The sequence below is a fragment of the Jaculus jaculus genome, chromosome 2 (genome assembly GCF_020740685.1).
Source record: "Jaculus jaculus isolate mJacJac1 chromosome 2, mJacJac1.mat.Y.cur, whole genome shotgun sequence".
Classification (NCBI taxonomy): domain Eukaryota; kingdom Metazoa; phylum Chordata; class Mammalia; order Rodentia; family Dipodidae; genus Jaculus; species Jaculus jaculus.
In genome coordinates this window covers 203,775,897-204,064,254 of record NC_059103.1, presented here as the reverse complement: position 1 = coordinate 204,064,254, position 288,358 = coordinate 203,775,897, and the positions used below count along the sequence as shown (strand labels likewise).

The 288,358-nt window shown below is 46.1% G+C and overlaps 1 protein-coding gene across 2 annotated transcripts; it reads right to left on the bottom strand.

Annotated features, from left to right (window-relative positions):
* Positions 1-68,473: 68,473 nt before the first annotated feature.
* Positions 68,474-282,587, bottom strand: Zfat (zinc finger and AT-hook domain containing). 2 transcript variants are annotated; one of them, XM_004656180.2, is made up of 16 exons: positions 282,394-282,587; positions 230,215-230,391; positions 219,385-219,636; positions 189,348-189,515; positions 186,901-187,051; positions 179,583-181,015; positions 178,545-178,777; positions 170,322-170,409; positions 168,231-168,380; positions 166,514-166,687; positions 141,203-141,291; positions 110,707-110,845; positions 102,233-102,351; positions 92,604-92,730; positions 90,056-90,186; positions 68,474-69,319 (listed from the first exon to the last, which is right to left on the bottom strand). In XM_004656180.2, the coding sequence occupies exons 1-16, from the start codon at positions 282,410-282,412 to the stop codon at positions 69,080-69,082; spliced, it is 3,690 nt and encodes a 1,229-aa protein (XP_004656237.2). In that variant the 5' UTR covers positions 282,413-282,587; the 3' UTR covers positions 68,474-69,079. The 2 variants fall into 2 exon arrangements, with proteins under 2 accessions (XP_004656237.2, XP_044999945.1); XM_045144010.1 differs by lacking the exon at positions 282,394-282,587 and adding an exon at positions 230,480-230,519.
* Positions 282,588-288,358: the final 5,771 nt, after the last annotated feature.

Here is a 288,358-nt window from a genome sequence, read left to right as displayed (position 1 = left end):
TTTTCTCCGCCATGATGAACCAAAGTGGAAGCCAAAACAGACCTTTTGACGGATTTTTGTCAAGTCTCTTGTCCCATCAATGAGAAGAGAACTGATGTGCCTACTGTTTCCCTCAGTCTCCTCATTCCTAAGGTAACTCCCACCATGCCTCTCTCAGTAAGCACAGGCCACAGTCATAAGAATCCAAACAGCAGAGAGTGGAAAGAAGGTGCTTGACACCTACAAAGCGCTGCGTGAATTCACGGATCCTTTCCCCTGTCCCAGCCTGCTCAAAATAGCAGCACTGAAGAAAACTGGTTTGGGTTTAAAATGAAAACAGCTCAATTTTTCTAACCATAAAAGAATTAAGGAGGGCTGAAGAAATGACTTAGCAGTTAAGGCACTTGCATGTAAAGCCTAAGGACCCAGGTTCAATTACCCAGTATCCATGTAAGCCAGATGCAAACATCTGGAGTTTGTTTGTGGTGGCTAGAGGCCCTGGTGCACCTATTCTCTCTCTAAATAAATGAATAAGTTAAATATTTAAAAATTAAGGACAGGCTGGAGAGATGGCTTAGCAGTTAAGTCCTTGCCTGTGAAGCCTAAGGACCCAGGTCTGAGGCTCAATGCCCCCGGAACCCATGTTAGCCAGATGCACAAGGGGGTGCATGTGTCTGGAGTTTCTTTGCAGTGGCTGGAAGCCCTGGCGAGCCCTCCCCTCCCCCCCCCCGCCTCTTTCTCTCTCTGTCACTCTAAAATAAGTAAATAAAAATAAACAAACAAAAAAGAATAAAGGAGATTGTGAGTAATTTAGTTTATCTCAGGGAACACAATAAGGAAATGAAACATCAACTTTGCACAGATCTAAACATGTATACACATATATAATACATCGCATGTTTGCCTTTCTATGACAGCAGGGCAACATGATACAGACTAAGAACAACCTGGGCCACAGAGTCCTTGGCAGCTTTATGGAGGATGTTTCCTAACGTCATGCTGTTGGCCTGCCTCGGCGCAGCTCCAGGCCTGGAGCTGGTACTCAGCATAAGTTTCTGTTCACCAGATACTGCAAATCTCCCTAGTTCTAGATCACCAGAACACCAGGAGACTGTTGGAATCAGTGTGCACTGCTTGGTAGGGAAGGAGCTGTAGATAACCAGTGTCTAAATAGATAAAAAGGAAAAGAAATGCTGACAGTTGATTTAACTCTCCACACAAGCAGAGGCACTCCAGGTTTAAGATATCTCTAAAAGACAGTTTCTTTCAACCAAACATTACTACCATATATGTACCATTTAAAATCCAAGACAGTGTATTAGTTACTCTGCTCATTGCTGTAACCACAGACCTGATGAAAAGCAACTGAAAGGAGAATGGGATTATTTTTCCCCACAGTTCAGAAGAATTCAGTCCATGGGGGGGGGGGGCGGCGGAGGCATAGCAGCGGGATGGGAGGTGGTTGGTCACAGTGCGTCTCGGTCGGGAAGCAGAGAGAAGACCACTAGAGCTCATCTGGACTCTTCTTTGTCCCATTTTTTTTCTTCAGTTTGGGGCCACAGATGGGTCTTCCCCCCTCAGTCAAACCTCCCTGGAAACATCCTGAGGTATACCCAGAGGAGTGTCTCCTAGGTGATTCTGAATTCAGTCAAGCTGACAATGATTTTTTTTTTTTTAAGGTAGGGTCTCACTCTATCCCAGGCTGACCTGGAATTCAGTATACTGTCTCAGCCTGGCCTCAAAGTCACAGTGATCCTCCTACTGCTGCCTCCTGAGTGTAAAAATGTTGTTTTTTTTTTTTTTTAATTTATCTGCAAGAAGAAAGAAAGAGGAGAGAGAGTGAATGGGCACGCCAGGGCCTCTAGCCACTGTAAACAACCTCCAGAGACAAGCAGCACTTTGTGCATCTGGCCTATGTGAGTACCAGGACACTGAACTTAGGTTGTTAGGCTTTGCAGGCAAGTGCATTAACTGCTGAACCATCTCTCCAGCCCACCCAAGCTGATAATGAATATTAAACCCCCACACCATGTTAACAAAATATCATGATAAATTCATCTTTCAATGAGACTCCATTTATATTTGCCTATTGTTCAAATCATGTAAGTGGAATGGTACAATATGTATGCTTTTATGACCTGCTTCATTCACTTAGGGTTTCATAGTATTTCATCCATGTTGTTACATGTGTCAGCACTTTGTTCCTTTTTATTTCTGAATAACATCTCACTGTGTGTCTTAATTACAGTGATTAAGACTCATCAGTCTTAATCAGTCATGAATAGTCTTAATAGACCTGTCTGAGTCCTCATTGTTTCAATTGAACCCCTAATGATGAAGATTTGAAGCATTGCAAAGGTTTAATTTTTACAGAATTAATGTAGTCTACATGTCTGTAACCAATTCTCCATACACGTATAGTAATAGCCCCTTCCTACCCAACAGTCTGAAAAAAACTGCATTTGTCTTCAGTACCATGTCTTCTGTTTCTGCATGACAGGAATGGAAACAGTACCTGGGACTCATTCCCTCCCATCGCTAGTGGTCAGATACTCAGAGGGATCTCACCTTCCCCATCTGCAAACTGCTGTCGTAAAGCTGGCTCAGGAAGAAGTGAAGCTTACCAATGTTATCAAAGAAGCCAGTGGAAATTCATTCCTCCTTTCAGGATGACAGGCCCAAGAAGCTGTCAGAAGAAGAGCCCTTATGATAGAGATGTGACAAGTGCCTTGAACATCGGCTTCGTGGTCACCACGGGTGGTGTGTTTGCTTCAGCTCTGCTGCTCCCCGACTGGCTTTGGGTTGGCTGGTGGTAAACTCACTCTACCACGATACAGCTCCATCTCGCTGATCCTGCAGGGTAGTAGAGAGCCTCACGTTGCTGGGATGAACATCCAAACAAGACACCATTTATGGGAGGAAGGGGTCCTTGGGGCTTACACACCCAAGGAGAAGTTCCATCGGTGCTGGAAGAGGCTGCTTCCATGCAAGGGGTGAGAAAACTCAGTAGCAGCCAACAAACACCAAAAGCAGCCAACACAAATATGGACCAGAATTTAGACTGCTCTCATACACCTTTGGGGTGGAATGCAGATCCTCCTCCAAAAACGCCTTTGGGCTGGATCCCAAGATCCACCCCTAGTGACACCTCCTCCAGCCAGGTAGCTGGAGACCCAAATTAGAAGCTTTAATAAAACACACGTGTCTGTAGTGGACATACATTCAAACTACCACAGTCTGGAGTTGGGGAGGCGGGGTGTAAAAATATAAGTGTGTCCTATGAACAAGGGGGTTAGAAAGAGGTGAGTCCAGAACAGAATGTAGACCTCAATGTTCTGGAGCCTCCCTGTTCCCCCTTGAACTTGGCCAAATGGAGTAAGAACCTCCATAAGACAGGTGATTTTCAACCCTTGCCATGAAGACACTAACACACACTTGTAGACATGCTCCATCAAATGATTCCTGGTCTTTCTGTTCTTAACCCCATGAGACTTGTTGTCAGTCTCAGGACTGAGTCTTCAGGAACCCTGGGAGGCTTTGCAGAAGGTCAGGACTTAGTCCCTCATGTGCAAGCCTTCCTCAGTCTGTGTCCCGTCACTGGTGGGTTACAGAAAGGAAGTGGATGATTCTCTTCGCAGTGGGGCTGCCAACGACTCTCTCCTTCCGATCCATTAAACATGGTGTGGAGCCTTGTAGCTCTGCATACACCATGCTGTTCTGCATAAATAGGAGCCATCCATCAGGAATGTCACAGGCAGGAAGCCAGTGATGTTTCTACAACCTATTTACAATGGGAATCTGCTGTGAATACACGCAGAAAATGCCTGAACAGTCTGAGAGGATGAAAATACACATTATGTATGGCCACGGCGCCCTGTTAAATCTGGGGATTAGAGTGCAGAGAAGGAAACTGGAAAATATGCAAAAGCAGGAGGAGAAATGAGGGAAAGCAGGTGGGGTCTCTATTCGCATTTTAAAGTGAAAAAATAAAAAACAGTTTGGCAAATAGAAATAGAGTAACAATGTCCGCTTTGCAACTGTGGCTTTTGTTATTTTCTTCTCTAAAGACAGCAAGCCAGGGACACTCTTGCAAGTACACAGTCTTCTTGGTGTGAATCTGTTGCTATTACATTTAAACATGTAAAGATTTTCTATTTAGATAAAAAATAAACTTAACCAAGGGGACAGAAAAGCAAGTTTTCTGAGGCTTTTAATTCACCTTGACTGTGTTCCTGAACTCTTACCCACAAGCATAAGAGATGGCTGGGGTCCTGTAGCATGGCTTTATTCTTCAAAGCTTCAAACACCTCCCCCCCACCCTTTGAGTACAAGGAAGAGATTTGCCTGTCATCCTTCTCACAGACAACATGCTGAGCACCCAGGCCAAAGCATGGCCTTGTGCAGGGCAGAGATTCAGGGCACTTCACCTAGGTGGATAAATGACTAGCAGCGTTTTCCTTCCCAACCACTTGGAAGTGGAGGAAAGAGATGTTCAAATGCTTCTGTCATCACCACCGTTACCAACAACATCATCCCTGTCGACATTTAATGAGCACTGGTTTAATAGAAAAACCTAGGCTTTCAGTGAATAACTATAATGAATCAAAAGCCCAGGATCTATCTTTCAGAGGCCAGCACACCAAGAAGGGTCCATACTGGATCTTCTACCAGGGACCAAGGGCTATCACAATCTACTCAGAGGGGTTAGTTGTCCATTTACTTCTTCAATATCTCTAAAACAAATTATCTGTCTTCCCTAGTCTGTTCCTGTTAACCAATCAATCAAATGAACCTCTACCAAGCACCTAACTCTGATCATAGCAGCCAGCCTCACTGAGCATGAACTGTGTACTGGGCATTATGGTAATCATGTTAGATGAATCCCCCTAAGTCAGGTCATTTGTCACAGCAACCCTGTGGTTAATTGATGGTAATTAAAACCAGATGGCTAGCAATGTTTTCCAAGTAAAGAAACAGAGACACAAAATTGCACTTGCCCAAGGTATACACATTTTAGTAGCAGTGCTCAAACCCAGGCCCTGCTGCATGCAGAGTAAGTGTCCTAGCATTGAGTTATACCCTAGCCCAGCAACAGATGCCTTTAAATTTTTATTTATTTATTTGTGAGAAAAGGTGTGAGTATGAGCAGGCAAAGACCTCCTGTCACTGCAAACAAACTCCAGACGCATGTGTCACTTTGTGTATCTGACTTTACCCAGGCACTGGAGCATCAAACCCAGGTCATCTGGCTTTGCAGGCAAGCACCTTTAACCACTGAGCTATGTTCTCAACCCCCAAGTGTAGAGATTTCTAAGAAAAATGACTCTCTTCCTGTTTTCTCCTGAACTCACCTCAGTCAGTACCGTTCTCCCCTCAGCCAAAATTGATATTGGCAAGTGTCCAAGGACATACCTAAAATGACTCAGGCTCATGAGCAGACACCGCTGCCTTCATCCATTTGATTTTCGGAGCAGACTCTGCACACTGGATTGATCTCCCCTTTTTAACCACATTCTTCAGAGGTTTCCCTGACTCTCAGTTCTTGTCTTGTTCATTGCCGGTCCTGCTCAGCCTGCTGTCCAGCTCCTCGCCTGACCTTGAACGTGCGGGACTACCCCTTCGCCTCTTCTCTGTCCTGTCCCAAGCTTGTTTCTGTCGATATGAAATGTAAATTTTTATTCAAGTGAATTGAATTAAATTTATGAATTGTATCTATTAGTGGTGTTCAGTGTGGTCTTCCCATACATGCATGAGGCTTGCAGTGGTCAATGTTTTTACCTTTTTCATTCCCCACAATAGACTGGCCAGTCTCTACTGCCCACTCTTCTACCTTCAGTTTGATTTTCGTTTTTTGAGCTTCCACCTATGAGAAAGAGCACGCGATATTTGGCTTCTTGTGGCTTAGTCATGTCCTTCATTTCTATCCATTTTGCTACAAATGACAGGACTTCATTTTGATTTATGCCCAAATAGTACTCCACAGTGCATATAGTTGTCACATTCTCATTGTCCAATAGGACCATCACCTTTGTGGGCAGGGCTATTCATTATTTTGTGGAGGTCCCCATGCGTTATGGGATATTGTGCATCTTTGATCATTAAACGCTCAATTAGTAGAAGTGACTGAACTTTCCTCGACCACTTCCAGTGGTTCACCAGGGCAACAGAACCACCCAAGTGGAGAACACAGAGCAACTTACTCAGTTTTGGCAAAGACGCACAGCTATGGATCTGCTTGTCCACAGCCTGCACCTCTCCATGAGCTCCAGAAAGAATAGTGGTATGACTGGATGACTTCACATACTAGCATGTACCACAAATGTGCAGCAAGTATCTGAAAACACGTTCCTCCCAGCCGGTACGGATAGTGTTGCAGTTGCCTTCTTGTTGCTGGGATAAATCACCTGACCAAAAGAAGCTAATGGTAGGAAAGTTATATTTTTTCTATTTTTTATTCTGGCTCACAGTCTTGAGGGGAAGCGGGGAAGCATGACATGAGCAAAGGCTGGACATCACCTCTGCCACAGCACTTGGAAAACAGCAGCGGGAGAGTGAGCCAAACTCCGGCCAGGGGAAAGTGGTTGTAATACTCAGAAAGCTTGTCCTGAACAACACACTTCCTCCGGAGAGGCTCCCCTCCCAAATTGTTAATAGCTGGGAACCAAGCATTCAGAACCCATGAGTTTATGGGGGGCAAGTGCTTCAAACCACCACAGCAGCTCTCCTAACCCCACCTTCGACAGAGATTAAATTCTGACCCATACTGATTCCATACCCATTTCAAACCAACTGACCATACATGGGACTTTTACTCAAGTTTAAATGGAGCTTTCTCAATAAATCCACAGCTGGATGTGTCTGTTACCTTCTCAATACTGGGACAAGACGTCAAACAAAAACCAGTTTAAGAGAAGAAAGGCCTATTTCAGCTTACAGTTCCAATCACAGTCCATTGTGGCAGGGAAAACATGGTGGCAAGGGCTCGAGGCAGCTGGTCACATTCAGAACAGCGAGGAAACAGAAGCGATGGATGCTGGAGCTCGGCCAGCTTTCTTCTTGTTACTTGGTGCAGGACCCAGGCCCATGGGATGGTGCCACCCACAGCTATGGTGAGTCTTCTCACATCTATTAACTTAATCAATATGATCTCTCACAGACATGCTCAGGGACTAATCTAATCTAGATAATTCTTCAGCATTGATTCTGGGTCCAGCCAAATTAACCTCAATATAAACCATCACACTGGGTGAATGGGTCATGCTCTCAACAAGTAAGTAATAACAGAACATAAACATAAACATAAAAATAGAGAAGCACAATGGAATATTTATGAATACAAATATTTATGCCACTGCTATGAGTAAAACTCTAGTCTAAATTATAATTCATTATTTTTAAACTATGAAGTATTAAGGATGACTTTAATTTTTTCCTTTTGGTTTTTCGAGGTAGGGTCTCACTCTATCCCAGGCTGACCTGGAATTCACTATGGAGTCTCAGGGTAGCCTCAAACTCACAGCAATCCTACTACCTCTGCCTCCCAAGTGCTGGGATTAAAGGCATGCACCACCATGCCCGGCAAGGATGACTTTCAAAAGAATTTTCCATAGCAATCTTAGACATCGGTTATGATTCTCCACCTCTGTGCAAGCAAATGGTCTGGTTCCCAACGCTCACACAAGCACTCTTAATGGATTTGTGAGCCTCCAAATACAGGAAATGCAAGTGGAGTGGCTGGTCAAAAGAGATGAAAAGTCAATTTCACATCACAGCAAGAAAATCATTTCCTAAGAAGTTATACAAGTCAACAACCAGCAAGATTCAAGCCTTTGGTATCAATCTTGTCCAAGAAAATAACTCCTGAATTTAAAGAGGGAAACAGTCCAAAGAAATTGGGATGAAGTCACCTGTCTAGAAACTGTCAAGACCAGTAACAAAATGTTGAAGCTAAGTTTCCAAGTTTTGCAAGGTTAACAGAAATGTCTCTAAGGATTGCAAATGGGTAGCCACTAAAAGCTATAACTTCTCCAAAATGCCTAAAATTCCTGTCAGTGATAAGAGGGTGATCTTGACTTCCATCATAAAAACTGTCAGATGAAAGTAAGAAACTTCTTTACAAGCCCAATATTAAATAGGACTTATAAAATCATCTATGTCCTGAGCTTGCCAATGGCAATGAGCTCACTGTAGTTTTCCACACGTGCTGATGAGGCTACAGGATAGAAACCTGAAAAACCCACTGCAGAGGGCTGCACTAGAACATGTTGGGTGACTTTTCCTCCCTTTCATGTCTCTTCTGGTGAGAGAATTCCATGCCTTCTGCCCTTCTCAGCTGTGTGACTTGCTCAGCCCTGACGTCCTGCCGGCTTTGTCATGGAATGTCATCCTAGGCCAACTCACCTGTAAATGCCATCCCCTAGCACCAGTGAATGGTTGGTTGGTTTTGATCACATGACAAGGCCACCTGGTGAAGTCCATCCTAGGGCCTTCACTGAAACTTATCCCTAGGGTATCTACCACATAGGCTGGAGCTCCCTGAAGACAGTGGAAGAGAAGCTTCATGTGAATAGTTAACAGAGGATGACAGACATGAGAGATGTGGCAAGAGGGCCTGAAGGCAGTTTCATTGCTCCCTGACTCTGCTCCAACTGTTAGCTCTATCACTGGTTCTTGGACACTGGGGAAATAAATTCTCCTTTTTGTTAACCTGGTTTGATTGGCATCCTGCCTAATGCCATTGCCATGTTCCCTTGTCCCCTGATGTCCCCTTGTCCCATGTCTTCCACTGATGTGAGTATTCAGGTTTATCTTTGATCTGGCCTTGAACGGGATACTTCTTCCTTAAGCTAGCAGGGAGTTAGACAGCAATAACACAAAATGGCTGATGACTTCAAGTTACATATTGCCAGTCCCATTCTAGACCCTTGTTTTAATAACTGGATGACTGTTCTTATAGCCTCTAGTCACACAGACTTGGGTCTGGTTGCTTGTGCCTAAGTGGTGGCATTCAAGAAACTTTCACACAAATACAACCCAGCCATCTGTGACTCTGCATTGCCCAGAGTTGTGTCTGAGATGTGACACACGTCCATCTACTAGCTTTCTACCTCACTGTTTGTCAGTTGGGGAACTTATCTCCTGCTAATGGCTCAGAACCCCTCTAAAAGATTGCACTTCCATGTGATTGGACTTCTGTGTGAGTAGGAAGAAAACTCAGTAGTAGAGGCCAATAAGCTAGAAAGGAAATATAAAGGGAATAGAAAGAGGGGGGACTTAATAGGATGGTATTGTATATATGCAAGTAGGAGAACAGATTCCTGTGGGTGAAAAGGCCCATGTGAGATCAGGGGAGGAGATTGAATAAAGGAGAGGTGGAGGGAGGGCCAATCAAAATCTAAGAGGATATAAATAAGTCATATGGAAGCCTACTTTTTTGGACAATGGTACACACAGGAGCCATGGATTTTTACTAGAAAATTTTCAGTGCCAGGGATGGGATACCTTCCAGTTAGTTGTTGGACAGGGAGGTCCCTGATGCCCTCACAACATTACAGACCACTGCTGAGGCACTTGGTTTCCCAGGAATAGATGGTAAGACCCTATTGCTGAAGACTCCACATAATTGGACTACAAGGTCACTGAGAAATCCTGCTGGAGCTGAGCTAAAAAAAAAAAAAAACCCTCCCCCATATAGACCAGCTGACAGAAAGCTGGAAAAAGCCACACTGCATGCAGTTCAATGGGAGAGAGAGAAACCACAATGAAGATACTCAACAGTGGACACTGCAAGCCTTATATTCAGACAGCCAGGCTAAAAGCCAATAGGTGCAATAGTGGCACATCTGTTATGAGGGAAACCAACTGCCCTCTAATTTGACTAGAGACCTGCTCCATGGGAGATAATACATCCCAGATACTGAAAACCTAAATAGGGGTAGTCATGAGCCCTAGGAGTATAACATCTGCTGCTGTCTGGCTAAATGTATATACTGTGCTCACGAAACTGCCCATTAAGCATTTCACTAATGTTCATACCCGTATGTTAATGCTACTCTCACTTTTAGTAGAGAACCTTCTCTTTTCAGTTGGCAGTGACCTTGGGATGACTCAGGAGACACCATGGTGCTGAGAAGAAGTGACAGAGGAGTGCTCAGCACTGAAATATCTCTATCACACCTTCCAAGGCTCAGGGTCCATTGCAGAAGAGGAGGCAGAAAGAATGTAAGAGCCAAAGGAAGGGTAGAGCTCCTTACAATGTGCTCCTCCAGACACAAAATGGCCTGGATATCCATGACCTTGCAGTGCCTGACACTACCTACACAAGACCCTCATAATAGGAGGAAAAGATCATGACATCAAAACAAAAGAGACTGATTGAGAGGGGGAGGGGATATGATGGAGAGTGAAGTTTCAAAGGGGAAAGTGAGGGGAAGGAGAGAGGGAATTACCATGGGATATTGTTTACAATCCTGAAAGTTGTCAATAAAAATAAATGGTAATAAAAATAAATAAAAGATTGCATTTGATTTACACATGAAAGCATACTCCCCTGTGGATAGTTCAGAGATGACGGCTGGCAGGAGGCATCTTCACTGTGGGGAAGACAATGGCACCTACAATGTATACTTGTGAGTTTGCAATGGAACCATTCTGAAGACAGTCTTGCTCTGAAGCCTACCTTTCTCTACTCTCTTCTTTTTTGGGCCACCCTGGTTTCCTGACTTCCTCCTGGGCAGCCCCTTAATAAATTAGTTGCATTTGAACTTATTGGACTCACTTCACTCCAAGAAACAGATAAAACAATATCCATTAATTCTACTTTCACACACAGTGCTCATATCACATGCCACACCTGAAAGAGTTGTCATTTCATAAAGCTGTTGACATTGTATGACATTTTCCAGGTGGAAGGGAGGAGGTGAGTCATTGCAAAGAGAGCTGGCTGGGGAAAGATGCTGGGGTGGATCAGTGGGCACGAAAGGCTAGAAAGCCTGGAGGACAATACTTGTCATTCACTGTTTTCATTGACACATGGCTCTCCAGAATGTCATAGCTGGTCACCAGTGAGACACACAACAGAGTCCAAGGTTTCTTTATAGGCTTCCCATGCATGAACCCCAGAAGTTCACACCAGAGAATCAGGGGCAGGCTAGATATATGAGCTATAAAGGAAGACAAAGATTTGACTCAATAGAAGAAGGAAAATAATCTTTACATTTGTATTACCTGGAATGTCCTTGGGAAGATGAAATTGCAGAGGTCCATTCCAAAACCACATTGAGGGTGAGACAAATGGGGATGCAGCAAGTAACCCATCGAGCAACAGGGAAGTGGCCCCAACATGTTCACGGTCATTGTTATGCGCAATCTGATTTACTGCTCAGGTGACCTCATGAGAACATTATCTAGATGCTGTGGGCCAAAGAGAAGCAGTATGCCCACGGTCAATACCTCAGTCACATTGTCTGAGTTTTTACTAGTCAAATCCCAAAGCTTATTTCTTCATTTTGAAATACTCATCCTGGGCACATCTCTCAATGCCTCACATTCCTGAACAAATAAATCTTCATCATGCATGTGAAGAAGACCAAATCCCTGGAGCTGTTGATGTCAAGAAATTCCAGGAAAGTGGGCTCTCTGGAGGATGAGACTATCTTCCCCATGCCTAAAGTGGAAGTAGAGTTTAAACAGCCACATGTGGAAAAGGACTTTCTATAGCACTTGCATATTTCTCTTAGGAGCTGCAACCACTACATGGGGGTGCTGGAAAGATGGCTCAGCAGTTAAAGGTGCTTCCTTGCAAAGCCTGAAGGCCTGGGTTCAATGGCACCAGACAGCTATTTGTTTGCAGTGACAAGAAATCCTGGAGTGCATATGCACACATGGGAAAAATAAGCAAATAAATAAATGAACCTTCACAAGGCCCAAATTTGCCTGATGAGATACTCTACAGTGGCCAAATACTGGGATAACAAGTTCACAGTACCACTGGTCAATACTTCATAAGCATGAGAACATAAAGGTAAAAGGGGTTGTACAAGCAGCACACACAACAGAAGTGCTTGCATGGCACTTGGCATTTTCTCGTTGTCTGCTGCAGGAAAGGAATGTTAATAGATGCTCTTCATGAAACCGAATTTGTCCTTCCCTTGCCATGTGACATTATGCAGTTCCAGGCTTCTCATCTGTAAAATGGCAGCAGTGATAGCCACTGTGCCTTATTTCATGGGATTATGTTAAAAAGTACAATTCCAGGGAAATAGCAACAAACACTGTGGTGAAATGAAACACATCATAATAGAAATACAGAAGCTACAGATAACACAATATGGTTAATAACAAAATTGTAATAAAAGCAAACTGCTAACATAACTGCCAAAGCTCAGGGATTGTTACAGAAGAGGGGATGCGAATGTTGTAACAGCCACGGGGTGGGTGGAAACATCCTGAGGCACAGCACCCCCAGAGATGGACAGAGCCCTAATCATACCACAGTGAACACCAAGGACCCTACTGAGATGGGACCTCAAGGAAATGGAGACCTGGAAGAGGGAATATAAGATGATAATGTGTGTGTGTGTGTGTGTGTATTTAAAAGATACAATCCACATGAACTGTTTTAGTTTGGGGTTTGCATTTGCTAAAATATTCTCAGGCATCATGCACAATATACAGCTCTGGAAGCAACATTCCCAAAAGTTGACATAGTGATTATTTTTTATTGTTTGAAAATGAAAGGAAGATAAAAATAGTGGCATATGCATACCACAAATGATACAAGAGATAGAGGGAAATGTTTGCCATGAGAAAGCACATTAACCTATGGCAATCTCTTTTTATTGTGTGCTTTGAGCTCTCTTTTCCAAGCTGGGGGCAGTGAGCTTTCTGAGGAAGCAGATGGATGCTGGTGGATATGTGACCTGCCCACAGACTTTACACACTTTATGGTGCTTTAAATCATTCCAAAGATAAAAGTCAAAAACAAAGTTCTGAAGCTTGTCAAAGCCAGTCTAATTAAAACGAAAGATGTTCTAAGAAGCTGATGTGTCTCTAAGTGAGATAACTCAGGAATCGAGGGCTGCAAGGCATGCTGGGATCTTGTTGACATGGGCTGGTGGAAAGGAGAATAAGGCTGATATTTTGGGATGACAAATGAATGGCTTAAAGGTGAAAGAGTCTTACACAGTGAAGTGTTCAGGGGAATGATGACTAAATCTTAGCTAGGCTTTGTTGTCATAGATAGTCCAAGCTTGGGAGGGGGATAAGGAAGTGAGGGGGGCAATTTGTAGTTAATGTGAAAAGGATTCTCACTAGTGCCTGGGTAGTATTGGTAAGCAAGAGCTCCTGAGCTGTCCAAGGTGCTAAAAATAGCCATGACTCAGATTCGGTTTCAGTAACCCAGAAACCAAAGGTTAAGACAAGGCATAAGAATACATTGCTACTTCCTAAAAGACAGACCAAATGTCTGAACCTTCACTAGACCCTTACAGGAAACACCTGAACCACAAGACACTGGAGAGGGTAGGATCAAGTCTAACCTAAATCTTCTACATCTTCCCTCCCTCCCTCTCCTCCTCTCCCCTCTATCTCTCCTCTCTAACTCTTGTATATTAGTTATGTTTTTCCTCAATTTCTTAGTGGACACTGACCTGTAACCCCCACTTCCAGCTTGGGCCTACCATCCACAATGAGCTTTTGATCAGAGAAACCTACAAGGTTTCCCAAAACAATGACAGCCTTCTGTCAGAGTACTTGATGACCCACCAAAGGCCAGTGGTAAGACCCTATTGCTGAAGACTCCATACGCAGCTGACATGTAAAATGGAATGATATGGATGGAAGCCAGGAGAGAGTCAGTTCCCAGACAGTCAGCGTGTCTAGTGCCAGAAGGTGCTACATGGGTGACTGGGGGAAATGACCAATATCTGTCCAAGCAACTCATTATCTAACCTAATTAGCAACAAATAACCTGATGTGATGTCCACACAAGTGCAATAGTGGCACACAGCCATGGTGAGGAACCAACTGCTCTTGATTTGGCTAACTGATCCACTCAGTGGTACTAGACCCTTAGATGGAGCTGGGAAACAAGTCAGAACCATACCCAAACACAAGCCCACTCTACAATATCAAGCTACCATCAATCACGGGGTATAAGAGGACCTACACCTATCATACTGTCTATCAAAAGAGTAAGTGTTATCTCAATTTTCCGGGTGCTAACTTACTCTCCGTTGGACAATCTGCTTCTCTTTTTCAGATAGATGCAGATCCTAAGGAGAGAGCTTTCCCAACATACCTCAAAAGGGGCCCGACTGAAACTAAGGACAATTGGCGAAACAAGCAAGGGTGATGTTTTCCTGTGAACCGGATACCAGCACAAAGGGGAAGGAGACCAACACAGAGAAAAATCAACTCCTACCAAATCAGAGAGCCAGAGCCTCAGAGGCCCCCAACACCTCAGCACTGAAGCAGACCAAAAATGAACCCAACATGGCTCAGGGAAATTTTGCGGAAGAGGGGGCGGAAAGAATGTCAGAGTCACATGTTGGGTCATGAGTTGCAAAGACATTTATCATACCAATAACTGGGGGCTAACTCCACAATGCATGACCCATTTACATCAACAACGAGGGTCCAGTGGGAGGGGGTAGATCATAGATGAGCCTAAACAATGGTACCAAACTGCCTGTGTTTGCTGAAAAGATAACTAATAAATTAAATTTTAAAAAAAAAGAAAAAAGGAATGTAGTGGGGAGTTACATGAGAGGGGATGGACAAAATGGAATAAAAAAGCTCCTTAATCCTAAATGGTTGGAAGAAATTGTTGGAAAATACAATAAAGCAAATATATTAACCAAAAGAAAAAAAAGAATACATTGCAATCCAACTAAAACAATAGATAGCTTACTCATCCCCTATTCAATGACAGTCACCATGTGTGGCACTTTCACACACCAGTAGACTTTAACATTACCATTTATATACCAGCCCCTACCTACATCTGTACATTCATTTAAGTTAACATCTGTGGAATGCTCATCACATACTAGATACATATTAAGAATTTTACATGAATTAGCTCCTGGGCACTGAGGGAACTTTCAGCATTTGTTTTACATATCATGAAGTCTTTGACTAAAATTGCTCTGATAATAGTAAAACCTTGGAATTCTGGTCTGAAGATAGTCTCACCTCATGCCATCTCTTGGGAAGAGAAGATATAAGTGAAGGAGTCATTGTGGACTTCAGAATGGAAAAGACAGTACCCCTGCCTTTGGTAAGAATTATTCAGTAAATGTAGCCAGGTGTGATGGTGCATGCCTTTAATCCCAGCACTTGGGAATTAGAGGTAGGTGGATCGCCATGAGTTTGAGGCCACCCTGAGACTGCATAGTGAATTGTAAGTCAGCCTGGACCAGAGTGAGACCCTACCTCGAAACACCAAAAGAAAGAAAGAAAGAAAGAAAGAAAGAAAGAAAGAAAGAAAGAAAGAAAGAAAGAAAGAAAGAAAGAAAGAAAGCAGGCAGGCAGGCAGGGAGGGAGGGAGGGAGGGAGGGAGGGAGGGAGGGAGGGAGGGAGGGAAGGGAGGGAGGGAGGGAGGAAGGAAGGAAGGAAGGAAGGAAGGAAGGAAGGAAGGAAGGAAGGAAGGAAGGAAGGAACGAAGGAACGAAGGAACGAAGGAACAAAGGAAAGAAAGAAAGAAAGGTAAAGTGAAGGACAGAAAACTTTACAATTCTTTTAGTCCTACAAACCCTGGTTTGGACTCTTACCAGGAGCCCACTTATATCATGATATTTATCAAATCCCTTCAGTCACTCTCATTGACTCTAGAAAAAAAAATACAAAATTTCTTCTTTACATGCCCTGTATAATCTGTCCAAATATACCTCCCTCACACCATCTTGGGCCATGGACCCTTACTTGCTCCATTAACAGACATTCACTTTCCTTCCATTCCAACTTTCAAAGCTGTCTCTTGGCCTCACAGTCACTGCACTATTTTGTTCTCAGATAGAACAAGCCCCACACTTTTCAGTGGCTGAATCACTTTTCAAAAAGCAACCGTCATAGAGTCCTTCCTCCTGTTCCCTCAGTATGAAGCATCTTGACTGCATTCCCAGGACTGCAAGCATAGCCCCCTTTACTCTACAGCTTCCACACTGGCTGACATGTTAATGATGGAGTCTTTTTTTCCCTCTTCGTCTTCCTCCTCCTCCTTCTTCCTCGAATTAAATATACTCATATACTCACAAGCCATGTCTGTTTTGCTCACTGCCACACCCAATAACCTAGGACAGCTTCTGACAAATAAGGTAAGCCCTCAGTAAATAAATATATGTGACACCGTTGAAAATGTAAATTTAAGTGTTGACTCTCCTATACTATTAGGGTGACCCAGAGGAAATCATTTTCTCTGTTTCAGCTTCCTTATCCATAAAAATTCATAACTCTGGAAAATAACCTTATATGACTTGATAATGGCATGGTTTCATGATGATGGGCCTTTGGTGGATATTAGAAGGAGGGGAGTGTACCCTGGGATAGCTTTTCCAATGGTAGATCCTTCATGCAAACACTAAACTTATATACACATCTAAGGTCAAGGCTGAACAGCATGAGCCCAGCTGAGTATTGTTAGTCTAAGTAAAAATGAAACCAGCCATTCACTGCATAACCAGCCCAGGGGTTTCCTACAATGTCCATCCTGACCACTTTATAGCCCCCAAATTGCATCATAAAATTTATATATCTGTATGATCTTCTCTTCAATTATCTCTGCCTGCTAGCTATAAGGAGAGGAGGCATCCAGGTTTATCAAAGATTAATGAGGGTCCCATGGCCTTGGCTCAGCAGCTCTCTGACACAGAAAATTTAAATTTGAGCCTCACTAGGGCATTGCTTATACTCTACTATCCTCCCCAGAAGCCAGTTGCACATTCAAAGGAAAGGCCACGACCATCCCCGCTCTCCCTGGCATGCAACAGAGACAAAGACCAGTGGATTTTGACAGCATTGTTCTGACCTCAACTGCGTCGCTTCATACAACTTGCTTACGCACCTTTAAATCTACGTTAGCTAATTTACATTATGAATTAGTTGTTTCTTGTAACATTTTTTTAAATTTCTTCAGTGTCTTCTTGCCCCCTGTTACTCTGGTGACAAGATGATTTGGGTGATACAATCTCTGAACTTGCTAAGAAGCCAGAGAGTCCAGAACACGCAATTTCAGGTCAGAGGAAGACACTGTAGATTCTTCCACGATCTGGCAAGAGATCTTGTGGAAGCTACTTAAATTCCCTGTAATTCAGCACAACATGTGTAAAGTGAGGATAAGAGTCCTACTTCTCAGGATGCTCTGAGAGCTAATAAACTCATCCATATGAAGTGCGTAAGGCAGAGATCAGCCCTGGATAAAGGCTGTTTGCGATTATCTTTGTATTTTCTCTCTTTCGTTCTGATAGACAAAAATTTTGCACCGACATGTACAAATACCTGTTTTTCCATTCCATCCTGCCTTGCATTCAATGAAGCCCTTCAATCAGGATTTTTTAAAAATATTCTTTGATTCCAGGAAGTTTCAAGTCATTATTCCTTTATCTATTCTCTCCTCCTATTTATTTATTATTGCCTTTTGTTTTGGAGTTGCATAAGATTACTGGAATTTCTCCAATTCTTTATTCTCTCCTCTCCTTGTACATTCTGGGAGAGCCCCCCAAGCTGGCCCTCCAGCTAATTTGCTCTGTAGGCATTCTTCCATGTCATATATATATGTCATATATATGTATAATTATATATATACATTATATATACATATATAATTATAATATATAATATAATACATATAATTTTCTCATATGCATATATATTTATATATTTATATTCATATATATATATAAATTTAACAACCTAATTTTCTCACTGTGCATTGCAATTTGACTGTGCTTTATTAACTTCTTGTTCATACTTACTAGCAGCCTCTCTTATTTCTGCAGGAAGATTTATTTTGCTTATTTTGAATTTATGACCTGTCTAGGCCATTAATTCTTATTTTCACACTCTGGCTGAATCTCAGATTCTTGTTTTTCCCTTTATAGTTGCTATGTCCTTCAGATTTGTGGTTAGTTTCTCTGTGACATTATTTTCCCTAGAGAGTATCAGACATTAGCTCATGTCACTCACAGTGAGGATGTTTTCAGTTAGGTAACCCTACCCACCACAGTGGGTAATCACACAATATCAGTGCATTTTGCATGAGAAAATTGTAATGCTCACCACCATCCTGTGTTCACTCACGTTACCTACTGACATCATCCCTCTCCTTAGACAGCATTGTTTCCTGGCCACCACAAGTCTGGGTTGACTGGATGAAAAGTAAAATCCGTACAAATGCATACGAATATGGAAGCACCCCTCCATTTTTGCAATCACACATTCTGGCTTTTGAAAATATAAGCACACGTAATTGTCTCTGATTCGATATACATACTTCAAAACACATGCATCATCCTAAGTACAAACATATCTTAAGTAATTTGTTTCACATTTCTATTAAGTCAGAGACTCCTGACTGACGAGAGATGAAGCAATACCTCGTCATTTCATCAACAGAAGGCCATTGCTGGACACCCTTGCTATGTGACATGCTACTTTCCCAGAAGCAAAATAGTGCAGAATGACATGGTGATAGGTAAGGCCAACTGTAAGTGTGAGGATGCAATGCTAGCCATCACTCTATGAGAAAAATAAAAAGAAATCAAAACTCAGAATATGTGTCAATTCAGGAGAGGATTGACCTGCATGACGTAAGAGGTCCATGTTGCTCTCTTCACTTGGAAAATGAGGCACTGGCCAGCAGTACTAGCCTGCTCTTTCTTGGTGACAGCAGGACAGTGGCTTAGCCAATAGTTCCAGGTAGTGGGGCAGTGCAGCAAGGCATCTAGGCATCTGCTCACGCAGTGTACCTACCTTCCTAACCTCTCCAAGCTCAGTCTCCTGCGGTCATGCTGCTATGGACTCTTCTACTTGGAGAAATAGTCAACACGTGTTGGAAAGCTCAGTTCCTTTGGCCACAGGTAAGCACCCATTCTCTATAAAGGCCCAGGATCAAACCTGTGCAAAGTTCCCAGGAGGAGAATTGTTCCTTGTAGAAGAACAACAGATTTACTGCTAAAGTCTTAGAAGTAGGAACTGTGACTCTTCTGCTGTTGCTGTCTGGGGCCTTCCTACCATCTCCTGTCTGTTCCCACAAACTCCATGAATCTCATTGTATCTGCTGGATCATGAGACCCCAGTGGTAGAGAAACTGTATTGTGCTGACCTTCTTTTGCTCTGGTCTCCTGGTAAAACTGACAGCTGTGAGATGACTTCATGGAAAGGTCATATGGCATGATCAAGTGTATTCAATGCTGGTTCCAAATTTCCGTTTTATTTTCTTTATTTATTTATTTGACAGAGAAAGAAGGAGAGAGAGAGAGAAAGAATGGGGGTTCCAGGGCCTTCAGCCACTGCAAACGAACTCCAGAGGCATGTGCCCCCTTGTATATCTGGCTTATGTGTGGCCTGGGGAATTGAACCTGGGTCCTTTGGCTTTGCAGGCAATTGCCTTAACTGCTAAGCCATCACTCCAGCCCCCCAGTGTGATTTCAATACACTGTATTTTCCCTTTCCTTTTTTGAGGTAGGCAATGTGAGGTACAACATGGGTTTCATCCTAGAGATAATATTTCAACATTCTTAAGATGACTAAGCACCCTGAAACTTCTCTAACATAGAAGGATCTCAATCTTTATAGAATTGATCTTCCATCCTGTAATTAATTCATATCTTTCTAGGGCAAGGCTTCACCTCCCAAAGGCTCTACTAGCTGGGGCCCAAATAAGAAGCTGAATCACAAACACCTGAGGCTGAGTGGGATATTTTACACTCAAACCACCACAAATACCTAGAGACATACAGGTCTCAGCAGAGGATCCCTGCAAGACTATGGGCACCAAGGCTGCTGGGACATCAGGCAGAATACTGACAGAACATTGATCCAGCTAGATTCCCATGTCACAGAAAGACTTTCTTTAACTGTCAGACTTGGCTTTTCATTAAGACTTATTAGGGTTCGGATCCCTGTTACCACCATAACATAACCACTCTGTTTCTTCACAAGTTGGGGATCTGCAGGGAACATCATTAATCCTCCACCTATCATAAACCAGTTACTTTTTGAGAGGGGCCAGTTGTGGCCCCTAAGAAGTTCACAGTGGCACAAACACACATGAGACTTGCAATCACAATAACGTGGTGCGGACGGACTATGGTCAGTAGACCTGGCTCCTTCACCAATGCGGGGGTCACGGGTGACTTCTTCAGTGCATTTCAGTTTCTTCTTACATTGATCTCTCAGCCTGAAATCAATTGCTAGCTCAAGCTTTCAATAATCGCAGCCCCATGCTATTATAGCAGCTGTTTCGGGAACATAAGATTCAACCCAGAACGTAGCTTGCATGCCATTCTTTTGTGCTTCTGACAAAGGGCTCTGGCCAGTAGTCAAAGAATTGAGTTACTTTTTCCTGTGCATCCCTCTGACCTTAGCTTCTGTCATAGACGCCACAGCCCAGTGGGCTACAGCCCAAAGTGTGGGGGCCTCCTGTAGCCTCATTTGCAGACTCAGAGGAGAACAGATGGGAAGAGATCAGGGTACCCTGTTCCTCTGAGGGGTAGTCACAGGGTGGAGTAGTGATTTTAGAAATCACTAACAATAAGAAGTTTCAAATAATAAGAAGTTGGCATGGCCTAGGACCATGCTATGGGAAGGGGACTGCAGGCCTCCCAAATGCCTGAGATGGGCATATTGATAGCCTCAGGAAACATGCTGTGCTTGGTAGGAGCAAAGAGGAATATGGACCTCTCTTTCTTCATGGAGCTGACAGCTTGGAGCTGAAGAGCAATGCTATCTTTGTAAAGGTTCTAACAATGACTTATCCATCTCCTCTCAACTAAGGGACACAAAGCATAGAGTAGTTACCTTTTCAGGGGGTGGGGTGAAGAAGTATGGTCTTGGGTGTAGGCCTTCCCATATGGTATCTTTCCTGCACAAATCTGTTTAGAGCAAAGTTACAATGTCAGTCTTAATGGGGATTTCACATCCCCCAAACATATAAGCATGAGACCTTAAATCCATAACACCTACTCATATTCTCTAAATCATTAAGGAAAAGTCTTGGAGGAGCACAGTGTTTAGGCATTTCCATATAATTGAGAGCTTGATAAGCATGAACTTCTATGGATCAATAATGGCTTCTATTAATCAAACCTGGATTAATGGTGAGGATACACTTGAAAGTAAAAACATAACTTTTATGTTTTTTATGAGAGAGAGAGAGTGAGTGTGTGTGAGAGAGAATTGGCACACCAGGGCCTCCAGCCACTGCAATCAAACTCCAGACATGTGTGCCACCTTGTGCACATGTGCGACCTTGTGCACTTGAGTCACCCTGTGTGTCTGGCTTGTGTGGGACCTGGAGAATAGAACATAGGTCCTTAGGCTTCGCAGGCAAGTGCCTTAACCAGTAAGCTATCTATCTAGGCCAAAACATATAGCCTTACCATGAGCTCTAAGATAGCTTATTTCTTCCATGATATGCCCACATGGTCCTGTGTTCAGATGTTTCCCATCCTAGTCTGGTATCCCAAAGTCTATTTGTCCTTTAATGCTCACCTCAGGTGCTATGTAACAGGGTGTTAGGGATGCAGGAAAGTCTTTGAACCCCAAACCATAGGTTCATTTTTAATTTTTTAATTTTAATCAATGAATTGAATAAAAAAGACTGAGAAGGATAATTATTAAACTATTATATTTGCTGAGGGAAGTTACAGAGCCAAGGAAAGGCACCCACGTGGCTAGAGATCCCACATGGACAGCCTGGAAAAACCATGGAAAGAGGAGAGAAGAGAAAGTTCAAGGAGCTCCTTCCATGTGGGGAGCTGGAGGGGATAAAGAACCCATGTGGAGAGTGAAGGCTAGGGGCCCCTCCTGGCTGGGCCTGGGCTGAGCCAGCACAGTGGAGGGAAAATCTCATCCACAGCTAGAAGTTCCCAAATGATCAGAAAGCCTGGACTCCCTTGCAAAGTATTTATAACTTTATAGTGATAGGCTGTCTTCCAAGGCAGGTGAACCAGAGGAGCAGCTGGTTGGTTAGGGTCAGAGATTGTCTCAGGAAGAGGTTAGACCTGACACCAAGTTCTGAGGGTTGAACTTGATTAACTACAATGTTTTAATCCTATGAAAGACCTCCCTCCCAGGAGGGGTCCTGGTTGTTTGTGGAGAAACAGTTCTAGGGAACTAGGCAAGAGATAAGAAGTCAGACCATCTTTGATTTCTAGCAAGTGCAGACTTTTCTGTCATTTTTACCTTCAGGGGTCCATTCACCCTAACTATACTCCCCTCCCAATTCTATGGGGACGCCTCAAGTTCCTCAAGTAGTTATACTTGTCCCACTGTTACTCAATACATCAGGAGCAAGCCTGCAGTTAGGAATGAGTACAAGGTGTAGAAACAGTGAGACAGTCTCCCACAGTGGAAACCAGGAGGCAGGGGCATGCTACCCATCTGAAGATAAGGTTCTCCAAGTACCCGGGGTGGGGGGGTAATGTGGGCATTATAAAGAGTTGGAAACAGGTTCTCGATGCATAGAGTCACTATATCGAAGGCTCTGCTGACATCTGCCCTCTCTAAGACAGCTGGCCTGGTCAGATACCTCTGATGCGCTCCCACAATGCTGGATGAGTCCCAAGATCGGCTCCTCTAGTGGCTTTCTCCATCCTCAGGAACGAGTGAGCTCCTCTAGGGTACCAGGCTTGCCCTCTGTATCGATTCCCTCTTTCCAGGCACCCAACTCTTGCCTGTCCATTTTTGGTGCTCAGTGATGCACAATGGATGTTGGCAGAGAGGCCAGTTACTAACAGCATATGTTGATACATTGTCTTTCTTCACACACAAGAACTACTAGTTCTCTCTATCTTCTTCCCTCACTCCCTCTCACCTTCCTTCTCTTCCTTTCTCCCTATTCCTCCTTCTTTCTAAAATTTAAAATGAGAAATATGGCATAGAGGTATGGCTTAAGGCATAAAGATTTGGTATTGAGGTGGACAAGGTCTAAATACCTATATATGTTTCAGTTATGATTGGGTTACCATCTCCTAAGCAATTATAGTCTCATTACTAAGTCTCTCAAGGCAGATATACCTAGACTGAGACCTAGACAATTTTAAAAATAACATGATCCAGAAATATAGCCAGGAAAGGACATGAATGCTTAAATCAGTTTTCCCTCCCCTACTGCTGCAAGTGCCAACCCCCAGTACACATTTGTTGAATAAATTAATGAACAAGCAAACAAAAATGGACTCCCCCAAGCCTTGAGGGAAATTTTCATAAAACAGATTTAAAGGTTCCCTTGACTATGTGTAGAGAGAAAAGTGCTACCAGGCTCAGAGGCCACATAAATTTGATCCTTCCCCAGAGAGACAGAAATGGGAGAAGCCAAAAGGCAATGTTTAACGAAGGAGCCAAATCTGCTCTGACAGATTTGTTGTAAACTTATGGCCGACTGAGGATTTCACTGCTTGCCCCACCTTGGCTCTTAGGCTCTGATGGCATTAGCTGTTCCTGGGGTTAATATTCTAATGAGGTATTACTGGGTAAGCTCTTGTCCTCTGTTCATAAGATTATTTCACTGCCTCCCACCAGGGGGACCTCACAGGGACAGTCATCCATCTGAAGACCATCTGTATTAGGAGATGGGATCATAATGTCACCCTGATTCACAAGACCCCTACATGGAATCCACACTTGAGGGCAGGCAGTTACTCTAAAGCACATCATACAAGTAGGAGCACATGGCATTGAGACTACTATGGGGTCATCAGAAAATGATGAATTTATTTAGCTAAACTCTCAGGTGTGCTACAAGTTAAACCAAAGAGCCCAGGAGGTGGGATCCCAACATGGCTAATGGCTAAGTGAGTGATTCTGGCCAATACCTGAACCTCCTTGAGGCTCACTTCCCTTATGTGAAAGTTAGAAATACAAAATACCCATTGTTTGGGGTTGCTGTGAAGTGGGACATTTAAACAGGATGATGCACGCAAAGGAGAACCTCCACGCCATGTGCCCCAGCCAATGTTCCACCAGCAGTCTGCAGATAAAAAAGAACCTGCTCATCCCAAATGACTACTCAAGCACAGCATGGCTTTTGGGGAAGTATGGTGCCACTTGGGTATCTGGAAAGTCCCAGTACATTTCACCTGTGGCAGAGGTTTAAGTACTTTCTGAGCAGGCTCTGACTATGGAAACTAATGGACTGACACCAGACATGACCAGAACAATGGTAAGGAAATGTCCTTGGGGACTCATGAGGTCCCCCAGGCCTTGCAGAAGAAGCAGAAGCGATCTCTTATATCAGGGAAGGGAGTCATACCCCAACTAAATATGGGGGGTCTCATCTACCCTTTGGTATAATTCAGCAAGGCAAAGCTGGCAGATGTTCACATTCCACATGCAAATGGCCATGCTGAGGCAGGGCACCCAGAGCCACTCTGGTGTTCAAGAGACAGTGACAACATCATCTGAGCTGCTTAGAGGGAGATGACAACTTAAGAAAACCCTGATGAAATCAAAGTGTGCTTCCTCCACATCTCATCTCTACTAAATGCTATACAGAGTACTTATTGATTTTTAAAAGGAATATAAAGCCAACAAATGTGACTGGGACATACCATGTAGTCCATAAGGGTTCTTCCAGTTAAATTATGGTAAAGTTCATCATTTTACTACATCAGGAGAATTATTGTAAAAGACTTTCAAAACACTTTTGTATAATTAGCAAACAATAATGAGATATCTATAGAAACATAACAATTCCACTGAAAATAGATAGTCACTTCTTGAATGCCCACTGCAAATATTATCATAATTTGATTTGATCCCTCATATTCACTTACTAAATTAGGAAAATGAGGAACTATTAAACAGATTATGTACACGAGGAAGCCCAGACACATACAGGATATGTGTTTCTGTCAGTGGGTATGAAGGAACAAAATCTACTGCAGCATGTCACCTGCAACTTCCTTGATAATGACATGGAGGAAATGGGACATTCTTTGGGCCAGGCACTGGACAGGGACATCTCACTCTTCATGTCCCCATCAGTACTCCAAAGGACAGACAGAATGATCCTCACTCCACAGAGGAGGAAATGGTTCAGAGAGTTAAATAAACTGCCAAGGGTGACACTCAGGCCAACAGTAATTTAGGAAAGTCTTCTAGAGTACCTTCCCTATCTATGGTTAGAGAGGGCATCACCATCTGCTGTAGCTACCTTGTTGTGGCTGAGACAGATCACCTGATCAATGTTAGCTGACGGAGAAAGGTGGGGTTTTTTGGTTGTTGTTTTATTTTTTGTTTTGGGGTTTCTTTGGGGGTGTTGGCATCAAGGTTCCCTCAAGGGGAAGCATCATTATGGCAGGGAAAAGCATGCCATGAGCAAAGGCTGGACATCACCTTTGTCTCGGCAGATGGACTACCACAGGAAGAGAGAGAGCTAATCTCCAGCAAATGGGTGTTGGCAATAACACCCTTAAGCCCAGCCCCAGAAACATATCTCCTCCATTAAGTCTCCACCTCTCAAATTGCTACTAGCTGGGGACCAAGCATTCAGAGCATATGAGTTTATGGGGGACATCTGATTCAAACCACCATACCACCCAATCTGAATCACTTTATGCCATGCAACTGAAGGGATTACCAATTGAATAATTGCTATGCTTCAGCACAGTGGAACTATCAAGTCACCATTACCATGTTCAATCATGACTCAAGGAACTGAGGGATATGAGCTCCCAGAGGCTGGCAGAGTTACAAATGAATGGAAAATCATTGCCTCCAGCATGAACACTGAGCTGGATCCATCACCTTCCAGCATGAGATTTAATTTAGTCCTTCCTTCATTTGCTTGATGCTCAGAAAATTATATCATTTTCCTAAAAAGTGCCTGGGGGAATAAATACAATTAATTTCTTGATTAAAATTATTAAGTCAAGTGCCATCTCCAGTAAAACATGATAGATAGGAAAGTGCATATTAAAAGTTGGATCAGTGGATGTCCTCATGTTACATCTGAGAAAAACACAGTGGAGACAGAAAGCTAATGAAAACCAGACAGGGCCTGGGCCAAACACCTAGGAAATGGGATTTAGGAAGCAGCTTCTGTTGGAGAAAGAAAGTAAGAGTTCAGGAGACTGAAGATCCAGGTTCAAGGTCTGATCCACCCATGAATAACTTTGACATCAGCAAGCCGTTTGTCTGTCATTCCTTCCTTCTTTCCTCCCTTCCTTCCTTCCTCTTGCTTTTCTTTTTTGACTATGATTTCAACAAATATCTACTAATTACTTTCACAAACTGGAATAGAGGAGTAAACAGCAGACTGTCCAAACTGGGAGGGGATAAGCCTACAGTAACAATCATGGAAGTACATAAAATCACACCTCTGACAAGTTCAGTCCTGATATAAGACACCATGACAGCGTGTCACTGTGGTTCAGCAGTAAGGTCAGGGACCGTCGCTGCAGAGAAGCACAGCTGAGCTGAGACTTGAGAAGCAGAAGGAGTCAACATGAGACAGGAAGAAAGACTCTTACAGGCAGAGGTAACAGCACATGTGCAAGGTGGGGCTGCATGGTGCTTCCTTGACACATTAGGAAAATATATTTTTTAAAAGGCTCAGCATGTCTAACACACAGGATGTGCATGGGAGAAGGGTACTTGACAGAACTAGAGAAGGACCAGGTAAGATGGTGGCATAGTATCCATACCAAAGCAGCCTAGGGAGAAAATAAGGTGGTGAAAAACAGCAAAATACACTCTTCTACAGAGAAGTGAAGATATATAAGAAATTATCAGTCTCAGCAGAGAAGTAGGAGAAAACAGAGACCAAAGAATCAGGCAGAAGAGGGTCCAGCAGTGGTGCTGGTCTGCGTGGCCATGGCTACCAGGCTCCACCTGAGCTGCAGGAGAAGCCAGGTAAAGGGATTTTCCACCCACACCAGCCTCCTCACAAAGTCAAGAAACCTGAAGGAGAAGGCAGCAGGGATCCGATGAGCAGCTTGTGAAGAAGAGGATCACAGGGACCAGCCACGCAGCTCCACTACAACTTCAGGCATCCTTCACAGCCTCCCCACCCCCAACCACCAGTGCCGGCAACCACTGGAGACCTGGGGAAGGGAGATCAGCCACAAAGCAACCAGCACAGGCAGCCAGAGCAGTAGACTAACTGACCCAGCTAGCATAGCTGAGTCCACAGCGCAGTAAAGAGGGACCCAAGCAGACATGCAGCATAGCTGAGACCAAAGCCATTCCAAAAGGTCTTAGGGCCTACTTACACCAGGTCAGCACCCACCAAAAATGCCTGGCATATAGGCCTGCATTTAGGAAGCGGCATATAGGCCTGCATAGGAACTGCTAATTGCACCTTCCATGTCAGGGCAGGTGATGTGTTAGATCTGATTGATGGTTGTCTTTGCCATTCTTAAATAAGCTATATTTGGGGGCTGTCCTTTGTTGCTTCCTGATTTATTCTGCCCTTGTCTTCTTCTTTGGTTGCTCATGGAGGCATGGTCTCACTCAGCCCTAGAGAACCGCCAGTTGATTAGGGGTGTGGGGCAACACACACATTTAGGAACTTTGTCTTTGTTAGGGTATCTGTTTTAATACCCACTCTTACATAAATACTTTGTACTAATTTTTATTGAATCTGCATATTGTTCGGTTGAATGATGTCATAGAACAAATGGACCTAACAGATACCTACAGAACATTCCATTCAATTGCTGTAGAATACATTCTCCTCAGCAGTACATGGAACTTTCTGTAAAACAGACCATATATTAGAACACAAAGCAAAACTTAACAAATACAGGAGAATTGAAATAATTCCTTTTACTCTATATGATCACAATGGGACTAAACTACAGATCAGCAACAACAAAAACTATAGATCATGTACAAAATTATGCTCACCAAACTACCCAGTAAGTACTTCTCTTAATGTTCTTATCCATATAATAATGCTACTATCACTTTTGTTTAGAGAACCTTCTCTTTTCAGATGGCAGTGACCTTGGGATAACTCAGAAGGCACGATGGTGCTGAGAAGTGACAGAGGAGTGCTCAGCACTGAAATATCTCTAGCACACCTTCCAAGGCTCAGGGTCCATTGCGGAAGAGGCGGCAGAAAGAATGTAAGAGACAAAGGAAGGGCAGGACTCCTTACAACGTGCTCCTCCAGACACAAAATGGCCTGGATATCCATGACCTCACAGTGCCTGATACTACCTGCACAAGACCCTCAAAAAAGATGATGACATCAAAATAAAAGAGAGGGGGAGGGGATGTGATGGAGCATGGAGCTGTGAAGGGGAAAGTGGGGGGGAGTACCAGGGTTTATTGTCTATCATTGTGAAAGTTGTCAATAAAATAATAAAATTTTTAAAAGTAACATACTGTACATGTGGTTCATTCAGGAAACTATTGTTAGGAGTTAGGGTTTGGAAATCTCCTGCTTCTGCCCAGTGAGCAGCTTTCCTCCCCTGCCAAAGTTCAGCATTCTTTGGTGAGGGAAGAGTAACACCTGTCTTCATAAGGTATCAGTTATGAAGCAAGTTGTCCCTATAAGCAACTTGTAACCAGGCAGCCACCCTAGAGAAAACCACCATGGCCAGAGGGAACCTGCTTTTGGCATGACATAGACAAAGGAAAGCAGGAGTCTGCGTGCCCAGGACCTTGTGGAACTGCTCCTTGGACTGACCGGAGGCCCCCTTGCCTGAGCTGTTCACTGAGGAGTGTCAGTGATCTCTGCATGTCAGGGCTTCTAGTACTGACCACCCGGGACATGTCACTGACATAGCTTTGGGCACGGAGAAAGACCTTGAAAACACAGTTCTTTATCTTTTAATAATTAAAAATTAAGAATCCTACCCTTGAATAAATAAAATACCTCAACAACAAACTCAGTCCTTCAAATGCATAGTCCTCTGGTGCTAGCATTCAAAAGAAAAAAAGGGGCCAGCGAGGGAGAACAGCGGACCGAGGATGAGCACTGTGAGATCTCCCTGTAAACGTTCAGAACGCGGCCGTGCTGTAGAAACAGCGGAAGAAACAGCAAACATGTACCAGTGGTCACAGAGATGAAGAGGCTTTGAAGGTCATGATGGGATGAGATAATGAAGTCATGTGCAGGGCTCATGAGCCAGGACTCAGGCAAATCCCCCAAACCAGCAACGTGCTGTGCGGCCCAGGACAAAGAACTTGCCCTTCTTTTCATGCTTCTCATCTGTAAAATATGAATGGAAAGACATCTTTGAAGTAGGCTTGGTGTGGGAATTAAATGAGATGCTGGATATAAAGGGATTAGCCCAGAGCATAGCATTCAGTAAGCACCCAATCGATGTGAGCATTTATTAACAAGAATCACATCATTTTGTTATTGTTATTGTTATCATCAGCAAAGGAGAGATATGTAATCACAGACCATGACAATGAAGGTGCAGAGATAAAGAACGTGCAAAGGGGGAATTCCAGAGTGAGGGACTAGTGCTCAGGGTTGGAGAGTGATGGAGAGGGAGAAGGGGAAAGAGAACATATTATGAAAACTACAAGGAATAAGAAGAATGAACCTGGCAGAGCCAAGGAGGGCAGAAATCCAGGCAGAAGGATAGATGTGTTTTAACAAGGCCCTCAGTTTAGGAGAAGGTGTCACTTTCTAGGAATAACAGCTCAGCATAGGGGGCAAAGGCATGATGGTCAATCATAGATATGGGAAGGGCTCAGCAACACAGGATCATTTGACAAGGGACCATGTCACAGCAAAGCAAAGTTTCATGTGTTCAACAACTGAGGTCCCCTGGAGGCTCCCAGGGTTTGCTTTGTTTGGAAAACAAAAGCTTCCCTGATCAAATGTGACCTAAGGTCCAGATCAAATCTACCATCCAGGACAGCAGAGTAGCCCAGTGCAACCAGGAAGGAAAGAGGTTCTTCAGGGAAGGGCTCAGCAACACAGGATCATTTGACAAGGGACCATGTCACAGCAAAGCAAAGTTTCATGTGTTCAACAACTGAGGTCCCCTGGAGGCTCCCAGGGTTTGCTTTGTTTGGAAAACAAAAGCTTCCCTGATCAAATGTGACCTAAGGTCCAGATCAAATCTACCATCCAGGACAGCAGAGTAGCCCAGTGCAACCAGGAAGGAAAGAGGTTCTTCAGAGGCCTGGTGAGTTCTACCCCACATTGGCCAGGCTAGGTGAGCTGGGTCTGGGGCACATCAAGAAGAAATACTGTGACATAGCTCTCGAGCCTGTAAGCCAAAATAAATCTCTTTTTCCCAGAAGCTGCTCTTGGTTGGGTGATTTCTACCAGCAATGTGAACCGGACTGCAACACATAGCAAGCTAACTTTCTATCCCGAGTCTCCAGGTCTCAGGGCAGCAGAAATTTAATTTAGGCCTTCTCTCTCCCTACGAGTTATCTCTAAGTTTTTGTCTCTGCAAAGGTCTCTTCCTTGTTCTGTCAGCCCCCTTAGATTCTTGCTTTTTGGGGTGGGTCTATGCTGCTCCCAAGCCCGTGGAGGCATGCAGACACGGGGCAGCTCTCGTGATCCATCTCACTGAAAACCCACCTCCATCATTTCTACTTTGCTCCAGGACATGCTGAAGTGCCATCACATTTGCCAAGCTCACCCTGGGAAAGGCTGGTGCTTTCTTTCCACTCTCAGCTTCTCTATGCTTGTGTTCTCCATCTATGCCAGGCTTGGAGATGTGGAGTGGGTGTTTTCAAATATATGTCAGCATCTGGGCTGGAGAGATGGCTTAGTGGTTAAGCGCTTGCCTGTGAAGCCGAAGGACCCCAGTTCGAGGCTCAATCCCCCAGGACACATGTTAGCTAGATGCACAAGGGGGTGCATGCGTCTGGAGTTCATTTGCAGCAGCTGGAAGCCCTGACGAACCCATTCTTTCTCCTTCTCTCTCTCTCTCTCTCTCTCTCTCTCTCTCTCTCTCTTTCTGTAGCTCTCAAATAAATAAAATAAACAAAAAAAATTTAGAAAAAAAAATATGTCAGCATCTTGTGTCTCCAATCCCTTGTGGGGGACAAAGCTAAGGTTTAAAAGCTCCCTGTGTACATTGCTCATGTCATCAGAGGGACTTTTGTCCACAGTCTACCTCACAGGTGAAGGGACCATCCCAGGGACCACCTGCTAAGCCTGTGACTTCCCCCTCAATGCAGAACAGTCCCTGGAGTCTGAAAACTGCCCCTGTAGTGTCGCGAGGGGTATGACTTTTGCATGTCAGGGCACCAGCCAGAGGACAAGTGTTAGAGGCCACATGCTGAGTTCTTAGAGGTTCTGTTCCCAGTTCTCCTGGGGAGTACCCATTTCCCTCGGGCCCGGCTGGCTCTTGTGCCTCTATTCTTTTTTCCTGTTTGCTTTTAATTGTTTTTGCTCATAATGAACTGTAGCTAGGAAGATGGCTCAGTTATTGCAGCACTCACCATGCAACCATGCGCAGCTGAGCTCTGAATTCCAGTACAAACTAAGCGTAGCATGGTGCCTGCTATCTCAGAGGGGCAGGCAGGGGGAACACAGGAGCTGATTAAATAGCTAGTCTTACCAAATTGGGGACCTCAGGTTCAGTGAGAAAGCCTGTCTCAACAAAATTAGGTAGAAAGCAACTGGGGAAGATACTGATGTCAACCTATGGCACACACACACACACGTACACATGCATATGCTCCTGCACACAGAAATGTGTACCCTACAGATTCACATACACCCATGTACACACACGTGCACACACCACTGTACACTACACACATACACCAAAAATGAAATTTCTTTTAAATAAAACGAGCCTGATGGGAAAGGTAACACACAGAATAGAGCTGGAGAGAGCTGGCAGGCTCCTACCTGGCGTTCTACCTCCTGTGGAGGTACAGATGACACCTGGACCAGTCAGAGAGCCAAAATGCCCAAGGAGCAAGGACTGCCTGAAGACACGGACAGGGAGGATAGACCACTGTGCCTCTTCAGGCTCTCAGGTGCCCAGGCTACCCACTGCCCATGTGTGGGCAGTGTGAGATGAGGCCCTTGTTCTCATCAGCCACCCCTGTGGGAGGCCGGCCCTCCAGCCCTGCTGCCCCCCATCGTGAACAAGCAATCACTTTCGGTCTTACATCCCACCGCTCACCGCCTTGGGTTCTCTGTGTCTGCAGCCAGTGGGAGGGGAGGAGAGTAGCCTGCACCACTCTGAGGCTCACTCCAGCCTGCTCAGGATCCAGAAGTGTGAAAAGCTACTCCATGAGCCCTTTCCCACTCAAGAAACCCTCAGGTTGTGAAAACAGTCTTGGTCAACTTAAGCATTCTGAATCCACACAGATAGCAAGGGACAGAATCAGAAGTTGAACTTAGGTCAGCTAGACTTCAACATTCAAGCTCTTTCCAAAACATTCTGCCGCTTGACATCTTCCTTCTGAGAATTTGCCGGGGGACTCCCCAATACTGTCCTAAGGCCCAACCCAAGAGTCACTAGGTGAGTCCTTGGACAGGCAGCGGGGGCCGTGCATGTCTGGAACAGAATCCCGAGTAAGGCCCAGGCCATCTGTCTTTAGCTCAGGATGCCCGCTAGGAGAGGCTGCCATGGCTCTTAGAATGCCTTCACTATCTAAGGCAGCCTGTGCCACTCACTAAACGGGATATAGGGCCAGACATTATGTTTCTTTCCACATCTGTGCAGAGGGGATTCTAATGACTCTAATACAAGTGCCCATCACATAGGATTCACCTGAGATGTAAACAGGGCCTGAAAGTGTCCAGTAATTATTAAGTTGTGTGTTCTTGGTGGAGCCTGTCACTTCCAAGGGGTAAAAATTGGTTCTTGAGAGGTGAAACTATTTGCTATTACAACAGTTTGTGGCCTGCCAAAGCTCAATTCTACTCAACAGAAGTTGTGTCTCTTTTTTTTATTCTGAGTTTTTAAATGTTTCTTTTTTAATTTATTTATTATTTTTATTAACAACTTTCATGATTGTAAACAATATCCCATGGTAATGCCCTCCCTCCCCCTACTTTCCCCTTTGAAACTCCATTCTCCATTATATCCCCTCTCCATCTCAATCAGTCTCTCTTCTGTTTTGATGTCATGATCTTTTCCTCCTATTATGAAGCTCTTATGTAGGGAGTGTCAGGCACTGTGAGGTCATGGATAACCAGGTCGTTTTGTGCCTGGAGGAGCACATTATAAGGAGTCCTACCCTTCCTTTGGCTCCTACATTCTTTCTGCCACCAGTTCTGCAATGGAGCCTGAACCTTGGAAGGTGTGATAGAGATATTGCAGTGCTGAGCATTCCTCTGTCACTTCTTACCATCATGCCTTCTGAGCCATCCCAAGGTCAGTGCCATCTGAAAAGAGAAGGTTCTCTACCAAAAGTGATAGTAGCATTAATAAAGGGGTATGGACATTAAGAGAAGTGCTTGCTGAGCAGTTTGACGAGCACAGTATATACATTTAGCCAGACAGCAGCAGATGTCACAGCCCTAGGGCTCATGACTACCCCTGTTGTAGGTTTGCAGTATCTCTTATTTTTAAAACTCTTTCATTAGGAAGACACTAAGTCTAACTATAATTTTTCTCCTTAAGAAAATAATAACAAAATAAAGATTGAAAACCTCCGTGAGAAGCACCGCCTCTCAGATTCCACACCAGCCCTCAATACCCTCTGTGGACCTCAGCTCTGCAGAATCAGCATGCCCTCCACACCGCAGAAGATGCCCACTCACTGTCGCTGGTACTTCCCTGGAAGGGCCCTCCCCACTGTGACCCTGTGGTCTCCTTGTTTATCTTTCCCATTTCGGCCGCACTCCCACTGCTCCTGTAACCCTGCCCTGTCTTCCCAGGGAGCATTGTGTAATCTCTCTTCCAAAGCCAGCTGCTTATGCCTCTGTTAAAGCAGAAATTACATCCTGATGGAGTGAGTTGTTTACATGGCTGGCAACGAATAGGGGGACATGAAGTTGTGAGCTCCTCCCCCATGACACAGGGAGGAACTTTGCCGGCCCTGTGGGTTTCTGGGTCTCTAATTGTGCAGGCTTTGGATAAGCGGGGAGGAGAAGGGGAAGAGGAATGAGTGGCTGCATTTCTTGGTAACATTAAAAGGAGCTGAGGACTGAGTGCTCCAGGCAGGGGAGATTACAGGCATGTTTGGAACCTGTGCACTGGAACCAGAATCTGTGTTTCTTTTTCAGAAAGCAGCAAGAACAGAGAGCAACCCAAATATATCAACAAGAAAAGACACCTAACTCACTGGCAGGAGATGAGCCACCCTTCACACATCAGCCAGGACCCAGGTAAAACCACAGAGGAATGGGTGAGATGGTTTGCAGTTGCAAAAATTCTTATCTCTTTCCTAAATCTGTTTTTCCACAAACAACCTGGACTCTTTCCTGAGAGGGAAGTCTTTCCTAGGATTTAAACATTGTGGTCGGTCACATTCAGGCCCCAGAAGTTGGTGTCAGGGATAGCCTCTTCCTGAGAGCCCCCAGCCCTAACCAACCAGCTGTCCCTCTGGTTTGCCTGAGCCTGAAGGCAGGGCCCATCACCATGAGGTTATAAATACATTTGTAAGGGGAAGGCTTGCTCTCTGAGATGCCTGACCACTTGGGAACTTTCTTCGATTGTTGAGTCTCCTCTCCATTTGGCCCAGGCCCAGCCCAGCCCAGCAGAGGGGAGAGCCCCTCCCTCCCTCAGCCCTTCCTCTCCACATGGGCTCTTTACTCCCTCCAGCTCCCCACATGTCAGGAGCTCTTTGAACTTTCTTTTCTCTCCATGGTTTTCCTAGGCCCTCCACGTGGAATCTCTAGCCATGTGGGTGCCTTTCCTTGGTTCTGTACTTCCCTCAACAAATATAATTTAATAACTATCATTTCTCAGCCTTATTTTATTCAATTCTTTGATTAAAATTAGGCACAAACCCCAAGCACCCCATTACAAGGATACTTAAAACACACCAAAGCAAAAATCCAGAAGCTACTGAGAACTCAACACTAAAGGAGCCTTAAAGCACACACACCACGGCGCAGGGGATTTTGTGGAAGAGGGCAGGAAGACTGTAAGAGCCACAGGGTGGGAGGGAATACCCAGAGGCCTTGACCCCACTCCACGACTGACTGACTGCCCTCGCGTCTCATAACGCACAACCCCATGGTGAACACCATCAACGCCACTGAGGCGTGCCCTCAACAGAGTGGAGGCAGGGAGGAGGAAATGATGGTACCAACACTGGATGTGTTCATGCAAAGTTCCTATTTAATAAAAAATAAATAAATAAAAGGAAAAATACAAATGAGCAAATATGCTAAGGTCTTTGGCTGTGAGAACAGAGCATTGTGAATGCTAATACTGTTATCAGTAAACCCTTTGTTACAAGGGAAGTTAATCTCCCAATGTCACTGATTTCTTAATCTGCAAAATGTAGATGAAAGATGTTCCTAACCCTTAAGAGTCATATCAGCACAGAGAAAGAAAGGAGCTGAGCCCCAAATAAGGGAAATTTATGGAGATCTGAGGGGGCAGATAGCGAATCCATAGTTGCCTGAGGATGGAGGGATGCTCAAAGGAGAGAAGGGATTCATACTGAAAAAGGTTGGAGTGTCTTTGGAGATGATGAGATTTGTCAAAGGAACTATGGCAGTGACTGTACTGATATTTATGCTAAGAGTAACTGATTTTATATTTCACATGGCCTGAAATGTACACTGTAACTCAATAAACCTGTTTTGAAAAACAGAGCCCCATGGGCAGAGGAGAGAGGCGAACAGAAGATGGTTTTGTGCTAGTGAGAGCATCAAGGAGGACCGAGGTGACAGTGTTTTGGGAACAGTGGTGTGCACTTGAGATTCAATGTGAGAGAGATGGAGAAACTCCTCACGTTTGCAATGCCTCGTGACTGTATTGTGTCTTGAGATTTATGGAAAGCAACACTATGCACATCTCAGCTTCTTTTCTAATAGTAAGGCTGAGAACACAGGTTGATAATGAAAAGAATCTTGAGAGAAAGAGCTGGCCAGCAATCCTCCACCCCTGAGGGGGACACAGAGGCTGAAAGTACCTGTGTGAACATTCATTTTTTTCCCATAGAAACTAGAAAAATTGTCCAAATTCTTTGCCTATTTCTGGCAAGAAATTTGTCTATTTCTGTAACTGAGTTTTCATCTCTGTGACTTCCCAAGTCCTCCCATCTGGCTTAGTGAAGGAGAAATAGGAGTGAAATAGCTTTTGACAGGCAGTTAAGTCAGGGACAGAAGCCCCAAGAGGGAAATAGATGTCACCCTGCCTTCCCAAGCAAAACTAGAACTCGGCTTCTGATCCAATCTTGCCCAAGAGGACTATGACCAATTCCTCAACAACACCCATTACTCCTTCCCAAGCCTAGCACACCTCAGTGGAACAGCTCCTCTGGGTCAGCTCCCTGAACCCACAAACCAATCAGGTCTCCCATTTTAGCAGCCTGACCTGTGGTTTGTCACTGGAATGCCAGTGTGTAGGTTTCCCCTCCTCTTCCAGCCAGGGCTTTTGTTACTAGCCGGTGTACTTCTTTTCTTGCCTCTCACGTGTATTTTGTTTCCAGATGCCTTTTCACTTTGTTGCACATAGGATTTTCCTCCAAACTCTGGGTCTGCCACCTGTGTAATAACTCTCTTGGCTACTCATTCTCTGAGTGTCTGAATCTCCTGCTCCCGGCCTTTGTGCATCCTTGCTCTGTTACATATATGATCTCTGAGTCCTTTACTATTTCTTTTTTCTATAAACATGGTTTCCTCGGGCTGGAGAGATGGCTTAGCGGTTAAGCGCTTGCCTGTGAAGCCTAAGGACCCCGGTTCAAGGCTCAGTTCCCCAGGTCCCACGTTAGCCAGATGCACAAGGGGGCACACGTGTCTGGAGCTCGTTTGCAGAGGCTAGAAGCCCTGGCGCGCCCACTCTCTCTCTCTCCCTCTATCTGTCTTTCTCTCTGTGTCTGTTGCTCTCAAATAAATAAATAAAAATAAAATAAAATAAAAAATATTTTTTAAAAAAACATGGTTTCCTCTTTATTTCTTATTTATTTGCAAGCAGCGATAAAGAGAGGGGACAGAAAAAGAAAGGGACTGGGCATGCCAGGGCCTCTAGCTGCTACAAAAGGACTCCAGATGCATGTGCCACTTTGTGCAACTGGATTTATGTGGGTAATGTGGAATCAAACTCAGGTCATTAGGCGCTGCAGGCAGGCACCTTAACCACTGAGACATCTCTCCATCCCACTTTACTATTTCTTTTTTCTTCTTTTTTTTTTTTTTTTGGTTTTTTGAGATAGGGTCTCACTCTGGCTCAGGCTGACCTGGAATTCTCTATGTAGTCTCAGGGTGGCCTCGAACTCACGGTGAACCTCCTACCTCTGCCTCCCGAGTGCTGGGATTAAAGGCATGCGCCACTATGCCTGGCTTCCACTTTACTATTTCTTAATCCTTTCTGGTCCTTTATGAGAAAGGATTCTTTGGTTCTGAAGATTTGCCTTCCACGTGTGGGAGCATGCTACCTCCCCCAGAGCATTTTGACCCCCACCCAGAGATTTCTCTGGAAAGGACATTTTCTCCCCCTCTCCTCCCTTTTCCAAGATGGGAAAGCCAGGCAAGAAGGGGAATTCCCTTCTGGCTTGAATCTTTTTAAACCTCATAATTCATAATTTCTCCCTAAATAAACTAAATAATTCATAATTTACCCTTCTCAGAGTCTATTTTCTCAATTCTTTGTTAAAATAGACAAGAACCTGATGTTGGGGTTCACAGTCCTAGGGGATCTCCTCAAACTCCAAAATCCTCCAACACTACTGACTTCTTTGGTCTGTGGAAGGCACTGGAAGCTTGGAGTGGCAGTTATGAACCTAGACTTCAATAAACCTCATTTTTACCCACTCTTCTTCTTTCTATCCTTATCCATCAGAACGTGCCTGGTTACTTTTATGAAAAATGAGCACCCCCCCCACCTCGCTTTTTCTCTCTCTTAGAGTAGAACTGTGGGCCAGTTCTGAAGCAGTTGCAAGCTCATCTGTTCTTTCCATTCAATAAATTATCCCCTTTCATGAAACTATCAATAGGTCTTTGCACAATACAGTGCTAGGAGACCTAAGAACCTGGACACTTCAGGGGGTGGCCCTTGGAGACTCAGACCTGGGCCTACTCACACCAGTGTCACCTGTTACACTGACCCAAGCTGAAGCCTCAGACATGCACAAGAGTCCAGTCAAGGTCAGTCATGCTACCTAGCCATATTTCACTTGACCACAGTCCAGATCACCTGCACTGGGCCTGTAAGACATGTGAACAAAACCTAATGTCGCTGTGTGTTCTCAAGACTGACTCATGGTTTATTACACATGAAACTCTTGTCAAAGGCAACTGGACTGTGGGTCACGTTTTCCTGCTTTCTTTATGCATCTAGAAATTTGGAATTATATCCTGCACATTTTGACTTCTATACTAAAGGCACTTTGGAATCTGTCAAGTTCCTTTCAAATTTATCATATTCAGTTTAGCACTAGTTAATGACATTTCTACTCTTTTATTAAGAAGTTCACTGGATGAACATATGGTTTATTAGTCTTACTACCACTGCGTTATACTCTTTTGTTCCTACCTTCATGCCTCCATTCTCCTTAGAGCCTTCCTCAGTGAGTTCTCAGTATTCACTCTGGGATCACAAAGGCAACCACCAGTGAGGAATGCCTCAGAATAGAACTTCCCGCCCTGTGGCTCTTACATTTCCTCTGTCCCCTCTTTTTCAATGTTCCCTGAGTCTTTGAGGTCATATTTTAAGTCTACCTTAGTGTTGAGCTTTCAGCAGCCTCTGATTTTCTGCTTTTATGAGTTTTGAGTCTCCTCAGCATCTGTCCTCAGACTATCAGTGAGAGAAACACTCATATAAACCACTGCAAATTCTCCTGAGCCTAGAAGATGTTAGGTAGATGACTCATCTCTTGCAGGCAGCTTGCTTTCTTTTCTTATCATAATGATGAGTCCTGGGTCTTCACTGTATTCACTGCTATGTGAAAAAGCAGATACTCAGGGCTGGGGAGATGGTTCAGCAGTTAAAGGTACTTGCTTATAAAGCCTGCTAGCCTGTGATTCAGTTCCCTAGTACCTACATAAAGACAGATGCACAAACTGGCACGTGTGTGGATTTTGTACACAGTGGCAGGAGGCCCTGGCAGACCCACTTCTCTCTCTTTCTCTTGAGCTCTCTATGTCTCTCAAAAACAAAAATATTTACAGAAAATCAGATACTCAAGCCAAGAGTGAAAGCAGGATGGATCAAAGGGGATAAACATACACATTTAGAGGATTTTTTTTTTATTTATTTATTTGAGAGAGAAAGACAGATAGAGGGAGAGAGAGAGAATGGGCGCGCCAGGGCTTCCAGCCTCTGCAAACGAACTCCAGACGCGTGCGCCCCCTTGTGCATCTGGCTAACGTGGGACCTGGGGAACCGAGCCTCGAACCGGGGTCCTTAGGCTTCACGGGCAAGCGCTTAACCGCTAAGCCATCCATTTAGAGGATATTTTGACTGGCATAGCCTCTCCTTTTAGCCAAAGAATACTGGAAGCTTTGCCCTGTGGTCTTTTACCTTCTAAACCACAGGCTTCTGACTTGTCTCTCAGTACCGGATACAAATTCCCTCCCACTGATCAGGCCTCATACCCAGAGACCAGTTGATGATCACGGATTTACCCACGTAGCCTATGTGCCACCGTTGCTTCAGTGTGTATATCTTCCCTGGCTGGTTGTAGCTCGCCAGATCCACTGCTTGTTCACACTGTTGTGACTTTCATCTTTTAGCAGCTTGCATAGCATTTTCCAGCACTATGAGAGCTAGCTAGCAAGGAGCTGGCTTCCCTCTCAGTTTCATCATGATTTCCCCATGTCCCATGACCACAACCTGTGGTGTCTCTGCAGTAGAGTCTTACCATTTATGTCTGGTTGGTAACCAAGTGCTTTGGTGATGACCTGCATTGTATTTGGTGGCCTCATGGGTCTCCTTGACCAACAGCTCACTGTGGGGAGTAACCCAATTCTGGCACTGAGATTGACCCACCAGTAGCCTACAGTTTTAGGGTAATGTTTGTCCTACCCCTGCAGAGCATTTCTGCCCAAACTACCCCCTTTCTCTTATAAAGAGAGTTGCAAATTTTAATTAGTTAACCAAATGGTACTAATTTCCTTTCTTTTCTTTTTAGCTGAGCTGCTAGTAATTTGCCCCAAGCTTATACTGCTTACACCAGAAATGTAGGAACAACTTATACACGGCACTTAGACTGGGGTCTTTGCATGTCTCTTCTTTGTTAGATGTCTTTTATCCATTTAGAGGCATGGTAGTTGCCCCAACTTAGTCCCTGAGATCAGGTGTCCATCTAAATATTCTGACTAGACCCTGGTCTCAAGGTCAAAGATGTAGAAGTGGGAAATAGGACTGATTTCTTCTTCTAGATTCTGAGAGGGGGAACAGTTAGGGTGACTAACCCTTTGGGGTGGACCCCTAAAGGTAAAAAGGACAGGAAAGTTTAGACTTTCTAGAAATCCAAGATGATCTGACTTATCTCTTGCTTAGTTCCCTAGACCTGTTTTTCTACAAACAACCAGGACCCCTCCTGGGAGGGAGGTCTTTCATAGGATTTAAACATTGTGGTTGGTCAAGTTCAGCTCCTGGAACTTGGTGCCAGGGCTAGCCTCTTCCTGAGACAGTCCCTAGCCCTAACCAATCAGCCATCCCTCTGGTTCACCTGAGCCGGAAGACACCATCAGGTCATAAATACCTCTGCAAGGGGAGGGCAGGCTCTCTGATCACTTGGGAACTTCCAGGTCTGGGTGAGTTCTTCCCTCTGCTGGTCCTGCTCAGCCCAGGCCCAAGCCCAAGCCCAACGGGAGGCCCCCTAGCCCTTCTCTCTATACTCACCATTTAGGCACAGCTGTAACATGGCTCTAGTCAATGGTTTATTGACTGTTGTCCAGCCTGGTGTCACAGGAAAGATCTGTGGAGGCTGGTTAGGGGAAGAGAGATGAAAGATCTGGAAGGGTTGTATACCTGCACTGCATTCCCAGGTCGGGAAACCGCCTTCCCGTACCCAGGAAGTCGCCACCTTCCTAATGCCATTATGAACCCTGGGAAAGTGCACAGACCATGCAACAAGGCTGGAGAAGCCATAAGGGAACATTGCATTTTACAAACATGTTCTCATAAGGAAAGCTTCTTGGCATACTGAACTATGAAGAGAAGAATAGATGTTGTAACATCTAAAGCAGGGAACAATAAAGTGGAATCTTAATAACCATCATCCCAGGGAAAGAGGATGGAAGTGATATTTCCAGGGCAAATTGGTAGATTTTAGACCTTGAGTGGTGTTCGTATGAACTTTCTTACCATTGTACTTACATGCAAGCCATCCTCAGTGCACTGCGATACTACCTGACCTTGCTTCCTTATATGCAATAAAATCATGGGGGACACAGTGGCTTCCTAGCCCTGTTTTGTAAAAAAAAAAAAAAAAAAAAAAGATTCATTAGATGGCCCTGGGTGGGCTGGAATGGGGGCAAGGAGCACTTTGGGAAGCAGGAGGTTAAAACTGAATTCGATGGTCTCAATTTAAAGCTGGCTTTTAAAGACAGTCATATCACCAAATGTTAGTGTCCAAGCTGAGAAAATAGTGTATGTGACAAGAATTATTTCACTCCGTGGCAATTCTAGAAACAATTCACTTGTTTACTCAACGAATATTATTGAGCTGAAGTACTAGGCTTGGAATGGAGATGCAGCGGCAGCATGACACCCCAGCTCGTAGGGGCCGAGACTTGATCTCAGACAGCAGGGCTTCAAGAGCCAAGGAGGTGGCAAGGCACTCCAGCCATTCCTCAACTAGAGGTTAAACAGACAAGCAGTAAACGGGAACTGAGGCAAGTCTGTGGTTAACAGCAGTAAGAAAGTATGCATATCAAAAAGAAGTCACAGTGAGTATTCTTACTAGTACAACACTCATGCATGGCATAAGAGCCCTGAGGAGAGCCAGACCCCACCTGCTGTTGCCTGACCTGTGGGTGAGCGTGTTCTAGGGTCAAGTCAAGCAAGGCAAAGGTGTAGCTGGGCATGTTGAGTCTGAGAGCTGACGTTCGTCAGGGCTGAGGAAGGTCAGTCACAGGCACATCTGTGGCTGAGGGTAACAGAAGACTGGCGGAGCAGGAGAGTAGGAGGAATAGGCCCGTGCCAGCCACGCCAGTCTTCCGTCCTCACGTGAGCCAGCCCCGCGTGGAGCAGACCCCCGACGTCCTGTCTGTACGCACTCTCACGTCCCTTGCTTACTTACATACAGTCATTAAAAGGTATGATCCACGTGTGAGAAGGAATATGTGATTTTTGTTTTTGTCTTTCTGGGCCTGGGTTACCTTAGTAAATTTTTTTTCCAATGCTGCCCATTTTTCTATAAATTTCATAACTTCATTTTTCCTTTTTAAAATATTTTATTTATTTCAGAGAGAGAGAGAGAGAGAAAAAAAAAATGAGACAGGGCCTGTAGCCACTGTAAATGAACTCCATAGGTATGTGCTTCTTTGTGCATCTGGCTTTAGATGGGTACTCGGGAATTGAACCTGGGCCCTTTGCTCTGCCTACAAGTGCCTTAACCACTAAGCCATCTTTCCAGCACCAACTTCCTTTTTCTTTACAGATGAGTCAGAGCCTTCAATATCTAGTCATCTTTGGAAATGGCAGGCCATCACAGACACACCCAAAGGTAAGCTTTACTAATCTCCTGGGTAGTTCTCAATCCAATTTTGTTGATAAGTAAGATTAGCTATCACATACACCTTTTAATAAGCTGGTCAGAATGACCATACACCTTCCAACTGAAGACCCAGTCATCAGCCTGAAGCTGTCGTTTCTCTCACTTCTTCATTTGGCCAACTCCTGGTCACCTCTAAATCTTAGGATAGTCCCTGGTTCCTTGAATAAGCTTACCCAACCTCTTGGTATGATCCAAATGTGTATACCTATGAGATACCTAAGAGATCTTTTGCTATTTAATATCTTTTTCATCTTCCTCACTGGGCTGTAAGTACCACCAGTTCTGGGGCTCTGTGAATGGAACTGAGTGCTGCTCAATGAATACATGTTACAAAGCAGAACTCCATGGTGCATTGGAAAGTCCTGCTCATGGGCTTTGAGAGGTGACCATGGTCTCTGAGTGGTGAATGGGGCTGAGGTGGGAGCCCAGCTGATATGAGCCCTCCTGCCAGGACCTGTAGCAGCTGCCCACTAAAGAGGCCCAGTGAAAAGTGAAGCCATCCATCAGCTGGTGTGAGTCACTGAGGCCCAGCTTGGATTTACAGGACACACATCGATTTTGGCTCTTGGAGGGTGTCAGCTCACCGTAACTTACAAGATTTATCTGCAGAGGCTGTAGAGGTAAGTGGCTTTGCACATAAATGCCTTTCCTTTCTTTCTCTTCTAAATTAAGAGAGCTAATGTGCTAAGACATTCCATGGGAGAGGATGTAGGGAATTCCTTGGGAATCATCCCTGAGTGGTATACAGAGATAGCTAAAGATGGCCCGCCCTCAAGGTAGCCAGCTCTGGAGCTTCCAGCACTTGGCACTTCCTATCTCCCACATCCATTGTCTACCCTAAACTAAGGTAGTGGGGTGCTGCCAGTCCTGTGCAACTTGCTTCATTTTAAAGGACTCATTCACTCATCAAATGTAAACTGTGGATGGAAGCAGACATGAACTCATGGAGAGAGACACTGCAAAACTCACAGCACAAATAAATGGAAGAAGCATCATGTGTGATCTATGCTAGGAAAACACCAATAAACTGATTGATGTGAAAGATACTGCCAGACTTGGGGCTACACAGATAGGATAATCAAACAAGGACATTTATAGGGTAATATCTGAGCTAGGGTACCCAAAGATAAGAATGAGATATGTTTGCAATGAAGGGAGGAGGGCATTCCAGATTTCAGGAATGTAGGAAAGAGCTTGGAACATTCTAGAAATGGCAAGGCCAGAGTGCCAGAAAGTTTGTGAACAAAAAGGAAAGGAATAAATAAGGCAGACAGATAAGGTAGGGACTAGATTCCCCCAAGTCGATAGAAAAGTTTAGGTTTGATCATAAGATCATGGGAAGCCATTGGGTGGTTTGAAATGGAAGTGACACTTGCATTCAAGGATAACTTGTGTACTGTTGGAAATGTATGGGGAGGGGTCAGTGGTAGAAAGGACAGCTAGAGGGCTGCTGTAGTCATGGGTAAGAAGCAAGAGAGGCTTGGTGTGAGAGGGTGGAGGTGGTAGACAGCAGAGGGGATTTGAGCCGTGTTTGGATTGCAATTGTTCAAAGATAGATCTTGTTATGGATTGAGTATAAAATGTCTCCGCAGGCTCACGTGTTTGAACACTGGGTCCCAGTGACACAGTGTTGTGAGTTGGAGGAACTGTCAGGAGGTGCTTAGCTAAAGGAAGGGGTTGCTGGGTGACAGGCATTGAGGGTTACAGATAAGCCCCACATCCAATCCAATCTCTCCTTTCTCCCTAATCTTCCAGATGTGAGCAGACAGCCTCACATTCCTGCATCTGCAGACCAAGGCACTTTAGCTACCAGGCCTTCTCTATCATGACAGGCTGGACCCTTTCAAGTCATGAACCAAAATAAGTTGAACTGCCCTAAAGCTTCCTCTAATCGTGTGTTTGGTGGTAAAGATGAGAAAAGTAATTAACACAGACCATCACGTAAGGTCTCCAACTTCAGACCTCCACCACCACCCTTTTATCCCCAGGTGACCATACAATCCTCTTGGACCAGTTTTCATTATATTGAGGACCATTGCAACACACCTCCTAAGATTTTGTCCCGTGTATCAGACACTATTATCTTCATGGTGTCTGACTCATCTGCATGTCTGAAGGGGTTGTTTGCTCTACGCTTGCAGAGTGACTGAGGATGAGCTCAAGTCTGCACCCGGCAGTGACTCGCTTAGGCAGCCAATGAAACGGGAGTAGCCAGCCCCCAAAAGGATCTGGTGGGTAAAAAGAGATGCCAGCAAGAAGCACGCCTCTTTCTGTCTATAGGATGCATGGATGCCTGGATCAGGGTGTCTTTTTAGGGCCATGACTAGCTAATTGATCAAAAGCAGAAACTGAAATGTCAAGAACAAAGAGCAGAAAAACCAAACTGATTGACCCTGAGCCGCTCCAGCTCCAGGGATCTTGTTTTATGTGAGAAAATGACGTCCCTTTTTGGTATAATAGATTTTGAGCTGGGTCTGTTGCAATCCTGAGCCTCCAAACAGATCTTGCTCAGAAGTGCTCCCACCAGCGCTCATTCCACCCAACAGATCAGGCCAAGCAAGGCTGTTTGTGCCAGGCAGAACCAGGGGAGTGGAATCGAAGTTGCTTCTAGTTCAAAGGAGCTACCTTGATGCATAAAACATAGTGATGTCTGGGCAAGAGGGGCAGGGGGTAGGACTGAAGACAGAAGAAGAAATAGAAAGGGGGGCACTATGGATAAGTTTTGGGACCCTGTGAAAGATATTCTAGATCCCACACATAGGCATGGGGGCGGACAAGCCTTCTCAACTCTATCAAGACTGAAGAAGAATACAGATGGTACGCCCCATGCATTTAGTGTAGAGATCATCAACACAGTGCAGGTCCTTTGCTTTCATCTTATTTGCTTTAAACTGAGGGCAACATTTGTAAAAGGTAAGCAGTAAGAACATTATGCCATTTATCAAGTCAGTAGGAAAGGATTTTTACTCTGTTGGAAGTTGGCATAACTTTATGTAAGAACTTGGTATTATGAGCCCTAAGTTGCATCACTGAAGAGTCTCCTGGGAAACTGTCAGGCAGTTCCACTTCTGAAGAGTCTCTGGCCCACGTCATTTGTTTACCTCATATAACTCTGGGGAGAGTAGGAGTCTCAACAAGGATCTAATGAAAGCTGCTGAGCCTTGTGAGGCTCCCCCATTTCCTCTATAGTGGGAAGATCTTGAAAGACCCAGAAACTAAATTAATGCCATGAAGAGATTCATTAAGGTGCTGCCCTGGCTGGGCCTAACTTTCAGGTTTTCCATTTAGGCAGAAGGCAACCACCCTGACATATGATTAGGGAAGGTGCCCACCTGTGGTGGTTTGATTCAGGTGTCCCCCATAAACTTAGGTGTTCTGAATGCTAGCTCCTCAGGTGATGGATATTTGGGAATTAATGCCTCCTGGAGGGAGTATATTGTTGGGGGCGGGCTTAAGGGCTTTATAGCCAGTTTCCCCATGCCAGTGTTTGGCACACCCTCCTGTTGCTGTGTTCCACCTTATGTTGGCCAGGGAGTGATGTCCACCCTCTGCTCATGCCATCGTTTTCCCCTGCCATCGTGGAGCTTCCCCTCGAGCCTGTAAGCCAAAATAAATCTCTTTTTCCCAGAAGCTGCTCTTGGTTGGGTGATTTCTAACAGCAATGCGAACCGGACTGCAACACCACCCAAAGGCCAGAGTCACCCCCTAGCCTAGACATGCCCAAGACATGCCTGAGGCCTGTCTACTCTGCTCTTTCTGCCCCAGCCAATCACAATGAAGACTACCTCATGTGCCTGGGGTTCCCCTAGCTCCTACCTCCTCCCTGCCCCCAACCTTGCCCGCCAAAATCCCAAGCCAATCAGAAAAATACTGTTTAAATCAATCAATCATGTACCCCTCCCCTTCTATGTTCAAATCCCAATAAAAACCCTACCCTCCCGCTACTCGGGGCCCTTGTATGGAACCACGGCATTGGTGAAGTCAAAGGACCGAGCTTAAGCCCGAATATTAAAAAATGCTCCTTGTCCTTGCATACGTGTTTGGTTCTCCTTGGTGGTCACTGGAGTGCCGAGAACTGGGCATAACAATCTCACTCAGAGGTAATCACAGCTGCTTTGATTTTAGATCATGTCCAACCCATAGGAAACAGGGACACAACACAAGTAGTGATGCCATCAAATATCAAATGCTCTGAAATGCCATGAGATGTCACACTATAGGAAGCACTTTGGAGGCCACAGATTCCTGGTTTCAGTCCAAGTTCTCCTTCACTCCAGGGAAGCTGAGCCTCTATTAGAAATCAGAGTCATCTGCAGAGTCTCAGGGGTCTTAACTAGTTATGACTATGTTGCCTGTCATTTCCTATGCTTCCTGTCTAGCATATCATCCATTCCAGTGACATCACTGTCATCTTTCAGACCAGATCTCTGTCCAATTTCAGATGAGGACATGCAATTTCAAACTAAACAACAGTGAGTCACTTTGAGATCTTATTCTGTGTCAGGCCCTTGGCAGACACACAGCATGTCACCTTCACAGGAGTTCTGGAAGACTAGCAGATCCTCTGCATCTTACAGGTGGGGCTGTGGGCACAGAGTATATGGTCAGTGAATAATGACTAGAACCATGAGCCTGGTAGGAAGGGGGTGCTAGGAATTCTCTGATAGAGATGAATGGAGGGCTACCATTTCAGCTCAGCATGGCTAGCTATAGAGTTCATGTTCCTACAGACCACACTTGTTGCAAATACCAAGTTATGACCCATTCCTCCAACACAAATTTGTAAAAGACCAAAATCACATGGTCAGAGTCATCTCCCACTCTCTGGCACCAATTTCTGACATAGCTCCATGCTGCTCAGAGGAACCTCCAAACCAGAAACAGTTTATGGGAGAAATGGGATTTATTTCAGGCTTAGAGAACTGAGGGAATTTACATAATGGTGGAAAAGCTGGGCCCCTTTCATAGATCCATGCTGAGAGAAAAAAAAAAAAAAAAAAAAAAAAACACCAGCAGCAACATAAGCAAGAGTTAAGAAAAAAAACAAAACCTGGCAACCAAGCAGCAGGGACCCCAGACAGAGCTCACTCCGCATACCTTAGGCTAGAATTCAGATCTGCCCCTAGTAACTTCTTAGGACTAGACATGAGGATCCACCTCCAGTGACACCACTTTCAGCCAGCCAGCTGGAGACAAGTTTTTTTAATAAAACTACCTGAGTCTTATTAGGGGACATTCATGTTATCACAACACTATAGTCAGGTGGTAAGCAATCATGCCTGTGTTTGCAGATCCTGAGGAGTGTCACTGCTTTCCCTAAATCCTAGAAAGAGAATCTGATCAAGGAGAATCTTTATTGGCGATAAAGAGGCAGAGCCTCTTCTGAGGATTCTGAGGTTAAAGGGTGGACGTGGAAGAATAAGCTTAGAAATAGGCAGGGATCAGCGAATAGAGTCCTGCTCTCTCCCTCCCCTCTATTTCCATGGCTCATGAAGGGGGACTGTGAGCATCCGGAGCGGTTCAGGTGGTACTAGGAACAATAACACTAGTGGCTGTCTCCCTGGAGAACCTAAGGGGTGCCATTAAATTCAGCACAAACCGCAGAACACTGGGACTGGACTGAGTGCCATCAGCATTGTATGCATGTCCTCCCCTGTCTTACCATTACAGGCCATGAAGATACCACATGCTGGAGACTGGCTTGGAGAAGGAGTAGACTAAAGGTGAGAAACTTGAAACTCAAAACAATTCCATGGAAAAGACAGAATAAATGCCCCCAAAGACTCCTTTAAGGGCTGGAAAGATGGCTTAGCAGTTAAGCGATTGCCTGTGAAGCCTAAGAACCCCGGTTTGAGGCTTGATTCCCCAGGACCCACGTTAGCCAGATGCACAAGGGGGCACACGCGTCTGGAGTTCGTTTGCAGGGGCTGGAGGCCCTAGTGCGCCCATTCTCTCCCTCCCTCTACCTCTTTCTCTGTCTGTCGTTCTCAAATAAATAAATAAATACGTAAAAATAAACAGAAAAAAAAACAAAGGTATTAGAAAGAAGAGCTAACTTTCAAAAAAAAAAAAAGAAGAAGAAGAAGAAGACTCCTTTAAGCCAAAGAAAATAAAGCAAAATATTCTGTTTGTTGGCAATTTGAGCAGCCCAGCACTCTGCCCCCATTGAGATGTGGACTGGGCAGGAGGTCTAGGAATGACTGAGGTCACATTTCTCTATAATCTAAATCTCATAGTCTGTGTGTCCGTGGTGGTATTTCAGTAGATAACTGCTCTCTAAACTTCCCTGTGATCATCTACAAAGTAGGAAATAGTGCTGAGCTCATGGAGGGAATGGGATATGTTTCCCCCTGAGTGCAGACCTAGTACAGGCTCTGCAGCATAAGGAAGGCATGCTCCTGTTGGAAAGACAGGGGAGGACCCATGGAAAGGGGAAGAGTTTGACCGACTGAGACCTTCTGAGAAAGGTAGGGGTTTGAGAGAAAGAGCTGGGGTCCCAAGAGGAGGAAACCCAAGGTCCAGAAAGACTGGGCAACCCATGTAACAGGAGTGTCTATAGCTTGAGGGAGTGAGCATATTGAAGACAAGGGGGAACGAGATGCTTAAGACACCTAGTCACAAGTGGGTAGCTTTCACCTTGCAATCATCCATTCACAGGGACAACCCCAAATGCTTGAGGACTTTCTGGAATGTTCACCCCCAGAAGCTTCTATTCATTTACAGTGGGAGAGGCTATCTGGGAAAAAAAAATCTCTTCTTTTTTCCCCCCCTTTTTGCTTTACTGACAATGCATTGGGAGAGATGAGAGTTATAAATTCAATCTCTGGCACACATTGTGAGTTCAAGGCTCTCTCCCAAGTTCTGGAAATGATCAATGCAGAGCAACTGGGGAACCAGAAGCAGGGGACAGGCACACAGTGAGGGGCAAAGCTTGCCCTTCAGGCACTGAGAATGGAAATAAGAGGAAGACCAGGAAAAGGACAGAGTGGCCAGGACAACTGCAACCCAACACAGATTGTGCCGTGTCATCTCAGGAGATGACTAGGAAGTGACAGTCATCTTACTGTCATTCCCATCCCCCATCAAATGGAGCTTTTATTATCAAAGTGCAGAAAGAACAGAGCTGAATGATACTCAAATGTGACTGGTTCTGTGTTTTGTTTTGTTTTTTTCCCAGCCAGTCATTAATATTCATGCTGTGGCTAAGTGACCAAGTCAGGGCCATGTGAAGTACCCTCCCCCGGCTTCCAGCACCTTCTCTCTGCCATGATCCCTGCCCGGCCCTCTCTCTGCCTGGGACCAGAAGCGCCTGACATGCTTGTGACAAATGTTGACACCCTGCATCAGGCCTTCCACCCACCCAAAACCAAATCATAAGGGCTACAATGTGCCAATATATCCTTCTTCCCATTGTCCTTCTCAGCCATGCCCTGACCTCAGGGAGGAGGGACAGCTGCAGCCATCCTTTGGGAGACAGAGGTCATCTCCCGTGCCCTTCCCCCACACCCATAGCAGCTCTAGCATCGCCTCTGGGACTAGGTTTCAGTGACATCCACGTGCTGTGCGAAGTGCAGGGTGCCGAGGGGACAATGAACATGCATTATTTCCTCCCTCACATCCCCATTCATCACTGAAACAATTTGTTCCAAGCAAATCTCTGGGAAGACATCCCACCCTTGGCTGGAAAGAATAGGACATCCCCTGTCCCTGGTCCATTCTTCTCAAATTGGAACTGGGACTCTGGCACTGTGGTGGTCATGTGGTCCCCATGGACAGAAAGCAGAAACCTGGACTCTGGCTCATCTCCCTGGTGGATGAAATGGTTCAGCCTCTCTTCTTCATACTCACTCCACAGAACCACCAGTGAATAAAGCCAAGGCTGCAGGGGTGAGATGGATGCGGTACAGAAGATGTCATGAGTGGTCGGGAAATGTGGTGGGCATCGTGCACTAGACCGGGCTCCACACAAATATTTGCAGTGCCTCTCGCAGTGAGCCTGTGGGCTCACAGGTCATGGAGAAGACAGCATTGGCAGAGGAGTAATTAAACCATGATCCAAAACCCAGAGCTGGGATGAAGAAAATTAAAATGCGTTTTAATCTTCAAAGCATGTGGATGTGAGGCTTCTGTGTTTGGAACATTTCAAAGCTTCCTGGAATCTATCTTCATTTGGTACACAAGCTCTGGAGAAAGATGATACACAGCCTTGCAGCAAGAGAGCCAATTAGCCAGCAGGTAGACGTGGGGGAACGGCAGCCTTCTCCCTCGCCCCTGCATGTGGCATATTTTCTGGGGCGTGTGTGTATGTGACGTGTGTGCAGCGTGGTGTGTGTGACAAGGGTGGACAACTGTACGCTTTTCGTGTGACATGAGGTCTACACGCATGGTGCAGACTGTGTTCTGTGTGAGTTGTATATGGGAAGTTTAGCTGCGTGGCATATGTGTCTGTATTTGGGCATGATGAGAACATAATCATCTTGAGATCAGAACATTGCCTTTAACACTTAACTTCTAGCTGCTGGGGCAAAACCCCTGACCAGAACCAGCTTATGGAAAGACTGGGTTTCTTTCTGCTCACTGTTTCACTATGGAGGGCTCAGCACAGCAAGAACAGACCGCTGGGTGTCACATTTTGCCGTTTCATCAGGGAGTAAGCAGCAAGAGTGAGCTCACTAGCACTGGCAAATGGGGTTCGTTGCAGTCAGGTTCACATGGCTGGCAGAAATCACCCAACAAAGAGCAGCTTGTGGGAAAAAAAGAGGTTTATTCTGGCTTATGGGATTGAGGGGGAAACTCAGTGATGGCTGGGGAAAATGATGGCATAAGCAAAGGATGGACATCACCCCCTGGCCAACATAAGGCAGATAATAGCAACAGAGGAATGTGCTAAACACTGGCTATAACACCCATAAGCCCACCCCCAACCATACATCCTCTCCAGGAGGTGTTAATTCCCAAATCTCCATCAGCCGGGAACCTAGCATTCGGAACACCTAAGTTTATGGGGGGACACCTGAATCAAACCACCACAGGGTTGGACTATAAAATCCCAAAGCTCACAGTGACGCATTTCTTCCAGCAAGTCTTCATCCTCCAAAAGCTCCACCAGCTGGGGATTAAATATGAGGTTGAATAACTCATACAGGAGGGACAGTTCACATTGAAACCATCACATTGGTCTACTGAGACCTTCACAAGATTAGACCCACAAACATTCCCTCATGGGGGAGGGACATCATGAGGTGTGCATGAGGCAATGTTTAAAGACACAAAAAGTCCCTTCCCTGTTCAAGGACATATGAGTTAATAACACTCAAGGGATGGGGACTATCTAGTGTTATAGCTACCCATACATTACCCACAGTTCTGAAAGTAACACACTTCATTCATGCTCCTATAACCAACACCAATAAACTCACTGGTTTACCAAGCTAGACATGGGTGAAATTGTTTCTTCGTTACCACTGTCATATGGGGGGGTGGGTGTGTACAGTGTGCTATATTATCAGTGTGATCTATACAGGGGTGTGGTATGAAAGATTATTATGTGGGATCTGTGTATAATGTGATTATGGTGTGTGTACGATGATATGTGTTTTGTGTGAGGTGTGTATAGGAATTGTATATGAGTGGTGTATGGCACACATACATGAAATGTGTGTATAATGTCTGTGGTATGGGGATGAGGTGTTGTGGAGATGTTCAGTGAATGGTGTGTTTTGTGGAATCACGGGTGGGGTGATACTTTGTTTTGTGGGGGGTGGGCAGGGTACAGTGTTTGTGTGGTGTGTGTGGTAGAATAGGAGATTTCCAGAGGCCATTTCCAGTTGCTGTGACATTCTTCCAGTCAACATAGGGCAACCATCTGCATCTGGTTTGGGGTTCATGTCACTGTTTCTCTGGGCAGAGAACAACTGAGTTCCATGCTGACAACCACCTGGACACTCTGCATGGGCACTTGGAAGTTGCCATCTGCGGGGAGGGGGGTGCTGCAGAGTAGACATGAAATAAGACCTTTCAGTGCCCATTGCCCACTTCTGTCCACAAGGAAGGCCCGGCAAGGGAAAGAGTCCCATTTTTATAGGGGGGAAATGATTGGAACAATCACCAATAGGGCAATGGGCAAATAGGCCCCTGGGTGGTCATACTGTGGATGACAACGCGATAATTTAAAAAGAACGAGGTAGACCCAAATGTGCATTGGAAGAAAGAAGTTCTCCAGTCGTACAGACATGTGGATGTGGGGAAGCTTGCTGCTGAGCAACCATATGACAGAAGGCAGACACAAGCGTTGCTCATGTGTGCACATTCATGATGGTGTATGTACAGAACCTACAAATTGCATGCAAATGAGTCAAGCTATCCTTTTAAAACCCATAAAAATACCTCATGCCCACTCCTCCCGTCTCAGAAAACCAAGCACAAGTTCTTCCCTGCTCTCATCAGCAACTCTCCATTAGAACCTCCACTACCCCCAGGAACAGGCTCTGTGAGCTATGGCTCAGAGCTGGCACCTGCTCTTATTTTCCTGGCTTACCTACCAAGGTTTCAGCTTTCCCTCTAGACAGTCAGCTGGCCCTGACAACTCTAGGAGAGGAAGAGAGAAAGAAGGAGGGGGGGAGGGAGGGAAGAAAAGAGGGAGGGAAGAAAAGAGGGAGAGAGGGAGGTAGAGGGTCTTCCCATGGTTTCTCTCCTACTTCCTGTGTTATTTTCCCAGAGTGCTCCTTGTCATCCAGCATTGCTTGCTTGCAGCTTCAGTTTGTGAGCTTTCCCAGTTTTATGAACTGTCATATCCCCAAGACATAGAATGATACCTGCACACAGCAGGTCCTCCATAAGTACTTATGAAATGAGTTAATGAAGGATGCCTAGCCAGCTGCACTCAGCAGGTGCTTCTAGGGAAGAGAGCATGATTGTTCTGGAAGATGGGCTGGGGGAATCCCAGCTTTAGCTATGTGGTCTGCACTGCCCACCATGAGAGGCAGCTTGTCAAGTCACACGTGGGCAAGCACTGAGAAAGAGGTCATCACAGTCCCCCGTGGTGGTTGTGCTGAGGAACTCCCTGGAGTCAAAGTGAGGTGATGAGCACCTGAAGCTGGGGACTGCAGAACGTCCTGGCAGAGAAAGCAAGGCAAGTGAAAACTGGGGTAAGGCGAGTCCACCTGCCAGACACTATGGGGATAGAAATTAGGGTGTGTGGAGACCTCCGACTTCTGCTACAGCCATGCTTCCCCGACTGCCAGTACGCGAAGACTCAAAGAGCAGGTGACAAAATCCACACTTGCAGAGCCATGCACCACATCCATACTTCATCAAGGCAGCCAGTATGTCATTTTGTATACACAGTGGCCCAGAGGCAAAGGCAACATTACAACCTAGAGCAAGCTCTTCATCTCACCGTTTTGCTCTCCAGGCCGAGTAAGCCCGCTCCGACTTCCCTCTGGGTCACACTGAGTTGGGCCTGAGAAGAAAAGGTGACTGTGGGGGAAGAATGTTTTGAGGTGACTGGAGCAAAGGGGCATTAGACAGGTTTTCTGTATTCAGAGCTACCTGGCTACTTGACCTCCTCCTACCCCAGGGAGAAACTAAGCCCCACAATCCGTTCTAGATTGTTTTTTTCTTTTGCTTATTTATTTGCAAGCAGAGAGAGATAGAAGAGAGCCAGACAGAATGCATGTTGTTAGACTTTGTAGGCAAATGCCTGAACTGCTAAAACCATCTCTCCAGCCGTTTATTTTTTTCTTGTTTTTTTTCTTTTAAAATTTTATTTATTTATTTATTTATTTTTGAGACAGAAAGGGAAAGAGAAAGAGAAAGAAAATGGGTGTGCCAGGGCCTGTAGCCATTGCAAACGAACTCCAGACACATGTGCCACCTTGTGCATCTGGCTTATGTGGGACCTGGAAAATTAAAAATGAGTCTTTGGCTTTGCAGTTAGGTGCCTTAACTATTAACCATCTCTCCAGCCCCTGTTTTATTTGGTTTTTGTTTATTTATGAGACAGAGAGAGAGAGAAGGGAATTGGCATGCCAAGGCCTCTAGCCACTGCAAACAAACTCCAGATGCATGCACCACCATGTGTATCTGGCTTAAGTGGGTCTAGGGAGTCAAGCCTAGGCCCTTAGGCATTGAAGGAAAACATCTTAAGTGCTAATCCATCTCTCCAGCCCTATTCTAGATTGTCATTGATATTCCTTCACTCCCTCCTTTACTTCATTCTCTAAGTGCCTTTCCTGCCTCACGTTCATTTCCTCAGGAGCAGAATGGTTCCTTTACTAGCCAGAGGGCCCTGAGCATCCCAAGGCCTAGACCCAGCTCAACCCTGGACAACTTCAAAGATATAGGTTTGGGTTGCCAAAAACCCAAGGAAACCTCACTTGGTTCCCTGCTCAGTACCCCAATAGTTCTTAAAGCCATCTAGACTTGGTTTCATCCTTTCCTATAACCCCATCTGCCCTGCAAACCTGGGAGACCAGGTGAGGGTTTGGATGGGATCATGAACCCTTCTGCACGCTCAGGTCTCACAACAGGAGGGCTTCCTGGTGACTTCTACTGGGAGCAGGGCTGCATTTGAGGCCAAGCAGACAACACAGTAAGGTGGATATACCACCTGGGTTAGTGGACAGTGTCTCACCCCAGTGACAGTCACTGCACAGCCTGGAAAGAACAAAGATGAGGTTCTTGATATTGGAGAGTGAACTCATTTTTTTTTCGGATACTACGATTCTGACCCAGTTCCAGCTACGGGTTCCATTCCACCAAGTGGATCTGTTAGCCAATTCAAGAGTAGCTGGTTACCCACTATGGCTGTGTGCCATGACTGCACTTGGGTGAGCATCACATCTGGTTGTTTGCTGCTGAGTATCTTTAACCACAAGTTGCTTGGGGTTCCTCTCCAATGTCAAGCTCTGGCCAGTCTTCAGTTACAAGAGGACCTACACCTACTAAATTCTCTCTAAACTAGCAATGGTCATCTCATTTATCCAGTGCTGAATTCACTCTCCATTGGAGAATCTGCTTCTCTTTGTCAGAATGACACAGATCCTAAGGAGGGAATCAGCCCATCACACCTCAGCAGAGCTCTAGCTGAAGCCATAGAGTAATTGGGGAAATTAGCAAGAGTGCTGCTTTCTTTGTGAACCTGGTACCAGCACAAGGATGAAAGAGATAGACAAAGAGAACACTCAACTCCTACCAGTGGCCCAGAAACACACAGGCTCCCAAGACCTCATCACTGAAGCAGACCTAAGATGAACCCAACATGGCTCAGGGAAATTCGTGGAAGATGGGGCAGAAAGATTGTTACAGCCACATATTCGGACATTATGCACAGAGACATCGCCTCTTCCCTGTTAACTGATGGCTACCCCCACAAAGCACAACCCACAATCCCCATGGGGATAACTAACAACCACAATGAGGAGGGTCCCTTCAGAGGGGTCAGGACAGGGAGAAGGCTAAGGATGGTGCCAACATGTGCTGTTTACACACTGAGTATGCCCGTAACTAATAATAAAAAAAAAGATGAGGTTCTCTGGGCTGAGTTTATGATCACATGACAGGAAAGAGAGAACCTTCAGGAGATCCTGGTCAGGAGAGGCTTCCAGCAGGAGTAGGGTAAGGCTCCTGACCATAGGAAACACACTTCTGGTTTTAATTGAATCTAAAAGCCTGAATCACAATTCACACTCCATCTGATGGGAGATGGAGAACACCTGGCACTACTGGTGTGTTCCTGAGCAGGACTAACTGAGCTCAAGGTTAGCAACAGAGAGTTTGGATTTGAGAAGGATATATCCTTACCCTCTGCAGGAGGGACAGGTGAACCAAACACAGCCCCACCCCTGGCTGGGATGGGAAGAATAAATTGCATTTCACAAGCTCAAAACAGATCATCCAACTTAATTAAGATTGGCCCATCAAGGGAACACTCATCAGCAGCTGATGTAGCTGAAAGGAAGGGAGACTTGGAGCAAGAGAGAGCAAGTAAACACAGCAGGAAGCCATCTGTGTATGGAGAAAGAATCCTCCATGGAAGGATAACCTGGGGGGCTCAGACCCTGGTACCCTTGGGTACAGATTACAGGGAGAAGGGCACTGAGCAGCAGCTTAATTAACCCACACAGATTGCCTCTGCCTCACCCTGTTTCAATCAATCAATCCTAATTTTCTAGCAATTTAATTAAGGGATCTTCCCCCTTACAATAGTGTCTTATTCATCAGAGAACCATTACAAGAATTAGAAGCAAATATGATTAAGTCTTTCTCCAAGACTCTTATGTAGAATATTAGAACAAAAAAGGAGCCATCAGGACTACAGTACACTCCGTCTTCTCACCCCCAAGAGACGTTGTTGGTTGAATGTAATGTGTCACCCATAGTTTAGTGTGTTTGGATATTTGTCCCCCAGCTCCCCAGCTGGTGGTGTATTTGGGAATGGAGCCTTTATGAGATGGAGCCTTGCTGGAAGAAGTCGGTATGGCAGTGGGTCTTGAGGCTTTGCAGTCCAAGCTCCCTTTCTGTCCATCCTCTGCTTCTTTCCAGGGATTCAATGTGACCAGCTGCCCTCTTGCTCCTTCTCCCACACCTTCACCACCACGGAGAACTGCACCCTCTATAAACTGTAAGCCAGAATAAACTCTTTCCTCATTTAAGCTGCTTCCTGTTAGGTATTTCTTTGCAGCAATGGGCAAGTAACTAATACAGAAAGGAATCTGCCCCACCCCCTACTCAGGGTCTCTGGGCAGACTCAGATCACAGCTCCTTCTCTCCCATCCATCACAGCAGGAAGATCTGCCATTTTTAACTAGTGGGATCCATGTGCTCCTCTTAAAAACGCCATGTGTGTACAAACTAGATTACGAGGGTAAAGTGTTTAGCTTCTGAAAATCAAAATCAAGTTCAAGCATATTTGCAGCTTCTATGACTCTGCCCCTGTCCACCCAAGCACCTAGGCCAGGAGCGAGTGAATGATGGTGTGGGCCCAATCTGGACCCCCATCTGCTTTTGTTAATGAAGTTCTACTGGAACACAACCACATTTACTCATGTACATGTTAAGTCGCAGCATACTTTCTGCTACAATGGCAAACTTGAGTAGCTATAACAGAAGCTGCATGGCTCAAAAATATGACTTTTCACAAAGATGCATTTGCCAACCTCTACAGGGCTGCAGAAGCCCATGTCTCCATTAGGAGTCTTCCCAGGGCTAGAAGACCCATCACAGGGCAGGCTGAGTGGACACAGGGGTCAAATATAGAACACATACCATGTAGGAGTGTAGCAACTGAGTAGGTAGCAAGGTTTTCTACAGTACTGTCACACTTAATCCATGCTTTAGTCCTACAGAGTGGTGAGGAGGCCTCCCACTTATGAGTGAGCTAATTGAAGCTCTCTGGGGCAAAGGCATACACCACAGGCCATGTTGCTGTGCACTGTGGGCTGTGGAGAAGACGACCCTCATTCAAGCCTGAGCAGATGCTTTTCTTTTCTAGGCACAATCCAAGGTGAATGCCATCCCAGGATGCATGACACCAAAGGTTCTGGATCCTTCTATAATGCTCTACCCATTCCCAGCAGACTGCCCTTCTGTCGCATTTCTTAAGTACTTGTTGCAGGTTCCATGAGGCCCTAGACATATAAGAGATCTTATCTCCCTCTGACAGCCATGAATGAATGAATGAGTGCCCCCATTTTACAGAGGGAGGTACTAAATAAAATTCAGCAGTCATGGGGTATCTGCCCTGGGAAAGCTGAGGTAGGAGTGTAGGCCTCCCTGGTCTCAAGAAGCTTTCCTCGCAGCTCCCAGGCAGTCGTGTGAAATGGAGCAGTCACAGAAGCAAAGGTGGGTCACCTCCCCTCACTCTACAGCATGGCCCAGAAGACCTCTCTATGCTTGCCCTCCGCATGTTCATACCTGGGGTCCCTCAGCTTGGTCCAACAAGGGTATTCCAGCTCCCTCTGCTGGTGCATCATCGCCTCAGCCAATGGCATTTCTCCATTTCCCTTCAACCTCCCTGGACCATATTCGGCCCCACTCTGCTCCTGCACCAGCAGGTGACAGACACCACACCGCAGGCTTTAATGCAGAAGCGATGCAGGAAGAGCACACAGTGTGAAGGGGGACCCTGGGGCTAGGAACTCAGAGACACACCCATGCCCAGTTCTTGTCTCCCACAATGCTTGTGTCTTTATGCACCTAAATAAGTGATGGGTTATTTTCTAGGACTGTGAGGTAATTCAGAGAGCCGAGCAGAGAGCTGATGTAGTCAGAGCTCACCAAACACTCATTGTCAGCCTTCATGACACAGGAAAGCCACCGAGGCAGTGACAGCTTTACAAATGTGCCCAAAGGGCTGGAGAGATGGCTTAACGGTTAAGCGCTTGCCTGTGAAGCCTAAGGACCCTGGTTCAAGGCTTGATTCCCCAGGACCCATGTTAGCCAGATGCACACGGGGTCGCACGCGTCTGGAGTTCGTTTGCAGTGGCTGGAAGCCCTGGCACGCCCTGTCTCTCTCTCTCTCTCTCTTCCTCTTTCTCTGTCTGTTGCTCTCAAATAAATAAATAAAAATAAAATAAAAATAAAAATGTGCCCAAAGATGCATAGCTCCTTAAAACGGTGCCAAAGATCCTTCCTTAACCTGGGACCCACGGACACCCTGCCTCCACACTATCACCTTTTGTGCTTGGGGAAGTAGGTATTCCGCTGTCATCGGAACCCCTATAGCACTTGATGGCCCTGCTCAGTTAAGTACCACTATCGGGGGGCTACTGACCATTAATGATTGCTGGGGGAGGGACAGACATGTTGTTCTGTTCATACAAGCAACACAAACTAAACTTAGTGTGTCATCACCCGTCCAGACAAAAAGCAGGCATCAAAGTAGTAGGGGAACTAGTTGGGGAAAAGTGGCTCAGTGGAAGTGAGGTAAGAGAAGGTAATGGGGGAGGGAAGGTGATCAAAATTTAGTATACATTATATACTTGTAGAGAATTGGAAGTAATCAAATGAATGAATGAATGAATGGAGGGGACTGCAAACCACTGGTTAGGTATAGGGCTCTTGGCAAAGGTGCCAGCCTGCTGGTTTTTATTTGTGGGCTCATTCTCTCTCCTGCCAGCCTGTAACATCTCCCAGGGATGGGCAGCAGGTCTGGGTCTGGCACAAGCTTCCTCTTCTGTTCATCCAGAATCCTGTCTTCTGGAGGGCAAGACAAGCATTGTCTCGTTGAACCGAATTAGGACATAAGTGCGTGCTGGGTCTTGCCCATCATTCTGCCCAGTCTCCTGGAGATGAGGTCTGTGCTGAGTAGGCCGGATGCAAGTGCCCTTTCCACTCAGAGGGCTTCTGGCACTTTTGTTCCCCAACAGTCTCTGCTTGATCCTACCCATGGGTTCACTTACCTGGAAGTAGGTCCAGCAAATGTGTTCAGTGCTAGAGTGTGGGAACCCTGCCACCGAGGGGCCCAGGTGAGCTGGGGCATCCCATCCTGAAGACAGCAGATCCTGCGGCCCTCGTGTGATTGGCTTGTGTGCCTGGTGTGCTTCTCAGTTCCGGGTCACCTCACATCAGTATGTACCTCCCCACTTTAGAGATGCACAAAGGCAGGGCTGGGATGGGGTAGGGGAATATGGTTTGCAGATATTCTAACAAAATGATTGCTTACTTCAAAGAAACAAAGCCCCTGAGATTAGTTGCAAGGTTGGGGGGGGGCTCACTGTGCTGTGTCCAGGGCTAAAGGTGCTTTCCTGCAGGCTGTGGAGGACCCCTGCATCTGAATCCCTCTGGAGGGAGGTGCATGCCCCTCTGGTGGAGCCCACAGTGGGAGGGGCGTGTCCTTGCAGTGGCATAGTGTTTGCAATGCCCCCTCCCAGATGTCTCACTTGTCCTGTTCTGAGGCAGCAAGGTCAGAAGGCTACAGAGGACGTAGTGGCAGGGAAAAGATTTCCCCAGGACTGCAGCAGAGCCTCAGCTTCCAGGGAAAACAGCTACCTGCAAGACCAAGTGAGAGAGTATGCGTGCACTTACCTGTTCTCATGGGGGTGGGGGTGAGTCACTGCTCTCAGAGTCCGTTTGTTTGCCCGCAACACAAGTGGCCCTGACACCCCACTTCTTGATATGCTGTCTCTCATCTCCCTTACACTGTCCCTTGTCCCTACAAATGGGAGTGTCCCTTCCAGGCACTCTCATCTCTGGGGCTTCTTTAGTAGTAACTCCCTGTTATGGTTGAATTCCCATGGTGAGATCCTGATTCCTAAAGAGATGCTGTTAGAAGGAAGTGCTGGGTGATGAGGTCTGTGCCTGCACAAGCGGGGCCAGAGTTCTACAGGAGAGGCTTGAAGCGGGCTTGTCCTCCCTCCACCAGGGAGGACACAGCTGAAAGGTGCCGGCTATAAAGAAAGGAGCCTTGCCATCAAAAACTGTGCAGGTCAGCTTTCCATCACCATAGTGAAACAGCTCAAAGAGAAGGGCTATGTTGGGTCACAGCTTTGGGAGTTCCAGTGCATGATGAGATGATCTCACTGCTTTGGGCATGGGACAAGTAGCGCGTCTCAGCAAGAGCACATGGGGGAGAAAGGTTCCCTCCACTGCCAAAGAGCTGGAGAGAGAGCATGGATGGGACTGGGTCTTCACAATTCCTCTTAAAGACATGCCCCCAATGACTTACAAACCTCCCACTAGGGACCAGCTCTTAAAGGTTCCATCACCTCCAGTAACACCAACCTGAATATCAAGCCTTTGACAACAGGACTGAGGCAGACAATTAAGATCCAAACCTTAGCCTTTTACCACACAGGACTGTGGGGGACATCTGAGATACAACCATAGCATCTTAGACTTCCTAACCTCCAGCACTGTGAAAAGTATGTGTCGCATGTTTGTAAGTCTCCCAGCGTGGTAGTTTGAATAGATGGCCCCCAGAATATTCAGTTGTTTATTTGTTTGTAGTTTGCATCTGCTGCCACCTGGATGGAGGCAGTGTCACTGGGTGATCTTAAGGTGTGGAGGTGGGTTTCAGATTTCAATCTAAAGATGTGCAAAGTGTGCCTGGAGGGAGTTCCTGAAGTGTGCTGTGGCTTTTGACCTTTAGGCTTGTACTTCTCTGTCTCGGCTTGGTCCTGTGAAGGCAGGCCAGTTTCTTCTGCCCTTTATGGAACTTCCCCTGGATTTGTAAGCTTCAATAAATATCCCTTCCTCCATAACTTTAGTGCCTGGTCTGGAAGTTCATCTCAGTGAACCTGAAGTTGCTACACCCGGCCTGTGATATTCTGTTACAGCAGCCCAAGCAGGGTGGCATCCACCCTCCACCTACTCGGCCATTCATTTGACATGACTGTTACATAATAAAGATCGTGACAGTTAACCTTCTGCTGCTTGTGCTATTCCAGGAAACACACTATCTTGTTGAAGTCTCTCCCCTGGATGAGGAAGGTAAATTCCATTCTGAAGGTGAGAACACGAGGGCTCAGAGAGAACACACGGTGAGCCCAGCTCCTACCCCCAGCTGGTTGGAGCTCAGGCACAGCACAGGCTCAGTGGCTGGCAATTCTTTGCAAGGTGCCAATTTGTGACCAAGCTCAGAAGCCAGTTGAGTACCTTCCATCCATGAGCCTGTCTCTTGAGCTTGGGTGCCCTCTAGGCACCTGGGTTGCCTGTGTACAACCTGGTAGTTCTGCCACTAGCAACCCCTATCAGACTCTTGGGGCCCCGCAGCAGGGCTGGGGCGCGAGCGTCTGAGACCTACGGCTCGCTCTGTTCGCACTCAGGAGCGATGTAGGTGAGAAGCATCAAGGCCCTTGTCTCCCTGACCTGATTCCCTCAAGGGACTCTGGCCTGACATAGCCTTCTGTCTGCCCAGGCCTTGTTTTGCCCTTTTGTCTGTTTGTGATAGTTAATACAGCAAGCTGTCACAGCCTTCTCAGCCTGCAGGAAGTGTAGCAACTGTTATCTACCAAAACCACCACTGAAGCTTTAAACTACAGCAGGAGTGGTGACAGTGACAGATTAGAATTTTTTTAAATCAAACCCAATCATGTCCCTGTCACAGCAAAAAAAAAAGAAAGAAAGAAAGAAAGAAAATTTTGTGGTGCATGGTAAATTAAGCCCCCAACCCCAGTACACTTTTTAAAAATCTTTCTCAGCAAAGCATTAGTGGAATCAGTTGATTCCCTAATAGGGTGAGATTGGCACGGACTGCGGGGCGGGGGGGGTGGGGGGTGGTGGTGGCTTCCAGAAGCAGCATGAACAATTCATGAGGAAATTTTCAAAGTGGCTAAGCATGGGGATGGAGTCAGGATCAGCCTGTGCACTCCAGCCTTGGAAGACAGGACCAAAGAACAAGGAGAAAATCATTACTGACAACAGCTCATGAATTTTCAACCCTTAGTACAAGCAAAATTAATGTGCTAAATTAGTCTTGTAGATACAGGTTAAAAAATGAGCCACTGTCACCTCAAAAGCACAAACTGAGAACTAACACAGCTCAGCCTTGCCAGCCAGGTGGAAGGTCATGGCCACCTCAGAGCACCTCGGAGAGGGTGCTGCCCTCCACCCCAACACCTTGCTGTGCTCACCAAAGGTCACCTTGGCAGACCTCCTCTACTGTGAGAACATACTCCCCGCTACCATGGTTACTGTGGGGTCTGGCTGCCCAATGGCCAGGCAGCACCCTGCAGGACCTCAGGTGCACGGGCAGCTGCTCACACCCCATGGCACTCGTCTTTCTTCATCCCTGCAAGGAGGGAGGGACAGGGATTGTCCAAGGTGGCACATTAGCTGAGGGGACGCACTGGGCCATTCCCACCTAGCCTAGGTGCCTGCTCATGAGATCCTGACTGGCAAATCCTGACAGGGAGAAAGCCAGTGCGAGAGAAGTGAGATAAGCCACAGGGCCCCGGGGCAAAGAGCTAAGCCACTCCTTTCTGCCTCGGCTAGGTGCCTGGCTTCGGGCTGGTTCTGAGCCTCTTCTTTTTTCACTGATTTTTGTGCATTCACGTTCACCTGAGTTCACACAGGGTTGTAATCACAAACACGTGCATGTGCTTGTGACAACCTTGAGAGTGTCATTCCTCAGGTATTGTCTATCTTTCTGAGACATGATCTTTCATTGGCCTGGAGCTCTCAAAAGATCCACCTGGCTCCGCCCATTTAGAACTGGGATTACAAGAGATACCACCATATCCATCTTATTTTATGTGGATTCTGGGAATGGATCTCAGGTTACGTGTGCAAGGTATGCACTTTCCTGGCTCAGCTATCTCCTCAGCCCCTTCCACTGACTCTTACTTACACTTGGTCTGGGATCCATGCAGCTGACCTTGCCTCTAACTCTTGTCTGCCAACTTGAACTTGAGCTCCCCATCCAAGTTCTGCCTACCTAATTCATGTCCAGGCTGCTAGGTAAGAGAAGAAACATGGCTCAGGAGGTCCAAGATTTCCCTGAGTAAATGGGGCCTTCAACTACTACCCCACGCTCAGCTTCACGTTCTAGTCTCAAGACTCACCCAGGGCAGGTCCTTTCTCAGCCACAAAAGGGAGAAGAGTTGGAAAGGAGCATACTGGCAAAAAGTGCAGATTTTGTTTGCACTCAACGTGACCTTGAGCAAATTACTCTGCAGTAACATTCCCCGTCACTTAAATTCTACTGATGATACCCAATTCACTGGGTTGCCGTCATGGTGAGAACATCTTTAGAATTTTGTAAAAACACCTAAGGTTCAATCTATGGGGGCACAAGTTGGTGGGCAGAAGTGGGATCTGGCCAGAAGGGTTAATAACAGAGAACAAGGCAAGAAGGCAGGATCCAGTCAGCTTGTAAGCTTTGCCTGACATAAAGGACATGCTGGGTCAGAAAAATTAACTAAGAGGAGCTATGGGGTGGAGAGACAGGACCCAAGGGACAGGCAGGAAACGCCATAATTTATAAGTTACTGGAGTGTTCTACCTGGCTCAGCAAAGCTGCCCAGGAAGAAAGCTTGAGAATAGCCAGTCTTCCCTACACATCAGATGTTCACATCCTTGTTGTCCAACCATGAACACTGGCCAATCCCCAATTCTCTTGACATGTTTCTAGTACTGGGGGTGGCCTGTCATGGGGTTCAAAGTGGACTTTGCTCACAAATGGTTCAGAGGGAACTGCAAAGAACAGCAGTAGAGGTGACCCTGTGGTAGGCAGCGTGATTTGATTCAGGTGTACCCCATAAATTTAGGTGTTCTGAATGATAGGTTCCCAGCTGATGGAGATTTGGGAATTAATGCCTCCTGGAGGCAGTGTATTGTTGCGGGCGGGCTTATGGGTGTTATAGCCAGTGTCCCCTTGCCAGTGTTTGGCACACTCTCCAGTTGCTATTGTCCACCTTATGTGGGCCAGAGGGTGATATCCACCCTCTGCTCATGCCATCATTTTCTCTGCCATCATGGAGCTTCCTCTCGAGCCTGTAAGTCAAAATAAACCTTTTCCCCACAAGCTGCTCTCGGTTGAGTGAATTCTACCAGCAACAAAAACCTGACGGCAACAGTAAGGTGGTACCAAGGAGTGGCAATGCTGCTAGACACCTGACTGTGTGGCTTTGGCCTTTTGGAGCTGATCATCTTCAAGAGGAAAGTGGAAGGAGTTGAAACCTTGATCTAAGAGATGCCTTGCAGTGCTGTAAGTACAGCTTAATGGACTATTCTGGTCAGAGTTGAAAGACCTGAATGCAGTAAGAATTTTGGACTGTGAGGTTTGGCTTATAAGAGTGAGAAAGAGCTTTGCCTGGACTAGGCTAGCAGTTTGTGTGAGAAGCTTGCTGTTATGCTTGGGTCCTGAGAACTTGTGCAGGGTTGCTTTGCATAGACATGAACTGATGTGAGCAGACGGATATGGCATAGAAAAATCTTTGGGTGAACTGCTGCCAGTTCAGCTGCAATTGAGAAAGTACAACATTTGGGAGTGGGCTAGCTGACCTGCACTGGGGCAATAGGAAGAATGTAGACTCTTTTGAAGGGGCCTGAGTACTCAAGGAGTGTCCTGTTCTTCAACGTTTGCTTTATTCCCCCCTGGATTAACAAATTGGTACCCTACCTGGTATTGTGGAGCATAAGAAATTCAGGAAAGAGAGGGTAACTGAGTTTGCAACATGGTCTTGTGTTTTGGAAATGGCCATGGGCAGTGTGAAACAGGTTTTCTGGATGCCTGCATGGAAACCCAATGGAGCCATGAGGATGAAACGTGGATTGAAGTGAAGACCCAGTGGAGATGCTGGGACTACGATGAAGTTTTCCAGGCTGTGAGTAGCCTAGCTGGAGGGGTAGAATTGGAACTCCAGAGACTTGTTGCTGGTTAGAATTATGAGATTTGTCACTGGCTGGAGTTAGACTTGGAGCTACAGAGTTTGATGTTTGCCCTGTTTAAATCTTATATTGGGTGAATATTTTTTTGCTATGCCCAACACCATCTCCTTTTGCAGTGTGAATGTTTATTCTGTGCTATTATGGGCTTTTGAGGTTACTTTTTTGGTATTATGGCTCAGCTAAAAAACCTTGGACTATGGGAGTGCATGAACATCATTGGAATTGATAAAAACTATGGGGATTTTAGAGCTGGATGAATGTACTGCACTTTACATTACATATGGTTATTAGTTTATGGGGGCCAGGGGCAGAAAGTGGTGGTTTGATTCAGGTGTCCCCATAAACAGGTGTTCTGAATGCTAGGTTCCCAGCTGATGGAGATGTGGGAATTAACACCTCCTGGAGGCGGTGTACTGCTGGGTGTGGCCTTATGGGTGTTATAGCCAGCAATCCTTGTCAGTGTTTGGCATGCTCTCCAGTTGCTGTTGTCTACCTTATGTGGGCCAGGGAGTGATGTCCACCCTCTGCTCATGCCATCATTTTCTCTGCCATCATGGAGCTTCTTCTCGAGCCTGCAGGCCAAAATAAATCTCTTTCTCACAAACTGCTCTTGGTTGGGTGATTTCTACCAACAATGCGAACATGACTGCAACAGAGGGGTTGAGCAAGGAGAGTTAGAACTTGGCCAGAGCCATGAAAATACAGTATGTACCTGTGGTGGTTTGCATCAGATGTCTCCTATAAATTCATGTGTTCTGAATGCTTGGTTCCCAGCTGATGGCAATTTGGGAATTAGAGCCTTGCTAGAGGAGGTGTGTTGTTGGGAACTGGCTTAGTGATGTTATAGCTCAACTCCCCCTTGCCAGTGTTGGCTCACTTTCTTGCTACTGTCTTCCACCTGCTGTGTCCGAGGTGATGTCCAGCCTCTCTTCGAGCCAAGTTTCCCTGACATCATGGAGCTTCCCCTCCAGGCTGTAAACCAGAAAAATCCCTTTCACCCATCAGCTGCTTCTGGTCAGGTGTTCTGTCCCAGCCACGTGAAGGTACCCACAACAGTGCCCCAGGTCTGGCAGTGCCTACTGTAGTCTTGGCAGGGCTGAGTGGTCACAAGCCTTCTGGTGCACTGGCACCTCCCTTTCGATAACCACACCCCTCCCAGCGAGGCAGGAGTGTGGGGTACCCAAGCTTCTGTGCCCCATTCCTAGGAAAACAAGTGGCAACTGATGTTTCCAGCGTGTGGCTGGTTCTCGGCAAACAGCTCCTCCAGGTTCCCTTAGTTGGCAACTATCCACTGTCCTGGTTCAGAAGTGAGTAAACTAAATCCATAGAGGTCTGGTGACTTTCCAAGGACACGTAGGTGAAAGTGACAGAGCCAGGTGGGGGCTAGGTCTCCACCTCCACCTCCACCTTGGACACTGGGCCACATCCATGCACAGCAGTTTGGATAGGAAGCTTCCTGGCCACTCTGGTTGACTGGTTTGCCCCAGCCTACCAAATGGCTGCCAAACAGTGTTTACAGACGAAAGCCATCCTTGGTCACCCCTCATCTTGCCTTTCTCAGGGTCAGTTTGTGACTGGTCTTCTTATTCTTCCCTTTGCAGCCACCCCCTAACCACAGTCTGATTAGAAACGCTCTCCCCAGAGGGGCTGTGGAGTCCTGCAGGGTGAGGTGACAAGGTGCAAGAGACGCACTAAATCTTGTCCTTCCCACAGGAAGTTGCCACTATCTGTTGATGCCTGTGTCTATCCCCCAGCACATGGCTTCCCAGGGAGAAGGGTTTTCAGAAGACACAGCTCCTATCTCTGTGAGCCAAAGGTGACACCAGCAGAGCTGAGGTGGACAGGATGGATGAATCCCCTCCCCTCACCCCCCGACGGATGTAGTGAATATGTAACAGTTATCTGGGCTGGTGCCTCTGCCATAGAGCACTATGTCCTGACAGTGAGTTTCCAGATCTTTCCACAACCAGTGGAGAGAAGCCACTGCCACTCTGTGACTTGCGGTGATCAGGCACTGGGGCCCCTCATGGAAAGATCAGCCCCAGAAAAGGGTGCTGGAGCCAACACTCCAGGGAGAAGAACAGCAACCCAAGGAACACAGGATCAGGGTGGTGGTGGTAGGGAAAGCAAAGTATCATCACCCCAGGAGGACAGGAACTCAGGCAAGGAATACTTCTATCCCATCCCCTCACCGCCTCAGACAGGGAAGTGAAAAGCGAAAGTGCATTTTATTAAAAGCAAAAGAATTCCACACTGGGTACCCATGAGGGGGAAGTGGTGGCAAATCACTTGCCTGCAGAACCCTGTACTGAGGGGGCGGAACTCCATGGAGAAGGCCAGAACAATCCTACCTGCACAGCAGTGACTCAAAAGCCATAAGGTTACCTACTATGCGATGCTGTGTCTACTCTGCAGATTACACAGGAGGCCCAGACAAGAGTGAGCACCTGGGAGGAGCCTGGGGAGCTGGGCTGTGACCAGAGATGAAGCCGATGGGACTGAGGCATCCTCAAGCAAGGAGTGACATGGACAGAGCAGGAAAGTTGATGCTATAAGGCTCCATCTAGAAGCAGAGGATGCTGGGAAAGGGCCTGGGTGTACACGTGCTGTGGAGTGGGGTCCTGTACTGCTGGTGAAGCACTGGCCTTGACCACCCAGAGGACAATGTGGAGAATCCTATCAGGGCTACCCGGCAGGGCAGACAGAGAGAATGCCATTCTGCAGGTCTGGCAGGCTGGGTGGCTTCCTTGTCCTGGAGTTCCCAGTATCCACAGAGCCTGGCTGCCTGCATTGCACCACGTGAGGCTGGACGCCTCTAGAGTTCTGGGGCTGGCTGCTCCCCAACCTGTTCCTCCACGGGCTGCACAGCCTCCTGCACATACACAATGAACTCGGAGGCCTCCCCGCCCTGTGTGTACACAGTCACCGTCTCGATCCCCTCCACCTCATCGGAGGACACCACCAGGTGGTGCTGCTCAGCCAGCTCCACCGAGGCCTGCTGCAGGGTCTCCTGGATCATGACTGTGTGGTTGGAACTGGGCTCCTCATCGGTGACCTAAGAAGGCAAGAGAAATATGACACAGGTCCAATAACAATGAAGGAGCAATGACAACTCTAGCAGACAGCACATGTCCACACTGTACACATGCTTTCACTAGTACTTCAGGATCCATGACACAAAGTCACATGGGACACAGCCCCCAAGTGTAGTAAAGGGTGAACCCAAGTTGTTCATCCACCCAGCCCAGAGCCTTCCCTGATGCCAGGCTGTGCTCCCCACCTCCCCAGCCGTGGCTTCCCTGAGGTGTGGGCTCGCTGAGGCATGCGGGTTAGAAGGCAGGACAAGAGCATCAGGTGAGCGGTGGGAGGTTTCACAGAAGGTTTAGTCGGTCCATTTGGTGGTGGCAGAGGGACTATGCTCTGCCTAGGTCCTCTGGTTCCATATATTCGGGGAGCTCCACCCTGCACACAGTTCACTGTCTCCAGGGACTATCCATCAGTATGAAGCTCTAGCCATTCTGGGAGATGTGCAATTTGACACTTCCTACGCAATTCAGCAAGTCCGTCCTCCTTGCCATTCCTGCTACTGCACTGTTTCCATCCCTCTCCCAGACGCAGGATCCCTTGCTGATCTTCTTCAGAGAATCCCTGGATCTCTATCCTCAACTTCCCTCTGAGCAGGACTCCAGCTCTGACCCCAGGTCCCAGCTCGCATGCCTGAGTGCATACGGGGGCTCTCAGGGAGCACGGTGCATAGTCATGGAGGACGGCGAGGGCTGGGGAGACATGCAGTGAGGCCTGAGGTGATGTTTACATTCAGATCTTAAGAACCTTGGCTATCAGTGCAGAGGCTTAGCCTGTATTTTACCAAGAAAGACAGTGAAGGTTTCCGAGAAGGGGCCTGCCTCATATCTGTGCGATGTGATGAGTTTTTAAACTTGCCCAATGTGAGACTTCATGAGGATTGTGTTGCTCTAGTTCTCCTAAATATTTATGTCTACTTGGCCTCATGACCTTGTTTCTAAGTATTAAGTCAACTTAACATTTTCCCTATTTGTTTCATTTCTTCAACTTCCAGCTAGAGGGTTTGCCCACCAGAATTAGCATGACAGGTTCTACTAATTCTCATAACAACAAAATTGGCTGGGTTGAAGTCACCAGAGAAGGCGACAGGGATAAGGGCAACCACGCATTTCAGAGCAGTCCTGCCACGAGCACACTGCTTGGCCAGATCAGGTGGAGCAGGCTGTGTGCCTCTGCACTCACTGATCACCTGAACGTGTGCCTGGCTCCACTGCGGGTTCCCAGCACGCCCACCACTCGGCGTGCCTCTTCACCTGCTCAGGAGCTCTGTGTGTGGCTCTGCCGGGCCTGTGAAAGCTGCCTGCACAGATGCCCACCGGGGGTGAAGCTGTGAGCACCACAGATAGGATTAGCCAAGGACAGGACGTGCCTTGAGAAGGGCCTCTCCCGCAGTCCAAGTGTCATGTGATCATGCTGCTTTCAAGCCCTTTCTGCACACCACGCACTTCCTGTCTCGCTATGAAAGACGCCAACATGAACCCAGAACTTGCAGTTCACTGAGTTTACTCTCCTATAACTCCACCCAACTGTTCATACATAATGTTTTGTGGCCTAGGCATATCAATTATCTTTTTACAAATGGGGGCTCTGAAGCTTTTAGGTGTCCGGTGACTCATCTCAGGACAATAGTGGGTACGCGGCAAAGCTGGACTTGGTCTGTGTGGCCCTGAGTCCAAGGATCTTCCTCAGCTGGTGCAGTGGGACAGTGACTAAAGCTACAATGTGTCGCAGGTTGACAGGATTGAATTATTGCGCTCTAGCCCACCTGAGGCCAGCTAAGACTGGCTGAACAGCCCTAACCATTCTCTTTGTTCAGAATGATCACTCACGTAGCTTAATCTATTAGCAGAGGCTTAAAATTGTTCTCCACAGCAGAAATCATATGGCTTTCACAGTATCATTACCCCCGAGACAGATACTCCATTTTCCCCAAATGCTGTATCTAACAAGTCTTCCAGCTAAATTATTAGTAACACATATAACTTAAGAGAAAACCTCAACCGAAGGGGCTGTACAAAATTATTCACCCAGTCAGGCCCTGTGTTCTGCAGGTCTGACTGTCTTGAGTATTCTGGAATCTGAGGAGATGCTGGTCAGGACCTGGGCACTTGGCAGCTTTCCTGTGGGGACACGGTCTCTTTGCCTTCTCCCCTACTGGTCCCTTCTGAGACTCTGCAGGGCACTTCCAGTCCTGTCGCTGCCTCCCATTTTCTACACTCCTCCTGTCCTTAACCCCTCCTCCTGCAGCCCCTGTCCATCCTCTATATAAAACTTACTCCTCACAGGTTGAGCTTTTACCCTTCCCTACTGAAAGAGCCCAGGTGTCCCTTGCTCAGGAGACACTTCTTCAGGAAGATGCGGCCCCAAGTCACGCACCTGGGGCTTTGTGCCACAGTCCACCTCTGCCACTGCCCTGCTCAACTGGCCCTTCTCAAGGATAAGGACAGCTTAGAGGCCCTGGGCCCAGTACAGGACTCCTTTCAGTGGGCGGACATGAGGCAGGTACTGGGGAGTGCTCTAGCATGGCGTATAGGCAAAACTTGGAAGTATCTGGAGCCGCTACATCCTCCAGGACCTGGGGCAACCTGTCCTTGTTTCAAACCCAGCTGGCAAGAGCCCTCTGCGCTGATGTGAGTGCAGGGAAGTCAGCATACTACTCCAAAGGTCCAGAGGGCCAACTCCTTAATTTGTAGGAGAAAAGTCCAGGATAAGAGGAAACCAACTGGCCAGGTCCACGGACGTGTGTGAGTGTGAGTGTGAGTGTGTGAGGAGGAAGGCAGGATCCAGATCCAGATGCTCCGACTTTTGGTTCTGCCACTAGGTGACTTCACACCCACCACAAAGCATCCTGATTACTGACAGAACACGGCCAGAAGTGGCCCGTGTGGCACCTGGCCTGGGCAACACTAAGCAGCACATGACGACAGTGAGGACACACACAGCTCAGCTCGGAGGCTGGGTCATGTGCTGTCCCTGCTGTGAGAGCTGACCAAACTCTGGGTAAGAAGAGTGATATGTGCTATGTGATATGTGAATGTGATATGTCCAGGAATGCTGGCTTAACCAGACATACATATTAGAGTGCCCACTTCTCATGACAATTTTAGGGACTTTGTGCCCCATGTTCCCAGAGAACTGGGCACAGGGTGGGATGGGAAGCTGCCTGAAGGGCCCTTCCCACTCCAGCATGTCCCCTCCTCCCCATCCCTGGGCCAGCGATGGTAGGTCCAATGCAGGCTGTGGTCCCATCCATGACAGGACCAGTATCCCAGGCCACTGCTTCCAGGACAGGACTGAGCCAAGTGGGATGATGTGTGTTGAGTCCACTTCCTGATTCTCCCATAGGCTACTGAGTTGGATGAAAGCACAGTCTCTTCATACTTCTACTACGTGTTTAAAGAATATACCAAGGGCTCCTTGGCTCATGTGTCTCATGCCTCAGAAAAATATGCCCAAAGGTTACAAGACAGAGAAAGAACTGCCTTCCAACAGTGCATTCACCAGCCCAGGCAGTGCCTCACCAACCCCATGCTGGCCAGGAGTGACACGGGAGAAGGTGTCTTATCCAACAGGAAGGCCACAGGAAAGAGATGACCAACGGAAGCTTGCCGGGAGTGCTTCTTCCTGGGAGCAGCACTGGTTTTCAGCTCACAGGCCCTGTTCATGCCTGAACCCCAAACTGAGAATGATGCCTGCTGTCCTGCCGGGCGCTCAGAAGAGCCCACAGCCCAAGACCCAGAATGTGACAGACAGACTGACCCAAGGAAGAGGAAGCTGGAAAGGCAGCAAGAGGAGGGGTAGTCTTTCTGGCTTGGTACTGAAATGTCACTTTTGAAGTCACTGTGGAACACAACAGAAACACAGCTTTCACCTGGAGCTTCGCAAGCACTGTGTGAGTAATGTCCTGTTGCCAGAGCCCCACACTCCGGTGTGCAGAGGCTCATGACAAATCCTCATCAGTTCTATCACCTAAACAGGTCCTGAGGGTCGGGGGTCTTTGAAACCGTCAGGCTTTAGATCCAGTGTGTTATGTGAGCTTAGCTCTGGGCACACACAGAAGATGATTAAAGGAAGAAGGAAAACACCTCAGTTGGTCCTATAATGAGAAAAACCAGAATGACAAGCAGTGGGAAGGCTCTGCTTATGTGTTTTGTTTTCAATCCTCTAATGAACCTTCCAACAGCACATCTCTACATCCACATGCCCCAGGGCATGGCGCCCTCCCCCACAGGTACAGGGAAGGGGATGAGTACCTTCCCTTAGGTACCCTAGCTGCAGGGTCATGTCAGGGCTGAGGTCCTGATTTACTCCTCAGGGGACAGAACATCCACTATCATCTCTGCCCTGCTGCTGCTTTGCTTCAGGCATCCTTCACATTTCAAATCCCTGGTTTCATAAGCTGAACCAGGTTCCTAGTTATTAAGCCATGTCCTGCAGAAAGCCTTCTCTTGGATGTCATTAGTATCTATGACAGGGAGACACTCGGGGCTGCATCCCAGGGAAAGAACAAAAGCTGCCGCCTACTCTCCGCTCACCGGGACTCCAGCGCTCAGGCCCGTTTCCCAAGACGGCTGGAGGCTCGCCCTGTGTGATGTGGGGGAGGCAGGCAGGACTCAGCCATGGCCTAGACCATCATCACGGAACGTAATGAGTTCCACCATGAATACTAATGAGAAGAGACATGAAGAATTCAAGACAAGAGCCAAACTCCGAGGAGGAAAGGAGCTACAAGTGGCCAGTGAGTATGCATGGGTGCGGGGACACTGTGGGTAAAATGTGGGCTTGCGTATGTAAACATGAATGTTGTATGCATACGAGAAGGTGTGCATATGTGTGTGCATGTGTTTATATGTGTATGTGCAAAAACATACACAGGAGGGAGACAATTTCCTTGGCTAGGTAGACAGATAGGGGAAAAGGACCCTTGGTAGGTGGCTACATTCTAACCCAAGATGTCAAAGAGGGTGACCCCACTTCCTCCTCCTTCCTGGGCCTGGGTGAATTTTCCCGCTGGGGCGCTGGCTTGGCGCTCTCTGGGGCTCGTGCAGTACCGGATGTGTCATGGAGCAGCCAGAGCCTTCTCCCCACTTAAGCTGACCAAGCACAGCTGACCAAGCACGGGCTCTGGATAGGTGGGCTTCCCTCCTTCAGTAGCAGTCCAGTTCCTACTAGGACAAAGGATTTTCTAGCTCTCACGTCCCCTCTTCACTGAGGAGTCTGATCTGATTTCATTACCTCTTATTTTGAAATAAACTTTAGTCTTTTAAACCTTAATTCTTTTAATCAACAGGAAAAAAAAACAAACCTAACACTGCTAGGAGGCATCACGTGCATAAGTATAGGAATCTTCATATACGTACACAGATGTACATGTATATGGGAGTATTTTATGTATGTCCCTGTTTTTACATGTGCGTGCACATATGCAGGTCTATGGGCATGTGTGTGCACGTATAAGTGTATTCACTATATGAGTGTGTAAAACATGGGCAAAAATATATGGTAATTGTATATGCATATTAGGTATACAGGTAGTACATATATGCAGGCTGATGGGCGTGCCTGCATGTGAACACGTGTGTTCGTGCATGCACATGTGTAGGGGCAACCCTAGACTTCTGCTTGCACTGCTTTCTGCATCTCTACATCTCAAGGCACACACCGCTTCCACTTTCTCAGCCTCCACCCTGTGATTTGCTTGCGCCCTGCACTGCCTTTCTGAATGACCACAGTGGATAGCCCCTCCCCACCCCCAGTTTTCAGTCTGTGGATCCCTTAGGTCTCTGAACTCCCGGCAGCTCTTGGAGGAAGGTGGCAAGGCTGGGAAGACTCCCTCCACATACTGTGGGCAAGGGTGGCTCAAGAGAATATGAGATCACTCAGCCAGTAACAAGTGATTCTGGAATCTGAAGGAAATACTAAGCCACACAAGTCTTCCCAATGGGCCTCGAGCATCCTGTAACCCTAGGCTAGAGCTCAGCCTCCTTTTCAACAGTAAGGCCCCTGCCCATCCTGTCCCCACAGGCAACTCTGGCCCTTGAATATACACATTTTTCTCCTGCCCCTGAATTTCCATCCCTGGGCTCATTGCTTGAAATCCGCACTGTACTCTTTCCCAGAAGCTTCTGTCTTGACCTTGGAGACTCCAGGAAGCCACCCAGCTTCCCTGAACCAATGTATCCATAGAGCTCTGTGTTGTCATGTATTCAGACCGTGGGACCCAGGCACTGTTTTAACCACCCCCAATAAGTATGTTTAGGCCACCCCCTGCCTGCTGGAGCCTGGCCACCTCCTGCAAATAGTGGAACAGTGTCTCCTGCTTCCTGAAGGAGTCATGGAGTAAAGAACACATGGCACTGGGCTCAAATGACAACTCAATAAGGCCTGGCTGACGACTGGAGAGAGGAGGCGAGACCCAAGCCAGAACAGCACTTCACTACTGAGGTCCCAGGGTAGTGAGAGAAAGGTACAAGCAATGTGCCAGGCTCGATGGAGTGTTCAGTCTTTAGGCTCCCGGTGGGCTATGGACAACTGGGCTTTCGTTTCCAAGGGCACTTGCAGCACAGAATGCTTGTGCTAAGGTGTCCACATGGCCAAGAATCATCTTAGCCACTGTGGCGGTTTGGTTCAGGTTCACCCATACACTTAGGTGTTCTGAATGCTAGGTTCCCAGCTGATAGAGATTTGGGAATTAATACCTCCTGGAGGCAGTGTACTTTTGGGTATGTACTTATGGGTATTGTAGCCAGTTTCCCCTTGCCACTATTTGGCACACTCTCCTGTTTCCTGTTGTCCAACTGATGTTGGCTAGGAGGTGATGTGCACCCTCTGCTCGTGCCAGCATTTTCCCCTGCCATTATGGAGCTTCTCCTTGAGCCTATAAGCCAAAATAAACCTTTTGTTCTCCCCACAAGCTGCTCTTGGTTAGGTGATTTCTGCCAGCAATATGAACCTAAATGCACCAGCCACCATCCTAGTAAAACTGTAAGATGGGCAGGATGGAGAAAGCCTGCTGGGGCCAGAAGTGACCAAGGAATGAGAAGAGGAAGGCAAGGACGCTTTACAGTCGGGGGACGGTTGTGGAGGGTCAGGGCTGGCGTGGGGCTGCTGGAGGAGAATGTGTCCCTTTTTCCCCCAGCAGGAGCTAGGGAAGGTGTGTTAATGCTCCTCAACTGGACACATCAGCAATTGCTTGGCAAGACAGGTACAAAGTGGTTTCTGGCCTGTACATCTTGTAAACTGCTGCGGTGAGGCAGTTACTGAATAAGCTGTTGCAGACCAGCCACCCACTCTCCGCTTTGGAACAGCACATTCCTCAAAGGCCTCTCCCCACATATGCCTCGGCTCTCTTTATCTCTGAGAATCAGTACACACGGATGCCCCGTGGAGTGGGGAGACAGACCTATGAGCACAGACATGGCTCCTGTCCCCCACAGGCATGTGTCACAGGAGTTCAGGGGCAGGCTCGTCCGAGATGGCAGGGAGAGGCACGGACAACTGCAGGAGTCAGAGGAATGAGAAGAGTGATGGGCACCTGAGCCAGGCAGAGAGTAGAGCACAGCGGCCCGATGCAATGAATGTTGGCATAGTTGGGGGCGCAGGACATATCAAGGGAGGAGATGACAAGGAAAAATGACCAGACAGGGCATCGGGAGCCAGAACTTGAAGAAACGAGCAGGGATTTTAACAGAAGACGAAAGTCAGTGGGTGCTCCTCTGCCATGAGAAGCACTGGGTCAGAAGTCGGGGGCCCTCCCCTGCTGTGCACAGGGATGGGGAAGGAGAAGACAGGAGGTCAGGACAAGCTACGCTCTTATGTACAGTGGATGGGGTGAGAAGACAGCAAGTAGTGTAGAAGGGAGCAGGCCACAGAGGGGTCCCCTCAACTGTCACATCTCACTCCAGCCAGGCTCTCCAGGCTACCAGTGTCTGTCACGCCTCTGTTTGCATCATGCTCTGAATATGGTCTCTTCCCCTGGCCTCCTTCCTCACTTGAGCCTCTACTTAGCTCCCTTTACAGACCTCCTGCTGATGTCCCTAGCAGTCCTTGCTGTGCCTTTGCCCCAATCTGGATGGAGGATGTGGCCCAGTGGTCAACTTGGGGCTCCTCTGTGTTTACATCCCTTCTGATCTCATGACCTCAGGTATTGTCCTAAGGCCCAGGACTCTCCCATTCGGATCTTGCCCAGACCTCTCCCATGAAATGCAAACATGGTAGCTTATTCCCCCTAGACAACCGTCTGAATGCTGACAACTCCTGACTTCAGAAGCTCTTTCCTCTTCCATCCTCATCTCAGCAAGGGGCACTCCCACTCTCCCACTTTCTAAACCCCCAGCTCAATCCTGCTGTTCTTCCACACACCTATGTCCAACCCACGAGTGTGACCAGCCAGCTGTGGGGAGCTGCGGCCTGAGCGCGCAGGCCCTTTCGCCACTCCACAACACAACGGGCCTGGCCACCATCTTTCTCATGGTGTCATGGCTCCAATTATGACTTATTTCTCCCTTCCTCTCCCCCAGGTAAAGAGGGGGAAAACAACTGCAGAATCTGGGATAATCTGCCCATCTGAAATTCAGCCAGTTTAGCAGTCTGCATTCCACCTTACATCTTTCAGGACCTGTGCCAGTGGTCACTGCTCTAGACAGGAGCTGTACTGCACACAAATGCTTACTGTTTTGATGTGACTCCATTTACTTCACCGTGCTAGGGAGAGGACGCTGGACCATTTGCTTTGGTCATGTATGTGCAGGTAACTGTGGGTGGTAAAAGTGGTATGATAAAATGTCTGTCATTCATGAGAGTTTCTTGTCCCTTGAATGGAGACCGTGGGATTTGTGAGTCCACCATTCACTTAGGAGTCAGCCCTGCTATTTACTATCCAGTTTGGCCTATGATTAGAAGAACGAGGCCTTGGGTCCTCTGACCCTCCTAAGAGCCACTGTCCTGTCACCACCCAGCCCCTGCCTGACCCGTGTCTGACTGCTCAACTGCTCCCATACTTCAAGACAGAAAGAGAGGGACATCCAGATGCTAACGTAGCCCCTTCACCTGCAAAATGCTGTGACTCCAGGAGGCAGAGTTGCTTTGCAGACAAAGCCCAATATCACCATCAGTGAGAATGAGAAAGACTACTGCAGTTGACTCCTGTACATACAAGCCTCCTTGCGTGTTTAGGGCCTGGGGAAGGAGCTACTCTTTGGAAATTAGGACGTCACTCACAGCTTGCATTATTGCTATGCACAGCTTCCCAGTTCTCAAGGGGAGGTGGCAGACCCATTTTGTGAGGGTCCTGGCAAGCACATGACCTGGGTTAGGAGGGAGTTGCATGCACTGAAAACATGGGGAGATGGTGAACATAGTTCTGGATTTGCTGAAGAAAGATAAGGTGGTCTGCAGAAAAACATCACAGATTCCTAACGCTAGAAATGTATGTGCATAAACAAGATAAAACAGGGGAGGGGGGTATTATGTACAAGAAACTTGTGGAACGATTAAAAGATATTCACAAGCAGGAAACAAGCATTCCAGACACCAGTGAAGATTTAAAGCTTTTAAAAGGGAGAGAATTAATAGAAAGAGGAAGAGGAAGGCCATGACTCACCAGTACCAGGCAAGACATCTTTCACCGAGGAAGAATGCACACTGCCTCCCCTCCTCATTCCTTTTTTCTCGTGTAAGCAGACAGCAGATACTTTTCTCTTCTCAGACACAGCACAAAACCAAGCTGTAATAGCTGCTTGCTAGCAAGAGCCACTGAAGACAGTTCTGAGATGCTGAGCCCCATGGAGGTGGAGCCCAGAGCTGCCATCCTATCTGTCTGTCAGGCACCAGGGCACAGCAGGGCTCTGCTGCAGAGTGTTTTGTGTGCCACAGTCATGTGTCCACTCAGGCCCCCTGACTGAGGGGAATGCCTGCTGTCTTTGACATAAGACAAGGCTTTCAACAGGGGAAGAGGGGAGATAGGTAGGCCTCCTCAAGACAGTGTCAAGAAGGCTTCCATAGCTGACACTGTGCAGCAAACAGAGGACTCCCTGATGGGATGCCTGACCTCTCTGTGCTTCAGAGGTAAGCACTTACAACCACAGCTCTCTTCTTCTACTTGTACTGATGTCTGCCTTGGGTGGACACATTCTCTGCTTCGTGCCTCGCTGATCAGAATAGGCCCCGCTGGCCAACACTCGTACTGTAGGACCCACTGTGTCACCTAACATCTAAGCAGGGGGAGATCACTTATCACATTCCCAAACTCTAGAGGACAACCCTCGTGTGGATGGAGAGGAGAGGCCACTCCTGAGAAGAGGCCTCGCAGACTGGCGGTGCACACGCGGGGCCCAGCCTGCAGCTGGTGCACAGGCCCAAAGGTGAACATCAGCCCAAGAGAAGAGGAGGGGAAGGAGGCCCAGCAGGATGGTGGGTGGTGAATAAGGAGAGGGCAGAGGGGTGCGGGAGAAGGTAGCTGCAAGGTTAGTTGGGCCACAGTGAGGTTGCAGTCTAAGCTCATGGGCCCCTTCCCAGTTACTTAAGGGTTTTACAAACTGGGAAAGTGCAGTCTGGCTCAGGGGTTCTGCAGCAGGACCAGTGCCTACACTCCTGACAAGCTCTGTAAGACAGGTGCTGGTGGGCCAGGGGCCACATTCTGAATAGTGGAAACCTGATGTCATCAGCAGCCACGGATGCAGAGGGACCACTGGAGCCACACACTGCAGGTAGAGCCGATAGAACATGCTAGTAGGTAAGATATGTTGGGGAACCAAGGTGATGACTAGGTGTCCAGTATAAACACCCAGGTGGCAAGCACATTAGCTATGGTAGAGGAAATGGAGAGATAGGAGAAGAAAAAGGGGCAGGAAATGGTGCATCTACTTAAGAGGAGCTCCTCTGTTCAAGATGGAGGCTAGGACCCCAGTGGGAATACAGAGCAAATACCCGTCCAAAGGGGAACTGCCTGAGGTCAACAGTGAGGAGGGTCAGCATCATATCTCATCTCTGACCCCCTCCTGTCAGACCGCTGCAGCTCTGGACCACGGCTCTAACCTGAGCTAGATCAAGTAACCTCAGGAGGCCCGATGTCCTTCCAGGGTGAAGCTGCAGAGAGAAGGGGCAAGGCCAAGTGCAACCTAGCAGCCCTGGTAAGGCAGAGGCAAGAACCAGGCAACAATGCAACAGGGTCCAGTCAAGAGGGGCTCTGAGGCGTGTGATGGGGGCAGGGGCGGAGAGCAACAAGGGCCGATGGACTGGTGCCCTCAGGCTCCGAGGGTGAGTTACTTTTCTACTCAGTTTCTCCAGGACATTTCTCATATGGCCACAGATGCATGATGGGGCTCACTCTTACTTTTAAGATTTCACAAAGAAATGGAGTTTTCAACAACTCCCAAGGTATTCGAGGACTCAGCAAGTAATAAAAGAACTTTCAGAGGAAGTAATTTAATATATCCACCATGAAAAATTATACCAGAAACAGAGCTCTCTGAAGGAAGTTTTAAGAAGAAAAAGAAGGGTTCAAATGTGCAAGGGAGAGCCAAGGAGGCCTGAGGGAGAATTAGAGGGGGCACAGAGGGACATTGGAGAGTCTGCTGCCAAGACTCAATGCACTGTGGCCCTTCCACCTCCATGCTGCAAGTCATCATTCAACAAGAGCAGAGTAAGTACCCTGTAAGGAACATGCCATGCGGGCATGCTTTCTGAGGATACTTGCATGAATACTTAGGAGCCTGAAATAATTACAGGTGGCAGAGCCTCAGGGTGGAGTCAATTTTACAGCAACGTTCTAGAAGCTCTGGCCAAAGCTCATTGGCCAACCCAAACTTGTGGTGAGAAGTTGGTCACAGTGAGAACGATGAGGAAATAGAAACAAAGTCATACGTGTGTGTGTGTGTGTGTGTGTGTGTAATATCAAATATAAATATATGTGATTATATATGTATATATAATCAGAGAGACTGCTTTTCATAAAGGATCAAGAGAGCCGGGAACCCCAACACTTGTGGGAGGCCAAGGGAGCAAGTTTCAGGCCAACCTGGTCGACATAGCAAGCTCTAAGCCAGCTAAGGCTATATAGTGAAAGGGTCTCAAAAAGTCAAAAGTCAAAAAAAAAAAAAAAAAAAGACAAAACAAAACAAAAAACAAACAACCGAGAGCTGAACAGCAGATCCTGGCTTGGAGGTTGTGGGGGTTTGAAGCAGATGTCTTCCATAAACTAAGGAGTTTTGGATGCTTGGGTTCCCAGCTGGTGGCAATTTGTGAAGTGGAGCCTTGCTGGAGGAGGTGTGCTGCTGGGGGCCAGCTTTGGGGTGTTATAAGCCAGCTTCCCCCTTGACAGAGCTCATCTCACTCTTGCTGTTTTCTACCTGCCTAGGCAGAAATGACATCCAGCCTCTTGCTTTCCCCTGCCATCATGATGCCTCCTATGGAAATGATAAGCCCAATTAAATCCTATCCTCCAATCAGCTGCTTTTAGTTGGTGCTTTGTCCCAGCGACATGAAAGTGATACATCAGAGCTGACTGGGGGTCCTGGGCTGTGCTTCGCTATCAGCATCCGATCCCCCTGGGAGCTCGGCAAGCACGTGCTTCCATCCCTGTGACATGCATGATGGCCAGACAGGTTCCCCTTGCATGGGTCACAGTGATGACTGACAGGACCTAGAATCAGCTAGAACAAGAGACTCTGGGCATGCCTGTTCAGGGCTGACCTCAGTGTTGCCTGAGATACAAGCTGCACCTTCACTGTGGATGGCTGGGGCCCTGGGCAAGAGCTGGCTGAGCGCCAGCATTCCTCGCTCTCTCCTTCCTCACAGTGGCTGCCTCATGCTCCTGCTGCACTGTTTCCCTGCCATGATGGTCTATAACCTGAACCTGAACCCTTCCTTCCTTAAGTTGCTTCTTGTCAGTATTTGGTCAGAGCAAGGATAGAAGTAACTAATACAGTCTCCAAAGGCATGGATTCCATTGTGGCTGTAACTACATGACTCAGTCAGCAAGTGTTGCAGTCAGCTTTGAGTTGTTGGAAGAAAACACCTGACCAAGTGCAGCTTGTGGAAGGAAAAGGGGAAAACTCAAGGGGAAGCTCCAGGATGGCAAGGGAAAACGATGGCATGAGCAAAGGATGTACATCAGCCCCTGACCAACACCAAGTGATCAAGCAGCAGCAGGAGAATGTGCCAAAACTCTCAAACAAGGGGACACTGGCTATAATATCTATAAGCCCACCCCCAACAATATACTGTCTCCAGGATTCTCAGATTCCCAAATTACCACCAGCCAGGGAACCCAGCATTCTGAACACTTGTTTATGGGGGGACACCTGAATCAAACCTGCCCAGCAAGTGAGAAAAGAGTGTGACATCATCACAGGAGCAGTGACAGGAGCACGCATGGTGGAGGCAAATAGACACGGCAGCTACCACCAGCAATTGTAAAGATGTATTCAACACATGAATACATATTTCCTTAAGCTTCTAGGAGAATTCCCTAGACACTGCAGAGCAACAGCAAAAAGCCATAATGATGTGTAAACAAATGACAGGCTGAGGCGCCGGGGTTTCATTACGGGGCAGGAGGATTAAGCGGCGATCTGTGCATCACACATGGGAGGCCAACATGAAATGAAGTCCAAGGAGACTCGGAGAGGGGAAAGGGAGGGGAAAGCAGGAGACACGTGAGCCAGTTCCTCCTTCTCCTCTCCAGTAAGTGACTGCCTTGACACCAAGGAGAGACTGCTCCTAGTGCATGAACATGCTCCTAAACAAACAAAGCTGTAGATTTCCTCAGTCCATCGGTCATGTGTGGATTTGAAGGGGAATAAGAAAAGGCCAAGTTCTGCTTATCATTCTCGGGAAGGATGAAAGGACAGTCTTCAACATGACCCCATACTAGAGCAATTCAGGTGGCAGTACCTCTTTGTGCCATGGAAAGGCACTTCTGTCAGGCCTCTTGATATGTAGTTATACCCAAACGAACATACTGCAGTGACTGCTTTTTAAATCATGAAAATAGATTTTGAAGTTTCATCTAAATCCCGTTCCACAGACCTCTGCCAATTCTGCAGTCACAGCTCTCAGAAAATGCTCAGTATCATCTTAGCCGGAAAAGACCAGTCTGTTCCCCTCACCCACAGCTGAAGTCATCCACAGTGCCAAGCCATCTCCAGTCTGCCCCCACCCCTGCAGGAACTTTCTAGAGTGCCAGACCACCTCAAGTCTGTCCCCACCCCATCAGGAACTTTCTAGAGTGCTAGACCACCTCAAGTCTGCCCTCCAACCCTACAGGAACCTTTTGAAACACCAGCCCCAGAGAACCTTCCAGAACACCAGGTGCTGTCAAGTCTACTCACCAGCCTCAGAGGACCTTCTGGAATACCAGGCACTCTCAAGCCACCAGCTACACCTGAGATGACCCCTCCAGAGCACCTTTCCTCTACCATAGTCCAGAGGCACCATGAGAAGGAAGCTCAGGGCCTTTCATTCTCATGGTCTAGACAGGATGTGTACTTCCTAAAGAACAGAGAAGTAGCAGACCTCTCTTTAAAAATAATAAATTGCAGATAACAGACAGTACTAATGCTGTCTGGCAACCAACATAGTAACATCTTCCATAATGACGTGGAATGGTCTTTCAGGTTCAGGTCTCAGAGCTCCCTGCTCGTCTCCTAGCCCTCGGCCTACACGGCCGGTAACCATGGCCAAACCCAAAGGTGAGAAAGGACACGAGGAAGCAGCTGGGACAAGAGGGTGGATTAATCCAAGCAGAGCTTGGAATTTTCCTTAGTCCGTATTCTGTAACTGTAACAGAATGCCATGGTTTTGGTAAATTATAAACAATAGGAGTGTATCTGGCTCATAGTATAGAGACTGGGGCTTGAGATCATCTATTGAGAACCTTGCTGTTGCATCCTAACATGACAGAATTGCACGCAAGCAAACATGGAAGACAGACAGACACACACCGGGCAGGAGGCAACCAAGGTAATGGCCTTCACCCTTTCAGAAGTGAAGCCCCCATGGCCCAGTACCTCATTGGCATGGCACCCTCGACACGGTTACCATGGTGACTGAGTCTCAGCATGGGCTTTGGGCACTCAAACCACAGCATCAGCTGTACCTTGTGCTGCAGCTCAGCGCTGGTGCCTGTATGGAGATTCGGACCACATGATCCTGACAAGCCAGACTGGGCAGCACGTGCTAAGTGACCATGCAGCAGGAGGCAGCTGTTGCTACTCCTTCCTGGGGTTCTTGGCCGCCAAGGCACCATAATACAGCTTAGAAAGTTGGGTCCATTGAGCAAAAACAATAAACAAGTGAATGGAGACCCTGGGGACACTGACAGGACTGAATGCGAGGGTGGTAAGATACTCTTCTACATGTGAGCCAGGAACAAAGGGGACTTTTACTTCACACCTCTGTTACAAATCCTGATGGCAGAGACAACCTTGTACCTGAGCCTGTACCTGTCAGAGGAAGCCAGGGCTCTGTGGTTTCATTGCTGACCACGGAGCTGCATCTCCTCAGTTATGACGTTCTCGGGGTGGGTAGTGCACATCCTGAGCCCTGAACCAAAGTAGAAGTTGTAACAGAAATGTGATCTCCCAGCATGTACGTGAGCTCCGGAAGCTTCCAAATCCCCATGAGATCTTCGAAGAAAGATCATCTCTCACCTCTTGGAACTGTCACTTCTGGAGTAAAGAACAACTTCCTCCTGGCAAAGGGCATCACACTAAAATGCACTCATGGAAGTTTATGTGTCAACTGGACAAGCCACAGGGTACCCAGATACCTGGTCCCACTTCATTCTAGGTGTGGCTTTGGGGTGTTAGATGAGATTGCTATCTAAATTGGCTAACTAATTTAAGAAAATGTCCCTCCTCAGTAGTTGGTGGCCCTCAACTCATCAAATGAAAGCTCAAATGGAATAAAAGGATGACTCTGCTATGGTTTAAGATACTGGTTTGGGGTGTCCCACAAGACCTATGGCTGCAGGCTTGAATGGACAGGGGTGGGGGACAGGGAGATGGCGGGATCTTTATGAGGTGGCTCGTGACAGTGCCTGGGAACACTGGAGCGTGGCCGCACAGGAGGCTGTGGGGTTCTGGCCTCTCTCTACTCTGGTCAGGTTGTGAGAGTCACTTCCCCACAGGCTCATTCTGCTGTGCCCGCCTCCCCCACCCCCACCAGACCAAATCTCAGATGCTGAACCACCAAATCTATGAGCTAAGAAAGCCTTACTTAAGAAATTTTATTAAATAAGTTTCCCCATCACACAACCCCAGCTGAAGCCACAGAGGAATTGGGGAGATGAGCAGCCTCCATGGTGAGCCTACAGTCAGCACCAGGTGAAAAAGACACCGAGGACACTCAGTACCTCCCAAAGCAGAGACCCAGAGGCACCTCAGAGCCCTTCATGGAAATAGACTTAAAACTCACCCAGCATGGCTCAGGGAATTTTGCAGAAGAGGGGAGGAAAGACTGTTAGAACTGTTAAGTTGGGTCGTCACGCCCAGAGGCACTGCCTCCCCCAGTCACTGGCTGCTGCTCCCACAAGGCATAACCCACGGCCCCATGGGGAAAGCCTGCGACCCCACAGAGGAGGCTCCCCAGCGGAATGGGGGCAAGGGACGAGGGAAAGGATGAGACTAACATATGATGTATTCATACCATGTATGTCCGTAATTAATAAAAAAAAAATTCAAAGGGGCAAAAATGAATAAATAAACTTATTTAGGGAATACTGATTAGTCTAACAAAGGCATGCTTATTCCCAAAGTGAACATCTGCCTCTGCTTGCCAGGCTGGCAAAGGGATGCCAGTATCCTTTCCTGTGACTATCCCCAGTAGAAATGCTGACCCTCAAGAAGAGAGAGAAGTAGTGGGGAACCCTGAGGATAAGTTTCCACGTCCAAAGGAAGGATGGGCAGGAAAGCAATCTTATGCATCTCCTTAAACAGAGAGAAGAAAGCAATTTGAGAAACAGTTATTTTCTCAGCACTTGGTTTTCCAACGCTGTCAGCATACCCACAGGTCTGCCCTTCTTTTCCTCCTAAACTGACAACTTGAAAATTCAGGATTAATCATTTTTAATTATTGCTATGGGTTATATCTGGGATATTCCTAACACCCATATGTTGAAGGCTTGGACCTGCGGATAACACTATCTGGAGGCAGTAGAAGAGGTGGGTCTTGCGTGGATAAGTCAGGCTATGGGCACGTGTCCCACGGGGGACTCTGGGAAGGTGGGTCTTATGTGATTAAGCAGGCTATGGGCATGTGTCCAGGGGGGACTCTGGGAAGCTGGGTCTTGTGTAATTAAATCTAGCTATGGGCATGCGTCACAGAGGGGACTCTGGGATCCCAGGATCTCCATTCCCTCTTCGTCCCGTGTCAGGAGGCAAGCTCCTTTGTTCCATCACGTACTTGCCACAGTGTTCTCTCTTACCACAAGCCCAAAGTCACAGGACAAAAATTTATGCAGTGAGACGTCTGAAGCCATGAGTGGACATACATCTTTCCTCCCTATCAGTTGATTGGCTTTGCACATTCTGTCACATCAATGGAAAACTAACAAATTATCAGGGATGGGTTATGATATGTAAGATTCTTTATCACTGATATTAAGAAATCATGGAAAAGTAGAATTATAAATAGCATTTAACTTTTCGTCTGCATAGGAATCAAATCTTGTTTGTTTTTAACATCAGGAACAAACTAATACAAAATAGAATCCATTTTTTGGCCCTGTAGAGGATGTATATAAAACAATAATCCTTTCAAAAGATATAAAAATGTGATATTCAGCCAGGCATGGTGGCGCATGCCTTTAATCCCAGCACTTGGGAGGCAGAGGTAGGAGGATCGCCATGAGTTCGAGGTCAGCCTGAGACTACAGTGAGTTCCAGGTCAGCCTGGACTAGAGTGAGACCCTACCTTGAAAAACCAAAAAAATAAAAAATAGAAAAAGTGATATTCAATAATAATTTAAAACATTTATTCTGCAAGATCATCTCATATGCCTTATAACAAGAGGTTCTTGCTTTTCTTCTCTGCAATACTAATTTGAGAGTCAAACATGAAACCCCCAATACATTTCAGACTTCCAACACCAAGGTCACATGCTCCTCACGTGACAGCATTTTGTTTTCCAGTGTTACAGGTCTTTGACCACTGGTTTGACACACTCAGCACATGTAACTTTCCAACAGGAAAAAAAGAAATCAGAAAAAAAACCAAGTCAGAGTTTAATTAAAATAAAAAGAAATCAATTTGGTAATAAAAGAGCCAAAATAATATCAATAATGAGATAAATGATTCCCAGGGTGTTCCTTTTCCGGGGACAGCCTGGGATGTTGGTCCTTCTGTTCTAGGTGCAGGCAGGTGGAATGTCCATGCGGCCATCCACACATCCACCCACTACCTGTCAGAGCCACTGAAAGCTGGGCAGCATACAAGGTAATGACAACGCCATACACTTTCTTGGGAACATTTTCAAATGCATTTCCTCATAGCCATGTTTGAGAACACCATGCATAGCCCCGTGTTTGCAGTAAGAAAGATGCTCTCAAAAGTGCCACTGTCTCCTCCTCTGTGAACACTATTTTCATTTATGCTGGTTGTACTGGATGTCTATTTGCCTCCTCTCTTGTCAAGCTGTTGGGCTAATGGCGAGAAGCAATCTAAGCTGTATTCTAAAAGTAGCCTCCTTGGGCTGGAGAGATGGCTTAGCGGTTAAGCGCTTGCCTGTGAAGCCTAAGGACCCCGGTTCGAGGCTCGGTTCCCCAGGTCCCACGTTAGCCAGATGCACAAGGGGGCGCACGCGTCTAGAGTTCGTTTGCAGAGGCTGGAAGCCCTGGCGCGCCCATTCTCTCTCTCTCCTTCTGTCTCTGTGTCTATCGCTCTCAAATAAATAAAATAAAATAAAATTTTTAAAAAAAATGTAAAAAAAAAAAAATAAAAGTAGCCTCCTGCCTCACGGCACTGCCAGCGATGTTCAATAAATAATGTCCCCAGGTAGCAGTAAATCAATCCTATGCATAGAAAGACCCAACTCAGAATCAGCAGAACCCCCCCGCACCGCACCCTCCAGATCACTCAGCACATAAGGAGCATCCCAAGTTCTCTGGTACTACCAGCTGTAGTTCAAGGTTCCGCAGGCCACACTGCAGGTGAGACACCTCAGCAGGTGTGTGTAAGACAGACTGAAGGGTGCAAGCTAGGAAGTGCCAAAAATATCTAAAATGTGTGGTGTATGTCAATTTGTTTCAAACTTAAGTATCCAACTGTCTAGTTTCCAACTTTTGTTCCAGACCTTCTGAAAAAAAAAAAAAAAACTACATGAAGGAGAAAGGCTTTCATGATGCCACAGTCAAACACTACCTAGGGATAGAGAGACAAGAAGTCAATAAGAGCTGCCTGGCATGGTTATCATGCTCTGCACCGTGTCCAGAGGACAGTCATAGAGACGGCAGTGAGGTGTCTGCTCTTAAGTCATCAGAGGCAGCTCCGCGCAGGTCAGGAGTCCAAAGTAAAAGCCATTCTATGAAGTATTTTTACTTGTTAGTGCCAAGACACTATATATTTTCTTGAGTTAACTGCTTTATGTTTCCTTCTTAGTTTCTGTGAGAAAATTCAGAACCAAATTTACATTCAAGTTTGGATATCTCTAGTAGCTACAAATTTTCCAAATTTGTTCTCTAAATGCAAAGACATTTGCCCTCACAAGCCCTGCTCAAAACAACCTCCAACCCACATTTCCTGGCCCCACGCCTTCCCCTTCCTTGATTCTAAGTGTGTTCCACTGCATGTGTCTGCCACTTCATGTGTTCCATGTCGCATTGGTTCTTTCCTGTTTCCTCCCTTTCCCTACTAGACAGTAACCAACTGGGTAGCAGTCATTAGTTCCTTCAACAAACTCCAACAACCAGAATCCTGACTGACAGCAGTTGGTACTCTGGTATCAATGAACCCAATAAAAGAACAGATCACCTTGTAAAACTCAACGGTCTACATTTATACTTTTCCATGAACTTGAATTTTAATTTCAAAGTATACAGTTCTCTGGTTCTGATGTATTACTGATTTTGTTTTCTGGTTATAAAAGCCCTGTGCAAGCTCAACCAAATCTTTCATCAAATAAAACAGGAGACTATGGATGGAGAGGCAGGTACATGCAGACAGGAAGTGTGCTCGGGTTATCAAACACACCATGGTCTACCAGGTGGAGAAGTCCCTACTGAGGTCAGAGCATGAATGAGTCCCACAGTGTGACTGCTAATTTAGATGATGAAACTTTCTTCCAAAACACATCATTCTCCTCCTCTCCTGGGTGATGCTAAGCAGGTTGTGGCTCCACTTTTGAAAGGGTACTTTGTAGGGAAGAACTCCGGGGTAGCTCTGGCCAGCCCCACACCCTCACTAGTTCACTTCCTGGTGGAGTCTCAGCACTGATGGTGGATTTTCAGCAGAGATATGACAAATGTGTGTGCATTATAATCCATGTGCACTCTTAGAACCCTTGAGAGGAAGTGAAGCCTCGGAGTGTTTTCAGAATATAGTGCCCATATCCTCACAAGTACAGCCACTGAAGACACTCCCACAATAACCCGTGGCTGGAAGAGAAAGCCTGAGGCTAGACTGACTTCATTCCAAACTTTACCTCAGGCTAGCTACAGCCCCGAAACAGGAAGGAAAGTGGGCAGTGGCCCGAGGAGAAGATGGTCCTCACCTGTTTCACCACGGTTACTGTTCCGGGTGCCATGGCAACCACTGAGGCAACAGCAGTGGCATCATGGGTCTCTGCGCCCAGCTCAATGATCTGCTGCAGGATGTTCACAGCGGTGGGGTCCAGTCGGTCGCCTGTGAGGAAAGAGCAATTAAGGCCAGAGTGCCAAACAGCATCCCGTGCAAGCCTGGTCACTGGAGGGGTGACCCTGGGTTGATCCCTCTCCTAGAAGCACACATAGTCTCAAAGTCACTGTTCTGACAGGAGAAACAACTTGTATGGTTCCTTAAATTTTATCAAGCATATACTACAGAAACATCACCCAGAGTCAAGTAAACTGTGAGGAGATGGTATGTTCCCTAATTGGTTGATATGTCACTTGGGTAAAAAACAAAAAACATAAAACAGAGATCGGCCTCAGGCCATTGGGACAATGAGATCACAAGCATGGAACTGAAGCCAGGATTATGTGACTCTCCATGTGGTTATGTAAAACTTCACCACGTAGTGTCACTCTAAGTAGTACCAGGTGGCACATTCAACTGCACACCCGTTTCTCTGCATCGCATCCCAGATGGTCAGGCAACAGCTCCAGGGGACAGGCAAGGCGCCTAAGCCTGTGCCATTGTCAAGTTAGCAGGATTTCAAACTCCAGACCAACTTCTCTTCTAATCCATTCAAGTCTGGAACCCAGATCACGGGGGCTGCAACGGAGTGTGCCCTTCCTACGCCCTCTCCACCTGCTGCCCATCTTTAACTCTCTAAGCATACCCTCCCCTGGTCACTAGCTTATTCAAAGCAACACTGCTACTTGTCTTCAGGCTTCGTAATATCAAGTCTTGGCCAATATTTATGCCCTCGCGGGCAACTGCACGCCACGTGCCAATGTGGATCCATCAATAAGAGATCAGAAAAGGTGGCCTTACATGTTCTGTGTAGTGGGGAGAACCTGGCACAAAACTGATGTGATTTACATTCATTCACAATGCACCACCCAGCATCCCACATCCTGCACCTCACAGCCTCACCCCTGTAACTCCTTACATCCTTGGAAACAATACAGAGGAGTTTTGCAGCTTGAACCTCCACAGACTAACCCATTTACCTGGAAGACTTACTGAGGTCACACTCTAGCTCCTCCTCCATTCTTTCCCCCAGTGGTCAAATTTATCCAGCCCTGCCATAAATCAGCCAGGAAAGTCCCACTAGGAATATATATATAAAGAACTAACTACCACTCCCTTTTTCTCACAGCCTCCCAAGACCCATGTGCCAGTAAAACATGACAGCGCATTGTATTAGGAACACTGAGGGGTGTGGTACAGGAAAGTCTGATGGGATCCCAATGGATGACGTACATTCTGAGCGCTGAACATGTGGGACAGTTGTGCAGAGACAATGAAGGGAGGGGGAAGGGAACACTGGAGCATACATGTGCGAAATGTGGCTCATGCTGGTACCAACAGAACCTGGCCAGAGAAGCACACACCAGGGCTAGCAAGCAGGAGACAGACAGCCTGGAGGTGAAGCAAGTGATCTGGCCTGCTGAGACACAGAGTCAGAACTGAGGAGCCAGCCAATGACACTGGAGGCAAGTATGTGTGTCCAGGGATGAATGAACACATGCTACAATCTGCAATCCTGGGCCGATGGCCAGCATCCCAGAACATGGAAGACAGAAGCCCAGGCAAGAAGCCCTGCCTAACAGCCTGATGCTGAACATGTGTTGGCGTGGGGCGCTTTCTCACCACTGCCCTCTAGCACACTTTGTCCCACCAGGCTACCTTCTCCTAGAACAGGCCCACACGAGCTTCTGGGGAGCCTTCTTCACCCTTGGGTTTGGGGCTTTAGCTCAGGCGAGAGACTGCTTCCCACCCAGTGTCTCAGTGGTCACGCATCTGGCTCCTTGAAGTCCTGCTTTCTTCACCCCATCCCCAAGCACACCTGGCATTAAAGCAACATATTTTCCATATATAATGGCCCAACTAGCACTAATGTGGCATGGGCTTTTAAAGCTTCCAAAATTTGAAAACTGTAACATTTGATGCAAAAATCCAGATCTGGCCTTTGGGGAAGAATGTGGTGATCCTCAGCACACAGCTGTAGACTGCTTGGTCTGTCTAGGGTTGAAGCCCTTGGTGGAGATGGCCATGTGGAAGATGGGATGGGGGCGGTGGTGTCCCAGACTGCAGAAGCAGCTTAATTTGGCAGTGGGACATGCCTGTCCTCTATGTTCAGGGCAAAGCCACCTGTACACTTGCCAAGTGAGACTTAAACACTGCTGCTGGCAGGTGGCTGTTCCAGGAAGTAAATGGGACCCATGTAGGGAAGTCATGCAACCATGCAACAGAGCTCCATCCTCACTGGACTCATTCTGGGACATTTAAATGGGAAGATGTCCTGGATCCTGACAACAGGGCTGTTTCTGTCATCAGAATGCTGGGAAAGGAGTCTTGATGTGGGTCAATAGGTAGACACCATTCATTCGCATGTTCATTCATTATGTGAAGAGCAGTTCTAGGTTAACAAATAAAGCCAGGGGTGCCCTCACCACTCTCTGAGGTGTATCGCAGGTCCTGGAGTGCGGCCACAGCTGCTTGCGTTCCCTGAACATCCTCTTCGGCCTCTGTGATGTGGAGATACTGGGTGGAGGGCTCCTCAGGAGTTTCTGTTGCTGGCTAAAAACCAAACACAGTATCTCAGCATCCTTTTGAAAGACTGACAGCTACATTGAATTTCCAAGATAAGACAAACACACAGCAAAGAACACTTTTTAAAAGAATATTTTATTTATTTATTTGAGAGAGACAGAGTCAGACAGAGAGAGAGAGAAGAAGAGAGACACAGAGAGAGAATGGGCACACCAGGGCATCCAGCCACTGCAAACTCCAGATGCATGTGCCATCTTGTGTATCTAGCTTACATGGGTCCTGGGGAATTGAACCTGGGTTCTTTGGATTTGCAGATAAATGCCTTAACCACTAAGTCATCTCTCCAATCCCGCAAAGGACACTTTTTGTGACACCTCACTAATATGACATCCCTTAGAACCTAGATGCTCCAATAAACAGGCATCTCAAGGAAGAGTATTCACATGCTAAGACATGGGAAGGCCACCTCACCTCAGGGGAAGTTTCTGCTCTTCATGCTTGCAGCAGGGCTGAGTCTCCTAAACGTAGCCAGGATGTTCCAAGAGATGTAGTGCATGCTCTTCCACAGTTTCTCTTCTCCTCCCACTGCTACTAACACCAGCCCTAACCAGCCCTTTCCACTGGCCCTCTGCCATGTGGCCAATAGAGGAAAGGACTAGCCCATGGTAGAAGGCAGGAAAGTGAAGACACGGAAACATATAACATGCAAAGCACAGGTGCTGGCCCATGGTAGGAGTCCAGTGAACACCAGCTGCTCACTCCACTATTTCTCATGACAGACATGGTAGACAATCCAACGTTCTCTAGCATCAGGACTGTGGGGACAGAAGCAGCTAAAGTGATGTTCACAGGCACCTCTATCTCAAGGAGAGAAGAGCTAAGATTAACTATCTACAGAATTAAATACTAATAGTAACCGTCTACCAGTAAGGTTAAAGAATTTAATCAAGGGCTGGAGAGATGGCTTAGCGGTTAAGCGCTTGCCTGTGAAGCCTAAGGACCCCAGTTCGAGGCTCGGTTCCCCAGGTCCCACGTTAGCCAGATGCACAAGGGGCGCATGCATCTGGAGTTCGTTTGCAGAGGCTGGAAGCCCTGGCACGCCCATTCTCTCTCTCTCCCCTCTATCTGTCTTTCTCTCTGTGTCTGTTGCTCTCAAATAAATAAATAAAAATTAAAAAAAAAAAAAAGAAGCAGGCAGAGCTGAAGAAAGATGCTTTCTTAAAAAAAAAAAAAGAATTTAATCAAACTTACGAGGCAGTGGCTGTGCACCCACCAGTAAAGAACAAGAGGGGGACTTTGGCCAGAGTTCATGGGCACCAAGGCCATGTTCCAAAACATTCATCAGTGACTGAGACAGAGTTTCAGAGCAGCAAGTGATCGTCCTCTCACAGCTAACTGGCCAAGTACATTTAAGTGACTCCAGCCTGACATACACTAGACACTCAATGAGATCTGGTAGATGCAGGAATAAGCAAAAAGAAGAACATTTAAAATACCACTGAGCAACGCACCAGGAAACACTGGACTACATCATGGCCTAGCCACTGACAGTGCGCCTCTCATTCTAGGAGCCTATGCAGTACCACATCAGGAAGGACAGTGCTCTGTAAGGCATTCCTGATAGTGCGTCTCTCATGCTGGGAGCCTTTGTAATACCATGTCAGGAAAGCCAGTGCTGTGTAATGCATTCCTGACAGTGTGTCTCTCACGCTGGCAGCTTATGCAATACCACATCAGGAAGGACAGTACTCTGCAAGATGTTCCTGGCACTGTCTCTCTCATGCTTGGAGCCTATGCAATACCACATCAGGAAGGACAGTACCCTGCAAGATGTTCCTGACAGTGTGCATCTCATGCTAGGAGCCTATGCAATGACCATATCATGAGGAGAGTATACTCTAACCACAACACAAGGACAGTGTGCTCTGCAAGGCATTCCTGGGAGCCAAGTGACACTTCTACCTCTGAGAATAGGCAGTAGGTTATTCCACTTTGACCAGCCTGTGCCCTCAATTCTTGCTTCTCAATATTCTCACTTAGGAAGTCAAGTAGATGTCTCTCTGTTGACTATTTTCATTGGCTCTTTTCATGGCTCTTATAAAGGTGCTGAAGTCTGCTAGAAGTAAGGCCTTTGGAAGACAAGGACACTACTACATGTATTTATAAAAATAACTGGCCAAGTTGGATGATTTTATATCATGAATTGGCATTCCAATGTTTAGTTCATAAAGAGAGCACATTCTTACTGGATGAACTTAGAACAACAGAAGATTAGTCACTGAACCAGAGATGGTGATGAGAAGGTTGGAATCCATCACTGTCAACAACACTAAGGACTTACTTGGGGCTACATACAGACCTTACGATTTTGCACAGCACATGGGTCGGTCCTTTCACACTCTCAATCTACTAGACAACTGTTTGGTTGTAAGGCTGCTGCGCTTACACAATGGCCCAACATCCAACAGTTTACAGATAAGAGACAGGAAACCAATCATTCAAAAACTAAAGGCTTCTGAGGCCTGAGAGACAAGCATTGGTAAAGTCCTTGCTTCTAAAGCATGACAAACTGGGTGTGAACCCCAGAACACTCATAATGATGGGCATTCTGGCACATGTCTGAAGTCCTAGTGCTGAGGAGATAGCAACAAGATTATTGGCACTCACTGGCCAGCCAGTCTAGCCTAACTGGTAAGCTTCAGACCAGTGAGAGACCTTTTGACAAAACAGGTGGGCAGTGATCCTGAGGAGGACACCTAAGGTTGTCCAGTGGTCTCTGCACGTACACACACACCTTTCAAAACACTTTCCAAATCACATAAAAGCAGCAATAGGTATACTAAACTCTCATGTACCTATCACCTAATTTGAACAATTATCAAACCAAGTTTAGTTGTCTTTTGCCTAAAGACCCACACCTTCCATGCCTTGCCCTTGGAGGGCTTAGAAGAAAATCCAGAAATCGTAATTTCTTTCACAAGTATTTCAGATGTATCCCTAAAAGCTAAAACTCTTTCAAACTAAACTACAATAATACCATCACACTCAAAAATAGCAGTAGGGCTGGAGAGATGGCTTAGCAGTTAATGCATTTGCCTGCAAAGACTAAGGATCCAAGTTTGATTCTCCAGTACCCATATAAGCCAGATGCACAAGGGGGCACATGCATCTGGAATTCATTTGCAGTTACTAGAGGCCATGGTGTACCCATTTTCTCTCTGCTTCTCTCTCAGATAAATACAATAAAATAAATCTTAAAAAAAAATAGCAGTAAATTCGTATCATCAAATAATGGAGCAATGGGCAATGTTTCCAATTTTTAAACTTCCCCAGCAATCTCATTTTCAAAACAACTTGTTCTAAGCAAACTTAAATGAGGTTCACACATTACAAGAGATTCATAAGTCATAAGACACTCAAAATCCATATGCTTTCTTCACTTCTGGCTGCTCCCCACAGGGCCTCTGCAGATTATTTATTGGAGAAAGTAGGCATGGAGCTCCCAGCCATCAGGACTGTGTACTGGATCTCACCTGGAGCCAATTTCCATGCTCCTCCATCTGCAGACTGTCCACTGGGAGTTGGATATGAACCAGAAGTGCAGTTATATTTGAGTTCTCTTGCAGGAAAGAATGCTTTGTGACCGTCACTGAACTCTTTCTGCAGGAGAACAACCTTGACTGGATGTGTCTTCTTTGTAATGTTAGTAGTTTTTTGTCATTTATTTTTTCAATCATAATACAGAAAGGAAATTGTTTCAGAAATATCAATATAAAGAGTCAAAAGGGCAGGGCATGGATGTGTTCTATCATTAGAAGGTCACTATATTAGTTATCTTCTCATGGTTGAGACAAAAATACCTCACTAAAATCAGTCGAGCAGAAGAATTTATTCCAGCTTAGTGTTTCAGGTTGTAGTTCATCTTGGTGGAGAAGGCATGGCGACAGGAGCATGAAGTACCTAGTCATATTCTGTCTACAGTGAGGAAGCAGAATGATGAAGGCTGCTGCTCAACCAGCTCTCTCCTGTTTATACAGTCCAGGACCCCAGCCCATGGGATGCTGCTGCCCACAGTTAAGGTGGTCTTCTACCTCAATTAAACAAATCTAGACAACCCTTTGTATGGGTTTATCCAGAGACTAACCTAATCTAGGTAATCCCTCACAGATGATTCTAGATCCTATCAAGTTTGACAACACAGACCACCAGAGACATCTAGCATTATGTCTCCCACAATCCTTTCAACCTCTCAAGCTATCAGCTGACTGTATGGTTATAAGGATTAAATGCTTACACAAAGGCTCAAAGTCAATATATAGATAACAAAGACAAGACTTAAAACCTATCACTCAAAAGCTCACATTTTTCTTAATTCATCAAGTTGACACCAAAACATATCACATTTAAGTCATAATCATCCTTCCATCCTTGTCTCCATGGGCACCTCAAAATGCAAAGTTCATTCAGTCTAACTTCAAAAGTCATCGCCTTTAAGATTTCCAATGCTACAAAAAGTCTGAAAGTCTCACCTGAGACTCAAAAAGACCGTCTCTTAACTCTGAACCACGTAAACTCATGATGCAATCTTCCCTGACCCCACACATGTTACATTTTTCAATTTTCCAAAATCATCACCCTATGGGAGATGCCACCAAGATCTCCTATCATATTGTGATACTCCTGGAGTCCAGAGAAGACAGTTTCAGTAGCTTTTCTATGCTGACCTTGGAGAACTGGGAGTAGCTTAAGTGTGATCTTTCCAGACATTTTCCTTACAACTGAATTTGCATTCTCAACCAGAGCCTTCAGTGGGTTGATTTTGTCTCTAGGGCATCTTTCTTGGAGCAGCGCAGGAGGCCTCACTTTAATGGTGGTGATATCTTAAACAATCTGCAGCTGAAGGGGCTTTGGTCTCTGGGCCTGAGACTTCTAACCTGCTTACATTTCTTTCACTAGCATACTTTATAGTTTTCATGCCTTTCCATTCTGTATTTTACTTTCTTTCACTAACAATCTTAAGGCAGTAAAGAAAAGTCATGCCATACACTCAATGCTATTTTTGTTTTGGGCTTTCCTCTGCCAAACATGAGTCCTTTACTTTTTAAATGTATTTTTAATTATTTATTTGGAGGGGGTGGCAGATAGAAAATGGGCGCTCAGGGCCTCCAGTCACTGCAAACAAACACCAGATGCATGTGCCCACTTGTGCATCTGGCTTACACGGGTCCTGGGGAGTTGAACCTGGGTCCTTTGGCTTTGCAGGCAAACATGTCAATGGCTAAGCCATCTCTCCAGCCCTCCATTACTTTTAAATTCATTTTCCTTTAAGTTCACAGAATGTTGGCAGAATACAGCCAATTTCTTTACCAGAATATCACATGAACTGCCTCTAGCCCAGTTCCCAGTGGACACCTTTTTCCCCATCTGGAATTTCATGGATTACCCAGCCATGGTCCTACTGTCCTCTGGTCTTTCAACTCCTATCAGAACGGCACCTTGAGCTCTGTTTTGCAGCACTGTAAGTCTTCTCTAGTCCAAAGCTCCAAATCTTTCCACATTCCTCCTACACACCAGCTCCAAAAGACTAAGAACCACATGGTCAGGATTATCACAGCAATGACACTTCTTTTATTTTTAATGTTTTCTTTTTATTTTTATTTATTTGACAGAGAAAGAGGAAGGGGGAGAGGCGGGGGGAGAAAGAAAGGGGATGCCAGGGCTCCAGCCATTGCAGATGAACTCCAGACACGTGCATCCCCTTGTGCATCTGGCTAACATGGGATCTGGGGAATTGAACCTGGGTCCTTTGGCTTTGCAGGCAAATGCCTTAACCACTAAGCCATCCCTCCAGCCCATGACTCACTTCTTGATACCAATTTTCTTTACCTGCTACTTAGTTATTGCTGGGACAAAATACCTGACAAAGATCAGTTTAAGGGAGGAAGGGTTTTATTTATAGTTCCAGGGTATAGTCCATGATGGCAAGAAAGGTATGGTAACAAGAGATGGTCCCATGCAGCAAGGAGGCAGACAGTGATGAATGCTGGTGCTCTGGTAGCTCTTTTCATCTTACAGTCCAGGACTGCAGTCAATGTAATGGTGTCTCCCACAGCTAAAGGAGGTCTTCCCCCCTCAATAAATCTTCTCACGATAACCCCTTATGGGCATGCCCAGAGGCTAATCTAGGTAAACTCTCCAAGACAAACGAGGCTCTATCAAATTAACAATCAATATCAAGTGTCACTGTCATAAAATGATGACATTCAAAAAATTTCCCTCATCAAATACTTGATTGTACTTCCAGTGGATGGTTTTGTTGTTGTTTTTAAGAAAGGATAAATGCTTAACTATTGGCCTCTATTACAAATTTTCAACATAAAAAGTTGATTTCCTAGTATCCCTCAATGGTGATTAAGTTGCTATTTTTTTCCAAATAGTTTTATAAATGTATGTGACTAAACATATGTACGGGGCCGGGGAGATGGCTCAGGGTGTAAGAATGACTGCTGCACATGCTTGAGGTCCTAAATTCAATCCCTAGAACCCACATAAAAAGCTGCTCATGGCCAAGCGTGCCTATAAGCCCAGCTCTGAGGGGCAGAACAGGAGGACTGCTGGGCCTCCAACGTCAGCCAGCTTGACCAAAGTACGGGAGCTCCAGGCTCTATGTGAAACTCTATGTCAGGGAAGGAAGGAGGAAGAGCAATAGAGGAAAACACCCGATGTCTTCCTTTGGCCTTTGCATGGAGCACATTCATCTGCATATGCATGTGTGCACACACACACGCACGCGCGCACACACACACACACACACCATAAAAACATATCTTGTATGGTCCATTGTACTTAATAAACACTACTGCAGTAGCCTCCTTCTCGTTGCTGGGACAAAACACCTGAGCACAGTAGCTGAGGGAAGGAAAAGGTTCATTTAGCTTGCAGTTTCCAGAAGCTTCTTCATGTAGGAAGACCACAGCGTGGACAGAAGCTGGCTCACTCTGACAGGGAGGTAGCAGGGACTACTTAGATTTCTGTCAATCTAATTTCTATCTTGGTTTAGTTTTAATTAGTATTCCTTTTATTATGTTTGACACTGATCATCCTCTCAGATAGGTATGGTTAATTACATTTATGTTTTTGTGAATTTTTATTTCTTATTCAATTTTCTACTGGATTGTCAATCTTTCTCATCAGTGTATCAAAAGCTTTTATAGAGGGGTGGGGAGGGAGGGAATTACCATGGGATTTTTTTTTATAATCATGGAAAATGCAAATAAAAATTAAAAATTTTTAAAAAAATAAAAAATTTAAATTTAAAAAAAAGCTTTTATAAACTGGTGGTTTTATTTTTTGATGATATGACTGAGTATATTTCATCATTTTCTTTTTGGCATTTAAAAATATCAATAAAATTGTATCATATTTATCATCATTATCTCTCTGGTTATGAGTTCTTTCTTATAGAGATCTAAATTGTTTTTATGAATATGAATACTTGCAATATTTCCCTTGTTGAATATAGAATTACAATTAGGAAAGTTTAGTTTTCCATATTCTTAATAAATGATTCATTCACTTATGATATCCTTTAGTATTTGAAAAGAATCACAGTTTTTATACTCAAATCACTCACCCACTTGAAATTTGTTTCATGTATGTACACATACATATATATGAATGAATATAAAATGTGAGATATATATACATACACACACATATATGTTATGAGAAGATGATCCAAGTTTACCTTTTCTGTGGTTATTTAGCTGTCCTACATCATTCATTACAAATCCCACATCTAGTTTCTTCTACTAACATGAGATACCATCTTTATCACATACTACAGTCTATGGACCATAAATCTTCCTGAATGTTCTGTCCTTTGCATTAGACCATCTTGTTCTATTGCTAGTTTTCCCAAGGTGTTCCAACTACTCATAATTATTCTTATAAATGAACTTTAGAAATAAGCTTGGCTACATTTAGGGGAAACAAACCCTAATATTTGAATTTTGATCAGATTATATTCATGAAATATGTTATAAATTACCTTTGGGAGCATTAACATCTTCATGATGTATAATGGATGCTCCCATACTGCTTAACTCCAAGTTCATGTTTCTTTGAGGAGAACTTTATGATTTAAAACTTACATTTTGGACTTACTAAGGTTATGCCTAGACTTACCCTGTTTTTAAAATTTGTTTGTGCACTATAAAAACAATGTCTTTGCATCTATTCTGGTTGGTTCTGTACATTTATGTGTGTACATACTTGTACCTACACACACATATATATATATATCTGCGTACACATATATGCTAATGATGGGTGTCAACTAGGCTTTTCATTTGTTGCTTATTGTTCAGTTTCCTTCATCCTATCTTTTGGATTCCCAAAATTGCAATCGTACTCTTTATTTCTCTTGTTTCACCTTCCCTACCTACCACATTGGCTAATGACCTCAGCACAGTGTGCTGACAAGGAGAACGCAGGTCTCCCTTGTCTTGTTCCTGACTTCGGGGAGAACCCTCTAGTGGTTCCCAGGGAAGCCACGCACCGGCTTTTAGGCTGAGGCACAGACATTTTTGTCATGATGGGAATGGATCCCTCAAGTTTTGCTTAGTGTCTGTAAGAGATGAACACTCAATTTTGTCTGCAACCTTTTCTGCCTCCATGGAGACGATTATTTTCTGTCTTTCTCATCCTATTAGTTACAGGCAATAGTAACAGATGCCTTTCTACTGAGCCACTCTTTCTTTACCTTCTGAAACAATTTCCATACCACCATGCTTTATTATCTTTATGTGTTGTGGACTGTGTTTTAAAGGCCTTCTGGCCATTGGGCGTCCTATAAAGTCATCTTGTGAACTGGGGGTAATTATAACTGTCAGAGAACAGTGACGACTGGCAGTGTTCGGGAAGCATCTTGGTTTCTGACTGGTGCTAGAAGGGCAGGGTGCTCTGCTGCTACCTGGTAAGAAGAGGCCAGAAATGCAGCTCAGTCTCCCACAAGGAACAGCACAGACCCCACCAGAGGAACATCCAGATTAGAACATGAGTGGTGCCGAGTCTGAGAAGCCGGTCGGAAGCGGCCACAGTAAGCCCGCGGCAGTGACATGGGGGGTGTGAAAGGAGCCGTGGCCGCTTGCTCTCGGACTGGTGAATGTGTCCAATCTGTGGGGTGCGGGGAAGGAAGAAACACAAATCTTTGTAGAGGGAAGTAGGCCCTGCAATCAAGAAATGAAGCCCTTTCCCATTCTCTTAGTGAGGACAGGAACCTGTCTCCTGCCTTTTCTTCTGTAAGATGCAACGTCTGAAACAGGATTTGGAAACGGGAGGGAAACATCAAAGGGGCCAATGCAATACTCACACAAGAGTAAGAACTCATACATCAATCCAGATATGACCCAGAGGTTCCCAAGTCATGCTCTGGAAAGCTTGCCAAAGTTTCCCAACCATTCAGGCTTGCCTGAATTGTCATGAGTGCTTAGAAATGCCAAATCAACATCATATTCCAAAAAGTTACCTCCCATTTGGAGTCTCCATCAATTTCCACCACCTTCAAGCCATGTTTGTTCTTCAAGTGCCTGTTAAACTCCCACTTGGTGCCGTACACGAAGCTGCAGACAGGGCACTTCAGGCCACCTGCAAGCACGGACAGAGAAAAGGAGGTGTCCACAGCACGGAAGAGCCCCGCCACTGCTCCCTCTGGCGAGCGCCCTGCGTCTGCAGAGAGCACTGTTTTGTTAACAGCACTTACAGTAATTCTACCCAAACCAACTGTACTATTAAAACACAACAGCAACAGCATGTATGTTACTCAGGGTGGAGATTTTAAGTCTAGCATACTTTCCTCACTCACTGAACACAGCGTTGTAGAGTGACACCTGCTTGGTGTTTTGATGTCAGAGAGAAACCAGTAAGTAGCATACTTCCCTTGACCGAGTGGGAAAGTGGCTGAAGTTCTTCTTATGTGTTTTCATTTGTACATAGGTTTTTTTTTGTTTTTTTTTTTTCTCACTGAAAATCAAAGGCTGCTGTTTTCAATCTCCTTTGCCCCCAAACACTTAAGATCAGCAGCTGGCTTTTGAAAACTCTTGTCATGAGAATCTAAGCCACAGGTATAAGTTCTGCAATGAGTCTCCCAGTAAAGAATAAATTAAAACGCTGATCACGTCTTGAAGTGTCACTGTTGACTGAACCAATTAAATTTTGTACATGTTCTAGGAAGTATCTGAACACCTTAATTAGGAAGACATAAAGCTCAAGGTAAAAAAAAAAAAAAAAACAGAAAAACAAAAACCTAAGGTCATGGAAAAGACTATCTTTCTATACATTACGAGAGAAACACTGCTGTTGGAGAGGAGACCCCAGTGAGCACATGGGAGATGAAAGCATTCTCGGAGGAAGGTCAACGAGGGTCCTGGTGCCAGGCGCCCACTCTCTAGGCCAGAATCGGGCTTTTACATGGGGCTGGGCTGGACAATGACACCCTCACCAAATTCACCCTGCATGACCAGAGGGCAAGGTTTAGAGAGACTTTATTAGATAAAGAGAAGGAAACAGGAGCTATAGAAACAGAGCTCCCATCATGAGGGAGGGGAGAGGGGTGACGCCCATTGGGTGTAGGGAGTGGAAGGGAGGACTACCTGAACCTGGAAGTTCAGCCAAGATGAAGAGCCAGCAAAGAGAGATCTCCCACCCGGGAAGTGGAAGTGACTACTTGCAGCCTAATTGTGCTTGGCCTTACCTCAGGCTCACGTGAGCCAGAGTGAGGGCTGACTGGTCTGGGGTAACGGCTGGCTCAAGAACAGGCCAACCATGAAGCCAAATTTGGGGGAGTGGGCTGAACTTAACCAACCCCAATGTTAGGATCAGATTTAAATTCTAGAGAAGGGGAACTCCCTCCCAGAATGAGCTCGGGTTGTTTATTGGAAAACAGACCTAGGTAACTCCTTTATTCCAGAGATAAGGAGAGCTGAGATCCTTCTCTGATGTCTAATAAAATGAAGAGTGCAAGGAAAGACAATTTCTGCTTTTCATATTCAGGACCCAGTCACCCTAAATCACCTAATAGAGCTACCTGACTTCCTCTCATTACGAGGAAGAAGGTTCTCACCCCAAAGCCCTGCCTCCTGCCATGGCAAGCTCCCCTCGCTGGACACAGCACAGTCCAGAGCAGCTCGTTTCCACAGTCTCTAATCCAATTCTGCTTCACTTTTACTCCTCCCTCCACCTTCACAACCCACAGGAACCACAACAACACTTGCTCACTGGGCATGCGCCAGATCATCAAATGTCAGTCTGTCTCCCCAACAGCCCAATGATACTGACATGGCCACAGGGGCCTAAGGCTGTGCTACCATTTATTAATATATATATTTATGAGAGAAAGAAACAGGCAGACAGAGAATGAGTATGGACTCCTCAGGGCCTCCTGCTACTGAAGACAAACTCCAGATACATGTGTCATTTTGTGCATCTGGCTTCACCTGGGTACTGGGGACTTGAACCTGGGCCAGTCAGACTTTGTAAGCAAGTACTACCATTTCTAAGGTCAGACTGCAGACAGAAAAAAAATTGACTGCAAGTCTATTCAACTCCAGGGCTTACCTCCTTAATCCTCGATTATGCTGGAACCACTGTGAGTTGTGTACACTAAATAACCATGCTATCTACATTTTCCAAGGAAAACATACTCTTTAAAAAATCTTTGGGGCTAGAGAGATGGCTTAGTGGTTAAGATGCTTGCCTGCAAAGCCAAAGGACCCAGGTTCAATTCCCCAAGACCCATATAAAGCCAGATACACAAAATGGCACAATAGTCTGGAGTTTGTTTGCAGGGGCTAGAGGCCCTGGAGTACCCATTCTCACACTCTCTTTCCTTTTCTATCTCAAAAAAATAAAAATATTTTTAAAAAATCTTTGAATATATGTGGATGTAAGTGTGTGTGGCTGTGACTTGTGGGTGTGTGTGCCACAGTACAGATGTGGAGGTCAAGACACAAACTAGAGAGTTGGCCTTCATCCTCCACCTTGTTGAGATAGGATCTCTTGTTTGCAGCTGCTGGCCTGTGTGCTCCAAGGGACTCTCTGTTCCCTGCCCTCTATCTGGCCACAGATGTATGGGGATTACAGACAAATGCCACCATGTCTAGCTTTATACAGGTTCCAGGATCTGAACTCAGATCCTCATACATACACAGCAAGTGCTTTATCATATCCCCAGCCCATAAGACATATGCTTCCTGGTTAGTGTGTTTGTCTGTCTCTCTGTCTCTCCTCTAAAGCACCTTCCTAGCTCAAACACCTGTGCCAGCTCCCATCATTTGTTTATGATCCTAAAGCTGCACACTCAGGTTCTTCAAGATCCTCAGGGGGCCTGCGGGGTGATGTCCAAAAGTACCCTATTTCTCCTGTTCTACACCTGAGCAAACCACAGAGATGCATATGTTTAGGCACTAAAAGCGCTGAGTTCATCACTGAGGCATGTTTATTAATTGTTCACTGCAGTACCGAGAAGGTAGAGAAACTCAGCACTGATGTTGACTTTTTCCAGGAAAATTGTTTAAGAGTCTCATGGGGATCCATCACACACTGCCAGGCGTGGTTACAAGGCCTGCCCTCTCTCACCCAATCCCACACAGGGATCTCCACGAGCCTGGTCATGAGCCTGAAGTGGCTGATCTCCAGTTACAGCAGCCCTGGAAGCCAACAGTGCCTCTCCTCACAGCTCTGGCTCAATCCTCCCTGAAGTGTGAAAGAACACAAAGGGACACCCCAGACAAAAGAGAAACCAAGGCAAGGGCTCCTGTGGGCATGGATCCCCAATTCTGAAGTTACAAGACATTGTACAGAAAAGGTATGTCGCATGCCCCTTATTTTCTGCAACTCAAACACATTACACCTCATTGGTTAGACAAGATCAAATGGCCTAGCTCTTTCTTAACCAGAGGACAACTTTAGCTTTAAACCTCATGTGTTATCATTAACTGTCCACCTCACCATAAATCTTTGCCCATGATCACTTGAATACCTTTTCCCAGCAAGGCTCTCTATCTTTGCCCTTGGCCAGTCTGGCCCTGTCTCTCCTTGAAAGAGTTAACAAGTAGCAAGAACTAGCAGCAAACTATGAGCTCAAATGGAGGCTTCAAAATGAAATGAGGGACTCCTTTTAGAGTACTCTTTCATAGAAACTAATTTAGGGAGAAAAACATCCTTATATTGTGTTTAAATAGAACTTAATAAGATAATGTCATCACATTCATTAAAACTTCAACCTTTACCATAGTAACTTTAATTAAACAACAACAAATGGAAATTTGTAATCTAAGACAGAATGCATAACTATGCTAGGTAATTGACATCAAAGCTGAGAGAAATAAATTTCTACTCCAATTCATTAAATTTTTGGCAATGCACAGTAAAGGTCAGTAGAAGACTTGGGCAGTTTGTTCACAGCACCGATACTGAGAGCGCTTCACAAATATCAAATGACCAAACCCCAATTTTCGCACCTGGCCTGGTGGACCAGGCAAAAGTAAAGCACTTCAGGAACAATTTAAAAACTGATCATGGCATTTTTTGCTCTTTACAGAATGTAATATATCTTAGAGAAATTCCTGGCATTAAAATATTTGTGTTGCTTTGTGGAGGCTGACATCATGGAAAACTCAATTTCCTGTTCAGTAGTCTAAGTTCATGAGGCAGGCAGTGAACACTTGTAAATATGATTCAAAGCAACTTGCTTACACTCTTGGCCCTGAGTTTTCTACTGATGTAAGCATGTCAAAGCTCATATCCTTAACGAAGCCAGGATATTCAAGAGGCAGAGTACTGGGTGCTCCAAAGATATGGACACTCAAATGCTTGGGACACACCAACATGGTACCTTGCATGAGGAAGGGATTTCACCAGATATGATTCAGTTAAGGACTCTGGTGAGATCATTCTAGACCATTAAGCAGATACAATACAATACAATCACAAAAGGATCAAAGGTGATGGTCGCAGACATGTGGTATGAGAAAATGCCCACTATTCTGGCTTAGAAATGAAGGAGGTATTAGTCAGTCAAGTATGGTGGCCTCTGTGCTGGAGAGATACCTTAGCTGTTAAGGAGCTTGCCCACGAAGCCTAAGGACCCATGTTTGACTCTCCAGATTCCACATAAACCAGACTCACAAAGGTGAGGTAAGCACAAGGTCGTATATGCCCACTAGGTGGCACAAGTACCTGAAGTCCGATTGCAGGGGCTGAGGCCTTGGTGTGCCAATTCCCCCTCCTTCTCTCTTAAAAAAAAAAAAGAAGAAGAAGAAGAAAAAGAGAGATAGCTTCTAAATAATGGGAAAGGCCAGAAGCAGATGCTCCCTGGAGTCTCTATAAGGAACACAGAGTTGTTACCATTTCTCTTTTAGCTTGGTGGGATTCATGACTGTAAGATAACTACAACAGCCGGAGGAAATGAGCACAGGCATGCTGGGGAAATGAGCACAACAGCTTCACTGTGGAAAGAAAGTGCACTTTACCAGCCCACATCCTCAGGATGCCCAGGACTCTGCCGACTGCATGCCATGGCTTTCTTAAGGATAAGAGCTTTGGTATTTTCACAACAGTAGAAAATTCAGGACCAAGCAATTCAAAGATGTTCTAGGACTCTGCTGACATTCTCACTTGCCACTGAACAAGGAACAGAAATTAAGTGGAGATCGCATGAAAGCAGGTTTCTAGTGTAATGGCATGTGATAGGTCATACCTGGATTTAGGACTCAGGGCTATCTGAATCCTGTATTAAACCTGAGCCTCTCTTCCTTTGGGATTCTTGTGAAAAACAGCTCAGGAAAGATACTGCAGAGGAAAACAAGTGCCTGTTTTCATTAACCAGGCTGATACTTCGAAATCCAAAGAGGAGCCCCTGGAAACCAAAGATTCCCAAGAGCTTGCAATCTGAGACTATAGCAAAGGCCAAACAACAGAGACAGACAGGTCACACAATCAGCCTTGGGTCAAATTAGCAACTAGCCTTGGGGAAAAAAAAATATGGGAAAGTAAAGGGCATCCCACATGGGACCTGTCAACACCCTGCGACAAGCCCAGTCCCAGACCAGCACTGCACTTCTCCCCTGGCCTCGGTACTCCACCGCGTTCACAAGCACAGGGTCTCGAAGGCCAAGCACATACGCGACAGCACAGCACCAGACGCTGAGTCAGGAGACTGGGACGAGCTTAGCTGCTTGTTCCGTTTGTGGCCTGAAGTCGGCCGAAATAAAGCCAACTGGAGAAGGGGAGAATTACTTGAACTTAATCAGAAGCTAATAAAAAATTCCAGTGGTACCAAACATTCACTCATTTCCAAATGATTTAAGCCCATCTCATGTTCTCTTTCCCTTCTTCCCACATGCGGACCTAAGAATGGTGTGAGCACTGCGCTCTGAGATTACTGAACCGTGCTTCGATTCCTCCATTGGTAGTTTGACTCTGGAGGAGATTCTCCCCCAAATCACAACAGTACAGCGTGGGGGCTGGAGAGATGGCTCAGTGGTTAAAGGTACTTGCTTGCAAAGCCTGATGGCCTGGGTTCAGTTTCCCACTTCCCATGTAAAGCCAGATGCACTAAGTGGTGCAGGTGTCTGCAGTTCATTTACAATGGCAGGAGTCTCTCTCTCTCTTCCTCTTCCTGCCCCTGGCCCCCCATCTCTCATTTAAAAATAAATTTATATAATTTATTATAATTTAAAAATTTATATAATTTATTATAATTTAAAAATAAACATATGTATATACTTTTTTTAAAAAATTTTTATTTATTTATTTATTTGAGAGCGACAGACACAGAGAGAAAGACAGATAGAGGGAGACAGAGAGAATGGGCGTGCCAGGGCCTCCAGCCACTGCAAACGAACTCCAGACGCGTGCGCCCCCTTGTCCATCTGGCTAACGTGGGACCTGGGGAACCGAGCCTCGAACCGGGGTCCTTAGGCTTCACAGGCAAGCGCTTAACCGCTAAGCCATCTCTCCAGCCCAACTTTTTTTTTTGTTTTTTAAGGTGGGATCTCACTCTAGGCCAGGCTGACCTGGAATTCACTATGGAGTCTCAGGGTGGCCTCGAACTCATGGCAATCCTCCTACCTCTGCCTCCCGAGTGCTGGGATTAAAGGCACCACCACGCCTGGCTTAAAATAAATAGAATATTTTTTGAAAGTCAAGTGCTATACAGTAGCCTTCCTCTCCAACATGGACCTGGAAAGGGGTGTAGAGGATGGAGATATGTGAAAGAAGATGACCAAACATATCCCTGGCTAAGATTAATATGAAGCCTAGGTTCTGTCAGGGAACGTCGATTGATTACAGGGAACCTTGGAAAGTTAGCAGAGAACTTGGGACATAAGACAATTCAAATTTAGCCCATCACAGGGCAGTGGTGAAGGTCTAGGAGCACCAAGCAGCAACGGTATCATCAGGCAGAGCCACGAGGCTGTCCCACCAGCACAGCACATGTCTGTTTCCTGCCAATCCTATCCGACAGTGTGAGGGAGGTGAAAGAGAAGCCCAGCCTCCTGCCTAGCACTGATGGTCACTCTACGGCAATCCACCCTCCCTCAGGAGTCCTGGGAGTGAGAACTGTCAGAAGTCATGCAGTGGTGGCTGGGTAGGGAGGCCTTAACGAAGACCGCTGGCATGAAGCTCAGCAGTCAAGCATGGGCAAGGACCTGGGTCCCATCCCCAAAGAAAAGGGAGAGAAAAGAAGCAATGGTTCCCAAAGTCTTGGGTATTCTCAGAAAAAAAAAAACAAAGTTATTATTAAAGCTTTGTTGCATGTCAGACCCTGGATCGCTCTTCCTCCTCCTGGCAGACACTGCTGAGGCGCTGTGGAGGGCAGAAGGGGCAACTTGTCTAAGATGGCATAACCAAAGAGGTGGAATGCCCACTTAAGTCAAGGCCCTCCCTCCCCACTGCATGGTCCTGCTCCCAGAGCCACAAAACTGCTGCTTAAGAAACTGAGGCACACGCTATCCCATGCTCACTGCTACCTCCAATGGATGGCTCCAAAAAGATCCTGAGATTCCGAAGTGCCATGAGACACAGTGAATCCATCCTCATTTCATGAAGATGCATCTCATTGCAATTTTAGCAACCTGGCTTCCCACTGACTCAGAAAACTTGGGAGTGTCCCAGCTGCCACAGGGCTCACAGTCCCACATCTGCTAACTGGAGGCAGAGTTTCTAACACTATCTTCAGCTTCAAACAGGCACAGGACTGAGGGAAGGAGCAGCAATCAAGTTCACACACTGCAGTCATTTTCATCTAGATTACCAGAATGTGGATATAAATATTTCTGTGTATGTTAACAGCACAGGAGCTAATCCTTGAGAAACATAAAAACACTCAAACTTTTCAGTACCATCAAAGGTTTTCATCAAGTCTCATTAAACATTCTAAAACATTCTTCTTTTTAAGGGTGACTAAGTCATTTGCATTCTCAAAATGTTATTTTCAGGTAACCCTAAATGTTCAACCCTAAATGCAGCTATAGTCACATTAGCTATCACTGAGAGAAAAAGAAGAAAAAGAAAATCTAGAAACCAGCTAGTGTTCAGTACGTGTTGCTCAGTACTTGCATTCAATGCCGTATTCCCAAAAGCCCTCAAGAGTATGATCAGGAAGACTGGACCAAAAGAAAACAAAATGTCCTGTCAATAAGTATTGAGTAAATAAGCCTCAGACTTTCCACTATGCAAACGTTCTGTGCAGACAAATATCAGACAGCAGCAACACTGACGAAGAAATACTGTTGTGGGGTGAGGCGGGATTGTGGGTAAGTTGTTATTGCTGTCCTGTTAGATTTTCACTACGGTTGAAGTGAACCAGCCCTGTGTGACATTGGGGAATCACAGTGAGGTCGGGTGGTAGCAGCAGCATCACAATGAAGAGCAGGCACTGAGGGAACGTTCCCAGGTGTGACAGGAGCTAGGGAGCCGGCAGCGCAGTGCCTCCCTTACCTTGCTGGATGAGCACTTCGGCAGCAAGCTCCCCACTGCCCACGTTGGCATACTCCTCGTTAGGGTGCTTCCGGTTGTAGTGCCGTTTCAGTGAGCCAGAGATGTTGCAGGAGTAATGACAGTGCGCACAGCGGAAAGGCTGGGGAGACAAGAGGGGAGGTGAGTCCCAGGGTAGCAGAGGAGCACAATTTGCTTTGTGTCCCCTCCAATGTCTGCCTGCCATGACAGTTGTGAGGGGCCCTAGGAAAATGCAGGCATTGGGCTACTGAGCTCTGCCTCCACATAACACACTAAGAAAACTGGGACAGGGTGTTCCCAGAGTCTCTGCTGAACAAGTTTACCTTCTTCGTTTTTGCCTTTTTTCGTCCACCTGAGAATCTATAGTTCTTGTTCGAGATTAAACACAAAAGCAGAGCACTCAAGTATTGCCAGTGTAAGCAGATGCATGTGAAGCAGTTCCCATTCCAATCGATGCCCCAGGCGCTCTGTCCTTTAGCAAGATGGACACTGAGTGGCCCTGGACCTGCATGTAAGGGTCAGACACGAGGCAGGCACACCCATCAAAATCTACCTGAACCTTCACCAGGCACCTTCAGGGTAAAGACGCAAATGGGCAGATGGGTACACGTCCTCATCAGGCTTCTGCCACAGTGCTTCAGGGCACTCATGACGAGAGGGAAGAGGTGCCCATCAGCCGCCTGGGAGCCCAGTGCGAGCAGCAGTGGCTGGGTGACAGCCGTGTTCCTGACCCCTGTCGGCCATGCTCCTGTCCGTTCCCAACAGTCCTCCCAACCCGGCAGGGGTTCCTCCCGACATTCGGGCCCGTTTAGTCACACAGCTTCCTGGCTTAGAGGAGAGGAGACCCTACGACAGCCCTCGACGCCCAGTGCTCAACCAGCACGGGGCTCCGGGCAAGAAAGCCCAGGGTGGCGGGCGCTCACCAGCAACGAGCCCAGACAAGCTGCAGAGCCTCTCAGAACTTCACTCTCCCCTCAGAACGTCACGGGGCTAACAACTCCCTTGTCAGGGCACGCTGAAAGGAGATGTCACCCAAGGTGCCCCATATCAAGTGTTTCTCCTGTTTCCACTGGTGACTTTAGCTCAGCTAAGCACTGCTACTAAAAGCTGACATCATGCTGGGCATGGTGGCACATGCCTTTAATCCAAGCACTAAGGAGACAGAAGTAGGAGAATCACTGTGGGTTTAAGGCAAGCCTGAAAATGACACAGTAAATTCCAGGTTATCCCACACTAGAGCAAGACCCTGCCTAAAATCAATAAATCAACCAATCAAAAAATTTAAAAAAGCTGACATTACCATAGACTCTTTCACTACCCAACCATTTACTGAGTCTTGCCTCGTCTCTAGAACCTGCCCCTGCTCCAGGAAAGGGTGCCCTCCCAACTTTACTGCTATTATTGTTATGGAATTGTTATGGTTTGAACAGAAAATGTTCCTCATAGGTTCATGTGTTTGAACAGTTGGTTTCCAGGTAGTGGTGGTGTTTGGGAAGATGTGGAACCTTTAGGAGACAGAACCTTGCTGTAGGAAGTGGGTCACTAGGGGTAGGCCTTTAGTCTTTATAGCCAGCCCCAGTTCCTATTTACCCATTTATTTCCTGAATAGATGCAAGGGGACTAACCGACTTCCTGTTTCTGCCAACATGGTTTCTCACCACGATGGGTTCTAACCCCTTGAAACTCTACACCAAAACAAACCCTTCCTTACTTAAGCTACTTTTTGTCAGGAATTAGGTAACAGAAATGAGTAATGTTTACTCTATGTTAGAAGTATGTAATTTGCTTTTTTTATTATATCAGGGATCCCTGGTGTTAAGAGATTGTCCTGAGTCTCAACAGAGACTTTGAAATTTTCAAAAGTGTTAGTACTGTTAAAGACCACGGGTTCTTTTAAAGTTGGACTGAATATGCATTTTACATCACGAGATGGTCATGCACCTATGGAGGCTAAGGAAGAGAATGGGACTTAGGCTCATGTGCTGGTGGCACTATTTGGGAAGACTGTGGAACCTTTAGAAGGTGCACCCTTGCTGAAGGAAGTTGGATACTTAGGGCCAGGCCTTGAAGCTCTATAGCCTGACCCCACTTCCTATTCACTCTCTTCCTTTCAGAATAGATGTAATATGACCTGCCAGCTTCCCATTCCTTCCACCATGTTTTCTCCCCACCACTATGAACTCTATCCACTGAAATTATAAGCCAAAAATCATTCCTCTCTCCTTCTCTTCCTTAATCCACTTCTTGTCAGGTACTCAGTCACAGCAATAAGAAACTAAAAGAGGATGTTGCCTGGGGCTTTACACCTTCCAGGAAAGCACTGCACCACTGGTTTGTATCTTAACTCAGATCCCAATTTTTTTTTTTTTTTTTTTTGGTTTTGTAAGGTAGGGTTTCAGTCTAGTCTAGGCTGACCTGTGTAATTCACTCTATATTCCCAGGGTGGCCTTGAGCTCATGGTGATCCTCTTACCTCTGCCTTCCAAGTGCTGGGATTAAAGACATGTGCCACCACGCCCAGATAGATCTCACCTAGAGGGGGCATTCTCTCAGAGAAGATAAAAGACAGATACTAAGGTGACCCAGCCTGCTCCAGAAAATTCCCAGGGATTCCCTACATCAAGACATACAGTGCCGTGTGCCCTCCACACAGGCCACATTGATAATCATTCATTCATGTGCTGGTCTGGCCTGCAGAGGTTTACTGAACAAAGGAACACAAAACAAAGGCAAAATTGGTCAGGTTTTCTCATCAGTCAACAGAACAGAGTGCAAAAGGTCTAAACTTCCAACGCAGGATTACTGCAAAGTTAAAACAAAAGCTATACCCTGTTCTAGTACTTTCATCTCTGAATAAGCAAATGTGATGATGTTATTATTTTTGGAATGTTAGCATTTACACAGAAACCGAGAAGAAAAAGCTGGAAATGTTATACTAATCACATGGGGTGGTCAGTGGGCAGCAGCAGCAGCAAGAATAGAGGCAGTTTAAAGTAAGGAAGGGATCTGCACACTCGTGGCAGCCCAGTCCACCTTCCATGGAAAAGCAGATAAATACCTCATGGGAATTTTAACACCTTTTAGTCCCATACCAGCTTCTTGAAATAACTAAAAGGGAATGGCCAAAGTCTAGTTATAGACTTTTACCCAAATCTCAATTTGGGGGTCGCAGTGATGGCTTAGGCTAAACACACTTGGTTGCAAGCCTGCCGGCCTCTGTTGGATTCCTCAGCACCTACATAAAGTCAGACACAAAAGCGACATATGCGGCCAGCAGTCCACTGCAAGGGGAAGAGACTGGCCAATCCAGCAGCAAAACAACATGGAAGGCCCTGTCTCAACAAGCAGAGGACTGGAAGCCTCCACCCGTGTGCCATGGCACATACACACCCATATGCACCCATGCACACAAAGACACTAACTAAAAACTAAAAATTACAGAAATACCTCAACTTTTTGCCTGTGCGTGTGTACACATGTTCATGTGTGTAGGTATATACATGCATGGAGGTCAGAGGTGGATGGTCATGTTTCCTCAACCGTTCTCTCTCTTTTTTTTTTTTTTTTTTTTGAGACAGTGTCTTTTGCTGAATCTAAAGCTCACCCACATCAAATACACCAGTCAACCAGTAAGCTTTAGGGATTCGCCTCCAAACAACTGGATGACAGGTGTGAGACACAATTGCTAATGCTCTCCGTCAGAGCTAGGAATCAGAACTCGGGTCTGCATGCTTGAGCCGTGTGCACATACCCACTCAGACATTCCCCAGTCTCAAACCTCAATTCTTAAGGTGGGAAGAGGTACAGCAACCTTCTGCCCCCAGAGGACTCTGCTGTGCCAGCCCACACAGACTAGTCACCAAGCTTCGGTTTGGCACATAGAGGTCGCTGGCCCTGGGCAGCTCTCTCCCTGCTGAGCAGCTGTGGGGTTAGAAAGACAAACGGTTTCCTTCCTGGAGCTTGTTTCTGCTCCCTTACACCTTTCAAGATCTTCATATGAAATGCCTCTACTGGGAGTCCTTCCTAAGCCCTGATAACTGAGTCATATCTGGGCCTTTCCAGAGAGCCAACTTCTGAGCGGACAGAAAGCGTCACAGTCCGCAGGGAATTCTCCCAGGGCTGTGACAGGGAGGGGCGGGCTCTACGGAATGAAGCTCCACAGCTGTGTCATGGAAGCTGCATCCTGAGATCTCATCTCAGAAGCATCGGCCTCTGACCCCTGCTAAGAGTCAGCCACTGTGCTCTGGCCCAGAGATCCAGTGACAAATGAGGCAGATTTGAGATTCCCTGAATATATATGAGTTTGCAAAGATCAAATGCTAAATAGGCAAACTAAATCATAAAACTTGGTCCCTAAGCCAGATACTAGTGCAGCAAATGTCACCAGATCTTCAAAGGGAAATTATTTATTCAGAGCTCACAGGACAGAACCCAGACAAGCATCAGACAAGATATAACCAGGCTACACCAGCACAGTTCTCTTGAAACAAAATTTCAAAGTTCTTCGTGTGGTCCAAAAAGAAAGTGAGTTAGAAAGACAAGTAGCCCATTGCAGTAGCCTCTTGACAATGCTGCACTGGAGTTTAAACCAAATTAATGAGATCTAACAAACTTAATGATTGCTATTTTACCTAATATTTACTGAGATGCTGTGGTGGTTTAGACTGTCAACTTGACAGGACCTAGAACCCCCCCATGACAGGGCTCTGGACATGCATGTGTGGGACCATCTAGATAACGCTCGACTGGGTTAAGTAAGGTCGTAGCGCCCACCTTAACTATGGGCAGCACCATTCCTCAGGCTGGGGTCTCCGACTGGAGGAAAAGAAAAGGAAAACGAGCTGTGCACCAACACACAGTGCCTGCTTCGTGACGGTGGGCATGCTGCGAGCAGCTCCTTCAAGCGCCCGCGGCTGGGCTGCCCCGCCGTGATGCCCTACGACCCTCACCCGTGAGCTCACAAAAACCCTCTTTCTCAAGTCACGGTTGTCTGGTGTTTGCTCACGGCACTAAGAAAGTAGCTAATGCAGTGAATGAATCTGCTTTTCATGGACTAACTCCTGAAGACACACCACAGCCTCACATGGTAGGCACAATGACTGTCCCATTTTACAGAGAAACTGGGGTGCAGAATGATTATGTGGCAGTCACAGTCTGCACTGGGTTTTGGACTCCAGTGAGTACCAATGACGACGAAATTATTTGCTTTCGCATTGGTCACACTTTCCCCACAGCTCCACAGTCTGCCCAGAGCAGCCTCACCAGATGCTATCCGATGAGGGCTCCAAGGTACACTAGGAAAGGTGTGTGTAGTTACCAGATCATTGACTGTGAGGGTAGAGAATGAGGTGGGCACAGCCAAGTCACCGTGTGCTATGTGCTGGGGGAGCAAAGGGACATCAGGCCCTGAGAGCCCCCAGCAGGTATCAGGCAGGAGAACGGTAGGACTGATTCCGCCCTGTGGATGGTCACTCAGGAAATTAGAGGAGAGAACAAGTGAGGAAGCAGGGAGCCATGCACATAGCAGCTCCAGAGGTGTAGGCAAGGGCTACTGAGAGCCTGGTAGGGAGTGAGAGAGGGGAATAAGCACAGGGCAAGGAGGAGCATACGAGACATACACAAAGAGAGAGAGAAAGTGCAAGGGGAGAGGAGGGGAAAGAGATGAGAGACCCAACACAGGAGATGAGGTGCAGGAGGAAGAAGGCCAAGAGCTTCAAGCAGAAAGGGGTCATCCATGTTTCAAGCTTCTACAATGGAGGAGGATACCGGTCACAGGGGAGAAAGTCAAAATTCTAGAGCCTGGACATGCAGGAAAGCTGGTCTAGACCCTAAGTCCAAAACATAGAGGAGGGCTGAAGAGATGGCGTGGCGGTTAGAGGCACTGGCTGGCAAAGCCTGGTGGCGAGAGGAGGCAGAGCAGGACCGCAGAGGAAGGACCGGAGAAGATGGACAGGAAGAACGGCAGAATGAGGCCAGGTACAGAGACAGAAGAGTCTGGAGTCCCACTGCCCGAGTTAGGCTGTCCTTCTGGGTGGGAGGGATAGCAGTCAAGCGAGAAGCCTAACTGGAAAAGGGCTCACCTGTGTCCATGGGCCAGGCAGTGAGGGGTCAGCTCTGGTGAGCTAACTGAAAGTTTCATGGTCCAAGGACATAAGGGAAGAAGGAAGCTGTGGGCTTGTTCTCCAAAGGTGCTGTTAAAGGTTCTTTTCAAAAGGTGCATCCAAGACTGACAAGGAAAGAAAAGGTGTAGTGGAATCTGTGAGACAGCAGCTCTAAATTCTTAGATTATGTCAGGATAAGTCTACTCTGTATAACCACCGGCAACATCATGATTGCACATGACCATGAGGCTCAGAGACCCAACTGTCACCCTGCTCTTTGAGGTGGGCCCACCTGCTCCGCAGAGGAGAACAGTACTAGATGATTCTAGTGAGTGAAACATGGAGCCAGAAATCTTGATTTCATCACATGAGACTCACACCTTAACTGACGTCGATCCAGGAAACTGATACATAAGACAAACTGGGCATCTGATCGGCATCCCTCAAGTGCAGAAAAGGGTCACATAGCTCTTACAACCTGCATGAAGTGGACTGGCTGGTGTAACCAGCATTATGATTAATAGCAGCATTCTTAGACTGTGGCACTCACAGCTCAGAGGCCCTTCACCTGACAGGATACCAGTGTCCCACCAAGCAAGGGTGGACAGATGGAGTGAAGACACATGAATAGGCCAGTAGCTAGGAAAAGAGATCAGATGTTGGCTCCATGACTATGAATTCTAGATTGCTTTTCACTTCCTGTCTATGAAATGAGAGAATAAAGTTCACTGCCTACCTGCTAGGGTTTCAGTGAAGTGACAAAACCTAGTCTAACTGTGATGTGAAAAGTATGGAAAACAGCAAGCTTTGCTACAGCTGGGGGAGATTCTGGAAGCAATCCCCAGAGGCTGAGGGATGACTATGTTTATACTCAGCTAATGTGATCATCTGAGGCTTGAGAACTTCGTGGTGCGTAGCCCCCCAACTCTCCCATGAAAATTCCTTTCCCTTACATCCTATAGAAGTGCTCCTTTTCCTGTAGCCTGACACCCTGCAGCAGGCAGGCCTCCTGCATACTGAGGGCTGAGTTAGATCTGCATAACCAGCAGACTGGTTCTCCACCTCCAAAGGCTTAGAAACTCCCACCCACGTCAGCACAACTGCACCAGACTATCCCTGAACACATCAACTGGGAGTTGCCACCATGGCGTGCTCCAGTAAACTTAACTCACCAACAATCTGAGGGCTGGAGAGATGGCTTAGCAGTTAAGGTGCTTGCCTGAAAAGCCAAAGGACCCAGGTTCAACTACCCAGGACCCACATAAGCCAGATGTAGAAGGTGACACATGTGTCTGGAGTTTGTTTGCAGCAGCTGGAGACGCTGACACAATCATATTCTCTCTCGCTCGCTCTCGCTCTCTTCCTCTCACTCTCCCTTTCTCCAGTAAATAAATAAAAATAAAATTAAATGACTTAACAACCTGAGCTTGTTTTGTGGTGCTGGGCTTGAATCCAAGGCCTCAGTACATGACAGCTTAGTGTTTCATCAGGGAACTCCACCCCAACCACTAAAGGGCCCTTCACCATGTTGCTCTCTGTTGCAGTCCGGCTCACACTGCGGGTAGAAATCACCCAACGAAGAACAGCTTGTGGTAAAAAAAACAAAAGGTTTATTTTGGCTTATAGGCTCGATGGGGAAGCCCCATGATGGCAGGGAAAATGACGACATGAGTAGAGGGTGGACATCACCCCCTGGCCAACATAAGGTGAACAGTAGTAACAGGAGAGTGTGCCAAACAATGGCTTGGAGAAATTGGCTATAACACCCACCCCCAACAACACACTCTCTCTAGGAGGCATTAATTCCCAAAATGTCCATCAGCTGGGTAACTTAGCATTCAGAACACCTAAGTTTATGGGGGACACCTGAATCAAACCACCCCACTCTCTAAGTGACTGAGCAGAGTGACTGAGCACTGCTGTCGCTCTATAGACTGATCTCTAAGCAGCCATCGATCAGATTGGAGGGATCTGGTAAAGTCAGACAATGTGACCAAATGAATAGTTTTCAAAGGTCATAACATTTTTATAAAGGACATGCAGCCATCAATTAAGTTAAGCTTTGCCCTGTGGGTACTTAATTAAGTATTCATCTTGATTTTGTCATCCTCCTGCAGTCATAAGTCTTATTTCTAGGCTCATGAAACTGTGTTCAGTGGACAGCAGAGGGAAGGGTCAGCAGGCCCAAGGGGAGTCCAGGTCCATGTGCTGGCCAGAACATCATGCTCTGCTGGAACCTCCCAACCAGACCCAGAGAGAATCTCAGATGCACATACACCGAGTCACCAGTGGCCATCTACTCCAAAGCAAGCAAAGAAAACACAAAGAAAGGAAGGAAGGAAAGAGGGAGGATGAGCAATTAACTCCATTGTTTGACATTAAAGAATAATTATTTAGAGCTGAGAGATGGCTTAGTGGTTAAGTGCTTGCCTGTGAAGCCTAAGGACCCTGGTTCGGGGCTCAATGCCCCAGGACCCACGTAAGCCAGATGCACAAGGTTGGCGCATGCATCTGGAGTTCATTTGCAGTGGCTGGAGGCCCTGGTGCACCCATTCTCCCTCTCTCTCTGCCTCTTTCTCTGTTGCTCTCAAATAAATAAAATAAAATAAAATAAATTTTAAAAAAGAATGATTATTTAACAGAATCATGGGGCATGATCTACTGTAAAATACACAAACACGTCATATAAACTATCCTAAGAAACTGCTTATATTTGTGTGTGTGTGTGTGTGCGTATGTATGCGCACACACAAATAAAATAACTTTTTGAGTATTTAATACTTGCCAAGTAATGTTAGGAACTGAAGGTGAGATTTCAGTGATCACTACACTTACAGGTACTCACTAAACACAACTTCCACTGTCCTAGGTACAATGCCCACTTCTTGCCTCCTGCCTCCAAGACTACAAGTCTTCAAAGACTGGGCCATAGGGAAAATTCTTCCCTAGTTCAGTAAATGGCCTACTATGTACCCAAAACAAAAACCTGCCTCCCTCTCTCCCCAAACTGATTACCAAGTTCCCTATCAATCCCAGCTCACTGATTCTACCCAGCGCAACTGGAGACAAGCACTATCTCTTAACCAGGTTAATACAGCAGCAATGGCCTCTCTGGGTCCCCTCCTGCCCATCTCACCATGCTGTTCCCACACAGCTCATGGGTTCTAATAAGTGACAGGAACTATCACTGTGGTGACTAGGTGTACTCTCCACTGCAGCAGCGACACAGGGACCCACACAGTCGTGAATGCATGCACTCACAAAGCTGCTGCAGCCTCGAGATCTTCATGTGCAAACATCAGAAGGTGTGGTGCACGGCAGAGACGCTTTCCACGTAGTTGTTCTCAGACTCGCAATGATTTCATGAGACTAGAGATGTTTTTCATAGTCATACAGGTTACCTGAATTTAAAGAAGTATATGATCTGCCCACGGTCACTCTAATGGAAATGTTTGCAAGAGCAAATGCTCTTGAATATTTGGGTATATGCTAAATGGAATACAAAGCCTTTCAGGAAGTTAAAGTATAGCAATGAATAACTTCAACTCAATGTTCTCAAGGGACTCAGAGCACATATTACCCTACATAGACAAAACTGCACAATGGCAAGGGAATATGTATTAGATTAGAGCAAGAGTTTAAAAGATCCACTCCTTCAGAGAATAAAAGACATCCTAATGGGGATGGTGGTTTTGATCTTGAATGCCAGCCATGAGAAAATTGAGACTGAAGGTTCATGAATACAAGGCAAGCCTGAGCTACACTGACCCTATTTCTAAAACAAAACAACAACAACAACACACACCCAGGAAAACAATTTGTACAAAGGATAATAAGGAGACTCTGAAACCAGCCTAGGTTCAAAGTCCCAGCTTCACTATTTAGTCATACAATGCCCTGGGATGGTCCCTCAGCCTTTCTTACTGCTTTCTCTTCTCGTCTTTCACGTAGACATAAAACATCAGATGCGACAAGGAGTGAACAGGATGACACACGTAAAGCACCTGGCACACCATAAGTATTTTGTAAATGTTAGCTGTCATTATCACCATGGTTTTTTTCAGAGTCAACCTGTAACAGAAGAAAATGTCAAGAAAGAAATAGGAAATTAACGATACAAAGCAAACAACACCAACAAAGAACAATTCCATAGCATTTACATAGAGCAAAAGTGAGTTTTAGTCATATCAGGAAAACCTGAACTGTTGTGACGGCAGCTGCACGGGGCCTGTCACAGCAAGACTGCACAGGGCACAACAGTACAGGCCTGTGCTCTGGTTTCACTGCACCCACGGGAGACACAAGCTGGAAGCCGGCGAGAAAGCCCAGTAGAAATATTGCTAGGTGCCGCCTGCAAAGGAAGAAATGAACCAGCATCAGAAAGCTTCCTGAGGAGGAAGAAGGACTGATGGGTGCAGGGCATGCTGATCAAGGTCCCCAAACCTCTTGCGAGAGACCAACAGAGCTTTGGCAAAGGATGACCCAATCATTGTCCCTAAACACTGAGGCTGAGAAAGTGCTATAGGTCAGACATCTCTATCACACCCTCTAGGGCTCAGGAACCACTGTGGAAGAGGTAGCAGAAAGAATGTAAGAGCCAAAGGAAGGACAGGAATACTTACAATACACTCTTCCAGACACAAAGTGGCCTTGATACTCATGACCTCAGTGACTGATGCTACCTAAAAAAACTTGCATAACAGGAGGAATACAATGATGGCTCCAAAATAGAAGAGGGTCTTCGAAGCCTAAGGACCCAGGTTCGATTCCCCAGTACCCAAATAAATAAGGATCACTGAGAGTTCAAAGCCAGCCTGAGACTAATTCCAGGTCATCCTGGGCTAATGCAAGACCCTACCTCAAAACAACAGCAACAAAAAAGAAACAGAAGAATGACTAGTTGAAAGAAAGGCAACTCAGTGGAGGGAAGATTTTGGAGGGTGGAAAGGAGAGTGGTATATTATGTATATTTGTGGAAGTTGTTTGAAAAAGGAGTCAATTGATAATAAAACTACATGACAGCAAAACAAGGAAAAGGATATGGTATCTGCATGAAATGTGCCATGTCTCAGTAAAAATCAGCCAAAGTCATCTGAATGAACAAGCATATCACGCTGGACTTACAGCTGGTCCACTCATCACAGCAGAGCCTCAACTGCAGATCCTTGAGCATGGGTCCCAGGATTATGGTGTATGGATATACACACCCTTGTCACTTAGAGCAATGCCTACCATCTTCTCTAATGCTGTGAAAGACAATGGCACTTACGCTTTACGGATTGAGCCCCTCACCTCAGAAACCTTCCAAAAGAGCTCATAGCTGGAACTGAGAACTGAGTTAGAATTCTTTGGGGACCAAGAGTATGGACTCCAATGAGAAGCTCCCACTAGTTTTGGCCAAAAGAGGGGTTACACTCATCAAAATCTCTAAGTTAACAATGCTTATACCCATTAACCTATGCCAATCTCACTTTTGGTTGGAGAATCTGTTTTTATTTTTCACATGGCAGCGAGAACTGAGGACAACCAAAATCTACCAACAAGACAGCCCTCCCAACTTTTTATTTCTTTTTATTTTTTTTAATTTTTTTGTTTATTTTTATTTATTTATTTGAGGGTGACAGAGAGAGAAAGAGGCAGATAGAGAGAGAGGGAGAATGGGCACGCCAGAGCCTCCAGCCACTGGAAACGAACTCCAGATGCGTGCACCCTCTTGTGCATCTGGCTAACATGGGTCCTGGGGAATCGAGCCTTGAACTGGGGTCCTTAGGCTTCACAGGCAAGCGCTTAACTGCTAAACCATCTCTCCAGCCCCCTTCCCAACTTTTAATAAGAGTACATTCTCTTTCTCATCAGTCCTGGGCACCAAGGGGACCTGGCATTAACCTCATGTGATCAGCCTGTGCTCCTGACCTCAGACCTCCAGCAGAGTCCCCATCAGAATGCACATATCTAAGCTCCCTGATAGTCCAGGCTGGGCTGAGCAGCAGGGGTTTGGCTTTGTCTCCCTCATGATTGATGTGAGGCTAGTCTAGCCAACCTTCCTCCAAATAACCTCCAAACCCAGAGAATCTAGACAAAATGTATTTTAAGCCCTTAAAGAACTTTAAATGTGATCGAACAAGAGATCACATTTACAACATTTACCAAAGCTATAAAGCTACACCAAATAATCTTGGACTCAATCCAGGTTCTATCCTTCAATGGCTGTGCAACTTTGTGGAAGTTTCTCATTTAGGTGCGTAGAATGGTGGTAATGTAGACAGAGAGACCCATCAAATGATTACATGGATGGCTCAGCCAGCCAGGCTCGGGTACAAAGGGCCCTATCTAAAGAAACAACATAAAGCATTCCTTTTCACCTGGAAAAAAAAAAAAAAAAAAAGTGAGGAGTTTAGTTTCCCTGCAAGTGTTTGCAGCAATTGAAGAGGAGACCAGGGGGTGATTCAAATTCACTGGTCACAACAAGCGACCGGTGAGCACTGAGTCCCTCGGGCATGCCTGTCCCTGGGGGTGGAGAAGTAGATAGGAATGGGTGCATTTTTCAGGTGCTGCCCTGGGAGGTGGAAGCTTACAGAAGGTTCCACAGTTGGCCTTTGAGCTAAGGGCATACACAGAAGCTCACGCCTCACAGCCCTGAGCCACTAGTGCCCTGATAGCCACGACCTCCTCCTGGAAGTGTCGCCTCAGGGCCACTCATGCTCTCCTGCGGCCATCCCAGCTGGACGACTTCTGCAACTCCCCTGTCACACGGTGCTTCCTGTTTGTAAATCCCAACACCAGCGATTTCCACAGCAGTGCTTTCAGGGCCTGTAGGTGTGACAGCACAGTCATCCCTTGCCCTCCCTGTTCCCATCCTGGGGACCTGGCACGGAGCAGCCTGCTCTCTGGAGTATGCATGAACGCCCTGCATCCTGACACCACTTCCAAACACTGCAGATCACTGAAGGTCGATTTTAACTGCATTTCCATATATTTCCAAAGAATACACCAGAGAAAGATTAAACACTTGTCTTTCATACAGGAATCTCCATTGGGATTCCCTAACATGATACCACACTAAAGCAATGCTCACATGTCCAACAAAAGAAAACAATACACTTATGAGTGTTAAGCCTGCCCTTGGCTGAGTAATATGCCCCAGTGTATTGACTGAGCCTCTTCTGTGATCCTCGGGCAACAGCCAGGGCCCGACTCAGAGCAGATGGTGGATTTAAAGAATGCTGTGAGCCTGGGAGCAAGCCAGTTACCCAGAGCAGAGCTTCTCACTTCCAAATTACTCACACATTTTTGTCTCATTTTTCACTTTGCAATACTTAACACCTGGAGGGGAAGGAGGATCTATGTTCAAGTTCATGAACTATGCTCAGGACGGCACAAGAAGGTGAGAGAAAAGGAAGCCCCCAGCAATATCCCAAGACAGAAGGTCTGTTGAGCCTTGGACCTGTGTGGCTCTGAATCCTTGAAGCAGCTCATGGTCCCACTTCCAGCTGGAAGTCAGCCATGATGACTCTGCACCACTGCAGAGCCCGGGCTCTGCTCACTCACTCGTTCCCTGCGTGCCAACAGTGGAACACAGGGAAACGCAATGACTCACAGAGCTCGCATCTCAGCATCATCAAGTGCCACCACTAGATGATACAACATAAACACACACAAAACATGGGGGTCAAGACCTGAACAAGGTGAAAGAACGACGAGGTGTTTTCAGCCCTCTGTGGGATATGAACTTTATTTCTGAGTGTGACCAGAAGTCACTGGGATGACAATGTGTGAAAACCTGTTATACTGTCATCTTTGCTTTAGGCTTTTCTTATAACCACTATTCCTCAAAGTTTGTTTCCAAACCCATGCGCTGGAAGGCATTTAGGGGAAAAGGAAAAAAGAAAGTCCCTGGTCACATACTGTGGAACTGATCCTGGGAACGCACTTTGGACAATATTGATTTATATAACCTCTAGTGGGAGACCTGCTGTTTCCCCCAGGTGGAGAGAGCTTCCTGAGGATAGAAGCCATGTCTCCGGCCTCTATTGTGCGGCCAAATTTGGCCAATGGGTTGTAAAGACGAGTAGTAGGGATAAGAAGAGCAAAGGCATACACAACAAAAACAGCGCCCACCCCTGGGGAGGTGCTGCCTGTTCGGGTCATCTTTGCTCCTCAGCAGGAGAAACTTCTTTTCCCCTTGGAGAAAGCTCATCATACTAAACCTCTGAGAATCCCACGGCACACTACCCCCTGCCCTGTCCAGTCATCTAGGAAGTTCACAGCCACCTCAAAATATTCTGGATGACAACAGGGGCTGAGACTGAAATTTTCTGTAGAAAACGGGCCTCTCTACTCTGCTCAGTGCCTGAGCAGAACCACATGCAGGTTACCCACCCTATATAACAATAAACCAAGATAGCAACTGCACCCCTGGGTTGAGATTTGAGTCCCTCAATGGGAAAATATGCATATGTGTAAGAAAAAGGAGTGAGACCAGAAGGTACATGATGATGCCTGTAGGGAGAGCCCTTGATCTCTACTCCCCCTTCCTCATGCCCGTCTCTGGCCTGAGCCCAACGGGAACGAGGAACCACAAACACAGACTGGTTGGGGGAGCTACACTGGGCCTCTTCAAAGTGTTAGGTCCACAGAGAGCTTCAAGATGCAAAGACCATCCCAGGAGACAGACAAGATGAGAGGGAAATGCAGAGACAAAAGCAAAAATTCACAAGAGGACCCACACACCCTAACAGCAGGAGGCAAGAAGCGGCTGTCCTGGGACCATGTTCCCGAGGACGAGCCTTCAGGATGTTTGGATGAAGGCTCCTAAGAGGCTCGAATGCTGGTGGGCGCAGGTGCGAAGAGAACGCGCTGCAGGCAGAGCTTGCACGCCAGAACCTTTGCTGCCTGCTGAGCCCCCTGAAAAGCTGATGACGGCTCAAGGCCAAATCCAAAGGGCCAGAGAAAAAGGTCTCGTGGGCCCACCCACCCCACCTCAATTCTGAACTCTATCACACAGGTTGTGGCTCAGCTCCATCCAGGGTCAACTATAATAAGAACTAAACTAAACCCAGGTTAAAGAGACAGAAAGAGCCAGATCTACGCAGCACTTTATAAGCACAAAACTAGCCCAGCTCAAAAACACAACCATAGATGAAATAAACAATTTAAAAGAATAAATGTTTTTAAATCATGGGGACCGTAAATTCAAAGATGCCTTGCATTGAGGCAATTAACTCATCACAATAAGTAACAGCAAATCAATCCCCACTAATTGCTTTTGGTGCAAAAACTTAGAAGACGAGCATTCTCTGATTATTGATTTTTGTTGTAATCACTTGCGCTGTCAAAACCGTGGTATTTCTCGAGAATACACTGCACAGTCATCTATGGACAGGGATTTAATATAATATAAAATACTTGGTTTCCATTTTTTCCAGAGTTTCTTAAAAAAGCTAAAATACAATGGAGCAGAAGATGGCACAAAAAGGTTTTTAGCAGAATCTCTGCAGTTAAAGTCATTTAACAAATGGCCCACGTGACCATCCCATCCTATGCCTTCTTCCTCCCACACACACACCCGTACTCAAAGGAAACAGGAGAAACGCAGGCAATCTCAGAGCCTTCAGTGCACTGTAATTTCAGAACAGAAAGGCAGAATGAAGTGCCATGGAAACCCTGAACTCATCCTTACCCTCTGCCCCAAGGCTCCTAATTTCCACTTGGGAAAATATCCTGGCTGCTCACTTTATACTCACTCAGCATCTTGCTCAAGAGTTTTGCCTGATTTTTAATTGATATGTATACACACACACACACACACACACACACACACACACACACACACCTGCAGGCTTCCATAAGCAAGTTAGCAAGGGTGGGAGGAGAAAACAAGATCTGAGCACTACCTCTTTGAAAACTACATGACTACTAAACATGGTACTTAGCTAGATTCTGGGCCTCGTTCTTCTCACCTATAAAGTGGACACATCAGTACCTGCTGTCGGGATCGCAGGGCCAAGGAAAGGAGAACACCTGCTGTGGTGTCAAGTTCACGGCTGTTGCGCAAAGACTGACCCACCTGCCTCCTCCATTCTGGTACCAGAGATTTAAACATGCAGCCTTGTGGCGGAATTCTGAATGCAAAAATGCAACTAGTTCCTGGAGAAAGAAGTTGAGGTCTAAATAAAACCACAGTGCCATAGCAGTGCAGCTGACGGGCACTCTGAGAGTGCTCAGGGGAGACCATTAATCGAGGCTATTTACACATGTGTGCCTTCAAACTTCCTGTGAGATCATCGCCTTCCTTCCACTTCCTCACTCACAGGGATTAGACACAAAACTAGGCATAAGTTTCTGACACATGCTCCTTGTGGCTGACCTCATCCCAAAACCCATCTTTATTCAACTTTGCCTCTGTGCCCTTGTGCACCCTGGGTGCTCAGATGTCCCCTATCTCTGTATGTCTCGCTTATTTCAGTTCGACACGCGCACGTTACAAAGTCCTTTGGCACACATTTCACCTCAGGAGCAACAGGCGATTAGCACGCACACATGCTTGGAAGCTGCTTTGCTAAAAAGCACTGGCGGCTCACTCGGACACACGATGTAACTACAGCCGAGAGCCCTCCGCCTCCACCTGTGCCCGTGCGTTGAGAGACATCATGATCCTTAGCCATTCCTCCTGAGTGAGCCTGGATTCGTGGTCCAGCAGACCCTTACAGGACAGACCAGCTCCCTCCCCCAGGAGCGTGGGACCTTGTTACTTCAGCAACAAGGAGTTCTTGGACCACAGTGCAGATCCTTAACTGAGACAATGACTACCAGACCACAACTTGACCAGGACTACTTGATTATGCATGCCTTATCCCTATCCCCTCTATTTAAACCTAAAATTAATGCCAAATACAGACTTGGGGTCACCGAACCCTTTGTTGTTCCTCTTCCCAATGTGACCACATTAAATAAATCACTGTTTTTCATTACTGCTGCTTTAATTGCTGTATTTAGAGAAGGGTAGCCAAACCTAGCCTGCTGTAGCTGCCCTAAAAAGTTGCGTTGCAATTACACTAAGGCCCTCTGGTTCTTAGCTATCAGAATATAGATAGCTGACTTTCCAAAGGTTTCTAAAGATAGGGCTTTTACAAAATAGGATAATGTAACATTAATTCAACCGAAATATGACTTAAGAAGAGATGGTGCTGGAACAACTGTTTTGAGCTCCTACAGTCCTCAGAATACAATGGTCTGGTAATGTTACATGTACTACAGTCCTCAGAATACAATGGTCTGGTAATGTTACATGTACTACAGTCCTCGGAATATAACGGTCTTGTAAAGCGGCACCTACTATAATCCTCGGAATACAACGGTCTGGTAATGCTTCATGCATTTGCAATTATTTCCGGTACACATCTGGCTATGCCCAGATCTGAGAGTTTGGCAGACTGGGTTGGCTTTACCCAGGAAGCCCATGTGCCTGGCACAATGCATTATCCAGAAACATGAGGTGTGTTAGAATTGTGCTTTGCATCAAAAATCAAATTTTAGAAAAGCAAATAAAAATTTAATTAGGATTGCCTACATGGGCACAGGTGCTGGGGAGCAGGTTGTTTACCAGATCACGTAAGTCCCACCAGTGCCTACGCCACTGCAGAAAATGTCTCCCGTGTCTCCAGCCCACATTTCACTACTTTAGCTGCATTTGTGTTGTCTTGTAAAATTCTGAATACAGAGTTGTAACATGACATAATTGCCCATGGACTACTATAGCTCAACAATGGCAGTGAAATCAGATTAAAATCTCCCTTATCTCTATTAGCTTGTGGCAGCTGCAAACATGTGGCTCTTACACAGAAACAGGCAAAATTCTTCGGGCTTAACAGCACCAGTTTGTGAGGATTCAGCAACATTTAGTCACATAAAAAAAAAAGTCATAGTGTTGTCAAGATGATGGTACTGGCCAGATTCCCAATCTCATCTCCACCTATGAACCTGCTGGCCATGGAAGCAGGGCTGCTTCTCTCCAGAGGAAGGACCCTCGTAGCTGAATGGCCAAGAGGGTGACTCTGCATCAGAAATAAAGAACACTAAAATAAGAAGGGAGGGTCAGCATTAAGCCACACTGAACAGCTTTCGAAAACATACACATTTCAAAACTGCTGATTTCAGTAGAGTTATGGCCTTTTGCAGACGTGTGCATTCACACACCAGACTCCTGGCTTGCACCCTGGAGGTCCAGAAATGCCTGGGGCACATCTCAGTGCAATGAAATCCACAGTGGGAAGCAGCGATGAGAGAGGGCAGCAGGGCATGTACAGGAAGGAGCAAGTGTTGCATGTTCGCCAGTCTGCCACAGAGAAGACACACTTATTAAAAGGTTCTCTGTGCCAAATGGCGTATTTATATAGTTGGGACTCTCATGAAGGAGTGTCAAATCATTATGACCACTGATAATGTCTCCAAAAACACACAGAGCCTGCCCAAAGCACCAAGACTTAAGTAAAGGTGCCATGCATGTCAAGAAAGAGTCTGCAGAGGCAAGACAAGCTCAACCCTGAGAGGAAGAAACCAGAGAAAGCAGGACAGAGTCTGCTGGAAACTAACATTTAAACCCATGGCCAAGTTCTCTTCATTCTCTCTCTTACTATGAGAGTCTCCTTCCACCTAAGAGACAGGTAAATTACAAATTACAGAGGTTAGTGAACTTGCCCAAGGTCATGTGGAAAATGACCTAGATTCTAAGATAGCTAGATTCTAAGAGAGCCTCCAGGCACATGTGGGCAGGCCTTGCTGTGAAACACAGGGCTTCCATCAAGCTGTACACTGCTGCTTCTCCTACAGACACTCTCAAGGAGCGCACATCTCGAAGGCCCTCCCCACCGTTTCTACAGTAATGCCATGGGACAAAACCTCCACAGAAGAGCTGTCAGAGGGTGTTCCTGATAGCCTTGAATCCACATGGGTCACTCCGCTTGCAGGAGACTGCTGCCTCGGCCGCTCTCCTGGCTCCTGACTCTCAGGTGAAATTCCCAAGGGTCTACATCATTAGAAGAAACCAACATGAGTAATGTGGTGCACATCCAATCTGGGAAGGAACCAGGAAAGGCCTGTCAGAATCACACAGCAAGTATTAGTCTGTAGGGAATGACACATGGCCATCCCCCAGCATTATTGACCCTGCAGGTCCTTTCATAATGTCCATCTGATGACTGAAGTAAAATAAACCTAAGTGACAAATTCCACAAAGGGACAGGCACTGCAGGGGAAAGGAGAAGCCAGTGGCTGCTTGCAGCCCTGGCATACTGACCTGTCTGTTTACGCCTTCTCTGTGAAGTGACTGTAAGAGGCAGGGACTAAGGGCCATGGTAAGAGCAGCCAGGCAGGGAACGTAAACCAGCATCACCCATACAGAGTACAAGGTTCTCAAAGTGCACAGCAATGTCTCCAAAGCTGGACAAGCAGAAGAAGAGAGAAAGAGCTACCATGGCACAGAAAGCCAGAGTGGGGCTGGAAAGAAACAGGAAGTTCCGGGTCACCCCGAAAGCTGGCAGCTGCCTTGGAAGCTAACAGAGACCCAGCTGTTGCACTATAACTCAGAATGGCTACCAGTCTCCCCAGAGCCCAGAATTTCAGCCTTACTGGAAGGAAAATACTGATTCTGTTCTCAGAACATCTGAACACAGGGCAAGGAATGTGCATGCTAACAAGAGCCTAAGAGTGGTGATATGAAGTTAGGGTGTTTTGTGGTTCTTGTCTTATTCACAGAATAACATACTTTTGGAAACTAGACTATGTTAAAAATGAAAAATGGGACGTCTACAGCAACTACTAAACACACACACACCAATTAGTCAAAAAGTCAATGATGCCGGGCATTAAAGGGCGCATGCCTTTAATCCCAGCACTCGGGAGGCAGAGGTAGGAGGACTGCCATGAGTCCGAGGCCACCCTGAGACTCCATAGTGAATTCCAGGTCAGCCTGGGCTAGAGTGAGACCTTACCTCGAAAATCCAAAAAAAAAAAAAAAAAAAAGTCAATGAATCCTCAGTGGGGATATATTCAGATATAAAATATCTGACTTGTGCCCCTCAAAACTTTCAAGGTGGGCTGGAGAGATGGCTTAGCGGTTAAGCACTTGCCTGTGAAGCCTAAGGACCCCGGTTCGAGGCTCGGTTCCCCAGGTCCCACGTTAGCCAGATGCACAAGGGGGCACACACGTCTGGAGTTCGTTTGCAGAGGCTGGAAGCCCTGGAGTGCCCACTCTCTCTCTCTCCCTCTATCTGTCTTTCTCTCTGTCTGTCGCTCTCAAATAAATAAATAAATAATTTAAAAAAAATAACAACTTTCAAGGTCAACAAAAACAGAAAAGGTATGAGAAACTATCAAATCCAAGTAGAGCCACAAAGCACATGATAATCAGCACAGTGTGACATACTGATGAGATTCTCGGACAGAAGGCTATAAAAGAACTCCAAGAAAACATGAGCTCAGAGAGTCAGGAGGCAGCAACACCGACTCATCACGAGTCAAAGCTGCACTACACGTATGCTAGCGGTGATGACCGGGGACACTGGCCATGAGACATAACAGAAATTCTGTATCACCTTCACAGTTTTCTATATACATAAATCCACAGTGGTTGTCAAGTAATACAACAAAGAAGGTGAAATGCAATCCCCCGAATACTTGACTCACCCAGAAGCCAGAGGAACAAGAGAGCTGATGCACTGGGTAGCAAACACTCCCCAGGAGCACTCCATTCATTGCATCCCATGGGAACAGCCACTCTAACGGAAGGCAGTGATGAGCAGACTGGTTGCATAGATTGACAGAGACAGCATGTAGGCTCGTGGACACACGGCCACAAATGTGTAGCTCCATCATGCTGGCTGTTTTTGTTGTGTTATGAACTTACTTTGTATGGACACATCATGTGCTGGTGCCATCATTTCCCTCCTCCCTGCCCCATTCCACTGAGACCTCCTCTCAGTGGGGTTGCTGGTATTTCCCACGGGGTTGTGGGTTATGAGTTGGGAGAGCAGCAGTCAGTCACTGGGGAGGGGGCAATGCCTCTGGGTATGCCATCCCAACCAGTGGCTCCTATAATTTTTCTGCCATAGCTCCATGCTGTCTGTAATAATGTATTTCAAAGGTGAGTTCTGAAAAAGGGCCTTTCTTCATAGTTTCTAAACCAGTGTGCAGGTTGTAGAGCCTGTGGAGCCCGCATAAGAACATGAGGGAAAGCCCTGCATCAAAGACATCAACTGAGCTCTGGCTCACTGGAAGCAGCCCTGGGTTTAGACGTCCACCACATGCACACTCCAAGATCCCACAGCAATGCTCGTGTGGATTCAAGGGATCTGGTGTGGAAGGCGGCAGCAGGCCTTGAAGAAGAAAGCCCTCTCCTTGTGGAGAGAGGAGGCCCTCCTCCCGACCATGGTTATGCAGAGCTGATAGGCCCTATCTGCCTAAGCTGGGCAGACAGTCCTTACTTCCTTACTGGCTGTCTTATCAAAGCAATCCTCATAAAAACAGCCTTAGAAATAAGGATACCTCTGATCAAATGCTTCAAAGATGGAATCGATGGTTTAAGCAGGCAAAGGAACCTCCAAAGGCCACAAGTTGCTAAGCGGCAGCACCAAGATTGTGACCCAGTCTAGCAAACCCCAAAGTCAACAACCAAAACCAAACAACACAAAGAAAATTGTACTTGGATCTAAGCAATGAATAAAAAGAAAAATGTGGGCTGCAGAGATAGCTTAGTGGGTAAGCGCTTGCCCATGAAGACTAAGGACCCCGGTTCAAGGCTTGATTCCCCAGGACCTACATAAGCCAGATGCACAAGGTGGTGCATGCATCTGGAGTTTGTTTGCAGTGGCTGGAGGCCCTGGCATGCCCATTTCTCTATCTACTGCCTCTTTCTCTCTCTCTGTCACTCTCAAATAAATGCATAAAAATAAACAAAAAACAAAACAAAACAGAAAAACATAGTACCAATTAAAATTCCTTAATTTATAAACACAATTCTATCAAAAAATAATATGAGCATAATCAAGCTGGTTTACACTCTTTACTTTTGTTCAATAATATGAGCATAATCAAGCTGGTTTACACTCTTTACTTTTGTTCTTTTGGGAGACTGGAGTCGTGATTTCAATAGACAGGGTAGGAGAAAGAATCAACATTCTTGGATCACTCACTAGGAACAAGGTGCCAGACCCACTACCCACAAAAATTCGATAGCGTTTAATATCTCGAACACCAGGAGACAAATCTTACTGCCAGCATTTTTCAGGTAATAAGATTTATACAATGAAGTTAAGTACCACAACCTACAAGCGGCCCCACAAGGACAGGAGCCTTTCTCTGGTTCTAAACACTCCACTTTGCTATGAGCCCTCCCTGCTCTGTGATTTTCAAAAGCCAAATAGAATCGCAATGAAATTTCAAAATCCAATTTGTCACCATGTTCACAGGATGGAATCACAGATGAGTGACATGTGTATATTCTGCTCTGGGTAGGATAGTTTCTAGGATATAATTTTTTACTCAATTTTTAAAATGTTTTGTTTTATTTATTTGAGAGAGAAAGAAGCAAAAAGAGGGGAGACAGAGAGAGAGAGAAAGAGGGAGAGAGCATGGCACACCAGGGCCTTTAGCCACTGTAAAACAAATCCAGATGCATGTGCCATCTTGTCGTCTGGCTCTACATGGGTTCTGGGGAAATGAACCTGGGTCCTTTGGCCTTGCAGGCAAGCACCTTAACTGCTGGGCCATCTCTGTCTGTAGGCCCTACTCAAAATTTTTGATGTTTCTTTTTTTCACTCAGGTTTGTGAAGTTAGCAAAGCATTCAATTCATATGGTTCCAAACTTGACACAGGGAAAAATGTCACTCAATCCTGCCCTCCCATCTAGCCAGCTCCTGGCCTCACCTTCCACAGGTAATGTGTCTTTGTTACTCTCGCATATAGTCTTACAGAGGCTGATAAGAAAATGAATAAAAGTAATATAAATATAATATGGCACTTTTTAATCTTCCTTTTTCAAAATATTTTTTTATTTGCAAACACAGACAGAAAGAGAGAGAATGGGTGCTCCAGGCCTCCAGCCACTGCAAACGAACTTCAAACACATGAGCCACTTTGTGCATCTGGCTTTAAATGGGTACTGGGGAATCAAATTTGGGTTCTTAGGATTTGGAGGCAAATGCCTTAATCTCTGCGCCATCTCTCCAGACCTTTTAACCTTGCTTTTTAAATATCATTATATGTCCTAAATAACTTTCTATAGGAGTAAGCAGTGGGATTCAGGACTCTGTGTGCAGCTCTGTCTGGACGCCCCATATGGATGGAAATGTAGTCATTCCCCATACAGTGTGGCTTCTTACATCTGTAGTATCTTTGCAGGAGGTAATTCTAAGGATCAGTGTTAACGCCCCATCACAAACATTTGCAATCTTGACAGAGCTTGACAACCCTGATCTTCACAGAGTTGTCAAGGCCACTTTCACTCCTCTCAGCAATGTATGGGCATGACTGTTTCCTCATGGCCTCCAGCAGAGTGTGCACATGAACTTCTGAATGTTTACCAATCTGAAGTGAAAAATGACATCTTAGCATGTTTTTCCTGATTTCTTTTTATCAGTGAAGTTGGGGGTTACGACATGGACCCAAAAGTTATTCCCTTCCTTATGATCTTTTCTGTTGATACCCTTCATCTACATAACTATTCACAAAAATTAGACAAGTATTAAAAAGACAACATCATATAAACATATAGTAGACCCAGCTGCTCAATGTTGTGGAGTGGAGAGCTCACGTTATCCAAGAATGCAACGCGGGGCACTGTGTGTGTGCTGAAGCGAGTCTCTACTCAGGCTTTGATATCTAACAAGGACGCTAAGAAATTCCCCATAGTTCTCCAGAATGCATGAGCTAACACATCAATCTAGCAAGCAGCCCAGGAAGGGATGGAGAATGACCCATAAACAGCTAAAATGGTAAATCTGAGAAACCGTTTTTAGATGGGGCTGTGATTATGCCCAACTTGACTGCCATCTGATATTTACCTAATCCTCTCCTTTGTCTCCTCCACTTTCATTTTCTTTCTCTCCTCTTCTCCCCTGTTCCTCCACTGCCCACCCTCCTCAAGCCAGTGCCTCTCATGACGGGAACGAGGACAGCAGAACTCCATTTCCAGAATCAATAATCACAAACCCGCTTCACAGGCTGAATAACTCAAGTCACTCAAACATGTAATTCTCCAAATGATATATATGGCACTAGCAAGAAAAAAAAAAATCCTCTTTAAATAAAAAGCTAGGAATCTGAAAATAGTTACTTTTGATTCATGTACAAGGGTCCTTCCACCGACTAACAAGTCATGTCACGTGCAACAGAGCCACGGGGCAGCTGGAGGGTTCTAAAAGAAAAAGAACTCCGCGAGGCGAATCCTCCCTAGTAGTCACACAGTGTTACCTAATGATGAGCGAAATTATTTATCTGCAAGAAATCCAAGCACTGGATAAACTAATCGGGAGACAAAAAGCCAACACTGCTGATTAAACACTGGAGGCTCAGCAGCACAGCAGCAAGTCCAGGTCTAGCCCTTCTCCAAGGTCAGAGTGTTGACGCTACCTAGGGACTGCATCGGAACGGCATCTGCAGGAAGAGCATACCGTGCCTCTGCTGCTTGTCAGCCCTCATGTAGTGGCTTTTTTTTTTATTTTTAACTGAGAGCAAGCAAACTACTCAACTGAGAGGGATGTGGCCAACTAAACCATGACATCATCTTTAAGTGGCAATGACAAGTATTTATAAACGTATTCTAGTGAAATGGGAAAATGCCTATAAAATGATAAGGGGGGGGAGAAGCAACAGTTATAACTGCATAAGGTCTCAAGCCCTGTCTTTGACCGGGAGGTCACCCTATTTTGGTAGGGAAGCATTCTTAGAAAAGCACCAAGCCGCTAAGCAGCACCACACCCTCCAGGAAGAACTTCTCAGTGGCAAAGCTGATGTCAGGACTGCACTGCAGGACCACGAGATCTCTAAGAACACCCATCAAAACCATTCCTCTAAGAAATTCACAAGCACTGTCAAAATCTTCCCTAATGAGTTCTAAATAAATATATTAACAGAAGATGTGCCATTGCAAAGGCAGTCTTGCCTGATGGCATGTTTCTAGTCACATCATGAATTGTGCACCAAACCCAAGAAATGCACACTGGGCTCCCAGTACCAACCAACCTCAACATATTAGAACTGTGCTGTTTTGAATGTGAATGCATGTCCCCCAAAGCCTCAGGGTAATTTTTAATTTTCATTTTTATTTTATTGTATTTATTTTACAGAGAGATAGAGAAGCAGAGAGAGAATGGGAGCACCAGAGCCTTCAGACACTATAAACAAATTCCAGATGTGTGTGCCACCTTATGCATCTGGGCTTACATAGGTCCTGGGAAATCGAACCTAGGTCTTTGGCTTCACAGGCCAATGCCGTAACTGATAAGCTATCTCTCTAGCCCAGCCTCAGTGTGGTGGTTTGATTCAGGTGTCCCCCATAAACTCAGGTGCTCTGAATGCTAGGTTCCCAGCTGAAAGAGATTTGGGAATTAACGGCTGCTGGAGGCTTATGGGTGTTATAGCCAGTTTCCCCTTGCCAGTGTTTGGCACACTCTCCTGTTCCTGTTCTCCATCCTTATGTGGGTCAGGGGGTGATGTCCACCCTCAGCAGATGCCATTGTTTTCCCTGACATCATGGAGCTTCCCCTCGAGCCTGTACACCAAAATAAACCTTTTTCCCACAAGCTGCTCTTGGTTGGGTGACTGCTACCAGCCATGGGAACTGGACTGCAACACTCAGGGTTTTTTTTTTTTTTAATTTTTTTTAAAAAAAAATTTTTTTGTTCATTTTTTATTTATTTATTTGAGAGCGACAGACACAGAGAGAAAGACAGATAGAGGGAGAGAGAGAGAATGGGTGCGCCAGGGCTTCCAGCCACTGCAAACAAACTCCAGACGCGTGCGCCCCCTTGTGCATCTGGCTAACGTGGGACCTGGGGAACCAAGCCTCGAACCGCGGTCCTTAGGCTTCACAGGCAAGCGCTTAACTGCTAAGCCATCTCTCCAGCCCAACACTCAGGGTTTTTAATTAACATTAAGCTTCCTACTTGAGTCTCCAGTAGCCTGCTGGAGGAGGTGTCACTGGGGGTGGGTCTTAAGGCCAGCTCCCCAGTGTGTAAGGAGGTATTGAGGGCTTCTTGGAGACGCCTCCTTGCTACTCATCTATGGAAGTAAGCCAGGTTCTTCCACCACTGATGGTATTTCCCCTGGACTTTGTAAGTTTGAAATAAACCCTTTCCTCCCAATAAGCTACTTCTGGTCAAATGTTTGTCCCAGCAACGAGAAAGTAACTTCAACAAGTAGAATCTGCTCAAGGTTTCTGGGACTAAAAGTAAGATTAGTAAAACAGAGAAATTTGATTTTTAGTAATTTTTGCTATTTTGACATATATTTGTGTGTTATGAATTTTCTAACCTATACAAAGATGTGAAATGAAAGTTGGAGAATATGGTAAACAGTGCAATGTCCCTCTAAGACGCCCATGTCCTCATCCATACGACCTCCCAGAACAAAAAGCAAGTAAGAGGGAGGAATTCAGCCGAGAATGCAGCTTGGGGTGGAGCCCTTGCCTCCCATGTGCAAGGCTCTGGGTTTATTCACAGCACTGCAACAACCACAGAAACACTGCAAGAAAAAGACTTAACTAAGTATCTGATCTTACCATGGGGATATTACCTGGGCTATCTACCTGTCATCACAGGTGTCTTTTTCTTTTTAACTTGTTGCTGAAACAGTGGCTCATGTATCATAAGGTAGCCTGGAACTCATGATGTAACTGAACACGATCCTGAACTCGGATCCTCCTGCTCCCACTGCCAAGCACTGAGGCTACAGAAGTGTGCCACCACATCCAGCTTACATAGTGCTAGGGAGTGAAGTCAGGGCTTCACGCATGTTAGGCAACCACCTGAGCTACGTCCTCAGTCCCATATGGGTCTTTAAAAACTAGAAGAGGAAATCAGAGAAGAAAATGTGATGGCACATGCTGTGTTGCTGGCTTGGAAAGGAGGAGAGGTCAACCACAAGCCAACAACTATAGGGGAAGAAAAGGTCAAGAGCACAGTCTAGAAACCAGTCCTGCCAGCACCCTCATCTGATCATAGCAAGAGCCATACTGGCTTTATGAATAACAGAACTGGAAGACTGTGTTGGGAAGGATGTGTGTGTGCACGTGCACACATATGCAGATGTATGCACCCCATGTGTGGGACCACAGAGGCCAGAAGAGATCATATGGATTCCTACTCCACTGATCATCTGCGTGTCCTTGAGACGGAGTCTCTCACTGAACCTGAAGCCGCTGTTTACAGTTGGACTGGCTGACCAGCAAGCCCTGGTAACTCTCTACTGTCAGGTCCTCACAGGAGTAGGGCTGCAAGTATGCATAGCCATGCTCAGTCCTTTATGTAGATATTTACATGGGTGACAAACTCAGGCCCTCACGCCTGTGCAACAAGCACTCTTACCCACGGAGCCATCTCCCTGGCCCAGTGTGTTGTTTCCATTCTCTAACTTGAAGGTAATCCATTACAGTAGCAAGAGGTAACTAGTAAAGGGGTGAACGAGGACAGCATGTGATGGTTTAAAGATAACAATGCCCCCCATATCTTCATGTGTTTAAATACTTAACCCCAGCTGGTGCTGTCTGGAATACTATGAAGCACTTAAAGGTGAAGCCCGGCTAGAGGAGCGTGGCCCTGGAGCAGCCGGGGAGCGTTTCAGCACAGGCCCACCTGCTGCACTCAGCTCAGCATGGCTGCTTCCTCGGTACCGACATGAAGATAGGCTGCTCGGCTGTCTGCTCCTGCCATGCTTTCCCTGCCATGATGAAGCTTCCTTTCCAAACTACAGGCTGGAAGTAAACCTTTTCTAACCATGAGCTGCTTCCCGTCAGGAGTTCTGTCCCAGCAGCAAGAAAGTAAGTGATACACAGGCAGAGTCACTGGCACTGTTCGGATGAGGTGGCTCATCTAGAGCATGTTCATGATGCTTTGTCAGTCTCGACTGCCTGAGAAATACCATTGTTGTAGTCACCATCTCATTGCTCAGAAAAACACCTGACCAGGAAAGCTTGGGAAAAGAAAGAATTTATTTCAGTCTTTCTGGAGGAAGCTTCATCATGGTGGAGGAAGCTGGCTCATTCATTGCACACTCATACCAGAGAGAGAAACAGAGCAGACAGAGCTCAAGCTGGCTCTAAACACAGAGAGCTGGACTCCACTCCAGGGTCTGCCCCTGGTAACACCCTCACTCCAGCAGGGCTCCACCTCCCACATGCTCTGTTCAACGGGGACTAAGTAGAAACTCAATCACAGACACGTCCAGCTACCGGGACACGACGTTCAAAACCACCACCTAGATGCATGAGCATAGGAGAATTACAATTACAGAAGGACAGAGGCCAAGGCAGGCTAGTGCTCCTCACTGGGCCCTCAGTCTCATCCCCAGCTGCTGTCCCACCTGGTACTAGGAAGCTCGAGTCTACGTGAAGCCCAGAGAAGCCAGGCATGACTCAGGGACCAGATCAGAGCAACTGCTGCAGGCCCAGTGCCACATGCCAGGTGGGTTGGCAGGGCAAAGGAAGTAACCACATATATGAGTGACACGCAGCAAAACGGATGCCCCACTCACCTGCCCTAGACCCAAACAAGAGCCCACAGCAGAAAGAAAAAATGGTTATATTTCAAGGCAGAAGACTGCTTCAGCTGTGCCTGCTTGTCCCACACTGATGATGTCCGCACACTGATGTCCCACACTGATGTCCCACACTGATGTGCCACACTGACGTCCCCCACTGATGTCCCACACTGAAACTCAAGCATGAATGAAAAGCCTAGCACAGCTGGAGGGCAAAGAAAAGAAGTCCACCCAATGGGTCTAATTCTCACATGCAAAGTGACCTGTAAAGGTGCCCAGCACTCGGCTCTCGCTCTCGAGCATGGTAACTGCACTAGCTGCAAACAGGGTAGACTCTCCTAAACAACACATCTGTGTGCCCTGCGAGGGAAAACCGAGCACTTCTCCCTCACCACATGCAAAACATGCAGACTGCAAATGATCCCCCGGCTCACGCTGGCACTCCCACCAGGTGACACATGGGTTCCGCCCAAGCAGCCCATGTTCAGCGCAGACCTCAGGAGCAGGTACCTAAGCATCAGGTTGCAATGGCCTCGGCTACTTCCAGTCCCCCTTCTGCCCACAAGTCACTGAGAAGACCTTATGCGAAGAGCACAAGAATAGCAGGGAGAGGATGAAGGTCAAGTTCTGGTCCTGTTTCCTGAATGTGGAGGTGTATAAGCCCTTAACTCCTCTGAGCCCCTTCAACTACACAAGGAGAAATCCCAAGAACTCATCTCTCACAAGTTGTTCTCAACACGGGATGAGCTTGCTGCTGGAGGAGGGTCCAGTCACCTCACAAGTGGCGGACACAGGTCAGTGAATAGAAAACGGCAGTGGAAACCTGAGTGAATGTGTCACTAAGACGAGAGGAGCAGGGCCCTGGGTTAAAGCCAGCCTGAGCTGTCTGACAGAGAGCGGTTACACTCAGAGGCGGGGTTCTTCCTCTGACGAGCACAGGCAATGACGTGTACTGCAGAAGACTGATGGTGATGGACGTGAACTTGTGTGTACAAATTGTGTGTACAGTGCCAGCACACGAGATGCCCAATGGCGTGTCCAAGTTAGGAGTGTGGTGACCTGCAGTCCCTTCCACTTTCGATGTCTTTGGAATTTTCCTGTGTACAAAGCAACAGCAACAATGCCAAGGGTCAAGTTGCCCCAAGTAACAAGCAGAGCAGAGTTTTCGGTTGAACAAACGACCGGGCTAGATTCTTTGGCTCCATCCTTGCGCAAGAGTGGCTGAGGAGATAGCGCCACCTACAGTAAAGGACCATCACTTACAGGGATGGGCAAAGAGGTGCCCTGCCCCTGCTGGGGTCCTGAGCACCACCTCCTGGTAGGCTCCATCACACCTGTTTTAAGAGGTGATTCATTACCCAAGAGCTGAAAGCACAGGTACATGTCCCTAAACCTGCATGCTTTCCTTTAAATCCCTCCAGGATTTGTAGTAAGATCTGCAAGCTCTTGAAAATTGTTCCTTGACTTGGTTTCCAAAGCACAGACAGATGTACACTTCTGGAAAGATGAGCAGAGCTCACTGAGATTCCGTGGAGCCCACACGTAATAGCTAGAGGGCCAAAACAGGGAAGGCAGAACCAAAGGTGGTGCGCTTCCAGTCAGAGCCCTTGGCGGCCGCCCCGCCCTTACCTTGAAGGAGGCGTGCTGCTCCATGTGCCGCAGCAGCGGGGGCTTCTGGGCTGCTGTGTAGTCGCACACCGTGCACTTGAACTGCTTCCCTGGAAAGAAGCGAAGGACAAGGTGAGCATTGCCAGGCTGGCAGCGCCTGTGGGTACACGTGGGCCGGGTGCAGAGCGAGGTTGACCCAGGGGTCCCTTGCCTGGTGGAGACCAGAATCTGAGGGAGCAAGAGGAGGGGCACAGACGTAAGGCAGTGTGCACGTCTTCCACAGATGGCTGCGGGGTGGTGCTCGCCAGGGAAAGCAGCAGTCAGCTCCACCAGAGAGGCCCTGAGAACAGCGTCAGTGGGGCGGGGGTCTAAGGAACGAGGAAGGGCGGCTCAGCTGCCTAGAGAGAAGGATGTTGAGAAGCAGGTGCACATGGTGAGAGAGAGCCCAGAGCACAACGTGGTCAGAACCACAGAGCAGCTGACTCTTCCTTCCCAAGCCCGGAGGGTGAAGTCTGCAGGAAGTCAAGAGCTGACTTGGGGACGCTGGGGACCAGAACATCAAGGGCCTGGGCCATCACACTGGGGAGCTTCGCTAGAATCCTGCGAGTCAGAAGAACCTGCAGAAAGACATACGCTACAAAGAGCAAGTGTCTGGTGCTGACTCCTAAATGCTGGTAGGAGAGCCAGCAGCACTTCTGGAGAGACGCTGGAAAGACTACGTGGGAACCACTGCTCTCTCAAGAATGTTCCAGTGAAATCTAAGTAGTTAATAATCACACAAACAGGTGCCCATGTTACAACAAACAAATGGATATACAAGCCTTGTTACATGGTTCCTGATCAAGGTATACAAACCTCCATTTGCAATAACACCAGAATGGGCAGCCAAACAGAAAGACAACAAACTTCCTGTAGCAGTAATGATTCCAGAGACGCGAGCGTCCTAGGACACAAGCACGGCCCTGAAGCATGGCTCCCAGAGAGGCTGGCGCTTTGCAGTGCCCCACCCCTCTCCCTCTCAGACCTGCTTGCTGAGATTTCTCTACAGCTGTAAGCCTCTTCTCCACTGCCGTACACTCCTGCAACACACAAAAGCTGACTGAAGGCACAACTGCCATGAACTCAGCTCTCACCAAGGTACCCAATGAACTCATCTGGTTTTGCCAGATGATCTACTACAGAGACTCTGCTGGCTATCCATATCTCAGAAATGTTCTCCTTCGGGCACCACTCCAGCCTTCTGAACTTCTTTGACTAGTCTCTGAGCCTGCTGGAGACAGTGCCTGTCTCACACATCCTTTACTCTCCACAACAGACTCACGTGTTTGAACATTTGTTCTCCAGTTGACAGAGCAGTTTGGGAAGGCTGTGGACCCTTAGGGAGGTGGGGCTTAGTTGGAGAAAGCAGACTGCTGACAGTGAGCCTTGGGGCTTATAGCCAGGCTCACTCGCTGTCCAGTCTTTGCTTCCTGATTGGCCCAGACACGAACACCCTTCCCTGATTCCATATATCTATGTCTTCCCCATGGGACAGAACATGTCCTCTTTAACTCTGAGCTAAATAAACACTCCTTTCCTCCCTTATTTTACTTTGGCCATAAAGGTCATTACAGTAAGGAAAAAAGTAACTACTACACTACCTTTCATTCTTTCTAAAAAATATTTTATTTTTATATATTTATTAGAAAGACAGAGAGAGAGAGAGAGAGAATGGGTGTATTAGGGCCTCTAGCCACTGAAAACAAACTCCAGATGGATGAGCCACTTTGTGCACCTGGCTTACATAGGTACTGGGGACTCTAACCTGGGCCCTTAGGTTTCACAGGCAAGCACCTTAACCATTAAGCCAACTCTCCAGCCCAACCTTTCATTCTTGTTTATACTACCTAATCTTATATCCTATTTCTCATACATACTGCTATTTCTCATAACTCCACGCTGGTTCAGGTCCTTCTTATTTCCTAGAGAATTACAAAAGTCTACAAACTGTTTGACTTGCCTTCACAAGGCTTATCCATCCATCCATCCATCCATCCATCCATCCATCCATCCTCCACTCATCCATGGATGCAAACATATATCCTTCCTTTAGAACTCACCAATGAGACCAATCACAGAAGAGACTTCACATTGCAGAACACAGCACAGAAGGCCATCCAGAATCACAATGAACTCCCCCTCTGGCCCCCTCCCTGGCCCTCTCTTCTGCCCCTCCCTGCAACATCCGGGCTCTGCAGCACACAATGGCCATTACACCTCAATCTGTTTTCTAACTGTAAACACTGTCACTACCTGCTCACAAGCTAAGCTGCCTTCAGCTGTCTACCTACTGGAATCAAGGGTTAATTATCTCAGCAACTCCCACATTGAGTGGTTTCCATATTAACATAATTCATGCATTTTCCTAAGCTGCAATGGACGAGAAACAAACAGGAAGATAACACTCTTGGAAAGAGCTGACAAAAAATGGTGTAATAATATCATTGCTATAGTTATACTTGCCATTCTAAATACATGAACCATAGATTTTACTAATTCTTTTTTCTCATTTTTTATTAACATTTTCCATGATTATAAAAAATATCCCATGGTATTACCCTCCCCCCCCCACTTTCCCCTTTGAAATTCCATTCTCCATCATATCCCCGATTTTACTAATTCTTAAACTCCAAAGTGGGGGCAATTTTTTTTCTTCATATAATCAGTATGATGTCAGCCTCGCACACTTTACTGACAGATGACTCATATGACACAGCATAATTGCTCCACTTATCCTGAGAAAAGCAGAGTCTGGGTGCTTTACCATTATAACGGCAGGAGGAAGGCTGATATAACCATTCTCTGAGGTGACAAATATTTTGTCATTCATCATCAAACCTGCTGGGTCAAAGAGTGAATTAGTAAGTAATAAAAAGAAGCCCTGAGAGCTAAGAAGTGGCTCAGCAGTTAAAGGTACTAACTCTGCAAGCAGATAATGCCACCACACACACACACACACAAGGATGGGAGGCTCAGCAAGGACAATCTAGATCGTGGGCCATCTGGACAGGCCTCAGTGGGAAACGAGATGAAGTAGAGGCAAGCAGCCCAAGGATGCCCTCTAACTTCCACACACATGCCATGGTACGCCCCCTCCACCCACGCATGAACTTTTTGTTTTGTTTTGTTTTTCGAGATAGGGTGTCACTCTAGCCCAGGCTGACCTGGAATTCACTATGGAGTCTCAGGGTAGCCTCGAACTCATGGTGATCCTCTTACCTCTGCCTCCCGAGTGCTGGGATTAAAGGTGTGCACCACCACGGCCGGCCCATGCATGAACTTTTAAAGCCCTCACAAGAAGAAATAGAATCAGCTGTGTGGACATGCCCCTCTCAGGACCCTGCCTGAGAAAAGGAAACGAGATAGCCTGTAGAGGAAGACCAGCGATAAATACCCACAATGTTCTCAGCACCACACCCAGCCCCAAACCAGCTGTCTCAGGGAGCACTTAGACTCATCTTGTGCAGAATGGGGTGCAGGTTTGTCACTAATCGCCCAGGAGCAAGGCTGTTTTCCAACAGGTCCCGCTGAGGATTCCAGGGAAAGGACCAGACAACCTGCTGTGTGCTCTGGTTAGACAGACCTCAAAGCGCTGGCAGATGAACCTCAACCGGCTACATCTAGATGTGGATGGCACTGCATCCCAGGAGAGGGGAAAGGAAAGAGTACAAAGCGGGGGCATGTGCAGAGGATGCTGCTACCCACAAGGGTCCACTGAACCACTCAGCAGAGCCCCACTTATTCCCTTGCTTTTTGCCTCCTGACAGTAAGACAATCCAAGGGTTCAGCTCCAATTAAGCCATCCAGAAACAAAGAGAATGAAAACAGAGCAGGGAGGAAAAGTTTACAAAGTTATGATAAATTATAAACCATGAGAGTAGCAAAGAGGTAATAAAAACAAAACAGAAAAAAAAAACAAAACAAAAACACCTTCCCTTCTCCTGCCTCATGCAGGCTCTGTCTCCTCTCTACCCCAGAACAAAGGCCCCAAGACTGATCATGGAGGTACGGTCCTCAGGGTCATGGCTGGATCCTCTACAGTGTGGCACTACTTTCCTCCTGCACTCATTGAACCCAGTATGACGCCATCTACTTCTGACTTGGCAGAGCAAGGGAAGCCCCCCAGGACACCCTGCAACCACCCTGCTGGCTAAGCTCCCTGCATGGTTTCCTTTCAGTAGCACTTGTCATTGAAAACTTCCACAGCCATTCCAATGCAAAATTACAGCCCCACCCCCTTTACAGACTCAGTTTGAGTATCCTGAATCTTTTTATAATAAAATTGCAATTTTTCATATTCATATTTTCATATTCCAATTTTATCAATATCTGAGACGGTTCAACATTTTCTTGCACTGCAGCATATTTCATATTGATTTTTATCATGTCTATTATTTGTCTCAGTCACCAGAATTTTAGCCTCCTGACAGTGGAGGTCTTTGTTTTCTGCTTGTTATAAACTAATGGCCATGCCCGAAGCACTGAACTGGCCTATCAGCTCCCTCCCAGACTGTGTGCTTTCCATTCCAGGTCCTAGGTGCTGAGAAAAGAACTTGTAGAAGGTTCTGGGCGCACCCCCTGGGTATCTGCTCAGCTACGAGCTTTTCCTTCTCACAATCAAGCTGCAGGTGTCCTCAAAGCTGGGCCAGAAATCAGAATTTTCTGGATATGAAGCAAGGATTCAGCAACCACTGATGGACATGACCCACATTGTGGCTGAGACAAGGAACCGACCTGTCTATAGGAGAGCCCTGCGGACACAGGGACAAAGTGAGACAGGGACAGGGCATGAGAAGGAAGTGAAGGAAGCAGAGAGGGACAGGTGGGTGGGGCAGAAGCTCAGCCGGCTGGCTGCTTATTCGCTCAGTTAAGTGTGCAGGACCACATTCAGGCCCATCCCCTCAAGGCCACCATCAAATAAGCACAGCAATCAAGAATGCTCACTCCCTGCGTGTGGTGTGGGGGTGAGGAAGTAGGATGGAGTGAGGTCAGGAGGTAAGTTGAAATGGTCTACAAGGACGGAGAGGGAGCAGGAGGAAGAAGTAACCACCCACTTGAAGCCTCCAATCTCTGTGAGCTGCCCAGCACCTTCACAGCAAGCACCCCCTATCTGTTTCAGCTCTTCAGAATAGCTTCTGTCACCGGGCCAAGAATGCCAGCCAGGGCAGTGCTTGAGCCAGCCAGGGAAGGCATGAATGCACACCTATGAGCAAGCACCTGAAACAGGACATGACTACACGACGTGACCCAGAGAGGAGAGACTTGGACTTAATCAGGCAGAAGCTCGCAGGACATGAGCACTCTGCACTGCTGTACAAGCTTTAGCAACAGTGCGCCACTGAAGCTGTACAAGACTTGCGCGACGTCAAGAGTTACCAATTAAGTACAAACGTTAACTCATTGGAATTGTGGTCTATTTTAGTAACTGAGCTGAGGGTAAGTGTTGATTCAGGTGTCCCCATAAACTTAGGTGTTCTGGATGTTAGGTTCCCAGCTGGTAGAGATTTGGGAAATAATACCTCCTGGAGGCGGTGTATTGTTGGGGGTGGGCTTATGGGTCTTATAGTCAGTTTCCCCTTGCCAAGTGTTTGTCACATTCTCCTGTTGCTATTGTCCATCTGATGTTGGCCAGGAGATGATGATGGCTCTCTGCTCATGTCATCATTTTTCCCTGCCATCAAAGAGCTTCTTCCCCTTGAGTCTATGAGCCAAAATAAACCGTTTTTTTTTAATTTTCTTTTTACCAAAAGCTGGTCTTGGTTGGGTGATTTCTGCCAGCAATGTGAACCTGAATGTAATACCCTGCAAGACCAAAAAGATGATTAAAATCTGGAAGAGAGTTGAACCTGACAGCAAATTCATCCTGGTTCTGGCCCCCAAAAGGGTCTCTGAGCTAATCTCATTCCAAAGTCCCAGGTAGAGAATATTATTGGGACAACGAGACACAGATAAGACACTGAGCAATCCAAGTCACCTAAGATCTCACCCAGACCACCCTGGGAGCAGCACACGGAGGTGGATCCTGCCCAGATTCAAGTGTACCCAGCCCAACCCAGCAGACCATCATCCCACACCCACCTAATCAAAGCCAAATAAAAACCTACAAGAAAGCCAAGACACAGAATCCCCAAATGAAATTACAATAAGTACACTAAACAATCCTAATGAGGCTATGAATAAACATCTAGATAAAATGGAAGAAATATTCAAACAAGAATGGATAAGATAGAAGACAATAGACAAAAAAAAGAACTTAAAATGCAAGTCAGAGGATAGTTCAATGAAATGCAAGAAAACCAACAAATAGGACTTAAAGGATGGAAGAAGTGAAGGGAAGAAAACCAACAAAAACATCTACAGAACAATCTACTCTAATTATACACAATATACATTACTCTCGAGCAGCCCATGAAACCTTACCTAAAATAGATCATATACTAGGACTTCAAACATGTCTCCATAAATTCACAAAAACTGATATAACTCCTTACATGCTATCAGACCACCATAAAATAAACCTAGAAACCAATAATAACAGTAAGAGAAATTATTCCAACTCCTGGACAATAAACAACTCAATATTAAACAATTAAAGGGTCATTGAAGAAATCAGAAAAGAAGTCAATAAATTTCTAGAACTGAATGACAATAAAAATACAACATACCAAAACCTATGGGATATAATGAAGGCAATTCTAAGGGGAAAGTCTATAGTACCAAACCTATGGGACACAATATCCCTTTGTGATATAAACACTGGACAGACTATGGATGGACAGATCATATCTTAGCATAGTAAGGGCTATATAAAAAGCACCTAAGTGTTCCAATTAAAATCTGGAAGAGACATGGGTGCCCACTCTCACCACTGCTTTTCAACATAATACTAAATTCCTAGCTCAAGCAGTAAGACAAGAGAAAGAATTAGGGCTGGAGTGAAGGCTCAGCAGTTAAGGCAGTTCCCTGCAAAGCCAAAGGACCCTGGTTTGAGTCTCTAGGACCCACGAAAGCCAGATGCACAAGGTGGTGCATGCATCTGAGTTCATTTGCATTGACTGGAGGCCCTGACATGCCCATTCTTATTTCTCTCTCTTCCCCCCACCCTCATTTCAAATGAATAAAAATTGGAAAGGAAAAGTTAAACTAGCCCTATTTGCAGATCTCATGATTCTAAACACAAGAGACCAGAAAGACTCAACCTCCCCCCCCAAAAAACTGCTAAAGGCATAAGTTCTTTCATCAAAGTGGTAGGATACAAAATCAATATGCAAAAAATCCATATCCTTCCTATATGACAGAGACAAACATCTGGAGAAGGAGATCAGGGTTATAATAATGCGAAAATGGCCATGCTACTAAGAACATTATACATGTTCAATGCAACTCCAATGAAAATTCCAATAATGTTCCTCATAGAGATAGAAAAAACATTCTCAAAATTCATATGAAAGAACAAAAGGCCTCAGTCAAAAATATCCTCAGCAAACGCAGTACTTCCAGAGGTCCCACCATACCTGATTTCAAGATGTACTACAAAGCCACAGTAATAAAAACAGCATGGTATAGGTACAGAAACAGACATATAGACCAAAGGAACAGAACAGAAAGCCAGATGGAAGTACAAGCCACTACAGCTACCTGATCTTTGATAAAGAAGCCATCAGCGCACAATGGATAAAAGATCGCATTTTTAACATATGGTGCTGAAGAAATTGGATAACTCCATGTAGAAGAACAAATTTAGACCCACTTCTCTCACCCTGAACAAAAATCAATTACAAATGGATTAAAGACCTCAATATGTGACCTGAAATTTTAAAATAATTAGAAGGAAAAAATCTTCACCAGATACACTTCCCACAGGTGCCAGCTGCTCAGCTACTCTCAATAGAATTCAATATCAAATTGACAGATGGCAGAAGATTCCAGCAAGTGTATGCCACCAGAACACAGATAGATGGTGATGGAAAATTCCTTTGGATTTAAGGCAACCTGGTGGAAATGTCTGTTAATAAGCATCACTTCTGAATCCAACTTTACATGTACCTCATACTTGAAGGGGTACAAATAAACTAGGAAAGGAATTTTTATAAACCTAAACTGTTAGGAGCAAAAACTATCTAGAGGCATAAAGAGAAAGTGTCTCCTTATGACTATTTATTAAGTCTTATTGAAAAAGGTGATATTTTGCATAAGTAAATTCTTAGCAGGTTTTGAAAAAGTGACTTTACATCTTTTTTTCAGAAAACTGGCATTTACCCTTTTTCCATTATAAGACACTGAATAGTCTCCATTACATTGTGTGACCTAGGAACAGAATAACCAAGGGAAGAAAAATTTGGCCTTTCTTTAATGATACACATTCAATGTTGTAAATATTCACTCTTGCCAGATCCAGTTAGGAGTGTCTGGAATGCAAGAACCATGGCATCCAGTGAAGTAGATGCTACCCCTAACCCACAGGGCAGGCAGAAAATGGCCCACATCTACCACAAAGATAACCAGGTCTCAATCCCCAAAACTTACAGGATATTTCACATAGACGGGGAGGGGCAGCTTTTGCAGATGATGTTGAGTGAAGCATCTTGAGCTGGGATTATTCATATGGGCCCAGTGGCATCACAAGAGGGAGGGCAAGGGCCAGAGTCAGAGAGATGTGATGAAGTGGGGACAGAAGAGATTGAAGGGTGCTGATATGCTGGCTCTCAAGGAGGGGCTCCCAGCAAAGGGTACAGACAGTCTAGAAGCTGCAAGACAAGAAACATATTCTGCCCCTAATTAGCTAGAAGAAATGTAGTCTTACTGACACCTGGATTTTACACTGTTGGCCTTAAGAGTGTGATACAATGGATCTGCTTTGCTCTAAACCACTAAGCCTGTGATAAATTATTATAGCAGCCACAAGAAAGAATGACCCCTGTTACAAATGGGGATGAAGAGGCACCTACTCCAGGCTGTATAGCAATAAGAGTACCAACCTCGGCCTGCCCTCTTTAGGGCACATGTTGTGTTCCCTTTTCTGTGGGGCTCATTTCTATTCACCACAAATACAGAGGACATCAGACAGAATACATTTATTTCCACCCAAGTCATTGCTTGGTACTGAGTTTGACTGGGTTTGCCTATAAGGACATGTGTGAGGAGTGGCTGGAAGGAACGCAGGCAGTGTCGGGGCAGCTACGCCCTAAAGCAGAGTCTGGTCCCCAGCAGTCCCAGTCCATGTACACACCCTCAGGGAGGAGAAGCACTGCACAGGCCTTGAAGGACTCGTACATTCTCACCTCCTTACACAAGGGATGCTAATAGGCGGATCCTGTAAGGGTCTCCTCAAGGTAACCCCGGTTCTCTGATTTCAAGACCATGGCTGTATCATGCCAAAAGGACAGAGTTCTCCCAGGCCCCTCTCCACCTGCTCTGCCTTCGCACTTTCTAGCAGCCCAGCACACAGAGGTTCGCCACCACGGTGAGGACAGCCTCCTGCAGCATCACAGGCATTTTGCAGCCAGCAGTTTACAGAGCACACAGCTTTATGGTCTGAGCAGCCGCAGAATCTGTGCAATCACAGATCAGAAGAGAAACAGCAACAGCGATAAAGTACAGGAGAAGAAGCCTCTGCACTTCAAGCAACTGCAGGCCTCTCCTGATGGCTCACTGTAGTCAGTGCATCAGTTTTGATACGACAGGGAGTGAAGCAGCATGATACAGTGGCACAGAGCCAGAGAAAAGAAGAGAACAGAGTCAGGTCCCAGGCCTGGATTAATAGGACAAGCACTGAGTCAGGCATCTGCATCAAAACCTCACCTCACCTTCCGTGAGACCTGAGGCTGGGCACCACGCTAAGCCAACTGTCCAGTGAGCGTGGGGACTCATGCTGTGCAATGGCCTCACTTATACCCAAGAGAGCTTGTGGTTCTGACTAAGCCTGACACGAAGAGCTTTGGGTGGACCCAAGCACGGTGCACCTATGAGGCAAACAGTCCTGGACCTTGACATTAGACTTATCCTCATCCACCCAGGCTGTAGCTCACAAACACAAGTAACAGCCTGTCCCATCAGATGCTCCATTCCTTCCCTGTCCCCTTGGCTTCTCTTCAGGGTGGGGGTGGGGGGACAAAGTGAGAGATAAGGGTGCTGTTCTCTGGGTGAGTATCTAACTGAACCAGGCTGCTTGCTCAGGCACTGTCTTTTACTTGCTTCCTGAGTCCCGGATATTACGGTATTAGAAGTAAGAGACCATAGGATATACTTTAACCTAGAGTGATTTCCCTTCTCTGAGGACAGAAAAGAGAATGAATGAATGAATGAATGAATGAATAAGGAACCAGCTCCACAATGACATCCCCTAAAATATCTCAACCATGGAGGCTGTTATTATGAATGGGCAAAGGTAGGGCAGTTACTTCCTCCACTCCGTTGTAATTTCCATACTCAAGTCTATTAGTCTCATTATTACACATTACTACAGGAGTGCTTAAAACCTGGATAAAGCCTATTCATAGGTTTCACCACTAAAGTTCTTAACTCAAGTGTGGAACGGAAGGCTGGGCTGGGAAAGGGGACGACCCAAGGAGTCAGCACCGAACTTCAGAGTCCCTCGAGTTTGGAGATGAGCAGATTTTCACTTGCTTGTGTAACACAAAAGCACTGTGCAAACCACGCTCTCCCCTGGCCATTGGGCACAGAATCATGTGCAAACCTCCACCTGTACATCGTGTCTAGTCTAGGCTCTTTGTGATATCAAAAGGGAAATGTGTGTTGTTTTATGATTTCCACAGTAAATTATTACATACTATTGGCATGCATTCCAGTGCCCATCAGATCCTTTACAAATCAATGTCTATTTCTGTACACACTGACTTTTTAAGTAAAACCTTCACCTAAAATGGCCTATCCTTTTGAAATCACAGTAATGAGATCCTCTGGGAAAGAGGAAGGCAATATACAGGTTACATCACTTTGAATAACCCAATAAATGTGAGAAATTAGACTCTCAAGCAAGTAGAAGAGAGGGAAATGATTCAATACCTTTTTACTTCATTTAAAGATGGCTATGAGCTAGAGAGATAGCTTAGTGGCTAAGGGGCTTATCTGTGAAGCCTAGGGGCCCCGGCTAGATCCTCCAATACCCATATAAACCACCACGTGCACAAGGTGGTGCATGCATCTGGAGTTTGTTAGTAGTGCCTGGAGGCCCTGGTGTGTCCATTCCCCCCCCCCCAAAAAAGTAAATAAATAAACAAAATAAAATGCGAAAAAAATGACTAAGAAAATCAGTTCATGGTAAGTTCCTCAACTATATTTTAAATTACCTAATTTATAAACACTTGATTTAACACAACTCTCTGAAATTAAATAATAAAGAAAATAGGGGACTTCTGGTTAAGATGGTGGCGTAGGTACCACGCCAAAGCAGCCTGGGGGGGGGGGGACCAAAAAAACTCAGCAAAATACACACTTTTACTAAAAAGTGAGGTGTACAGGGAACAGCAGCGGAGAAGTAGGAGAGATCCAGAGCATCCAGAGCCCGCACAGGCCGGCAAAAGTGGCCCGGCAGCTCCGCCAACTGCGGCGGAGGCAGAGCGCACCAGAAAGCCGCCAGGCTCGGCTCCAGCCTCAGGAGAAGCCAGGTGCGGGATTTTCCCCTCACACCGCGCTCTCCGCAACTCGGGAAACGTGAGGGGAGAGCGGCAGTGAGCAGCGGAGGAGCAGACCTCGAGGTAGAAGAACGCGTGGAGCATCGAGAGAACCAGAGCAGCTGCGGCTCCCTCCCCTCCCCCACCGCCTGAGCCCAGCTCCAGCGAACAGAGCAGCGGCCCGGGACCCGGCCACGCCAACTTGGGCTGACAGCGGGACCCAAGCAGGAGCAGAATTCGGCAGCCACATCAGCAGCTCCGGAACCAGTACCAGTGGCCTCAGCAGCAGCAGACCCAGGAGCGGCAGCAGCGGCAGACCCCCGCAACAGCAGACCCAGGAGCAGCAACAACAGCAGACCCAACAGCAGCAGCCTCAGCAACAGCAGTGGCTCCAGAAGTGGCAGCTACAGCAGCAGCAGCAGCAGAGGCAACAGCAGCAGTGGGCCCAGCAGCAGCAGCTTCAGCTGCTGACAGACCCAGCAGAGGCAGCTTTACCAGCAGCAGTTCCAGCAGCGGGGGTGCTGATCTGCAGGCTTGGCTTGCCCCGCAGGAAAAGCCAGTGCCCAGCTCCAGAAATCAGAACAGCAGCCCGACGACCCAGGAAGCAACTTGACTGAGACCAAACTCATCCAAGGTAACTGGGTTTGCACCAGGGAAGGGTCTCACTGGGTCACAAGCTGACTGAGATCCCTCAACAGACCAAAAATCTTAACCTCTGTGTTGATAGAGGATCTGGTTGTTATAATAACTACTCTGGCATACATACTTGGGGCTGTTTTTGACTGAATGGGTACAATGTTTAGTTAACTTTTAGAATCTACCTGTGTTGAATTCCACTCAGCCTATTTGAATACTCCCATAGCAGGGAAACTCAAACCCTAGGAGCACCTTTGTAGATACTCTCAGAGTCTTAAGAGCCACATCTAACACCTTAAGCTCCTACCCTAAAATATATAACATCAAATCAACTGATACAGCTAAGAATACCCAGCTAGCCAGAAAATCCAAGCATTAACTTAATCCAAGATGCAAAAATATATACATTATAACACAAGAAACACTAAAAAGCAAGACAATATAAATCCACCTAAAAGTATTAATGCATCAGAAATGACCTCCAGTGAGAAAGAGTTAGAGGAAATGCCTGAAAAAGATTTCAAAAGAATGATTGTAAATATGTTCAAAGAAGTCAGAGAACAAATCAAAGGAGTCAAAGAGGAACTTAAAGAAGAAATCAAAGGAATCAAAGAAGATGCAGGACACCAATTTCATGAAATAAAGAAGGCAATACAAGACATAAATAAGGAAATAGAAATAATAAAGAAAAACCAGTCAGAATTACTAGCAATGAAGAACACAGTTAATGATATAAAAAACTCTGTAGAAAATCTCACCAGTAGAATGGATGAAGGAGAGGATAGAATATCTAAGCTAGAAGACCAGGTGGCAGATCTAATACAGGCCAACAAAGAGAAAGACAAACTTATAGAAAAGTATGAGTGGGAATTTCAAGATATTAGGGACACTATGAAAAGATCAAATATTAGAATTCAGGGCATAGTAGAAGGAGAAGAATTTCACACAAAAGGCATAGTAGGTGTCTTCAACAAAATCATGTAAGAAAATTTCCCCCAAATTGGGAAAGAGGTGCCAATACAGATACAGGAAGCCTTTAGAACCCCAGCCAGAGAAAACCTGGAAAGAACCTCTCCTTGCCATATTATAATCAAATTCCAAACACACACACCAAAGAAAAAATGTTGAAAGCAGTTAGAGAGAAAAATCAAGTTACCTACAAAAGTAAGCCCATCAGGATTACAGCAGATTATTCAACACAAACTTTTAAAGCCAGAAGGGCTTGGGGTGATATATTCCAAGTTCTGAAAGATAACAACTGTCAACCAAGGTTACTTTATCCTGCAAAGTTATCCATTCAAATAGACGGAGAAATATGGACATTCCATAACAAAAGCAGGTTAAAGGAGTATTTGAAGACAAAACCAGCTCTACAGAAAATACTTGATAGAATCCTCCATGCTGAAGAAAAGGAAAAGCACTCATATAAGGAACCTAGAAAAAACAAGCAATACTCAAATACTAGTTAACAGAAGAGAGCACAGGTAGAACCAGAACCACAAAAAAAAAAAAAAAATGGCAAACATAAATACACACCTTTCAATAATATCTCTTAATATCAACAGCCTCAATGACCCAACAAAAAGACATAGATTTGCAGACTGGGTTAAAAAGCAGGATCCTACAATTTGTTGTCTCCAAGAAACTCACCTTTCTACAAAGGATAGACATTACGTTAGGGTGAAAGGTTGGAAGACGGTGTTTCAAGCAAATGGGCCTAGAAAACAAGCAGGGGTTGCTATCCTAATATCGGACAGGGTAGACTTTAGTCCAACGTTAGTCAAGAAAGATAAGGAAGGTCACTTTATATTGATTAAGGAGACACTCCAACAGAAGGACATTACAATCGTAAACATATATGCACCTAACATGGGGGCTCCCAAATTCATCAAACAAACACTATTAGAACTAAGGTCACAGATAACACCAAACAAAGTGGTGGTGGGTGACTTTAACACCCCACTATCATCAATTGACAGATCATCCTGGGAAAAAATGAACAGAGAGGCATCTGGACTAAATGAGGTCATAGAAGGAATGGACCTAACAGATATATACAGGACATTTCATCCAAAGACTGCAGAATATACATTCTTTTCAGCAGCACATGGAACATTCTCTAAAATAGACCATATATTAGGACACAAAGCAAATCTTAACAAATTTAGGAAAATTGAAATAATTCCTTGCATTCTATCTGACCACAATGGAATTAAACTACAAATCAGTAGCAAGAAAGGCTATAGAGCATACACAAAATCATGGAAACTAAACAATACATTACTAAATGATGAATGGGCCAATGAAGAAATCAAGAAGGAAATCAAAAACTTTATAGAGTCAAATGATAATGAGAACACAACATACCAAAATCTCTGGGACACAATGAAGGCAGTTCTAAGAGGTAAATTTATAGCCTTAAGTGCCTATATTAAGAAATTAGAAAGGTCGCAAGTAAACGACCTAATGCTTTGCCTTAAAGCCTTGGAAAAAGAAGAACAAGGCAAACCAAAAAGTAGTAGATGGGAAGAAATAATAAAGATTAGGGCAGAAACTAATGAAATAGAAACAAAAAGAACAATCCAAAGAATTAATGAAACAAAGAGTTGGTTCTTTGAAAGGATAAACAAGATTGATAAACCCTTAGCAAATCTGACCAAAAGAAAGAGAGAAGAGACACATATTAATAAAATCAGGGATGAACAAGGTAACATCACAACAGATTCCAGAGAAATTCAAAAAATCATAGGGACATACTATAAAAGCATATATTACACAAAGTATGAAAATCTGAAAGAAATGGATGATTTCCTTGATCTATATGACCTACCTAAATTAAATCAAAATGAGATTAATCACTTAAATAGACCTATAACAAACATGGAGATCCGAGCAGTTATCAATAATCTCCCAACTAAAAAAAGCCCAGGCCCAGATAGATTCACTGCTGAATTTTACCAGACTTTTAAGGAAGAGCTAACACCATTGCTTCTTAAGCTTTTCCAGGAAATAGAAAAAGAAGGAATTCTACCAAACTCTTCTATGAGGCCAGCATCACCCTGATACCAAAACCAGGCAAAGATAGAACACAAAAAGAAAATTACAGACCAATCTCCCTCATGAACATAGATGCAAAAATTCTCAACAAAATATTGGCAAACAGAATACAAGAATATATCAAAAAGACATTCACCCTGACCAAGTAGGCTTTATCCCAGAGATGCAGGGATGGTTCAACATACGCAAATCTATAAATGTAATACATTACATAAACGGGTTGAAGGACAAAAATCACATGATCATCTCATTAGAAGAGAAAGCATTTGACAAAATCCAACATCCCTTCATGATAAAAGTCCTACAGAGACTGGGAATAGAAGGAACATATCTCAATATAATAAAGACTATTTATGACAAGCCTACAGCCAACATATTACTAAATGGGGAAAAACTGGAAGCTTTTCCACTAAAATCAGGAACAAGACAAGGGTGTCCACTGTCCCCACTTTTATTTAATATAGTTTTGGAAGTCTTAGCCATAGCAATAAGGCAAGAGACACACATAAAAGGGATACAAATTGGAAAGGAAGAAATCAAGTTATCATTATTTGCAGATGACATGATTCTATACATAAAGGACCCTAAAGACTCTACTAGCAAACTGTTAGAGCTGATCAAAACCTACAGCAATGTAGCAGGATACAAAATAAATACACAGAAATCAGTAGCCTTCATATATGCTAACAACAAACACACAGAGGATGAAATCAGAGAATCACTCCCGTTCACAATTGCATCAAAAAAATAAAGTACCTTGGAATAAACCTAACCAAGGAAGTAAAGAATCTCTACAATGAGAACTTTAAAACACTCAAGCAAGAAATTGCAGAAGACACTAGAAACTGGAGAAACACCCCTTGTTCCTGGATTGGAAGAATCAATATTGTGACAATGGCAATCTTACCTCAAGCAATCTACACATTTAATGCAATCCCTATCAAAATTCCAAAGGCTTTCTTCATGGAAATAGAAAAAACAATCCAAAAATTTATTTGGAATCGCAAAAAAACTCGAATATCTAAAATAATACTGAGCAACAAAAATGAGGCTGGTGGTATCACCATACCTGATTTTAACCTATACTACAGAGCCATAGTAACAAAAACAGCATGGTACTGGCACAAAAACAGACATGTAGATCAGTGGAACAGAATAGAGGACCCAGATGTAAGCCCAAGTAGCTATAGCCACCTGATATTCGATAAAAATGCCAAAAATACTCATTGGAGAAGGGACAGCCTGTTCAGCAAATGGTGTTTTGAAAACTGGATATATATCTGCAAAAGGATGAAAATAGATTCTTCTCTCTCGCCATGCACAAGAATTAAGTCCAAATGGATTAAAGACCTTAACATCAGACCTGAAACTCTGAAACTGCTAGAGGAAAAAGTACGGGAAACCCTTCAACATATTGGTCTTGACAAAGACTTTCTGAATACAACCCCAATTGCTCAGGCAATAAAACCACTGATTAATCACTGGGACCTCATGAAATTACAAAGATTTTGCACTGCAAAGGACACAGTGAAAAAAGCAAAGAGGCAACCTTCAGAATGGGAAAAAGTCTTCGCCAGCTATATATCTGATAGAGGATTAATATCTAGGATATACAAAGAACTCAAAAAGTTAAATAATAAAGAATCAAACAAGCCAATCAAAAAATGGGCTATGGAGCTAAATAGAGAGTTCTCAAAGGAAGAAATACGAATGGCATATAAGCATCTAAAAAAATGTTCTACGTTACTAGTCATCAGGGAAATGCAGATTAAAACTACATTGAGATTCTATCTCACTCCTGTCAGATTGGCCACCATCATGAAAACAAATGATCATAAATGTTGGCGGGGATGTGGAAAAAAAGGTACCCTTCTACACTGCTGGTGGGAATGCAATCTGGTCCAGCCATTGTGGAAAACAGTGTGGAGGTTCCTAAAACAGCTAAAGATTGATCTACCACATGACCCAGCTATAGCACTCCTAGGCATATATCCGAAGGAATCATCTCATTTCCTTAGAAGTACGTGCTCAACCATGTTTATTGCTGCTCAATCTATAATAGCTGGGAAATGGAACCAGCCTAGATGTCCCTCAACAGATGAGTGGATAATGAAGATGTGGCACATTTATACAATGGAGTTCTACTCAGCGGTAAAGAAAAATGAAGTTATGAAATTTGCAGAAAAATGGATGGACCTGGAAAGTATTATACTAAGTCAGGTAACCCAGGCCCAGAAAGCCAAGTGCCACATGTTCTCTCTCATATGTGGATCCTAGCTACAGATGATTGGGCTTCTGCGTGAGAAGGAAAATACTTAGTAGCAGAGGCCAGTAAGGTAAAAAGGAGACATAAAGGGTAGAGAAAGGAAGGGAAGAGGATACTTAATAGGTTGATATTGTATATATGTAATTACAATGATTGTAATAGGACGTAATATGATGGAGAATGGAATTTCAAATGGGAAAGTGTGGGGGTGGGGAGGGAGGGAATTACCATGGGATATATTTTATAATCATGGAAAATGTTAATAAAAATTTTTAAAAAAGATAATAAAAAATAAATTAATAAAAAGAAAATAGGGCTGGAGAGATTGCTTAGTGGTTATGGTGCTTGGCTGTGAAGCCAAACGACCCACGTTCAACTCTCCAGATTCCACATTATACAGATGCACAAAGGTGAGGCAGGTGCAACATCACAAATGCCCACTAGGTGGCTCAAGTGTCTAGAGTTCAACTACAGTGGGTGAGGCACTGGCATGCCAATTCTCTCTCTCTCTCTCTCTCTCTCTCTCAAATAAAATAAAAAAAGAAAATAGCTGGCATTTTATGTACTGCTACACTCCAACCATTATATGCAAGGCTCTATACATTTCATTCACTTATTCATTCAACAGAAATTTATAGAGCATCTACTGTAGTACAGGTCTATTCTAGGTGTCAAAGGTAGAAAACCAATGTAATGTATCAAAACAAAGAAAAAAAAACAAAACCCTGCTTCATAAAGTTATAACATTGCGAAAGACAGAAAAAATCATAAATAAAGACATTCTACAGTTCAGTGGAGAAAGACGGGCCTAAGGAGAAACAGTAAGAAACACAAAGAGGGAAGGAAGTAATTGGCAGGAGCACTCCTCCACTAGCAGAGGCCAAAACACACCAACAAGCCAGCAAGGAGACAAGGCGCCCAGTCAGTACACCAGAGAAAGACAAGCTGGAGAGAAGCAGGAGAGGCAGGAGTCCAAGCACTTTGGCAAGGCTGTATCCACAGTGTCCAGGAAGACATCACTCAGACTCTGCTCCTCAGTGGCAACCTAAGCCTCTGCTGTGATGTGGGGGGAGAATGTTCTAGAGAGAGAGAAATGGGGAGCAAATGCTCTGCGATGGGTGTATGCCTGGCAGGTTTGAGAAGAAGGAGACCCAAGTCTTGGGGAGATAAGGCCAGGGAGAGCAGAAATAGATGAAGATACTGAGGAAGTGGGGTGGCCGCAAGGATCACACGGGTCCCACAAAAAAAAGGGGGGGGAATGGAAGGGAGGAGGATACTTAATAGATTAATATTGTAAATATGTAAGTACAATGATTGTAATGGGGAGGTAATATGATGGAGAATGGGAGAATGGAATTTCAAAGGGGAAAGTGTGGGGGTGGGGAGGGAGGGAATTACCATGGGATTTTTTTTTATAATCATGGAAAATGTTAATAAAAATTTAAAAATTAAAAAAAGAATAAAATAATAAAATAAATTGGGGCTTTGACTTGGAATAAGTGTAGATCCAAAACAGGATCACTGGCTACTGTGTGGAAAACAGACCCCAGCACACAGAGCTAAAATGGAACAGTGATTAGCATGGAAGATGTGAATGAGTACCGTCTTGAACAATGGGAGTGGCTACAGCAACTCCCTCTCCTTCCTCACACTGGCACTTAGATGAACTCCCTAACTTCAACAGTTCTGGCATGCTTATTTTTCACGTTTTAGTCTTTGAAAATGACATGCGTCTCAAAGTCAGAATGAATTACCCCTGCTCCTGGCAGCCACAGCACTTCACAGTGAGTGTGTGGGCATAAGCATGGTCTGATTGCTCCTGTTATCATCAGAGTCATGTCCCATGCATTTGTGGAATGTGTGTGCAATTTAACTCTCTTTCTAAAACATGTTCACAAGTATGCTGCATGAGACAGCTGGGGATGTATCTCAATAGCAGAGTGCTTGCCTAGCAGGCACAAGGACCTATGTTTAATCCCCAATAACACAGCAAACAAATTCTATTTCTATTACAAAAAAACGCCTGATTTAGAAGTGAATGGCCACCTGTCCAGCACAATCAAAAGACAAGGCAACAGGCCACAAACATGACAGCAGCAATGGATACACTCACCTCTGAGGGAGGACACATAGCTCTCTGTGGTAATTTGAATGTATACCCCCCCAACAGACTCGGGTGATTTTATTAGGAAAGCTTATCTCCAGCCACCTGGCTCAAGGAAGTGTTACTGGAGGCAAATCTGATTTCTAGCCCAAAGGTATGAAGAGGGCAGTCGGCGCTCTGGACTCCTGCTGCAGGTCCCCGCTGCACGCTGCTGGGGTGGGGCCTGCCTGCAGTGCTGGCTGTTTGATGGTGCTTCTGTCTGCTTGGATCTGTGAAAGGGGACCAGTTTCTTTTGCCATCAGTGGAAATTCCCCTGGATCTGTAAGCTTCAAGTAAATCTCTTCCTCCCATAAACTGTGTCTGTTGGGAAGCTCATCCCAGCAATGTGGAGCTGGCTACAACACCCTTATCTTCCTTTGAGGCAGCCACGTGTAGAAGGGTACCATGTGCACAGACAGAGCTGAGTTACCAGCTACTAGCCATGAGCCAGAGCCTCCCACACCCTGAACGGTGCGGCTGGAAGAAAAGGAACTCCCAAAGTACTTGGCAAAGATGACAGAATGTCCTAACAACAAAGCCAATTCACACTTCCTCGGGTCAGAAAGCATCAGAAACAAAACTTGAAGTGTGGGTACAACAGCTGAGGAGAATGCTCTGGAGATGATGTGGGTCGTCACCAGTGCACCAAAAGGTACTGCCAATGTCTCTGGGTGTAGACCCAGGGACACTATCACTAGGCCAGACTCACTCAGAAGAGTTGGGCTCAAATGGTAGAACATTTATGGAAAATCACAGAATTACTTCCCCATGTTTCTTTTCATATACAACTGAGAAAAAGTTGATAAAGTAGGTATTGTATTTTTTTTTTTTTAATGGGAGAAGGTAACATTGGCTTGAATAAAAAAAAAGACACTGTGCGGCAGTGAGAAGTGGGCACATTCTGGAACATGTTGGAGAGAGAACATGAGGACTTACTACTGGGTGCTTTGTGCTGGAGAACGAGGCTGTTGAAAGTGACCCAGGCTTCCGACACGAGCAGCTCAAAAAGCTAGCATTCCCTAAGAGCGGTGCAACAGCGGGTGCCAGACCACAGCCTGGGCTGAGTCCAGCTTCCTGTTTTCACACAGCTGGCTGTTAAGAACAGGTCCTGCATGTTTTCCACAAGGGTTGTCAAGACAGAAAAAATAAATAGAAGATGTGGCAGAAACTATATGTGGTACTCAAAACCTAGAAGGTTTGCCGTGTCTCATACGTACAATCTGGCTACTCCTGAGCCACAGGAGCCGGGAAGCTCCGTGTGCGCAGTTGAGTGAGGAGCCATTTAGACGTGCCGATGTGGACAGGCAGCTACAGGTGCAGGGCTGGAGCTCAGGAGCAGGTAAAGGAAGTTAAGCTGAAATCCCCTACATTTCATGATAGTCAAAGGCCACGATGCTGAGGAGACCACCTTAGATGTTAGCACGAATAGGAAAAGCACCCACAAGTGAACCGTGTGGCCTTCAAAGAGGCAGAAAACAGGGGTGGGAGGAGCAGGTAGAAGACAGGGAGCCCCAATGAGCCAGAGACCCGATGGCGCCTCGGACGTGCTCCACAAAAGGGAGGGACAGCCCCAGTTGGGGAGGACACTGCAGTAAGAAGTCGGCCAATTCCAGTCATCAGCCGCAATAAGCAGACAGCACGCAAATCCAGGCCTCTTGGTTCTATCTAGCCCATGTGGCTTCTCTAAGAAAGACTTCATGTACTCAATACTGATTTGATAAATACTATGCAGGCCACAAGACCTCAGACAGCCTTTCAAGCAACGTGTCCTGCTAGATAAAAAGTCCCTCTACAGTGAAAGGCTGACAGCTTCCTCCGAGCTGCAAGGCCATGAGTGAGAGGGCAGGGCCTGGATCGTTACCCACTGTAAGTGGTTCCTGGGCCACCCTAGCGACGGAGGTGAAGATGCTCTCACAACGTGAGTAACAGTCCACACTTACCAAGGAACAGTAATTCAATGACAAATGCGGAAGCACCACTTAAAAACCAAGATAGAATTGAACGCTACATTAAAAAGTTATAGTTGTCAAAACAGTACCTTATAAAAAAATTCACCAGAACAAAAATCATTGAGACATATCAAACTCTCAGGACAAAGCATCCTGAAGGTTGTTTTTCCGTAAGGGTGCTAAGTCAGTACACAGCTTCGTGGAATGAAGATTCACACCACAGAGCTCACACTAAGACCCTTCTGAAGAAGCTGACAGTTCATAAACATTATGAACCCAAAAATAAAACTTAAAGAAAAATAAAAGAATTTGTTCCAAGAGGAGAAAGGCTTCTTTTTTACAGAGACTCAGAGACAGCAAATGCATATAAGAAAGTATTAATAAATTTAAGTGACCAAGATATTTAAATTCTATATATAATAAGATACCAAAGGATGTAGAAACAAATGATAGCTTGGGGAAAAATATATGAAAACATTGCAAAACATTAGACATGGAGAATTATATGAAATCTAAAAGATAAAATAAGAACACTACTAAATTTGTAAATGACATAAATGTTTTTCAGCAATTCTATATTAAACATGCTATTTGGGGGAAATTCAATGTTTTTTCAATAAGCAGAGAAAACATAGCCTTGAGCTTGATGAAGCCAGACAAGTGGCACCAGGACACATGGCCTAGGGTTCAGCACTCTGCTGACAGCCAGACCCCAATGACCCATGAGCACATGGCAAGTGTGGAAAGAGAATCCAGGTGTTTCAAGGTGATCTGTGTAGAATTCCATCGTGTAGATATACCACATCTTGGTTATGAATTCGTCTAATGATGGACATCTGGGTTGATCCAGCTCTTAGCTATTATGAATTGAGTAGCTATTAGCATGGTTGAACAGATCTCTCTGAACTGAGGCATGGAGCTTTTAGGGTAAATGGCCAGTAAGGGAATAACTGGGTCTGTTGGTAACTCTATAGTCAACCTTTTTAGGAGTCTCCATATTGCTTTCCATAGTGGTTGAACCATCTTACATTCCCACCAACAGTGAATAAGGGTTCCTATTTCTCCACATCCTCACCAGCATTTGTTTTCATTTGATTTTTTAAAATATTTTTTTAATTTTTTTTGTTCATTTTCATTTATTTATTTGAGAGTGATAGAGAAAGAGGCAGAGAGAGAGAGAGAGAGAGAGAGAATAGGTGCACCAGGGCCTCCAGCCACTGCAAACGAACTCCAGATGTGTGCACCCCTTGTGCATCTGGCTAACGTGGGTCCTGGGGAATAGAGCTTCAAACCACGGTCCTTAGGCTTCACAGGTAGGCGCTTAACCACTAAGCCATCTCTCCAGCCCTCATTTGATTTTTTTAATGTTTGCTGTCCTTATTGGGGTAAGGTGGAATCTCATAGTTGTTTTAATTTGCATTTCCCTGATGGTTATGGATGATGAACATTTACTTAAGTATGTGTTTGCCATTTGTCTTTCTTCCTCTGAAAACTGCCTGTCCAGTTCTTTGCCCTATTTTGTGAGTAGATGGCTCGACTTTTTATTGTTTCGAGGTGATCTGGAGGAAAGGCAAAGCAGAAGTGGGTCATCAGACCCATGGGCCACTGTGTTCCCCTGGCCCAGCCTCCTAGAACCACAGCCCACTCTCCAAAGCTAAGCGGGACCCAGAAAAAGTTAGGGTTGCCGCTCTTCATTTTTCGAAATGTAAAGTAAAATTTTAAAAGAGTACAGGTTTCTGCTGCTTTGCCTCTGGGTTTTTGCAAGGCCATTGCCAGCGGGAAGGTGTATCCTCACCCAGCTGAACAGGCTTTCTTGCTGGGAAGGAGCCACAAATGCACTTGTAGCAACCCCTGGTCCAGTAACAACACCCTCACACCAGCCCCTCTCTCTGCAGCAACAGCTGGCCAAGGCTTGCTTTTCACAGGCTCCACCCAGACTGCAGAGTCCCGGGAGGCCCCATCAGGCTTGTGGCTTGTAAAGGTCTCATGACAGGAATGCTTACATTAATCATGTATAATATATAATAGCCAACTGTCATCATGTTTTTTTTTATTTTTTTTTTATTTATTCATTTATTTATTTGAGAGTGAGCGAGTGAGAGAGAGAGAGAGAGGGAGGGAGAGAGAAAGAATGGGTGCCAGGGCTTCCAGCCACTGCAAACGAACTCCAGATGCGTGCGCCCCCTTGTGCATCTGGCCAACGTGGGTCCTGGGGAATCGAGCCTTGAACCAGGGTCTTTAGGCTTCATAGGCAAGCACTTAACCGCTAAGCCATCTCTCCAGCCCTGTCATCATGTTGTTATTTACTTATTTCATCTTATTTACTAATTAAGTTACTTATTTTATTTTTCAGTGCTAGGAACTGAGCTTGGGGCTTCATGTATGCTAGCAACTGCTCTACCACTGAGTCACACCTTCAGTCCAAGCATTTTTATTTAGTTTTAGGGTTTTCTTTGTGGTTTTTTGTTTGTTTGTTTTGTTTTTATTGAAGGGCACTAAGTGTAATAGTCATGCCTGGGGCTGTTCAGCTTCCAGCCAGCCTGGGATCCTAATTTGATGAGTCTCAGCCAAACATTCAGCCTTTCACACTGAGCCCTTTGCGCTTAGTTCAAGTCTTCTTGTTAAGGAACTGGCTGATATGCAACCAGCAGGACCAAGTCCCAGGACATGCACACAATGGAGGCAGGGCACGACCAACCCACCAGCCCCTAGGCTCCACAGCTGAAATCACTAAGGAAGTTACCTTGATTTTTCTGTATGAGCTCCGATATTTACATTAAAGTAACAATAAACTGATAAAGTTTATTCGTCTCAGTAAGTGGAGTATGCACAAATCCTCCCACAGGTGCCGTTTCTGAGAACAACCGCAATGGTGCAGGGCCTTTCATGTTTCACCTGCCTGTGCTGCTGGAACAGCTCTCTCTCGCGGCACACATGCCAGGAGGCCTTTCTGGACACTACGCCCACTGTCCACAGAAACTTCTGCCTTCGGACCTCAGAGGACTGGGTGCCCACCGTCCTGGTACTTACCTTTACATATCTACCTTCCCTGGTCTTCTCCCGTCTAGGTCATAATCTCTCAAACCAGGAATTTGTCCTGATGGACCTGATGTCCCTAAAACTTATGTTCATGGCTGGCACACACAATAACTTAACTGCATTTTGTATTTTAGTCTGAGCCTCATTTGGGAGTGAATGCAGAAACTCTAAGGTAGGCTGAATGACAAGAATATCCACTCAAAAAATTAGGCCAGATGTGACGACAGCCACCCTTATGATCCTCAGACTCAAGGTGGGATGGAGAGATGGAAACTTCCGGAAGCATTACAACCTCCCAGGAACTCCTTACTTCCTATAGCAGCTTCCCTCCCCCTGCCTCCAAAAGCATGCTCACACACCCCAAAAAGGTTTGCTCAGCACAGGAACTGAGGTACAACTTAGCCTGGGTACAGGACAGAGACCCAGGCTAGTGTGCTGTGCACTTCCAGAGTGCCCACCCTACGAACACGGTGCCTTCCTGGCACCTGGTGAGTGGACAGCATCTACTGGCCTATAATACCAGCCTGCAGCCACACCTTCACAGGAGGCCACTGGGGCCCCCAGACTCACCGTCAGCTGTGTGAAGGAGCTTGTGACTCTTCAGTGTCCCTTTGGATTTGAACTTTTTGCCACACATGTCGCAAAGGTGGGTCTTCTCAGAGCTGTGGCGATTCATATGAGCCTTGAGGTTGCTCTTGCTGCGAGTTGCGTACTCACACAAAGAACACTTGAAGGGCTTCACACCTGCCGGGGGGAAACATAGAGATACATGCTTGCACACACACGTGCATGTGGGCGTCCACAGCCAGAGTGGAAATGTAGAGATGCATGCTTGCACACACACGTGCACATGGGGGTCCACAGGAGCTACCACACCATGAGAGGGTCCATGTGAATAAAACAGTGCACTTGCTTGTCTCTCACGTGCCGCAGCCTTCCACATTCCCACACCAGTGGTCTCCCATGACACTCCACCCCACAGGGACACTGCCAGGTCCACCAAGGGCCTTCACCCTGCAGCTTTCTTTGACCTTCCCAATTGCTCATCGGTGTTCCCCAATCTTAAATTCGCTACCGCTGGTCACCTCTGCCTCTCCCTATGGTCTAGGAACTCCTTGAAGACCAAGAAAGACCTTGCTCTTCTCATAAAACACTCATTAAACTCAACTGAACTGAGTTAAACTGAATAAAATTAATAGGCCCATGGGCCTTTGCAAAAATCAATGGGATCAAGCTCTCAGGATCAAATGTGAAAGCATATTCATTTCACAAAATAAACAGATCTGTGCAGCACTCGTGCCACGGTAAAGCCAAAGACTCACACCGCGTGAGGCATTGAAGGATTACTGTGTTCAATAAGTACTCATGCCTTCCTTCACCCTACAGGGAGGCATAAGACAGTGCCTACCCCAGGTTCAAGAGGCAGCATTTAAAACTGGTGTAGCAGATCATCTCAACCACTATGGAACCTTGAACAAAGCTGGCACTGGGCCTCGGTTCTTCTGTCTTCTCCTTGTGCGGAACGGTGAGACTCTTTCTTACTAACTGCTCCTCCCCTGGGGTCTGCGACAGCTCCTCCTCTCATCACAGGGCCCTGCCTAAGGCTTCAGGTCATCTGGAGGAACCTACACACACTGCTAGTGGGGAGCCCTAGGCCAAGTGAGCCACTCTTGTGCCCGATAGGGCCACATCTTCTTCTAAGAGCAGAAAAAAAAATTAATGACAAGCTGCTCTAAAAAACACTTGACTTCCAACTTCCCAACATCCAAAAAAGTGGCTTTCCAAGACCTCCTTTCCCAGGCAAGCTCACCCCAGGCACAGCCCCCATATGTAGCTCAACCCTACTAAATCCCAACACGTTCCAATCCTCCGTCCACCGCGAGTGCAGGGATGCTGCACACTGTTGGGAGCAGAGGACGCCTCACTGACCTCTCCACCCTCATTCACTCTCAATTCGCACATTTTCTAACACCAGCTACACACAGCACACGGTAGTAGGGCACTGGGGCAGTGTCCTAAGGAATGGACTTTCCTGTTCTCCGGATACCTATATTCCAGTAGAGGAGGTGTGGTGGTCTACTCACCTACAGCTACAAACAGAACTACAAAGAGGTGCACGCCTGCATGTACCTCGAACAGCCAATGAAGTCATAGCTAAATTCTTAGCAAGCTGGTGGACACCTCTTGATGTGCTGAAGAAATCCTAACGATAGGAGGTAGGAATATATGTCTCCCCCTAATACAAAGCAAACAAACCAAAATTTAATGTGGAAAGATGACTACATACCTTCATGGGCCCAGATATGACGCTGAAGGTCTGAGCCGTTCTTCATGAAATAGAAATCACAATAAGGACATTTCATGGCTCTCTTTCCAATTAGCCCTTTGAGCTGGACCCTCCTCCCAAGAACCTCAGAAATGGTGCTCATAGAGACCTCTGGCAAAAAAACAGGGCGACAATCAGAGCACACGAAGGGTCTATGGTCGGGTGAGATGTACGCAAGCCTCACACTGCACCCGCTTCTCTACGGACAAACCAGGATGAGACAGCATTCTCTGAAAGGTTAAGCCAGATCCCACAGACCTGAATGCCTATTGATGTGAAATACGTGAGATGAGAAACATAACACAGCAATAAGCAGACACAGAACACAAAGCTGTCCATGGGAAAAATCGGGCCAGTTTCGGTCAGAATTCAATGATATGGAAGAAATTAAAAAGAAAAAAGGCATGGGGCTGCGAGTTCTATTGAACACAAGGAGCAGCAGTGACATAATCTCTACACACAGAAAGGCTTGCGCCGACTGAAAAAAAAAAAAAAAACAAACACCTTGGACCATCTGGGAAAATTTTAAGTGGATGTGTATCAGTTAGCAGTAGGAATCCTGCTAGTTTGGTTTCTTATTGACAATACAGATGTTGTGTTGAGAAAATCCTTATTAATCAGAGATGATTTAAAATGTAAACAAGAAAACTGAATGATCTCCAGGATATTCTACATGGGAGAGATATATAAAAAGAATTTGCAAACTGCAGAAGTCTGAAAAAGTTGAGTTATGGATACAGGATACACAGAGTTCCTTTTATTATTCTGTGTGCTTTTGTGTATGCTTGAGGTTTTCTATAATAAAACGTTTAATGGCCAAAGAATGCTTTTCATCTCTCCATGAGCAAAGGCTGGTAGTTATAAATGGCTACCTTCAGCTCATATTAGAACACCAGTCACTTAGGACTCATGAGAAGAAGAAAATGAAACCTTTCAGAGAATCACATCAACCATGTGTTCCCACACTGATCAAGATCCTATATATGTTTCCAGAAAAACATGAGTGTCAGTGTGTTCTCGTTATTGCCTTATTTTTCTTCATTCTTATGTTAACACTCAGTGAGTCAATTTCCTTACATCAAGGGTGTGGTAGTTTGGATGTATGGCCCCCCATAGACAAAGGCATTCTATTAATGCTTATAACTGGGAGCTGCTTGGCTAGAAGCAGCATCTCTGAGTGAGGACATTCGGACCCCGCTTTAAGGTGTGTTTGGGGGTGGACCTGATATCCAGCCAGAAGGTGTGCAGAGAGGTATGAGCTCTGCCTCGGTCCCTGCCGTTTCGCTGTCCATTTTGTGCTTGCATGCGGGGCTGCCTGACAGTGGCTTCTCTCTGCTCGGATCTTTTTGTGTGTGTGCGATTTATTTTTCAGAGAGAAAGAGAAAGAGGCATATAAAGAGAGGGAAAAAACAGGCACACCAGGGCCTCCAGCCATTGCAAACGAACTCCAGAAGCATGCACCCCCTTGTGCATCTGGCTTACATGGATCCTGGGGAATCAAACCTGGGTCCTTTGGCTTTGCAGGCCAACACCTTAACCAGTAACCCAACCCTCCAGCCCTGCTTAAATCTCTGAAAGGGGACCAGCCTCTTCCACCAACATGGAACTTCCTCTGGATCAATAACATGAAATAAACCCCTCCTCCTATGAAGCACGCCTGCCTTAGATATCTGTCCCGACAAGATGGAGACGACTGGAGCAAAGGGAGCCACAGGTCTTGAAAGAAGCAGGGGTAAGAGAGACACGTGTTTGCTTGCTCGCAGGCTTGTGCACAGGACATCCCTGCCTGTTCTCGCTGTGCTGTCGGGGTCCTGAGGAAAGCCCATCCTGAAGGCCCTGCGAGAGCAAGGGACGGCATCTGAAGTGCACGGGCTCGGCCCCCACCATGTGTGAGGACGGCTGCAAAAGGCTCCTCAGAGGTAGAACTTTGCAAGTACTGAACAGTATTTCCTGTGAACTTAATCATGCTTTCCCTCCTCATATAATGTTGTGTTTTAAAATAAACATGAGCATTTTGAAGTTAATCCTCCATTCTAAACCCCATAATCTTACCAGGATGGTTGGTCTTGATGTGTGATTTTATCAAACGATCTTCAGAAAAAGATTTTTCACATACTGGACAAGAGTAACTCCTTTTATCCTGAAGAGAAAGAAAACATAAGCATTAAGACTAGGCTTTGCACAAAAGTAACTACCACCATCGCCATCTTCACCAGCACTGTCACTAACGTCGACACCATCACTCACCACCACCACCATCAGCAGCAGCAAATACTGCAGACACCAATCAACACCATCACCAGAACACTGTTAACATCACCATTGTCAACACTACAATCACCACCATCGACTGTCACTATTACTGTCATGACCATTAACATTACCACCACCATCACACAATGTCACTTCCACCATCAACACCCCCACTGACACTGCCTCAAACACCAACATCACCACCACGACCACCACCAGCAACAATAGCATCATCCAAACCAGGCACACACACAGCATCCTGCCAAGCCCTGACTGGATAGCCTCCCCCAGCCCTGCACAGCCTGGGGAGCTCAAAATAAGGAATGGCATCAGTCCCATGCATGGGTCTCAGATGTGAGCATCATAGGGTAGGGGACATGGACAGCCAGAAAGTCATGGCTCTAACCAAAATGACCAGAACTGCCCCACAACCCAGCCACACATCATGTCCTCTGTACCCAGCACGTAGTTGGCAGTGCACTTTCCCACGTGATTAGAGACTCACAAGAACTTACAAAGGAAAAATGTTCATGCTGACTTTACAGACTGGGCCCAAAGCCTAAGAGGAAGGACCAGTGTTGGGACTGTATTCCAGATGGCCAGCCAAGGTGCCTCTGCCTCTCTCGAAGACCATGAGCCCTGAGGCCGCAGGCAGAGAGCTCTTCATGCATTGCTGCTAGCATAATCAACTCAGGCTGCCACAGGGCCAAATACTCAGGTAGGGATCAGCTCCAGAATGGCCGTGCTCCAGCTTCTATTGGCTGCCTTTTCTCCCAGAGCTCACTTCAGAGCTCACAACCATGAGCTGTGTGGTCCCAAAACCTCACAGATTGGAGCCCTAACATCCAGTACCTCAGATTGTGACCTTGTTTACAAAGAGGTTCTTTACAGAAGTGATCCAGGTGGATGAGTTAAGAAGGTGGGCCCTGTTCAGCATGGCTGATGTCCCGATAAAAAGGGTAAACTTATTCACAGAAACACGCACATGGGAGAACTGCAGATTAAATGAATGCAAAAGTCAGGGCAGTGCATCTACAAGACAAGCCACCAAACCTCCAGAGACAGGAAAAAGGTCTAGAGCACAGTCCACCTCATGGCCATCAGAGGGAAGCCTCCAGGCACCTTGATCTTGAATCTCAAGTGTGCAGAGCTGAGAGACAATGTCCCTGCGAGCCACCCCGTGCACTGTGTTTTTACTATGCTTCCCAGGCCCAGGCCCAGCCGGGAGAGGCCCTAGCCCTCACTCTCCACATGGCTCCTTCACTCCCTCCAGTTCCACACACGGCAGTTGCTGCTTGAACTTTCTTTTCTCTTTCTTTCTGTGGTTTTTCCAGGCCCTCCACGTGGGATCTCTCTAGCCACGTGGGGGCCTTTCCTTGGCTCTCTACTTTCCTCAATAAATATAATAATTTAATAATTATCCTTCTCAGTCTTTTTTCTTCAATTCTTTGACTAAAATTAGAAACAGACCTAGGGCTTGAGGGTCAGGGACTTTCCCGGACCCTAAGCACCCCATTATACTATCTTCTACAGTGAGTTCTGGTTAACACACAGTTTTGGGAGTCACAGTGTTAATACTGTTACCACACAACCCCACCTGAGATGCTGACCTGGCATGGACAAAAGGCACCCAAGGAATCTCTAGCAGCATTACCTGAATGAATGAGCATGGCCCAAAGTCCTTTGTAGACTACCAATCCAGAGCACACTTAAGAAAAGGGCAGCTCAGTGCACTCCATCCCAGGCCCCGGCGAAACCACAGAGGAATTGGGAACATGAGCAAGAGTGCTGCTTTCTCGGTGAACTTTATATCAGCACAAGTGTGATGGAGATAGACAATGAAGACACTCAACTCCTATCAAATCAGATATCCAAAGGCCCCTAAGTGTCCATCACTGAAGTAGACGTAAAATGCTCCCAGCACAGCTCAGGGAATTTTACAGAAGAGGAGGCGGAAAGATTGTTAGAGCCACAAGTTGGGTCATTTTGCACAGAGACATTGCCTCTCCCCCATAACTGACTGCTGCCCCATAATGCACGACCCACAATCCCCATGGGGTTAACCTGCTTCCCCAATGAGGAAGGCATCTTCAGAAAAGGGGCAGGGTGGAGGGAAAGGATGGTACCAACATGCTTTGTTTATATGCTAAATATGTCCATATCTAATAAAAATAAATTTTAAAAAAGAAAGGGTAGCTGAGAGTAAAAGCCAAAGTCCCTGTGAATATCCCAATGGTCTGGGAGCACTTCCCACCCAACACCTGGAAGCAAGAAACACCCTGTTGCGTCAGACTCCCTATGTCCCGAGCAGCTCTAGAGAAAGTGCCACAAGCATTGTGTCCAACAGACTCCCCCTACCCCCACCATAGCATCATGGGCATGGGGCTTATCAATGTATGCTGTCACTCGTGGGGCCCCTTGAGCATCCTGAAGGAATTTATCCTCCTAAACTGGCCCAAGCTGCCCTTGTCATCAGAGCTGATAGAGGCATTCAGAAGAGCTTTGAAGGAGTTTACAATGCTCTCTCCTGAGGCCTTATTGTTTTATTTTTCTTCTTTTAATCCTAGTAGACTGAAAGCAGTTTATGTTGGAGATCATTAGGGCCCGTTTTCTTGATGTCTGAAGATTGTCAGAAGGACACTAACCATGGAAGAGGAGCTGGGAGGACAGACTCTTAGGATTTGTTTACTTTTTTTTCAAAACCTCTGTGCCTTGCCAGAGATGAAAGCTAAACACACTCAATAAACTTAAAAAGTGCCATGGTTAAAAGAGCTTCTGGGAAAGGCAAGGAACACAGGAGAGCCAGGCTATGGGGAGGGAAGAGAGCCCATCCTTTGGACTCAGCTGACTCCAACAGAGATGACTTTAAAGCCATTCAGACCTGCTGAAAAAAGAAGTGTGACCATGACACTGTAGTCATGGCATGGGGGGCAGGAAGGGCCCCCTGCCTGAGGCTAACAGCCCAGCTTACTGTCCAGGGAGACCCCTGCTGGCCCATGCCTCACCATGGGCAGATGCCCTGGCCCCCAAAGGAACCGGAGAGTTCTTGAATGTGGGTGGAGTACAGGGTGGAGAGCACCAAATCCAACTCCACCACCAACATACGTAAACGCAACCGTGAGAGGAGACGTTCCATGCTGAGCAGTTTCTCAGGGAAAAAAGACCAGGGCGGCGAACCTGATGTCTCCTGTAACTTCACTTGTTCCTCAGCTGTCACAGGGCCGGGCTGGTGTGTGCCAGAAAATGTTCTGAGGACAACAGTGTGGAAACTTTGATCACTCAAGATCACTTCGACATGTCCCACCAGACCCCATTCTCTTACATGGAGAGCGGAGGGAGGCATGGCAGGCACAGGAGAGGCGGCGCTTAAGGCATGATGGACAGGAACACGTGGGAAAAGAGCCAGAATGCGCTGGATTTAGGTCTGTAGCAGAAGGATTTTCCTTTCTGCTGAACATAGACCTACCTAATTTGCTAGTCTATCACATCTATGCCAAGTCATGGATTTGCACAAACAAAACTGCACAGGAACTCAGGAGCCAGAAGCTGCCACGTGGCACGTAAGAGTTCCTGTGGAGGCCAGCAAGGAGCACATAAGAGAGAGACATACCCTACAGCTCACAGAAAGCCAAACAGTGCTCAACAACCTTACATTACATTTGCTTCTACATGAAAAAACCTCTACTTAAATGCACACGCACACACATGCACGCACACACACATGTACCAGATATACCATTTACTGCCAAAAAGACACTCAAAGTACTTTCCTTTCCTTTTTCAGCAGTAGCAAAGAGGAGAGGAGGCACTGGGAAGAAGCCAGCTGGATGTGCACTGCTTCCAATCAGCTGCACTGCACCCTCAGCTATGAGCAGCAGCTGCTGACAGAGTCACAGAAAGTAGAAACTTGCCAAATCATCCCAGAGCAGAAAAGCAAGTGGAATAAACCTGGACATGTAGGGTTGGGCAGTACCGGAAATTTATATTACATGGTCTTTAGGTTTTACAGTACATGGGAATCTGCTCAGAGCCATGCATGCTGAAATACATGTAACCTCCCAGGTAGAATTATAACAGGCCTGATGCCACCCTGGGCACAAGTAAGAAAACCAAGTCCCATCTTAGTTCCCATGTTTACTCCAATGAGAGCACCAGCACCCCTCGAACCAGCTAGACACTGACATGACTAGAGACCTCCATTCAAACGCAAGGACACCACAAGGTATTTCTATAACACATGCCCGTCCACACCTCCTCCCTGGAGCTCACCGGCACCTAGACAAACATGGAGGTAGTACTCCCTCCACTTTCTAGGAGGAGGACAGAGAGTTCAGAAGGATCAAGCAGCCTACATGAGGGGAGCATGCTGTGGCCCTGTCCAGTCAATCCAAGTTCCCAGTTTTATCCATTCCACCTCAGTGGTGATGGGAGTTGTGTCACGCACAGTGCCGGCAAGACCACAGGGAAGATAACTCCCCAAACACTCGAGGATGAGCTGGCAATAAAAACCACGGTCAATTCCCTCTTAGATGACTCAAAGCTTTGAATACTTTTGTAAGAAAAGATTATATTTAACCCCAAATGTTAGCATGTATGTGTTACTTATTTCACAAAGAATTAGATCAGATCTTTTTAGGGGACTATAGTTGAAAGTTCCACCCTTACGAAGTAACTACTGAAAACACACTTTGAAATGACCATCAACTCATGAATAGGTTAGCAAACTGTGGTAATAGCCATATAATGGCATATGAGCTGTCTATAAAAAGGAGGTAAGTGTGAATCCTACTATTATATAGATAAAATAAAGAAGCCAGTCACAAGAGACTGCATGCACCACATACACATTTCATGATCTGCTGTACAAGAAATCCCGGACAAGCAAACCCATGAGTATGTGAAGTAGATCTGTTGTTGGCCAGAGCTTGGGGAGCAGAAGATGACAGGCAATGGAAATGGTTCATGTATGAGCTAATGGAAATATATACTACATAATTCTATGTATATACTAAAAGCCACTGAATTTCACACTTTAAATGAACAAATTATATAGCACGTATAACACGTCAAAAGAGCTTCTCCCTCTCCCTCTCCTCTCCCCCCCCCCCACACACACACCCTATTAGCTTCCCTTGAAGACACTGGACGTTTTAGAGGTGGCATCTTCACTAGCAGATCAAGTGCATCTGCATTTGCCTTTACAGCATCAGAAGACCTGTCAGTAAGTCAATATTCCTGTGGTCCTTCAGCTTCATTACAAAAATAAACGTAGACACCTTTTTCATAAATGGTATTATCTAGCTACAATGGCAATACAGTCTTGGCTTCATGAACATACGCTGAGAGATTTAAAAGTCCTTGTGTAAAATAAAGGCTTCCCCATTCACCTATGCCCTGGACCCTGCAGGGCATTTCCTCTCCTACCCCTTCCTTGGGTCAACTCTACTGATCTACCTTAGCACCACTCCCCCATGCCCTCTCAGAGTTCTTGGGGTGGAGGTCAGTTTTCTGACCTCACTAATGCCACCCTTCACTGTCACACTGCAACCATTGCTGACTTTTTATCTCCTACAAAGAGCAACTCACAGGCAGGCAACAGTATTATTCATATTTGAAAGCTGTCATCAATGCAGGATAAGGCAGGACTCCCTCTTAGCACAAACAGTATCCAGCATGTAGTCCTTTCCCCCCATGGGGCAACATCTCCCTCAACCATGTTCCTATATATGATGGGTTAGTATCCAACAGCAGTGTAGCTGAGACCCTTGAACAACCACCACCAAATGGACAGCATGCGGCAGTGACAAAAGTGTGGCTTGCATTATGTCTCCAACTCTTACTAATGGTGAGATCACAGACAAGTTACCAAAGGGCTGACACACCAGGCTCCTGTGTAGTGGATGAAATAATCCAAACTCCTAGAAGTGACATGAGCATTAAGTCAAAGCATAGGGATATAACCACAAGGGAAAGCCAGCAAACTCATTCCCTTTGCCCCACGTATGCCTCACTAGACTGCCAGACATGTTGACAATGGTGAAGTAAGTTCTCGGGAGGAAGATGCATGGCCATAACCATAACCAGTCTGTCAATAAGACCTGAAGCATATGAGCTCAAGGTCAAAGATTCCTGATGCTCCTGAGACCTAGGGATGTGGCCACAAGGACAAGCATTAGCATCTGAGACAAGAAGCTATCCAGGCTGACCAGAAACCCTAAATCCATACAACAAGCAGGCAAATCTTGGGTGTGGAATGAAGGGGCATGCCAAGTGGCCAAGGCCGCCTGCAATGAGCAACAGCACAGTGTGTTCTTATCCATCGAGCCTGCACTCATAACCAAGCCCAGAGCTGCTCGTTCATGACAAGTGGATTCACAACAGTAACAGTCAACAGGATGGAACCCCGCCAGGTACACTGACACGTACGCCCTCACCTCATCCTCACCTGAGCATGGTGAAGCGAGGCGCAGAGTGGTTGCGTGAGTCATCCCAAACACATGGAAAATGGAAGAGCAGCCCCCTGCTTCCTAATCTCTCCTGCTATACTCCATGTCTTTTCTTCCCAAGAACCTATTCTCTCAGTGGCTTCAGACTCCCTCAGCCTCAGGGGACTTTGCAGCAAAGTCACACGAGTGAACTCTGACATTTCAGTGTTCTCTCTCCTAAGAGACAATCACAAATAATGCCAAGTTGACATTAGCTACAAAAGCATTTATGAAAACACATGTCTCCATGCCCTCCTCAGGCAGAGGGAGGGAGAAACAAAGGGAGAGGGGAAGAGAAGAAGAGACACAGAGAGGAAGGGACAGAGAAAGAGGTGGAGGGAAAGCAAAACTAGAGAGCCACCCAGATTACACAGACAGCCAACTACATGACAAGCGCAATGTCAAGTTCCTCTCTCTAGACCATCCTATTTTAACTTTCTAATAGCCACAGAATATCTACATACACAAACACATTTGTGCACATATGCAGGCTTGTGTGAAAGTATGTCAAAGTGTGTGTATGTGTATACATGCATGCATGTGTATAGGTACATACATATGTATATAATGATTGTTTATTATACATAAAAAGTCCACCAGTGTCAGAAAGGATCAATGAAGTGCTCAAAGTCAAAGAGCCTGTGGAGTGTGGGAGGCAGTGTTGGAGTCCAGTACCAACACCAAAGCCCACACAATGACCTCCCTGCAACACCCAAATACCCCATCCACACCTCAGTGACAAGCCACTAGGCTGTTAGTGAATTCTATGCCAAAAGAACATGGCAGACTGTCCAAACTCTGAAGTCTCTCTTCATTTTGATCAGTCCGTAATATAAAACTCCATGCAGTTAAAGAGAGGCACACCTTTATAACTTTAAGAACTCTCCAGTCACTCTCCTCTGTCAGCCTCTGACAGAGGAGAACTTGCGAAGACAAACATTGATTCATCTCAGCCACCAGAGAGCCGTGCAAACACATTCATCATGAACATTAACAGCACCGTGAACTAGCGCGGCACTTTTGAAATAAAAGTGCTCCCAGACACCATCAGTGTTTATAACAAATGTCACACTAATAGGACAACAGTGGCCATCAACATGCACTGCCCTCTTACACTCTTACACAGACCAAACACTTTCCTTGTACAATCCACTTCAGCAACTTAATCTCCCAACGACACTTACGGATAGCTATTATTATCCCTGCCATTAATAATTCCTAAAAATGTCATTTATGAAATCTTTGCTTCATTTCTATTCTGGAAAGCTTTCTGCTGTAGACTTTCTCAAATGCTAACAAATTTGCAGAGAAAGCAATTTGTTCAACCTAATCTCTTTCCGCAATATGTCAGAGACTCCAGCGAACAAGGAGCTGGAGGGAAGCCTCTGTGAGGCAAAGAGCGGCACAGATCAAGGCCCCTAGGTCCTCGAGGCCAGATGACCATGCACAAATGACCTGGGGCAGCGACAGCCCTCCATGAAGAGCTCTGAGAAAGCAATGTGCACCCACGGGAGCCAGGGGAACCCCGGCTACTTACCAGCTCTGTGTGAACTTTAAGGTGGGCCTGCAGCTTATATTTATCTGGAGTGGAGTAGTCACAGCCATCGGTGGGACACTTCAGCAAGATGTTACTGTGTTTCTGAATGACATGGCGTTTAAGGCAGTTTTTGGTGATGGAGGAGTAATGACACTGGGAGCAATAATACAGATGTTCCCGGGTGTGCGTGCGGACGTGCATGTCAAAATGCACTTGGTACCAAAAAAGTTTGCCTAAAAAAATATTTTCACGTGAGAACAAGGAAGTTTCTTTTATATTGAGTTTGAATTTTTAATAATTATTATGACTAGTTTTAACTACTGTATTTATCTGCCTCACATGTCTGTCTGGGTTGCCTTCACACCTTCTACCACACTTCTGTCTGAAAATTACTACTCAAAAGTGGCCATGGACAAATATTAAGAGTGCCAACCTCTTTCACTTGGTGTCAGGAATGGGCTAGGGGAAGACAGTGTTTACTGAGGACCAATTATGGCAAGTACTACACCGTACACGCTCAGACTGAAGTGCCTCCACCCTCGTGACGCTCCTGGGGTGGCAGCTGGACGCTGGCCGGCCTCCTCTCTGCACCCCGCTCTCCGGGAGATCCAGGAGCCGAGCTTTCACTACGAGCTGGGATGGAAATGCCTGATCCTCCCGCTGAGAGCTGAGGCCCCTCTCCTGCAGCTCGGCCCATCTAGCCCATGACCACAGCGAATCCTACACTTGACCCTCATCACGTGCCAAAAGGACTCTTCTTGGTCAGAAGGTGGCAGAGACTGAGTAACCCTCAGAATGGCCCCCGCCCAGACAGCTGTGTGCCATCCAGCTGACCCCCTGAGGACTCCAACAGTGAGTGGCCTGTGACTAAGGGGTTCCCGTCTACCACAGAGGAAGGTGTCTCACTTATGACATGTGCCTTGTTAGGGACAACAGCGCAAATGGCCCCCGCGGTGATGACTAGATTGATGGGCATGGGCAGGGCAGCGGGGAAGGGGTGCTGCACTCCCAGTCACGTCCGCTGCAGCCTTTCCTTACCACAGTATTCACACTCCAGGTCCCCGTACACTTTCCGGATCCTCTCACACAGACCCGTGTTCATTTGCTTCTTCTGGAGACTGTCCAGAACTTTCATGAAGGCCGTGCTGCCAGGCCGGAGCTCGGAGGAGAGCGCACAGGAGTCAGGACGGCACGAGCCCACGTCCCCCTCTCCAGCCATGGTGGGAACGAGGCCTGAGGCTTCAGCTGGGTTGGACCTGAGACACCTGCTGGAGTCACATTCACTGGCTGGCAGGACAGCCCCTTCCTGCCCTTGGCCGGGAGGGCTCTGGGCACGGTGCGACTCCTGGTTTGGGTCGGGACTTTTGGCCCTGGACAGCAGCAGTGTGACTTCTCCCTGAGTCTGGGCTGAGGCCACATGCTGCGTGTCCAAGGTCGTCTCGGCGGCAGCATGAGCCTCAGCTGAGGAGGTATCGCTTTTCAACAGAAAACCATCCGAAACCACTGCAAGAGAGTTCAGGTCTGAGGAGACCTCCGTGGTTTCCAGTTCACAGGGGGACAGGGTGCTTTCTGTCTGCGGGGTGGCCAAGGGCTCAGCTGGGGCAGCCATTTCCCCAGGAACCTCTGGCTCCCTCTGTCCCACCTCAGGCTGACCCTCTGCCTTGAGTACAGTCATCTCAGGACACACGAACTCCTCTGCTACCAACTGCAGCGGGTCCCCCAAGGCTTCTTGCTGGATGTCCCCACCGGGTTCCAGGAGACAGAAGCTCTGGTTGATGGAGCTGGTGAAGACCAAGGCCTCCTGGGCCGGGCCGTGCACCTCTCTGATGTGGGAGCGCAGCCTGATGGAGCTGACGAACTTCTTGAGACAGATGGAGCAGACGTACACAAAGGGGTGCTTCCTGACGTGCAGCTCCAGCGCCTGGTACTTGGTGGCCCCATGTCCACAGAGCTCACAAGCAAATGGCCATTTGTCTCCATGGACCAGCATGTGGCGGTCCCGATCCAGCTCATTCTTAAACTTGCGTTCGCAGATGTGGCAGTCGTAGAGCAGCTGCCGCTTGCCCTCCCGCGTCATCAGGCGGAGCTCGTCCAGGGCCTCCTTGACCTCCTTGTCCTGAGGGTCATGTGCGTCCCGGATGTGCTTGATGAGGTTCTTGACGTCGGAGTACTTCTTCTTGCAGAAGCGACAGTGCTGCTTGACCTTCTTGTGCACGCGCTCCACGTGCACCTTCAGGTGCCCCTTGCTCAGGCAGGTGAACGAGCAGCACTCACAAGCGAACTTCTCCCCGGTGTGCTTGCGCAGGTGAACATTGAGGTTGGCCTTGATGGCACTGGCATAACTGCACTGGGGACACTTATATGGCTTCTCATTGGTGTGGATCCGCAAATGGGCCTGCAGTGAGTGCTTGAACTTGAAGACCTTGTTGCAGTATTCACAAGTGAAGATTTTCAATTGGGTGGGACCTAACCTAGAGAGAGATGACAACACAGTTACATCTGGAGACCGTGAACACGCTCAATGGACCAAACAATGAAGGTTTTGCAATGAACTACAGGGAAGGAGGGCGGAGGGAAGCATTTACTTACTCACAAGTCAAATGGGAAGAACAGGACATGACCGAGATAGACAAGGATAGACAGTCCTAGTCTTGAGGAATACACAGTAGGAGAGAAGACAATCCCAGTCTTGAGGAGCACATAGTAGGAGGAGAGAAGACAGTCCTAGTCTTGAGGAGTACACAGTACGAGGATAAGAGACAATCCTAATCTTGAGGAACACACAGTAGGAGGGGAGAAGACAGTCCTAGTCTTGAGGAGCACACAGTAGGAGGAGAGAAGACAGTCCTAGTCTTGAGAAGCACACAGTAGGAGAAGACAAGACAGTCCTAGTCTTGAGGAGCACACAGCAGGAGGAGAGAAGACAGTCCTAGTCTTGAGAAGCACACAGTAGGAGAAGACAAGACAGTCCTAGTCCTAAGGAGCACACAGTAGGAGGAGAGAAGACAGTCCTAGTCTTGAGAAGCACACAGTAGGAGAAGACAAGACAGTCCTAGTCTTGAAGAGCACACAGCAGGAGGAGAGAAGACAGTCCTAGTCTTGAGGAACACACAGTAGGAGAAGACAAGACAGTCCTAGTCCTAAGGAGCACACAGTAGGAGGAGAGAAGACAGTCTTAGTCTTGAGAAGCACACAATAGGAGGAGAGAAGACAGGTTGTCAACTGTCTCATGGAAATATAGCAGACAGGAAGGGGGTGTGTGTAGGGCCTCCCATGGGTCATGGTATCTCTAATCTGGATTAAAGTTTCTGGCAAAACTTGCTAAAGAAACATGGGTTAACAGGTAAAAAATAAGAAAGAGAAAGCAAGAAAGGAAAGTTAAGTAGGTGTGGCACTCACACAGGCAGTCAGAAAGTCTGCTTCAAAGCTCATCTGTATGCGTTCTGGATGTTTTGGGGAAGAAACTCCATCTCCATGGACTTGATACTACCAGCTTGTTCAACACAAGGGATGACCACACTTGCCTGTTCATTCAAGTAATGGCTGAGGTTCTGTCCTCACTGCAGTTTTCCATGTGAGAGCCACACATTAGACAAAGACCACTGGCCTCTCTCCATGGGAAAGATACCTCACACAGCTGACTGATGGATTGAGAACAGGAGCTAAAGTTCACTAGGTGGAAGAGATGTGGTTGCATGTGGTCAGCAAGAACTGAGTCTGTAGGCATCTACAAGCTCAGCCAGCGGTGGTGACCCAAACCTATAGGCGAGAGGAGGCATCTGCTGGGCGAATGCCAGAGCCAGCTCAGGAAGCTCCCTGGGGTCTGCAGCACAGTCGTTCCCCCGCTCTAACAGAAACAGCTGATGGCTGACTCCTGCCCAGTTTGGAGCATAGATGGGAAAAGCAGTGCTATCTTCAGTAACCGTACACTGCATTTACATAAATAACTGCATTAGTTAACACTGACCAAAAAAGGTTGCAGCAGGGGATTCTCTGTGTGCAATAAAAGCAGTGCTCATCATACGAGGAGGAAAAGACCATGACACCAAAATAAAAGAGAGACTGATTGAGATGGGGAGGGAATATGATGGAGAATGGAGTTTCAAAGGGGAAGGTGGGGGCTGAGGGTATTACCATGGGATATTTTTTTATAATCATGGAAAATGTTAATAAAAATTGAGAAAAAAAATTGAAAAAAAAAAAAGAAATAAAAGGCCTTTTTGTTCTTTAAAAAAAATGCAGTCCTGGCCCCATGGAGCCCTTCTCTTCCAATGCATGTGCTGATGGTTAAAGTAGCAACAACATGGAGGTTATGTCGACTGTCACTGTGACATGACCTAGAATCATCTCCCAAGTCAGCTCCCGGGCATGCCTGTGGGATTATCTGGATTAGGCTTCTTGAGGTAGGAAGACCCTAACTGTGAGTGGCATCACTGCATGGGTCGGGGTGCTGCACTGTGCACACAGGAGAGAGCTGGCGGAGAGGCTGCATCGTCGCTCTCTGCTCCTTCACTGTGCGCTAAATGCGAGCAGCTGCCTCAGGCTCCAACCGCCACGCCTTCCCCGCCACGGACTGTGACCTGGAACTATGAATGAAATAAAGCCTTCTTTCTTCCCTTAGGCAGCTTCTTGTCAAGTATTTGGACATAGTAATAAGAAAATAATTAATAAAAATAGCTAACACGTAGTGAGTCCTTGCAATAAACTCTATGCCAGTTACTTAATCCCAATAGATCAGTACACTCATTCACACATATGAAAACTAGGGACCTGCCCAAAGTTATACAACTGGTGAGTGATTTGAGCCCAGGCAGACTAGTGCTCCTGAGCCTGCTCATCTATCCTCATCCTCTTTACTGAAAAATATTTCTGACACACAGCCACCCGTCCTCAGTGTGACCAGCACATGGATGACACTCCCTCTGTGCTGCCGCCATTGCTACTGAAGTGGAAGCCTTGTTTCTGAAATCAGCGAATGGTGGTCACCAAAGTATACTGCCATGTACCAGGAGCAAGAAGTGACAGAGACAAAGAGGGGCAAGGCAGACCTCCTCTGCCTGTTACGGCACCCTCTGGACAGAATCCAGGCTGTGCAAGAAGGGTGTGTGGCACACTAATAAGTACACAGTGCTATGAGTTAGCGCTATTAAACCGTGCCTACTGCAACAGTGAAGACTAATTTATGAGACGATCCATACAACTATGTCCTTAAGTTAAAAATATTAAAGTGGACTACAGTCTATAAACACCAGAGGATATAATTCACATGATGTAATTAAAATATTCAAACTCAAAAGGATGCCTACACACTAAGCCCAAGGCTTATTTAAAGAAAGTAATTTAGATCTTTCCCAAATGACAGAAAGATCCAGAAGGTGATACAATCTACTGGTATAAAAAGCACTGGAGAAGGCTGGAGAGATGGCTCAGCGGTTAAGCGCTTGCCTGTGAAGCCTAAAGACCCCGGTTCGAGGCTCGGTTCCCCAGGTCCCACGTTAGCCAGATGCACAAGGGGGCGCACACGTCTGGAGTTCGTTTGCAGAGGCTGGAAGCCCTGGCATGCCCATTCTCTCTCTCCCTCTATCTGTCTTTCTCTCTGTCTGTTGCTCTCAAATAAATAAATAAATAATTTAAGAAAAAAAAAGCACTGGAGAAAGGGGACTGAGATTCATAAGGTTAATTAAATAAACAAATCATAGCATTTCCTTCTCTGCTACAAGATGTAAATGGTCTTCAGAGAATCTGTTGTTCTTTGTTGCCCTGTTACTAGACAAGTGCCTAGCAGAGATGTGTGTGGCCTGTTTCAGCGCAAGGGGGGAATGAGTCTGGTGACAGTGTTAAAGTAGGTTACATTGGCTCTAGGCTTGAGCCACAAAATTCCCATTAGCGTCTTATTCCAAGTGTTTCCTACTGATGAGAGAAGCACCCTCACCATTGCAGAATTCTGAAAGGTCAGACCTCTTACTACAGGAATGCCACCTCTGAGAACCTGGCTGAAAGAAAGGACACTTGGATGAGGGTCCAGCTGGCCACGTCTCACAACAGTTAAGGACAGCAGGCTGTGTGACGGTTCCCACACAGGCAACCTCTTGGTTTGCCTATTTCTTCTTTGCACTTCATTCATTCATTCATTCATTCATTCATTCATTTGGAAAGGGGTTCCAGGCACTGGGGGATACAAGTGGAATAAAAGTAAGCTCACCCCTACTCTGTGGTACTTCTCCTCCCAACAACTATGTGGAGCAGGTGAGGACCAAAGCGCCCACTGAAGAGGGGATGGAAGGATGCTCTAGAGACAGCTCATGACAGACACACCCATCTGGGGCAGAAAGGCCCCACAGAGAATAGGACAGATGAGCAGACAGTGAAGGAATGAGCAAGAGCACATGAGCAAGCAGGAACGAGGCATCCAGGGAGGAAAAGGCACCTACGGGGAGAGTTAAGGAGGTGAAAGGCAGTGGCTGGATGGAGCAGATGGCTGCAGGGTGAGAACTTGGGGAATATTCAGAGTCCAGGCTCTGAGGAGAGCACGGCCATCTGCAGAAAGCCAGCCCCTCCTAGGAGCAAGGTGAGACCTTCAAGGCTAATAATCAGGGGAGTATGTTCAAAAGATCTCACTGGCTCCCACATCTACAGTCAAGGAGATTATAGGACATCCTCATGAAGCAATAACATGTCACTATGAAGCAAAGGGCTTATGATTTACATTATGTAGTCAGAGAAATGCAATGTGACTTAGTTTTAAAAGCAAATATAGCCAGGCATGGTGGCACATGCCTTTAATCCCAGCACTCGAGAGGCAGAGGTAGGAGGATCGCCGTGAGTTCAAGGCCACCCTGAGACGACAGAGTGAATTCCAGGTCAGCCTGGACTAGTGTGAGACCCTACCTCGAAAAACCAAAAATAAATAAATAAAAATAAATAAATAAAAGCAAATATAAAATACTTTATAAAGTGAACCTGCTGGGGAAAGTTAAGAAGGAAATACATTAAAAATATCAATAAGGGCCAGGCGTGGGGGGGCATGCCTTTAATCCCAGCACCAGGGAAGCAGAGGTAGGAGGATCGCCATGAGTTCAAGGCCACCCAGAGAATACAGAGTAAGATCTAGGTCAGCCCGGGCTAGACTGACACCCTACCTCAAAAAACTAAAAAATAAATAAATAAATAAATTAGTAAGGGCTAGAGAGATGGCCTAGTGGTTAAGGCATTTGCTTGCAAAGCCAAAGGACCCCAGCTGAATTTCCCAGGACTCATGTAAGCAAGATATACAAGGGGGCATATGCCTCTGAAGTTCATTTGCAGGGGCTGGAGACCCTGGCATGCACATTCTCTCCCTCTCTCTCTCCCTCCCTCCCTCTCTCTCTCCCTCCCTCCCTCTCTCTCTTTCTCTCTCTCTCTCTCTCTCTCTCTCTCTCTGTCAAATAAATGCAAATAAAATATTTTTTAATACCAATAGTCTTGGTAATAAAACTGAAAATTATTTTTCATTAGCATTCTAGACTTCAGTCAATATCTAACTTATTGTGAGAGAAAAGGGCAATTAACATGTCATAATATATATTTTTCAATGCAAAAACTTCATATATAAAAAATGCCTTTCTCAACCACTTTATGATTTACGCAATAATAAGTCTAAAAAATGAATAACAACAGGAATATAGCCTGAATTTGTTGAACAAAATTCGACCTGTAAGTAGATTAGTATTTATCCGAATCCCACCCTAGCAGATGCTGAAATATTGCAATGGAAAATAGGTAAGGTCTACACATCAACCTGAATAAGGGGAAAGATTTTAGTATGCACTAAAAATGAAAGATGTTCTAGGTGCACTAAGTTATTAAAGAGTCAAAAACAGTACACTTAGAATATTGTTTGAAAAAAATGGTTTGAAAAAAGGTATGTATTAATATATCATGAAAAATTAATAGACACACATGAAGCTACCCGGAAAGACAACCTTGGGTTCCAATGACTCTCATCATTTCTAGACTGAACCAGCAGCACACTTGCGCTACTTCAGAAGGAGTGGAATAAAGATGCTCTTATTAGACTGTGCACAGTATAGTACAGAACCAGGAATGTTGACATAACTTTGTGTAAAGATGCTTAAAGTAAAATATTCCACCTTCAGAAGGCAAGTGGGTACTCATTCCAAAGCACATGTCCCTGCCTCCATCTCAGAGGGAAGCACTATATTAATGACGATGGAGGAGTGGGTTCATCCCTTAAGTTAATACCCTTTACACACAAGGCTGTAAACAGAATCCAGGCCAACAAACGGGCTGGTCTTTCTGTGTCGTATGGATGTCAGCTGTGGCCTCTAACCAGAGACCAGAGAACAAAGCAACTCACCTGCTTGACTTCATGGGCTGCTCATAGGGGGTCTGTTGGATGGAGTACTCCTGGTACCCTCTCCGTGGCACCAGGTCTGTAGGGGTGCTCTCAGCATGTGCCACTCCTGTTTCGGGGGGCCCAGCTTCCACAGGAATGATCTTGGTAGCACCTGAAATTACACCCAGGGCATTGCTTACTGAGAGATGGCAGTGGCACTGACCCTGTCCCAACAGAGGCAGTGGGTCCTGGAAAACATTTACCACAGGACTACCATGCAACTCACTGGTTTTCCTTCAGCTGGCCATGTTCACTAGATGTGTGTCCTTGTGTGTGTACACACATGTGCATGGGCAGGGGCAAGTTTGCAAATATGTCCAAATGGCCTCTTGAAGTACATTTTCACTTGATCTAGCTAATAAGCACACAAACCTACACATATTACTTGTGAGAATTGATAGTCACACATGTTCATTGTGAAGTGAACCTATACTGCATGAAGACAGCTTGGAATGGGAGAGCAGACTGTGCCAGCTCTGCGAACCAGCTGAAGCCCAGGGCCTCACTGCGCTCTGTTCTCCTCCAAGAAATGAAGGGTGTGTAAAAAAATAACCCAAGTCGTCATTGCTTCTAGAGTTCTACAACATGAAATGACCTAAGATCTTTCAGAGCAAGGACACCTCAAGCATGTGTGTGTGTGTAGCAAGCATTTTACAGAAAAGGTTCTAATTTACCTTTGTTCTGGGTAAAGAGAATTGATTGTTTTATCATGTTCACAGAAATCTTAAAGTATTACCACTAATTTTTAAGAAAAATTATAAAACCCTGCCCTAACAACCATTGAGAATAGGAAACACTCTTCTGGGATTTTCCTTTTCTAGTAAAATACCTCTTTGAAGCAGAGAGGTTCAAAGTGATTTCCCAGAATGCTCAAGTGATCTAATTTTATAAGGTCTATTCTCTACTGATCATCTTACACTGCAGTCGATTATAAAAGAAATGTACTTAAAGTTTTTCAATTTAAATAGCTACTGTTAGCATTGAAAATAGATGCATAAAGGGTGGGAGATGTTCTGAAAATTCTGACAATGTTTTAATTTTATTGGATAGCTACTAGCTCAAGTGGAGATGGAATAAAACAAAATAAATAAAAATAAAACATTATTATAGCTTGAAATCTAATATTGTAAACTACTTTTTATCAGATATATGCTTTCCTGGAAAAAATTTAAACGAGAGTATAATATACTAGCTATTTTTATGGAAAAGACATAGATGGAAATTTCTTGTATTATAAAGTTATTTAGGGGCTGGAGAGATGGATTAGCGGTTAAGCGCTTGCCTGTGAATCCTAAGGACCCCGGTTTGAGGCTCCATTCCCCAGGACCCACGTTAGCCAGATGCACAAGGGGGCACATGCATCTGGAATTCATTTGCAGTGGCTGGAGGCCCTGACACGCCCATTCTCTCTCTCTCTCTCTCTCTCTCTCTCTCTCTCTCTCTCTCTCTATCTGCCTCTTTCTCTATCACTCTCAAATGGACAAATAAAAATAAACAAAAAAAAATTTTAAGTTATTTAGGGCTGGAAAGATGGCTTAGTGGTTAAGCGCTTGCCTGTGAAGCCTGAGGACCCCAGTTCAAGGCTCAATTTCCCAGGACCCATGTTAGCCAGATGCACAAGGGGGCTGCACACGTCTGGAGTTCGGTTGCAGCAGCTGGATACCCTGGCGTGCCTATTCTCTCCCCCCCCCCCACGCTCGCGCGCTCTCTCTCTCTCTCTCTCTCTCTGCCTTTCTCTGTCTGTTGCTCTCAAATAAATAAAAATAAAACAAAGAGTTATTTATCAAGGGCTGAAGAGATAACTCAGTGGTTAAGGTACTTGCCTGCAAAGCCTAAGGACCTGATTCAATTCTGCAATACTGACATAAAGTCAAGTTCACAAGGAGGCATGTGTCTAGAGTTCAAGTGCAGTAGCTAGAGGCCCTGTCATGCCCATTCCCTCTTTCTCTCTCTGCCTCTCTCTCCTGCTCACTGTCTCATAAGTAAATAAATATTTGTTTTAATTATTTAGTGAATCCCTCCAAAACTGTGAAGAAGTCAGGCCATGCGCCTGGGTCTGGTGACACAGGAGCTGCTCCCCTGTGGGCTGCGTGGGTGCCGTGCAGAGGAGGCCGTGGCTGCAGTGCCGGCAGAGGAGACGACCTGGGGGCAGGGCACGGCGAGGACTGCTCCTGAGCACCGGCCCTGAGTGACAGGCCCAGGGAGGGACAGCAGCAGCCGCGTAGGCTGTCTCCTAGTCATAGTTCTCACAGGAGCGCCAAGAGGGAAGAGACGGTCATCACCCCACAGGCACGAGGAACTAAACGACAGCTCCACTAGGCAATGCACCAGCCAGGACCCAGGTTCCGCCAGGACCGTGCCTCAGCCTTCCCCGTCAGGCTGCCCCGGGCCCCGCCGGCTAGGGTCACCTGGAATGGCTTCGTGAGCAGTTAGAACCACACTGATGATGGGCTTCTTTGTTCCAGAAAGCGAGATCTTCTGGACTTTCTCTGTCTTCGAGGCCCGAGGTCGTTTCGGGGCCTTTTCTCGTTCATCTTCCTTGTACTTCTTTTCTAGTTCAAGGTCTGACTCATTACCTAGGGAACAAATAACAGTATGTATAAACTATAAACCACCTTGTTAGATTGGCAGCAAAGCTAGAGAGCAAATATGGCTCTTGTGGTGCAGTGACAGTGAAGTCCCCATCTCTGCATTCTCGTTCTCTCCCTCTCTCTCTCTCATTTCTGGTTCTACTCCTTGTCCTGAGACACAAGAATCTGAAAATTATAGCAGGTGTCCCTCAGATCCAGGCCCATTACAAGGGGACCAGCAGGCTGCCATCTGCCCCTCTGCAAGGCAGCTGGAGTGAATGGATGCTTCCAATCCGTGTCCTGGCTATAAACAAGAACCAAACGGGTTCACAGAGCATCCAAGCACACCTCACATAATGTCATCAGCCACAAACATAGGGCTAAACTTGCCGTTAGCCTGGAGGAGGGTAAAAAAAGCTTCCACCAGCAGTGAAAATCTCTAAATTGCACAATACTGGAGAGTCCCAACTGTGAGCAGAGGAGCAGGTAGCCTTTTCTTTCATAGAATCACAAATAATTGGCCTGAGAGTCTCATCTTCAAAATGCCCAGCAAGAGCATCATCTATGAGTGTGGGGGACAGACAGAAGGACACAGGACAGGTGAGCAAACAGGCAGGTGCAAAAAAAAAAAAAAAAAAAGGTTTGGAAAGAGTAGGAAGGTGGGTTAACTGGTAGGTAAAATCTAAGCCAAGAAGGAATGACAAAGCTAGAGGACTGGTGGAACGGGGAGACAGAGGCCAGCCCTCAGGGCTTACTGTGTGATTCAAGAGAGCCAAGCCAGCCCAACAAGCAGATTCCTCGGGAATGGAACAACAGAATATGGAGAAGGGCGAAGACACAGAACCACGCTCACTGAGGGAAAGCTCTCTGCACATGAGGCAAAGAAGAAATTCAGCTCATGCGGCCGAGTAACCAAAACAACAATTTTTATTTTCTATGTCCCATAGATTGACAGGCTGCTTTATAATTCAGGGCTTAAACCTGGTGGAAATAGTCTTGGGTTAGTTTGTAATGGACTAGAAAGACATCTAACACAAGACAGAAATGAACAGGCAATAACAAGAATCAGAACCACATGTCACTCTGCAAGGACCAAGCCAAAGCCCATCACTGATCAGTTCCTTGAAGAACACGACACCCTGAAAGTCTATGAATGGCACAGCATGCCCAGTCTGCAAAGTTGCTGGCAGAGTCTACATCTGTGAGTAAGCATCATGGCTCACAGTAATTTTTGCTCTCTTCATGGATGACTATACCAAAACATTTTGTAAGGTTTACACATTGTCTGAGTCACAGATGTGCTTTGTCGCCTAGATCTGCAGCCATGAACATCTGCAGCAGTGAGTCTCAGCCACTACAAACAAGCCGAGCAACACTGTGTGGGATTTTTCTTATAAAATGCTGTTTCACATTAAAGCAGAATTCACCATGGGATGCGATTCAGTATGCAGGTGATATGCCAGGAATAGATACACTCACATAAAGAGCCCTGAGAATATGAGCTCACCATAAGCACCCCTGGGTTAACATCATGAATCAAAAACAGACAAGTGTGCACACTGTCAGCCAGGAGTAACAAGAGCTGCAGGGAATGAACAGTGGTGAAGTCTGCCATAGGTGTCCTGCATGGGACCACGCTGAAGGACTGAGTGCCCAGGGAAGGTGGCAGTAATGAGACCTGCCCAGGTGGAAAGAGCCTGAGAGCCTGACTGCGGCTTGGCCAGTGGGCCCTGGGAGAAAGGTGAAAACAACAGCAAAACCCAGCAGCAAGAATGGGAAAACAGCAGCCCAAGGAGAACAGCACCGCGCCTGGTCATGGTGGTGACTGGGCCTCCTGGGTCTCATCCAGAGTCATTCAGAGACTCTACACACAAGGAAGACCTGCTCAGACTCAAGCACGCCCAGCCAAGACCCACAGATACACTGCCATCCCACTCCGACGCTGATTAAGCCTGTACAGGGCACTCAATGCAGATCACACAGAGGTACAGACTGCTGCATTCTTAGGAAAACAAGATGACAACTACCTGCAGATGGGCAAACCCTAATGCAAAACAAATAAAGCAAGACACAAAGCCAAGATATCCAAACACAGGATGCTGAGTTTCAAAATAGAAGCCTCCAATGAAAACTCACAGAAAACTCCAGTCATAGAATACCAAAATGAAACTACGACATGCTTATTAAACAAATTTAATGAGGTCATGAAAAAAAAGCAGAAAGAAATAGAAGAAAATCAAAATAAGCAACTCACAAAAGAATTTAAAGCATGGCTGAATGAAAAAAAAAATCAATTAATAAGACCAGGGGAAAATGCAGAGTGAGAAGCTAGACTGACAACCGCCTCTAGGGAAATAGCAACAAACACAGAGGTGAACTCAAACACATCAACACTGAAATACAGAGGCTACAGAGAACTCAAAACTAAAAACAAACTTCGAATACATATACCCAAGGCTCAAGGATTGCTATGGAAGAGGGGGACAAAAAAAGTGGATGGATACAAATATCCTTAAAAGGAAAATAAGAAATATCCTGAGGTACAGCCCCACACATACACAAGAAACTAACTCTAATTACCCCTCACTGAACACCAAGGACCCTACTGAGGAGGATTCTCAGAGGATGGAGACCAGAGGCAAGGGTATATAAGACTCTAACATACATTAAAATAAATAAATAAAAGAATTCAGCAGGCTAGAGAGATAGCTTAGTGGTTAAGGCACTTGTCTGTGAAGCTTAAGTACCCAGATTGGATTCCCCTGTACCCAAGAAAGCCAGATACACAAGGTGGCATGTGTGTCTGGAGTTTATTTGAAGTGGCTGTTGTCCCTGGTGGGCCTATTGTCTATCTGCCTCTTACCTCTCTTCCTCTCTGTCACTCCTTCTCTATCTCAAATAAACAAAATATTTTTTTAAAAAAGAATTCAGAAATGAACTCAAAAATTATTGAAGGAAATGAAAGCAAAGCAACAAAAAGAACTTAATACATGCCTGAATAAAATTAAAGATAATCAGAAAGAAGTTATTAGAAAGATAGAGGAAATCAAGGAGAATCAATACAAATATGAACTCAATCAATAGTGGAATAAACTCAATGAGGATATAATCAAATGCAAGAATGAATTCTAAGATATAACAAGTAGGTGAACTCAAGAAATGAATTTGGAATCCAACAGAGATATGCTGAACAGAAGTGTAATGGAAATAAAAAATAATACATTTTTTAAGAGGCTCCCAAGAAAGCCTCACCAACAGAATATATCTTGGGGAGGACAGACCATCAGGGCAAGAGAGAAGAAACAGACCAGCAGCACAAAAACAATGACAAGTTCAAAATAACATGTGAACACAGTATGAAGGAAACGTGGGACACCTTAAAAAGACCAAATATTCAGGTCACTGGTATACAAGGGGAAGAAATACTGGCCAAAGGAATAGAGAGAACATCTTCAACAAAATAATTGAAGAAATTTTTCCTTACCTTATAAAGAAAGTCTGTCAATCAATGAGGGGTGCACAGAACACCAAAGAGACAGGACCAGAGAAGAAAGTCTCTGTATCACATTATAGTGCACTGAAAACAAAGAGAGAGTGCTAAAACTCTCAATACTGAAAACAAAGGGAGTACTAAAAGCTGCAGGAGAAAACAGCTCAGTACATACAAAGGTGAACCCATCAGAATTACCTGAGATATTCCAGTGGGAACTATAAAAGCTAGAAGGGCTTGGAAAGAAGCATTTCAAATTCCAAAAGACCATGGCTGCTAACCCAAACCACCATACCCAGCAAATTATCACTCATACTTTAAGGCAAAAGAAAAACTTTCCATTATAAAAGCCAGTTACGCAATTATATGAGCACAGGGGAACCTACAGAAAATAATGCATAGCACACTCCACACTGAAGACACCAACAAACATGCTCAACGGGAGATAAAAAATAACATCCCCTCGAGCTGGAGAGATGGCTTAGTGGTTAAGCGCTTGCCTGTGAAGCCTAAGGACCCTGGTTCGAGGCTCAGTTTCCCAGGTCCCACGTTAGCCAGATGCACAAGGGGGCGCACCGCGTCTGGAGCTCATTTGCAGAGGCTGGAAGCCCTGGCGCGCCCATTCTCTCTCTCTTCCTCTATCTGTCTTTCTCTCTGTGTCTGTCACTCTCAAATAAGTAAATAAATAAATAAAAATTTTTTTAAAAAGATTTAAAATAAAATAAAATAACAACCCAAAGTAGAAACGACATAAAAACAACAAACTCCACAAAGCCTTTAACCTGACAGGGATTAACTCACACCTCACAATTATAACTCTAAACATCAACGGACTCAATTTCCCAATCAAAAGACAAAAGCAAGTGCCCCTGGGCCCCCAATGCCCAGACACCCTGCCCCAGAGGGAGCGTGCAGCAGGTGTGCAGTGAGTAGGCCAGATCCCTGCTCCCCAGGGATCCTCACAGTTTCCTGGTCCCAGTAGGTCCCCTGCAGCTGGCTTGGGCCTACTTGGACCCTGAGAGATTGCTGTGGAAGTAGGCCCCTTGCTCTGCCTTGATCTGCCTTATCAAGGTGCCTCTGGATCCCCAACGCCGGGATATCAGCATCACTCTTCACAGAGATTAAAAATATGATCTCAAAACTCATACAGAACAGCAGCAGTCCTCAGATATCCAAACAGATCATCAGAAAAAAAAAAAAAAAAAAAAAACCTCCTCAGGTATCACCATACCATTACAAAGCCATAGTAATGAAAACAGCATGGTACTAGTGTAAGATCAGAAACACAGTCCAATGGAACAGAATTGAAGACTCAGAACTTAGGTTAAGTAACTGCAGCTACTTGATCTTTGACAAAGGAGCCAATAAGGTAGACTGGTGAAAAGACAGCATCTTCAACAAATGGTGTTGGAAAAATTGGATAACCATACATAGAAAAATGAAACTAGACCCACTCATCTCTTCATACCCAAAAAATCAAGTCCAAATGGATTAAAGACCTCCATATAAGACCTAAAACTCTTGTGTGTATGTGTGCATGTGTTTCTTTTTTATTTAGTTACTTTTTTGGGTTTTTTCTCAATTTTTATTAACATTTTCCATTATAGAAAATGTCCCATGGTAATACCCTCCCCCCCTACTTTTCCCTTTTAAATTTCATTCTCCATCATATCCCCTCCCCATCTCAATCAGTCTCTCTTTTATTTTGATGTCATAATCTTTTCCTCTTCTTATGATGGTCTTGTGTAGATAGTGTCAGGCATGGTGAGGTCATAGATATGCAGGCCATTTTATGTCTGGAGGAGCATGTTGTAAAGAGTCCTACCCTTCCTTTGGCTCTTACATTCTGTCCGCCACCTCTTCAGCATTAGACCCTGAGCCTTGGAAGGTGTGACTGAGATGTTACTCGGTACTCTAGTCACTTTTTTCCAGCACTATGATACACTCTGAGTCATCCCAAGGTCACAGCCATCTGAAAAGAGAAGATTCTCTACCAAAAGTGAGAGTAGCATTAATATAAGGGTATACATATTAAGAGAAGTGCTTACTGGGCAGTTTGATAAGCATAGTATATACACTTATCCAGTCATCAGCAGATGTTACACCCCTAGGGCTCATGACTACCCCTGTTTTCAGTTTCAGTATCAGGGATGTATTCCCCCTCATGAAGCAGGCCTCCAGTCCAACTGGAGGACAGTTAGTTTCCACCATGACAGACATGCCAATATTGTACCCATTGGCTCATTTGGCCTGGCTGGCCAAGTACACGGCTTGCAGTATCCACTGTTGAGTATCTTCACTGGTGTTATCTCTTTCTCCTATTGAACTACATGTAGAATGGCTTCTTCCAGCTTTCTGTCTGCTGGTCTACAAGGAGGAGGTTATAAACTCAGTACCAGTAGGATTTCTCAGTGGCCTTGCAGCCCAAGTATGTGGAGTCTTCAGCAATAAAGGTCTTGCCATTGATTCCTGGTGGGAAACCAAGGGTCTCGGCAATGGCCTATTTTTTGGGGGCATCGAGGACCTCCCTGGCCAACAACTCACTGGAGGTATCCCATCCCTGGCACTGAAAATTTCCTAACAACGATCTATGGCTCCTGAGTGTTCCATTGTCCAAAACCAGAGGATTCCATATGATTTATTTGCATCCTCTTAGACTTTTATTAGCACCCCCTCCATCTTACCTTTACTCAAGACCTGAAACACTTCTACTGGAAGAAAAAATAGGAGGCACTCTCCACAATATAGGACTGGGAAGAGACTTCTTGAACAAAACCCCAGTAGTCCAGGAAATTAAACAAGCACTCAAGCAATGGGATCTCAAGAAGCTAAAAAGCTTTTGCAAAGACAAACACACCATAAGCAAAGCAAACAGATTACCTACTGAATGGCAGAAAATCTTTGCCAACTATACCACGGACAGAAGCCTAATATCTAGAATCTACAAAGTAATCAAAAAGCTAAACAATAAAAAATCAAACAAGCCACTCCATAAGTGGGGCAGAGAACTAAATAGTGAGTTCTCGGAGGAAGAATTACAAATGGTTACCACATACTTAAGAAAATGTTCAACATCCCTAACCATTAGGGAAATGCAAGTCAAAACAACGATGAGATTCCACCTTACTCCAGTAAGGATAGCAAACATTAAATAATCTAATAACAACAAATGTTGGCAAGAATGTGGGGAAAAGGAACCCTCATCCATTGTTGGTGGGAATGTAAACTTGTACAACCCTATGGTAATCAATATGGAGATTTCTGAAAGGGATAAAACATAGAGCTGCCAACAGACTCAGTTATTCCTTTACTGGACATTTATCCTACATACAAGCTGCTTAATTCACTGCAGCTAAGAACTGGAATCAACCCTGATGCCCATTACTGGATGAATGGATAACGAAGTAGTGGCACATTTACACCTAGAATTCTACTCAGCAGTAAGAAAAAAAATGATATAATGAAATTTGTACAAAAATGGACACACTAGGAACAGTTCATTCTGAGTGAACTCACACAATATCAGAAAGACAAATGCTGCATGGCGTCACTTATCTGCAGTTCTTAACTTGGACCTGGTCAGAGTTGCTGTCATACCTAATAGGAAACTCAAGGCCCAGACAATAGGGATGAAATGGTTTGGGGGAAGGGGAAGGGGAGGGAAGGAAAGGAAAACAAACACAAAATTAAATCCAAAATGAGCTGATACCATAAAAATCTTTATTCTTAGAGATCGCCTAAAAGATATAACCCTGAAAAGGAGTAAGGGGGAGTACCTGAAAAGTGGGGCCCTGCTGAGGGTGGGATGAACTCTGAGCTTAATTTTTTTTTTTTTTTTTTACCAGTACCAGAGATCAGTTGCTACCCACAATGAGCTATTGATTGGAAAGACTTGAGAGACCAAATCAAGACAGCTATCTGTCAAAGAACATGAGGTAAAAGCTAAGACCCTATTGCTGAAGATACCATATACTGCTGACACAGATCTCTGACAGACTGGGCTGAAATTCTGAAGAAAGCCAGTCCCCAGATAGTTAACTATACTGGAGGAAAATGACCAACAATAGAGCAACCAGAGGTCTAAGATACTCAAAAGCTAACACCCAGACACAATTTAAATGCCAGTGCAATAGTGGCACACAGACTCAATGGGGAACCAATAACTTTCTGATTGGCTAAAATATCCACTCATGTAAAGGAACCCGTATCTGGAATTGGGAATCAGATCAGAACCCTATGGAGACAAAGATTATGTTCTCCAGTGTCAAACTCTCACTTGTCTTTGGCTAAAAGAGAGGTTACATATGTCAAATTCTCCCTAAATTAATAATGCTTATCCCATTTAACCTCTGCTGACTTCACTCTCCATTGGGGAATCTGTTCTTTTACAGAAGATAGCGAGACCGGAGGATATAAACTATCCCTCACGCTTCAGCCAAGCATACCCAAAGAGGTATGTGATGACGAGGAAGATGCTGCTTCCACGCTATTCCTGATAATCATTGCCAGGGTGTAGGACACAGACCCTGAAGATACTCAACACCTAACAAAGTACATATACAGAAGCTTAAAATTCGCCTACCATGGCTCAAGGAATTTTGTGGAAGAGGGGGTGGAAAGATTATATGATCCACAGAATGAGACATCATGCCTCTCTAAAACATTAAGTCACTACTGCTCCTACAACACATAAACTACAACCATATGGGGAATACCTGCAACCCTATTGAGAAGCGTTCCCCAACAGAATGGAGGCAGGGAAGAGGGAAAACAGGGTACTAACATATGATGTATCCATATGAAGCATCTTGTTAATAAAAAAAGAATATATATAATAAAAACAGAAAAAAGCACAAGTGAAAAAGCTAGATTAAAAAAAAATTAGCCGGGCGAGGTGGTGCACGCCTTTAATCCCAGCACTCAGGAGGCAGGGGTAGGAGGATTGCCGTGAGTTCAAGGCCACCCTGAGACTACATAGTGATTTCCAGGTCATCCTGGTCCAGAGTGAGACCCTACCTAGAAAAAAAAGAAAAAAAAAATTGACACACCCATTATTTTCTACCTATAGGAAACAATGGAAAAAGATATTCCAAGCAAATGGATATAAGAAACCAGCAAATATAGTTATACTAGCAACAGACAAAATAAGACTTTAAACCAAACATAACCAAAAGAACTAAAGAAAACCAGTTTATACTCATTTCAGTAATATAACAAGAAGATATTGTAACCATGAACCTATATTCACTAAACACAGGTGAACCAAGTTTTATAAAGCAAAATATATTAGACAATGAAGCAGCAGTAACTCTCAAAGCTATTATAGCAGAAGACTTTAATTACCCCAGTATCAATAGACAGATCATCTAAATAGAAAATAAATAGGAAAATAAGGGAGCAAAACAGTATCATAGATCAACTGGACTTAATATACATCTAAAGGACATTCCATCCTAATTCCACAGAACACACATTCTTTTTATTTTTATTCATTTATTTGAAAGTGAAAGAGAAGGCGGGGGAGAGAGAGAAAGAGAAAGAATAGGCACGCGAGGGGCCCCAGCCACTGCAAAAAAAACTCCAGATGCATGTACCAACTTACGTGGGTCCTGGGGAATTAAGCCTCGAACCGGGATCCTTAGGCTTCACAGGCAAGCGCTTAACCGCTAAGCCATCTCTCCAGCCCAGGAAATGGAATAGAGGAGGAAATTACCATGATTTATTGTCTTAAAGGATAGAAGTTGTCAGCAATAAAATTATACACTGAAAAAAAATCAAATGACAGGGCTGGAGTTATGGCTTAGTAGTTAAGGTGGTTGCCTGTGAAGCATAAGGACCCATGTTCAACTCTCCAGGTCCCATTTAAGCCAGATGCTAAAAGGTGATGCAAGTACAAGGTCACAAGTACCCATTAGGCGTTACAAGCATCTAGGGTTCAACTGCAATGTCTGATGCCCTGACACACGAATTCTCTCTCCCTCCCTTGTTCACTCTCTCTAAAAAATAATATAACATAACAAAACATAACATAAAAAATAAAATAAATAATAAAATAAAACAAAATAAGATAAATGACAGCAAGTGCTGGCAGGGGTGTGGTTAAAGAGGAATCCTCATCCACTGCTGGCTGGAGTGCAAACTTACATGGCCACTATGGAAATCCACATGGAGATGCCTTCTAATGCTGAAAATAGACTCATCATTAGATACAGCTATATTTCTTTTGGACATATACCCTAAGGAATCTACCATTAACTACAGCCACACCTGCTCTGCCACATTCATTGATGCTTTATTCATAAGAGTTATAACAGTTAGTAAGTGGAATTAGCCCAGATGCCCATCTACAGATGAATGGTTAATGAAGATGTGGCACAAACATAGAATGAAGTTCTACTCAGAGGTAAGGAAAATCAAAATAATAAAACTTGCAAGAAAATTGGTGGAGTTGGGAAAAAGCGTTCTAAGCAAGGTCACCCAGGCTCAGGAACAGGACTGCATGATCTCTCGTATTGTAGTTCCTCACCCAGAACAGCTTGGCTGGTTGTTAGTGGTGCCAAATATCAGCAGTACTGACAAGGAACTAGAATGTAGCTAAGGGAAAGGGGTAACAGAGAGGAATGGAGCGGTGTGACGGCTAGGTTTGTGTCAACTTGATCAGTCTATGAATCCACAGACATTCTGCATAAGTGGGTCTCTGAGGTTGCTTCCAGGAAGGATTGACTAAAGGAGGAATCCTTCCCCCAGGGTGAGTCCTTCCCCTAGAGTGGGTGGGGCCCCTGTCCAAGGGGAGGCTTTATCAAAAGAAGCTCTGGGAAGAAAGGTCTTCTCCTCCCATCCCACCTGGTTGCCAGTGCTGCTTGCTGCTTTCCAGTGTGGACTGAAAACCAGCATGGACTGAAGACCAGTGTGGACTGAAGACCAGCACGGACTAAAGACCAGTTTGGACTGAAGATCAGCGTGGACTGAAGAGCAACATCTTCCCAGGCCACCTCCAGCCTATAATCTATTATTGGACTATTACTATTGTAATCTAATCCAATAAATTCCCTTTTAATATAATTCATTCTATGGGTTCTGTTCCTCTAGAGAACCCTGAGTACTACAAATTGTGGTACCAGAAGTGGTTCTAGAGAACAGAATGGTAAGGATGGATTTCCCTAGTGGGCTTGGTGCTCTCTGGAGATGGTTCTCCATCTTCAGTGCCACTACAGGCTCTACTGGTAATAAGGAGAGTGCTTTTACTGATAATAAGGAGGCCACTAATAATCCATGATGTGAACTATTTAAAGAACTCCATGAGAAATATGTATTTGATGATTCTGAGTCATATCTTGTGAAGAGCAAGGAATGGAGTGCCTCTGTATCTAGAACTTTTGAATATTTGTGGAAAAGTAAGACGAATGATGATGCTACATGGTTCCTTCTAGCAGCTCTAGATAAAATATTGAAAGAACAGCATCTCAGAGAGGAAATTTCCAAGCTTAAGATCCACATACATGATCTGAAGATTTCTAAGGGAGCCCTGGAGGAGAGTCTCCTCTAGCCAGAACAGGGCTCAAATTGCAGAAAACCGTAAACCCAAGCTCTCTTGCAATGTAAACTCAAATCCCAGCCTCACAGGCTATTAGAAGTTAAAGTGAGGTCATTGATTGGAAAAAAGTGGAATCCTGTGACTTGGGGTGGAGATATGTGGGAAGACCCAGAAAAATCTGGGGACACTGAACTGTCAGATTCTGAAGATGCTGTTTGCATGAGAATGTGGCCTCCCCTCCTTTAGGGGAAGTTGCATACCCACCCCACACCCTGAAGTCTTGCTCTCTCCACCCTTGCCTGAGGGAATTAACCCTTTGTCTGAGGAACCAGCAATGACCCTCCCTGTAGGAGGTTCTGATGCTTCTCAGTGCCCACCCATCTTTGCCTCTAAGCCTATAGACAAGGCAGAAGGCTAGGCAGGCACCTAAAGGTGAACTAGAAAGTGTGACAAAAGAGAAGGTGAGTCACACCCCTAAAGAACTTCAGGAGCTTTCTAACTTGTACAGGCAGAAGTATGGGGAATATGTGTGGGAATAGATTTTAAGGGTTTAGGATGATGGTGAAAGGAACATATGATTAGATCAGGCTGAATTTACTGAAATAGGCCCATTGAGCATAGATTTTAGATTTAACATTGCAGCTCGTGCAGTTAGAAGGGGTGCCAACAGTTTATTTGACTGGTTGGCTGAAATATGGATCCAAAGATGGCCTACTGTGAGTGAGCTCGAGCTGCCTGATATCCCTTGACTTAATGTCGATGAAGGGATTAAAAGGCTCAGAGAACTTGGAACACTGGAGTGGATGTCCCATGTAAACTCATCTTTGCCCCCACAATGGGAGCATCCAAAAGATGTGCCCTTCACTAAGACTATAAGAAACAGATTTGTGAGGAAAGCACCAGCATATTTAAAGTCCCCTGTCATTGGTCTCACAGTTGCTGCATTAGGTGATTTAGATGCAATGGGTATAACTGGATCTCGGGGTAAATTGGGCCAAGAGGCAGCACTGAATCACCAAAGGCAAGGTGAGTGCGTTTACCCTAATGATCAGCACAGGCAAAACGATGTTCATAACAGTATAACTCCTGTAGACCTTTGGTACTGGCTAATTAATCATGGTGCTCCCCAAAGGGAAACAGATAAAAACCCTACTAAGTTCCTACTTGATCTATATAAGCAAAAAACAATTGAGAGTAAAGGAACAAAAGGACACTTTGAATTATAACAGAGAATCAAGGCCACTTAACCAGTTTCCAGACTTGAGCCAGTTTCCAATCCTGAGCCCCTTGATTGAAGGAGTGGCCTGGTCCTCTTGAAGAAGGACCCTCCCACAATTACCAAAAGTTGTGATGTTAAGCTTACTTCTATCCTTCCTCAGAGGGATCTGTGGCCTTTTGGTATGGTAACTGAACATTTGGGTAAAGGAAATAATCAGAACTTTGGGGGCCTACTGGACACTGGCTCTGAACTGACATTGATTTCAGGAGACCCCAAATAGCACTGTGGCCCTTCAGTTAAAATAGGTGCTTATAGAGGTCAGGTGATCAATGGAGTTTTGGAAAATGTTAGACTGACAGTGGGTCCAGTGGGCCCCAGAACTCACCTTGTGGTTATTTCCACCAACTTATTCACAGGCCCAGCTCTGCTGAGGGAGTCACCCCACCACCATGCCTTCCAGCCATGATGGACTGTACTACCCAAAACACTGAGCCTAAGTAGTCCTTGCTGGCTTTAAGTTGCCTCTCAAAGGTATTTGTCACAGTACTGAGGAAAGTTATCCAACTGTCCTGATGGTTCGTGATTTCCCAGCACCCTCACTTGGTCCATCCCTGTGCTTTTCAAAGTCACCTTTTCTTCACTCAAACACCTTCTGGACTTGGGCTGGAAGTCATGTCGGCAGGTGCTTCTCAGAGAGTGTGGTATTTCCCATTTTTGTTTCACATATATTCATGACCTTTTAATAAAGAGTGCTTTAAACTCAGTCTCTTGCTTCCTCTGAACTGTTGACTTTAGACATATTTCCTTTTCTCCCTCTGATGCATGCCTACTCTCCCTTGCACCCTTTCTTTGGAGAAATCATAGCTCTCTGAAGGTTTGGTTCTTTGCTTTTCCCTCCTTCTGTGAGCACACTATACAATGGAGCAGCATGTATGGCCAAGGACCTGTGAACAGAGAGGAGGGACAGTGGCCTTCACCCTGCTTCTCAGAATCAGAGCCATGAGGAGTGAGAGACACACAGCATGGGGGGCAGGACACAGTTCAACTTGACTACTTGCAACATGACTCTGGAAACAGACTGATCACCAAATATCATTCATTAAAATAAAAGTAATGAAATGGACCTCAAAGGACTGTTGTGAGAACTGGAAAGCTCATTTCTGTGAAAGCCTTTCACATATATTGAACATCCCCTCAAGGCTCATCTTCTCTACTTCCTTCTGGAAACTTCTGGAACTCTATCTCTGAAGACTCTTTAAGCCATACCATACCTCCACAGATGCTCTCATCCATCTGCCTTGGCAGTTGGCCCCTGTGTGCAATTACTTCAGAAATCCTAAGACCTGGATAAACTCATGTCAGAAGTCTGAGGCAGAGCTGGGGGACAGTGAGTGGTAAAGCACTTGCCCAGCAAGCCTAAGAACCTGAGCAAGTCCAAGTATCAGATAAAAATGCCAGGCAGAGGCAACACGTGCTTGCGATCTCAGTGCCCAGGAAGCAGAGGGCAGATCCCTGGAGCTTGCAAACTGCTAGTCTAGCCTAATTGATGGGATCCAGGCCAGTGGGATCCTGTCTTTAATTAATTAATTAATTAAGGGGGCTGAGGGATAGCTTAGCAGTTAAGGTGCTTGCCTGTAAAGTCAAAGGTTCCAGGCTCGATTCCCTAGGTCCCATATAAACCAGATGCACAAGGAGGTGCAGGCATCTGCAGTTCGTTTGCAGTGGCTGAAAGCCTTGGTGTGCCCAATCTTTATCTGCCTCTCTCTTCCTCTCTCTCTCAAATAAATAAATAATTTTTAAATAAGAAAAATAAGGGCTGGAGAGATGGCTTAGTGGTTAAGCGCTTGCCTGTGAAGCCTAAGGACCCTGGTTCGAGGCTCAGTTCCCCAGGTCCCACGTTAGCCAGATGCACAAGGGGGCGCACGTGTCTGGAGTTCGTTTGCAGAGGCTGGAAGCCCTGGCGCGCCCATTCTCTCTCTCCCTCTATCTGTCTTTCTCTCTGTGTCTGTCGCTCTCAAATAAATAAATAAAAATTTAAAAAAAAATAAAATAAAACAAAAGAAGGCAGATGGCATACCTAAGAAACAACATAATAACCCTCAAGGGGATGCTCCGGTGTCCACATGCGCATGCACCCAAGTGTATGTGTGTATATAGGCACGCACGCACACGCGTGCGTGCACACACACACACACACACACACACACACACGTATCAGGCAGCCATGGAGGTTCTCCAGGCATTCTCGGTGGCCGGAAGAGCTCCAGCTCTCAAAAAAGAGAAGAGGCCCCACGCCATGTCCTTGTGCTGAGCAAACCCCCTTCCCCTGGTCAAAGTGCTTTATGTAGTTCTTTCACTCCAGAACATCTCCTTTAAGGTTTGGTTATGTGTCTAAGATTTGTAACATCCTTGGCATGCCAGTTAAATAAACACAATATAATGGACTGGTTAGCATAATCAACAGTGAAGATTAGCAATGGTATAGTAACATGCTGGCAACAATAAATAGGTTCTAATCTAGATTTAGTGATACTAAGATGCTGGGGGGAGATGGAACTTTGTGCATTGGCTATCACCAGGTACCCATCTCAAAGACAAGCTATCTATGGTGCCTACAAACCACTCCAAAGACAGGGACGTGACCACTACTACACACAGTCAGCTGGCATGGTAACCAGTTTATAGATAGCAACTCTGGCCTTGTATCCTGGCGTGCATTCAAGCCCTCTTTGTGGCCAGAACTCTGGTCCACCATCCGTATTCATGAAAGCCCTCAGTGTGGCCAGCCCTCTAGTGTGCAATCCCGTCACACTCTCATGGGAGTGCAAGTGGCGTGGATTGTGATCCCCTCCTGTCAGCACAAGAGCCCTCAGAGTGGCCAGCGATCTAGCCGGCCATTCTGTCATACATGAAAGTATTCTGTATGCCCAGGACTCTGGGGCACCATTCTTCTGGCACTGCGAGCCCTCCTCATGGTCAGCATCAACAGCTTGAAGAGCTGTGCAGAAGTCTCCTCCTGGGCACCACAAGCAAACCACAGCCATGAGTGTCACAGGAGACACCCATGCTCCTTGTTAACCTGGCCTTCACTGTACACCTAGTCCCATGGTGGTGACAGGAAGAGTTACAGTTCTCCCCACATCTCACCCAGGCGATCCTCTGCCCCAGCCTTTTCGGCCACTGCAGACTCTGCAGTGGCATTTTCACTGCAAGGTCCCATGCTTGCCTTCTATCTCTACGGCAGTCAGCTTTAATGGATCTACAAGTCCCACTGCAGCATTACAGGTCCCATGGGAGTGGGAAGGAAGGCTGAGAAATCATGAACGATCTTGTCAGTGACAGCTCATAGCCCACATTCGCCACCACACATTCTAGGATGTGTCCAGTCATTTGAGATGGCACAGGCACACTGTCTAGACCGAAGGTCCTATCCTTCTACCCAACACTAATGGGACCAAAGGCAAGCTATGCTCCCGCTTCAAGTGCAGATGGTTCTTGACTGTGACAAGGGAGGCAATGCCAACTTTGGATCTGAGTTCAAGTCTACCTCTCCTGGCTCTGTACCAAGTGTCTTCCCCTGTGACTGCAGGACTGATATCAGCCACTACTGTAGACTCTACCATCCAATAACCCATTCACCTCGTGCAGTGAGCTTCTTTTCAGCTCTTCTTTAACTTCCAAGTTTCTGACATGTATATCTCTGAAGTATCACTTCTGTTGAGGACAGATGGACATGTACTGGGCAACACACTTGTCCTCACTACGCAGCCTGTGGCACACCCAGCACTGTACTATGGATGCACATGTACCTGTGTACGCACTGCAGTGCACTTGTCCTCACTACACAGGCTGTGGCACACCCAGTGCTGTACTGGGGATGCACACGTACCTGTGTACACACTGCGGTGACTCGTCCTCACTACACAGGCTGTGGCACACCCAGCACTGTACTGTGGAGGCACACGTACCTGTGTACACACTGCGGTGACTCGTCCTCACTACGCAGGCTGTGGCACACCCAGCACTGTACTGTGGAGCCACACGTACCTGTGTACACACTGCGGTGACTCATCCTCACTACGCAGGCTGTGGCACACCCAGCACTGTACTGGGGATGCACACGTACCTGTGTACACACTGCGGTGACTTGTCCTCACTACGCAGGCTGTGGCACACCCAGCACTGTACTGGGGAGGCACACGTACCTGTGTACACACTGCGGTGACTCGTCCTCACTACGCAGGCTGTGGCACACCCAGCACTGTACTGTGGAGGCACACGTACCTGTGTACGCACTGCGGTGACTCGTCCTCACTACGCAGGCTGTGGCACACCCAGCACTGTACTGGGGATGCACACGTACCTGTGTACACACTGCGGTGACTCGTCTTCACTACGCAGGCTGTGGCACACCCAGCACTGTACTGGGGATGCACACGTACCTGTGTACGCACTGCGGTGACTTGTCCTCACTACACAGGCTGTGGCACACCCAGCACTGTACTGTGGAGGCACACGTACCTGTGTACACACTGCGGTGACTCGTCCTCACTACGCAGGCTGTGGCACACCCAGCACTGTACTGGGGATGCACACGTACCTGTGTACACACTGCGGTGACTCGTCCTCACTACACAGGCTGTGGCACACCCAGCACTGTACTGTGGAGGCACACGTACCTGTGTACACACTGCGGTGACTCGTCCTCACTACACAGGCTGTGGTACACCCAGCACTGTACTGTGGAGGCACACGTACCTGTGTACACACTGCGGTGACTCGTCCTCACTACACCGGCTGTGGCACACCCAGCACTGTACTGGGGATGCACATGTACCTGTGTACACACTGCGGTGACTCGTCCTCACTACACAGGCTGTGGCACACCCAGCACTGTACTGTGGAGGCACACGTACCTGTGTACACACTGCGGTGACTCGTCCTCACTACACAGGCTGTGGTACACCCAGCACTGTACTGTGGAGGCACACGTACCTGTGTACGCACTGCGGTGACTCCCAGCACCAGCCAAATTTCATGACACACAGTGCACAAAACATGCCAGCAGAAGACTAACAATGAAGATGAGGCACAATAAATAAGTCAGTCACCCCGTGTCTAGGGGGTCATTTATTTGATCCCAATAAAGGTGTGGTCCTGAGCAGGTAAGGGACTCATGAGTTTCGAACAGTGTAAACTGGTGAGACAAGGAGATGTGAGGTGACTACCATGACCACTGCTCTTCTTAGGAAAACTGGCCAGCTTATAGGTCATGCATGGGAGCCCTGAATGCGGCTGCTGAGCACCCCTCCCCTCCCCCCGTCCTGCTGCACTAGATGGCCTCAGCCATCTGTGATGAAGACCAATGTGGCCAGAATGAGTGAAGGCTGCCATTTGCTCTCGCTGTTTCTTCTGCCGAGTCCTCTCACACACACCATAAGGGACAACTGGCTCCTAATCACTTTGTATAGATGGGCAGCACCACTTGAGCCCAGGCAAAGGCTTGCTGCGCCATCACATAGCTGGCTCCTGGAGCAACACACTGTCACTCCAGGCCTGCCTCCAGGCCAGGCATTCATACTCCTCTTTAGGCTCTTCCATGTGTGGTCTGTTCTTTCAGCCCTGCCTGAAGAGGCAATTCTTGGTAGGCAAAAAGGCTATAGCAGGCCAGTGACAATTTTCCAACACAGAGAAAGGCTGTGCCACTGAAATAAGCATGCTGATGGAAACTGAACCTCCCTTAGATTGCAGGACACGGAGCATGGTGACAGACACTCCAGCAAAATCCAAGCTTCCCAGCTAATGACAGGGAATTTGGTAAAATTACTCCAATTCCAGAAAACACCTGCTTCACAAAGGCCCACAAAGAGTGCCTGACATAGAAGAACTAACATACTAATATCCTTAAAAAAAAAAAATCTCTAAGTGCAAAAAACAAGGACAGCGAAGGCATTTGAATGCAGGTCACACTTAGGTCTTACAGGTGCTGCTCATTTTTTTAAATACTTCATTTTTATTTTTAGTTTATTCACTTATTACAAAGGAAAACAGAGAGAGAATGGGCACATCAGGGGCTCTAGCCACCACAGATGAACTCTAGAGACATGTACTACCATGTGCTCCTGGGTTACACAGGTACTGGGGAACTGAACCTAGGTCCTTAGGCTTTGTAGGCAAGTGCCTTTAAGAGCTAAGCCATCTCTCCAGCCCCAGATGTTGCTTTTGAGAAGACAGCCTTGCACATGCCCTACTATAAACCAACGCCATGCCCCACAGCTATATGCTACAGCTTGGGCCCCAGCCTGTGGCACCTCTGGAAGGTGTAGAACCTTTAGGAGGATGAGTCTGGGGGCAGGAGCTAGGTCACAGGAGTACCCTAGTCCCTTCCTGTGTCTCTTTTTGCTTTTGCTTCTGGTTACCAGGAGGTAAGCAGCTTCACCCCCATACCGTACTGTCTCATCACAGGCCTCAAGGTAGAAGAAGCACTAATGATGGAGTGAGACCTCCAAAACTAAGGGCCAACACAAACCTCTCCTCTTTATAAGTAAATTATCACACATATTTTGTCATAATGATATAAAAATGACTAGCATATACGATTAATGTGAAAGTAGTTGTAATGGTTTCAATAAACTGTCCCCTATAAACTCAAGTGTGCTGAATGCTTGGTCCCCAGCTGATGGTAAGAGGAGGGCAGAACATTTCTGAAGGAGGTGTGTTGCTTGGGGGGGTGGGCTTTGGGGTATTAAGCCAGCCCTCCCTTGCCAGAGTTTGACTCACTCTCCTGCTGCTGTTCTGCCTGATGTGGCAGAGGTGATGGCCAGCCTCTGCTCATGCCATGCTTGTCCTTACATCATGAAGCTTGCCCTCAAGACTGTAAGCCAAAGTGAAATACTTCCCTCCCATCAGCGCTTTTGGTTGGGTGTTTTGTCCAAGCAATGAAAAGACACCAAAGACAGTATTTCTTAAAACTTTATTAAATGTTTAGAAATACATTCACCAAGCTCCAGAAGATTCACATCCAAAAATAAAACAAGACATAATTTTTGTGAAATCAGCAACTGAAATCTGTCTAAAATACTGTTGCAGTCAGGTTTGCATTCCAGGTAGAAAGCATCCAACCAAGAAAAGCTGGTGGGAAAAAGATTTACGTTGGCTTCTAGACTTGAGGGGAAGCTCCATGATGGCAGGGGACAACAATGGCATGAGTAGAGGGTGGACAGCACCCCTGGCCAACACAAGGTGGACAATAGCAACAGGAGAGTATGCCCACCACTGGCAAGGGGAAACTGGCTATAATACCCATAAGCCTGCCCCGAGCAATACACTCCTTCCAGAAGGTGGTAAATCCCAACTCTACATCAGCTGGGAACCTAGCATTCAGGACACCTAAGTTTATGGGGGACACCTGAATCCAACCACTACAGAAACGTAAAACACAAAAGAAGAGAGCAGATGATGTTGGACCCCAGCAAACCCCTTCTGGCCGTACTTGAGGGCCAAGCACGCAGGAAGGAGAGGAAGGCAGGGCCAAGCCCATCACAGGCGTACGCTCACACAGGAACACGAGACAATGCTCTGGGCCACCTGGTACTTTTACTCTACTCAGTATTGTGGAAGGGAGAGAAACCCTACTTCTATGGCAAGGCCTCCTTTCATGTTGGTGGCTGAGCACGGACTAGAACCCATACCTCCACTGCTACACACGCACAGAACAGGACCCTGTAATGCCACTGCTACACACACACACACACACACACACACACACACACACACACACACACACACACACACACACGGAACTGGAATCAGAGGGCTAGCCAAGGCGGAGAGTGCCTTTAATCCCAGCACCCAGGAGGCGGGGTAGTAGGACAACTGTAAGTAAGAGGTGATCCTGAGAGTACATAAGAAATTCCACACCCCCGCCACCGCACACACACAGCACTGGAACCCGGGCCTCCGCCACCACACACACCCAGTATGCACCGAGTTCTGAAAGCCACTGAGGGTTTGAGAAAGTACCCTCCTTGGACAAGGAGGAACCACTGTGCCACTTCTTCAAAGTTTCTTTGTTTGTACTAATGAGAGCTCACTACACTGGTGCCTTTTCCTGCCACCAAGCCTGGTGCTTTCCCGGGCTACTGAAATTCTGACCACTGCAACTTTAAATTCCTTAGCATCAATGCAGTGTTGCTCCCCAACCTTAGCACATAAACATGACTCTCTGCATGTCACGGCCTTGGGAAATGAACGCATTTTTTAAGGCAGTGACACTGCACAGGAGGACACCATAGGAAAGGGGGCAGCTGTTCACAGGTAGGCACGTACACCATCATCCTGTTCTGAAGCCCTTCTCCTGGCACATCACATGCAACCATGTGCTCTGGCTGTCGCCCCAGAGCAGAGCCTGGCATGTGTCTCTTTTAAGGCAACCTGGATGTGAGCAGGTGGCCTCCAGCCCCATGCCTTCTTCACCATGTAGACAGTACAACTTCAGACTGTAAGCCACAAGAAAGCCTTTGTCCTTAAGTTGCTTTCTGACAGGTACTTTTAACACAAAAAGGTAACAACTACAGAAGCCCACTAGATCCTCTCAGCTACGCTCCTTTAACAGAAGTCCTCATTTCCTTTGGACGTAACCTCACATCAGCTGGGATGCTCTGTAAGGGAGTGTTCCTTAAGAGGGGTCCTGCCTTGTTCCCAAGTCCACCCTCCAGAGGGTGGGATCGGCACCTGCCTTTTTCGCCTCTGAATTCCTCACAGCACATTACCGAGTACCCTGCTGACGACATGTCATCCACACCAGGCATGTTGAGTCAATGACAGGCAGGTAAAGAGTGAATGTAGGGGTGGGGAAATAGCTTAGCAGTTAAGGCGTTTGCCCACAAGCCTAAGGACCCCGATTCCATTCCCCAAGACCCATGTAAGCCAGATGCAAAAGGGGGCACATGTATCTGGAGTTCTTCTGCAGTGGCTGGAGGCCCTGGTGTGCCCATTCTATCTTTCTCTCTGACTCTTCCCCCCCACCAAATAAAATATTTTCTTAAAGAGTTAAATGTGAAAGTAATAAGTCTGAAGAAATCAGTTCATATGCATTCACTTATGATATTGTAAAGTACCCATTCTAAACTGCCCAGAACTAATGAAATTTCAGGACTCTCCAGAGCATCAGAGGAGAAGGGATTCTCTCTGGGCTCTGCCACCACTCGGCTCTACTCTGCTAAGACGGCGTTTGTAGAGATGGTGCAGCTCCACAAAAACCCCTCAAACCTGAGGCAGATGCATGACTCTTCTTTCCCTCCGCTTCCTCGAGCCTCCCTGTCTCTCCTGTGGTGAAGGAAAGGTGGGTGAGGTCCTGCAGCCACCACAGCTTCCACAAAGAGAATTGCTAAAGAACATATTGGAGTGACTCTGAGGGCCCTAAGTCAGATGACTGAGTGGCCATAGTGGATGGGTGTTAACTTCCAGAGGAAATCTAGAATTATGGGTGAGGAAGGGGCAGCTGAAGCCTGAGGTGTGAAGAGCAGGGGAGGAGAAGAAGACAGAAACTAAAGCAACTGTGGAGTCAAAGCAGGAACAGACCACGGGCAAGAGGGACCTGGAACAGGTGCCAAGTCCGCACCACTCACCAGAGAACAGATGGAGGGTACAGAAATTCGCTGGGAGTGCCCAGCTACAATGATTGGAGACACAGACTGAGCACCTGCCGTTGACACAAACTAGGATGGAGCAAGGTAACTTTCTTTTAAAAAAAATTGTTTATTTTTATTATTTATTTATTTGAGATCAATAGACAGAGAGAAAGAGGCAGATAGAGACAGAATGGGCGTGCCAGGGCCTCCAGCCACTGCAAACGAACTCCAGATGCATGCACCTCCTTGTGCATCTGGCTAATGTGGGTCCTGGGGAATAGAGCCTTGAACTGGGGACCTTAGGCTTCACAGGCAAGCACTTAACCACTAAGCCATCTCTCCAGCAAGATAACTTTCTTTTGCATGTAGTCAGCTAGGAACATTGGCCCAAAAGAATACAGATGCCACCTGCCCTGACAAGACTAGAAAAGAACTCTAGTCTGATTCGCGATGGAGACCAGGAGCAGCTTCCTTAATTTTCAGTGGTCTTTTTATGCCTTGGCAGGCCCTTTCTGAGCCTGTGTTCGCCTCCTTGAAACTAACCAAGGTCCTTTGTACACATCTGAACTTGGCAATGAGACTTGTCCCAATTGTGTGCCTAATTTATAAAGACCTGACCTGAGTCACAATGCAGACTTTTCCTCTCAAGATCCTCTGCAGCTGGGTGAAGATGGGCCCCACTCAGCACACGAGCTTTTCTTCTACTCTCCCTAAAAAAATAAATCTTTCGTAACTTACCTTCCTTTGTGTCCACGTTTACCCCAGTTGTTTGCTAATCATGAGACAAGGACTTGAAAGCCACTGGCTTGGAGAGTGCTAAGGCCCATCCCAAGCACACAGGACTTTCATGCTGCCAGGCCCTTGGCACTATGAGCACAGTGCAGACGTTAATACTGCGGACGGAGCTGAGAAGGGACATGCCCTTGGAACAAGATGAGTACTCTGCTGACAGCAATTCCGCCAGGAGTCTGGTGCTGGGAGCTGACAAAGAAAAGGGAGGTGAGAATGGCTCTACGAGGCCTACAGGGACACCACCTGGTGGAGAGGTGTGATCCCACCTCCTAAGCCATCAGTTTATGGTGGGGGGACAGCTCAGAATCTGGTAATGCAACATAATGAGGTTATGTGTGCAGTGCAGAGAGAAATCAAGATCTACTGGCAACACCTGGCTGAACACTGGAAAGAAGACTCTATGGTGGAGCCGGGAAAGACCAGAACGGCTCTGTGATTCAGAATGAGCACAGATAATGGTTGAGCCATAGTAAGGACTCTGTAAATGTGTGGAAACTTTTAGAAATGCAACAAGCTAGTTAGTGCATGAGTATTTACAGGGAAAGTATTTACAAGATGTCTAGCAACCACTGGTGTACGAGAGTGGACCAGCACAGAAGGGTAGACCATGGCTCTTACAAAAGGCCATGGAGGTGATGGTGGTGAGGCCCCAACCATGAAGACAGCAGAGGACAGAGACAAGGTCTGGAAAAGAGTTCATCCGGACCAGTTAGCCACTCGTGGTAAGAGATGGCATATAGCAGGTGAGGGAGGCAGTGGATCAGACTTCAGAAATGGGGTCAGTCACCAAGCCAGATGCAGGAGACCCTCTATAAAAAGGCAGATCGTGGGTGCCAGCTGCACACTTCCAGGCTCCCTCTGCTTGTACAACACCCAGACAGAAGCAGGGCCAAGCAGGACACATGCAGATGCCACCACACAGCTAAGGGTGGAACTATGATACGGACAGAATCCATGTGGCAGTCACTGCTGACAGGTACCAAGCCCTCCAGTTCTCTTCTACCCTGGGATCATGACAGGACTACACTCCTGGCCCTGTAAGATTGGACATGACCATGAGATCTCTCCTGGCCAATAAGCTGTGTGGGCAGAATTGACAAAGACCACTCCTGGGTTGAAAACTTCCAGAGCTCTCTTCCCCTCTTGTACAATGACAGCCTAAGTTCAAGATGGCGGCTGCTCCCTAAAGGCAGATAATGAACACAGTGCAGCAAGAATGCAGAGGCAGGTACCGTCAGGACACAGCCATCTTGCAAGCCCTGCTCTGGGAAATGGATGACCCAACCTCAAATGGCAGAACCAGGGACAGCTATGTGATGGGCAAAGGGAGTAGCTTAGAGCTGGGTGGGCAGGAATAATGGACAGGCAGGAGGAGACATGGGGAAGATGGGTCACAAGGGATCCTGAGCTGTTTCAGGCCACAAGCCCACACAAGTGTGACCAACCCAGGCAGCTGGGGAAAAAGTGAGAGCATACAGAAATCACGGGCACGCAGTTCCCCTTTCCACAGAAAAGAGTAGCACGTAGAGGGTGCCTGCACAACCTTTCCGATGCAAATTCAGTTGAGGCATCACCAAGCACCCTGGCCAACACATCCAGCAGAGGGCAGAGCTGGTGGACAGTGAGAAAATCCCCATCTTAGGAACTGCAAAACCAACAGCAAGGTCTTCTTCCTTTTTTGGACAATGGAACACTCAGGAGCTATAGGTTGCCACTAGAAAATTTTCAGTGCCAGGGATGGGATACCTTCCAATGAGTTGTTGACCAGGAAGGGCCCTGATGTTCCCAAAACATCATAGGCCATTGCCAAGGCCCTTGGTCTCCCACCAGGAATAGATGGCAAGATCCTATTGCTGAAGACTCCATATACTTGGGCTGTAAGGCCACTGAGAAATCCTGCTGGAACTGAGCTGATAACCTACTCCATGTAGACCAGCTGACAGAAAGCTGAAAGAAGCCATTCTGCATGTAGTTCAATGGGAGAAAGAGAAATCACCAGTGAAGATATTCATCGGTAGACACTGCAGGCCTTATATTTTGCCAGCCAGGCCAAATGAGCCAAAAGGCACAATACTGGCACATCTGTCATATTGGAAACCAACTGCCCTCTAACTGGACTGGAGGTCTGCTCCATGGGAGGGAATACATCCCTGATACTGAAAACTTACAACATGAGCCCTAGAGGTGTAATGTCTGCTGCTGTCTGGCTAAATGTATACACTATGCTTATCAAACTATCCAGTAAGCACTCCTCTTAATGTTCACACCCTTATATTAAGGCTACTCTCACTTTTGGTAGAGAACCTTCTCTTTTCAGATGGCAGTGACCTTGGGATGACTCAGAAGGCATCATGGTGCTGGAAAGAAGTGACAGGAGTGCTCAGCACTGCAGTATATCTATTGCACCTTCCAAGGCTCAGGGTCCATAGTGGAAGAGGTGGCAGAAAGAATGTAAGAACCAAAGGAAGGGTAGGACTCCTTACAACATGCTCCCCCCAGACACAAAATGGCCTGGGTATCCATGACCTCACAGTGCCTGATACTACCTACACAAGACCCTCATAAGAGGAGGAAAAGAGCATGACATCAAAATAAAAGAGACTGGGGGGAGGGAATTTCCATGGGATTTTTTTTATAATCATGGAAAATGCTAATAAAATTTTTTTAAAAGAAAAAAATAAAAGAGACTGATTGAGATGGGGAGGGGATAGAATGGAGAATGGAGTTTCAAAGGGGAAAGTGGGGGGAGGGAGGGTATTACCATGGAATATTTTTGTAATCATGCAAGTTGTCAATAAAAAAAAAAATGGAAGAAAAAAAAAAAAGAATAAGGAAGACTATTCCAATTCTCCCTGCACAGAATGACCCAGAAATAACAAACTTTGAAGGTTCACAAATGACATACTGATATCTGTAGGCTGCAAAATATTTTTCAAAAACACCAGCTGCTCCTCATAACAGCAGGGGAAAAACATTGCCAGTTTTTCTTACTATTGAAATGCAGAATAAAATAAATAAATGTTGAATATACATTCAGAGTGTTATTTTAACTTGCCAGAGTTCAGAACAGGAAAAAAACACCTTATTTTGTTTTATTCTAATTGTTTTAACAAGCTATTCAGTCAAGGTCAATTGTTTGAAATGTCACTAAAGTGCTCTTTACAGAGCATGTACTGAAAGAATTATGTGACAATTTTCCAAACTGCAATGTTGTGCTTGGCCAGCCAAGGAACGTGGGGTGATCGCATGGAACTAAGCCACAGGCAGCTTCCACCCTGGCCAGGGAGGGAAAACGCTCAGGTTGCTACCTTCCCATTCGATGACTGTGAAATTAAAGTCCTTTTGGGTCACCTGAAATCAAGTATGAGGCTGTTTTTGACATGGCTTATTGCCATGTAGGCTGACAATCACGTTAGGAAGGCCTTGCGGGGTGCTCCATACAGAATGGACAGTAAAAGCGGGGAGCTCAGGTGGCGGGGGCAGGTCCTCCTTATCAGCTGTGCACCCATGAGGTGGAGACAAGCCTGTGTTCAGGGCAGCAGGGCAGAGAGGGACAGAAGCAGGGACGCAGGGTCTTGCCTTTACAGCCCCCCCGCACGTGAGTGGATAAGCACCACTTCCCTCAAGTTCCTCCATGACTAAATTAAAAACAGGGTTTTTAAGCCAATCTTTAAAGATCACAAGCCGTGTGATTCAATTTACACAGCATTCTCAAAATGACAAAATCGCAGCACTGGAGACCAGATGATTGCCTGGTGGCTGTGGGTGAGTTAAAAAGGGGGAGGGGGTAGCAGGTGAGCTTTGAAGGGACAGGTCTGCCACCTGCTGGTGGAGCTGTAGTGACAAGTAACAAGAAGCGCAGTTGCACTTGGAGTCTTGATTCCGGCCACAGCTGTGTAACACAGAAGCACAAGCACGGGAGCGCTGGCAGAGGGCCTGGGGGCTACAATGCACAACCTCGGTAACTTTCCATGCCACATGATTTTAAAAGACAAAACTTATTTTTCAAAGCTTATTCTCAGACTTTGAGCTGCCAGACCATTAGTTTCTCTGTGGACCCTGTGATTTAAAATAGTTCATCAAGGATTTGAGTGAGAAACTCCCACTATTCTTTGACCAAAACAGAGGATATACCCATCAAAATTTTAATTAACTATGTCTATCTCTTTAACCCATGCTGCTCTACTCTCCACTGGAAAACCTGTTTTCTCCTTGACAGAAGGCAGTGAAAACCAGGGAGAGCCAAAATTCACCAACATGACAAGAAAAGCTAGCAGATTCCCTGTCATGAGCTGAGCCTCCTGCACGTCAGCCAGGGTCCAGGTGAAACCACAGAGGACCTGGCGAGTTACACGTGAGTGCTGCTCTCCCAGCAAGCCCAACAGCCTGCACCAGGGACAGACTACAGACACTGTGGACACACAAAACACATCAAGCAGGAATCCAGAAGTTGCTGAGAGCTCAACACTAAAGTAGACTTAGCCCACACCTCCAAGGCTCAGGAAACATTGTGGAGGGGGGAAGGAAGATTGTAAGAGCCACAGGGTGGGAAGGTGCATCCAGAGGCAGTGCCCGGCCCCCGCAATGACAGACTGCTGCTCTTATAACTCATAACCCCATGGTGAGTACCAGTACCTTCACTAAGGAGGGCTCTCAGTGGAATATGGGTAGAGAGGAAGAGAATGAGACCACCATATGACTTGCCCATAAAATAAAGTTTGTCATTAATAAAAAAATATATATATAATAGTTCATCAACTGCATTTACCTTAGTAAATGTAAAATGAATAAATAAAATAAAAAAGTTTTTAAAAATCCCTTCTTCTGTATGTATTGATCAAATACACACAAAAAATCTTACCTTCTTTATTTCCCATCTTATGTAAAAATTTAATTTCCAGATGAATCAAAACATCAGGAAAAAAGAGCATACAAGTCATAAAGAAATATACAGAAGCATATTTCTGTCATTTGCAGGAATAAGGATATTTCTTAAAGTTATGATAAAAGAGAAACAAATATAGAATGCTAGAGAAATGCAAAAGAAAACTAACATTGCTAAAAATAAAATTAAGAGGAAATGACAAACTATAGAAACATTTTGAGTATATATAACATAATCACACAAAGGACATGCGTGCTGAAGACCTCTACCACGTGAAAAGTAAAGACATGAGCAGTGAAGGCCCCAATAATGCAAAAAGTACAATCAATAATGATTTATAGAGATACTCCATTAGTGACCAGAGCTACAGATTAAGTGTTTAAGACTTCATTCACATGCAACGTCAACAATGGTAAAGATGGACAGCGGAGGACAAATGCCAAAAAAGGATGTCCTGCAGGTCCCGACCACCTTACAGAGGAGACTCCACCCAGACGATGACTGGCCGACCACCCCTTGACTAGGACTGCTTAGTTATGTGTACTTCTGGTCCTCCGATTAAATCCCAAACTCATGCCAGGACTGCCCCCCAAGACTGACTTGGGAAGGGTGTCACTGGATTTATTTGTCTTTCATCCCAATGTACCACATTAATAAATCTCCATCTACTATTTTTCATTGTCAATCTAGCTCTTTTAATTGGCTTATTGGGACTGAGTGGCGGAGCCTGGTATAGGGCTGCCAGGGTATAGGTTCTGCCCCTCGCTCTGGAAACATTAAGGAGTTGCCTGAGACAATAATGGCACACAGACAAAAAAGTAAAAGCAATGCAAACATGAACTCTCAACACTACTGAAAACAATGATAAATCTCCTTCATCTGGAGACTAGTGAAGTAAAATCTGTGATCCACATGTAGGACAAAATGCTGTAACACCTCTAAAAGCGACAACAGTTGACCATTACGGATGGGGATCATGACACAGAGTAAAGTGTCAAAGCACAGGCCTTGGAGCCAGCGTGCCTGGCCAGGACCAAGCCCCCATGTGCAGGCTATGTGGTAGAGGCAAACTGCTCAGCCTCTCTGTACCTTGCTCTTCTCTTTAAAAAAAAAAAAAAATGGGGGCTGGGGAAATGGTTTAACGGGTAGGGCATTTGCCTGTGAAGCCTAAGGACCCTGGTTCGATTCCTCAGGACCCACATAAGCCAGATACACAAGGAGGCGCCTGCATCTTGGAATTTGTTTGCAGTAGCTAGAGACCCTAGCATGCCCAGTCTCTCTATCTGCCTCTTTCTCTCTCTCTCAAATAAATAAATACATAAATAAATAAAAATATTTTTTAAATGTAAAGAACAGTATTTATGTCTTAGAGCTAAGAACTAAATGAGCTATTAGCTATGAAACATTGAGACTAGTCCTGTAACATTAAAGGTGTTAGAAAAAACAGCTTGTTAAACAAAATATATGGTCAAAAAACCTGCCCACCACACTGGCAAATGAGAAGCAATGCCAGAAAAGCACAAGTGACCACATCAGCTGCTTTTGGACAGGAGTTTGGTCACAGCACCGGGAAAGCAACTACAACAGTGGTCTTTCTCAAACAGTGTAAGAGTCGCTGCCCCGACCCACTGAAGCTGTATTATTTCTATTTTCTTGTTAGTATTTTCTGAATCATTCAAAAGAAAACAACACAAATTTTAATAGTCCCCAAGTACTCATAGACCCTTTTGACCCTAACTTGGCGGGGCCTTTCTAGGAAGAAAGATGTTAGCATGTTACACTTTCTGACTTATCAGATCTCCATCAAGCTAAGAATTTTTCCTCCCAAAGTAATGCAAATGAAGAAACATACCTACACACAAAAGCACCATGCTCCCAGGTTCATACACACATATGTATGAAAGGGATATTTACTAAAGCATTATTTATAAATACAACAACCCTGATTTTCCACCAACTGTCCCATGGCTAGCAGCCGCTTGAGAATCCAGGTGGCCCTGGAAAATGATGACACGGCGCCACACATGTGACCTCGTGGTGAGAGAAGACTGCAGGGTCTTCAGGTGACACTGAAGGGCTGGCAGCCCGCTCTCTCCCAGCAGCCCTGGGGGCTGCGTGTTACTTCACCACCTCCGTCCGTACTCCCACGGCACCGCTCGCAGCACGCCTGACCCACACAACGCAGGTCTCGGCCTCCCGACACCTTTACTGCAAGGACCACACTCAGAATCAGTCCATGCCATCATGAAAACCAGCCTTTCTCCAGACGGAGACCTCACAGATGTGATGGAGCTTTCTAAGGAACAGACATGGCAGCACTGACCTGCATCCCCTTCCTCCTCGCCCAGGTTCAACACGATGATGCAGATGTGCTTGCGCAGCTGGCGAGTGTTGGAGAACTTCCGGCAGCATTTAGTGCACTCCAGGCTGCTGGGAGCCAGGCTGTTCCCTTCCTCCGGAGCCAGGGGACCATCCTCACTTGGGCTCATGAGGTTTTCCACCAGCTCCTCTTCAGTGCTGGGTTTCTTTGTGGAGCCCTTAGGCCTGCCTCTCTTTCTCTTCATGATGGAACACTCTGGAAAGGAAGCAAGAAGGCAGGAGGCAGTCACACAAGGCGGCAGGACAGGACAGTCACTCACCTGTCCAGTGAGAGATTATATGTGCGTTCCATGCTTTATTAAAGATGAGAGGTCCAAAAGTTAGACCTGCAAGCAACATCCTTAGAGCTACTGCCTCTGTAGCTGGCTACTAAAGGGTGACTGATTCTGTAACAGGCAAGACCTCCAGCTGACTGGAGCCTGCGCACATGCTCCTTCCCTAAATCTGGTGGGTTAAGCTGTGGCAATGGCTTCCAGGCCACAGTCCTGTCCCTCATTAACTGTCACTTCCATTTCAAGCCAGTTCCAGAAAGCGCTTCAGGATTTCTCTGCAAAACTGCCTGTTAAGTTTGTTGTAACCTTAATGAGTTACACAACTTCTCTGATTATTTCAAGGAACCAAATTGTCCTGGTGAGAAAGGAACAATCATTAGAATGGAAAACCACATATTATATGGTGAAAGACAGTAATAATATTTTCAAGTTTCCTAGAGACCTGGGGATGTTACATGGTGTGATCAAAGCTGCTTCACAACAAGCTCACAGCTGCTGCGCTTGCCATGTGCATCACCCGGACTCTCACCTCCAGAATGAAGGGGGGACTGGGAAGAAGGAGCAAGGTCGGCAGTGCTCCCAGACAGCTGTGCCTCACAGGGACCACTGCGCGAGGCTGAGCAGGGGTCGGTCATGGCGGTCTGGGCTGCGGGAAGATCCTGGGACCTTGCACCATCTTAGGGGAAGGCTCAGCTATGGAAGAAACGCGGGTTTCAGACCCCTTTCAGCTCTCTCCCGAGCTGGGCCCCTCGTGGTGGACCACCAGCCACCATGCTCAGTGCCAGCACAGCAGGGGATCTCTAACTAGAGGGGCCGGTGTCCACAACTCGGAGAGGGAGGCCCCGGGGAAGGGCATGCTGGGTGAGCAGCAAGCCTTCAGGTGTTCTGGACAAGGCAGGCCCCGTGTCCCAAACACTCGGGGAGCTGAGTACCAGAATGGAGAAGGAAATTTCCGGAGAAGGGAACAGAACAGCCCTGTGGGTGCAGAGCTTCTGCAGATCTGGCATCCAAGGGAAGGTCAGCCTTGCTGAGGATCCAAGCCAGAGCCGCCTCGGGCCAGGGCAGCCAGGACACACTTCACCCCACTGCATTTGGGTGCTGGAGGTGGAGGAGAACGGGAGGAATGCTGCTTAAAGACATGAACACGAGGAGCAACCAGACAGAACAGCCAAGCACTCAAACCCTTTGGCCCTTTTGCAAGCATTAGATTCTACCCAGAACACGGGCTACATTCCACGAGCACCAATTCCTGGGCACTCAAAGTATAAGAAGGGAAGGAATGCGAGGCGGAATAAGGACAAAGCCTTGGCCTCCAAACCATTAAAACTCTTCCTATTATGACATGCAGGCTACAGGAGCAGCACTTAGTATCAAAGAAGTGGCATGTGCGGCCTATGTGTCCCACCTTATAGGGTGTCACCTGAGCTGCAGAAACACAGGGCGTGGCAGTGTGCTGAAGTCTGTGGCCCAGCACTAACCCTCTGGTATGTGGCATCCTCCAGTCCTGACCGTGGCTACTCTCCAAATGCTCTCAAGCACGCAGCTGTGCAGTCAAGACGAACAGAGACCAGGTCCCTGCCCTGACTGACTGGGAAGTGACCTCCAGGCCCTGATATCCCCCCTTGAAGTCGTAGTTGTGTTTGCCTGGGGGTCCAGGTACCTCCAGGTAGGTGGACACTGACTGCGCATAGACAGTATGTCATTGAGCCCAGTGTAAGCTGTGGCCAGCCAAGGTTTGAGTGACTCCTGGGTAGAAATGCTCTGGCTAGTGTCACGCGTGGAAGGCGTGGGAAGGAGATAGCATGCAGGACTCCATGGGGATTGAAAGCTCCACTGGGAACCTTCTTAGGCCTGGGCTATAAACCCAAGGGTAAGGTCTTCTCAAGTTCAATTAGGTCTTCCAGCAAATCACAGAGTCTGACAGATGCCACAGAAACCTCCAAATGCACAGCTAGCAGGTCAGAGAGGGTGGCTCTGGTACCCCTGAATTGTGGTTGCTATAAGAAGCCTTGGGTAGTCTCTGCAGTCAAGTAGAGAACTGCACCCTAACCTAGAGACTAGGAAACTGGGTGTAGCAGGTACACCATGCTATCTCCAATGACTGCCAGGCCTGTACTGCAGAATGGCAACGGCCAGTGTAGTGTGCTGACATGCCATGGCACAGTACAGTGAGCCCTGGCAAGCTGTCCGTCAGTCACTTCATCCACAGACAGCAGGCCCCATGCAGACAGCACACTCTCCTGATAATGCTTCAGGCCACTTAGCACCTACAAACCAGGTGGATAAACTCCTGACCAGGAAATCTGGCGGTCAAGGCAGAAAATAATACTGACCCTGAGCACTTCAGAAACCTTAAACACAACAGTGACAAAACTAATCCTCCATCTTCTGCATCCATAATCCAGATCCTTAAGAACAATTAGATAGCTAAAAATGAAATATTCATAAATTAACTTGGAATAATTTAGGTTCTGCAAATGATTGTGGCTGTCAGCCCCCACATTTCATAAATTGCTGAGAATCACAGCACTGGGCAAGGAAAACCATGCAACCTCAGGTCAAAGCACCCAATGGACTTGCTGTGGCTCCTCCCCTCCTCCCCACACCCCGGCCTCAGTCTGTCAATGAGCTGTGGAGGTAGCCCTGCCCACGCAAGTCTGCACAAGGTCTCCAGACCCCAGCCTTTTGTTCCAGGTTCTCCCTCCCTCCAGTTTTCTAACCATCATTCCCTGAATCTAGAACTTTCCAGTATTCTAAATAAATGTGAACCGCAATTCTCAAACCAAGTAATGTGGAACACTGTCCTCCATGCAAGGCAAAGCTATTTCTACCTTAAAATTACAGTAGCTGTGATTAGCAGCACAAGACTGGTTCTATTAGCATTCCCTTAGAGAATGAGGGGGAAAGGAAGGCTGCTAACTCTAGCCTAACATTCCCCACTCCCTGCCTCCTAAATCACCCCCATCCTACACAATCCTGCCCTGGCTGCATGCTGTCCCGAGAGACACTAGACTCCAGTGTGTAGGAAGCAGGTCAACTGAGGCAGGGACTCAGTCTGTCCCATGGTTGAGAAGCAGTCACCAGTACTGAGGTACACTTGTCAGTGATGCAGCTATCTTTAGATCACCCATGTTTGTGTAAGTAATCCCTCATCCATGTGCTGATAAGCAAACCCAATAAACTTACTGGTTCACCAAGATGGACTTGGGTGAAACTGTTTCTTTGGTCTGTCACTTGTGCCCTATTTGGGGTGAATAAAAGTTTATTCTTGGGGGCTGGAGAGATGGCTTAGCGGTTAAGCGCTTGCCTGTGAAGCCTAAGGACCCGGGTTCGAGGCTCGGTTCCCCAGGTCCCACGTTAGCCAGATGCACAAGGGGGCGCACACATCTGGAGTTCGTCTGCAGAGGCTGGAAGCCCTGGAGTGCCCATTCTCTCTCTCTCCCTCTATCTGTGTCTGTCACTCACAAATAAATAAATTTAAAAAAAAAAAAAGTTTATTCTTGGGATGGAGAAATGGCTTTGTGGTTAGGGTCCTTGCCTGTGAAGCCTAAGGACCTAGGTTTGATAGCCCAGTACTCACATAACCCAGTACAAGGAGGTGCATGCATCTGGAGATCATTTGCAGTGGCTAGAGGCCCTGGTGCACCTATTCCTTCTCTCTCTCAAATAATTTTTTTAAAACCTTTGCTTTTATCTCCCCAGAAAAAGCACACCACACTTTTGCCAACATGCTCACGCATGCACACACACACAGAATACCTCCTCTTTCCTTAATGTCTCCTCTAGCATGGCTCAGTGCAGTTTTCCAGACCTTCCAGACCTTTCCAGACCACGCACGCACATTACTCCTGTCTTGTTTTAGTTACATGTGACCAACCAACGAGACCCTAATTCACATCCTACTATCTCATGTCCAGGCCAAATCTCACCACTTCCTCCAGGAAGCTGCCTCAGCTACTGAAGCAGGACAAGCCAACTCCTCGGTGGACTTATGTCACAGTGGAGCCACATGGTAGCATCCTGTCTCTATTTCTTCCACTGTAAACCAGAGGCTTGAGCTGACCTCTTAATTCCTAGGTCTCATGGGGTCTTAAGCAGACTTGGCTATGGAGGAGATAGGAAAAGAGACTTCCAGAAATTACATGATTTCGTTGGTCTTTGAGCCCTGCTCTAGGTCTACAGCTGGCAGATCCAAGGCCCAAAGCTGGCACAAAACAGAAGGAACCAGGTGGATTTTTACTTTCAATCACAAGCCAACAAGTGGGCTGGAGAGATGGCTCAGTGGCTAAAGGCTCTTGCTTGCAAAGCCTGAGGACTAGGGCTTTATTCCTCAGTACCCAAAGTACAGGCCAATGTCTTAAATGGTGCATGCAACTGGAGTTCATTTGCAGAGGCAGGAAGCCCTGATGTGCCCATACACACTCTCTCGGTTTGTCTGTTTCTCTCTCAAATAAATAACTAAAATATTTTTTTAAAGCCAGCAGAACATTATAAAGAATAGCTAACATAATCAAGACTGTAAAATGCAAGCCCTTCCAGCTGCATCGCTCATACCTGCATGGCCCTTCCTGGCTACTGTCTCAGCGAGCCTGTGGAAAAACTTTGTGAGGTAAGCACAGCACACAGAACTTCCCAAAAAGCTGGAGGTTCCAGGGGTTTAGCAGGCTTCCCAGAACTAGCTGCAGGGCATGTAGAAGAGCAGTTTGGCTTTCCTTATTCTCAACTGAAGCCATGCTGAAGCAAGCACCCAGGGCTGGAAGGGAAGGTCAGCTCCGCACGTCTGGATACACCCAGTGTTCAGCACGGAGGAGGCTGCCCTGAACTCAATCCCCTCTGAGCCTCAGTTACCTCTTTTTAGGTGTGTGCCTGTGTGTGTGCATGTGTACATGCATGGTCCCATGTGTGCCCACACACATGCAGGTGCAGAAGCACATGTGTGCATGTGAAGGCCAGAGGTCAACATCAGGTATCTTGGTGTATCACTTCTTTACCTTATTTTTTAATGTTTATTATTATTATTGACAAAATGTTTCATATGGATACAGCACGTGAGGGTAACCCCTTTTCCCTCATCCCTGTCTCCATACCACTGGGGACATTCCTTAATGGGGTTGAACCTGCCTTATTGTTATGAGACAGGGTCCCTCACTGAAATCAGAATGTACCACTTCAACCAAACAAGCCAGCAAGCCCTGGGCAGCCTATTGTCTCCACCTCCCCAGTGCTGGGACCACACATATGTACCACCATGCCTGGCATTTTTGCATGAGCACTGGGATCTGAGCTCAGGTCCTCATGCTTGTACCATGAGCACTTTATCCACTGAGCCATCTTCCCAGACCCAACCCTTAGCTTCCAATGTGAAAGAAAAGTACTGAACTGTCTCTGCTTCACAGAGTCACTGTTACCAAAGTGATCCACTTCCATACCAAGTGCCGTGATCAGGAGTGAGTGACAGAACTGCAGTCGCTTATGATTTTGGCTGCAGTCCTTGATATTCTGATTGGAAGCTCCTTTTGAGGAATACTCCCTTCCCACCCAGGCCACTGCTAGGTAACAGGACTCCTGGATTGCAAGCACTCTTGCTCTTGCTCGCTCAATATAATATGCATTTGCTTGATTTCTTCAGTTTAAAATAGCTCACACACCAAGAAACCCAATGTTGAATTAAGGTCACACTGATTTTATTACGACTCCAATGCAGGTGACAGAGCCTCTCTGCATGGTCATGTGGCAGCTTGGTCTCCAGTCACTTTGGCTTGAGATCTCAGAAAATCCAGAAAGACTTAACATTTTAGGACCCTGACTGTCAATCTCCCTGACATTTATTTCCAAAGCTCAGGAAGCAATAGGGAGACAATGAATTATTTATCAGAACCAACGGAGTGTGAGCCTTTTAGGTTTCTGAAAACTATGATGCTGGCTCTGTGGGGACAAACGCTTCCTGTTCTACAGAACAATGTGAGACGCCATAGGCTCCCCAAAAGTGTTTGCTCCCTTAAGTTTTGTCATCCGTGCCATACAAGAGGCAGCCATAACTATTCAGGCCAATGCATATACATCCCAAACACCACACCAAGCACTTAACATGTTTGTCCTCACCAGTACCATTCCCACTGTACTGCTGAGAACACCAAGGCTAATGAAGGACAGTTAACATGCCCATGGTCACAGAACTAGACGGCAGTAGAGGGAGGAAGGTTTGAACCCAGACCTGTCTGCCTCAGTCAGTGAACTTCACAACTATGTTAGAGCACCATGTTCCCACATAGGCACACAATGGCTTTGTGACAAATGTCCAAAACAGAGAGCAGCACAGATTTACCTTTTAGACATCAACCTCACTAGGAAGCTTCTTTTGGCCTCAAACTGGAGCACACACCCTACTTGAGCGCTCTCCCCTGCACAGAGTGCCCAGGCTAGACTACCCACCAGAAAGGAGCAACCAACAGGCAGGTGCCTGGTACCCTAGTCTCCTTGGCACCTACCACCACACTCAGCCACGCAGCACCCACAGGGAACAGGTAGTGATGGGCTGGGGACACAGCTCAGAGGGTCAAGTGTTTGCCATGCAAGTATGCAGACCTGAGTGTAGAGCTCCAGAACCCATGTGAATGTCAGGTGTGGCGGCACACACCTGTAATCCCAGGGCTCAGAAGGCAGAGAAGGAGGACAACCCCCCACCCCAGGGACTAGATGCTCTAGCCAAATCTGTGAGCTCTGAGCCCCATGAGACTCTGTCTGAGTAAACATGGTGGAGAACAAATGCACAGGACACTCAGTATTGATATCTGGCCTCCACACACATGTGCTCACATGTATTTGAACATGTACTGCACATGCACACACACACACAAAACAAATGTGCAGTATACATAGAAGTGAAAGGAGGAAAGGCGGGGGAGGTCCTATGGGGAGTGTGAAAGACAGAGAAGGAAGAGCCAAACCAGGTAAATCCTTAGGTGTGCCCACCAGTCCCTATCTCCATGCACACACACACACACAAATGGCACTCTCACAGACCTACATATCACAGAAGCACACACACACACACACACACACCAGAGAGAAGGAACTTGGCCTATTTGGCAATTTTTCCTGGATCACAGCCAGAGGTTTGATTAGCAAAAGGAGAACAAAAGGTCATTCTGAAGACCACTGCAGACATGAGCAAAAAAAGATTAAAGGGCTATAAAACAAACCAGAGGATGGAGGTCCCTTCATGTGATAAATGGAGACAAAAATAATAAATCAATTACTACTCATTTAAAAGTTTAATTAAACAATTTCAAGTATTTCTCAAGTTCAAATGAATTGTGAAGGTTAAACCTGAATGGGAATCATTAGAGAGAAACTAAGCATGTACAAGCCTCAGATCTAACAGATTTTCGCAAGGAGAAAAAGAAGGACATTAGGCCCTTACAGAAAGACTTTTAAAGAAAGCTCTCTTGTAAGAGACTGAGTTTAATTACGGTCTTAAGAAATATATTTTTAAATATTAAACCATACAAGCAATTAATCTTCTACTAAATACAAGGGGAAACAAGTGATAGAAGGTTCTTAGGAAGAATCCAAGTCAAAAGTCAATCTTAATGCAGGGAAATAACCTGGAAGTAGCTTAGAGGGAAGAATCGGGATGCTCAGTTCTTTTCCACGTCTCTGCTTTCCATATCACTTATACAAGGTCAACTGTGGGGCACTGATGAAAAAGTCCAGAGCTAAGCAATTCTTAAGCTTGAAATTATGCGGCATTCTTAAAGCATGACGAAACCCTAGTCACCCAACTGCAACCTGCACGGAGCTCAACCATCGCTCTGCCCAGCATATTCACACTGTACATGCCACCTGGAGTCAGCCAGTGGCCATGTTGGCCATGAGAGCAACACAGAGGTGTCATGGTGCTATGTTCAGGGAAGCGTTGTTTTATGCAATAATGGTACCAGTGTGAAAAACTAGTGATGCTACTAATTTTATTATATTGTCATAATTGCTGTTTTATGTTATTGTCATTAATTTTATGTTAATGTTGTTAATCTTGCTATGCCTATTTTATCAATTTTTATGATAGAAATGTATGAGTAGAAAAGAAAACAGACAGTTATATAGGGTTTGGTTATGTTTCCTCTTGTGACCACATAACTGACTGGCAGGGTCAGACTGTCCATACCAAGTCTATGGGAAAAGACTCAAATTCCAACATTATTATGCTGAAAAGTTGAAAGCCAAACCATCTTATCCTGAAATTATGGAATTATTCACACAGTCAAAAAGTGGAGAGAAAGGAAGACTAGATTGGAAAGAAGGGAAGGGAATGAGGACCAGCAGAAACACGAACTGTGGGCTGGAGAGAAGATTAGTTAAGGCACTTGCCTGTGAAGCCTAAGGACCTAGGTTCAATTCCTCAGAACCTACATACGCCAGATGAAGAATGGCATTTATTTCCAGTGGCTAGAGGCCCTGGTGTGTCCATTCTCTCTCCCCCCCCCCCCCCCCTCTCTCTCTCTCTCTCTCTCATAAATAAATATAAGTAAAATATTTAAAAAACAAACTATTCATCAATGCTAGAATGAATGATACCTAAATCTCAGTACGACAACTAAAAAAAACAATATAATTTTAAGTGTAAACTATGTGGATGTCCATGAACAATGAAAGGACAAAGTGCACACACTGACACATCCTAAAGAGGCGGAGACTACTGACATGTGCAGAGTATGGACCAATCCTGAAAGCAGCAGACTAGGCCAACGTGGTGGTTTCATTCACGTGTCCCCCATAAACTTAGGTGTTCTGAATGCTAGCTTCCCAGCTGATGGAGAGTTAGGAATTAACACATCCTGGAGGCAGTGTATTGTTGGGGGCAGGCTTATGGGTATTATAGCCAGTGTCCCCTTGCCAGTGTTGGGCACACACTCCTGTTGCTATTGTCCACTTTATGTTGGCTAGGGGGTGATGTCCACCCTCTGCTCATGCCATCATTTTCCCTGCCATCATGGAGCATTGTAAGCCAAAATAAGGCAAATAAGCCAAAATAAACCTCTTTTTCCCACAAGCTGCTCTTGGTTGGGTGATTTTTGCCAGCAACGCGAACGTGGCTGCAGCAGTGAAGAAAAGAGCAGGGCTGGGGGAGTGGCAGGCATCCCGGGGTCGGCATCGTGCTCTCACTCACCGTGACAGGGAAGGCAGAGGGAACTGTGAGGCCCGGGGGTTGGCCAAGCCTTACTCTGACGTACAAGCTTCACCCCGGAAGGTTGAGCAATGACTGCGGACGACTTTTACCTCACGCCTGCTTCAGTATGGGGGAAGCAGACAACCTCTCTGGGCTCCAGACCCGGAGGACCAAGACAGGCCACGGGCGCACCACCCACACCAGCTGACGCTGATGCTGGTCCCAGTGTGAAATTCTCGTTATTTGCTAGTTTCTGGTGCTGGGTTTTCTTAGCTTCTCACCTATGACACAAACAGTACCTAGAAGAACTTTCTGACTTCTCAACAACTTAATCATCTGTCATGTAAACTGCTCTAGCACCCTAGGAATGAGCCAGAGGGACTTATTAGCCAAACACTATTTTATTTTTTGTCTGCAGGCTCTCCTTGTTAACAGAGTCCAACAGATGATCAATAAGCCAGACTGTTTAGAAATGCCAGTGTGAATATTCCCAGGAAAGAGTAACTGTATTATTAGAGTGGCTAATGAACCCTGCGATGGACACTTACCGCCATGAACTAGGCTTCTGCACAGGAGACTGGCTGTTGTCCCTCATTATATAAAAATAGTTTTGTGGGGGATTTTTCTATGTCTTGTTTGCAGCTGTTCTTCCTGTACTATGTATTTTCCTTGTCGTCTGTGGGGATCTAATTACAGTGCCTGGATGGCTGCTCTTATCCATGCACCTGCTGCATCTGACACCATTCAGTAGAAGAGGCGTGGCTGCCACAGACAAGATATATCTCACTTTGCCCACTGACAGTGCACCTGAAAGGATGCTGCGTGAATCCAAGCTTCCTGATTTACACTGTGGGTTTGCTGTTTCTAAAATTACATGTAGCCACTTACTGATCACATATAACAATCTGTCTCCCTTTTTTATATCCTGTGGGCCACCCTAAGTGATACAGGTATACTCTCTGACTTAATCTGCAATGTTGGTCTTTCCTTTTCAGATGAGAAAAATGCAGCTTAGAAAAAGAACATCATTTATTTAAATAATTCTGCTGGAAGGTCCTACAGTTAGGCTCAACCCACACTTGCGTAAGGACAGGCTCCTATCTTATACCCTCAGACACCACCACCTCCACCCATCCATCTAACCCTTCAGCCACAAGTCACTGGAGGAACATCTAGAAAGGATGGGGGTGGGGAACTCAAAGACTCAATCTTACTTGAGAAGACTCACAACTGAACAATTCTGCAACTTCTGGGTGAACTGTCTAGGTTTCTGTTGTGCCCACCTGCCAGAGCTGGCATCACAGGCCCCACCCCACGAAACAGCTGTCCTTACCATCTCCCGTCTTGCTTGGGTTGGTGGGTTCAGGTGTACTCAGGGGCCTGAGGGGAATGATGATATCATCCACATTAACCCCTTCTTTCCCATGCTTCTCTGAAACATGGGACAGGAGCTCTGACTGATTTGGTGAGAAGAGATTGCAACATTTACACATGAAGATGGCTGTGTTTTCTGTAAAAGAAAAGAAAGAAAAGTAGTGTATTCACATAAGCAGTGATTACTTGCAAAGACCAAAGAAAATAATGACAGTTGCCCTTACACCACCTCACTCGCCTCCAGCAGACCCCTCAGGTGGCCACATCACAAGAACATGCTTTCCTTCAGTAGTTGAATGTTCTCTGCTAGAGAGGTTGACATGGACCTCCTCGTGACTTAAATCCACTCCACAGCCACAGTCCCAGCAGGTCACAATCAGGTCAAATATGAACCTTGATGAATGAAAAACACTGATGGTCTTTCAGGATTCCAGTAGGATGCTCCCTGTCAAATCAGGTGCAAAGGAAAGTTGACCAAAATAGCATTTCTGAAGAGCCACGACCCCATTTAGTGGCTGGTACAGGAACTACACAAAACATAGAGGCTATAAATCATTGTGTTCTTTAAGCCACTTAATTTCTGCTTAATGCATTATCACTGTTCACAAAAATCTAAGACTAGTTCTTCATGATCCTCCCATTATTCTAGACAGGAGACATAATGAGACAAAGAGCACTCTTTGCTCAGTCTGATGAAATAATTATAGTCACATACGAAATATTAAGTGTAGATCAAAAACAATTAAGAGTCTGTTCTTGTTGTTGTTTTTACATGCACTGAAAGGAAGATTTACTGTGATGTTAAAGACAATGGCATTGGCTTTGAAGCCAGGCAGCCCAGGTGAACTTCCCACTGCTCATCCCAGCATGCTGCACACCTGGGTGATCTTGGCGCGGGTGGAATGCACTCCAGTGGTTGAAGTCAACAGGAAGGGCAGATTGTAAACCACCATCCACCCCCCCCCCACACACACACACACAGGATGGCACCAGACGCAAGGAAACCACAGCATGCTCTAAAACCATCTCTCACCTACACTGTGCTCATCCCCACAGCTGAGCTGCTGAAACCCACACTTGCCGCCCTGCTTACTGCTGGACAGCCATGCCATTCTCTTTAGCCATCACAGTGAGGCCTACATCCTTGCTCTCGGCCACAGTGAGCAAACCTGCCATGAGCTTGTCCCTGTTCCTCTGTCATCACGGACCTTGCGTCCCAGCTCATTTTCCTGAAGCAGCTGCCCACAGCACACAGGCTGGCGGCCCACCTGCTTCTTTACCCATCCCAACTGTGCTCCTGCAGGTGTTGGCGTCAGGGCTCAGTGCAAGCAGTGAACGAGGTGGCTTGCATGCAATGCCTCCCTACCATCGTGTGTGTGAACACTTGGTCCCCATCCACAGCATAGTCCTATCCCGATGGTGTGGAAGACTGAGGATGGAGAGCCTGGTCTGTCACCGAGGGCGGGCCTTTAAGCACTACAGTGCTCCCTGCTTGTTGTTTACTCTCTTCTCTCCCTCCCTTGCCCCTTTCTCGTCACTCTCTCTCTTGCTTCGCTGCTGATGTGATAATACGATGCCAGCTTCCAATTCCTGATGTGCCTTTCCCACCATGATGGACTCTACCCTGTGGTACTCAAAGCTGAATTACACCCATTTCCTTCCATACACTGTTCAGGTCAGGCATTCTGCCCCAGCTACAAGGTAACTGAAACAGGCAGCAACGATGTGTGTATGGGAGCAGCAGCAGCCCACAGCTATTGTGGTGGTTTGATTCAGGCGTCCCCCATAAACTCAGGTGTTCTAAATGCTAGGTTCCCAGCTGATAGAGATATGGGAATTAACACCTCCTGGAGGCAGTGCATTGCTGGGGACGGGCTTATGGGTTATTATAGCCAGTTTCCCCTTGCCAGTGTTTGGCACACTCTCCTATTGCTCTTGTCCACCTTATGTCAGACAGGGGGTGATGTCCAACTTCTCATGCCATCGTTTCCCCCTGCCATCATGGAGCTTCCCTTCGAGCCTGAAAGCCAAAATAAAGTTCTTTTTCCCAGAAGCTGCTCTTGGTTGGGTGATTTCTACCAGCAATGCGAACCTGATTGCAACAACTACTGAGTCTCCATGTACAGCGCTTGGGATCAGGGAGATGATAAAAAGTGATTGAGGGCCAGAGAGGTGGCTTAGCAGTTAAACGCTTGCCTGTGAAGCCTAAGGACCCTGGTTCCAGGCTCGTTTCCCCAGGACCCACGTAAGCCAGATGCACAAGAGGGCGCACGAATCTGGGTTCGTTTGCCGTGGATGGAGGCCCTGGCATGCCCATTTTCTCCCTCTCTCTCTTCTCTCTCTCTCTCTCTCTCTCTCTCTCTCTCTGCCTCTTTCTGTCTCAGTCTGTCGCTCTCAAATAAATAAACAAACAAAAAAATTTGGGGGGGGAGAAGAGCCTCATTCATTGTTGGTAAGAGTAAAAACTGGTACAGCCACTCTAAAAAAAAAAAAAAACTTTAAGTAACTGAAGCCGGACGCAGTGGCGCATGCCTTTAATCCCAGCACTTGGAAGGCTGACGTAGGATCACTGAGAGTTCAAGGCCACCCTGAGACTACACAGTGAATTCCAGGTCAACCCGAGCTAGAGTGAGACCCTACCTCGAAACACCAAAAAATAAATAAATAAATAAAGCAATCGAGCAGAATGAGTTTTAAGTTTCACAAAGACAATGTATCCCTTCTTGCAGCCAAAAAGGCTACTGGACAGACGCCATGAAACAAACGTCTCATCCACTCAGGGATAGGGGTCCAATCACTGCTTCCTTCTCCATGTAATCAATTCTTCCTTCCCATGGGCCTGTAAACATGCCCTCACCCCTTCCATGTTAAACAAAACCCTCTCTGGACCCCCACTCCCCTCCTCCTCTTGGCAGCAAACCTTCCCTGCCAGAGAAAGACAAGAGCCCTGGGCAACAGGCCACATGGCTCTGCCGTGGTGAAGGCTAAGCCCACCGTGCCTCTCACTTCAAAGTGCTGGACTACAAAGGAATGTCAGGCTGACTGGCCCGTGAGGTTGGGATTCTCCAGGCTCCGCCTCCCATTGTTGTGCCCCTTTGCACCTGGCTTTACTCCTGTAGAGGTGAACGAACGGAATCCAGACCTACAGGCTTTGCAAGCTGGTGCCTTTAACCACCAGCCATTTCCCCAGCCCCTGAAACAAAACGCTTCACAAAGAGGAATATAATGCCTAACATGCAAACCACAGGCCTGCTCACAAGCCCCATCCCAAAGTGAATCCAGGCTCAGACACTTCCAAGCGGAGGCCACAAGCCACCACAACACAGAGAACACAGATCCAGTACAGCTTACAGTTTGCAATGACATAACTTCCCAATGGACCTCTAATATTTATGGATCTGCTGACACTCTCAGGAGAAAGAGCACATTGTGTTGAATAGGAAACAACTTCTGGGGATCACAGAGTTATTATTAGGACTCTCCCACTTCACAGGCACAGCCGGCATCAGGTGGAAATTAAATAGGTACGACGACGCTTGCATCTGTGTATGGTAACACCAGAGACAGCTGTGAATGAAGTGGCACCCAGCTGCTCCACAGAGTGAAGCCTGGGCACCTTACCGTGGTTGATGTCTGTCTTACCCATAAGCGATCAATTCACTCGAGAGCCTCTGGCACCCACTGCATGCCCAGCTGTCAGGCACGGAACTAGGCCCATGTTTCCAAGGTCAAGGTGGGACAGAGATAAGCACTAGAGCCCAGGACCTCTCACATGACTGTGGGCTCAAACGGGCAGTGAGGCAAACTTGGACCAGGACAGGTTGCCAGGGACAAGAGAGACTTATCAGCAGGGACTGCTGAACAGAAGACCTGAAGAACAGCAGGAGAGGTGTAGGCTTTAGAGGAAACCACTTGAGACAGAAGTCAGAAGTGAGGAAGAGGAGGAGTCTACAGAGAGCGGGAGGTGTGCAGATGACGCAGGAAACAGACACAGGGCACACGGGATGGACGTGAGGAAGGCGAGTGGGTCTGCTGCTACCACAGGGCTGTGGGCCCAGGGACAGCGGCCAGCGCCAGGCAGAATCCTCAGATGGGAAGTGGAGCTCCTAGAGAAGCACAAGGTTAAGAAGCGGAGGCCAGAGGGGTGCGGCTGAGAGATCTAACAGCAGCGAGCTCACGTTAAGACCAGTCCAAAGTCGCCCGTGTGTGACCTGCAGCATTCTCTGCAGAGCCTGCCCTCCGGAGTCCTACACAGCCCATCACACCACTACCCCAAGAACCAAGGCCCCTGGTCACTCAGCTCTACAAGCAAACAGCCAGGCCCTGGGCTACATGATGAGACAGAGGACAGAGGGTACACAGGCACACTGGGGGAGGCCACCATCAAAGAGACTCGTCCTGTGCAGATACATGTACAAAGACCAAGGTGCAGGGCTATAGGAAGAGCCAGCCAGGCAGGGTGCTGCCACCGAGCCGACATGGGCACCAAAGCCTGGGTGAATGGGGCTATGAATATGTGATCAGGTCTTTGACAACCGCCTATCCCAGAAGCTCACACAACCCCGCTGAACACAGGCCTCCAACGTGGAGGGAAGCAGGGCACTTCTTGGAGATGTTCTTAAAGCCGGCAAACTCCAAAGTGCCAAAGCGCACAAAGGGTGCTGGATCGTGCTGGCCTCCCCACCCGCAGTGTCAACGCCTGTTAATCTGCCCAAGTAACAAGGAGCCACCTCCATGTCTGAAGGGGACAGATATGAAGACAAGTGTCCTGTACCCTGAAATACAGTCATAATGATGCTGTCTCCTTGCTCAGATGAAGACATAATAAATCTGAATGTGTTCTGGGTTCCAGTGACTATACTCTCCCTAAGAAAAAACTCAGGGGAGGTCCTCAAGATTCTACGGTGTGAGCATCCAAGTCCCAAGACTTCTCTACCGGCTTCAGCAGTGCCCTGTGCTTAGGGACATTATGCACAAAGACATTGCCTCTTCCCCATAACTAATGGCTACCCCCACAATGCACAACCCACAATCCCCAACGAGGAAGGTCCCTGCAGAGGGGGAAGGGCAGGGAGGAGGCTAAATGATGGTACCAACATGTGCTGTTTACACACTGAGTATGTACACAACTAATAAAAAGTCGGGCGTGGTGGTGCACACATTTAATCCAAGCACTCGGGAGGCATTGGTAGGAGGATCGCCAAAAGTTCGAGGACACCCAGAAACTACATAGTGAATTCCAGGTCAGCCTGGACTAGAGTAAGACCCTACCTTGAAAAACTAAGGAAAAAAAGAAAAAGAAAAAAAAAAATCCTCCCAGCTCAGAAAAGCCAGGTGCCATCCCCATCCACCACAACCAGACCAGGAGTGCGTGTGGAGGGGAGTCAGCTGCCAGGACCTACTCAATGCAGTGAACTCCCAGCTGCCCTGGCATGGTTTTGTCTAGATGGAAGTGGTGGTATGAGGAAGGCGAGGGCAAGAAAACACAGGAGAAGGCAACCTAGGGCCAGATGTAAACACCCAGGTTTTGTGGGCCACTGAGAAAATGCAGAAGCTGTCAGGAGTCACAGCATGAGGATCTGCAGGCTGTGGCAGCCTGCAGACAGACACCAGCGTGCACATGCCATTCCAAACGCTGTGACAAATGCCCCAGAAAGATGTACTAGATGAATTGCATTCTGTTCCCCTTGCTAAGAACAGCTACAACTCAGAACGTGACTGACAAGACAAACTCAAGGAGACCAGACCAAGAGTGCAGAAAGGCTGGTCCAATGCCTAAGGACCTGAATGTGAGTTCTGGGTTTCTTCCTGCCGCCAGTAACCAATCAGGGGCTGAAGAAGCCAAGGGTATGGAAAATCCAGCAGGGAGAAGCAGAAATGGCACAGATAGCTCCAGAAAATCCCTCTACCAAAGGACAAGAGAGGGCTGCTGAACAAGACAACAATCTTTGACTTACCACAACCAAGCAAGCCCATGAGAAAGCACTGTGGCTCAGTTGCATCCCACAGGCCAAGACTCCCCCCAGCTTCTGGCCATAATGCTGACCCTGGCACTCTATTACACTATCATAGGAGACCACGTGGGCAGTATTGGGCCCATCAGCTCTCCTAGCCAGCCTTGGTGCAGAGCAGAGGCAATGGGGAAGCAGGAGTCCAGCTATCTAGACACACTGCCAGCAGATGGAGTGGGGAGTTTGGACTCCACCTACCAAGCCAGCAAAGTGAGAGGGGAGCCTGGACTCCTGCCCACTGGCAGTAACAACGCAGCACCCTCCCTCTGCAGGAGACTCAGTGCAGCCTGCCAAGGCAATAGAGTTAAGTGACATGCAGGACCCCACAGCCCGAAGTACAGTATTTAATCACATCACTCCTTGTGATTCCCCAAGAACCAAGGAAATCTCACCTGGGAGGAGAGAAGATCATCAACAGAGAGCACACTAAATGACACAGACATGGGACGATCCAGCAAGGAGGCCACCACAGAAATAAATGCCTTCTCAGGCAAGTACCACAGATATCCATAACTGCTAGAGACCAGGGCACCTCAGCAAAATGATGCAAGGGAAAGAAATGCCAAAAGGGAAATTTAGATCAGAAAAATACAGCAACCACTGCCAAAAGAATAAGAAGCCAACACCCTTCAAGGAATGGCTACAACGCAGAATGGACAGGAGGGTGGTAATTCTGAAGACAGAGCCACAGGACACACCTGAATCCCACAGGAAGAGGAGAGCCTCGGGGATTCATGGAACACAGCAAAAAAGCAAAACTGTGTCATGAGAATCCCAGGACAGGAAAGAGAGACTGGACCTGGAAAAATGCTCGAAGAAATATTTGAAGAAATAGCAGCTAAAAACACCCCAAATTTTGCAAAAATAAACAAATAAATTGACAAATTGAAGAAACGGAGCAAATTCCAGAGAAAAATTCAAAGAACTTCCAAGGAACATGGTCAAACTTTTGAAAGCTGAAAACAAAGAAAAACTGAAAAGTAGCTGGAAAAAAACAAGCAAACAAAAAAAACCCTTTTATATAGGGAAGATGGTTCTGGTGACAACAGACTTCTTATCAGATACAATGAAGACCAGAAGGAAGTGGCACGATGCTGACAGACAAGGACTACCACACAAACTTTCACACCCAGTGAAGATGTCCTTCAGGAAAGAAGCAGAAATCAAGACATTCTCAGAAAAAAAGAAAACCAGGAATATTTATCTGTAACAGATACAACCTAACAAGAGTGGCCAAAGGAAGCTCTTCAAACGGATAGGAAAAAATAAAATAACAAATCCTCAAACATCCATATGAAAGTTTGAGGGCTGGGGAGACCTCAATAGTTCAAGGCACTTCTTTTTTTTTTAATTTATTTTAATTTATTTGCAAGGGGAGAGAGAGAGAAGAGAAGACGACAGAGAAAGAATGGGCACACCAGGGCCTCTAGCTACTGCAAACAAACTCCAGATGCATGTACCCCTTGTGTGCCTGGCTTATGTCGGTCCTAGAGAACCAAACATGGGTCCTTTGGCTTTGCAGGCAAATGTCTTAACTGCTAAGCCATCTCTCCAGCCATAAAGGCACTCCTTACAAACTTGCAAGCCTGGGTTTGATTCCCCAGCACCCACATAAAGCTGGACACAAAGTAACACACACATCTGTGATTCCAAAGTCCCTAAGGCAATGGAAAGCCACACAAGGAGAATCCAGAACTCATGGGCCAGCTTTACTGGTAGACATGCAATGGAAAAAAAACAAGGGAGACCCCACCTCAATCAGGATGGAGTGAGAGGACAAACACCCCTGAGGTTGTCCTCACATCTCAATATGTGTGAGGCAGCATGTTTGTGCCCATACATACACATACCATATACATCCACATATACATGCACACAAAAAATGAAAATTATGAAAAGCATAGGCAAATACTACAGAGTACCTTCATGAGTCTCATAACTTATTTTGGACAGGTGAAAGAAAAGGCATAGCTTTAGAGCACAATGCTCCCAGCAGAAGCTCAGTGAAAAAACCTCAGTACTTACATGAAAAGGGAGGGAGAAGGAAGATTCAAAGGGAGGAAACATGCCACACACCATTCTAACTGGACAATGTCTGAAAATCTTCAGGAGATAAGGATGAATTTGAATTTTACACACTTGTTGCATCGACATCATTTTAATGGATGTGATGCTATCTCATGGTTATCCTAATGAAACCACTGAGTTAGGTGATGCAACATTCTATAGGTGCAGGGTGAAGATGGACTCACAGCCATGGAATTGGACCTAATGCTACTGAGGTAGACACTCCAAATGGTGTACAGGTAAGATGGGTTACAATAAAATGGGTAAGAGGAACAGGGGACTTTATTGCATTATCATTATGACTTTCTGTGAATCTACATTTCAAGTTACAAACTTAAAAATGCAGTGACACATGGTCTGAATCCTCTGGGTAACACACCATTTTAAAACAATTTGTATGCTATGATGTTTGCCACGATCAATGCAATTTCAAGCACACTGCTAAGGCTCAAGGAGGTGGGGAGGGAGGCAGCTCAGAGGCCCCGCTGGGAAGCACCCAGTCTGAGTGCCTATAATCAAGGGTTAAAGCAGGGTCTGAGGGCCAGGCTTCATATCCACACCTTCTCCCAGTACCTTCCATGTTGCCTCCTCTCAGAAGCCTTGATGGTCCAGCCCAGCACCATCTTTCTCTGAGCAATGATGCCAATGGGAACATGTAAAACACTCCAGTCCATATCAGATGAATTGATGATTACAAAATGTTTAAACATTTATCAAAAACTACAAAAAGACAAAAATGCTTAGCTACAAGGTTATTAAATTACTCCACTTAAAGCCATTACTTCAAAAATCTCTTACTTCATTTCCTTGATTCGATAAATCATCTTATTGCCTTGTAACTACCTTTCACTTGGATTTATTAACTTTAAGAGAGTTCAATGGCCAAAACTAAGATCCTATTAAATTGTCTAACTTATGAGAAGTATTGTAAGATGGCTAATACTTCCTGAATTATGCTTTTGTTTTCTTGTTTTCCATTTGTCCTTAAGTTATTCCATTCACAGAAGCCAGCAGTTTCTCAACAGGAATGAAAATACTTTAACAACATAAAACCAGATTGCTGTCATATCCACTGCAATGAATAAAGTCTCATGTTGTGCAGATTTGTGCAATTTAAAACACCCCTTCCCACCTGCACAGTAGGCAGCAAGTCAGTTTCATAAAACACCCCTTCCTCTATCTTCCAGAGAAAAATATCATTTTGGAACAAAATTTTCCTTCTTCTTTACTTTGCAGAACCCGTAACCAGCTACAGACGTGTCATGTTATCATTTGTGTCATCATCATCATCGTCACCATCACCACTGTCATCGTCTCATCACTATTACTACCATTACCATGATCCCCACCATCACTACCATCGCCACCATCATTACCACCACCATCAATGTCAACACTGTGACCACTGTTACCACCATCATCCCTACCATCATTGCCATCATTACCACCACCCTCCTATCACCAAGTTACCACTGCTACCATCATCATCACCACCATCATTACCACCACCATCACTATCACTGTTACCATTGTTACCACCATCATCACTACCATCACCGCCATCATTACCACCACCATTACCATTGTACCATCATCATCACTACCATCACTGCCATCATTACCACCACCATCACTATCACCATTACCATTGTACCACCATCATCACTACCATCACCGCCATCATTACCATCATCATCACTATCACCACTGTTACCACTGTTACCATCATCATCACTACCATAACCACTGTCATTACCACCATCACTATCACCATTACCATTGTACCACCATCATCACTACCATCACTACCATCATTACCATCATCATCACTACCATCATCGCCATCATTACCACCACCATCACTATCACCATTACCATTGTTACCATGTCCATCACTACCACCACTGCCATCATTACCATCACCATCACTATCACTGTTACCATTGTTACCACCATCATCACTACCATCACCGCCATCATTACCACCACCATCACTATCACCATTACCATTGTTACCATGTCCATCACTACCACCACTGCCATCATTACCATCATCATCACTATCACCACTGTTACCACTGCTACCATCATCATCACTACCATAACCACCATCATAACTATCACCACCATTACCATTGTTACCACCATCATCACTACCATCACCACCATCATTACCACCATCACTATCGCCACCATTACCATTGTTACCACCACCATCACTATCACCATTACCATTGTACCACCATCATCACTACCATCACTGCCATCATTACCACCACCATCACTATCACCATTACCATTGTACCACCATCATCACTACCATCACCGCCATCATTACCACCACCATCACTATCACCATTACCATTGTTACCACCATCATCACTACCATCACTGCCATCATTACCACCACCATCACTATCACCATTACCATTGTACCACCATCATCACTACCATCACTGCCATCATTACCACCACCATCACTATCACCATTACCATTGTACCACCATCATCACTACCATCACCGCCATCATTACCATCATCATCACTATCACCACTGTTACCACTGCTACCATCATCATCACTACCATAACCACTGTCATAACTATCACCACCGTTACCATTGTTACCACCATCATCACCACCATCACCACCATCATTACCACCACCATCATCATTTCTACAATCACCTGTTGTAGTTTCCTTTGGGTTGCTGGCACCAAGCAACCAAAGGCAGCTGATGGGAGGAAAGTTTTGTTTTAACTTACAATCTCAAGGGAAAGCTCCATGATAGCAGAAAAAGCATGGAATGAGCACACGCTGGACATCACCTCTGCCATAGCAGGTGGAAAACAGCAGCAGGAGAGTGAGCCAAACTCTAACAGGGAGAGCAGCCTACCATACTCTTAAGTCTGCCCACAACCACACACCTTCCCCAGCAAGTTTTAACCACCAAAATTACCACCAGCTAGGGACCAAGCATTCAGAACACATGAGCTTATGGGGGACATCTGGTCAAGCCACCACATCACCATTACCACCATTGCCATCATCATCACTATCATCATCGCTGTCACCATTGTCATCATCACTGTTACTGACATAACTATCATCAACACTGCCAACATCACCACTGTAGTAACTGTCAACATCACCGTTACCACCATCATCACCATTACCACCACCATCACCAGCCCTGTCAAAGCCATCCCCATTATCTGCACCATCATGACTGTCATCCACAGTCATCTGTCACTCACAACTACCATCATCACCATATCAACCAACATCAGCATCACCATTACTGTCACCATCATCACCCCTGACATCATCAGTACCATCACACTTGCTGAAAACTTGCTAAAACTAAAACCAGGAGACTAGAAACAGAAGAAGTAGACAAGAAAAAGGTTTAAATAAATCAAGTATTGTCCTCTGTTGCAGATGAAGCAACTGTAACTTGCCTGGGAGGCACAGGCCTCTGTAGTTTTAAAGCTAAGTGGTCAGCTCACAAGGAGCTTCAAAATCAAAGAGTGTGTGGTGGTTTGAGTCAGGTGTCCCCCATAAACTTGGGTGTGCGGGATACTAGGTTCCCCAGCTGACAGCAATTGGAAATTAATGCTTCCTGGAGGCAGTGTATTGTTGGGGGCGGGCTTATGGGTATTATAGCCAGTTTCCCCATGCCTGTGTTTGGCACATTCACCTGTTGTTATGGCCCATCTTATGTTGGCCAGGGAGTGATGTCCACCTTCTGCTCATGTCATCATTTTCCATGCCATCATGGAACTTCTCCCGTGAGCCTATAAGCCAAAATAAACCTCCTTTCCCCACAAGCTGTTCTTGGTTGGGTGATTTATTCTAGAGATGCAAACCTGACTGCAACAGAGTGGAAAACAGATTATGTACAAATATCCACCTAAGACACACTGGGTGTGTGGAGCAGGCAGGAGTCTCTGTGGACGAGGGACTGGCCTTTGAGGGAAGAGGTGGCCAGGCAGGTCCAGGAGGTGCAGAGACAGCTTGTGCAGGGTGGCAGAGGGCGGCTGCAGCAGTGGCCGGCAAAGCAGAACTAAGCCCCTGACCTCTTGGGTACAGAGAGGAAGCAGCCTCAGGTCAGAATAGCCATGGTGGTGCCTCTGGGACCAGCATTTGTCAATGGAGCGTTTTTCTAGAATAGAGTTTTGCTTGAAGTTTACACAGTTCTTCAACAATGAGGATAACATGTATCTTTCAAGAAAACATGAAACTGAAAAGCCCACTTGAGATGATTCTCAAAAATAAAGACATAATAAGACACAAAACAACAGAATGTACCTCCTGTGGGAGAAAGACATTTTTCTCAGTCAAGCCACCAAGCTCTAGGCACCAGACTCAGGAAGAAAACAAGCCAAGGCCAGCAGCGACCATATGACAAATGGTCCCCAGCTACAAATGGCTTGTGGGGTTAATGAGAAGTGTCCCTGGTGGAGGGATCTGAGTGGCTATGTCTTACACTTCTCCCTGCCTTCTCACTGACATGGTGGATTGCTAAAATGACCCAAGAGAATAAAACGGGGCACTGGTCTAACGAATAACAAAAATAAATAAATAAGATCTAGATGGGGATTTGCTGAGGAAAGGTATTTTTGACACCGAGGTTATATGCATCACCACTAGATGCTGCCCAGTGGGCATGGCTGGTGTAGACAGCCAAGCCTCAAAATGGTAGGAGACCAGAGCTGCAGATGTATGGGCCAGGTAAGCATACGGCCCCAGTGGGTGGAGGCCCCAGGTGAGGGAAGAGCCTGAGATCTCCCACAGTTCAATACTCCAAAAGTTTCTACATGCCTGTCATGGGGTAAAAGGACATCAAGATTTCGCAGCTATCAGTGCTGTCCCTGCCCCTCTATCAGCCTAGGTGCGGAATATTTACCACGGCCCTGCAGTGAAGAACAATCATGCAGACCTTCATATTTATAAATATACTGATCAACCCACCAAATAGGGGCCGTTCCCACCACCACCACCAAGACCACCATCACCTTCACCACCACCATTCACCATCATCACCATCACCATCCCCATTTGTAAAGCAGAAACTCAGAGTTCAGAGATATTAGTGAGCTGCCAAGAAGTCACCCCCTCAAGAAATATAATAAAGTTAAAATTTCACCAAGTCCTTCCATGTTGACGGCTACATCAGCCCACTCGCCAATCCAATCACTTGCTATTCCTGAAATACTCATACCAGTCAGGGTGAGTACTGTGAGTTTTGGCTTCCCAACCCAAGCCAGCCTCAGTTACAGGAGTATTTACAACCAAGAGTCACATTTGAACGACACTCTGGTCCTTATCGGTTATGACTTGCTACGACAATTCATTTCAAGGAGCAATAAGCTGGAAAATTAGAAAGTGCTAGAGGTGAGTGACACAGCTCACCCAGGCCATACACGTAATAGCATGTCCACTGCATGACTTGGGAACAAGTCCAGAGCAGGGCAGCAGTGAAGCGCCAGGTTCTAGGAAATCAGCTTTCTAGCAAATACGTGTGCTAACACCATCCTCTGGTGGCTGGACTTGGCACTACACCATAATAAAACCAAGGCTCTTGTTTACTGAGTGCTCACTCTGCCAGACACCGTGTTCTGTCCCCCTGTTTAACCTTCATAGCAACCTAGCACAGGAGCTGCTGTTGCCCCCATTTGACCACGAGCAAGCTGGGTCACACGACGGTTTCCAGGTTATACAACACGTGGGCGCACAGCAGGAACATAACCCAAAGTCACCATTTGATGAACCTGTAGTTCCCGAGCCAGAATAAATTTGTCCACGGAGCCCAGGTTCAATGGGCCAACCCCAGCAGGTGAGTCAGACCAGAACCACCTCTGACCCCAGGCGGCGCTCATCATAATCAGCCTCTGCCTAGTTTCAACTGCCTAAAAGTCAGTCTCCAGTTTCATGAGGCTTTGCCACGTCTACCCACAATCCTACACAACAGCAATGAAGTCAAAAGCCGCAGTGTGGTCAGAACAAGAGTGTGCACTTATGTGAGGGACAGAGACTGGAAGGTGAGCGCTGTTGGGGGCTGGGGGGACTGGTTGCTAAGCAGTGTGGCTCAGGCCAGCATCCCCCAATCAACTATAGGTCATAGTGTCCTGTGCTCACCTATGATCATGCATCTGCTGTTCATCTATGTGACATACACTCTACATGCATGTCAAACATCAATCTAAGAGAACCAAGATAGCCAATGATAAAGGAAAAGATATGAATTAAAATAATTTATATCTTTTCTTTTAAAATAAATGGGTATTTTAGTTCACAAGTGAGTCTCTCATGTAAAAAGTGTAGGGGCTGGTGATGTAGCTCATTAGACAAAGTGCTTGCCTAGAATGCTCAAAGTCCTGAGTTCAATCCCCAGTATAACATGAACCTGGTGTGGAAGTGTGTCCTTGTAATCCCAGTATTTGGGAGACAGAAGCCAGAAGATCAAATTTTTTTGGTAACACAGTGAGGTCAAGGCCAGACACAGATACAAGAGATCCTGTCACAAAAAATAAAACAGAAATAGAATAAAACCTATTTACACACATAGATCTGACCCGAGCTTGGATCCTAGTAGTCGTGTGAGCCTGGGCATATGTACTTGGCCTCTGTGAGCTTCAGTTTCCTCTCCTTTAGGGCTCTGAGGTGCTGCAGAATGCTAAAGACACAATTTGCCTAGCTTAGTGTGCACAGCCTAGGAGACACCATGCTACACAACGCAGGAGGAAGGGCATCACCTGCGGTTGGAGCCCTGGTCTCGGCTCACAAGTGGCCTTTATTCCTCCAATAGCTGATCAAACATCTCTAACCTCTTCAAGTCCCACCTGCTCCTCTTAACAATGAGTGGCCCAGACTTTTTTTAACTGGCCATGGAATGTTTGTAAGTGGAATCTGGTCATCGATCCAAAGGCTGTGCCGCCTGAGCCACACCTGAGCACAGCTATCCAGCCACAAGGTGCCTTGCCAGTTCTGTCCTCGGTAGGTTGACATTTCAATAAATGCACACCTTTAATTTGTGGAATTATTATCATGCATCTCGTAAAATGCTGACATGCACATCAATTCCCACGGCTCACGGAGTAAGCGCGTATGAAATGCTGGGGAGAGAGCCCACTGGCGCTTCTTCGCTGAAGCTAAATTAACAAAACAAAACGAGAAATGCTCAGTGTCCGCTATAATTAAGGCTGGGCCAACGGTTGCATTATAATTTTATGCAGATACATTTCCTGCATGCTGCAGTTTGGCATGAAATGTTTAGTTATTTTTGAACACTCTAAGAGCGAGCCCCGGGTAATAAGTACATCCACAGTTAAGAGGGTCGGAGCTGGAAAGCAGCACAGAAAAACTGATACAGACAGGATGGCCCGCCCTGAGCCGATGGTGTGGGAGTGCAGGGCTGGGCCAGGACTCGGCACCTCACGAGCACAGCCCCCCCTGCAACTCCCACGACCCTTGTGAAGCAATCAAGTCTCTGGTACCACCCCATGTCAAAGGTAGCCAGCCACATCTTCTCCATTCCACCAGGATCTGAGGGAGAAAACCCGCCACAGGCGCCATCAGCACGCCTCCAGAGTGCCTGGCTTAGGTTTTCTTGCTCATCTTCGTTCTGAAGTAAAGGGCGCTTCGAGGGCAATGGCAGTGCTGTCCCACCAGATACTCCCCCGGCACACTCCGTGTCACCATCCAGCATGACAGGAGCCACCTTCCTCTTTGAATCTGCATGGACTCAGCTGGGACAGAGGTGGCCACAACTGCCCTGCTAGCCCTGTGAGGACTGCAGTAAGGTAGCATTGGAGCGCTGGGATATGAGAAAATTATGGGCTAACAATGATGCCAGTGCTAAAAAGTTGCTCTTGGGCTGGAGAGATGGCTCAGCAGTTAAGCGCTTGCCTGTGAAGCCTAAGGACCCTGATTCGAGGCTCGATTCCCCAGGTCCCGTGTTAGCCAGATGCACAAGGGGGCGCACGTGTCTGGAGTTCATTTGCAGTGGCTGGAAGCCCTGACACGCCCATTCTCTCCCTCCCTCCCTCCCTCCCTCCCTCCCTCCCTCCCTCCCTCCCTCTCTCTCTCTCTTCCTGTCTGTCACTCTCAAATAAATAAACAAAAAAAGTCACTCTTGCTGACCTCTTAGACACACACACACACACGTATGCACATGCATTCATGCACACATGCAAGCACACATTGGCACACATGTTCATCCATTCACATGTGTACACACTCTTTGGGGAAAATGGGCATTCAATTTAGAGGCTCTTAAAAAAAACAAAATGCTGATACAGCATCAATAGAGACATCAAATAGAAATAAGGGCTGGGAATCCCCAGGAACTGAGAAGAACCTAGAGGAAGTAGAGAACACAGGTTGGAAAACAAAGGGGAGACAAGATGGCAAGTGCTTGGAGGAGCTGGCAGGTGCCAGGATGCAGGTGACAGAAGGCAGTGGACCCAGCAGCTTCCCCGGCCTCTCAGGACCTCCTCCTCTCCACCTAGGGCCTCAAGTTCTATGTACATGTTCTACCCCATCCTCCTTCAGCCCAGCAGCAGGAGGAAGTGGCAAGTAAAAGCTTGACCAGTGTGGAGGAAGGGAAAGAGAGGCTGCGGCCCAGGCCCCCACCAGACACGCCCAGCCTCGCTGCTTCCTCCCTGTGCTGTTCACGATGGAAGCTTGTGCCCCACTGAGAAACGAGCACTGGGACTGGCACAGAATGGTACCCCTGCACCCCTCCACCAACACTGGCAACCCATAGATAGGATGCCGTCGAGCAAAGCCAAGCCTCCGAAGTGGTCACACCCCTTCCTCTGGGCACTTCCAAGCAACAAAGGTGGACTCAGCACCTCTGTGGTAGGGTGGGAGGAGCTGTGGGAAAGAAGAAAAGGGAGTGGAGTCAGGCTGCACACTCACATGCAGTCGCGTAGGTGCCTCTTCTAATGCACCAGTCACTGTCCCTGAAGACAGCACTGCCTCAGGATACTGGCAAGGGTGCAGGAGGTGCACATGCAGACGGCAGCTCCACGGAGGGCTGAGAAGCAACACTCACTCCCGCCCAGGAACAAGATAAGAGCCGGCACTTTGTCTAGGCCAGTGTTGGCCAACGGAAGTGTGAGGTGGCCACATATGTAATTCCAAGTTTCAAGCAGCCACATTAAAATAAGAAATATAAAATAAATTTTTAAATTTTAACAATATGTTTTATGTAATCGGGTATATACAAAGCAGCATCATTTAACATACAATCCCTTTTTAAAATCTCACTAAGGATTTTCATCTTTGAACTAAGTCTTCACGCTTCAGGGCTCCTTTCCACTTACAACACATCAGGGTTTTGGAACTGACAGGAATCCAGCACTCCCGGTGTTTCCAGAACACCATGCACCTCTTTCACCACAGATCAAAGGAATTCGGAAAGCAGGTTTTTTCCCTGACCCCCAGTGGGCCATACAGAGTCTTAACCACCCCAAAACCTCTCTAAACAAGGATGGAAGCGTGGACCTGCAGGCTGGTGGGCTTCTATGCTCTCCTGGGAGAGGCGGATGACAGAGGAAGAGTCTCATTTACTACTGTCACCAGGAGAAATGCTGACTGTGTGCTCAGAGCTCCTGAGGTCACAACCAAAACAGATAAAATAAAAACAGCCTGGGTAGAAGCTGAAGGCAAACGTAGAAAACATGCAAATTCAACTTCAAACTTTAAATGTCTGAGCCGGGTGCGGTGGTGCACGCCTTTAATCCCAGCACTTGGGAGGCAGAGGTAGGAGGATCACCATGAGTTCAAGGCCGCCCTGAGACTCCATAGTGAATTCCAGAGTCAGCCTGGACCAGAGTAAAACCCTACCTCGAAAAAAAAAAAATTAATATCTGATTTGTTTATTATAAGAGACCAGCATCAGTTATTAAGTGCTTAGGAATTCGAAATTAATTCCAGGAGGAAATACCACTCTTTCATATTCAGTCAGGGCGAAGGGTTCTTCTAATGGCAAGAACGAGCTGTGATTTAAGGACAACAAGCAAGTGGGGAAAGAGTTCTCCAAACCCTCCACCTATCTGCCAGTTGCCCACAATGACCTGAGGCTCCTTCTCCTTATAATAGAACTGAAATGATTTTTAGATCTAGTCTCCAAATAGCTGAACTCCACAACTACACCTACTGGGCTCGTAACTCAACACTCAAAGGCTGTCTGGTGTGTGTCACATCCTTTGTCAGTCACAATAAGCACGACATTCCATTTTGTTAAGGAGAACCATTCCTTCTCTGTGACCTGAATTCATACTCTTGCCACTGGAAGGGAAAGAGAAGCGCCCAAGTCAGCTCCTGGCCAGTGTCTAGACAGCAGCAGAGAGCCCTGCCTGGTCCGCCCAGGAGCGTACAAGTTCACCATGCAGGTGTGCTTAGGCCAGTGAGACATCAGAGGCAGGCCAGCCACCCTGGAATTGCCACCTCAAAGTGACCCTGGAAACCCAACTCTTCCCACAGCATAGCAGTGTGCAGATGGGAATAAGCTATCTTTCCAGGCTCCTGGGTCTCCCCTCCCAGGCTCCAGCACTGCTGGCCCTGCCCCTTGCTGTGGTTGCAGTCCCCACTCTTCAAGTCACCTGTTCAGTTCCCCTCATGTGCATGTTCCCTGGGGGAGATAAAGAGCAAGAGAGAACTTCAGCCAGGGGCAGCTGGGGCAGCTCGGGCTTGCACTCCACAGGCAGGAGAAATGGCAGCCCCCCGCTCTCTGGCTGTCACCCTTAGGAACTTCTTCCACTCAGCTCCAGCCTTGCTCTCTCAGAGAGGGCTTTATAAACCCCCTTTGAATACATGTTTCCAGATGCTGGCCTGGTAGTATGACCACAATTTGTAATCATGAATGTAAGAGTGTGCTTAGTTCTCTAACCTCTGTCTCCTTAACAGTGGTAAGGGCATCAATAACATTTAATTAAAAATATAATTAAATGGGTTGGAGCGATGGCTCAGCAGTTAAAGGACCTGAGTGTGATTCCCCAGTACCCATGTAAATCCAGGTGCACAAAGCGGCACATGTGTTTGTTTGCAGTGGCTAGAGGCCCTGGTACACCCATTCTCTCTCCCGTTCCCCTTCCCCCTCCCATAAAAAAAAATAAAAACTAAGGATATTTGCCAATCATGGTAGTTTGAATGAATGTCCCCAATAGATTTCAGAGTTTTATTCAAGCTAGTCTTGGCTGGAGGAAGTGTTGCTGTGGGCAGATCCTGGGGTGCAACCCTAAGGTGTGGAGGCAGATCTGGAACTCCTGAGGTCTGCAGAGAGCCATCTGGGCTCGGCCTGGGTTCCCTGCTGCTGGTTTGGTGCTTGCTGTTGGAGATGGGTTTCTCTTTTTCACCATGTTGGAACTTGCAACGGATCTGTAAGTCAGAAATAAATTGCATTCCTCCTTCAAACTATGTCTGATCTGGAGGTTCATGCTAGCACCATGAAGCTGACTATGACACCTCTGTTCAGAAAAATAATGCTTTTCTTTGTGGCAAGGCTAAAAAATATCTCCAGTGCTCACCTGAGGCCTCCCGAGAACAAATTCTTGAAAGCAAACAGAACTGTGCTGGGGAAGAAAGCCAATGCTCCGAGCAGGATGGTGCATCTAGCCCTGCCTTAGGGAAAGCACAGGACAGCCCTTACCCTCCAGTGCCCCATCTAAAATGGGAACCGTGATTTAAAGGAATTCAAGTCAGACAGAAGCCAAGCACCTGGAGAGTAATGTTCACTGAGGCTAACAGAATATGGCCCTGCCCCCACACACAGGCTTATGTGTCCAAACACTTGATCCCCAGATGGTGGTGCTGTGTGCAAAGGAGTAGAACCTTAAAGAGGTGGAGCCTGGCTGCAGGGGGTGGGCCAATGGGGGTGGGCCTGTGTTTGTCCTCTGCTTCCTGAATGTGGCTTGCAATGTGACCAGATTTGCTCCCTGTTCCCGCTGCCATGCCTTCTCCACCATGATGGGCTGGAAATGTAAGACAAAACGAACCCTTTCCTTCCTTAAGGTGCTTCTTGTCAAGTACTAATCACAGCATTGAGTCAGGCACCCAACAGCAGTGAGCTCCATTTTAATGGGTCACTCTCAGTTCAACACTGCAGCCTCTCAGGGCTTCTAGACCTGCCAGAAACTGAGCACCTGGCTCTCTGCTGGGTCCTGTGTTTATGTCTTGCCAATAAAAAAGAATAATTCAGTCCTCTCACTGAAATACAAGAAGTACACTTGCCCCCCAAATTCATATGTTCAAAGTTAGTAAATAAAACAAACCAGAATTGCAGAACCTAATGTGAAATCAGGAAGAAATTCATTCTTTCTGCTGTCCCACTGCAAGTCAGCTGGCCCAGTCTCAAAGGTTGTAATCTCTCATAATTGCAGCTGAAAAGGCAGAAGTTTCAGCCCAAAGATTTCATTTCTGTGCCATATCCTTCTGCTCACACCGGTCCATTTCTACACAAAGCAACACTGCACAAATTCATTTTGTTTGTTTATTTTTATTTTTTGCTTATGTATATAATGTGGTGTTGGAGTGAGAGGAGTTACGTGTGGTGTATACACAGGTATACGTATGGGCTCACCTGCAGCAGGGTGGGCTCTCCCGCAGTGACCAGTGAGGAATATTAGGTATCCAAGGTCATGGCTCTTCTATCTGTTCTTATGATAGCTTAATGATCCCTTTCAGCAGCTCCAGTGATTATTGAATCTCTGTTCCCATCTAGGACTAGAGTTACAGAAACATGGCCATGGCCAGCTATTTATGTGAGTCCTGGAGACTGAACTCCAGCATCTCTTAGGCCTCCTCAGACCCTCATACTTGTACAGGAAGTGCTCTGAGCCACTGAGCAACCTCTCCAGCCACACTGTCCATATTTTACAGGAGTACCCGTAAGTGCACTGAACACAGAGGACAGACCAAATGACCCTAAGTGACTTTGGAAGGCAATACTTGTGCCAGTGCTTCAAGACAGAGAAGAAAATGGCTCAGATTTAATAAGGCATGTTTCTCATAGAAACATGGGTTCATGAGTCAAAAGCTATGTGGAGTATATTCTAGGAGTGTGTGAACAGGCAACCATACTGTATAGGAAGCTGGCTTGCATTCTGCCAGCAAAGGCACTTACAAGTAGGAAGGCTGGAACAAAGTCTGTGATGTTAAGTTGGAATTGAGAAATTATATGTACATTAAGTGGTCCTGAAAACAGAAACAGAAATATATATATTGCGGACACATGCATGAATGTATACACAGACATCTAATTCCTAGCTGCAATTACACAGAGGGCTAAGACATAACTGACATGGGTTAGGAGGCAAGGTAGCTTTCTCTGGTGGATACTTGGCTAGGGACTGGCCCACAGAAGCAGGGATGCCACCTTGCCTGCTCTGTCAGGATCATAGCATCTGATTCAGTTTCATCCAAGATGGCTATGAGCGTTAACTCCAGGGTAAGTTCCTTGCTTCTTCCTCAACTTTCCCAGGCTTAGCACCTTTGTGCTGGCCCTCCTGAGTCAGCAGAGATACAGTGGCCTTGCCTGAAGCACTGCTGAGAAGCCAACATTTCCATGATGATCCTATCACAAAGTGTGGAGTGGCCCTGAATCACGAGGAAGTTTGCAAAGGCTAAGGGAGGGCCAGTCTATAAAACAAACGGCAGTCGGTACTCCTAAAATGCCAGTGCTACAAACCAGAAGGAGAAAATGCTCCAGACCGAGTGAGCAAAGGGACATGGCAACTATGCCACACACAGCCCAGGATTTCCTTCCACTATAAAGGATGTTACGGGGATAGTGGGTGGAATCTAAGTTGCAGCACTGCATGGATGTTATCTTCTCATTCTGATCACAGTGATGTTGTGGATGCAGGACAATGTCCTTGCTTGCAGGAAATACAGAAAATCATTCAAAGCAGGTAAAGGGACATTATATCTTTAACTTAAAGCCAGGCGTGGTGGAGCACGCCTTTAATCCCAGCACTTGGGAGGCAGAGGTAGGAGGATTGCCATGAGTTAAGGCCACCCTGAGACTATATAGTGAGTTCCAGGTCAGCATGGGCTAGAGTGAGACCCTACCTTGAAAAACCAAAAAAAAAGAATATCTTTAACTTAATCTCAAATGAGACAGAGACAGAGGCAAGCATGGAAAGGTAAAGAAATGTAAAATACTGGGCTGGAGAGATGGCTTAGCAGTTAAGTGCTTGGCCTGTGAAGCCTAAGGACCCCGGTTCGAGGCTGTGTTCCCCAGGACCCACATTAGCCAGATGCACAAGGGGGCGCACGCGTCTGGAGTTCGTTTGCAGTGACTGGAGGCCCTGGCGCGCCCATTCTCTCTCTCCTTCTCTCTGCCTCTTTCTGTCTATCTCTCTCTAATAAATAAATAAAAATTTTAAAAAAGAAATGTAAAATATTAACACAGAGTCTTAGAATGAAGGGCATATGGGAATTTGTATGCTCAGGCTCATGAAAAATTATGTTTAAAGTGGTTTAAAAGGTCCAATATTTTCTTCAATATCTGAGCAACTCAAGGGGAGGTCATCACAGAGCACTCTATCCATCTCCCCTCTGGCTCCATCTCTCTCTTTCTCATCACTGTACCCAGCCAGTCCACTTTCGTTCCAGATGTTCTTTTATTCCTTGAAGTTTCTGTTCTCATAGCTCTCACACCCATACCCTCTTGAATTCTCACATCAAGCTGTTCAAAAAGCAAAAGCTTCCATATAAAAAAAAAAAAAAAAAAAAAAAGCATTTCTCCAGTAGACATTCAGAGCACTAAACAGTGGGGGGAGTCTATTAACATAGTTATTCCTGTAACTAAAATTGTATAAATGTTTCCCTGATACATATCTAAAGATAAAAAAGACTTAAAATAAGTTCTCAAGACACTTTTCAATATTGAAAAACTATGTAAAAATGATGCTGCCTGTGATGGTTTGATAGAGGTGTCCCCCATAAACTTAGGTGTTCTGAATGCTAGATCCCCAACTGATGGAGATTTGGGATTAACACCTCCTGGAGGAATGTATTTTGGGGGACAGGCTTATCAGTATTATAACCAGTTTACCCTTGCCAGTGTTTAGGTACACTCTCATGTTGCTATTGTCCAATTAATGTTTACCCTCTGCTCATGCCATCATTTTCCCCTGCCATCATGGAGCTTCCCCTTAAGTCTGTAAGCCAAAATAACCCTTTTTTTTTCCCACAAGCTGCTCTTGGTCTGGTGATTTCTGCCAGCAATGCGACCTGATTGCAACAGTAAAGTTGGTCCGAGATTGGCCTCATTGCTACTAGACACCTGACTGTGTGGCTTTGGCCTTCTGGAACTGCTTTGCAAGAGGTATGTGGGAGGATTTGAAACCCTGGCCTAAGAGACGCCTTGCAGTGCTGTAAGTACAGCTTGATGGACTATTCTTGTCAGAGTTGAAAGACCTGAATGCAGTAAGAACTATGGAATGTGAGGTTTGGCTTGTGAGGGTGAGAAAGAGCTTTGCCTGGACTGGGCTAGAAGCAGTTTGTGTGACAGACTTGCTGTTATGGAAATGTCCTGAGAAGTTGTGCAGGGTTGCTTTGCATAGAGACAGACTGATGTAGGCAGAGGGATAAAGCAAAGAAAAAATGAAATCTTTGGGCTGAAACTGCTACCCAGTCAGCTGCAATTGTATGATAGATTACAACCATTGGAATGGGGCAGCTGGCCTGTCCTGGGACAACAGAAAGAATGAAATCTTTTAAAGGGGCCTGAATGCTGAAAGGGTGTCCTGTTCTTCAAAGTCTGCTTTATTCCCCTCTGGGTTAACTAACTGGCACTCTACCTGGTATTAAAGAGGATAAAAAAAAATGCAAGAAAGAGAGGTTCATTGAATTTGTAACACAGTCTTGTGTTTTGGAAATGGTCATGGGCAGTATGAAGCAGGACTGCCTGCATGGAGACCCGACAGAGCCATAAGAATGAACTGTGGATTGCAGTGGAAACCCAATGGAGATGCTAGGACCATGAAATGGCTGCTAAGGAGAGCTGCCGGCCCTGATGAAGTTTGTTTTGTTTTGTTTTGTTTTTGTTTGTTTTCTTTTAATATTTTTTAAAATTTTTTATTTATTTATTTGAGAGTGACAGACACAGAGAGAAGGACAGATAGAGGGAGAGAGAGAGAATGGGCACGCCAGGGCTTCCAGCCTCTGCAAACGAACTCCAGACGCATGCGCCCCCTTGTGCATCTGGCTAACATGGGACCTGGGGAACCGAGCCTCGAACCGGGGTCCTTAGGCTTCACAGGCAAGCGCTTAACTGCTAAGCCATCTCTCTAGCCCCCCTGATGAAGTTTTTCAGGACTGTAAGTAGCCTAGCTGGAAGGGCAGAATCGGAACTTCAGAGACTTGTTGCTGGTTAGAATTATCAGACTTGGAAATCTGTCACTGGCTAGAGTTGTTAGACTTGGAGCTACCAAGTTTGATGTTTGCCCTCTTTAAATCTTATATTGGTTGAATATTTCTTTGCTATGCCCAAAGCCATCTTTTGCAATGTGTTTATTCTATGCCATTATGGGTTTTGAGGGATTTTTTGTTATTATGGCTCAATTAAAAGCTCTTGGACTATAGGAATGTTTGAACATCATTGGAATTGATAAAAACTATGGGGAGTTTTAAAGTTCAATGGATGTATTGCATCATCGATGGTTATCAGTTTATGGGGGCCAGGAGTGGAATATGGTAGTTTGATTCAGGTGTCCCCCATAAACTTAGGTGTTCTGAATGCTAAGTTCCCAGCTGATGGAGATTTGGGAATTAATGCCTCCTAGAGGAATTTTATTGGGGGCTGGGTTATAGGTATTACAGCTAGTTTCCCCTTGCCAATGTTTGGCACCCTCTCCTGTGGCTATTGTCCACCTGATGTTGGCGAGGAGGTTATGTTCACCCTCTGCTCATGCCATCATTTTCCCCTGCCAACATGGAGCTTCCCCTGAGTATGTAAGCTAAAATAAACCTTTTCTGTCCCACAAGCTGCTCTTGGTTGATTTCTGCCAGCACTGTGAACCTGACAGCAACAGTGCCTAAGAAAAGGGAAACTTGCCCCATCAACAGCTACCTACAAGAAACATGACAAGCAGAGAGGCTATAAACTAGCTCACTTCCTGGTGTTTCAGGAGGAACCTGGGTGGGAGGACCAGAGACACTGGCCAAGAAGGCTTGGACTTAACAGAGTCCATCCAAGGTGTCTTTCCAGGAACAGCCATGATATTGAAGAATGTATGAGAAGCTTTCCCCTCATGGATGGTCTCCTAAAGTAGACTCCAAAAGGGGAAATACACTAAGTCCTTCCCCACAAGTCTGACAGGAAGACCTCCCATTGACATTCTGGACACTGAGGACACCTAACACTGAGGATACCTGCTTCTGCATCAAGGTGTTCAAAGAGCAAAAGCTTCCATATTAAAAAAAAAAAAAAAAAAAAAAAAAAAAGCATTTCTCCAGTAGACATGTAGAGCACTAAACAGTGGGGGGAGTCTATTACCATAGTTATTCCTGTAACTAAAATGTTTCCCTGATACATATCTAAAGATAAAAAAGACTTAAAATAAGTTCTCAAGACACTTTTCAATATTGAAAAACTATGTAAAAATGATGCTGCCTATGATGGTTTAATAGAGGTATCCCCCATAAACTTAGGTGTTCTGATCCCTGGTGGCCTGATTTCTGACATTCTAGCTCACCTGGGAAAGCCCTCATCTAGTTCTTCCATGTAAGGCTCCTAGAGGCCTAATAGTTTCTCTGACTAATTATGGGAGACACTCTTTCAGAAGTCCCTGTTCTTACCAAGGAGACATAGTGTGGGGGTGAAAGATGACACCTCGGTCACTGGAGTGGACAGGAGGGCCTCCTGTAACAGAAGGGCTGCTGCAGATGCAGTGCAGGGGTGACAGATGACACATCGGTCATTGGAGTGGACAGGAGGGCCTCCTGAAACAGAAGGCTGGTGCAGACGCTTCAGCAGCCAAGGAACCAGCAGGCCCCAGAGAGGCAGAGTTGAAAGTAGGTCAGGACAGAAACCAGTTCCTAGAATGCACTTCTAAATCACCCAGAAAGGGGGAAAGGGAAGCAAGGTGAAGTCCACCCTCTACTCCTCCAGGAGAGCACTAGGGGCCTCCATCTTTGCCGCTTTGCAGGAGGACACCATCTCCTCTCCATCTATGCCTTGACACACCCTCACTCTCCTAGGGCAGCCCAGCAGGTCACCTCCATCCCACTCTTCTCAAGAAATCAGGGGCTGAGGAGATGAATGGCTCAGCATTAAAGTGGCTTCCTTGAAAAGCTTGCCCACCAGAATTCAATTCCCCAACCACCCATATAAAGCCATTATAGCAGAACAGACCCTGACATATGCATACATTTATGTGCTCACACAAATGCATGGACACAAATAATTCTTACAAACACAACACATTGCTCCTTGCCCTCCCAGAAGGGAGAATGGAACAAGAGGCTCAGATTGGCCCCAAAAAGGCACATGGCCAAAAGCAACAATCCAGTTACCTGCCAATAAGTCCAAGGATATGCGCCTATGACAACAAGTCCCACATTCCAGGATGCATGCCAAAGAATTAACACTTAAAGTACTAGTAACATTGGTAATAGGAAAAGGAGCCCTGGTTCCATCCATGTTCCCTACATGCAATAATTCCAAAATCTACCCAAGCCTTCAAAGGTCCAGGGAACCATGAATCCAACCCAGTGTATCTAAACAAAATCCCCCCTCCTATCCAGCAGACAATCCTGCCCTACCCAGAGCCCAAGGGATCTTGGATACTGTGTCCTACTGGCCACCCTTTCAGTTGTGACTTTTCCCCTAGACTGAAGCCAGGAAACAGACACCAAATCACCAATGCCCCATCCACCTGACATCTAGCTCTCCACCACCAGCACTCTCCAATTCACACTCCTCTTGAAGGTACTTCATGCCCTGTCTTGGAATTACACAGTAAAAGCCTAAGAAAATAAAAAGGACACAATGTTTTCCTGATAACTTTGTTTTGTTCTTAAAAGAGAGAGAGAGAGATCAAGAACAGAAGAAAGGAATATATCAGGAAGTAAGACAGGAGGAAGCATATGGCAGGCTGACATGGGAGGTCACCTCGACTCCTACAACCATCCATGTCCTGTTACCTCCCCTGAACTCCACTGCTCTTCAGCCCCTACCCCCCCACACACACACACACACTGCATAGGGAATCAAGAAACCCAGTTCTTGCCTGTGACTGGATGGCTGCTTTTTGCTTATGTTTTTGTTTTCTGTAATGTACATGTTAAGAAAAACAATAAAGATTCTTTTAAACGCTAAAAAAAAAAATTAAATTAAATTTAAAAAAAAAACAATTCTGGGCTGGAGAGATGGCTTAGCAGTTAAGGCACTTGTCTGCAAAGCCAAAGGACCCAGGTTCAATTCCTCAGGATCCAAGTAAGCCACCATATGCACAATGTGGCACATGTGTCTGGAGTTTGTTTGCAGCAACCGAAGGTCCTGGCGCTCTCAGTCTCACTCTCATTCTCTCTCTGACTCTCTCTTTCTCTCCTTCTCTTATAGATAAAATAACTTTTTTAATAAAGAAAAGAGAAAGCCAGCTGTACAGCCAGCATGCAGGTCACTCCTACCGTAAGTGCTCACAGCAGACTCTGGCAGGCACAGGGCTACAGTCAGGAAGTTCAGAATGCTTCCACAGATATGTAAGAGAAATAACAGACCCAGAGAGGAAAATTCACAGAGATTAAGAGGCAATCCCAGAGGAGGAATGCTGTGGGAGCCCACGGCCTGCACACATTAAGGCCCAGGCTTAGGGCTGCACAGGCCTGGGCGTGAGTGTGGCTCTGCTCTGGGGCAGCTCTGAGCCAGGCCTTGGTCTCTCTGGGCCTGTTTCCTGGTCTACATAAAAACAAAGACAGTGCCGGGCTCTCTGGGGCTGGGTGAGAACTGATGGGGTAGAAGGTATTCCTGCTGAGATGTGGGGGCTTCCACTAAGTAGCCTGAATTCAGCATTTGATTTGCTTTGGGGTCAGACAAACCACGTGCAAATTCTGGCTCAGTCACCTACCAGTATGTGACCCCATGTCTCTGACACCACTGGTAGAGAACAATGGCTTCAGGGATATACTATGGCATGAGATACATAGAGCTTTCTTTGTAAATAAACTCTGGTAGAAAGAAGGTGGGCACTGGGAGGCTAACCCTGGGCAAGGTGTGTGACTATCAGAGCCTCGGAAGGAGCAGCACAGGCATAAGGTGGTTCCTGCTGTGAGAACTGAGCAGCCCATGGGCTACCCTGGGCCCTCATAGCTGAATGCAGTAGAGTTCTTCTGTTCTCAAGCAGTAATGGTCCCCAACACTCCCGAGAATCTTGGACACAAGAGCACTCTAGGCCAAATGAAAACATGTCTGTGAGCAGTAGCCAATGTGCACTTCACCTGACCTGACTCTTCAGAGGGCAAAATCCTAAGAGAAAGATGCACCCCACTCCAACTTTACAGTAGTGGGAAGTGGGGCTCAAAACAGTCCCCAGAAGAAAAGGAAGCTTTCCTCTTACACAACCTTTTCCTGTTTATTTCTTTTCTACTCCTATTTTTAGAATACACTGACCAAGTTTAGTCTTAATTTTTAAGTAAATTTCCCCTCAAAAATTAAATATTAATTGCTATGTGTCAGGTCAAGAAAACAGCAAACACGAAATTGTGCTGCTCAGATGCAGAGACTGAGGCGAGGGGCATTTATGTGGACAAGAACACTGGACACTGGGCTCTAGCATACTCATTTTTTAACTGCCAATTATATAATGAATACATAATTTATATATCAAACTTGTGATTCGTTTCAAATCACTTGAAGGTTCAACTGACCTTTCATGTTTGGTTTAATACTGTTGCATTCATGAAAGCTTTAAAGGGATGGTAGGGGTTGATTTCTTAATTTATTTGGTACCTAAAACACCTTTTCAGAGTGAGTAAATGCTGCATATACATTTTGGAATTGTTCACATGTGAAACATATTACAGATTTAGCAAGAAAGAAAATTTGTGCTTCCTTGTTTGAACATTATTTTATTTTGCATTTTTAAAAGTACAAATTAAACCAGCCACTGAACTGCAAAAAATCAATGTGTCTCATTTCAAAATACATTTTATATTGTACAGAGATTTGATCAATAAAGCATAACCTTTTGTTCAATAAAACATAACCTTAAAAAAAAGAGTTCAAGAGCAGTCACATCATGGGCCACAGCCAGGTCTCTTGGCCAGTAAAGCCAGTGTCACTGCCCACAGCTTACAGCCCCACAAAACTCACTCTGTCAAGAAGCAAGGACACACAGGAGCCAGGGGCAGCTCAGGGATGGGTTCGGGTGGCTGGGAGGGCGCAGGTGGACATGCAATACTCAGGCCTGGCAGGTCAGGGGCTGCCCACTGGCTCACAGGTAGGGGAACTGGCAACTTAAAGAAGTCAGGGGCAGCACACTTCCCACCAGGGCTCAGCGGCTATACAAAGATTCAAGGATAAGAACACTCAACCTCAGCTCTGGGCTGTGGTGTACCCTGTGGTGCCCACCGCTGGTCTCTTGGCTAGAACCTCCCTCAAGGCTCTCCAGAGCTCCTTGCCTGCCCAGGAGGCAAGGGTCACATTAAATGTCCCCTCTCTGTCCTGCACACACTCTCAGCACCACCTGAGGGCGTGCACCATTCACTAAGTCTCAACACAGGGACAAGGAAGTGGGACCAACATCACAGTCAAGACATGGACACTTACATCCCCCAGGAATTCCCTAACCCTGCCACCTCCTGCCACACAGATGTCCTTATCAGTGCAACTGTGCAGTGCACAGCCCTTTTGTTAAGTTGTGGTAAAATGCACATAACATAAACTTTACCATTTTAGCCCCTGTCAAGTGTGCAATTCAGGAGCATTGGGTACATTCAACCTGGTGGACAGCCATCACCACCTGCCACCCCCGTGAACATGTCACCATCCCAGACAGAAGCTCAGCACCATCACACACTAACTCCTCGCATCCTCCCCTCCACGCACCCTCCACTCCACTTTCCCTTGGTGGATCTGGCTCTGTAGCATGGCCCAGTATGTGTCTTCTCCCATCAACTAGCAGCATGTCCTCCAGGTTCATCCCAGCTGCAGCACATCACAGTCTCCCATTTTCCAGTTGAACAGCACACCACTGTATTCCACATCACAGCCTGTTTGTCAATTCATCTGTCAACAGACACTCAGGCTGTTTCCATCTTTGGCCCACTGGGAATAATGCTGCTTTGAACTCAGGTGTGTGGCGATCACTCAGACACCTGCTTTCAAGCATTTACAGCGCATGCCCAGAAATGAAGTTTGTAATTCCACAGGCACCTTTTCATAGCTCGGTAATTTTGCCTTTGATTTCTAGGGAACTGCCATACTGTTTTCTTCTTTTATTACTTCTGACATAGGCATACATGCATATAATGCATCTTGATTTTTATCTCCCCCAATTACCTTATCTCCCTCCCACTAAAACCGTTCTTCTTCCCATTTAATTGCCATCCTACTTGCATGCCTTCCTTGTGTTCTGACCCCATGAGTTAAATTAGGGCTGTGTGCTTGGGTGAGAGATTATGGGCAACTTGTTGGTGGCTACACCACTGAAGGGCATGCCTCCCTGACCCCACCCCCAGCAACTGTTAGCTGTCATTAGCTACTCCTCTGGGAGTATGGTCTCGTGACCCTGCCAGAGCCAAGATGGAAAAACGACAGGCTCAGTGTTGTTCAAGAAATCACAGTTGCTGTGAGTTCCTGAGTGTAATGGCCATGCTGTAACTAGAAGACAGCATCCACACCCTTCTCTCCATCCTCCTGTTCTTACCTTCCTCCCACTCCCTTGCCCATGAGGGTCCCTGCGCCCTGGAGGAGGTGTTTGAGGCTGAGCCCACAGTAGTCACTTATTCTTGGCAGTTTAGCCAGCTCTGCATGTCTGCATTAGCCTCTCTGCCCATTGCTGAAAGAAACCTTTGTGAAGAGGCTGAGAGCAGCACTAAACTAGGGAAACAAACAAATATTTAGAAGAGTTTGACATCCTGTCTGATTAGCATGGCAACAATAGTAGGTTTGTCCCTAAGACCTAAGTCCCTAGCCACAGGCTTTCGGCAGGTTTGCATGGCAGGCATGCCATACTGTTCCCTGCCACAGCTGCAGCATCTCACGTTCCCACAGGTACTGCACAGGGTTAGACCACCCCACACCCTCATGGCATGCAGTCTGCTATATTATATCGAGGGCTTTCACTTAATATGCTTCTGGGTGAATCCATGGTGTGGCCTGCATTCGTACTTCACCCTTTTTTCACTGCTGAGTGGTATTCCATCGTAATGACATACAGTCGGCTTCGTGAGTCACCAAGTTGAAGATCTTGTTGGTTCTAGTTCGGGACCATTACAAATAAAGCCACTAGGAGGTATACAGACACTGACTTCATTTCTCTTGGATAAAAACGAGACACAACACTGTTGAGTTGCATGATAAATATATGTTTAACATTATATGAGAACACCAAAGTATTTCCCACAAGTGGGGCGCCACGGTCCTATGAGCCTCCTTCTCCCCGCTGGGGATGTCAGCTATCCCGGCAGGTGTAGCTGGGAATTCAAGCGGCTTCACTTTGCATGTCCCACGTGACGGCTGACAGCAGCGCCCTTCCTGCGCTTTGCGCACACTCGCACACATTCTTCAGTACAGTGCAGCTGGCTGTTGTGTCCACAGTTTTCATGTCTGTGGTTTCAATCACAAATCCACATATTTCAAAAAACATGTCTATAGTGCACAAGTATCGACTTTCTCCTATCATTTGTCCCTAAATACCCTGTTACTACTGACACAACACAGTGTGTTAGGTATCATAAGTAATCTACAGATGACTAACTATAGAAGATATTATATAACTCACACATAAACCCACACCATTATTATATACAGGCCGTGAACATCCACAGATCTTGGTATCAGAGGAGAATCCAAGACCCAATCCTCCACAGATAACAAGAGACAACTGTGTCCTTATAACCTCATTCCCATTTGGAAACTGATTTTCTCTGTCCTACAGTTGTGTTCTTGAGAACAGACCTCTCAGCCCACCATACACACTCCAGCTCCTGAGGATGCCAACCACACAGTACCATGGGGCAATGCCATGGTGTTTTCTAGAGGCTCAACACTCAGCTACACTCAGCCCAAAGTCAGGCCAAGCAAAAGCAGGCACTGGATAGTGGGTGTGATCGTGGTAGCAGGCATTGGATATGGATGACCATGGTGGTAGGTGTTAGGTCAGGTCAAAATTGAGTTACAGCAGAGTCACCCACATTCCTGAAGAAACTGTTTGACCATTATCCCTCCCCTGCCTAACAAGGCTCCAAGACTAGATTTACTGACCCCCCTATCTCTAATTGGGTCACTTCTGTTCTCACCCTATGTAAAGAACAGAGATTTGCTGCCCCAACAAAGAAATTCCTTCCCTTCCTCACCTTCCCCCAACTGAAGAGCCAATAAAGCCCACTCTCTGTAACCCCAAGATGACTGCTCCGCTCTTGAGAGTCAGTCCTGGCAGCTCAGGTTTTTCGCCCTGAATAAAAACTTCCATCTTTGTCTCAGAGTGGTCTCTGTGGTCCCTGGTAACTCCTGAACTTTACATGTGGTGCCTGACTTGGACAGGAAGGCTTCTGATTGCCCTCTTGGGTGGCCAGGCCTCCTTTACCCCTGACCGGACCACCGAGCTGCCATTCGAGTCTCTGAAGGCCTTGGACCATCTCTGCCTGATACAGGCTCTCATGCCCACCATGATCCAGCCTCACTCCTCTTCTGTTTCCTCGGCCGCTAGGCCCCAACCCCAGGTCTCCAGAAAGACGCACTCTGCACACCTTGGGTCTCTCGCTCTGGTCTTCCACACCCTAAGGGGTGCCTTTTGGTCGGAAGCACCGTATCAGGACACCCCCTCCCCCTCCCTCCTCTCCCTCCTGAGCTCTTATATTCCACTGCCAGCCGCTTTTGCCATCAGGAGCACAGTTGCCCGCCTCGCCCACTAACAGCCTAAACAGCCAACAGGTGTGACCTGTAGGGCCTCTGCCCACGTGGGAGGTGCAGGCCCCATTCACCCTAATGGGCCAGGGGATCATATTGGTGTTCTCTGTAAACCCAGCTTAAGCTCTGGTTTATTTTTCTCTCACCCTTGTTTTACTCTCTCCCTGACTCCCTAGGAACTTAAAGCCTCTATGACTCTTGGATGACATCTTGTCTTTCTCTGCAACTCTGCCTGGCCACATCCATCATCTGGACAATGGGTCCAAATGGCCTGAGAATGATACTTTAGATTTCCAAATTCTCACTGAATTAAAACACACTTCTTGCAACGTAGAGCAGATGGCCCGCAGTTCCCTATGTTCCACCCTGTGTGCAAGGCGTTCTCTCTGCTCTACCTGCCATTCTCACCGGGTCCCAGCCAAGGTCTCAGAAACGCGGTTTCACTCGACCCCTCCCCCGTACTCCTCCTCACCCTCTGCTTTTGACCCTGACGCCTATAGACCTCGCCCCAAGAGCTCCTCCAGCTCCTCCAGCTCCCTCACCCTCTCATGACACCCTGCCTGGGAACAAGGTTTGCTTTTAGTCTCCAGAGTTGTAAACAGAATAGAAATTTAAATGGGAATGCATCAACTTATGGATGAATGTGTGAAGGGGAAATGGTTGTCTAGAGTCTATGTGGAAAGCGCACTTGAAATGCATGTGTGTGTGAGTATGTACATGGCTCACAGCCCTGAGGCAGCAGAATGATTTCTGTCCTGAGCGGTGCCATTGCGCTGTGGGGATGGTTTCCACCAAGCCCACTGTACTAGACGGCAGAGCCAATGTTTACTGCTGACTGTCCCCCAGAAGGCACATTAAAAGTATTTAAGAGCATAGGCAAAAAAAAAAAAAAAAAAAAATACAAGATTCTCCTAAAGAGTTGTAAAATGACAGGTTCAGAAAGTGGCTTTATACCCCTGAGGAAAGATCAAAACTCTCCCTAGAATTTAGGGGGGAAAAAACGGCTCTTTCGGAGCTTCCCTGCCTTGCAAAGTAAGGGAACTGTAAACACAGAGAATCTCAGGATCCTGGCCCCAGCATGATGATGAATGAATGCCAAGTTGCCATGGGAACTTCTAATAAGAAATTTGTGACTGTTTTATGCTTATAAAAAAATCTGTAACTGTTTTATATTTACTTTATCTTTCTAGGCTTACATGAAACTACTAACAGATAATAGCCTCATTTTATGTTTAAATTTAAAAGTACTTAATACTAAATTTGTAAAAAAATATTCTAAAATTTCTAATAATGTTTAAATCTGCTTTCACTTTTTTAAAACACAATGTGTTTCAGGAAAGTTATTTTAAAAAGTTCCAAAACATATGTTTATTCTGGGTAAACAGCATAAGTCAAATCTGATCTTTAAAAAAATCTTTAACATGTTATTTCAAAAGTCCTTTTGAGGGGAAAATGGTCATATTAAAAGTGTTCTGATAGGAACAATAAAATTTTTTGTTAGTAGTTATGAGATGAACTGACTAAGAAGATAAACTGGAAAGAAAAAATTAAGTGATTGATGAAAAAGATTGTTAGAGTGGTTACATGGATTGTAAGGTAAAAGTATGTAGGTGAAGGTATGAGTAAAGTATGCAGATGAAGATATGAGTAAGCTTAAACAAGTTAAAGACATAGTAATTAATCAGATTACAGACTTCTTGAGATATAAAATGACTATTAGCCTAGGGCTTACATCAGACTAACAAAGCGTGGCCCTGGCTGGTAGCAGGCTGCTATGGTATTCAGGTTGTAAAGTTAACTTTAACCCATTGATGTTAATCTGGTCATAATAATGGTTATGAAAGACTGAATTTAGAGTACCCCACCAAGTTAACTAGGTTCCTCTATTTGTCAACCTTTTAACTAAACCTTAAAACTAAAATTGACACATTGATATTTAATTCTCTCCTAAAGTTACTATATCTAAAACCCTACCTCAAAGAAAAAAACTGAAGAACTATTTACTCTTTTTTTTTCCCTATTTTATAAGATAAATAGACCACATTTGAAACACTAAACAGTATTTATCTGCCACACACATAAAAACTATTTACTTCATGGTAAATAATTTAAAAAAATCTAAACAAAGTTATGTTGTGATTTAAGATGTAATTCCTCAATTCCTCCAACAACCAGTCTCAATACTTTAACTTACATCATTACTGAACAAGTTTACCAAAGTACCACAGAAAGAATTATAAAGTCAGTTAAGGTTTGTGTCATAAAATTTTGTGCGAGGGCTGGAGAGATGGCTTAGTGGTTAAGCGCTTGCCTATGAAGCCTAAGGACCCCAGTTCAAGGCTTGGCTCCCCAGGACCCACGTTAGCCAGATGCACAAGGGGGCACACGCGTCTGGAGTTCGTTTGCAGTGGCTGGCGGCCCTGGCACGCCCTCTCCCTCTCCTTCTCCTTCTTTCTCTCTCTGTCACTCTCAAATAAATAAATAAAAATAAAATATTTTTTAAAAAATTTTGTGTGAGTCTGGAATTCAATATAGTTCTGTAAGGTTGATTTGGAAGAGATTTAAAATATTTTATTTTGGCTCAGCAGTTAAAGGTGCTTATTTGCAAAGCCAAATACACATAGTGGAACATACCCTTAAATTGTTTTGGAAATTGTTTGCAGTGGCAAGTGGCCCTGGCATGCTCATTCCCTCTCTTTAGTTCCTCTATCCTTTTGGATATGCTAAAAAATAAAACTAAAGTAATTTCAAAAGTGCCTTATAGAGTAAATGCACATCTTATTTAGCTTTTAAGAGTGCTAAATCTTCTCAAAAATGTATGTATTATTCTGATAAGCTTAAAAATTACAAATTTTTCTTCATATTTAAGCCAAGAATGTTGCTCCATTAAGTAGATTTCATGTTTATTTTAAATTCTGTCAGCAGATCTTTTGTTCATAATTTACTCTCTGTAGCCTCATGTGTCATAAGTATGTAAACTCTACTTTTTGTTAATATCAGACTTTTCCAGATATCAGACTATTGTAATTTGGTTTATACAAAGTCCATACATGATGCTTAACTATCAAAAAACATACATCATCATGCCTGACTAAAACCCTATAATTTTAAGATGGTTCTTGTCTTGTTCAAGCTGATTTTGCTAGATGATTATCACTGAAATTACAATCTAAGTCTTATAAAAAGTGACTTAGACTTCCAGTTAAGATGGTGTGGCGTAGGTACCACACCAAAGTAGCCTAGGGGGACAAAAGACCAAAAAAAAACCAGCAAAATACACACTTTTACTAAAAAGTGAGGTAATAGGAAATTAAAAAGGCAGCAGACCACAAAGGACACAGTGAAAAAAGCAAAGAGGCAACCTACAGAATGGGAAAAAATCTTCGCCAGCTATATATCTGATAGAGGATTAATATCTAGGATATACAAAGAACTCAAAAAGTTAACTAATAAGGAATCAAACAAGCCAATCAAAAAATGGGCTAAGGAGCTAAATAGAGAGTTCTCAAAGGAAGAAATACGAATGGCATATAAGCACCTAAAAAAATGTTCTACGTCACTAGTCATCAGGGAAATGCAGATTAAAACTACATTGAGATTCCATCTCACTCCTGTCAGATTGGCCACCATCATGAAAACAAATGATCATAAATGTTGGCGGGGATGTGGAAAAATAGGAACCCTTCTGCACTGCTGGTGGGAATGCAATCTGGTCCAGCCATTGTGGAAAACAGTGTGGAGGTTCCTAAAACAGCTAGAGATTGATCTACCATATGACCCAGCTATAGCGCTCCTAGGCATATATCCAAAGGACTCATCTCATTTCCTTAGAAGTACATGCTCAACCATGTTTATTGCTGCTCAATTTATAATAGCTGGGAAATGGAACCAGCCTAGATGTCCCTCAACAGATGAGTGGATAATGAAGATGTGGTACATTTATACAATGGAGTTCTACTCAGCGGTAAAGAAAAATGAAGTTATGAAATTTGCAGAAAAATGGATGGACCTGGAAAGTATTATACTAAGTCAGGTAACCCAGGCCCAGAAAGCCAAGCGCCACATGTTCTCTCTCATATGTGGATCCTAGCTACAGATGACTGGGCTTCTGCGTGAGAATGAAAATACTTAGTAGCAGAGGCCAGTAAGTTGAAAAGGAGACATAAAGGGTGGAGAAAGGAAGGGAGGAGGATACTTAATAGGTTGATATTGTATATATGTAATTACAATGATTGTAATGGGGAGGTACTATGATGGAGAATGGAATTTCAAACGGGAAAGTGTGGGGGTGGGGAGGGAGGGAATTACCATGGGATATATTTTATAATCATGAAAAATGTTAATAAAAATTTAAAAAAAAAAAAGAAAAAGAAAAAGAAAAAAAGAAAAAAAAAAAGGCAGCAGAGAAGAAGAGATCCAGAGCATCCAGAGCCCGCACAGGCTGGCAAAAGCGCCCCTGCAGTTCCACCAACCGCGGCGGTGAACCAGAAAGCCACCAGGCTTGGCCTGAGCCACAGGAAAAGCCAGGTGAGGGGAGCTTCCACATCTCTCCGCAAACTCTAGAAATGTGAAGGGAGAGCAGCAGTGAACAATGGAGGAGCAGATCACAAGGTAGAAGAACACGTGGAACAGTGAGAGAACTAGAGCAGCATTGGCTCCCTCCCCTCCCCCACCGCCTGTGCCCAGCTCCAGCAAACAGAGCAGTGGCCCCAGGATGGGCCATGCCAACTTGAGCTGACAGCGGGACCCAAACAGGAGCAGAGTCCCGCAGCAACATCAGCGGTGCCGGCACCGGCAACAGCGGCCCCAGTGGCAGCAGATCCAGCAGCAGCAGCTTCAGCGGCAGATCCAGCAGCAGCGGTTCCAGCAGCAGCGGTAGCTTCAGAGGCAGCAGTGGCGGATCCAGCAAGTAGCAGCTACAGCAGCAGCAGCAGCGGTGAAGGATCCAGCAGCAGCAGCTTCAGCAGCAGCAGTAGCAGTTCCAGCACTGGGGGTTCCAATCTGCAGGGCCACAGTTGCCAAGCTCGGTTTGCCCCGCAGGAAAAGCCAGTGCACAGCTCCAGAAATCAGAACAGTGGCCCAACGACCCACCAGAAACTTTACTGAAACCAAAATCCTCCAAAAAGGTAACTGGGATTGTACCAGGGAAGGGTCTCACTTGGTCACAAGCTGACTTGGATCCCTCAACAGACCAGAAATTGATAGAGGATCTGGTTGTTATAATATCTACTGTTACATAAAAGTGACTTATTGTGATTTTTGCTCTTAGAAAACCTGAAAAAGTTCCCCATGCCTTATAAAAATCCATTGTACACAAATAATGTTAATATAGTTTGTTTAAGTTTCATGTAACAGTCATAAATATTTTAGTTAAGCCTTAAAATTTTTTGATGGTAAAAATTGCTTTGTGTCTGTCATACCATCTCTAAATCATGTTAGAATCAGGCTTGCTTAACTCAACAACGATCAAGTTTTATTTTATTCTTGAGCTATGTATAATCAGTCTCAAAGTTTCATTTAATTGTCTCATTTCTGATATCTTAAGTACATTACTTATAGAGATATTGTTACGTTTCCTGCCCTAGAAAAATAATCTTAAATTGCTGTTCTACTTCCAGTTTGGGGAGTAATTGGTACTTGCATTAATATACAGACTAGCCAAAGATATTTGCAAACACAGATGCTGTTCTTATATCGTCTTATCTTTTCCTAACATATAATTTCTAAATTAAAACAACTGCCTTAAAGTTATTGATAAAATAATTGGTAAAATATTGTTTTCAGGTCTACCTATACTTATAAGTGACAGATACTTAAAAGATAGAATGTGTATGCTTTCTATGTCCCAGAAATAGTATACTGTCACCAGACAACTAAACTTAAATGTTGATCAGAATGCTTTTAAGCTAGTATGTCATTCTCTAACCAGATCTACTTTGCTAACCAGGTATGTTTTGCACCCTTTTTAACTGATCTGTTCTCCTAGTCAGATATGTACAGTCTGAGTGAGCAGTAACCATATGTAGAAGCCAAAATCAATTGGAAACATTGGAGTTTAAAAACATAGCCAACATTTTGTTTCCTGCTCCCAGGTCAAAAGGCCACAGGAGAAGATGGGACACTTGAACTTCTACCCTGTGGTAGGTTACCTATCTTCTTGATTAGCGAGGATGTGGAAACCAGAAATGAATGCCAAGTCAGCATATCTGCAACAAGAGAGTCACACTGGAGGAAAATCAGTCCTCCAGGCTTCCCAAAAGAGGGAGGGCCACTTGGTCAGCACGGTCTTGACTTATCCTAGCAGATGACAATGCTGAGAGTCACAGAACTCCTCACTGGCCCCTAAAAGTCTCTCCTACAGAGCCAATATTGACCTCCAAAGTCTACAGTTAATCCTGACAGCCTACAAGAAAAATATACCTACAATATAAACAATGAGTCATACTAACAGGCTCCCTGTCTGATGCTGATTTACAATACTAAACTCTAACATGCCTTCTGCCTCTGCCTGTCCCTGATTAACTTCACCTGCACTGACCCCAGCTCCTCCTACTTGCCTTAGCCAAAAATCAGAGCTATTCCTTGGAACCCTTCCTTCCTTAGCCCTTCCTTGCCCCACCTCATCCAGGGATAAGTACAGTGCCGCCCCAACAGACACTCTCAAACTTAAACTCTCTTGTGTTCCTACTCTTCTCTGATCCCAAAATGCCCCTCTGCCTTCTCTCTCTTGCCCCAAGCCTTCTTATCTCTCGCCTCTGAATACTCACCCTCCCTTTACACCTGGCATTGTGACAAGAGTAACAAGCTCCTTCATTCTCCCTTCTGTCTTCTCACGGGGTGCACAGAGCCCATCTCCCTCACCTTCTCTATAACAGGTATCTGCCAGCGACTGCCCTGATTACAAGAGAAGTCTCTGCTTCACTCACGACCAAGTCATAACAACTTGCTACATCGATGCTGTTGATCTCACCACTCTGCGACCTCTAGTCACCATGGCCTCCTCATCACCTTCCCTGAAGAGAGACCCACCAACTGCCTCTCTCAAAACAACTCATCACCCTTATGGTCAACATGAACCTTCCTCTATTATCATTAACAAACAGCTGAAATGTTAGGTCAGGACAAAATGGAGTTACAGCAGGATGGCAAAGTGAATCATCCACATTCCTCAAGAAATTGTCCAGCCATTATCTCTCCCCTGCCTAACAAGGCTCCAAGACTAGATTTACTGCCCCCCTATCTCTCACTGGGTCACTTCTGGTCTCACCGTATGGCTAATGTAAAGAACAGAGATTTACTTCCCCAACAAAGAAATTTCTTCCCTTCCTCACCTTCCCCCAACTGAAAAGCCTATAAAGCCCACTATCTGTAACCCCAAGCTGACTGCTCCACTCTTGAGCGTCAGTCCTGGCAGCTCATGTTTTTCCCCTGAATAATAATTTCCATCTTTGCCTCAGAGTGGTATTCGTGGTTCCTGGTCACTCCTGAACCTTACAGTAGGCACTGGAGTGGGTGTGACTGTGGCAGCAGGCTCAGCAGCCAGCCTTGAGTGGAACTTAGCTATAGCAGGCAGCCTGGCTCAGGCCAGGTTCTGACAGAAGATCGAGAAGGGTCCTTTTTAGCAGAGCTGGGGACCCAGCATTGGCACACCATCAGATCTAACATTGAGTAGCTGCTCAGTTCCATGGGCCTAAGTCCTTGGAAGCAGCTCAGTGACTCAGGGGCCCCAGGACTACCACAAGTGTCTGCTTCAGTGTCAACACAGAGATGGCAAGGTGACCTTAGAGAGAACAGAGGGATGTGAAGCATTACTGAGCAGATGGACACAAGGACAAAAAGACTGTGAGCACCAGGTCCCATTGTATTTCCCCACACAGCTACACAACTCGGTAAGGATCAGGCCACTGAACTGTGTGATATTATATTTTTGTAAATATTTTATTTTTATTTGAGCAAGAGAGAGATACAGAGAAAAAGGCAAAAAGAATGAGGGTGCCAGGGCCTCTAGCCACTGCAAATGAACTCTAGATGAACACAACACCTTAGGCATCTGGGTACTGGGACATCAAACCCGGGTCTTTAGGCTTCACAAGCAAGCACCTTAACCATTAAGTCAAATCCCCAGACCCTTTTGTGCTATTATTTATCATTACAAGTTGCATTTATTGTGTATTGCTTCCAAAGATACTGTCAAGGCTACAGGATTCTAAGCTGGGTGTGGTGGTGCATGCCTTTAATTCCAGCACTCAGAAGCAAAGTAGGAGGATCACCATGAGTTCAAGGCCACCCTGAAACTACATAATGAATTCCAGGTCAGCCTGGACTAGAGTGAGATTGTACCTCGAAAAACCAAAAAAAAAAAAGAGAAAAAAAATGCCCTACAGGATTCTCAAGAGAAGGTAGAGCTTGAAAAGGGAGAAAGTCGAAGGAAATATGGGTGATAGCCAAGAGGAAGTTCAGCCAAGGAGCGGATCTTTCCCTATGGAACCTTCTTGCCAGAGGGCCCACTGATCTGCAAGGACCATTTTTGCATGGGGTGAGGTCAGGGTTTGAATGCAAGCTGTCTCCCCAGGCTCCTGTGTTTGAACACTAAATCTGAAGTCGGTGATGCTATCTGGGGAGGTTGTAGAACACTGTGGGCATGAAGGCCCAGATGGCAGACATAAGGCCCCAGCTTAAGTGCAGTCTATCTGCTTTCTGATACACCATGGACAGAGCCCCAGCGGCCAGGCCACCCCTCCAGGAGCACATGGCCTCAGGAGCTGGCGGTGGTAGTGGCTCCAGAAACACAAAAGTCCACACGCCAACACTCAACCTGCAGCAGCATGCTCCCCTTTTCCTCCCCTGGCTCCCACAGTGCTCATTCCTGCTCAACTCTGAGCCCCACAGCCCCCAGATAATCCCATTCAGGGAAACAACATCCCACTGAGGCAGGGCTGCCCATGACATTCTAGCCCAGGGCCTCCGTTGGGGGAGAAGGGCTTCAGTCCCCAAAAAGGATCTCCCAGGATGCTTCAGGAGCCTGGCAGGTCCCTCACCAGCCCCTGGCCCAATGCTTCACAGACATGGGGAAAGGGGCTTACAGGGGTTTCTTTCCACCACCAAAGAAAGTCACAGGGCTCAGTATGCATGCCTGCAAACCTTCCCTGGGCTTGGTCAAGATGTGCTGGTTCTGAAGGAAAAAAAAATCAGTCAGCATTCCCATGGGAATTTTCTTCTGAACTAGTTCTGAGAACCTGTCTTCTCTCTCCTTCCTCTCAACCACTGTCTTGGGGTGAACTCCTTGAGTGAGTGGAGCACCTGAACATCCCCATGACAGCACCCAATGATGACCTCTCACCAACATGTCTGCCCCTCCAAATATATCCTAAACACAGCCTCAAAAACTACGATAAAACTATGGCAATCAAAACGGTGGGGAAAACATTGGGGAAGGATAAACATATGAAAGGTGTTGCAGTCAGGTTCGCATTGTTTGCAGAAAACACCCAACCAAGAACAGCTTGTGGGGGGAAAGGGGGTCTATACAGGCCCAAGGGGAAGCTCCATGATGGCAGGGAAAACAATGGCATGAGCAGAGGGTGGACATCACCTCCTGGCCAACATCAGATGGACAACAGCAACAGGAGTGTGTGCAAACACTGGCCAGAGCAAGCTGGCTATAACACCCATAAGCCCACCCCCAACAACACACTGCCTCCAAGAGGCTTTAATTCCCAAATTGCCAACAGCTGGGGACCTAGCATTCTGAACACCTAAGTTTACCGGGGACAGCTGAATCAAACCAACACAAAGAGAACAGACCAGAAAGTTCAGAAATGGACCCACACACAACTGTCAACAACAAAGCCAAAAGTAAAGCCATGGAGACAGGAAGTGTGCTTCTAGCAAATACAGCTGGGATGACTGGCCCCTGCCTACAGGACCAAAGTGACACCTCCATCCCAGATTCAAGCTCACCTGGGATGGGAGACAGATCTAAACCATAAAGCAAAAGCCATAAGAGGCTGAGGAGTGGCTCAGTGGGTTAAGGGCTTTCCACACCAGTGTGAGGACCTGAGTTGGGATCACCAGCACCCACAGAAAATGTCGGGCATGATGGCCCCTGCCTGTAACCCTGACACTGGGGAGGCAGAGTCATGAGGGCTTGTTGGCTAGCTAGTCTAGCACAATCAGTGAGCTCTAGGTCCAACAAGAGACCCTGTTTCAAAAAATAAGGTGAAGAGACACTGAAAAAGAAAGCTGACATTGACCTCTGGCCTCACAGACATGTATGCACATGCACCCACAAAGACGTGTGTCCACACACATTCATATATATAAACATGTATACAAGCACACGTACATAAACACTGGCAAGAAAAAAAAAGTGTAAAGCTTTAAAAATACATAAAACTAGAATGTCATTATACTCTTAAGGTAGGAAAATATTTCTCAAGAGAATACATAAAGACAAAGGCTGTGTATGTCCTGTCTCATCTGTGCTTCCAAACTAGGATCAACTGGAGATGAGTGCAAATGGAAGTAAGTGTCAGGAATACGGGCATAAAATCAGAATGAGAGCAGAACTGAGAAGAGAGACAGGGAGGAGGCACTACTTGACAGGTTTGGAGAGGGACAGAATACATGGTGAGAGGGGCCTGGAGGGATAGGGGGAAAGAAGAGAGGGGAGGGAACTACAAAAAAGTTAAGACAACCTGAATCCGTTCCACAGAAACCCTCCTTTTGGCTAGGACTCTACAGATATAACCACCACTAAAGGGGAAGGAGGGACACTCTGGACAGAAGGTGCAAAAAGCTTAACTTTAACCCCATGGACTCTCTAGCTGGTAAATCCCTGGCCCAGAATTGGGTTGGCACCCCACAATGAGCTGTTGGCCAGGGAGACCCATGAGGTCCCCAAAACAATGTAGGTCATTGCCAAAACATTTGATTACCTGCAAGAGATAAAAGATTAAGACCCTACTGCCAAAGACACCACAGGCCATGGTCACAGGACATTAGAATACCATTCTGGAAGGGGGGGACTGGAGAGATGGCTTAGAGGTTAAGGTACTTGCCTGCAAAGCCTAAGAACTCAGGTTCAGTTCCCCAGTATCCATACAAGCCAGATGCACAAGGTAGTGGATCTGGAGTTCTTTTGCAATGGCTGGTGACCCTGGCATGCCCATTCTTTCTTTCTCTCTCTCCCTCTCTCCCTTACCCTTCCTCCCGCCCCCCCTCCTCTCCAACAAATAAATAAATAAGAAAGTTTAAAAAAAAATACCATTCTGGAACCAAAAGGGAAACTAGCTCCCTCCTGGCTAGCCCTCCCAGTGCTGAAAGTTCTATGAGAGCTGCAGGAAGATAATGGTCACCAACAGCACAGGCAAGCAGGGACCCTGCAGACTACACAATCAACCAGATGGACAAATAGGACACACTTGTGCAGTTGCAGCACACAGCCCTGATTGCACATGAAGCCCACTCAGTAGAAGGGAACTCTTATCTGGTACTGGAAACCAAGTCCGAATCCCATGGTCAGGAAACTCGTACTTCAGAGAGTAGCTTTCAGTGCTCTCTGGAGAACAAGAACGGATTCACATGCCAAAAAGTCTTTCACATAACTGTGTGTATCCCCTTTAGCCCAAGCTGCTCTCACTCTTGGTTGAAGACGCTTTTGTTTGTTTATTTTAAAGAAGGCAAAGAAAATGGAGGAGACCCAAGATCCATTGATAAGACAAAAAGATAGCCAACTGCCCACTACAAGATGTGCCACCTCTACCACATCTGCCAGGGTCCAGGAGAAATTGCAGAGGAAGTGATGGCATGAATACTGCTCTGACTGCTAGCCTGAAAACCAGTTCCGGGGCTATCGTGACAGACACAGTGATCAATCAAAACCCACCAAAGCAGAAATGCAGAGGCTACAGAGAGCTCAACACTAAATCAGACTGCCAAAAGGCCTGCCACGGCTTAGGGAACATTGCAAAAGTGTGGGCAGAAAGACTATACGAGCCACACAGTGGACAGGCATACTCTGAAGCATCCCCCACCCCCCACAGGGACTGAATGATGCCCTCATGACCCCACACTGGATACCACAACCCCACAGAGGTGGGCTCACAGGGTGATGGGATAAAAGAGTATACCCTGTTATTACACACACACACACACACACACACACACACACTACTTGTTCACAGATTACTGGGTTTTGTCTGCTCAACAGACGTACCTGTATGCAGAGGAAGCCACAGCCACAGTAACGTCAGAGCAGAGGTGACAGCAGATGAGTGGTTTTCTAACGGCTTAAAGTAAACTCTTCACTTCCTTTTTCCTCAGGCTGCTGCTAGAAGCAGCTAGCCCAGTCCTGGAATGGGGGCCCCTGGAGTTAGCTCTCTCACCTCTCAGGCTCTGCTCCTAGAAGCAGTTTGCTGGATAGAAAATTTCCACAGGTTGATCTTCACTGAATTCAGGGCTGTGGCTCCCAAACAGGGCATAATATCAAGAAGATAAACAGGTGATCAGAACCTGGGAGAAAGTATCTGCAACATGAGTATGTGACAAAAGCCTCATTTTCAGAACTTAAAAGAACTGTCACAACTCAACAATAAAAAGCAAGCCAAAGGGCTGAGGAGATGGGCCAGCAAGTAAAGGTGCTTGCTTGCCAAGCCTGAGTGCGCAGGTTCAATCCCCCAGTACTCATATAAAGCCAGATGCACAAGGTGATACATGCATCTCAAGTTTGTGTGCAGTGGCTAGAGGCCGTGGTATGCACGCGCGCGCGCACACACACACACACACACACACACACACCATTTTCTCTCTCAAATAAAAACTTTTTTAAAAAAAAAGGCAATCCAAGGTTAAAATAGGCAAAAGAGTGGAACACATTTGTCCAGAGATGATATACATAAGAAAAGCGCTCAACACCACTGGTCACAAAGGAGGTGGAGGTTCAGTGAGGAAACACCGCACACCCTCAGAAAAGGTTCAGAACTGCCAAGTGTGGCTGAGAGCACAGGACAAGCAGAATTCTCACGCTGCAGACGGAATGTAAAATGACCCAGCTATTTGTAAGCATTTGGAAGTTTCTTTAAAAGGTAAACCATACCTCTGCCCTACCAACCAGCAATTCCATTACTACCAGGTACTTATTTATCCTGGAGAAATGAAAATATATGCTTTTGAGTCATGGGAGAATACGGTCTCTTTCACAGTGATCACGGGGTAGAAAGAGCCAAGCACATATCAACCAAATGCACACCACACACACCACAGCGCAGCACTGGGACACTGCTAAGTTATCAACAGAAGCTACTGTAGCTCAGAAACAGCACGTGAGGAGAAACAGCCAGGCGTAAGTGACTTGTATAACTCTCTACAAAGACAAAACTGGGCTGGGGCACGGGGGTGGGGTGAGAAGTTGTTCTATTGATTGTTGACTTCCCTGAGCCATCACTACCCATCAAGGCTGTGTCAGTTTATGCAAACCATGCCTATGAAAAATACCTCCTGGCAGGTGCCAGCGGCTCTTTCTGAAAAGCACATCATCAGCAGGTCCTATCACTCTCCTGTCCCCTTTAGTTTTCATGCCAAAGCCCCACCAGCTTCCCACCTCTTGGGCTGGTGTCACAGGCCTCCAGTATCAGAGGGCAGAGCACATCTCCCTGTGCAGCACACCTGCCTCAGCACCTCTCCCCTTCAGGGTACCTCGACTCACCCTAGAGATCCAGCTCCAGCCCCTCTTCCTTTAGGAAGCCCACTCACAATCCTCAGGTGAAACCCCACTGAAGAAACAGTGTGACATCTTCGAGACGGAAGGACCTAACCCAGATACAAACATCTGAGAGAAGGGGAACCACCTTGACACTTGACCACTCAGTCCTGGGGGCAGGAGAAAGGTAGCTCTCAAATGCCCATGACAGAGACACTAACAATCAAGCCAGCCACAGGCCCTGACATCCTGAAACCTCAACAGTCAGCCACACCACCCTCCAGAGATGCCAGACAGCCTGACCTCTCTATTCTCTCCTGTTCCAGGTCCTCACCCTGCCCGTCCTGCCTCTGTCCTGACCATGTGAGGCACAGACATCAGACTCGAGAGTTCAATGTCCTGCAACTCACTTGTCCCAGGATTGAAAAGAACCAGAAGATTTCAGATCAGCATCCTGGACAGACACCTGCACTCCATGTCCTTCTTGGCACTAGTCACGACAGCCTAGTTAGTTATGGAATCCAAAGTATCCACAGGGGTGAATGGAAGAAGGAAATAGGTATGTATCTGCAGAGGAATACTATACTGCCTTAAGAAAGAAATGTCTTTGAGCCGGGCGTGGTGGCGCACGCCTTTAATCCCAGCACTCGGGAGGCAGAGGTAGGAGGATCGCCATGAGTTCAAGGCCACCCTGAGACTACAGAGTTAATTCCAGATCAGCCTGGACCAGAGTGAGACCCTACCTCGAAAAACCAAAAAAATAAAATAAAATAGAAATGTCTTTGGCAATGAGCTGGGTAGAACTGGCAAATGTTATGCCAGGCTAAATCAGCCAATCACGGAAAGACAGATGAGCACTGCTGTGTGCACTTAGTCGCTCACATGGAGAAACTAAAACAATGGAACTCAAGGAGGCAGAGGGTAGAAGGATGGCTCCCAGAAGCTGCAATGGAAGATGTAGATAGATGGTGGCCAACGCACAGAGCCTCAGTTAGACAGGGAAATGTACTTTTACATTTTGTGCATTATGTTACACATCATGGTAAATATAGTAAGTACTTGTGATAGTTTGAATGTATGGCCCCATATACTCAGGTGTTTTGTTAAAATTAAGCTTGAGGGCTGGAGAGATGGCTTAGCGGTTAAGCGCTTGCCTGTGAAGCCTAAGGACCCCGGTTTGAGGCTCGGTTCCCCAGGTCCCACGTTAGCCAGATGCACAAGGGGGCGCACGCATCTGGAGTTCATTTGCAGAGGCTGGAAGCCCTGGCGCGCTCATTCTCTCTCTCTCCCTCTATCTGTCTTTCTCTCTGTGTCTGTCGCTCTCAAATAAATGAATAAATATTTTTAAAAAAAATTAAGCTTGAAATCTGAGCCCTTAGCAGGCAGACCCCTGGAGGTGGATCTGAATCCAGTTCTAAGGTAGGTTTGAGGATGGACCTTGAGTTTAGCCCTAAAGTATATGAACAGCAGTTTGGAGTGCTGGTGTTTTTTTTTGGGGTTTTTTTTTTTTTTTTCTATGAGAGAGAGAGAGAAGGGGGAGGAGAGAATGGACATGCCAGGCCTTCTAACCACTGCAAATGAACTCTAGACGTATAAACAATCTTGTACATCTAGATTTACATGGGTACTGGGTAACAGAAGATGGGTTCTTAGGCTTTGCAGACAAGTACCTTAACCACTGAGCCATCTCCCCACCCCCAAGCTCTGGCTTTTTGGTACTTGCTGGCTGTTTGATTATGTTTCTATTTGGATCTATGAAAATGAGCCAGCTTCTTCTGTCATTGATGGTGTTCCCCTAGAATTTGAAAGCCTGAAATAAACCCTTTCTTCCTATAAGCTGATCTTGGCTAGGTGTTTTTCCAACAATACAAAGCTGACTGTAACCGCAATAATGTATCTTCCATTCTTAAATCATGAGTACATTTCAAATGTTACACCAGAAGAACAGTAAGCATTCAGGGTGAAGGATTATAGCTAACTTAGTCATGCCATATTGTATTCATAAATCCTAGCACTTCAGATACCATAAGTAGGTACAGCCGTAATTGTCAATTTATATTTTCTAACTTTTTTCATTGTTAGAAAGAGAAGTGGTACACCAGGGCCTCGAGAAACTGCGATCTAACTCCAGATGTGTGTGCCACCTTGTGCACATGTGCCACTGTCATCTTGTACATCGAGCTAACATGGGATCTGGAGAGTCGAACCTGGGTCCTTAGGTTTCACAATGAAGCACCTTAGCTGTTAAGCCATCTCTCCAGGCTGTCAATTTATATTTTTTAAACCTTTTTTAAAAAGAACAAAGGCAGTTCTATCACCCAATTATAAGGCCTTGTTTTTATATTACTATGTCAACCTTTATCGTTGTGTGTGTATATGTACAATGTATCCACATGAGTAGTTGCACATACATGTGCACAGGTCAGAATAAAACACCAGGTGTCCTCTATCACCTTTCTACATTGTTTCCTGAAGATGGAGTCTCTCACTGAACCTGGAGCTGTTGTTTTATTGGCAGGCAATTGACTGTCTCGTACCCTCCCCCCCTTTAGGATTGGGGTTACAACCTTGCTTGCCCAATGGGGCAAGGGATGTAAGTCAGGTCCCCATGCTTTCACAGAGCACTCTCCCCCACTAAGCCATCTGCAAGACCCATTTTATCTTTCTTTTTATACTCACTCCAACTCACTTATCCATAAATTTACATTGTTTACATAAAGAGAAAACTTCAAATCTGTAGTAGGTGTTTAAAATATCACTTTGCCGGCTGGAGAGATGGAATAGAGGTTAAGCACTTGCCTGTGAAGCCTAAGGACCCCGGTTTGAGGGTCAATTCCTCAGGACCCATGTAAGCCAGATGCACAAGGTGTCACATGCATCTGGAGTTCATCTGCAGTGGCTGGAGACCCTGGCATGCCCATACTCTCTCCCCTCTTCTCTCTTTCTCTCCCCCCTTTCTCTCTCTATCTGTTGCTCTCAAATAAATAACAATAGACAAAAAAAATTAAATATCACTTTGTATACTCCCAAATTACCTATTTTTCTCTTTTATAAAAAATAATCATAATCAAACTCTATCTTGCCCTCCATCTGCAATGCTTTCGAGAAGAAAGTGGCAAGTTGCTGGGTGTGGTGACACACACCTTTAATTTCAGGAGGTAAAGGTAGAAGGACTGCTATGATGTTGAGGCCCCCTTGAGACTCTATAGTGAATTCCAGGTCAGTCTGGGCAAGAGGGAGACCCTACTTCACAAACCAAAAACGAAGAAGAAAGTGGACAAGGTGGTTAGAGAGACTGGGTCTGGGTAGGAATGTGACAAATGACATCCCCAAAGCCACCAGCATAAACAGAGTAAGGGCAGGATCACGTTCGTGGCATCAGGAATCCTGTGGGAGCAGATCTGTCCCAGGGTCATGATTTTCCCATCCCATGGACTGTACCTGCCCTTGGAAAATTTCACACACTGAAAACTTAACAAGGTAAACAGGTGACAAGAGGGACACTGAACTCTAGGCTAAATCCTTCTCCTTCTCAGTATAGAGGTTTCTAGAGGTAGCAGCCATGAAATAACTATAAAAAAGAAATGCAATTAAGGCGAGTCTTCTTAATACATCTAATTCTGATCGCCTTGCCCTGAGCAGCCACTTAATTCTACTTAAGGAGATCTATCTTTGAAAAGCTGTTTTGTAAATGACAAGATCTGGAGAGAAAGAAGCAGGAACCTTCTCACCAGCAACAATGAGAAAACAGGAGCAAGAGAAGACAGAGCGCCATCAGACTTGAGGGCCATCCCAGTCAGTGTATCACCCAACCCAACACTGCCTCTCCATGGCCTCGCCATCTGTGGCCCTGCCTCTTTCCAGAAATTAGCTCCCCATCAGTCGACAGGACTGCTTGGTACATCCCAGAGACTACTGTGTATAAGCAGCAAATGACTGAAGCAGGAAAGCACAGACTTACAGGGTCATGAGTTTTAAATGCCCACTCAGGACTCCTGCTCGGGCCCCTCTCACTCCACCGCACTGCCCACCCACACATGCTCATCTGGGACAACAGCAAGACCTGACCAGCAGGTCCAGAGCTGGCTGCTCTTTACCACTCCGTGAAAAGCCACCAGGTGGAACTGAAGGACACAGGAAAGGAGCGCTGGGGGCTGGGACAATGGCACCAGTCTCTGCCCTGCAGCAGGGGCAGGCACTTCCACAGATTACCTGGCAGACTCTGAAAGGGTTAAGATCCAATGAAGCTGCATTGAGGAAACCACCTGACAGGCAGAAGCAGGTCAGCTCCTCGCTCTGACAGTAAGTGTTCCTGGGACAGAGATAGGAGCTCCTCCAGAGCAGGAGTTTGCATTCCCTCCCAAGTAGGGTAAAGTTTAGATTTTTTTTTAAGGCACAGTTCCGCCCTTTGAAACTGTTATGGATTTCACCTCTCTGAACTTTTGTTCCTCAGTAAATAACCCTTAATTTAAAAGCTGCTGGAAGGGCTGAGCAGCAGTAGCAGGGTTAAGTCAGGAGCCAGGAATGGAAACCAGCGGTAATTACAGGTGAAGACATCACGCTCAAGGTTAAGCAAGTGTCACTGGGGGGTAAGTGGAAAGTCGGTGAGTCGATTACATCCAGCCATCATAAAAACACTTCCAGCTCGGGAGCCAGCGGCGGGTACATAGAGGAGGTGGCATGTGAGTTGAATTTTAGAACTGAGGGGCAGTGCCACTACAGACAAAGGGCATACTATCACTTGCCAAAGCGTGTGGCAGGGCCATCCATGGCTACGCCAACGTATCCCATTAAAGATCCCTCCACAGGTCACAAGGTAACCGCCCTTCAGAACGATGACCATTCGACACGCCTTGGACAAGCATATGGCTGCAATAACTACGGGAACTATTCACTTCTTAATAATCTGTTGCGACGCAAAACACGGGCTCTGTCAAAGTGCACCCAGCCCAAAACCTGGTGGTATTGGGATTCGAACTCCCAACCCGCTGGAAGGCCGGCGCTGCGCACGCGCGCTGAGCTGCTCCCGCCGGCTGTTCCACCAGCCCCTTCCTGTTCCCGAGCTCTTGGCGGCAGGATAAAGCCAGCTACAGAGCGTGAGCCGCAGGACGCAGGGCCGGCCGCTCTCCGCCCGGGCCGCAGATCCCTCCGCCGGCCTCGGCCTGCGCGCCGCGCCCCGACGGCCCTTTCCGAGCGGCTTTCCCGCGCCGCCCCGCGCCGCGCCGCGCGCCCCACCCCCACCGCATCCGCGCCCCAACCCCCAGCCCGGCTCACCTGCCGCGCGCGTCTCCATGGCAACGCCCCTACCGCCGACGAAAAAAAAAGCCTCGAGCTCTTCCAGGCTCCCTCCCGTGGTCACCGAGAAGGCGGGGGCTCCCGGAGGACGCTTCGCTGTTTATTTTTATTTTTTTAAGAAAAGAGCCGGAGAGGTTATGGCGAATCTGCGGCATCCAACATGGCGGATGGAGTCTTCGCCCTCCTCCCCACGGGGAGCGGACGCGTGCGTCGCGACGTCGCAGGCGGAGGCCCGCCCCGCCCCCGCGCCGGCGCCCGAGACTCACGGCGCATGCTCGCGGTGTGTCTTGTCTCCCGCCGTCTGGGCCTCGTTCCGGCATGCGCGCGCAGCGCCTTGCGCCCCGCCCGGGGGAGCGGCGCCGGGCAGGACGTGGAGGGTGTTCGGGTTTCGTGCCAGTGCTGCCGTTGCTAGCGTGCGGTTTCCGCCCCGGGCGCCCTGGCTGGAGGTAGACGGTGCCGGTAGGACTGGACGTCCTCGCGCGGAGGGTGTGAGCCGGGCCCGCCGCTCAGGAGCTGTGCGCTCGGCTCACCCCGGGCCGCCCTGCCCAGCGCACGTGAGGGATTCCTCTCGAGTCACTACTTACCATTGAGGACTGTCTCACGCCCCACGTTAGCTCCAGAACCTGGAAATGGGCCCGGATTACGAATAAACTGTGTCATGACTTCTTCGTTTCTAAATTCATTTTACGTCTTTTTAAAAATCAGTCCGTTTTTTTTTTTAATGATTGGAAATGCAGGTACAACGCAAAAAAAAAAAAAGATAATTAAGTTACATAAAAGAATTCAAGTGATGAGTTTGGGAAACACTGGGTTTATTTTTATGGTTCACTCAAAATTCTAGGTTTTTTTTTTTTTCCCTGCCATATCCTCTCTTGCTGCTGTACAGTTTGGTGGGTTGTTCCCCAGCAACCTGCCTGTCCCTACAGGTCAGGCGTGCTTCCCTTGCTCTGTTCCCCACATCCAGGTGCTCTTAGGAGTTTATACGGCCTCACCCCCGCAGTGCTTGCTGAGCTCAGTCCTGCATCAAAGTGAGTCTTTTAAATCTTTGTTTTCCCAGCACAAATTGCACAGTGGTGGTGTTGAATTTCTTTCCTTTGTCACTCTTTAGTAGTAAAATGCCTGTGAGTAAGCTTTAGGATAACGGGTCTCATTTTTCAGTTATTTCCTCCTGTTCTTTGACCCTGTTCTTAAGAGTCGTTACAAGGCCCCAATTTTGCCAAATTACTGACTATAAAATCAAAGACATCAGGCTGGAGAGATGGCTTAGCGGTTAAGGCGCTTGGGACCCAGGTTCACTACCTGGTACCCATGTAAGCCAGATGCACAAGTCAGTTTATGCATCTGGAGTTCATTTGCAGTGGATAGAGGCCCTGATTGTGCCCATTCTCTATTACCAACCCCCCCAAAATAAATAAAATAAATATAAAAAGAAAAAAGGTCAAAGGCATTACGTCTTTTTTTTTCAACCTCACACGTGGGAAATTAAATTGGACAGATGTGAAAAGTAACGTTCGGAATGTTTGTTGTCACTTTTCTGAGATCACACCAATGAAGAGGTTGTGGAACTCACCTCTTCATACCTGATATTTTCCCCAATTTGCCCCATTACCTTCTAGAGTGTGCCCAGGCTACCCACCAAGCTTGCCAAAGGACAGAGTTATTGCTACACCACATCACATTCTCCATCACACGGATGTAGAAGCCACCAGAACCTTGAGTGGAAGTCACTGCTCTTTCTTTTAGAACTATAAATATTTACAATAATCACTATTCTGCTGAGAATCGATTTCTGTCAGGAAGTGGAGAGTTGTTCTGGACTGCTGACAGTATTGGTTTTCTGCTGGGCTGTCTTTCTTGCTGTGCAGTGGAAATGTTATTTATTGATTAGCAGATGGATTGATTGCTCCTGTATGTTGTAACCAAAATGAGTTTTGGAAATGAAGCAATTTAAACCTTGTTTCAAAACCCGGTTACCTCAGAACATTAAAATCAAAAGAAAAAAATGACTCGGGGTGATGGTTTTGGGTTATTTAGGGAGTTGTGTGATTTTTCTCCACTGTTCCTGTGACCTCTCTTCCATTCATCTTTCTTCAGAAAAGTTGCTGTGCATCTGTTCCTGGAAGCTGTCCTGGCCCTTGAAGTGACTAAGGGAAGGTAGGAAAGCCAGGTTTTGAAAAGGAGAGGAGTCCACAGCTAGCTCTTTCCCTTCCTAAATGATGAACACGTTTTAATCAAATACTTTTACTCTTTCTGTTTGCTGTTTGTACTTCAAACTGCCTTCAATTAATGGAACTAACCTACATCACTTAATGAATGACAGCCTATCCAGCAATGGTTGGAGAGGAGGTGAGCTTGCCTGCTGTTGACAGGCTGCCTTGCAAGGCCGCTCAGAAGGAGAATGTGTGTCAGATTTACAGATGTGAGATGGTACTTGTTCATAACTTGTACATTTGAATATATCTGTAGCATTTTAAATCAGTTGCTAAATGGCACATGCGTTCACATGAAAACAATAAAGTTTCTGTACGTGAAAACTTTTTGTAAAGTGCTACGTGAAAGCAGTTTTGATTAAGGATACATGTCAGTGAAATGGGCCTTTAGGCACACAGCAGTGTTAAAGCAGTGGTGGGGTAGTGGGGTAGAAAGTTAAGATTTTTGAAAAAGGGCTTGAGGGTTAGCCTACTGGTAGATCACCAGCCTGGTCTGTGAGGCTCTGGGTTTGATCCCAGGCACACGACTTTAATCCTAGTACTCAGGAGGCAGAGTAGGAGGATCACAGTAAGTTCAAGGCCACAGTGACTTCCAGGTCAGCCTGAACTAGAGTGAGACCCTACCTCGAAAAACCAAAAAAAAAAAAAAAAAAAAAAGGAAGAGAACTGCAGAAAGCTATCCCCATAAACCATAAACACGACTATGACCTTAGGGAGCAACAAAGGTCGGTTCTGTCTCCAGGGCTTGGAGCGCATGCTCATCAGTGGTCTCCTTGCATCCCACGTGTGTGTATTATAGCATGCAAGTAATATATGTGTGTGTGTGTGTGTGTGTGTGTGTGTGTGTGTATTACTTATTTATTTATTTGTGAAAGAGAATGAGAATGGGTGCTCCAGGGCCTCCTACCACTGCAAACAAACTCCAGACACATGTGTCACTTTGTGCATCTGGTTTTATGTGGGTACTGGGGAACTGAATTTGGGTCATTAGGCTTTGCAGGCAAGTGCCTTAAGCACTGAGCCATCTTTCCAGCCCCAGTACACAAGTCTTAATTGCAGTGTTTTCATTAGCAGTAGCCAATTCCAAGCAGTGTGTGAAAGTCAGAATGGAAGGAAACATGATCTGTCAGAAAAACCAGGATGAATCAGTCTTCTACTACCTGCCTCTGAAAGGACAAAAGAGCTGGCTGAGAAAAAAAGGGACCTTCTGAGATGTGCTGATGGGACTGTGATGATTTGCATGCTACAAAGGACAGCTGCAACCCATAGTTGCTGATTGTCATGCACAAGATGACTGAAAACCCATGAGTTCTTAAGACTAAAAACGTTAGTCTAAGGGTTAAGTATGGAGCATAGTGGAGGATCACATGCTTAATATATATATGGCCCCAGGTTTGACTCCAGCACCACCACAAGAATAAAAAAGACAATCTCATGTACATCTATGATTACAAGGCTAATTGATTCAAGTAACAGAATTCAGGTATTTCAGCCAGTGAGCTTTGTATATGAGGTGTTAGGTTCTTGTTTGAAGGTCAGTGTATCACCTATGGTACATATAAGTTGCATAGGGTAGACACATTTATTGTGAATAGTAAAAGATTACCAGAAAAGATAGGAAACCTATGTCCAAACCAGAAGGCAGGTTGGGGGCCAGTGGTCTCATGATTTACCAGGTAGAAAAAAGTTAACAGTTTGTGTTGGGAGTTAATGGATTAGAATAGCTAGCTGACCGAGTAAACTCCTGGCCCTGCTAGTTATACCGGAATGCAAGCGATGACACCGCAGCTCACCACGGAAGAGCTGAACATTGTATCCTCAAGACTCAACGGGCAGAAGTGTGAGGACTGAGGACAGCGGGTCTTGTTGACATAGCGGACCTGGTGTGAGAGAGACAGGAGCAAGTAGAGTCTTGGCTGGGATCTGAACCGCCTCAGTGCTGGACTTGTGCAGGTCTGTAACCCAGGCTACTCTGGAGGCTGAAACAGCAGGATCAGAAGAACAAGGCCAGACTGGGCAACTTAGTGAGATGCTGCATCAAAAAGTAGTAATAGAGCCGGGCGTGGTGGCGCACGCCTTTAATCCCAGCACTCGGGAGGCAGAGGTAGGAGGATCGCTGTGAGTTCGAGGCCACCCTGAGACTACATAGTGAATTCCAGGTCAGCCTGAGCCAGAGTGAGACCCTACCTTGAAAAACCAAAAAAAAAAAAAAAAAAAAAAAAAAAAAACAAGTAGTAATAGAAAAAGGCTGGGGGGGGCTGGAGAGATGGCTTATCTGTTAAAGCATTTGCCTATGAAGGCAAGGGACTCAGGTTCAATTCCCCAGGATCCACATAAGCCAGACTAGCAAGGTGGTACAAGTATCTGGAGTTTGTTTACAGCAGTTGAAAGCCCTGACGTGCCCATTCTCTCTCTTCCCCTCTCTTTATCTGTCTGCCTCCTTCTCTCTCTCTCTCGAATAAATAAAATAAATAAATATTTTTAAAAAAAGAGAAAAAGGCTGTGACTTCTGGTTAAGATGGTGGCATAGATACCATGCCAAAGCAGCCTAGTGGGGGAAAAGCAAAAAAAAAAAAAAAAAAACAGAGAAATACTTTTACTAAAAAGTGAGGTATATAGGAAATTGAAATGGCAGCAGATAAGTAGGAGAGATCCAGAGTATCCAGAGCCCACACAAGCTGGCAGAAGCAGCTCCGGCAGGTCCACCAGGCGGCACACCAGAAAGCCACCAGGCTCAGCTTGAGCCACAGGAAAAGCCAGGTGAGGGGAGCTTCCACTCACACTGGAGCTCTCCGCAAACTCTAGAAAAGTGAAGGGAGAGTGGCAGTGAACAACGGAGGAGCAGATCACAAGGTAGAAGAGCATGTGGAACAGTGAGAGAACTAGAGCAGCATTAACAGCCTCCCCTCCCCCACCACCAGTACCCAGCTCCAGCAAAGAGAGCAGAGGTGCAGGGACCCGGCCACACCAACTTGAACCAACAGTGGGACCCAAGCAGGAGCAGAGGTAACTGGGATTACACCAGGGAAGGGTCTCACCTGGTCACAAGCTGACTTGGAACCATCAACAGATCAGAAATCTTAACCTCCTTGTTGTCAGGATTAAGGGTATGGGTAGGGCACCACACACCCTAAGGGACAGTTAGAGGATCTGGTTGTCGTAATACCTACTCTTGGATAAATACTCTGAGAGTCTTGAGAGCCACACCTAACGCCTTAAGCTCCTACCCTGAAGTTATATCACAGATTGTCTGATACATCTAATACCCAGCTAACTAGAAAATCCAATCATTAAATAATCCAGGATGAAAAAATATATACATTATAACACAAGAAACACCAAAAATCAAGACAATATAAATCCACCAAAAGGCATTAGTACATCAGAAATGACCTCCAGTGAGAATGAGTTAGAGGAAATGCCTGAGAAAGATTTCAAAAGAATGATTATAAATATGTGCAAAGAAGTCAAAGAAAAAATTAAAGGAATGAAAGAGGAAATCAAAGAAAACACAGGACAACAATTTAATGAAATAAAGAGGTCAATACTAGACACAAATAAGGAAATAGAAATAATAAAGAAAAATCAGTCAGAATTACTAGCAATGAAGAACATAGTTAATGAAATAAAAAACTCTGTAGAAAACCTCACCAGTAGAATGGATGAAGGAGAGGACAGAATATCTAGCTAGAAGACCAGGTGGCAGGTCTAATACAGTCCAACAAAGAGAAAGA

Excerpts from the sequence above, each read along its gene's own strand:
- Zfat (XM_004656180.2), bottom strand. Across the intron at positions 219,637-230,214 it reads CCCAAGCAAGACGGGAGATG|AGTGTTCCATCATGAAGAGA; the intron begins GTAAGGACAGCT and ends CTTCCTTTCCAG. Across the intron at positions 166,688-168,230 it reads TCATATCTGGGCCCATGAAG|GTGTGAAGCCCTTCAAGTGT; the intron begins GTATGTAGTCAT and ends TCCCCCCGGCAG.